General features: G+C 38.2%; 3 protein-coding genes across 5 annotated transcripts; 1 reads left to right on the top strand and 2 right to left on the bottom strand.

Annotated features, from left to right (window-relative positions):
* Positions 1 to 84,806: 84,806 nt before the first annotated feature.
* Positions 84,807 to 127,599, bottom strand: SUCLA2 (succinate-CoA ligase ADP-forming subunit beta). The gene is made up of 11 exons (XM_072610568.1): positions 127,288 to 127,599; positions 121,061 to 121,241; positions 108,593 to 108,692; positions 108,232 to 108,394; positions 103,034 to 103,162; positions 99,529 to 99,667; positions 95,343 to 95,504; positions 95,109 to 95,251; positions 88,858 to 88,978; positions 88,347 to 88,435; positions 84,807 to 85,579 (listed from the first exon to the last, which is right to left on the bottom strand). Exons 1-11 carry the CDS (start codon positions 127,375 to 127,377, stop codon positions 85,505 to 85,507), a joined length of 1,392 nt encoding a protein of 463 aa, XP_072466669.1. The 5' UTR covers positions 127,378 to 127,599; the 3' UTR covers positions 84,807 to 85,504.
* A 27,451-nt stretch (positions 127,600 to 155,050) lies between these two features.
* NUDT15 (nudix hydrolase 15) lies at positions 155,051 to 165,035 on the top strand. 2 transcript variants are annotated; one of them, XM_072610566.1, is made up of 4 exons: positions 155,051 to 156,182; positions 159,177 to 159,373; positions 161,465 to 161,663; positions 164,149 to 165,035. In XM_072610566.1, the coding sequence occupies exons 1-3, from the start codon at positions 156,013 to 156,015 to the stop codon at positions 161,632 to 161,634; spliced, it is 537 nt and encodes a 178-aa protein (XP_072466667.1). In that variant the 5' UTR covers positions 155,051 to 156,012; the 3' UTR covers positions 161,635 to 161,663; positions 164,149 to 165,035. The 2 variants fall into 2 exon arrangements, with proteins under 2 accessions (XP_072466667.1, XP_072466668.1); XM_072610567.1 differs by lacking the exon at positions 161,465 to 161,663.
* Positions 161,521 to 207,126, bottom strand: MED4 (mediator complex subunit 4). 2 transcript variants are annotated; one of them, XM_072610565.1, is made up of 7 exons: positions 206,671 to 207,126; positions 190,538 to 190,604; positions 183,284 to 183,454; positions 180,310 to 180,367; positions 179,109 to 179,195; positions 174,492 to 174,623; positions 161,521 to 161,609 (listed from the first exon to the last, which is right to left on the bottom strand). In XM_072610565.1, the coding sequence occupies exons 1-7, from the start codon at positions 206,796 to 206,798 to the stop codon at positions 161,560 to 161,562; spliced, it is 693 nt and encodes a 230-aa protein (XP_072466666.1). In that variant the 5' UTR covers positions 206,799 to 207,126; the 3' UTR covers positions 161,521 to 161,559. The 2 variants fall into 2 exon arrangements, with proteins under 2 accessions (XP_072466666.1, XP_072466665.1); XM_072610564.1 differs by lacking the exon at positions 161,521 to 161,609 and adding an exon at positions 166,685 to 169,121.
* Positions 207,127 to 244,834: the final 37,708 nt, after the last annotated feature.

Below are 244,834 nucleotides of genomic sequence, written 5' to 3'. Positions count from 1 at the left end.
AGGATGTTGAAGAAATGTGAAAAGACAATGGATGTAGAATCAGAAGATCTGGGTTTAAATCCCTACAGTTAACTTCTCTAACCTTCAGTTTACAATGGGTATAATGATCCTCATTCCTCATATAATTGCTGCAAGGGCCAAATGAGTTCATTCATGTAAAGGGTGTTTATTATTTCTACATGCTCTCAGTTTCCTGTGCTATCCTATTGCACTCCTTTAACCTATTGGCAGTCTAGAAATAGCAGGTTGAGAGAGATTCCAGTGGTTGACCTCTGCCATTAGGGCTTTGTACATTGAATCCTAGCATTTGAAGGGGACTTGATGTCATCAAACCCTGCTGTTTCTTCTATTAGGGTTACATTTAAACTGCCCAAGGACTTTAGCAATCTAAATAAGAATTGTAATACTCCTCAAATCATACTGTACAGACAGCTATAGGTCAACCTTGCCTGGAGATTTATAAGCCTACTGATCTCATAAATTGCTTAGTAGCCACTTGGACAGGGCAAGACCAGTTGGAATCAAGAAGTTCTGTCTATGCCTAATCTAAATTTCTTCCTCCATGTTCCAAAATCTCTTCATGACATATCCAAAGACATGCCCATGAAAGAACCCATGGTAACTGATGTAATCACAGAAAGAACAGTAAAGAGAAGGAAGAGGAGAACACAGGAGAACTTCCTGGGGTATATCATGTATAGAGGGTGAGGCATGATTCTAACAAAAGAGATGAAGAAGGATTGCTCAGACAGGTGGGTGAAATAGGATAGTAGTATTATGCAAATCTAATGAGGGGAGTATACAACAAAAGACCGGTCAACAGAGTCAGAAAGGACAAAAAGGATGTGAAATGAAGAAAGATTACTGAGTTTTACAATTAAGAAATGATTGGCAACTGTGAAAAACAGTTGCTTCAGTCAAGTGGTGGATTGAAAACCAGATTATAAGGGTTTGAGAAGTAACTAAAAGGTGAGGAAGTGGCCTCAATTAGTGTAAACAGCTTTTGACTATAAAAAGGAAGAGATATCTAGGGTAATCATTTGAGGGAACAGAAGGGTGAAGTTTTTTTAAGGATGGGAGACATATAAACAATTTTGTGTGAAAATTAGAAATACAGAGAGCAAGATCAAAGGGGCAAGGTCCTTGAGAAAATGAGATGAAATAAGGACATATAGAAGTGGATTGGGCTAGCAAAGAGTATATCTTTCTACAAGACCATAGCAAAGAAGAGAATAGGGGACTGCTCTGAGTGAATTTGTAGCATAGAATTAAAGTGAGAATGGCATAAGTTTTCTTAATAAAGGGGAACAGTAATTTTTCACAGGCCAAAATACATAGCACCCCAATGGGGTTTGCTGCCAACAAATGTGCATAATAAAGATAGGAAATTGGTCCAGGTGCCTGGAGAATAATAACTTTACCACTTTCACTTCCATTTTATTCTGAATCACATTCATTTGCCTTCAAAGTCAAAGAGGATCTTGGGAATTTCTAAGTCAGGGAGTTGTCTGTATCAACAGATTATGATTTCAGTCCCAGGGAAAAGGACTAAAAGCAAAGATGTCATCTTAGTCTAGAGAAACTCTGACTGGTCTTTTGCTATTGGTTGTTTAGTTTATAGTCTTTGGCTATGACTAAGTAGCTGTCAGCTTGACTTTATCAGGACTTTTTAGTCCCTGTACTCCAGAAGACTGGAAATGAGATAGACATTAGGTTACCCTGAAGAGATGAAGTTAATAAACAGAGAAATTAAGAACAACATCCAACAGCAACCAGTAGAATAACAAACCTTGCAGAGAGCATAAAGTTCAAGGAAGAGTGAAAGACATGGGGAGCATCTGAGATATGATTCGATATTAAAGTGTAGGTCCCGAAAAGCATAACATCTAGTAAGAGACCCAGAGAGAGTAACACAGTGTCATATCCAGAAAACAGTGGCAGCATGACTAGGAAAAATTGTGGTCATGATTGCAATGGAATATTACTGTAAAAAATTACAAATGTGAAGCATGGAAAGATCTACATGAACTGATGCAGAGTACATAAAGTAAGCAGAGGTAAGAAAACAGTACACATGATTACTATACAAATAAAAATAATCATTATGAAAAAAGACAATTCAGAATTATACAGGGCAGAGGAGAGGGGGAGAGATGGGGGAATGAAACACAAGAAAGTATGGAATTATAGGAGAAAAATAGGGGAAACATAGAGTTTCAGAGTTTTAAATAGTAGAGGTGGAATTCATGTGGATGATATTAAGCTCAGAGTGTCATCATTTGGGATGTAGCTGAAATAAACTAAAGGTACAGATTCTGAGAGTTAAAGAGGTTGGAGAACTGAGAATCCAGGGAATCTAAGGGGATCAACATGTATAGGGAAGCCCCTAAGTAGCAAGACAAGAATTACGGGAGAGAGAAAGACTGAGAGTCAGGTACTAAATTCCTTAAGAAAGGAGAAAGCACCTGGGAAATAGATAACTGCCACTGAGATCTGGATAATGATAGATCTGGATGGAATGAACCTCAATCGAAAAGAATTTGTGAGGGATGATGGCAGAAGGAGGATCTGGGGGTAGGAATGAGGAGAAGTTTGCCTACTTCCTTTTCTGACCCAGTGTGTTGAGATGGCATGATAGAAAGTGAATAGAAAGGCTGGCAGCATCTTCTGGAAGGATTCTGATTTCTGTGGTTGAAAAAGATAGAATAAATGTGAAAAAAAGAGATCCAAAACAAAAGGCAATTTGCCACCAATATAATGGGTTTCTAAAGGCTGCAATGGAAGAGAAGAGCAGAGAAGGAAAAATGCATACAAAGCAGGCACAAGGCAGAGACTGGATGGGGACTACAGTTCAAGGAATGACAGAAGGAGAAGGGCTCTTTTAATTAGGCAGCTTTCCACTCTGAATGGTAGGAGAGAATTTCCTAGCCATAGGACAGATGATTGTTACAGAAGTCCCAGTAGGAAGAGAATCTATAACCTGCCCTCCAGCTCAGATTTTAATTTAATTGTCACTTTTGGGGCAGAAGGGGTAGGACTGAGTCGGTGCTGAGACTTTAAGTAGATAAAAGTTATCAACCATTATATAGAAAATTTCTTGTCTCCAAGGCTGAGCTATAGGTTAGTGTGTGAGTAAGGAAAGAAGTAATAGCTTTAATATGACCTAATAATCATCTTTCACTAATGTCACTCTACCACAGCTCCCTAGATCAAATTCTGATTTTTATTATTTTAGGGCTTTTTTTAATAGCTGTGGAATGTTGTTTAAAGATTTTTCTGACTTTCTGAAATGAGAAAATTATATGGAACTCATTTCAATTATAGAAATAAAAAGTGCATAAATTTGAATTGGTTTGTAAAGTACCCTTTGTGAACCCTTTAATAAAGAAAAGAATCACAATTTTTAAATAGCTTTGCATTTCAATCTTTGTTTTCTAAATGGATTTGCATTTTTATTTATTTTCTAAGAGTGCATGTTCTTCCAAAATTACAACAAAAATACAAACCATTTCCATGTTTTCCTAATTTAAATAGATACTGACCTAGAGGGACTTACCCCAACTCCAAAAAAATCTTATTAATGCTTTATCCTTTCCTTTTCCAGAATTAATGAAAGGTTTATGACTTACTGAGTGGCAGACACCAAGGGGAGGCAAAAAAACTTTTACGTCTTGTTTCATTTCATCTGCCAGTCAGACATTATTTCTTAACAAGAAGAAATAAAACTTTAAGTTCTCCCTATGATTAGCAGATACTTTTGCTGCACCATCAACCTCATTTCCCCCTATCTCACTGTTGTAGAATGCTACAGTACTAGTTTTGTAAATGTTCAAATCTATAAAAATACATACTTACTATTTTGATCACATTTTCAACTTAGATGTAAAAATGTTGGGGTCAAGGTAAAGGAAGACAGAAGTGCTACAAGACAGGATACTGATGCAAGTGATTGCCACACACAAGAAGGGAGGTCACCATTTTCTATCTGATTCAACCCATTCTGTTCCTTTGCCTGGACAGAATTTCCATTGTTTTCTTATTTTATTGCAGAATGTTGAATTATGAGTGCTGAACTGAATTACAACAAATATTCAACAAATATTTATTTATCTGCAAAGCACTGTGCTAGGTGTAGGAGATATAATGAAAGATGGAATGCAGACATTGCGTTCAAGAAGCTTACAATATAAAGGGGGACAAGGAGATACATGTACAAGAATACCTCATAATAAGTACAAACAAGGGATTCATGCAAAATAGTGTGAGAAGTCTGAAGAAAGATAAAGATCACTTTCACCTAGGATGGAGGAGGAGGTAAGGTAAAACTTCATGAAGGAGGTGGCACTTGAGTTGGATCTTGAATAAAAGGAGAGATTACAAATAGATGGAATTTGGAGGAGTTCAACTCAAGCACGGCAGACAGAACAAACAGACAATGACTGAGATATTAATGTAAAAACAAGAGATGCAACACAGCCAAGTTTCACTGAAATGTTGAATGTATGAAGCTGAGTAGCATATATGAAAATGCTGATAAGTTAGGTTTGAACCTATTTTGTGCTGGTCAGGGGACTCTGAATTCCAGAATCAGGAATTATCCTTTATTTCATAGCAATGGGGAGTCAAAGAAAGTTTTTTGAGTAGAACTACCTGCTCAGAACAGGGAATTTGTACCACTGACTTATTTTCGAGAATCGCTTTGCCTGCTTGAGCCTCAAAATCTTACAAAAGAAAATTTCTCTCTATAGGAATTAGTATCATTATATATGATAAGCACTGGGGGACCCCAATATGGATAATGCGGAATAATAATAGTAGCTAACATGCATATAGTGCTTTGGAGTTCCACAGCACCTTCATGAATTTCATTTGATTCCTACAGAAAACCTTTGAGGTATGTGATGAAAGTTTTAATATCCCTATTTTTCAAATGAAAGAAAGTGACACTCTTGGTGTTATAAATACAAATGAAATGGATGAAGGAGTGAAGGCTCTCCCTCAAACTAGACCATCCAGTCACAATAGCCAGTAAAAACAGGGAAGTTGTCATCAAGTGTTGTATCTTTGCTCTGTATCCTGTCTGTTAGAAGGGTTACAAGCATCTCATTTCATTTCAAATCTGAACCTCAAGCACCAACCAGTCTGAATTAATCCTAGCAAGTACCACCACTCAAGTCATATGATGACTCCCAGTGCATGTACTCATCTATGCAAATTATCTTAAAGCTTTGATAAGCCTCAAGGACACAGATGCTAGAAACATCGAGGGAAAGGGTAAAAACTGGCAAATTTTCCTCCCAAAAGTCCTTGTGCTTCTGATAATCATAATTATTTACAAATTCACTTTGACATCATCATTCACTTGGGTTGTATGTGAAAAAAAGATCACCCCCTTTAAATAACAATTAAAAACAGCCAAGGTCACACAGTTAGTAAATGGATGTAGCCCAGAGTTGAAAGCAGGTCTTCTGACACCAAGACTAGAGATATCTTTGCTACTCTGTGCTGCTAATGCTAGAAATATGAGATTCCTTTATAAACAGATGAAGATTTTGTTGGAGTAGATGTTAGCATTTTCCTAGAAAATGAGAGAAATTACCATCCTCCCCTCAAAATCTATCTTCATTTGTCAGAATCAGTAGAGATAATGAACCATTCATTTCACCTTATAGAAAATTGATTGAAGTATACATTTTAACCATGCATTAATTAATTGGCTAATATGTCATTGACTGGATAAAATTATGGGCATATGTTTGTTAAGGAATGGCTGAGCAAGTTATGGTCTATGAATCTGAAGGGGACAGTTTCAAGAAAATTGGGAAGACCTATTTGAACTGATGCACAATAGAGTGAACAGTACTAAGAGAACAATTTATGCAATAACCACAACATAGTAAAGACAAGCAACTTAAGAACTTTCATCAACTCAGTGAGCACCCATGATTCCAGAGGACTGATGAAGCATGCAACAAGCCTTCTGAGTAGAAGTGATAGTAACACAGATTTAAGAATCTGAGAATTTGTTTTACTTGACTATATGTATTTCTTACAAAGATTTTTGCTTTTCTTCCTACTTGGCAGGAGAAGGGGTTCAGAGGAAGGGAAGAAGGAGAGAAGTTAGATTTTTGTTAATTAAAATTACAATAAAATAAAAAACATGGAGCCAAAGAGGAGGGGGATGAAGGGATACCAACCATGTTGTTTTGGAGTCTTGAGTCAGAAATAGACATGTGAAGGATGCCTATTTAAAGATACCCCATAATTGATTTTAATCTGGCCATAAGAGTCGACATTATTCCTGCCATGGAATCCTGCCAAGCCATCATCTCTCAATTTTTACCTGAAAGTCTGTACCCATACAGCTTATTGTATAATTAGAATAAAGCACCTGCATCTAGAAAATGTTTTAATTGAATCATTTTCTGGGACTGTGGTTCTAAATTCAGAAAGGACCTTAAGATCATCTAATCCAAAACAAAGCCAATGCAACCAAAATTAGAAGGGAAACAGAAAGCTGGGAAACAAGTGTCTCTGATAAAGGCCTCATTTCCAAAATATATAGAGAACTGAGTGAAATTTATAAGAATACAAGTCATTCCCCAATTGATAAATGACCCAAAGGATATGAACAGGCAGTTTTCAGGTGAAGAAATTAAAGCTATCTGTAGTCATTTGAAAAAATGCTCTAAATCACTATTGATTAGAGAAATGCAAATTAAAACAACTGTGAGTTACCACATCACACCTATCAGACTGGCTACCATGACAAAACAGGAAAATAATAAATGTTGGAGAAGATGAGGGAAAATTGGAACACTAATGCATTGTTAGTGGAGTCGTGAAGTGATCCAGCCATTCTGGAAAGCAATTTGGAACTCTGCTCAAAGGGCTATAAAACTGTGCATACCTTTTGATCCAGTAATACCACTTCTAGGTCTGTATCCCAAAGAAATCATAAAAATGGGAAAAGGACCCACATGTACAAAAATATCTATAGCAACTCTCTTTGTAGTGACCAAGAATTGAAAATTGAGGGAATGTCCATCAAATGGTTGAACAAGTTGTGGTACATAAATATAATGTAATACTATTGTTCCATAAGAAATGATGAGCAGGTAGACTTCAGAAAAACCTGGAAAGACTTACATGAACTGATGCTGAGTGAGGTGAGCAGAACCAGGAAAACATTGTACACAGTAACAGCCACATTGTGCAAGGATCAACTTTAATAGACTTAGCTCCTCTCAGCAATGCAATGATCTAAGACTATTCCAAAAGACTCATGTTGGAAAATGCTATCCACATCCAGAGAAAGAAATATGGGAGTCTGAATGCAGAGCAAAGAGTATTATTTTTCCTTTTTTTCTTTCTCTTGTTTTTCGCCTTTGGTTCTAATTCTTCTTTACAACATAACTAAGGTGGAAATATGTTTAATATGATTGTACGTGTATGGCCAATATCAGATTACATGTTGTCTTGGGGAGGGGAGAGGGGAAGAAATGGGAGAAAATTTAAAACACAAAATTTCACAAAACTAAATGTTGGAAACTAAAAATAAATAAATATTTTTTATCATTTAGTCCAGTTCCCTTCTTTTTCAGATGAAGAAACAGAGGCCTAGAGAGGTTATATGCTTTGCCTATAATGGCATAGTTAGTAACAGATATGGAATTTGAGCTCATCATCTGTCTCAAAACTGAAGCACCTTGGTGGCCTCACACTCAAGTCAAGTCAACAAGTATTTATTAAGCACCCATGATGGGATGGGCACTATACTCATTGCTAAAGATAAGAAGAAAGGCAAAAAACAATCTCGACATCTGAGGATCTCACATTCTAATGGTGGGGAAAACATGCAAATAACCAAACGAAATATATACAGGATACACCGGAGTTACCCTCAGTGGAAAGGCATTAGCAGTAAGAAGGACCAGGAAAGGCTTCTCGCAGAATGTGACATTTTAACTGAGACATGACGGAAGCCAGGGAAGCTGGAAGCAGAGATATACATATGTGCTCTTCTATCTTTGATAACAATTTTCTGCTGCTCTCTCCCCAACTTTGCATAGCGCTTAACACTGCTACCTCCTGTCTCAAGAAGAAACAGGAAGGATGAATTTGTTTTAACTCATTTGGAAGAGTTTGGTCTACATCTACTCCAAAAAGTTTAAACAATTCTGTCACCAATTTGGTGATTTTATCAGATCTGGATTATTCATTTGCTCCCCAAGTAAATTGCTAAAACAAACAGATTGACACAGATTGAAAATCTGGCCCAATGTGGGTATGATCTTGTTTCCAAGATGTTTTTCATTTAATTGTTCAGAAATAACTACCGTATGGTTCTCCTTAAGCAGAAGAAATATTTCAAGCAGAAATTTCAAGATCTATTTTTTAGCAAGATTTAATTCTACCATAGTCCATTTAAATGACATTTTGGCAAGAACACATAATGGGGTTTGGATAAGCTCAAGATAAAAAGTACAAGCTGGGCAGGACACAGGAGTGTGGAGCAATAGAACGAAGGGACAAAAAATGGTTTGGGGTGGAGATGATCACAAAAAGAAACTTTTCTCTGGGTGGCATTGATCTCTAACTCCTTGTTTCTTTATGTGGCATTTCTTGCCTCTCAAAGAAAGAAAATGTTTTACCTAGCTTAGAGATAGCTACTAATCAAGCATCCCCTATCATGGTTAGAGACCAAAGGGACCCCAAGGATTAATAGGTTAAGAGGCAGCCAGTTCTTATTAATTACTATTATTAACTATTAGCAATAATAGTTAACATTCACATACCTCTTTAAAGTTTGCAAAGCACTTTACCTATGATCTTTACAACAGTTTTGTGAGACAGGTGCTATTTATTATTATGTCCATTTTGTAATTGAGGATTCTGAAGCTAAAAGAGGTTAAGTGACTTTCCCAGGGTCACACAGCTAATAAGTACATGAGGCAAAATTCAGACTCTGGTCTTTATGACTTCAGGTCTGCTATACTAAGCTCACTCTAGGATATATGCTTGTTCAGTAGAATGATTGATAAATAACAAGCACTATAAGTTGTTTTTATTTTCTCTTTTTTTAAGTAACATAGTTAAATTCAATAAATTCAATAAGAGCATGATGAGACTCCATTGTATTATATTTCAGGCTGTTTAGATCTTTTTCAATCATAATTCCACTGTTGAGCCTCTTAACCGTTTCCACCAGTTTCACCAGACTCAGAGATTGGTTAAGCATGTCATCTACGCCATCAGGATCTTCCTGAGGTGCAATTTGTCAAGAATTCTTCTATCTTATGCTATTGAACAGAAAACCAAACCCCATTCTCTTTCACTGCCTCCCAGTCTTTAAGGAGGAACTATGCCCAGACCTTCACCCCAACTTCCAATGCATGCATTAAATACAATTAATATTTGCTGCAAAAGTAGCATGAAATCAGGAGGTATCATAGAATGATCAACAAGCAACACAATAGAAATCAATGCACTCCAATAAACATCTATTAAGCACCCACTATGCGAAAGCACTGGAGATACAATTAATAAAAAGAAAGATAGTACCTGTCCTCCTGGAGGGGTAATTATAATCTAATGGGGGAGGGGCGAGAACACACAAAAGGAAGCAGGAAAGCAAGGGAGAATATAGCTGAGAAGAGGCAAGTGTCTGGGGACAAAGACACCAAAAGGATCTTGTTTGGTGGAATTGAAACCAGGCAAAGCAAAGGATGCAAAGTGGAATGAGTGTAGTTCCTGCCCTCTATAAGGAAGGCATTTGGAGGAATTTAATGCTCCACCTTCTAAAGGGGAGAGGAGAGTGAGGGAATTGGTGTCAATCAAGGCTTGAGTTAGCTATAGGGTGATGAAATTAGAAATGATGAGGTTGTCCTGGGAGGGGCATCTGTGAAACCAAGCAGATCCAGAGTGGAGTAAGTTTGGAGAATATAAGCTCCTTGAGAGCCGGCATTGTAACACTTTCTCTCTGTTTCCTAAGGGTCTATACTCTATATAATGGCTGGAGCAAAATGGGAATGGAGACTGACCTGTGATTTCACTGGTATAGAGAATGTGCAGATAATGAAACTCCTTCTACCTTTTGCTTACAGAATTGCCTGGAACAATGAAAATGATATGCCCACCTAAGCAACTTGCCCAAATTCTCATAGGGCAGGACTGGAATCCAAGTCTTCTTGGATGCAAGGCCAGTTCTCTATCAGTTACAGCACACTGTGTCTCAAAACATAATTGGTACCTAATAAATGATTTTTGCTGATTTGAGGCAGCCAGGTGGCATAGTGGTTACAGTGTTGAATTTAAAGCCAAGAAGACCTGAGTTCAGATCTCAACATTAGTCACTTACTAGTTCTGTGATCCTAGGTAAGCCTCTTAAACCATCTGTTCCCATCCATAAAATGTGAAATAACGGCACAAAATTGTTTTGAGGATCAAATGAAATAATAAATAGAAAATACTTTTAAAACCTTAAAGTGTTTCATCCATGCTAGCTATTATGACTGATTGATTATCATTATGGTCTTCTATACAATAGTTACTTAGACTGCTGTTCAGTCATTTTCAGTCAAGTATGACTCTTCATCACCCCAACTGGGGTTTTCTTGGCAAAGATACTGGAGCGGTTTGCCATTTCCTTCTCCAGATCATTTTTTAGATGATGGCAACCAAGGTTAAGTGACTTTTGACCAGAGTCAAAATCTAGTAAGTGTCTGAGGTCAGATTTGAACTCAGAAAGATGTCTTCCTGACGCCAGGCCTGGCACTCTACCCACTGCTTCACCTAGCTGCCCCTAAGTACTGTAACACCCATAGACAAGGTCCCTAGTGGAATAAGAAGGGAAGAACCGAGGTAATTATTGGGGTAATACAGGCAAAAATCCCTCTTGCTTTAATTATTTAAACAAGTGATAGCAAGAACGTTGGCCTCCAGTCTGCTTCTCTTTAATGATCAGCAGCAGGTTTCCCTCTAGGATTCTTCCTCCCTTAATCAACAACTTGAAACATCCCATTTCTCAGAGGCAGCTTTGGGGCAGCCTAGAAGGCATCTGTCCCTACTTCTCATGAGGAAGGTGTAAAAGCTGCCAGACTGGCCCTCCCTGTCTGAATTGGTCTCTGTTGGGCTCTAATTGAACAAACACCAACTCCTTCATTAGGTCCAGAATAATTCCTTTGTCTTTCTCAGGGAGAGAGAATTTTATCATCTCAGTGAAGGCACCAGTAACCCAGTAACTCAGGAGAAGCATAAGGAGTATAAGGTGCACCAAACATGCAGAACCCAGTGCAATCTCCTTATAGGCTTTGGTTTGAGTTTTTGGTTTGTTTTTTTAAGATTTATCTTCAACTTCCATTATTCAGAAGAGGATACCTGATGATGCAATTGTAAAAATGCTGGACTTGAAGTAAGAGGATATGAGTTTGAATCTCACTTCTGCAAGTTACAAGATATGCTGGCTTGAGCAACTGCTCCAGGTCTCAGTCTTCTCACCTGTAAAATAAGAGGATGGAACTAGATCGTCCCTTGAGACCAGCCTTCTAACCCTAAATCTATGATCCAATATGGTTCTACACATCAATATAGCACTGGAATTTGAATCAGGAAGACTTAAGTTAAAATCCCAACTCAGACACTTACTAGTTGGATGGCCCTAGAAAAGATACACCTCCTCCAACCCCTGTTTCCTCATTTGTAAAAGGGAGAATTGCCTGGAACACAAAAGGAGACAGGAAAGCTGGGGGCAGGGATGATAAAGTTGGGGGGAGAGAAGTATCAGAGATCAGAAACACCAGGAGGATCTTGTTCAGTGGAGCTGAAACCAGACAGAGCAAGGGATGCAAAGTGGAATGAGCTGAGGATTCAGTTCCTGCCCTCCAAAAAGGAAGGCATTGGGAGGTTCTCCATCTTCTAAAGGGGAGAGGAAACTAAGGATAGCTGCCTCACAGGATTGTTGTATCAAGTGAGATAATACAAGTAAAGAAAGTGCTTTGTAAACCTTAACATGCTACATAAATACTAACTATTTTTTAAAATCATGATTAATCACGATTACTCAATTGGTTGATCCAAGATCAACTAATAAAGAAATTGGGTATATCCACTCCAAGAACCAACCCAGAAATATAATTTATTCAGTGTGTGTCTCCCTGCCTCCCCCCACTCTCAAATGGTACCCAACAATAAAAGTGACTTCTACAGTCGGTAGTAACTCTTTTATACAGACACTACAATATTTCAAAAATACAAACTCAGTTTTTCTGGAGCAATTCCAATTTGCCCTACCATAAATGTATCTTATTTTCTAACTTAAGAAATATGCTCTTTTAATTACAAAGCAAATGACTGTGAAAAGTCAAGCTTTGTCTATTTTTGTAAACTGAAATCTTCCAGGACACAAACTACCGGTACAGCCCCCATGTGTTATACTAACAATAGATCCAGGCCTAGCATAGCAGCAAGGGAGGGAACATCGCCGAGCCACAAATAAAGAGCTAAGATGTAAGTGGTTACTAAGAAGCAAAGCAAAACGCATCTGGCCTTTTTCTTACAACTCCCACTATTTCGGAGGGATGAAACACACACATTTTGTTTCATCGTCCATTTAAAAGGTGGAGGTGACACATTAAACACATTTGCCAGCACATCAGTTGCACCCTGATATAAATGGAACTTGGTTCCACTGTAGCCATTTTGCAAATTCTAAAAATAAGCACTTTTCAGCTACATCATGGATTTTCCCAACATAACAGGAGCACATGTTATATCCCTGTTCAAAAACTCCCTTTTATATCTAAGGGAAAAGATATAAGGATTCTTTTTTTTTGGTATTTAAAGTCTTTCATGATCTAGCTCCAACCTATCTTTCCAGATTTATTTCCCATTACTAGTACTTCCTCACCCACTTTACTTTTCTGAGAAGTTATTCTTCCCTGTCTACATTTCACCCAAGCACCTCTCTGACACTATAGCTCCAAATGGATGGCTAACCTACATCAGTGGTGGGATTTTCCATGCTTTCTATACCATGAAATGACAAATCTAGACCACTCTACACCCTCAAAAAAAATGTATTAGAAAGGGACCCTCCTGCCTTCCTGAGGTCCAACCCTATATTACCGAGAGAGCTTGAGGAATTACCTTCCCCTTAGGTCTTGGAGAACAAGATAAACATCCTCTGTCAGAGGAGATGGAGAAATGACTAGATGAATCCGAAGACCCCTCAGGCTTCTAGCAAATGGAATTATTCCCCAAATCCTCGCATCTCTTTGGTAGACTTGCAACTTTTATTTCGGCAATAAAGCTACAGTATTGATTTTGTTCAAATAAAAAGCAAAGGATCCAAAGGACCTCTGAGAGCCTGCAGGGACAAAGTATTAGAAAGAGCTGCCTCCCAGCTCAGAGGATGAATTGTAAAGAGATTCCCACTCAGGAAAAAGTGATGACAACAACTCAGCTCCATGTCTGGACCTATTTGAGGTTTCAGGTGACAGAGCAAAGTCTTACAAGTGACATACAACTTCTCCCTGACTATAATATGTGCTCCTAGTCAAGACTAGACTGAACAGATCAGAACAGACAGGACATTTCAATGTAGAAAAATAACCGTCAAAAGAGATGTCACCTTCACCCATTTCATCCCATGATTGTCTCTCTTAACTCTAGGTTCTAGAATTCCCAACATGATTCCTACTCACACTCAATTTGTTAAATGCCTACTAGGGGAAGAAGAAAAAGGGAATAAGTATTTATATAATACCTACTATGTTCAGGGCACTGTGGTAAGTGTTTTTTACAAATATAATCCTATGTGATCCTCAAACAACCATAAGGGGTACACACTGCTATTATCCTCATTTTACAGGATTTGAGACAAACAGAGGTTAAGTGACTTCCCAGGGTCACCTAGCTAGTAAGTGTCTGAAGTAGGCTTTGAATTTAGGTCTTCCTTGCTCCAGGTCCCTCAACGTACCACCAGCTACCTCTCCAAGCCTGCTATGTACCAGGGACTTTGCTAAATGGTGGGGATGCAAATAAGAAAAAACAAAAACAGTCCCTACCCTCATGGAACTTTCTAGCAAGGGAATACACAACAAGAAGCTAAAAAGAAAAAAGGGGGAGGATGGGAGAGAAAGAGGAGAACGTACCCAGGTTAGGGGCATGGTGATAATGCAGCGGGTGGGTAATGGCTGGGCAGTGAGCCCTCTTTAAATGAAGGCTTGGGGGAGAGTATTTTTGCTTCATCCTCCGAACAAAGGGTTAGAAGCCAAAGTTGTTGATGATCAGTGAAGATTCTGATCAGTAAGTGGTGGCCCACTCTGTCTAGGCTAGGTCTAGCCATGTTGCATTTTACTCCCCACCTATCATCTCACTCGCTTTGCCCACATGTGGGTGCCCTTCGCCCCCCTCATCCAGCTTTCCAGCTCTGAAGTATAATCAATTAGTATTGTATATTGCTACTGTGGTGTAGCAAAGATGTGCCTGTCAATCTCTTCTCCCCTGGGGCTCCACTCACTATCCCTAGAACTTTCCAAGCCAAACCCACCCCCACTCCCACAACACCTTTATATGTGGTATCTGTTCTCCTCAAGGGTTCTCTTCACATTTGCATTTATATCAACTGTGCTTGGCATGTAATAAGCAAGAATCACTGGGTCAGCACACCTCGTACAGATCCTCTAAAACCCTACTTTGACTACTCCAGCACAGCTTCAAATCCCTCAGAACAGTCTAGAGAGAAGCCAGCAGGATAGGGAAGGTTAATGAGTCAATAAGCATTCATTAAGCACCTACTCTGTGCCAAACATTACGCTAAACTCTAAAAGATGATTCAAAATCATATCTTATGAGCATCTCTTGGAAGAATTGGAATTGATTGGCCTGGAAGAGAGAAGATTTAGGGAAACATGATAACTGTCTGCAACAATTTAGGGAGCAAACAGATTTTGTGTGGTACCAAGGATGGGTGGAAGAGAGATGGAGGTAAATTTTGGCTCATCCAAACAAGTGTCCAATAATGGAATAGATCTCTTTGTGAGGTAACGAGATCCTCCCCTCCTGGAAGTATTCCAAAAATAGAAGGCCACTTATTGAAACTATGATAAAAGAGATTGATATATTGGTTTGGAGTTGGACTAGATGACCTTTGAGGTTCTTAAGAAACATTAGAAAAATTCTGGGGAGACATCCTGTCTGAGACAAGGATGGGTGGTAGGAAGTTCTGGAAGATTTTTATATGGAAGATGCTAATATAACTGTTTCTGAGTATATGAGTGGCATAGAAGAGAGGAGGCCAAAATTATAGACAGACAAGTGTGGGAGATTGAAAGAGAAAGAAAACACCTCAGGGAGATGAAGGAGAAAACTTGGAATAGCTGTGACAGGAGTCAACTTGTGCCTGTCTCTTCTCCCTTTCTATCAGCAGACAATCCCCAGAATTGCTAATGTTTGGGTAATTTGCCTTTCACTCATTAGGAGCTAAAAGTAGTACTTTCACTCCTGTCAGTGAAAGGCTAATATTTTGTGTTTCTGTTACTGGCAAGATTTGGATAACTGTGTTAATTGTGTTAATGTAGAATCTTGAAATAAATAGGATTAATAATTAGCTCTAGTAACACCAAATTTTAAGTACCCTTTTAAATGCAATTGTTCCCTGAAGTGTTGGGGCCAAATGGAACCTGTCCTTTCTACTGGCCTCCACAGGCAGACACCTCTTCTTTTATCTTTTATTCTAAGTGCCTTAATCCTTCCAAAGTCTTTATTGCTATCATGAATGTTCACTCCTCCATGTCTCACTGACCTCACCATCTATCGTTAGTCTTTCTGATGAGTCCATAAGATTTCCAACTGAATGGACCTACATGAAGGCACCAGATTCCTTTCCCCAGTCGAACCCCTAGTTAACCACATCATGAGCTAAGTTATTTCAACACAAATTTACATTTTGAATTCAGTGGCCCCTCATTCCAAGGATATCAATCATTCCCTCCTCTGTGGCATTTTGTTCCAATCTCATTGTTAGCACTTTTACCATATGCTGCCTTCAAGATAATATTGGTGGAAATGGCATAAATCTCCCTGGCAAACTCCCTCAAGGCAAGAACCATTATCTTCTTCAGTCTTATATCTCATATAAGCCTCAAAGCAGTAGGAATGAAATAAAAAATTGACAAAATAATTAAATTATAATTGTGTGATGAAATTTTTAAAAGGAATAATAAGCATTTATATAGCACCTACCATGTTCCAGACACTGTGCTAAGTGCTTTACAAATATTATTGGGGGGGGGCCAGAGCCAAGATGGAGTAAAAGCAGGGACTCACTAGAGCTCTCCAGCCAAACCCAGTCAAATACCTGTAAAAAATTACTCTAAACAAATTCTGGAGCTGCAGAACCCACAATGAAGCAAATCTCCAGTCCAAGACAGCCTGGAAGGTTAATGGAAGTGACTATTGCACCAGACTGGGAGCCGAGCACAGTCCAGCATAAACCACAGCACAGAGGGGACCTGAGCAAGCCTAGGGGGGACTGAATCTCGGGCACCTGTGGCTATTTTCAGACTTCTTGACCCCAAAACACCAAGGACAAATTGGAAGGTCAGTGGAAAAAACCTGTTGGACCTGTGGGAGAGAGTAGAGTGGTCCATCCTCAGCCCCAGGGCAGTGGAGGGGGCTAAGGAGCCCATGACAGACACAGAAACAGCAGCAGCAGCAGTAGAGGCAGAAGCAACGGCTGTTTCTGAAACTCTAGGACTACAGATTGGGGGGGATTGAGCTGACAGTACACCCCCCACCCCACTGGAAGCAGAGAACTACCTTGACAAAGAGCTAAAAAAGTCAAGTAATTGGCTGGGGAAATGAGCAAAAACAAGAAAAAAAATCAGACTATAAAATCTTACTTTGGTGATAAGGAAGATCAAAACATACAACCAGAAAGAGACAACAAAGTCACAACTCCCGCATCCAAAGCCTCCAAGAAAAAAATGAATTGGTCTCAGCCCATGGAAGAGCTCAAAAAGATTTTAAAAATCAAGTAAGAGAAGTAGAAGAAAAATTGGGAAGAAAATTAGGGTGATGTAAAAAAATCATGAAAAACATGTCAACTTCTTGCTAAAGGGGACCCAAAAAATGTTGAAGAAAATAACACCTTAAAAAATAGATTAATCTAAATGGTGAAAGAGACCCAAAAAAGCCAATGAGGAAAAGAATGCTTTAAAAAGCTGAATTGATTTCAGGAAATGGAGGTCCAAAAGTTCACTGAAGAAAATGATTACTTAAAAATGAGAATAAAACAGATGGAAGCTAATAACTTTATGAAAAATCAAGAAATTATAAAACAAAACCAAAAGAATGAAAACATAGTAGACAACGTGAAATATCTCATTGGAAAAACAACTGACCTGGAAAATAGATCCAGAAGAGACCATTTAAAAATTATTGGACTACCTGAAAGCCATGACCAAAAACAAGAGCCTAGACATCATCTTCCAAGAAATTACCAAGGAAAACTGCCCTGATATTCTAGAACCCAAGGATAAAGTTGATATTGAAAGGATCCACCAATTGCCTCTTAAAAGAGATCCAAAAAGGAAAACTCCTAGGAATATTGTAGTCAAATTCCAGAGTTCCCAGGTCAAGGAGAACATACTGCAAGCAGCCAGAAAGAAATAATTTGAGTTTTGTAGAAACACAATCAGGATAACACAAGATCTAGCAGCTTCTACATTAAGGGATAGAGGGCATGGAATGTGATATTCCAGAGGTCTGAGGAGCTAGGATTAAAGCCAAGAATCACTTACCCAGCAAAACTGAGTATAATACTTCAGGGGAAAAAAATGGTCATTCAATGAAATAGGGGACTTTCAAACATTCTTGATGAAAAGACCAGAGCTACATAGAAAATCTGACTTTCAAATACAAGAATCAAGAGAAGCATGAAAAGGTAAACAGCAAAGAGAAATCACAAGGGACTTACTAAAGTTGAACTGTTTATATTCCTATGTGGAAAGATAATATTTGTAACTCTGGAGACTTTTCTCAGTATTACTTAGTCAGAGGGATTATTTATACATATATATATATATATATATATATAGAGAGAGAGAGAGAGAGAGAGAGAGAGAGAGAGAGAGAGAGAGAGAGAGAGAGAAGGCAGAGGTGAGTTGAATATGAAGGGATGATATCTAAAAACAAAATTAAGGGGTGATAGAAGAGTACACAAGGAGAAAGGGAGAAATAGATAGAATGGGGTAAATTCTCTCTCACATCAAAGAGGCAAGAAAGTTTTTTCAATGGAGGGGAAAAGATGAGAAGTAAGAGGGAAAGAGTTGAACCTTACTGTCATCAGATTTGGCTTAAGGAGGAAATAGCATGCACACTCAATTTGGTATGAAAATCTGTCTTACCCTACAGGAAAGTAGGGGGAAATGGGATAAGGGAGGGATTGGGGTGATGATAGAAGGGAGGGCAAATGGGAGGAGGGAGTAATTAGAAGTAAATGCTTTTGAGGAGGAACAGACTCAAAAGATAGAATAGAATAAATGGATGACAAGATAGAATGAAGAGAGCTATAGTTAGTCTTTCATAGAAGTATTTTGCATCCCTACACATGTGTAACCTATATGTAATTACTTGCCTTCTCAATGGCGGGGAGGGGGGGAGGGGGGGAGGAAGGAAGAGAAGTTGGAACTCCAAGTTTTAAAAGCAAATGTTAAAAATTGTTTTTACATGCAACTGGGAAATAAGACATACAGACAATGGGGTATAGAAATCTATCATGCTCTACAAGAAAATAGAGGGCAAGGGGAGAAGAGAAGAGAAAGGTATGATAGAAGAGAGGGCAGATTGGGGGAAGGAGTAATCAGAACGCACACTGCCTTGTGGTGGGAGGAGGAGAGAGATGGGGAGAATATTTGGAACTCAAAATCTTGTGGAAGTGAATTTTGAAAACTAAAAATAAATTAATTAATTTAAAAAAATATTATCTCAAATATTATCTCATGATTCTCACAACAGCCCTGTGAAGTCAATGCTGTTATTATCCCCGTTTTGCAGTTGAAACTGAGACATACAGAGGCTAAGTAACTTGCCCAAGGTGACACAGCTACTAGTAACTGTGTGAGGTTAGACTTGAATTTGGGACTTTCTGACTCCATACCTAGTACTCTATCCACTGGGTCACCTAAGAGCACTGGGGTGGGGGATGGGGAGGATTAGCCTATAATGTAAGCAACTCTAAGTTTAAGTGACAGAGAAGGTGCTGACCTACTTTGGTTGGAAGAGTTTCTTTATCTGGGAGTACTCTATGTCCATAAAATCATAGGTCCAGTCCCTATCCCCATCCTACATAAACAACCCAGTGAAATTGCCTTCAAACCCAGCTCATAAAAATTAATGGGAACAAAACAGGCTGCTGATTTTCAAACTTTAAAGGAGAGCAGTGGGAAAGAAAGCACAGACAGAGATGAACAGAAGTAATTCACTTTGACTTTCTCCTCCCAGCTATCCAAACCCAGTATAGGTGTAGTTACTTTAAACTAACTAGAGGATATGCAAAAATCCATAATTCAGTTCAATTCCCCAAATATGTGCCAAGCACTTACTACTATATGGGCAAGACATTGTATAAGACTTGAGAAAAATAATCAAATCAACTAAGAGGTGATAATTCCATTTTTTAAACTTATTTGCTTTACACAATTTTCCTAAACAAGGTCCATGGTGTATTTTAGATATTTTATTTACAAAAAAATGGAGTTAAATTTCTTCAACAATACTGCTTTCCCTTGAGCTCCAGTCCCTCATCAACAGCTAATTGGATGTTTCCACCCGGCTGTCAATCTATAATTTCAAACTCAACATGCCAAAGTAAAACTGATCTTTCCTAAAAATAAATAAATAAATAGCCTACCTAATTTCCCTATTTCTTCCTAATATCCTATTTCTGTAAAGAGCACCACCATCCTTTCGAATCACACAGGTTCACAATCTTAACTCATTGTCATTCTAAACTCAACTATCTCTTATACTCTATATCCCATCAGTTACCAACTCTTGCCATTTTGATCTATATTTTTATCTCCCAAATCTGACCCCCTCCATTCATGACACAACCCACCTAATTTAAACACAGCATCCTTTGCCTACACTTTTGGCAATACCTTCCTAATTGTTCTCTCTGCTTCAAGTTTCTTTCCAATCCCATATCTACACAAACTACTAAATTGATATTACTAAAGTTCAGGTCTTACCATATCACTCCCCTGTACTCCCTATTGCTTCTAAGATAAAATACAAATTCTTCAGCTTGGCATTTAAAGCATTTCCCAGTCTGGTTCTGGTGACCTGTAGTGTCAATGTGATATTCACAGTGCCTATGACAGCCATGAATATGCAGGTGCAATTCTGAATTGTGAAATATAACAAACTCTCTACATAGAAGACAGAACCAAAACATTTATTCAGACACCAGAATGCCAAATCCATCATAGCAACAAAGAAATCTATACACAGTAACAATACAGAGGGCAACACCAGCCCCAGCCTTCCCTCTGCTAGGCTTCCCACAAACCAACTCCTTTAAACAATCACAAGCAAGATCTCTCACTCATGCTAGCCAGCTACCTGCTTGCCTGCATCCTTCATTCTGATTGCTCTCTCACTAATTTCCCTCAGCTCTGCTCTAGTTCTGCCTCTTCCTATTCCACCCTTCCAGCTCCACTCATTCAGCAAGCTCCTCCCACCACAGGCTCCATGTCACTCAGACTTCCATGTGACCCAGGCAGGTCACATGGGCCTATTAATGAATGGGAAAAATCTTCCCATTTAAATTACCATTACATGACCTTTCCAGGCTTATTGTCCCATTTCTCCCCTTTATAGACTCAATATTCCAGCCAAAATGGCCTGCCTGTTATTCTTCAATCATAACATTCCCTCTGCTTTCCCTAAACCCCTTTGCAAAGACTGTCCCTTGGACCTAGAATGAACTCTAAAATTAAATCCACTCCTGCATTAGGACCATTGAGAATTTTAAAATAAGGGGGTGATCAGTTTTCCTTACCCATTTCAGTTCCTTCATTGGAGTCTAATGTCTCTCCAAATGAGTAATCATCTGCTCACCCAAGGACTAAGGAGAGAAAAGGGAAGCCCATACATGAGATTTATTTATTCAAAAGATTTATTGAAAGATGTTCTTTACAGTTGCCTGAGGAAAGATGCTGGGGACCTTCAAATCTATATCCAGGTTGAGGCAATGGTATAACAGTTCCCCCGATAGGATTGGTGTGACAGCTCCAGGGATGGCTTCCCAGCACTCCTTTTTTCTCTAAGCAAAGTCCCATCTCTGACTTGTGTAAGAGATGTTCCCTCTTTTGAGGAGGTTCCAGGATGGTGATTGATAGGGAAGGACATAATATCTGCCAGCTCTTCTTCTATATCTACACTTTGAAATCTTTGAGATAGTAATTGGTTAAGGTAGGTAAATAAGAGCATAAACGTGGAATGTTCCTTGATTTACTAAAGCTTAATTTAAAATGAGGTGAACATTCCTATCTATGATTCCAAATGCTATGATGCTATCTGGGTTTGGATGGACACTTTATCTATGAGGTTATTATTGAGAAAATCAGAAAAACCTTCTTGATTAGTCTTAGGTGTAAAAAACGGGGACAATTAACACTTGTAATTCACATACCAGTTGATCCAGATAGAACTCCCAGGTAGTTCTTTCTCTTAAATTAAATGGGAAGTGCCAGATCTTATGTTGTCTCTCAAGTGAGGAATCAAAGGCCTCATATAGAAGTATTTAAGGGGTTTTCCTCACCTTGGGATTCTATATTTGAAATGTTAACCTATATTCTACGGAGGAGGAAGAATAAACTTCCAGTACGTAAAGATCCTAACAAGCTCTTCATTTATGAATACAGCTGCCATAAATGTGCACATGCCACAAATTCTATAATAGAGGTTCTTAACCTGGGGGTTTGACATTTTTAATATTTTAATAACTATGCATCAATAAAATTGATCTCTTTGGTAATTCTATATAATTTTATGCATTTAAAAATATTATTCTGAGAAGGGTCCCAAAGGCTTCACCAGACTGCCAGATGGGTTCATGACACAAAAAAGGTTAAGGATCCCTTGGTACAAACAATATTAATTCATTTATATTCCCCAGTTTATAAATTATAGCTACAAATTTCTGAAAAGCAAAACCGTAGTCTTATAGATCAATAAAAAAGGGACAGAGAACTACATTGTGTAACGCATTTCAGTAATATAAGTTTTGTTGGCTCCACAGCTCTCTCCTTTCCTCTCTCTGGTAGAATCCCTCACTTTCTTAGCTCAAATGCTGCCTCTGACCCAAGTCCTTTCCTTACCACCACCACCATCACACAATTACTAATCACTTCTCCCACTGGACTAGGTTATTTGTATATATGTATTTATATATATTTATATATACATATTATATTTATATTTTTATATATATTTGTATATATGTTATTTCCCCCACAAATGGAATGTAAACTCACTGAGGTCAGTGACTTCCCATTTTTGTCTTTGTTTCCCCAGTGCCTAGCATGAAACCCAGTATATGCAAGTTATGTAATAAATGCTTATTGAATGAATGAGTAAAAGCAAAGTAAACATGAACCCAGGTTGACCCAGGGGACAAAGGAAAGCTAGAGAAGTTCTTTTCTCCTCCTCCTTTCTACCAATGGGAAATGGAACAATAGGGACTCAATTTCCCTACACTAATTTCTAAAACTTTGCTCTGTTCCAGGTGGAAAACATTGCTGAAGTCAGAGTAAGAACTTAGGGCTGCTAAGTAGCCTTGGCACCAAGGCCAGCCTACCAAAGTAAGCATATGAAAGTTGACTATGGTGAAGAAAAAAGTAGCTCCAGGAAGAACAACTCACCTGAGCTCTAGTCCCAGAAGATTAGCCAGCCAAGTAATTGAACATCCCAACTCCAGGAAAAAGCCATTCCTTTTCATTCAGTGTTTCATGTGAGCATTGTAAGGACCAAAAACCTTGGGTTGTCCTACATGTGCTGCATTAGTACATTAGATTAGTGAGAATCCAGGGTGTAATGGGTGTAATTCAAGTTGTCAGCTCTTTCCAGGGCAACCAGCTTAGAAAGGACTTTTATCTTTTCCTTTTATTTTAATATGACTGGCTCATGTTTTGTTGGAAATAAACAGAATTTGGGAAAGGACAAGGCTTGGCATATAAAGACAACAGGAAGAAATCTCTTAATTAAAGAAATAAGAAATTATCATTCTGACTGAGTTCATTCATTTATTCATCTAACAGTCATTCATTCATAGTCATAGCTATGACTGATACAAAACAATATAATATATATTCTCCTCAAGAAGCTTATGATTGAGTTGAGTAGGCAAAATATACATACATGACAAGTTGAAAAGTATTATAATATGACAATAAAAATAGATATTATTTATCAGTATGTGAGCATTGAAATATTAGTAATACGGTCATTAAATGCTATAAGTCCTTAAAAGAAAAAAAGGATTCATCAATAGAAATCTTCGGACAAGGGCTTCCCTCTATCAAAGCAGGTTGACATCTGTTCTGAAACTGATATTCTTAGAAAACTGTTTGAGGCACTGAGAGACGAAGTTATCCAGGTAGTTATACAGGTAGTATGTGTCAAAGATGGGACCTGAACACAGCCTCTCTTTCTGGCCAAATTGCTTCTCACCAAACACACAAAGGAAGGGGGAATGTGGTTTGAAGAGGTCAAAAAAGGTTGGAAGATCTAAACCTTGAGCTGGGCTTTGCAGAATAGGTAGGAGAGTTAGATACCCTCTCTCTATGACGCCCCTCCCCCCCAACAAAAAAGAGTGGAAAAGGAGTCAAAAAAGATATCACCCTAAATGTGACCAAAGTCAGTACTTAAACACCCATCCAACTGTCATTAGATTTTTGTGCTTTTCCTTTTCCCTATGTCATGACCTAGAAGGTGCTGTCTCTTACTGAGCTTTCTTTCAATAGGTCTTTCCAAAACATTTTATTCTGGTCCAAGGGAGTGATTCAAACTGCCTTGACAACTGAACCCTTCATCAGACTCTGGCTATGCCCATTTGTCTATTCCAGGATAGTCCCTGGTCCTTCACAAACGTTTTCCTCCTAATCCTTTGATTTGCACCATCCTCTTGGACAGCATCTCTCAGAGCCCTACAAAGCTGTCTTCTCTGTTCTTTCCCTAAGGAGGAATTTTCCTCTTTCTGCTCCCTCTTATCCCCTTTCAAGAGGTTGATAGCTTTGTTTTATTCCAAACTTTCTTTAATTTCTGTGTCTCTGCTTTCCACAAATAATTGTGTTATTTTTAAATAAGACAATTTCCAGAAGTGAAAAAATAACTCAGAATTTTCATTTGAGCATCCCAAAAGATTATACATTGCATTAAACTTCAGATGGCCCATGTAACTGTTGTATCTTTAGCTTATTAGCCAATCACAGCACTGGGGAGAAATAAATGGAATCCAGGACCATTTTACAGATAGTTTTAAGAAACTCATCTGACTATTCCCTAGTCCCCAAACAAATGTCATTATATTTAGCAAAAACAAAAAAGTTTGATTTGGCCTCAACCTACATTTGCCAACATTATAGCTTTTTCCATATGTGACACAGTAGAAAATGCACTTGAGATGAAGCCAGAAAGTCCTAGTTTCAAATATTGCCTCAGATGCTTATTATCTGCATGACTGTAGAAATGTCAATGTTCAGCCTCAATTTCCACATCTGTAAAATGTGGAGGCAGTATAACATAATGAAGAGCCAGGAAAACTTGAATTCAAGTTCCCTCGCTGACATAAACAACACATGACCTAGAGCAAGTCTGGCCTCAGTTTCCTTATCTGTAAAATGAGGTAGTTGGCCTGCAGGTCCCTTGCAACTCTAAATCTGCCATCGTAAGCTCCACAATTCTATTTATCTTCTTAGTGCCTGAGGCAACTCTCTATGACTATGTTACATACAAGGTGTTCCCTCACCAGGAGTTCCCTAATAATCACAATTGAAGTTCTTACTTCATAGTGTTGCTGTTAGAATCAAAGGAGGTGTATTTAAATGTATAAAAATGTATTTAAACCACTTCACCAGTTTCAGTGTTTTGCAAAATCTTTCTTTTTTTTTTAACCAGACCTTTTTAGTGAAGAACTTCTTCTACCAGAGGCATCTAGGGGATCTGGTGGAAAGAGCTTTAAGTCAGGAAGATCTGAGTTCAAATCCAGCCTCAGTCAGTAGCTGTGTGACACTTGACAAATGATTTATTCTGTCTGCTTCAGTTTCCTCATCCATAACATGGGAATGACAAAAGACTCTACCTCTCAGCATTTTTGTGAGGATAAAATGAGATAATATTTGTAAAGCACTTTGCAAACATTGGGGTGCCATATAAATGCTAGACATTACTATTATTATTGGGTTCCTACCTATATGATATGGTAGTCTTAGTTAACTGGGACACTGAAAAGTTAAGTCATCTACCCAGAGCCACTTAACTATTCTGTATCAGACATGACACTTGAATGCAGGTCAGGTTGTTACCTGCTGTATCAAGTTGCCTTATGAGTTATTCCTTTTTTTCTAGAGCTAAACATGGCCAAAGTTTAAAGAAAACAAGCCCTTTACTTACTCAGTGTTGTACATTCAGACTGTTTTCAGTGCCCACCACCAAGCGAAATTTGGCCAAAAAAAAAATTTCTCTAGAGCACGCATACACACACACATACACACACACACACACACACACACACACACACTTACCTACATACCCTATCATCCCCAAAATGATTTTCACTATTCATTCTGAAGCAGGGAGGAAGGAAGAATTCTATCTTCCCAAGGCCTTTACAACTAACTGAATCTGGCAAGGTAGTTGGATTGATGGAGCCTCTCTCTGCAGCGAGGAATGGGACTAAATAACTTTTAGTAAGAAATAACTCCATATAAATCGTCATAATTTAAGACCCTCACTAAATACTTTTATTTTCATGTAATTGCCTTACCTATAAATAATACCTCTACCTTGGAATCACAGGGAACAGAGATCTTCAGCAGGTACTGCAAGACTTCTTGGTCCTATCTTCTTGAGACCTATGGTATCATAGGCAGCCATGTCAAAGTCAACAGAAAAACAGTTGACTGCAAAGGAAGTCGTATATATTGGTAGCGCCTTGATATTTCATGCTTTAAAAAAAAAAAAAAAGCACAAAGAGTAGGTTGGGTAAGTCTTCTTAGCTCTAAATGTTATTGCTTTGGGGCCAAAAACCTCAGCAGGTTAGTTACCTCTTCATCCTACCAAACAGAATAGGAAGTCCCAGACAGGCATAAAGGCATAGCTTTTGCCTACAGGATCAAAGAAGCCTTAGTTCCAGAAGGATGCTTAGGCATCCTACTAGGAGGCAGACCATAAAAATTAAAATTTAATATGAACAATTAGTACCTAAGTCATTAAAACACAATGAGAGGAGCAAAGGAATTTGAAGTGTATTTCAAATTATTCAAGAGAAACCTACAGGAAACTTTAATCCTCCATTAATGTGAGCCCCCTAATTAAATGGATAGGATATACATTAAAAAAACAAACAAACAAACCTCAACAGGGCAAAATGAAAAAATTCGTTTTTCGCTTTCCTGATGATATTTTTAAAAGAAAATCTAAGCTGTTTCTCAGAATCCCACAAATTGTGGAGTGCTGACCCAATGCTTCGTTGTTTTAAGATTTATGGACAAAGACTTAACCCTATTTATTATCATCTGCTAACTTGTGTGGCCATGGATGGATTGAATATGCTCTCCGAGCCTCCTTTTCATCCAGTAAAATGAGGACCGTAATAAATGGAATGCCTTCTTCAGGTCTTGTTGTACAATTCAAGTGAAATAATGTATGTGAAACTTCATACAAAAGTCAGCAATCTTTCTTAGTTTGCAATATTTTTCCTCAGTACAGATAAGTGGCTCAGTGAATAGACTGCCAGGGCTGGAGTCAGGAAGACTCATCTTTCTGAGTTCAAATCTGACCTCAGATACTTACTAGTTGTGTGATCTTGGGCAAGTCACTGTACTTTATTTACCTTAGTTTCCTCATCTGTAAAATGAGTTGGAGAAGAAAATAGCCAACCACTCCAGTATCTTTTCCATGAAAATCCCAAATAGTGTCACAAAAAATTGGAAATGGCTGAACAACAACAAAACCTTTCTTCACCTGGCTGGTCACCACTTTTTTACCTCCTCCATACTCTGAGCTCAGAGAGCCTTTGTTTATTATGTTGTGTGTGTGTTTTTTTAATATGAAGATGGCCTAGTACAGTGCAAAATAGGGTTGGTTGTGGAATCATGAGTTCTCAGTTCGAATCCTGACTCTACTACTCATTATTTGTGGGACTTTGGCAAGTGGTTTAACTTCTCTAGGCCTCAGTTTCCTCATCTGTAAAATGAAGAGGTTGGCCTAAATGATCTCTGACATATTCTCCAGTTCTAAGTCTATGGTGTTACGTTCTTGAAATCTTAAATGGTTTTATCGTTGTAGAGCCAGAACCTAGAACATGTATCAACACATCAAGGACATATGATTTCATCAGCATGAGGACACCCTCACAATGGGTTTAGAACTTCTAGTTTGAGACTGTGCTGCCTAAGGGCCAGAGAGGTTAAGTGATTTGACAGTGGTCACAGGGCTAGTAAATGTCAAAGTTGGGATTTGGACCCACATTTTCCTGACCCCAAATCCATCACCCTATCCCACTGCACCAGGATGCCTTGCAAATATTGGTAGTAATAACAATAATAGTTAGCAATTACATAGCATCTACCGTGTACCAGGCACTGTTATGTACTTTACAAATATTATCTCATACAACTTTGGAAAGAAGGTGTTATTGTTATCCTCATTTTACAGTTGAGGAAACTAAGGCAAAAAAAGATTAAGTGGCTTGCCCAAGGTTACACGTCTAGTAAGTGACTGAGACTGGCTTTGAATTCTGGTCTTCCTGACTCCAGGCTTAACACTTAATCCCCTTTGCCGTCTAGCTGACTGTCTTAGAGCTCCATGAACAGTGCATCAGTGTGCCTTTCCTTCTAAGACACACTTATCCACCTATCTATTTATCTGTCTATCTATCTATCTATCTAGATATAGATATATATACATAAAGAGAGAGAGAGAAAGAGAATCTTATGGGTATAAAGCAGAACCCCAGAGCTGATTGACTTATATTTCTCTTCTTAGTTATTTGAAGCATTTATTCATATGGTTGCTGAGAGCTTGCCTTTCTCCTTTTGAGAATATCTTGTTTAAATTCTTTGACCACTTATCAGACAGAGGTTAAGTGACTTGCCCAAGGTTGTGTAGCTAGTAGGTATCTAAGGCTGGCTTGAACTCAAATCTTCCTGACTCTAAGCCTAGCACAGTTTCTTTATTTTGAAGATTTTCCTCTGTCAAAATTGAGGACAGTTAGAAAGGAAAAATAAACTAGCGAGTGCGGCAATATTGTAGGAAAGGAAAAAGAATAAATAAAGACTTCCCTCCCAAAGAACTAAGAAACTGACCAAGTGAGTTAGGCAGTCTCATACTTCATGAGCTTTGAACAAATATTTTTGTCTGGAAATGTGATACTATTGATAAGATGATTAATTAAATGGCTTCTGCATATTAAAAGTAGAAGATGGCAGAGTGTTTGTCAAGTCTAGCATTTTTGTTTTGTCATCTGCAGGCTTCTTATTTCCTGCCTGATTTTTTCAAATATATTTCATTTTATTCTCAATTACTTGTAAAGACAATTTTAACATTCAATTGTTTTTAATTTTCAGTTCCAAATTTTCTCCTCCCCCTTCCTAAAATGGTAATCTAATATAGGTAATATACTTGCAATTATGTAAAACATATTGCTAAACTAGTCATGTTGTGAAAGAAAAAACAAACCAAGAGGGGAAAAAATGAAAAAAATAAAGTGAAAAATAGTATGCTTCAATCTGAATTCCAACTCCATCAGGTCTTTCTCAGAAGGTAGATAGCATTTTTCATCAGGAGTCCTTTGGGATTGTCTTATATCATTGTATTGCTGAGAAGGGCTAAGTCATTCACCTTTCTTCATTGTACAGTGTTGCCGTTATTGGGTACAATATTTTCTTGATTCTGTTCCCTTCACTTTGTATCAATTTGTGCAATTCTAGGTTTTTCTGAAATCAGCCTGCTCTTCATTCCTTATGACACGATAGTATTCCATCACCATTATCTACCACAACTTGTTTAGCCATTCTGCAATTGATGGGTATCCTCTCAATTTTGCATTCTTTGCCACCAAAAAAAAGGAGCCACTATAAATATTTTTGTACAAATTTTGTATAAATATTTTTACAAATCTTGCCTAATTTACATTGCTGTTTATTTTCCTGTTTCCTTAGCCACAAAAGATATGTCATATTTTAAATTAACTTGCGTTAACAATAGTAATATCATTGCTCTCATCTTGGAAAGCATCCTGTGAAAATCAAAAAACTTGTTACCTTATGTGATCAAGTCTCATCAATAGTGGTTGGTTCTTGTTTTATTTATTTATTAATGAGGATCAAGGCAAAAAGAGAGATTGTGTGTTACCAAAGTTCCTAATCAGATTCTGCAGGCAAGAGTCTGGTCTTTTGCAGAGATGTTGAGATAGCAAAAAACTGTATTTGAAATGTCTCAACTGAGATTCTACCACTCCTGGCTTCATCTGAAAGTATATCTGAAATTCAGAAACTTGAAAAAAGTTGGATCATTAACCCTAAGGTTTACGATACCATCACAGTGTCAAAAAGAAAAAGTTGCACTGGAAAAGAGTTCAGAGACTATCTAGTCCAAACCAGTCATTGGTAACTGAGACTTGGAGAGATAAAGGAAATTGCCCACATAACAAGTCCCAGGGTAAGGATTTGAACTTGGGTCTTCTAACTCATGGTTCAGAATGCATTTCAGTAGACCAGTGGTTCTCAAAGTGTAATGTGTGGACCAGTGGGGGACCCTGAGACCTTTCAGGAAGTCTATGAGGTCAGTATAATACCCATATTATCTTTCCATTAAAATGCTCCTCCCGTTTCCAATGTCTGAGTGAGACTGGATTTTCTTCTTCTACTTTTAACCAAAGCAACAGATTGCAACAGATTGAATGCAGAAGCAGATATGAGAATCCAGCTGCCTTCTGTTAAGTGCTTACATGTTAAAGAGAGTTAAAAAATAAAAGTCAACTAGTGCCATCCTTTTCATTAAATTTTTTTTGGTTTTGAAAATATAGTTCATTTTTCATTTAAAAATGTGGCACTTAACGTTAACATTTTAGGGATTTTTTATTATTATTTTGAATGAATTCATAAATCATTTTAAATTGATCAGTTTTCACTCCTAATATGATAAATATTGGTAGATATAACCCGCAGAAACAAAGACTTTTGGGGTGGGATCCTCAATTTTTCAGAATGTAGAGAGATCCCAAGACCAAAAAGTTTGAGAACCACTGTACCATGTGCATTTGTCAAGCCCTTTTTGGAGCTGGTGATGAAGTGGCTTGGCAAATCACAGCTTGAGTCTATTATTCCAGAATTCTCCTGACTTCTATTGTAAGATTTGATTCATAGAGGAGACTAGAACCTCTTACTCAAAGCTTATAGAAAAGCCTTTAAAGCACTCCACCAGGCACCTCTATTAAGAGACAGGGAACTCCATCCTTCCAACTACAAACTCACAGATGAAATATTGGAAGGAAGAATAACTCAATTTCTATTCTGTTTCATAATAACTAATATGGGGTTTCTTAGGAACATCAGAACTTGAACACAACAAATCTACGATGTCATCAATTCAGGTGCTCCCTCCACCATTGCAGATTGCAACCTGTCCATGTGTTTTCATCCACTACCAACTCTTGTCCATACCATCCCACAAATCCTTCCTTAGAGATTTACTCAACATGCTGTGGGGCTTCCTGAGATCTCTTGACTTTGCATAGATACCCATGAAGCACAAAACTATCTGTCCATTAGCTCTTCTGGCTATTGGACAAACTCAACTTCATTTCTCTGATGACATCCTTGATGTTGCTTCTCTTACCCAAGTCTTACTGACTGTGTGGCAACCTACTTAGGCTTTCCATGGGCTTCTCTCCATATTTTTGGGGAAACCATCAGCTTTAAATTTGTATAGATTGTAACATACAGCATTGCCAAAAGAATCTTGTTATAAAATAAAGCCTTTGTGTCAGGGGGAAGCTTGTGCTTCTATGCAAAGCACTGTACAATCTCCCCTTTGGGAATGGCAATCCAATCTGTTCCCCTCTGCCTATTCAATTCTAAGCCTATATTAAATATATGTGGGGGAGAACAGAATAAAATATACATATGCATATATAGAATGTATATATTAGCCTGGGTATATATGTGTATATGTATATATATGGTATATGTGTGTACACATATATTAAATTTAATAATTAAATAATGATAAATAAAATAATTATTATATAAATAACAATAATTAAATAATAAATTAAGTGCTTGCTATGCAATGAGTTAAGTACTAAAGATTCAAATACAAAAAATGCAACAATCACTTAAGGAGTTTTTATTCTGCTACAGGCTATAACATGTACACAAATGAGCAAATACAAAAATACTTTAAACAGAGAGAATGCTGATAACTGGGGGGACTGAGCCTGTCTCCATAGAAGGTAACACTTGAATTGGCTTTCAGACAGGAACTCCTTTAAAATGCAGTCTGCATCCACTGCTTCAACTTTTCCCCTCAGTTTGTTTCTCAGTCCTTTGTAGTCTGACCTGCATCTCCGTAACTCTCTCTAGGAATAGCAGTGACCCCCAGATCCAGATTTCCAAGTTGATTTCCCCTTCTCCAGCCATTTTATAGGGGAGCTGCCCTGTGGGAAAGACTCACCATCCATCACTATCAATTCCCACCACCATAAATGCCTGACTACCTGCTGCCAATGGGCAGGCAAACCCAAGAGCTCCTGGAAAAGCAGTGACCTTCCCACCCCAGAACACTGGTCCTGATCCCAACCTGGTCCTTGAACATTATTCAAGAAAGCAACTCTTGTGGACATGGGATTTGGCAATTGCTGTAACTCCCTGCCCATTCACAGCCACAGCAACTGAAAATCCAGAAAAGTCTGCCTACTAAAGTCCTTGGTACTATCTAATGATTCAACATCAGAAACCAGTATGGTTTTATCTGTGAGGTAAAAATATTAAAGAAGACCCATTACCTTTGCTTCTGTACCCTAAAGATGATGGGGTGTTTCCATTCGAATTGCAACTAAACAATTTTATGCATCATCTCTTCCCTATTGAAATATGATCTTCTTAAGGACAGAGAGTACCTTACTTTTCTCCATTATTTGCAGCTTTTTATATTCAAAATAAGTATAAATTCTAGCACAGCACTGCTTGCTTCTAATCTCTTTCTGAACTATGCTCTGGTCTACTTATAGCACAATCACCCTAGTTCAGATCCTCAAGCATCATTCCTAAATTATTTTAAATGGTTTTTATTTCCTTTTTATTATTCTGAACTTTACAAATATTAAACATAAACATTTCCACATACAACAAAAGAAGAGAAAAAAGATAATCTGGAAAGTTAAGAATCTCCATTATTTATAGCTATTTTATATTCAAAATTTTAAGTATAAATTCAAGCACAGCACTTTTGCCTCTATCTCTTTCTGAACTACTTTCTGATCTCTTCTGTGCATTTTTAACAATTCACCAATGCTCTTTTCTTTTTCTTCCATATTAATGTCACTATCACTGACCTCTGACCTCTATCAATGAATCAAAAAAAATCCTTCCCTAATAACATATAAGTATCATTACACAAAACAAATCTACACATCACCTGTGTCTGAAAATGCCTGCCTCATTCTATACTTCTTTCATCTCCTTTCTGCCAACATGTGGGAAATATGATTCACTAAAGTCATAACTGGGCATTATATTGATCATAGATCTTAAGTCTTGCATTGTTTTCTTTGAAAATGTCATCATTGTAGAAATTGTTCTGGCTCTCTTTATTTCACTCTACATCAACTCATATAAATCCTCCCAGATTTCTCTGAATATCTCCCTTTCTCTATCTCTTATGGCAGAATAATTTCTTACAGTATCATTATATTCACATACCCTGATTTGTACTATCATTCCCCAATCATGGATACCCACTTTGTTCTGATTCTTTGCTACCACAAAAAGAGCTGTCATAAATAAAACACATATTTTTATGTATTTTATATATTTATGTAACAATATATATTTATATAATATAAATTTATATGATAAAATACAAATAAAATAAAATACATAAATTTTGCATTTTTGGAACTCTCCCCCTTTTCTTTTATCTCATTGAGATGTACATGTAGTAGTTATACAATTGGGCCAAAGGTATGCACAGTTTACTAATTTTCAGGGTAATAATATAATAACAATTCATATTTAGGTGTAGCCCTTACTATGTGAGAGGATCTCTTCTAAGTACTTCATAAAAATTATCTGATTTGATCCTCACAACAACCCTGAAAAGAAAGTGCTATTATTAAGCCCATTTTATAGTTCAGGAAACTGAGTCAAACAAAGATTAAGTGACTTGCCCATGGTCACACAGCTAGGATATAGGCTTTGATTGACTGTTCTTCCTAACTCCAGGCTTAACACTTGACCCCCTTTGCCACCTAGCTGGACTGCTTTGGAGCTGCCTGAAAAGTGCATAAGTGTTCCTTTCCTTCTAGGGTTCCTCCGAAATTATCTCCTTTTTTTTGCCATTTTTGCCAATCTTATGGCTATAAAGCAGAATCCCAGAGTTGATTAATTTACATTTCTTAGTAGTTATTTGGAGCATTTCTTCATATGGTTGCTGATAGCTTGCCTTTCTCCTTCTAAGAACATCCTGTTTAAGTCATTTGACCATTTATATTTTGGGAAATGATTCTCGCTCTCATCTACTTGTATCCATCTCACATATACATTCAGCATGTAAGTTTCTTGAAGGCAAGGCTGTCACAATTGTTTTTTTGTATCCTCAGTGTCTGACACCTAGTAGACTTAAATGCTTATTTTACTGAACTGAATTGCTTTAAAAGAAGCTAGGGCTTCTGCAAGGCATCAACGAGGAAGGAGAACATCTGAGACAGGAGGACCGCTCATGCAAAGGTACAGGGGGCAGAGATAGGATGTCATGCACTGGGAATAACTACTGGACTAGTTTAACCAGAAATTAGAGAGCAGGAAGGGGAATCATATGCAGGAAGACTGGAAAGTAAGTGACTATGGATTGGGGAGGAGACTAGATGAAAGAAAACAATTTTAATAATCTTGGTAAGATGATGTTGACAGCCATATGAAGATAGAGAAGAGTGCGGATGCAAAATATATTGAGAAGGTAGAATCAACAAGATTTGGCAACTGTTTGCACATTTGGGGGGGGGGGTTAGTGTGGACATGAATAATTAATGATCAAGGTATTGAGAAGACACTCTTCCTTGGCTAATCTAATGATTTACTCAAAATCAGAGCTTCCTTTTTCTGGAAGAAGGAATGATTATCATCCTTCATTCTCGAAGAGGATCAAAATGACATCACTATGTTAGAGCCAACTTACAACTCGTCTGACTGTGGCTGATCAGACCAACATGATCTCAGAATGTACTACCACAAGTTGGACACAAATAGTCTATGTGAACAGTTGGGGTGGAGTCTCTAAATTTGCACATCTCGCATTTCTTTTGAGCTACTTTAATTCTGCTTTACTCGTAGAGCATAGTACCTTCTCTGACAAGGTCACACCCTGCTGAGTGGTCCTATGCCATTGTCTCCCATGTCACACAATCAATTTCAAAATCTTAAGAGAGGCCCTGAGATTGTCCTTGTATCGCATTTTCTAACCACCATATGAGTGCTTGCCTTGTGTGAGTTCTCCATAAAATAATCTTTTTCACAAGCATACATTTGGCATTCAAACAACATGGCCAGCCCATTGTCTTCTCTGCAGTAGAATCCAAATACTTGGTAGTTAATTCGAGTAAGGACCTCGGGATCTGGTACCTTATCTTGCCAGGTGATCTTCAGAATCTTCCTAAGAAAATTCAAATGAAAGCAATTCAGTTTCTTGCCATGGCACTATTATACTGTCCAGGTTTCACAGGCATACAACAATGAGGTCAGCACAACGGCTCTATAGACCTTCAGTTTGGTAGTCCAGTCTAATACTTCTTTTTACCATACTTTCCTCCAGAACCTCCCAAACACTAAGCTAGCTCTAGCAATGTGTATGTCAACCTCATCATCAATGGATATGTCCCTGGAAAATTTACTGCCACGATAAGTGCTTTTCCACAATATTCAAAACTTCTCCATTCTCTGTAACCATATATGGATGGTGTGGTACTGGCTGATAAAGCACCTGTGTTTTCTGGAGGTTAATTGTTAGGCCAAAATTAGCAAAAGCAGCAGAGAATCAATCCATACTTTGCTGCATCTCAGCCTCAGAGGCTGCATTGAGTGCACAACTATCTGCAAACAAAAAATCCTGTTGTGATGGATTGCAAGGTCCTTGAGAGCATGGGCTATATGATTTTTCATTTTTTTAATTCCTAATGTCTGTAAAAGACAACGTTTGTACAAAGTGCCGAATTTGATTAAATAAGGCCCAGATAGTTGAGCTGGGTCACATTATTCGAAAGTATTATTTACCAGCTGATGTGATTTCTCTTTTTCGATAACAATAGATGAAGTGTTTATTCTACAGATCATAGACATATTTTGACAGATAAGGAAACTGAGTTAAGTGGCTTGTTTGAGGTCACACAGGGAGTCAGTGACAGAGTCAGGATTTAGACTCAACGTATAAGATTGTAGGAGCTGGAAGGGACCTCTAAGGTTATCTGCTCCCAGAGTCTCCATTGAAGAAGGAAGCCCAGGTCAACAATCTCGTCCTCTCCCACCCCACTGTACTCTCTCTGGATTTCATCATGCCCCTCAGGAATCTCATTATCTTGCAAGATCGCATCAGCCCTGGAACTGGCCCTGAGATCCTCCTTCCCTGTAACTGGAGATCGGGAAGGATTAAGATTAGAGAGCTCCTCCTAGATCCTCTATTTAAGGAGGATGCCCAAACCAGACGTCTCTTCATTTCCCACACTGCTGCACTTCTCTGAACTTCATCCTGCCTCATCCAAACCCTCCACACTAGGTACCCTCCCCTCCTTTTTCATTTTCTTTTTATGTGTTTTCTCTCCCCATTAAATTGTAGGCTTTTTAAAGAGAAAGACTGTCTTTTGTCCTTAGTATCCTCAGTACCTACCTCATGGATGCTAAATTATATGACCATATTAAAGAAACAAAGTGTATAGGCCCCTAACTATATCAATTGAACAACCAGTGGTATGTAGCAGGTACTTAATAAATGTTTACTGACTATCTAGTGACCAGGGGATAGGTAAAGAGTGGACCAGAAACTTCAAGAGGTAAGAGGAAATGTAAGGTCTTCTTCAAGTAAAAAAAAAAAAACTAGGAGAAAAATTTACATAATTATTCTAATAATACAAGAGAAAATAGTATTGAAAGATACCAGGACTCTGGTCAATGCAGAAACCAATCATGACGTCAGAGGATTGACAGTTAAGTGCCTCCTTCCATTCAACATAAAAATAGTGGACCATGAGTGAAGCACACATTGTCCATCTTGAGCGATGCACGGATTTGTTTTGTTCAACTACACTTTGTCACAACAGGGGATTATGTAGGGGAAGAGAGTTCCTGGGAAGTGATGGGTTTTTTGAGGTTGTTGTCCTTGGTTTTTGAAAAGGACCAAAATGACATCACCATGATAAAGTGAAGTTTCAGTGTGTCCAACTAAGTGATCAGACCAATAAGAGTTTAGAATGCTCTACCACTGGTTGGGCACAGATAGTCCATGTGAATATTTTGGGTGGATACTCCAAATTTGCACTTTGTACATTTACTTTATGCTGTCTCAGTTCTGCTTTGCTCATAGAGTACAGCAGCCTTTCTGATGTGAGCGTGCCATGCTGAGCAATCCTGTGCCAATGTCTCCCATGTTCCACAGTCAAATCCAAAGTTCTTGAGAGAGACCTTGAGGGTGTCCTTGTATCACTTCTTCTGAACACCATGTGATCGCCTGCCCCATGGGAGTTCTCCATAAAATAGTCTTTTTGGCAAGCATACATTTTACATTCAAACAACGTCGCCAGCCCATTGGAGTTGCGCTCTCTGAAGTGTAGTTATAATGTCATTTATAAAACAGAATTCTTAAAAAAAAAATTCATCTCATCAACATATTTAACGTGCCACTATTCATTACCCTGTCCACAACAATCTCTCCAAATACAAAGGACAGTATATATAGATATTTCAATTAAAAATAATTCGTTGCTTATAACTGTAAGTAGAAACTGACATTATGGTCCCTACTGGAACCATTATTCTGGATGGAGAGCCATGCCTAGTTTTCAGATTGACTTATTGTCTAGTCAATCCCTGAACAGCCACAAAGGCAGGAAGCACCCACAGGGATTTTCGTTGGGAAATTCAAAATTCTAAAAGGCTTTAAACTCAGCCATGTACCAAAAAAAAAAAAAATCCAATACAATTACAAAGTTAATTTGTTTATTTAATCTTGCTGCCCTGCTCTCCTCTACAAGCTGTTGAGCCTCAGGCTCCTCTACCAAAGTGTCCAATAATCCTTCTTCTTAGTCATGGTTCAAGGTTCCAATCATTTTTCTCTCTATCCCCAGGAGACAGCTGTTCTTAACTGATTCCCCTCGTTTTCTTAAGATTCAAGATGCTCACATTTAATTTTTATGACTTGGATTTCTGACCTTACTAGAGGTTTTATAGCATAAAACAGCAGCCCTTTTTGAAATTACCTCACTGATGCTAAATTATATGGTAGTATTAAAGGAACAAAGTGTATAGGGCCCAAACTTTGTTCATTGAATTACCACTAGATGAAGCTACTCTCTCAAGGATTACCAGCAGCCTCCTAATCACCAATTCCAATGGCTTTTTGTCAGGTCCCAGCTTTCTTGACCCCTCTGTGGCTGTTGACATTATTGATCACTTTCTCCTACCTAATCTTTTTCATTTGGTTTACAAGAGGCATATTTTTGGTTCTCCTACCTTTCTGACTATTCCTGCCACCTTCAATTCAATTCAAACCAAGGCGGCATGGTACAAAGGAAAGAAACTGAGAACCTGAATTCAAACTGTGTGTGTATCATTTCTACCAGTGTGACCTTGTGCAAATCATTCGCTCTTGCAGCACTCAGTTTCTTCATCTACAAAATGAAAGACTAAATTACATGTCAGGTTGCCTTCTGGTTCTAAGTCTATGATCTGATTAAACACCTAATATGCATCACATGCCATACCAGGTGCTGCTGGTTACAAGGATATAAATGAAACACTTTCAGTCCTCTAAAGAATTCACGTTCTACTGAGAGAAAAGCAACATGCCCATGGAGGAGTAAATACAAAATGCAAAATGAGAAATTTGGGAAGGGGAAGGTTAGTTTAGAGGGATCAAGAAAAGCCTCCTGTAGAAAGTGATCCTTGAACTGAGTCTTGTTGTGGGCTAGGGATTCCAAGAGGGTCTTCACCCTCTTCTCCCAACCCTAAGTATCTACCCTGGATCCTCTTCTCTTTATATAGTCTCTCCTTGGCAATCCCTTTCACCTCCGTGACTTCAACATCCACTTCTATCTGGTGACCCCTGAATCTATAGGGTCAGGCCTGACTTCTCATGTACATGGTAGGTAGGCCCACATCTCGCCACCCCTCACTGATCATCAGCTGGGTCTCAGACTCAGTATGCTCAAAACAAAGTTTGTGCTTTCCCCCTAAACTTGCTCCTCCTTCTGATATCATTCTCTGGCACAACTATTCACTCAGTTTCCCACATTCAAATCCTTGATGTTCTTTTAGCTGTATCTCACTTTTCATTCTCAGTCAGTTATCAAATTCTTTCAATATTGCCCCATATCTCTTGCGTTTTTCCTCTCGCCCTTCCTCCCCTTCCCAATACCACCATCCTAGTGGCAGTCTTCATTACTACCTGCTTTAGCTATAGCAACCCTCCCAATAGGGTGTCCTGGACCCACTTTCCAATTTAGCTTTTGTGCCATTGTCAGATTAATCTCCTTTGTGCACAGACCTGGTCACATCCTGGTTGTCCTATTGTCTACTAAGTCAAGTTCAGCCTTCTTTAGCAGTCAAAAATTTCTACAACCTACCACCAGCCTACCTTTTCCAGCTTTACTTATTTATTCCAGCTTTGTATACACTGCACTCTGGGAAAACCAGAGTACTCTCTGCTCTTGAAATACAAACTATACATTCCTGCGCTAACTCTTTTCCCTGTATTTGAAATATCCTCTTGAAATTTGAAATATCCTCTTTTATTTTAAATACATTGTGTACACACATACACACACACACACACACACACACGCACAATTTTTGCTTAGTTAACCAGTCGTGTCCAACTCTTTGTGACCCCATTTGGGGTTTTCTTGGCAAAGATACTGGAGTATTTTGCTATTTCCTTCTCTAGCTCATTAGATGAGGAAACTAAGGTAAAGAGGGTTCAGTGACTTGCCCAGGGTCACATAGCCAGTGTCTGAGGCCAGATTTGAACTCAGGTCTCTCTGACTCCTGGGTCACACTCTATCTACTGACCCACTTTAATTGATTGATTACTTAATGAGTTTCCATACATTCCTTAATGGTCAAGTCAAATACCACCTCTTCTGGGAAGTCTCCCCTGATCCCCTATCAAGAATGACTTTCTCCAGTACTCTCCAAAAACACTTAGCTCTTTAATACTGTAAGGCACTTATCATGTATATTATAGCTCTCTGTGATTGTCTTATCCCCCTACTAGCCTATAAGCTCCATACAGGTAGGGACTGTGTCTTACCTAAAATTCATACTACCCATAACAGTCAGCCTTGGGTTCTGAACAATGCTCATCACTTCATAATTCTTTTCTTTGTTAAATGAATGAATGGAGGAACATCAGGGGAAGGCAGGAAGAATCATAGGTCTAGAGCAAGAAGAGACCATAGGGGTCATTTGTTCAAATCCCCTGCAACCCAAAGATTCTAGCCTCTATTGCCTTTAGGCCTTTAAGCAAAGATCTGTCCTTTAAACCTGTCAGCCTAGTCTCATCTTCTGAACCCAAAGACTGGCAGTGCAGGATTCTATCTGGTTCCTTCCATCTGTAAGGATCCTGACCATACCTGGCTATTTACATGTCATCTTCCTCATTAGAATGTATGTTCCTTGGGTGACTGTTTTTGCCATTCTTTGTACCCCTAGATACAAAGCTAGGATTTAAACTCAGGTACTCTGATTTCAACTCTGTCTTTCCACTATTCAGTCATTTCAGTCGTATCTGACTCTCTGTAATCCCATTTGGGGTTTCCTTGGCAAAGATACTGAAGTGGTTTGCCATTTCACTCTCTAGCTCATCATACAGAGGAAGAAACTGAGACAAACTTGGTTAAGCAATATGCCCAAGGTCACACAGCTATCTCGTAATGTCTGAGGTCAGATTTGAACTCAAGATGCATCTTACTGACTCCAGACCCAGCACACTGTACACCATGGTGCCACCTAGCTGTCCCTTTCCATTGTCGCACTCCGAATAGCTGCCTATCTTATAATGGTCACACATGCATAAATATACCAAAAAAAAAAGTCTTAGTAATTTAACTGTCCTGAAGCAAACAAGGAAGTCATTTCTACCATTCACAGATTCAGCAGTTAGATAAACATCTAAAAACAAAGTGCTTATAAAGTATAAAGTGATACACAAAGGCTGTATTATTGGTGTTGGTGTTGATCCACATATACTTCAACCTTCCCACTTAAAGATTTTAAGGAGCAGTCTCTGCAGGCATTAGCTCTGCACATCCGCCGAACCCTTCTGGAACAGAACGTGAATGACACTAGATGACTTGAGTCGCTGCCAAGCAACAAGCTCAAAGAGAACAACAATAACTCACATGTAAAAAGCCCCTCAAAGATTACCAAATGTCTTCCTCAAAATTATCCTATAAATTAAGCAGGAAAAATTAACAGCTCGTGGATTGCTGAAGATTTATGTTTATAAAACACTTTACGGTCATTTTCATATTTAATTTCACAACTCTGTGATATGAGTAGTAAAATGATGGCTGTCGTTATTATCATCTCTTTTGTTTTTCTTTTTTGTTGAGGTTCATATAGGAAAACAGTCCTTGGATAAGTCCCTATCCTGCTATTATTCTTTTATATTTAACATTCTACATATTGTGGCACAAGTAGATGAAATGATTGCTTTTTTTTGACTGAATAAAAACATTCAAATACATGCTCATCTTTTGCATTCTCACCCAAAGCATCCTCAGTCTAATTCCAATAATGGATAGGACAACAGGGATGATATATGTACCTCCTACATGGTCTTGAGCTCCTGTTTGTTCTCTATATTTCGAAAACTTTTCATTCCATGTAGATTGAGAGTATATGATTTTTAAAAGGCATTCTTAAATTTTAAGATCAATGTGGATCAATATTGTATCTGATCAATTGTGAGCAATAGTTCTAATAGTCTGATACCAATAGTTTGCTTTAGTTGATGTTCATTCTCAGAGGTAATTTGAGGTCTATATTTGCAATATGGGAGTTTGTCTTGTCAGTCCATGGAAGAGAGAGAGCTTCTGATGTATAATTCTAGCTACCAAGTCATATCTTAAGAGGAAATCCATATGTGTTAAATCTTTATAGCCTGCAGTGATGTGTTAGATACACTTTCTACCATTTCCTTACGTAGCATTTGCTTTGCACATATTGAAGTGGAAACAAGTGACTAAAGCAGACATTATTCTATAATCCACCAGTTGGTGGTGTGAACTTAGATTCCTGAGATTGCATTTTATGGAAGGTTTCCAGGAGAAATGATCCAAAAATTAGGGCAATTAGGGATGAAAAAGGCATCAAGCATTTATTAAGCACTTATCATGTGCCAAATATTGTGCCACACTCCAGGGACACAAAAACAATGAAAAATATAAAATGCAAAAATAATAAAATGCCCTCAAGGAGCTTAAACTCTACTGGGGAAAGACAATACACAAAAGAGTCCTGAAAAGGGGAAGTCAGAGGATAAAGTTACCTGGTATGGGACATGGTTTTGAAATCTGGAAAGCAGATACAGGAAGAGGATGAAGGTTGACCATCCTGGTCACTTCGAAAATGGAGGCCACATGAGGAGTTCTCCAATGTGAGAAAGGGGAACCATTCTTCCTGTTACTTACCATGTATACCATGGCAAAGGAATATCATGTATAAAGGGATCCAAGAGAGTAGAGAGACCTGCCCCAACCTGTGAAAGCCAGCTCCCCTCTATTTTCTTCCATGTCAATGCACAGACAATGGACATCTGACACAGAGGAACAAATTTCTTCTCCCTCAAGAACTGATGAGGATCTGTGGAAAAAACTAGAGTGGTGGGAAAGAACTGCATTTCTCCTCACTAAAGCCCAATACTTGCATCTCCATTAATCTGGTGACTGATTTACTTTTTCTTTGCAAGAAGGGTGAACTCAGGAGACAAAGATGTTTTTGCCTCTGATCAGCAGCACAGGGCATCAGCTCCTCCAAACTGCTCCTCTCTCATAGCTCACAAAGGTCCTTGCTTTGCTTCCATGGCCCACACTCAAGATATTCTTGGAACAATTAAGGTTGAGCCCTTTCCTGTCTGTGAAAAGAGCAAAGAACAAGTTCCAGAGCCATATCTGTGTGCCTGTGAGCCCAAGAATAGAGTGGTTCTAACCTGTACATAAACCTGAACAATGACAGGAGACCAAAACTAAGAGGGAGTCAACAGTTCAGTCTCTCTGAACTTACAGAATTTCCCAGGAGGCTTAGTCTGATTGAATCAAGCTATGGTCTACAGCAACTCCACTGTACAACTAATCAACCTAAGTTAATCAACCTAAGCCAGGTTGAGAATTTACAGAGCACAGACCAGGAGAGCAATGAACAGATCTCTCCCCAGCTCACACCACTTTGGAAGCACCAAAAACTTACAGACCCCAAGATGGAGCTGTGAAAGCAGCAGAAGGATATAAAAGATAGAAGCTCAGTTCAGACTCCACCATTCCCTGCTCCTAGAAGAAAGCAGAGCCCAACACTAACACGAAGTCCAAAGTCAAGAAGAAAGTTAGAGAAATGAGCAAACCAATTTTTGAGGAGGAACAGGATAAAAAGAAAGAGAGATAAAATAAAATAGGATGGAGAAAAATATTTATAAAAATAAGATCCATTTACCAATTGATAAGTGGTCAAAGGATATAAACAGGAAGGTTGCAGAAGAAATCAAAGCTATCTCCAGTCATATGGGAAAAAAATGTTTTAAATCACTATTGTTTAGAGAAATGCAAATTAAAACAGCTCTGAGGTACCACCTTATACCTATCAGAAATGACAAATACTGGATGAAGATGAGGGAAAAATAGGTATACTAATGAATGGCTGGTGAAGTGGTGAACTGGTTCAAACATTCTGGAGAACAATCTGGAACTTAGCCCAAAAGGTTATCAAACTGTGAATACTCTTTGATCCAGAAATACCATTGCTAGGTCTGTATCCCAAAGAGTTCAAAAGAAAACTAAAAGGACCTTATGTGTACAAAAATATTTATGGCAGCTCTTTTTTTGTGGTGGGAAAGAATTGGAAATCAAAGAGATGTTCATAAATTGGGGAACGGCTAAACAGGTTGTGTCATATGATTATGATAGATTACTATTGTGTTGTGAGAACTAACTACAGGAACAGTTTCAGAAAAAACATGGCAAGACCTGAACAACCTAATGCAAAGTGAAATGAGAAAAACCGGGAGATTACGGTATGCAGTAATAACCATGTTGTAGTTATAATCGAATGTGAAAGACTTGGCTACTCTGATCAGTACGATGAGCCAAGACAACTCCATGGGACTCATGAAAAAAATGCTATCCACCTCCAGAGAGAAAACTGATGAACTCTTAAGTGCAAATTGAAGTATAATTTTCTCTTTATTTTTTTTTTGCTTTTAAAAAAAAAAATCTAGTTAATATGCAAATATCTTTTGCATGATTTTGCATATATAATTGTTATCCTATTCTTACAGTAGTTGTGGTTGTTGTTTTCCTTTGTCCTCGAAGGAACATGACATCAGGAAAGTGATGTCATGACTTGTAAGTGAATGGGATTTAAGTACGACAGGACTGTGCAAAGTCACCAGCCTCACTTTTTCCTCAGGAACATCTGGGTCTAGTGACAAGATATAGATCAGGAAGACTGGAGATGGCCCTGGATGCAATGGGAGACCTTGGTCTTGATGTAGGAGGGAGGAAGAGAATTTGAACTCATCAAGAAATGAAATGAAAATTATGCCATTAGGAGCTGATAAGATAGCCAATTTCTACTAAGTCTAGAAGTCAATTTATATGCATGTCATTAATTTCTCTCTGGTTATAGACTTTGTTGTTTCTGGGACTTGCACTGGTTAATGGTACTATTTCAATGTGCCTTCATTTTGGTTGGGACTTCCACATGGAGTCATAGTCTGCTTGATTCCTTCCCTGCAGTTATGTTTCTCCCTCTACTCAGATCCAAGCCTTTTCCTACACTTCTACTCATGCTAGCATTAATCACAAAGACAAGGTTTAGTAGCTGCTGATTTTTCTTTTTATATGAATAGTGGGGAGTGAAACAAGGAAAGGACAGGGAGCAAGGGAAGGTTGTAAGAGTTCATCTGAATAGGAAGCAGCCAGTTAATGGCCCTGGTGACTACAGAGGCACAGTCAACTTCTTCTGAGCTCAACCTTCTCCAAAAAGTGAAAGGAAATCATTTACCAACATATTGGCAATTAAAGCATTGATCCAATTCCTCTTTAGAAAAGATGGTTTCCTCTAACTACTCCACAATCTCACCAAGTTATGTTCTTCTTTTCTCAAGAGGTAAAAAAAATGATCTTGACTCTTCTGCATCACATGTCCATTATCTTCCCCCTGAAACCAGAGTAAGGGGGAGAAGAACTAGAACCCAGGAGCTGGCCACCCCACTTCAACCTCCTACCTTTCTCTAATAGGAAGAAGGCTATTTGTCACATTATCTGACTTCTTCCTCCCAGGAGCCCTCCAGAAGATTCAGTCTCTAAAACACAAGCTCAATACAGGTCACCAGTTGGTGAACTCTGGGGAAATATCTGCTTCTATCTCTCATCTATGTGGAGACACTGGTGACTCTCACAATAGAAATGTTATGCTATCAAAATCTACATTCATTAGGTTCAAATCCTATCCACCTAAAGGTAATTTTGTAGTGAAAGACAAGTGGGGAGGTTATGGGATTTAATAACAAAAGTGAAATGGTCAGCCAAATGAGATTCTTGGGTTAACTCTGCAGGTAACTATTACTAACACTGTAGCTCATGAGTTGCCACCAATGTGTTCCATTAATAATCGATCTGACTCAATTAGCTCTAGAAAAAAAGATGTTTACTCAAAAGGCATAGCAATACCAGTAGTTACAAAGCATTTCTCCAAAAACCCTGGGGTACATTCTTAGGCAAAGACAGAATCCAAGCAAGAGGGGGGTAGGTACAAACTTAAAGTAGAGTGGTAATGAGATATATATGTGGGGAACACATGTGGCTAAAGCAACTCACAGATCTAAACAGAAGGGCCTCCATGCCCTTTCTTTTTCTGAAAAGTCCTCATTAAGTTCACTGCTGGGCTGGGCATCCATGTTAGTAATGAAAGAATCACTCTGCTTCTAGGCTGGGCTAGTTCCCCATAGAGCCCAGTGTTTTATCTGGATGAGTTGGACCTGGCAAATCATTGGTGCTAGGCTGGCTCCTCACAGAGAATGGCAAATTTATAATAAGGCTGGGAAGGGAGATTTTGGGCCAGATCGTGAAGAACTTTAACTGTCAAGCAGAGGAATTCATATTGATCTTAGAGGCAATAGGAAGTCCCAGAGCTTATTGAATAAGAGGATGATGCGGCTAGATCACTTTGCCAGTTATGAGGAGGATGGATTAGAGTAGGAAAGACTTCAGGAAAGAAGACATAGTCCAGGAGGGGTGATGGGAGCCTCAGTCAAAGTGATAACTGTGAGTGGGGAGAAGGGGACTTGAACAAAACATGTTGTGGAGACAGAAACAACAAAATATGGGAAATGATCAGATATGTGGTTTAAAGAATAGCGACGATAGTAGTTAAATGAATGAGTAAATAAATGAATAAAATAATTATTAAGAATTTATGATATGCAAAACACCTATGCTAAATGCTGGGGATATAAATAGAAAGGGAAGGCCATTTCTGCACTCAAGCAGCTCACATTCTAATGGGGGAGACAAAGCAGATAGAAAGTTTTAGCTGCAAGTCAGATGGAAAATTCCCAAGGTACTTAGGGTGTAGCAGCAAAGCAGATGGTAATGCTTCGTCAAACATGTCATTTCCACCAATAAAATCATATCAACTCTGATGTTGCACTATTAGTCAGTGCCAAGAACTTCGGTGACAAATACCTTCCTTTCTGGGTCTTCAATATCTGTGGCTTATACCACTTGCAAGGGGAGTTGCCAGCCTTCATCTCCACATCTCCATCTTCCATCAAGAATTAATGAGAGAAAGCTAATTGAGGTCAGGGGTGGAGGTGTGAAGTGGGAGAGATACTCATTTTTAGGAAGGGAACTTGGAACCATTTGCCTACATATCTTTAAGACCTGATGAAAGGATATAATCCTGCAGCCTTGGCCATGGGCTCTAAGTGGGTGGAAGAAAAATGGATGAAGAAAAAAAATGGAGGGGAGAAGGGAAACAAGGGAACATGCTCCAGCACAAATGCTAATCTAGACTGTTTAAATGCAGACAAGTAAATGTTATCAAGCTATGCCCAAATTACTCAACTACTTTGTGCCTCAGTTTCTTTCCTTATTAGTTAGAGTAGATAAGTTCTAAGATTCGATGATCCCTCTAACTTTCTCAGTAAGACTAAGAAAATGGGAGAATATTTTTGCTTAACTATTCATATTTGTTACAAGGGTTTTGCTTTTCTTTTTTCTTTTCCCAGTGGGTGGAAGGAAGGAGATTAGAAAGAAGGAAAATAGATGCTTAAGAAGAACCAGAATTTAAGAATATATCAAAGGACCAAGCTTTATCAATTGACATTGCAGGGTTTTTTTTATCTATAAGGCAAAGAAAATGAAGATATTAGGATGAGAAGTTTTTTTCAAAATAAAATTATATCTGCTTGTAATTATTTGTATTTAACATAGTTGCACACATAGGAGAAATGATAATAAATTTAACAAAATTAATTTTTTTAATTCGCAACAATTAATTTTCCTGTTCCTTCTAGTGATAATTGAGAAAGTAAAATTTAAAACAAAAACAAAAGATAAAAAAATACATCCCAGTTTCTCTTCAGCCAAGACTATTACTATATCCCATAGTAATCTCATCATTGGGAAACCTCATCACACTGCAAGACTGAATCTACTTTGGTACTCATACCTCATCAGTCCCCTTTATACTTTTGACTGGTGGGAGGATTGATGAACTCCAAAACCTCCATTTAAGGAAGAGGTTCCTGATAGCCATCTCTTCATTTCCCTCCTGGCTACACTCTGTTGATTTTTCCATCATGCCCCTATACTATACCTTTGCCCCCCACCCCACCTGAAGGCAGAGATTGTCTTCCTTTTTTTTGTATTTTTATCCCGGGTGCTTAGCACTGTGTCTGGTAGTTCATAAATACTTATTAGCTGACTGACTTCCCTCTCATATTAGTAGAATTAACTCTTAATTGTCTATGATAGATGTGGGGGAAAGGGCAAAAGAGAGGAAGGAGGATATGAATAAGGAGAATCCAAAAATAATTCAAAAATCTCATTCTAGACAACAGTTATGATCTTTTCATCCTTCCATTTTTTTTAACACGACTGCTAAAAGTCTAATTGAATTTTAAGTTACGTTAATAACATACTCCAGAATGAAGAATTGAAAATCCTGCTGTACTTTGCTGTCCTTTGTCCTGGTCAGCACACATCTATTGCAATTCTGGGCATATTTAAGAAGTGACATTGACATGCTAAATCTCATCTATGAGAGCGTGACACACAGGTGAAGAGGTGACCCCCAATAAGGCCATATGAATAATGGTTGAAGGAACTGGGGAAATTTATCCTGAAGAAGACGAGTTTCTTAGTAGGAAAAGATCAATATCATCCAATATCTGAGACTATCATGTGGAAGAGGCAATATTAGACTGATTCTAGGTTTCTTTGGAGCTCCAGTGGACAGAACCAAAGAGCAGAAAGGAACAGAAAGTTTCAGTTTAAATTCCAGCAATTGAATAGGCTGCCTCGTGAGGCAATAAGCTCTTTTTTTGAGACAGCTAGGTATGATGATCACAGCATCAAATTTCATCTATGAGATTTAATTTAAATATTATACATGCTGTAATATTATTATATATGCTATAAAATATATACCATAAATATTACATGTAATATAGCAAAATGATACAGAGTATCTCAAATATATATTCTCTTGTGTTATGTTTTGGTTTGGTTTGTTTTTTTCTCATGATTTCTCCCATTCATTTTAATTCTTCAATGCAACATGACTAATGTGAAAATGTGGTTAATAAGAATATATGCATAGAACACATATAAGATTTCATGTTGTTTTGGGGAGGGAGAAGAAAAGGAGGGGAAGAAAAATCTAAGACTTATGGAAGTGATTGTAGAAAACTGAAAACAAACAAATTAATTTTTAAAAAAAATAAAACAAACAAGAAAGAAAATGGCTCATGAACAAGCAGTCGAAGGGAAAAAACAGAAATGGAAAATAATCTCTGAATAACAGGAAAAGGTGGAATTGCTCCACTTAGTGACAACTCTAAATGTAAATCTGCTCCTGCAAATGTTAATATATGGTGATGAGATACCCCTTAGCAGGGACATGGAAGTGGGCTCACTCCATCAACTGAGGACTTCATTCTTTACTAGAAATGTATCTCTTCTGTCTCAATTTCTGGGATCCAAGACAGTCAAGTGAGAATGTGGTGGGTCTTCCAGACCACTTTATTGAATCTCCTAGGAGAAAGCACAATCAACTACGCTGATTTTTTTTTTTAAGTGCCAGGAACCTGTACATTATCTCTGAAAGAGACGAAAGGTCAACTAGACAAGTTTCTGGCTGCTGATGTGGGTAACATGATAGTGAAGAAGGGAAAACCAGAGCATCAAAAGACTTGTCCAACAGTGATAATCCAGTAACAGATGTCATACTGGAGAAAAGAGGGTACTTCTTATATTTTAAAGCAATAACGACTCCCCTGGCCCCCAATGCCTGGAAGCCATATATGTTACATTTCACCCCTCCCTCAAGGCTCCCCAGTACCATCAAGGGGGATTTGGGGTATCTAGGCTTTCTGCAAATGACTGCAGCCCCCACCAAGGGTATTTCTCCAAGTGTACAGGGAAGATCCTTGCAACCCAGTTAGCCATAAACAGTCAGATTTGCTTTTACAAAGACATATTTACTTCAAAAAATATAATGACAAATATACAAAAGCTTATCTCAGTTCCAGCAGAACACAGTCCCAGTTCTAAGTCCAAAACCCACCTCAAACTCAAGCCCCAGGTACCCCAGCTTCTCAGACTGCACCATCCTGCCTCCAATTCTGACTCCAAAGTTGTATGACTTGTATTTTATAGTCCAGTGGGGATCACCACCAATACCTGAAAATGAGCATAAAAGAAACAAAACAGAAACAAACACTCCCACACCTATTTTTCAGAGCCAGGGTAAAAGAGTGAAGACAGGGAAGGTATTCCCCGTTCTGGTTCAGTTCAAGGTATCTGAGCTATGGGTGAATTGTGCTCCTCAATTCCTGGACACAATAAAAAAAAGAATGACATCTCAGTCTGGTCAGTTTTAAAGATGCTGCCTATTCTGGCTACACAGTCAGTCATGTAGTAGGGGTAACATAGGGAAGCACAGTGCCTCCATGTTAGACAATCTGGGAATGTACCTGGCAAGCCTCCTTACATAGAAAATGCAGGGGTCATAGTGAACAATAAAGGGGAACCACAGGACATGAAGCGGGTGTGCTGTATGACCCTGGACAAATCACAACCTGTCTCAGTCTCAGTTTGCTCATCTATAAAATAGGTACCTACTTCACAGAGTCCTTAGGAGGATCAAATGAGATGACACACGTGAAGTGCTTTGCAAACCTTAAAACACTGTATTAAGTACTAGATTATTCATTATTGTATTATAGTATTACTTTTATCATTACGGTGGTCCAGAATTGTGTCTAATTGTGGCAGAATTGCCTGATTCTCCAATGGCCCACTTATAAAAATGTCTTATTAAAATTTCTACCTCTTTAAAAAAACAGCATCAACTAGAAAAGTATCTCTTGAAACAATAAACCCAACCAGCTTTACCTGAACAAAGTACAGTTAAAACATATTGAGCTATATTTCCAGATGACTTAGGCAGGGGATGGAGGAAGTAACTTAGAGTCAGGAGAGAGATGTGATCAACCTTCTGATACCTTCCTTTTTTAAGAACGATATGATAAGGCAGAGGAAACAACCAAAAATGGTAAGAGGAGAAGGAAATTTGGCACTTTTTTTCTTCCATTAATCCCCTGTCTAGAAGGATGCTCCCTTAGGAGTCACGCCCTTATCACAAATCTGTAATTTGTCGGCATCGTTAAAATGAAAAAAAGAGGGAACAAAGAGTCCATTTCAAAAGCTTTAAGAGCAAAACTCTTCAATCCCAGCTGAAACTCTTCCAGCACTATATCCTGCAACATTAACCCCATCAGGTATTCATCCCATAACAGTAACCCCCAGCTGTGCCCAGCTGAAAAAAAAAGTTTTCAGCACTTACAGTTGTGTTCCTGTTTCTCAAGTTAAAAGAAACATGGAGACTTCATTCCCAGAATACTGATCCTATCTGTGAGTCTTATAGCAAAAGAAGAAAAATCTTATCTGGGTTTTTTCCTTTCAATTTCTCTCTTCCCTTATCTGGCTCCCTAACAGAAAAAGCCAGCTAATATCTCTGCTCAAAAGAAAGGAGAAAGAGCTCCCTCTCGTGCCCATTTTCCTCCTTTTCTTTCTTGAAAGGATATTCCTCTCGGAAAGTTGTACTGCATTTATGATTGCACCTCTTAATGGCTGTCCTAGGCCAACGTTCTTTTAATAATAGACCACTTCATTCCATCTACCCAACAAAACATCTTTGATCTCCATTGCCATCTACCTGTCTCCCAGCTGCCTCCCCATCATCTGTAAAGGTTGGTCTCCTTTGACAGCAAACCTTCATCTGACCCACCCTTAAAAAGACCCTGACAAGGGGGAGGTAACACTTCCTAGAAGAGGATTATCTCTCAAAGGCAAAGCAATAGAAGAGCTGAGATTTATGTAAATGGAGAACTGGGATTTGGATGGAAAAGAAACCACCATATTGAAGGAAGATACAAACCAGGTAATGGGACAAAAAAAGGAAGTCCATGTTCTTCCATTAACTCTTTAGCTTTGGGCAAATTCACTACATACTTCTGGCCTTCAGTTTCCTCCTCTATAAAATAATGAGGTTGAAATAAATGATCTATTTCTTAAATCCCTTCCAACTCCAAAATGTTTATGATTCAGATTGTAAGTATGAAATTGTTCCAGAAGAGCATTTAAGAACTGGCTAGGTGCCCATCTCTATGGACTACATCAAGTACAAGCTTGCCCAAAGGCAGGGAATGGATAGAATCACCTCTTGGGATGATTTATATCCTACAATTCTCTAATCATGTCACAAGGAGAAATGGAGACTGGAGACAAAATAATTCAGGTCAAAGAGGTAACAACACAGTTTGGTACAGAGTACAGGAATTAGACACAGAGAACTGTTACATACTTCTTGGATGTCCTAGACAAGTCACTCCCCACCTCCCTGTTTCAGTGTCTTCACCTGGCAAAATGAAGGGGATGGAGTTGGATTAGATGGCCTCTTCCAGTTCTAAATCTATGCTCCTTTGAACTTGGGGTTCAAATTTATCTGAAAATTTTTAGTTATCCCAATTTATAAAAGCAAAATCTCACTTTAAAACCTCCAATGATTAGAAATTCTAAAACCCCTTAACAGGAAAATATTTGACAAATCAGAACATTTGGGGAAAGACATATGTGCAGTGAAAAGGTTTTAAAATCTGCTTTAAAAAAACAAGTGGGAAAACTAGGAAACAAAAACAAATTTCCAGTTTCATACTTGGCAAAGATGCCATTAGCAGTATCACAGTAATATTGGGGGGAGGGTGGGGAGATGCTAAAATAAAGTCTGGTGAGTAGACTGTAATCATGTGACTTCAGTTTAAGGAGGTTCTTAACTTCTGAAGTTGCAAAAGAGGGTGAGAGTCCACTCAGACTATCTGGAAAGCGCTCTCCTGATCTCAGAGACATGTAGGCTGTTAAAGGATTTACTGCTGAAGTGAGATACCACCAAGGAATATTTTTACCGGTTCACACTAGAGTATTTGGTTGCTTTATCAGTTGCTACCCTGGCTTTTAAATAAAGCAATCTATTTTCTTTCCTAACTTCTGACTTGGATTTGTTGTGTGACCTTGAGTAAGGTGAAATCGCAGGGTTGCCTTCTTCCAAGGAGCATAGACAGTCTCTGCCAGACTCACAAAGTAACTATATGTCTGAATGAGCACTGGACCCTCTTTCTTTCCCAATCTTGTTCCCTAATGACCAGTTTCCTTGATTCCAGATTTAGTTTAAATAAAAGGAGGGGTAAGGACTTCTTCCTGGAGACCACCAGCTACTTCCATTCCCTAGGTAGAGCTACTAAAATCTCCACTTAATACGCCTACAACTTCTCCCCTACCAGTCTCAGGGCTCCAGGCTAGGGGGGGCAAGGACAAAGGAACTGAAGTAACCCAAGAATGGTTAGAACTCAGATATGCTACTAGCTGCTTCAGTAGGAAGAAAACTGGGACCTTCATGTATGGAGGGGCAATGTGTGGGAGGAGAGGGAGTATTTGAAAGTGAAAAATATCATGCTTCAGTTAGTACTCAGACAATATAGGTTCTTCCTCTGAAGATGGATAGAATGCTTCATCTTTAGACCTTTGGGATTATCTTGGATCATTGTAATGCTGAGAATAGCTAAGTCATTCACTGTTCTTCATCGTACAATATTGCTATTACTATGTACAATGTTCTCCTGGTTCTGCTTACTTCACTTTGCATCAATTTGTGTAAGTCTTTCCACATCTTTCTGAAATCATCCTGCTTGTCATCTCTTATAGCACAATAATATTCCATCACAATCACATACCACAACTTGTTTAGCCATTCCACAATTGATGGGAGTTCCTTTGATTTCTGATTCCTGAGCACCACAAAAAGAGCTGCTATAAATATTCTTGTACAAATAGGTCCTTTCCCCCTTTTTTGATGTCTTTAGGATGTAGACCTAATAGGAGTATTGCTGAATCAAAGGGTATGCACAGTTTTATAGCTCTTTGGGCATAGCTATATGTGTGTATACATAAACATATATACACACATATACAAATTAAAATAAAAATGTGTGTATATATAGATATAGATATAGATATACTTTTTTAATTCCTTTACCCCTTGACCCAAAATCCAGCCCCTAGAAAAGTAAAGCAAAAATTATCTTTCAAGGAAATAAATTAGGTGTGGTTCAAATGTTTGATTATTGCAATTAATTTAAACCTGTAATAATAATATTTCACATTTATATAAAAGACTTACAAAGTACTTTCCCCACAACAATGCTGTGAGAAAAATAAACAAGTATTATAATCCCCATCTTACAGATAAGAAAACTAGGTTCAGTGAGGTTTTATGTAATTTGCCCAAGGTCACACAGTAAAAGAATCCTACTATCTTCTGAATCTGCAGGATTTTTCTTCAAATGAAAAGGAAAACTGATCACTCTACCTGTTCTGCTTCAAGCATTTAGTGGTAAATGTCTCTCCAAATAAGTAATTTTCATGACAAATCAGCATCTGTGCTAGGAAAGGTAAATGAGCAGGTGCAAAAACCTCATCCAAATGAGATTGATAGAAGGATAGTTTTTTGTAAGTAACCTAGGCCTCAGAAGGACTAGAGTCAGGAGGTGCTCTAAGTCTTCAGGTCTTCTTTTATAGATGTTTGTTACAGATCCTTGATTGTTTGAGAAAGAGCCTTCAATAGAGCCTTATCTCAGGGGCAGTAAGGGTTAGCAACCAATACACCAATTCAGCTTTGTCTTTCTATACAGGAATGACATCATCTCTGACGTGTGTCAGTGAGGTTTCCTCTCTTCCCAGGGATTCTAGAATGGCTATTGTTGGAAAAGCAAAGTATTAGCTGTTTTCCCACTTCCAGATCCACACTTTGGGATCTCTGAGCATTGTGACGCCAGAGCTCAGCATCTTAATCCCCTGCTACCAGCTGCCATTAACCCAGGAGAGGCATCATGGCAAAACAAAGCAGAAAAGCACCATTAAGTTGGCTCATGGCCTGAATTTCTGATTTAGCACTTCATAAACAAGTCAAAATTCACTCAGAGATTTTTTTCCCCAATACTTCCCCAAAGCTCTATATTGATAATTTCTTGATTTATTTAGTCAATCCTAATGTCTCCCCTGAGTACCAGTTCTCCTAACACCAAGTATGTATTGATCTTTTCAAAGTGGCAATCCCATCAGCATTTCAGTATGTTGAAAACAGAACTCCAGTCTTCCTGATGAATACCTGGTCACTGGATTCAGATGACTCTGGAGGAGACATGAGGCTGGTGACCTGCATAGCCTTCCCTTCCTCAAAACAAAGCCACATGCAAGTCATGTCATGATTTCTCTGACAGCATGGTCTTCTTCGGCAACGAAGGATGAACACACACTCTCACTCACCCCACAAATCCAGTTGACAAACCTTTTACTCAGATGCAAGAGACCTCTGGCCTATGCACCCTTTTCTCCACTCACATAACCTCCACCATCCTAACTCAAGTCCTCATCATCTCTTGACTGGACTATTTCAATAGCCTTCTAATTGGCCATTCCATCTCAAGTTTTTTCCTCTCTAATCCATCCTCCACACAGCTGACTAAGCGATTTTCTTAAAGTATAGGTCTGACCAAGCCATTCTCTCTTTTCTCAATAAAGTCTAATGACTTCCTCAGGGATCAAATATAAAATCCTTTGTTTGGCATTTAAAGCTCATGATCTTGCCCTTTCCTAGCTTTCTAGCCCCATCCATGTACTCAGTGTTCCAGCCACATTGGATTACTGCTTTTCACACATGACTCCCCATCTCCCATATTCATTCCTCAGCATTTGATTGTCATATTATATATATATATATATATACATACATGTGTGTGTATGTGTGTGTGCATGCGTATGTGTATATATATCTTATACTGTGATTGTAAGGAGAAGAGGCAGACAAGATGTGAGAGTGACAAAGGCAATGTGTGGTGCAGAGTGCTGGACTGATCATAGACTTTTCCTTTCCAAGCTAAATATTCGCATTCATCAAAAGCACCACCCCCAAGGCAAAATCACTACCAGAAGAATTAATATCAACAAAATAGATCTCTTCTCTGAGCATGAACAGTTTGTTGCTGACTTGGAGGGAAAGTTGAGCCAACATACAGTTGGCAACAGTGGAGCAGAAAAGGAGGGGGCAGCTTTCAGTGATTTGGTGTACAGCACTGCATTTGCTCATCTTGGTCAGAACCAAGACTGGTTTGATGAAAATGATGGGGAAATTCAGAAGCTGTTAAATGAAAAACAAGAACTCCACAGGATTTACTAGCAGTGTAGTTCATCTGGCTCTAAGAAGGTAGCATTTAATTGAATCAAAAGAAGAGTACAAACAAAGCTTAGAGAGATGTAGCATTCCTGGCTCAGTAAGAAAGCAGATGAAATTTAGTTTTATGCTGATAGTAAGAATCCAAAGCACTTTTATGATTATCTGAAGGCTATTTATGGACCAAAAACCTATGGTGCATCGCAACTGCTCAGTGCTGATGGAATCACATTGATTAGTGATAAGGACATGATCCTACAGAGATGAACTGAACACTTCCATAGTGTTCTCAACAGACCATCATCAATCAATGCTGAGGCCATTGACCATTTACCTCAGGTTGAAGTCAATCCCTCCTTAACTGAACTTCCAACTGAAGAAGTTTTGAGGGCCATTAGGCTCCTTTCATGTGGCAAAGCACCTGGTGCTGATTCTATTCCAGCTGAGATTTACAAGGTAGGGGGACCAATGCTCACACAAAAGTGGACTGAAATTTTCCAGGTTATATGGCAAGAGGAAATTATCCCCCAGGAGTTCAAGGATGCCTCCATTGTCCATCTCTGTAAGGGCAAAGGGAATAGACTGTCCTGCAACAATCACAGGGGGATCTCTCTCTTAGTCCTTGCTGGCAAAATTCTTGCTAGAGTCCTTCTTAATAGGCTGATCCTTTACCTGGAAGATGGACATATACCTGAGAGCCAGTGTGGCTTCAGAAAGGGCTGAGGAACAGTCGATATGGTGTTTGCTGCCCGACAACTGCAGGTGAAATGCCAGGAGCAAAACAGAGGTCTGTACACAACATTTGTGGATCTGACCAAGGCCTTTGACACTGTTAGTCATGAGAACTTATGGAAAATTATGTCAAAATTTGGTTGCCCGGAGAAGTTCATCAATATTGTACATCAATTTCATGATGGCATGTTTGCCTGGGTTCTGGATAAGGAACAGTGCTTTCCTGCCTTCCCAGTCACCAGTGGAGTGAAACAGGGCTGTGTGCTTGCTCCCATACATTTTAACATAATGTGTTCAGCCATGTTGACAAATGCTTTCAATGAGGATGAACATATCATCAAGGTCAACTACTGTACTGATGGTAAGTTCTTCAATTTGAAAAGCCAAGACCAAAGTGGAGGGAGCGTTGGTGCATTCACACGGTCTATCAATGCAGCCTCTGAAGCTGAGATGTAACAAAGTATGGATTAATTCTCTGCTGCTTGTGCTAATTTTGGCCTAATTAACACCAAAAAAACACAGGTGCTCCATCAGCCACCACCACACCATCTATACATGGAACCATAGGTTACAACAAATGGAGAAGTTTTGAATGCTGTGGATAAGTTCACTTGCCTTGGTAATGTACTTTCCAGGGATGTACACATTGACAATGAGGTTGATGCATGCATTGCCAGAGCTAGTTCAGTGTTTGGGAGGCTCCAAAGAAAAGTTTGGGAGAGAAGAGGTATTAGACTGACTACCGAACTGAAGATCTACAGAGCCGTTGTGCTGGTCTCATTGTTATGTGCTTCTGAAACATGGACGGTCTACCAGCTCTGTGCCAGGAAACTGAATCATTTCCATTTGAACTGTCTTAGGAAGATCCTGAGGATCACCTGGCAGGATAAGGTACCAAACACTGAAGTCTTTGCTTAAGCTGAACTGTCAAGTATTCAAACTATGCTTCAGAGAGCACAACTCTGATGGGCTGGCCACATTGTTCAAATGTAAAATGTATGTTTGCCAAAAAGACTATTTTATGGAGTACTCACATGGCACAGATGATCACATTTCGGCCAGAAGAAATGATACAAGGACACTCTCAAGGTCTCTCTCAAGAACTTTGGATTTGACTATGCAACATGGGAGACACTGGCACAGGACCGCTTAGCATGGTGTGCCTACATCAGAAAAGGTGCTCTTTGAGCAAAGCAGAATTGAGACAGCACAACGTAAAATCAAGATGCACAAATTTGGGATATCCACCCCAAATATTCACATGTTTTATCTGTGCCCACCCTGGTATAGAGCATTCTGAGCTCATACTGATCTGATCAGTCACAGTTGGACACACTGAAACTTCACTTTATCATGGTGGTGTCATTTTGGTCTTCTTCGAAGACAAGGGACAACAACCAATATTTTATACTATATATAGTTTATTGTATATATATGATATATCTTATACTACATGGTATACTGTATATATGTGAGATATACATCTGCATGTATGCATACATGTATGTATATAGGTATACATATGCATATAGGTATACTATGATAGTGAGCTTGCCCTGGATTCAGGAAGACCTTGGTTCAAATACTTTCTAGTTAAATGACCTTGGACCCATTTTTGTATCTTTGGGCCTCTGTTTCTTCATCTATGAAATAAGGGATCTGGGCTAGATGGCCTCTAAGTTCTCTTCTAGCTCATAACCTATGATTCTATAATCCTATACAACCTTATTTACTCATGTGCATAATGTCTCCCATTAAAATGAAAGTTACTTGAGCGTTGGGACATTCCATTTTTGTCCTTTGAGTCCCCAGAGCTTAGCATGATGCCTGGGATATAGTGAGCATTTAATTAATGTTCATTGATTAATTCTCCTCCTCCTCCTTCTTCCTCTTCTTTTTCTCTTTCTCCTCTTTTGTCTTTTTTTCTTCTACTTCCTGTTCTTCTTCCCTTTTTCTTTACCTATTCCTCTTCCTCCTCCTTATTTTTTGGGTTCAAACTTGTGATTTTAATAGTTATATTCATTTAATTAATTAATTAAAAGTTTAATAGTTCCAAGAACTCCCACTGTAGAGATTCCCTACTCTGGTCCAAATCAGTAACTGTGACTTGTAGTCAGAAAACTTCCTGGGCACTACAAGGTTAAGAAGTCCAGAGTCACAAAGTTAGTAGAAATCACAGGTAGGCTTCAACCTAGGTCTGTCTTACTCCAAGGTCAGCCCCCCCACCCTCTCTGCCAAACTGCCCCCATAACAATTTCTTATTCTAGGAATTTCTGGGCTCTCTTAAATGCAGTTTTATGGAATTTGGTTTGTATCTAGAAAGAGCTAAGTTTCAGGTTATCCACTTCAACCTGGCATTTTTAGAAGGTAATGAAGACTGATCATCACAATGGCTCAAGATGAAAGATGGTAGAAATTTGGAAAAGTGCCCTATGAAGAGACCAGACCTATCTGTTGATGTTTATCAGTTTGCACATTTTAACTTAGGATTCCCTGAACATTCACTGTGCAATCAACTATTTGTTCCTATTATATTAAGTAGTCCACTAGGACTCACTTGTCACTCCTCCTCTCTTTAGACAACTGAAGGAAAAAGAAAGTATTTTGTTTACAAGGCTTACTGCAATTATTGCCTGCCTGTCAGCAGGATTCAGATCTAGGGTGGCATTTATGTTTAGAACCAGTGTCTAGAGACATCAGCTGCTGTCTAACCATTTGTTCATGTTTTAAAAATTACTTATCAAAGAGAATACAAATTTCTTCTGGAACCTAAAAATTTTAGCTCATCTTTCAAGTGAGAAAGGACCAAAGCGTATATTATGGTGGAAAGATCACTGGATTTAGAGTTACATAACCTGTGTTCAAGGGCAGGTAGGTGGCACAATGGATAGAATGCCAGGCCTGAAGTCATTGTGAGTTCAAGTCTGGCCTCACACACTTAGTAGTTGTATGACCCTGAACGAGTCACTTAACCCTGTTTGCCAGAGTTCTTCATCTGTAAAATGAGCTAGAGAAGGAAATGACAAACTATTCCAGTATCTTTGCCAAGAAAACCCCAAAGGGAGGTACAAAGATTGAAATGACTGAATAACCACAACCTGTGTTCTAGGTCTGATTCTGGGATCAGTGCTTACCACTTGTGTAACCCTGAACATATCACTTAATTTGTGGGGACTCACTTTACTCTTCTGTAAAATGATAGGTTTGGACTCAATGACTTGTAGTCACTTTCAATTCAGTCTATGGTCCTACAACAATCACTTTTTTCATAACAATCTACTTGTAGTTGTCAAGAAACGAGGCTGGTTTCTACTTTAACATCATGAAAAAAGTTCTGACTCAGAATGCCCTCGAATATGTGCATTGGAAGGAACTTCAGAGGTCATCCAGCTATTCCACTTACTCAGGGCATGAATCCCTCTAAAGACATCTGAGACATGTGATCATTCAGCCTCTGCATGAACATTTGTTGTGATTAGAAACTATAACCTAGGAAGGCAATCCCTTCCATTGTTGGACATCTCTAGTTAGAATGTTCTTCCTTATACTAAGTTGAAATATAACATTAATAAAAACAATAATTATGTTATTATTTGTCCTTCATTATTGAAGACTTGTGCGTGAATTGAATTTAAGTGAGGCAGAGTTGCACAAAGTCATCAGCCTCACTATTTCTGAGTCACTGAAGTCTAGTGGTAAGACAAAAGTCAAATTGACAGGCTAGGCATCTTTGACATCTGACTAAGCTCTAAATCTGTCACAGTGCCAACTTCAGCTGACTTCATGGCCATTGGAACAATCTGTTCTCATTCACCCATTCCACCAGAGAAAGTCTTGGGGTAGACCCGAAATGACCAAAGGGTTTGAGCCCTATTGGTTACCCAGCCCATCTTCTGAGGTGGTTTACTGGGGAGTAACCACTATATGCTATAGCTTTTTGGAGTCACAGATGAGAATTGGATGAGAGGTGGACACCAAAGGTGAATGAGCAACCCTGGAAAGGGCTCGGCATGCCCTCACACCAGAGGTGTTAGCCCTCCCTGAACACCCTATACACCCCAATAAAAATAACAATAGTAGCTAACATTTACACAGCACTTTAAGGTTTGTAAAATGCTTTGCAATTACTATCTCATTTGATCCTCATAAGAACCCTGGGAAGGAGTTGCTATTATTACCCAATTTCAAAAATGAAGAAACTGAGGCAAACAGAAGTTTAGTGACTTGCCCAGACCACACATAGATGGTAAATGTCTGAGGCAGGATTTGAACTCAGGTCTTCCTGACTCCAGACCCTGTACTCTATCCACTACATCACCTAGCTCCCTAAATTCTACCCTTTAGTCCTAATTCTGCATTCTGGAGAGACACAAAACAAGTTGTACTCCCTGCTAAATGGGACAGCCTTGGAAATATCTGAAGACAGTCATAGGATCATAGATCTATAATGGGAAGACCTCGGAGGCCATTTAATCCAACCATGAGGAAATGGAAGGCCCAGCAGGTTAAGTGACAGTCTAGAGGGCATTTAAAGGTGGTTGGTTTTTTGGTGGGGTTTTTTTTCCAACTAACACATCTTATCATAGAATATATATTTCTAAATACTTTAAATTCAAATATATTAAAATAGAATATTGCTATAACTCTGGAATATTTCTCTAGTGTTAAAAGTATACTTTTATTTTTCTTTGTAAGCTTCCTTTGGACAGCTAGACGGCACAGTGATGTAACAGCAAGGACCCTGGCATAGACAGGAGGGCCTGCTGCCCAGGTTCTTAGATCTGCTTTTCTAAAAGGAAAGTAACTTTTGAGGAGTCAACAATCATTTCAATCAAACACATACACCAATAGAGAAAATACAAGCAGGACCAACAGACAGGGCTTCCAGCTGTCTGATCATAGGCAACACATACATCATTACTAGACAGAAGCACCAACATCTGGATTTTCAAAGCCAGGGAGCTCCTTAAAACGGCTACCCAGAGTCTCATCTGGCACTCGAGCCTTCTTCCAAGAACTCAGCCCCAAGCAAAACCTCACCTCAAAATATATATACTCTTTTCAGAGCCCAAGGGCACGATCCCTCATGACCCAGTGCCTCACCAGTAATCAGCAAAAGGTGAGAGCCTCCATACAAAACAAGCCTCCCCCAATCAAGCCTCCCTCAATAGCCCCCCCCCCCGAGGCCTATCAAGGGGTAGGGAAGATTTTTAACTCCCATTACAAGTGGATAGAGTGCCCAGCCTGGAGTCAGGAAAGCTCATCTTCCTGAATTCAGTCCAGCCTCAGATACTTACTAGCTGTGTGACTCTGGGTAAGCTATTTAATCCTGTTTGCCTCAGTTTCCTCATCTGTAAAATGAGCTAGAGAAGGAAATGACAAACCATTACAGTATCTTTGTCAAGAAACACAGCATCAGACACAAGTGAAAAACAACAAAATTTACTTAATTAAATGGTTATGACATGGGTAAATACTGGGTCTTAAAATTAACCAGTTACTGTAAAAGATTTGATTCTTATACTGCTTGGGAAACTTTTTTACTGGCAAGGCAGAGGTTAATAGAGGACTTTTACAGAAGACAAAACTAACAAGAGCAATTGTCTTTCAATTTTGGGGGAGTTTTCTCTGAGACACAGAACAAGAAATGACATGGGCAGCAATTCCCTACAACAGCAGCAAAAAATAATGAATCATGAAAGGGACAAAATTACATAAAATTACATTTTAACTGTGTGACAGGCTGTATTCAAGAGTGATGGCAAAATCAGAAGGAAGAAAGTGTGAAGGATCATTTCTAACACTAAGCTCCTGATTAAATAGGGAGACAGACCAGTCACTCACTCTCTTTAAAAAAATGCTTTGTCAGGAAGAGGTGTAGCCCAAAGGACTTGTTGGCCCATCAGTCTTTAAGCATGTTAGAGAATTCAGTCCAGCTGATAGTGATGGATTAATATTTTGGAACACCCAGGAACTAGAACGAAATGTTTCTTTCAAGCCTCAAAATAGTCTTCCTTTGTACGTGTTTTCCCTATAGATATTTTTCAACTATAAACAGTAAGAATTCAGCCATGAGGGCATGGATTATGATTCTCAAAGGCCAGACTATAAAATCATAAAACATTTTGAGTGTACTTATGTGTATTTTAGGTGATTAGCAAATGTTTATTAAAATTATATTGTCTATTCAGAGATTTTGAGCTAGGTGATGCAGTGGAGAGAGGACTGGGTCTAGAGTCAGGAAGCCTTGAGTTCAAATTTGACCTCAGAAACTTACTTAGCTGTGTGACCCTTGGAAATTCACCTAGTCTACATTTGCCTCAGTTTTCCCTTCTGTAAAATGGAAATAATTATTACACTAACTTATCAGAGTTTTGTGAGGATAAAATGCAGTAATATGTGTAAAGTGTTTAGCACAATGCCTCTCACATAGTAGGTGCTTAAATGCTTATTCCATTCAGCCTTCATAATGCAGGGGTTCTTAACCTGTGGGCCTGTGAACTTGTTTTTTAAGTATTTAAATAACTGTATTTCAATATAATTGTTTCCTTTTAATCCTACATATTTTATTTTATATATTTAAAATCACTGTTCCAAGAAAGGCTCCATAGACTTCACCATATTGCCAGAGAGGTCCTTGATACAAAACAGGCTAAGAACCCCTCCACTAATGGATGATATCTAATGAATATCCCTTGGAAATAAACAGGGTCAACTTTGTAATACCTAGGAATGTCAAGCCAAGGGCAGTGCATGGCAATGGCTAGGGGCTGAACTTGGAATCAGGAAGACCTGGATTGTACTCCAAACTCTGACACATACTAGCAATGTGACCCTGGACAAATGACCTTACCTTGACGAGCTTCAGGCAAGGAAGGCAGTGAGGTGCTCATCAGAAGACACCTCTCATTGGTGATATTATACATATTTCATGAGATTTAGAACTACAAAGATTGTTGAAAGATCAAGTCCTAACCTTTCGTTTTACAGAGAGGGAAACTAAGATCTAGTGAGGTCACAAGTCCTCAGGTTCCAAATTCAGTGCTCTCATTTCAGTACTTGAGTGGCTCCATGATGTGCGTTTTCCCTCCACCATTTCTGATCACCACCCGTCATTTACCACATGCTATTTACCCTGTGTAGCCTTTGTCCATATGCCCTCCACGATACTCTGTAGAGTATTAGGGGCCTCCCCTAAGGTTTGTTGTTTTGTGGGCGTCATTGCTTTTATTTTTAATTTGCCAGGGCAGGCAGCACTGGGACCTGCCTTCTGTTGTCTCTGGCTCTCACCAAATGACCAACACATGCACCAGCTACACATTTCCTAGTTAGTTTTATGCCATTTCATATGCATGAAGCATAGTTATATGCATATATATGCTCCTCTACATAGAGATGTGACATGGCAGAGGGGATAGAGAGCTGACCTCAAAGCCAGGAAGTTTGGGGTTCAAGTCCTGACTCCAATACATAATAGCTGTGACCCCAGGCAAGTCCCTTAACCTCTCTCTGTAAAATGAAATTAGGACTTGATCTTTCAACAGTCTTTTTAGAATCTTAGAATCTTAGAAACAAAGAGCCACCAAACCATCAGAAAATCACAAATTAACATTATCTATATTGTATTTTCATTTATTTTGTTAAACCTTTTCTAATCATGTTTAAATCTGGTTCGGTCTGCACCAGAGGTTTGTGGCCCCTTGTGACCTATCAGCCACAAATTTTACAGCTCTGTTCCAGATAATTAAGACTCACATACATTGCAGAGGTGATAACCTTTATTAGTAGAGAGAGTTTTCTAATGGGAATTTCCCTATACTGATGAAGTCACAGGCTTAGTCCCTTTCTATGTCCCCATCCATCATGTACATGCCAAGTACATATATATAAACCATAATTACTGGATTCTTTAACATGAAACATCTAGTAAAAGACAATAGATTTATTCAAGCAGGAGAGAAACCTGAGCATTTATAAATTTGTAACTCTCTCAACCATTTTGGAAATCAATTTGAAATTATACCTGTGATCCTAAAATTCCAATCCAACGTGCAAAAAGAAGGCATTAAGGCATACCAAACATTTTCAATTTATTAGGAAAACCAGTAGTCCTTAAGAAATTGAATCCAAGACTCACCTCTGCAGTCATGGACCTGCGTGTTGTGTTTTGAGAGAATATTTATGCAATTTGAGAGATCATTAAAAATAGAATGAGGCAGTACAATACATTGATTGGTCAATTCTAAAAGTGGGGAAAACTCTGATAGAGAGGGGCTTGCCCATTAATCATAACCACTTTAATCAGCAGGCTTTTGAGTCATTAACTACAGGTTTTTCCCTTGCAAAGGCATTCCACCTGCCATCTCAGTAGAGGTTTCCATAGGAAATCAAGCATCTTTGTGTTCTGGTCAGCGGTATCCTAGAAACTAAGGAATTAGTGGGCAAAAGGAAAGGTCACAATGAAGCAATGACAATAATTCACAGAAGTGAGGGGTTTTGATGCTGAGAACAGCAAATTTCAGGGTGAAATGTAATGTAGTTTTCTTTAATAGCAATATGATTTTATCCTATAATCCACAATTATATTAATACATAATATCAATATTTGCTAATACAAAAGAGGTTATTTGGTCCTGTCAACCTCAGAGTTTGGTCTAAGAAAGAAAAATGAATAGATGGCATCCATCCATGTTTTTATTTCTCTCAAAGCTGATGACACACATGCATTGCCTAGGAATAGCAGTTCAGACCTGGCTCCCCCCAAGGAAGCCAATCTAGAACTGGGCTCAATTTGGGAGCTGGGGTACAGAGTTAATATGTCCTTCAAAGATTATGTGCCCAAGGGTTAACAATCAACTCTGACTGGTTAATACACTGGAAGGTGGGTTATATTCAAATGAGGATCTTGGGGTAAGTGACTTTGGTCAACTAATCTTGGTCAAAGAGACATCAATTTCCATATCACCTGTCTTGACAATAGGGAGAATCAACATTTTCCCAGATATGTCGGGGGAACACACACATTAGATTAAATCTTAATGTCCTTTGGAATAAAGGGGGATGGGGGAAGTTCGGAGTCTTCAAGATAATGATTACTAAGAAAAATCATTTTTCACTGTCTTAACATATATCTCTTATCATAACAATATTAACATACATAACTAATTTTAACAATCCTATTCTGCTTAATTCACTAATATACCCCTCAAATAACAATAAACTGAGTAAATGCTGATTAATTTGAGTGGGGAGAATCAAAATTATCCTCACACACTTTGAAAAGTGACTAAAATGTCGATTCCGTTGAAAGTCCCTATTCACACACAACAAAATATTCATGTAATGTTTTTGAATTGTTCCATTTTTGTCTTTGTATCTCCAGCACCTAATGCTTGGCACAAAGTAAATACTGGATAAATGCTTGATGAATTATTGATTTGTTGATGATAAAAAATTGGAAAGAGATCATTCTTTTTGTAACTTTGGTGGGTGGGGAAGAGGGTGGGGATAAGTTAAGAAATGGGAGTAATGATGTAAAAACAAAATAAATAAAGTAAGGCTTAAATTATTATTAAATGAAATATATAGCATCAAAAATGTAAACAAAGGACTAAAACCAAAGAAAATCTTTATTTTTCCAGACTTAATAAACATCCCTATGAGATGCAAAGGACTTCAAATAACTACCAAAGCACACAAGATGCTTATAGAAATTCAATTACAAACTGGTTCATAAAGAAATAACTTAAATAGCTGCAGGAATATTCAGGGCTCATGGCTAAGCCATATCATGCCAATATAATTAAAAATGACAATACTTCTAAAGTTGACTTACACTCTCAATACTATATCAATCAAATCACCAAGGAGATATGTTATAGAATTTGATAAAATAATAACAAAATTCATTTGGTAAAACAAATAATCTAGAATATCTAGGGAAAAAATGATGACAAGAAGAATGGGTGGAGGAGGAATAGCACTTTCACACCTCAAACTATAATGTAAAGCAGCAGTCATTAAAACCATCTTGTGTTGGTTAAAGAAAAGAGAGATCAATGGAATAGATGAGGCAAGGAAGAATCAGAAACAATGAAATACTCAGTATTTGGTTGGATAGGAAATATAAATTACCCAGGAAAAAACTCCTAATTTACTAAAAACTCCTGGGAAAAATGAAAAGCATTATGGCAGAAATAAAACCAATGCCTTATATCAAACTCCACAATATATTATTAAATGGATATGCAACATTAATAACAAAGATCATACTATTAAAAAATTAGAAGAAAAACAGATCATACAACTCTCATGGGTCTAGGTAAGCATTCTTATCCAAAGAAGAGATAGAGGTATTACAAAAGATAAAATAGATAACTTGGATTATGTGAAACTGAAAAGTCTCTGAACAGACAATCTTAATGCATAGAGGATGAGAAGAGAGGTATTTGAAGTGGAAAAAAAATATCTTTGTATCAAATTTCTCTTATGAGCATTTGGTATCCAAGATATATAAATAATTAATCTCAATAATTTGTCTCATAATACATGAGACAAATAGCCATTCTCCAACAGATGAACGGTCAAAACATATGAACAAACAGTTCTCAAAAGACTTACAAAGTATTCACAAATCACATGAAAAATGCTCCAAATCACTAATAATAAAAGAAATGCAAAGAAAACAATTCTGAGGTTTGACCTCATACCTGACAAATTTGCAAAGATGACAAAAATGGCAACAGTCGAGATTAGAGGAGATGTGGCTAAGGACAGGCACACATACGTTATTGATGGAGTTGTGAAATGGTACAACCATTTCAGAAAGGAATTTAGAATTATACATCTAAAGTGACTAAAATGTGCACGCCTGTTGAATCAGAGGCTCCATTATAGGCTTTATACCCCAAGGAAAGCATCATTAAGAAGAAAGTCTCCAAATACAACAAAATATTTTTAAGAGCATTTTTTGTAATAGCAAAAAACTGGAAACAAAGTAGATGCCCATCAATTGGGAAATGGCTAAATAATGTGATACATGAATGTCATAAGATGTTATTGTGATATAATACATTTTGTGTGCAATGAATACAGAGAAGCATATTAAGATTTATACGATCTCATAGAAAGTGAAGTAAACAGAGCCAAGAAAATAATATAAATTGAAAGAACAGCCACAGACCAAAAAATCAGAAGTTAAATGCAGCACAGTTTAAAAGTTCAAGAATGACTCAAATGAAGACCTTTGAGAGAACACCTCCAACTCCCCTTCGTGGAGGTGAGGTCTACACACATCACACATTGCACATGTTTTCAGATCTTTTCAATATGTCAGTCAGTTGTGCTGATTTTTTTCCTCTCTAAAAATACTTATTGTTATATGGCATGGTTGTCTGTGAAGGGGAGAGAGTATATTTGGGTACTTAGGACAGCTATGATGATGTAAAAAAGAAAATATCAATAAAACTTCTTTAAAGGACTTCAAATGAAGGACAAAGGACAAAAGTTTAATAAAGCATGTAAGTTTTGAACAGAAATGCTAATAGCAGTAGTATTTACAACTAATATATGCTGACATTTTATGAATGTTTGTCATGACAAAAAATTTACCTACAAATTTCTTCCTTCTGAGCTTGACCCAAATCTTCCAGACTAAATTGCAGAATGATGACCAGTGACCAGTCCCATGAAGTATAGCTGCAAACATGAACAAAGTGTTTCCTATTATTGTGCCTGAGTCCCTTCCATATAACTCAGAAACATAATTATGACTGTATGAATAATGGGAAAAGCTGAGATAGGGAGAATTTTAAAAAGACTGATTGTGAATGTGAAGGGAGAGATTGGAACAAAGGCCCTCAAGTTCACAGAAGTTTCTCATTGGTTTTCATTAAGTACATCCCACCTTCTACAGGAAGCCTTTCCCAATGTCTTTTAATTCTAGTGCCTTTTTTTGGTTGATTATCTCCAGTTTATTCTCTATCTACCATTTTTATATGGAGTTGTTTGCAAATAGTCTCCCCCTTTAGTCTGTGACCTCCTTGAGGGTAGGGCCTGTTTTTTGCCTTTTTTTCTATCCCTAGCACTTAGCACATTATCTGGCATATAGTAATCATTTAATAAATGTTCAGTGACTGCTTGTCTTCCTTGGAAGAACTCTGATAACCAGCCAGCCTACTTCCTGTGGAGGAAATTTCCTCAGGTTTAACATATATTAAAAAGGACAGAGCTGCCATTAAGTGCATGTACCTGATAGCAAAATAAGAACTGGAGATCAGGAGTAGAAAAACAACCACCTGGAAGCAAAACCAATGCTTAGTGATAATTACTTGTTCATTTGTATCACTTTCTAGAGAGGATCCAATGGTAATTCAAGTACCTAAATTCTGTCAAAAGGAATCTGATCCACTGGAGTGAAAAGCCCTGAGTAAAAGTCCATGCTTTCACTCCCAGCAAGGAGGGATGGAAAGCACATTTCTAAGCTTTTTACTCTGGTTGCCACATCAGAAGTTGATATCGTTCAGTCAGTTAGTAACCACGTATTAAGTACCTACTTTGTGCCAGACTCTGTGCTAAGTGCTGAGGATACAAAGGCTGGCAAAAGACATCTTACCCTCAAGGATCCCACAATCTAATGGGGAATGAATGGGTTACAAGGTAGAAATGCACACAATTCATTGGGATTTGTTCTTAATGCATTATCATTATTTTAATTGGTGTTTAGTCATTTCAGTCATGTCTGACTCTTTATGACCCCATTTGGGGTTTTCTTGGCAAAGATACTGGAGTGGTTTGCCATTTCCTTCTCCAGCTCATTTTACAGATGAAGAAACTGAGGCAAACACAGGTAAATGACTTGCCCAGGGTCACATACCTAGTAATTGTTTGAGGTCACATTTGAACTCAGGTCTTTCTGACTCCAAGCCCAACACTGTTATCTACTGTGCCATCTTGTTGTTCATTATTTTAGACCTCAATAAATTACCAGAGTAAAAATTCTGACAGAGGCAGCTCAGTAAGACACTGAAAGGCTGGAAGTGGCAATAGGTGGTGGCATAAAAGCCAAGAGATGTGATTAGAGCATGTAAACTCACGCTCTATTAAAATCCTCCTTATCATGCTAAGTTATACAATCCATAACATATCACTTCTACAGGTAGTCAACAGACCACTCAAATTGCTCTTCTCTTTCTCTAAATTGTCTTATGTGTATATGTGTATATATGTATATATATGTATATATATATGTATAACACAGTATAAATATACACAATACATATACATACATATGTTATAGTCATATTATTTATGTTCTATATAGTATTTATATGTATATACACATATATGCATGTGTATGTGTGTATATATTCATATACATATATATATATGTATACACACACACACACACATATACAATTATTCCTATCCTGGAAAAAACCTCTCCCCTAACAACCACAGCCACTTGCCTGTTGGTGAGTCCCTATTTTATGAGGGATCCCCGCAATGACCAAGGTCAACTCACTTTACAGATTTCTCCATTTCTTCACGAGCTGCTTTGCCCCTGCCAAGGTACCCTTTCCCCATCTAATTTTCCATTTCCCCTTTATGTATTATATGTATATGTGTATAGTTTTATTATGTATCTGTGTATTATATGTATCTCTCCATTGGAATGTAAGCTTCTTGAGGTTAGGCACTGTATTGTTTGCTTATATTTGTATCTTTAGCACTTGGTACAGTGCTATCACATGGTAGTACTTAACAAATGTTTTCTCTGCCTATAAAAAATATTTTGTCTAAAACTAATATTCTAGTTGTAGTAAACATTAAACATTTAATGAACAATACTTCTGTTACTATCCTAGGATTTAGAAGGGCAATGGGATAATGATTGGACTGACCCAAGCCTAGTTAAGAAATGCTGTCCAAGGCAGTCTGAGTTAGTACTGGCTTTTCCTCTCAAAAAATTTTCCTTTAAAAAGCTAGGCATTAAAAAACATGACATCACCAACAAAGGGGGCTGAGTCAAGAAATAAGAGTGCCAGAAGCTCTGAGAGCCTGAGAGTGGCACATGGGACTTGGTCAATACACCAGAAAGCCATCAAGTGTTGAGGTACATATTCCACAGGCTTGCAGTGACTTGGTCGATACACCAGAAAGCCATCAAGTGTTGAGGTACATATTCCACAGGCTTGCAGTGCAAAAGCAACTGATTCCAACAAGTTTGCTCAGGTATACCTGAGCAACCATCAGGAGTGGCACCTTCAAGCACAATGAACTTCAGGTTGGTGAAGACCTCTAACAAAACAAGGTATTTCTAAAACAAAGTGCCATCTTTAACCCTAGAATTCAACTCCAGGAAATCCCTAACAGGAACCCTCTTGCCAAATACTATCTGCCATGAAAAAAGGGTTTGAAACAGACCTCTAATCTGTAGCCAAACTTCCTAGTACAGCTCATAGAAATGAATATTCCTGGTCCATTTGGGTGATTGAGAATGTTGAATGAAAAAGAAGCAGTGAAGTGATGAGTGCTTAATTATAGCACTGTCATACTTGACAACTGGAGCACCAACTATGGAACCTCAATGACCCCTAAATGTCAGTGTTTATTAACAGTAATCATATCTTAAGCATTAATTATGTTCCCAAAAATAATAGTTTAATATCTAGACGTATAATTTGCTGATTAAAGAGACAACAGAAAAGAAAGAGTGAATTACTTGCAGCCAGAGACAGATGACAGGCTTCATAACCTCCAAAATTGAGGAATGATGTGTTCATTTGATTTTGCTACCCCCTGGGAACTCATTTTCCATTCTCTTTTGTGAGATTCTGTGTTCCTTCCCTGCAGTTTTGTGGCTTCTTGGAGATGGAGATAAAAATGCTAGCCCATAATCAAACACTATATTTTTCCTCTACTCTCTATGAGCTGTCTCTTGAAGCCCAACCTAAGCTTTCCTTTAGGAGATGTGATACTGTGCTTGACAAGTGAAACATCATACTTCATGAGCTTTCCTCAGTTGCTCTTGATGAGCACTTTAAGTATTGTTGCCAAACTTTTCTCCATCTTCATTTCCAGTTTTGTAAGTGACTTCAGGAAGATGAGTTCTGCAGCTATTAAGATAGATGTTCTCCATATTCAGAAAACATGAGACTGTCCCCCAGCATACAGAATGACTCATTTGAGGGGTAAGCAAATTTCTGCCCAAATCACTTACTTTAGAATTGCTTCCATGAAGACTTGTTAATCCAGAAGTATCTAACCATAGATAGTCATGCATTACCTAGATTTTCCCAAGCTCCTGTGGCTTTTGACATCAAAGGGACTTCCATGGAGAAGCAGAAGCCATGGGGGAAAGCCAGAAAATGGAAAAACTACATTTTGGAATTCCATTCTGAATGGTCCAAGAATAGAGCTAAGTAACAGCAGTTGGTCATTGCTCACCTGTTGGATGCTGGTTGAGAACAGCGGTCTCCATTCCAGGGCAACGGAGGCATATATTTGTGGGTGAGGTAAGTTGAACTAGAACTGGAGCAAGGAATTGAGAGCAAATCTGGCAGGAGTAGGGTCAATGAGATGTACATCCCAGTCCACACCACCATTCTTACTCCTTTGTGCCTGGGGCAGAGTATCCAATTCCTCTTTAACTGTCCAATATTCACTTCCCATTTCCTCTGCCAACCATGATGGATGGAGAGGTGGGGTGGCAGGAAGAAGGCTAACTGTCCCCTCTAGGCTGTAGCTACAGCAAACGTCAGCTTCAACGTACCCTAAAGTAAAACCAGGACCTACCCCTAAGCCACATGACTTTTAGGATCATTTTCAAATGTTTTGCTCTCTCTCAGCTGAAAAGGAGAGAGGAATGTCTTCCTGTGTTTTCATGTTTCATTGCAGCATTCAAATTCTGCTTTTGTTATCCCTCACTCATGGCACTTGACAAGCTCATAGCTTTGGGGGAAAAGTACACAATTCTCCTGAGATTGGGCTATTTAGGTTATCTTTTTTTTTTGTAAGTTGTTCTTTTTTTTGTTGTTTTATAAACGATCATCAAATTCTTTTCAGTTCTCACATTAACAAAAATGGATGTGACGATATCCAGTAACTTTATTTTTTTATCACTCTGTGATTTCTCCTTTATTTTTAATTTTGGTCACACGGGTGTACTTTATCTTGTTACATATTGCTTTTTTATCTAATTAGTAAGTTTTTAAACAGGCCTTAAATGTATCATTTCAATTGTTTTTCAACTGTACTGATCTCTCATTTGATCTTGATTTTTTCCTAATGGTGTATTGTCTTTCTTAGATTGATAAATCTCTTCTTTACTGATATTCAATAACATAAATTTTCCCAATTCTTTCCTTAGTTGTATCTAATATATTTTGATATTTAGTATCTGTATACTTAGTTTATAACTTCTTCACTTAAATATTATTTAATAAATTATTTAGTTTCCACATGCCTCTATACCTTTACATAGTCATTATTTACTAACTTTACTGCCTTATGATCCTTAAATATAGTGAACAAAATCACTTCTCAATATGTCCATGTTTTGGTTTTGTGTGTGTGTGAACCAGTCCACGGTATCAAAATCATAGACATCATGGTAAGAAATTGGCCATATTTTTCTCATTGAGTTCCCTGATTAGAGCTGTTAGATCATTTAGTTGAATTTTCTTATTGATCTTTTTGCTCAATTTATTCACATTCTGACTGTAGAATATAAAAATCTTCCATCATTATTGATTTTTAAGTGGTCTCTTCTTTCAAGACTGTGAATTATTCCTTTGTGTATTTTACTACAGAATTATTAGGCTCATTTTTGTAATTCCAAGAACAGGTTGTTTTTTTTTAAAGTGTGTGTCCTCCCCAACTGATAAACAATCAAAGGATATGAACAGGCAATTTTCAGAAAAAGAAATCAAAATTATCAATAACCATGAGAAGTACCTCATACCCATTGGATTGAATAAGTTGACAAAAATAACAAATGCTGGAGAGACTGTAGGAAAGCAGGCACTTTAATGTGATGTTGGTGGGAATTAAAATGGTAACTGTTCTAAGCTTATATTATAATTATATACATATATTATATAAATATATATTATAATATCATAGTAATACCAAATCGTGCTTATTCTTGTTTTAAAAAAAATTGGGTTCTATTTTTTCATCCTTTCCATACTCCTTTTTCTTTTTATTGGAGAGTTCAAACTATTTGCAAGTGTTATATCAGTCTTTTCTTTATCATGAGGCAACTGAAAGAGCACTGGCTTTGAAATAAGATGACTTGGGTGCAAATTCTGTTTCTGCTTACTATATGTGTGACCTTAGGCAAGTCACTAAACTTCTTTAGATTAGTTTCCTTACCTGTAAAATTAAGAGTTGTATAAAAATTCCTGCTAGATGGAACTGTGAATTAATATAACCAGATTCCATGGAAAGGAATCTGGAACTAAATCCAAAAAAAGTCATTAAACTACACATTTAAAAAAAAAAGCAACTATATATAGCAGCACTCTTCTGCTATAGCTTAGAATGGGAAACGAAAGAGGTGCCCATCAATTGGAGAATGGTTAAACAAATTAAGATATATAAATGTAATGGATTATTTCTCTACAAGAAATGATGAAACAAAGGGTTTCAAAGATATCTGAGGACTCATATGAACTGATGCAGAGTAAAGTAAGCAAAACTAGGAAATCAATTTACACAGTGACTACAGCAATATAAAGAAAAAGAATTGTGAAATACTCAAAATGTAAGAATAAAACAATGGCCAATTGTGACTCTAGAAGACTGACGATGTATCATGCTTCCCACTTCTTGGTAGAGAGGCAAAGGATTTGAGGTGCAAAATGAGATATAGTTATGTGGGAGACACACATATATATCTAGATACGTAAATAGATAGATAGATAGACATGGAGAGAGAGAAAAAAAGAAAAGACAGACCTATTAGTGAAACATCTTTAAAATACACATAAGAGAGCAAAAGGAAGTCCAGGAGATAGAAAAAGTAAAACAGAAGTGTGCCAAAATCACCTCCCACCCTCCTGCCCCTCTACCTCCCTCCCAACGCCCAGGAAGCTAAGGGAAAAAAAGAGAAAAAAGGAGAAATTTACATAATTTTGTTATATATTTAAAAGGAACAGGAAGTTGTGCAGAATAGATTTGCAGTTTCATGTACAATCATCTTTTTTATTGTACTATGTTATGGAAATGCTCATTTTATTCCATAAATTAAAAACAAAATTCAATATACACTTTAAAAAACAAAGTACATGCAACAGAGATTCGTGGATTTATGTACAATCCTCTTTTTCTGTTCTTTGTTGGAAAAAAACATATTTGTCAAGTTCACAATAATACAAAGGAATTGCACCTACTCCATCTTTTTCCTCTTATTTTTTCCTCTTTTGTCATTTCATCTGAAATCCTTCTGAAAAATTTAGTGGTTAAGACAATACAATATTCTGAGAGCCCTTCACATTGCTAGCAATTGATTCCTCTTGATTTAAAGAGTAAGAACTGCTATAGGTATTTATCTTTATGCCTTGATTCATGTTCAAAAATTTCCTATTAAAATGAAAATGAGATTCCCTATAGATTGAGGTTATCTGGAGTTTCTTTTTAGAAATATTTTGTTGATTACATACTCTCCCAGAAGTCTTCAGTGCCTGCTCAATGATATCCATGATCAATCACATGGAAATTTATACAGGAAAAAAAACATTTAGATAAAGAATACATATTGTTCAGTTAGTGATATTCCAAATGTCATATACTCTCCCAGAAAGCAGGTAAAAGATACCTATTTTGAGGCATCAGAGTACCTTTCTTAGACATTCAAAATCATACCATTATATTTTTGATACATAAGGCCAATGCTGAACTATCTAATGATTTGTTTTTGTATCCCTAGTGAGTCACATGGGCACATAATAGGCACTTAATACATGCTTGTTCAATTGATGATGGAAGAGTGCATGGGATTTTAATAACTGGATTTCATTCTTCAGATGGTCCCCTTGCCCCATCACCATGGAGCTCGTCTTTCATCTTCTTTTTTCTCTCCCTTGGTAAGCTCACCAATCCAAGGACTTTGACAATATCCTTTTCCTGGTGCTCAATAACTAGTGATATGACTCACCCCCTTCCTCCTTGATAATCTTTCTTCCTTTGCTTCCATGACAACACATTCCTGATTGCCTTCCTTTCTGACTTGTTTCCCTCACTGGCTGGCTGATCACCTGATGGAGATATTGTAAAAGAGATTCCTTTCCACATACTTTGCACTAGATGACCTCTCAGCTCCATGAGAGCCCCAAGGACCTATATACCTGTCAATGCTAAACTTTTGCTCAGAATTCCTTGGAGAAAAACAGAAAAGAAACCAATGTCATTGGTTTAAAGCCAGGGGAAGTGGGGAAGAGAGGACTGGAGGCAATAGCTAGAAAAGCAGATAGGTTTTAAAGGACTTTAAAAACCAGATGTGATAGGGAGCCATTGGAGTTTACTGTGTGAGGGAAAGGGGTGACATGGTCATATGTATACCTTAGGAAGATCACTAGGTAGAGGATAGACCAGAGAGGAGAAACTTGAGACAGTGAGACCAAAGAAAAGGCTATTACAAGTCCTATACCAGAGTGGTCACAAGGTCAGCAGAGAGAAAAGGGTATATAGGAGGTGTCACTAAGGTACAATTACCAGGATGAAGGCAGGGAGAAGAGGGGTAGGGAGGAGCTGAGGATGACTGTTTGAGCTTGGGTTACTGGGAAGATAGTAGTGTCCTCAATAATATGTAAATTAAGACTAGAAGAGGGGTGACAATAAAGAGCTCAGTTTTAGAAATGGTGCATTGACATTTCTAGGAAAGCTGCTTCAAGATGTCCAAAGGCCCCAAAGGGCATACCCATTGACCCAGCAATATCACTTCTAAGACTGTATCCCAAAGAAATCATAAGGGAAAAGGTCCAACATGCACAAAAAATATTTATAGCAGCTCTCTTTGTGGTGGCCAAGAACTGGAAATCAAGGGGATGCCCATCAATTGGGGAAGGGCTGAACAAGCTCTGGTATATGAATGTAATGGAATACTATTGTGCTACAAGAAATGATGGACAGGAGGACTTAAGAGAGGCCTGGAAGAACTTGTTTTTTCTCATGGTTTCTCCCATTCATTTTAATTCTTCTATGCAACATGGCTAATATGAAAATGTGTTTAATATGAATATATGTGTAGAACCCATATAAGATTGCATGCTGTCTCAGGGAGGGAGAGGGAAGGGTAGGGGAGAACACTTGAGACTTAAGGAAGTGCTTGTTGAAAACTGAAAACAAAGTTTTTTAAAAAGATAATCCAAGAGGCATTTGGAAACGCAAAACTAGAGATCAGGAGAGAGGTTCGGGCTAGATAAATAGATCTGAGAATCATGTGCACAGAAATAATAACTGAGTCTATGAGAACTACTGAGATCACCAGACAAAATATGGATGGAAAAGAGAGACCAGGACATAGCCTTGAACTACAGACTCATGAAGAACATCCACGATTAGAAAGAATGTTAAGGCTTTTCATTATCTCGAACTTCACCCTTCTCAGGGAAAAAAATTCTTTGCTATTTCCTTTGAGTATAGTTATCATTTATCTGGGTACAAGTTGTTCCCCTCCAGTGAAATGTAAGTTCCTTAGGGGCAAAAACTGTTGTGTGCGTCCCCAGTATTTAGCACATAGGAACTAAAAATGCTTTTTAAATTGAATTTAAAAGGAAGGGGAGGGGGGGGAAGTATAATGGCCCCACGCTGAAGAGCTGTCTCCCTGGGGGAGAAACAGAACAGAGAAAGTGATATCCTTAACCACGAGAACATTTCAACAGTGGATCAGCCATGCTGACCATCAAAGGGCAAACAGTTTTATTATCTTGCTTCTCTTCTGTAACATCACCTGTACAATTCCTCATCAGCAGGTTGTCACTGATGACATCAAGTTTTAAATCAATGTTATTTCTGTCCTTCATTTTCATCTTTTTATTTTAAATCATTTTAAATTTAAAATTTTATATTTTCAGTCCTTTACCTTTTCTCATTTTATGTCACAAACATAAATCTTATTTCAACCTTTTACAAGCTTGCACAAAAGTTCTGCTATTGTTGTACTGGCAAGTGGATTCAGTTACCCCCAACTCTTCATGACCCTATTTGGAATTTTCTTGGGAAAGATACCAGAGTCATTTGGCCCTTTCCTTCTCCAGCTCATTATACAGATGACAAACTGAGATCAACAGTTAAGTGACTTGCCCAGGGTCACACATTAAGTCTTGGAGGCCACATTTGAACTCAGGATGATAAATAAAGTCTTCCTGATTTCAGGCCTAGCACTCTGCATTAAATTGCATGGTTCTTAAAATGGATTTTACTACAGGTATTTTCTCACCCCTTTGAGCCCCTATAGGACAATGAGCCTAACTAACAGCAGCAGACCACACCTTAACCACTCTGATATCTCCCGAAGGATTTTTCAGTTACTTAATTAGAACCCTTTGCTAAACATAAACAGCCCCCAAGAAAACATTTGACAAAATATTAGAAGTTTCACATACTTGCTTAGGTTTCGCGTGCATGTGTTCAAACCAGCTTTCTCTCCAAGGCTAATTATATTATAAGAATCCTGGAAGAATTACTTAACAGTCAGTCCACTCGTGTAATGCAGACTTATCTCCAACTGTGAAGCAGGTACAATGATTATAACAATTCATAGATTTAGAGATGCAAGGGGCCTCAGACATCACCTACACCTAATCCCTCATTTTACCCAAGAGGAAACTGAAGTCCAATGAGGGTTAGTGATTTTTGGGGGGTTACATAGCTAGTAAGTGACAGAATAAGGATTTGAACTGACATTTTACCCTTCATTCACTGATATTTCTACCTCACCATGCCACTTTACAAATTGACCATTTAAAATCATAGATGACCTGGAAGGAACCTTAGAGATCAACTAATGACACTCATTCTACAAACAAGAAGACAGAAGCTTAAAGAATCTTAATAACTTACAGGTGATTATACTAGTTAATGGTAAAGTCCATAAATGTATATGTAAATTGCTTATCCCTTGGTACTTAGGACTGCAAGACTCTTGCTCTTTCCATTAGAGTACATTGCCCTGTTGACCTTAGTATTTAGGAAATTCTGTACAAAGTGAGTGTGTGTGTGTGTGTGTGTGTGTGTGTGTGTGTGCGTGCGTGCTCATTGGCTTTCAGATGGCATCTCCCTACTCTTGATCCTTCACCATTATGTAGATTCCATAGGATCACAGAGTTAGAGGACCTTGGACCTTCGAAGTCATCTAGTCCAACCTGCTCATTTTACACGATAGCAGGTCCACATAGGGCAAGACACTTGACCAAGTTCACAAAGGTAGTGACAGATGGGATCTGAATCCACAATAAGACAGCAAAACCAATGTTCTTTCCACTACAGCCCTCATTAATTCCCTTTGGAGAAATTTTACTAGGCCCAACAATATCTATCAGCACACTGGACAATATGTTCTATAAATTCCCTAGTGCCCTGCACATATAAAGCGCTTAAGAAACGTCTGAGTTGAATTAAAATTGATTCTGTGAAAACAAAGGTGCTTCTACTAGCAGTTTCCTGTCAATGCTAAAAATTAGGTCATTTTCTTGGCCTCCAAGCTCTGGGAAATTCTAAGCTGCCCTCAGTGGGCAGTGATCCAGGAACAGGCTCTGGGAAGGATTCTGTATCTGTTGCTAAGAACAGGTACGTGTAGCAAAGATTAAAAATATGTCCTCTTGACAGAAGTTAGTCACAAGGTGATTGCTTCTCCCTTCCACTTCTAGATGATTTATGAAGCCAGCAGGGTAAACTGAGCAACTCAATACAGGTGCCCAGGGGGAATTATAAGGGATTGAAAATTGAGGAGAAAGGAAGATCCTCCTCAAAGGCTTTTGAATCACAGGGAAGAGAAGTCAAAGATTAAGATCACCATGAGTCAATATGAAAGGTGATTCCTCTAGCACTCACCTATGTGCCTTGAGGCTATAAGGACTACCACATAAAGACAATAACTATTTACCTTCTAACTTCATTTATGAAATGTGCAACACAACTTGCAAGTTCCTTCTGAGTCTGAAGTAGTCTATACCAGTGATAACCAATCTGAGTCACAGACCTCAGAACTGCTGTTACTGCAAAAGGGTAACTGAAGATAGAAATTCATAAAGAAACATGCTTCCTATAGACTATCACATGCATTTGCTTTCCAAATGTATGTAGATGCTGCTGATTATTAAAATACAAATTAATTTAAAAGAAAACTAATTCATAGTAGCTTTTATAGATAGGGTACTAGATGTGAGATCAAGACATCAATAATGTTGAAAGACCTAAGTATATTAACCAACGCAAATGAACAACTGTGACTGCAAAAGACTGATGATAAAGAATTCTACCAACCTTCTGACAGGGAGATGGACTAAACAAGCAGAATGAGAAATATACTTTTGAACATTGCTAACGAGGTAACTTATTTTTTGCTTGACTATGCATGTTTGTTACAAGGGATTGTTTCTTCCCCCCTACCCCCCAGGGGAAGAGGGAGGGTTAAAGGAGAGAAAATAAATGTTTCTTAGTTGAAAAAACATTTTTTTAAAAAGACCTGGGTTCAAATTCCATTTCTGACACTTACTAGTAGTATGACCCATGACACTCAAGAAACTCTGGAGCACTTATTTACTTGTCATACAGGGGTTTCCACCTTTTTCACACCACTTACAGTTTTTCTCAATTGATATAAATACTACAACTATTATGTTTGGGTCCATGAAAACTGTTTTGCTTTAAAGAGGTTTTCATCCCTACAAAGACTGGGAAGCATTGGTCTATAATGCTGTTTCCCAAGATTCAGACCCTTGCACCAAAGCTACTCTACTACAATTTAAATAACGTAATTGTTGAAGCTGGCTTTTGTTCCAACTAAATGTTGACGTGTACAACAAGGGAAGGTGTATGCTCAAGGTGGAGGTGGAAAGGAAAGAACAGGAACAATAATACAGAGAGGAGAACTGACCACAGTATGTGACGTTTTGTCTTCTCTTCTTTTTATATGGCAGCTAAATGTGGTGGAAGGTGGCAGCTGGATAGAGTGCTGGATTTAGACACAGGAAGAACAGAGTTCAAATCCTGCCCCGGATACTTACTACCTGCATGACCCTGGACAATTTAGAGAGATATTTCAAAATGGCCCACAGATATCTCAAATTTAACATATCCAAAAGAGAACCCATTCTCTTTCCCCAAAACTTACCCCTCTTCCAAACTTCCTACTTACTGTCAAAGGTACCACCATCCTTCAGTCACTCATGTTCAGAATATCAGTATCATCTTTGACTCTTCACTCACTCCACAAATCCAAACATTTACCAAAGCTTGTCATTTCTATCTCCGGTTTTCACACATATCACTCAACTCAGTCACCATTCTCTTCGGATCTTTATTACGTATTCCCAGACCTGCACAATTTGGTAGTACCAAAATTGAAATAGGCTAACCTTCTTCAGGCCACTGATAGGTTTTTAGTGGCTCACTGACAGACTGACGAAAGTTGTTTGCTGCGGGTCAAGTAACAAACGGGAGAGAGCGCACAGTGGCAAGCTACCCAAAATCCTTTGGCAGGTCCTATGTTATGCAGGTCTGCCCTAGACTAAGTATAGCAACAGCCTACTTGGTTTACTTACATCATTTCTCTCTTCTCCAATTCATCCTCTTCACAGCCATCAAAATGAATGTACTTAAGTGTAGATCTATCTAATCACATCAGTCTATTTTATCAAACTCTGATGGTTTCCCACATTAACTCTAGGATCAAATATAAATTCTTCTTTAGTAGTTAAAACTCTCTACAACCTGACCCCTTTCTACATTTCTAGTCTTATATGTTACTCTCCATGCACTCTACAGTCCAGCCATACTAGCCTTGCTGATCCTCATACAACATCCTATATCCTGTTTCCATGCTTGGAATGTTCTCCTTTCTAGAATCCCTGGTTTCCTTCAAAACTCAGCTCAAGTTCCATCTTCTACATGAATCCTTTCCCGACTTCCCTCAAGTCATTACTGTCTTCCCTCCCAAAATTATCTATTCAGTTTGTATATATTCTGGATATACAATACATACATGTTGTCTCCATATTAGAATGGAAGCTCACTGAGGGCAGTGACTGCTTCACTTTGGTCATTGTATACCCAGTGCTTAGCTTGGTGCCTGGCACAAAGCAGGTGCTCAATGTTTGTTGACTAACTTCAAAATACTTTTGCCATCAAGAGGCAGTGCTATATTGGATAAAGAGCCAGTCTTACAATCAGGAAAACCTCAACTCAATTACTGCCTGTGACAGGAAGGAATTAAAAAGCATTAAGCACTTAGCACATGTAAAGCACTGTACTAAGCACTGAGAACACAAAGAAAAAATCAATAAAGTCCCTCCACTCAAGGAGTTCATACTCTTAATAAGGTAGGAGTCCACACTTACATTTAAAGGGTTTCATCAACTTGAATGGAAGGGGGAAAAAAAATCACACCTTCATTTCCACTAACCCCTCACTGAAATTTAGCATTTTCTTCAAGTATTTAAAATCATTGTTTTCACAAGGCTCCGTAGGCTTCACTAGACTGTCAAATCCCCAAAAAGGTTAAGAATTCCCATAATATGGAGGAACAACAGATAGGTTTCAGCTGCAAATAAGATGGAAAGGCATCTTCTTTAATGTAATGCAACTTCTTTAATGTCATTTCTGTTGAGAACACCATAGTTGTTTCCAATGTTGAACCATCTCACAGTGCCAAGGACCTGGGTGGCAAGAACTTTCTTTTCTGGGTCTTCAGTAGCCATGGCTACTCAGTAAGCAGAGGCTGCAACACCTGCAGAAGCAGCTGACAAGCAGCATGCCCACACATACTAGGTTATGTGACTTGGGAAAAGTCACTTAATATCTCCGTGTCCTAGGTAAATATAATCATAAGTCACAAAACTATTGATGATCTGCACTGGAAAAGGAACTTTCCTCATGAGAAGTTCCCTGCACCCATGAAAACCACAGATTTGAACCAAAAACCTGTTAGTAGACACAGTGCCAAACATTAAGCCTTACACAATGAATGATACAATAAAACCTCACAGTGCTAGAACACTAGCAGTGATCAGGTCAGGATAAATGCTGAAAGATGGGACAAGTGACACAAGTCAAGCTGAAAAGGTCAGTTGGGCTAACAGCTCTACAGCATTTTAAGGTTTACATAGCTCTTCCCTTATAGCATCCCTGGAACGGAGATAGTGTCTGAGTTATAGCCCTTTAACATATGAGGAAACTAAGGTTCAACAAGTGTGAAGACTTTCCCATCATCACAATTATAAAAGTTAGAATTCAAACTAGCCCTTCTAAGACCAATGTTCTTTCAATTACATCCAACTTCTTCAGAACCACATTGTCATCATGGATTCTTTTGTATCATCTCATTGCAAATCAGAGAAAGTGTACAGTCTGACTGATGAGGCAGACAGACATGAGATAGTATGTTAAATCCTTCTAGTTCTATGCATAGCCCCAAAATAGATTACGTGCCTCAAGAATACCATTTGGTTTCTCTGGGCTGCAGAGGGCATACAAGCAAAACAAGGACAAGTCAATCTCTGACCTGGGCATGACATAATAAATGAATAACCCACAGCCACCTTGTGGAAATATTAAATACTAGCTAAATATGTGAATAAGCAAATAGAGATAAAAACCTAACATTCACAATTTATTGTGATAATAGTTTCAATTTGGTCTCTTGACATACAACCAAAAGAGAAACAATAATAGGTAGCAAAATTCTATCACCTCATAAATTTCCTTATTATTATTCTACTACAAGCAGCTTGGTTTATTTCACAGCTAATAATAACAACATTTATACAGTTCTTTAAAGTTTGCAGAGATGTGTGCAGATAAGTAGATAGTTGATAAAGAGATGAATGAATGACAGATGGAGGGACAGACAGACAAATGCTAGACTGAGATTGAGACAGACAGTTCAGACAGGCAGACATAATTTGATCCCCACAAACCATCCTAAAGTAAGTGCTATTATTATTCCCATTTTATAGAAAACGGAGGCACAGACTGGTTAAGTGACTTGCCCAGGGTCACAAAGCTAGTGTGTATCTGGTGCAAGATTGGACTCAACTCTTCCTCACTCCAGGTCCAGAATTCTATCCAGTATGCTACTTACTTGCCACAATGACTATGTAATTCATGCCCATTAAAGTAGTATAAAGGGCTATAACAGCAATTAACCAAAGCAGTGGAAATTCAAATCATATGGCAAAATCATTAGCATTTAATATTAATCAAATTTTAAATAAGTAAATATTTTAACTATTAAGTGACTTTCCTTGCATTCCTGGCAAGAAGACTGAAAAACAACTGTTAATTATGCATCCCCTTCCAAAATACCCATTTATTAAATAGCAACATTATGCTCAGAAGTGAAGACAACACACACATAGAAAACAAATAAATATTATATTTCATAGACTGCCTTCAATCAGTAGCAAAAAGTATATTGTCTCACATACAACATAATATACAATAAAACAGTCCAATATTAACAACAGAATTCAATATACCATAATCACATAGCCTTATGACGTCAGACTATTCTTACCCCAAACACCCCAAGTCCATAAGATCTGTCGATCACTACATTGTAAGACCACAGAGAAAGAGCAAGAAGGGACCATAAACCCAAACCCCTAACTTTACAGATGAGGAAAGTGAGACTGAGAAAGGTTCAGTGACTTGCCAGGATCCCCTAGCTAGTAGGCATCTGAATTGGAGTTTGAACCCAGATTGTTCCTGAATCTAAATCTAGTCCTCTAGCTACTATACCATGCTGCCTTGAAATATTCATATTTGCTTATGCCAAAGATTAATTCATGACTTTCTACTGTCTAAGTTATTTTTCAAAACTTAAAGGCTGACAAAACAAACAGCAGTCAGAACCATTTTGGGAGACTTTTATTAACTTAAATTGGCATTCTTTTGTTTGCTAAGCCCTCAGTAAATATGCTTTATTTGTTCATATACAAAACTACATAGTGCTTATTAATAGCACCACAAAATCACGAGATTTTCAGTGCTACAGTATTTTGTAGTGATTAAAATATAATGTCCAAATAATTAATCAGTCACTTCACTGAAACACATAAGGGAGTACTCTGAGGAGTGTTTGAAAGCACTGTTTATAAATAATGACTGGTAGGTCTTTAGACAGGTATTGAAGATAAACGCCTCTGATATAAAACATTATTTCAATACATTTTTCCATGAGACTACTTTTTGGACCTATCACTAAGACTAGAAGAAATAAAAGTTTATCTTCAGATAGCATTCATAGGAATCTATTATCAACCAAAAAGCTTCCTATCTGATGATAACAAACAGGCATACTGCAAGTAACATTTTGTAGCAGAAGCTGAAGGAGGCTGCAACAAAAGAAACCAAATTGCTGCATTACACTTTCTTCACATGAACTGACCATTCTGGATGGTAAAGTTAATGTAGATAAGTTACTTTAAAGTTTGTGTGCCTAGAAGGCAATTAAAGCCTCCAACTACACAAAAGGAAAAAAAACCACAGAACACAGTATTTCAAAGAATATAGAACACTGAACACTTTCAGTAAGTCACAGCAGTTCCAGATCAGATTGGCAACTGAAACTTCACATCCACCTGAGCTTGTTTGGCTAAGGTGACTATTTCTGAAAGCTTTACCACCTGAAAGAAAAAATGAAACAGTTTGTAAGTACATGTTTCCACAAACAAAATAATCAATTTTTTCAAACAGACAATTTTAGGAAGGCACTCGACCTCAAACATGCAGTTTCTAAGTCAGGCATCACCTGGACTTAGCTGCAAAAGAAATAAGGAGTTATTCATAAATTGCTATTACTTCCAAATTCATTAGGAAATGTAATTAAGTTAGGCTCAAGCAGTTCACACTTCTGCCTACTGGCCATTAAGTCATAAATACTTAACTCCTAGGCCTCCAATCCTCTATTTCCAAAGGCCCACTTGATGTGTCCTCTTGAACATTCTCCTGTCACCTCAAATTGAACCCTCCTGTCTATTAATCTGCTAATAATACCAATATTCTATGAGACTTAAAAATCTCAATGTTACCTTTAGCTCATTTCTATCCCTTTCTATCTTATCCAAAATTTGGTCACTACATTCCGCCAATTCCTCCCTTATCCTTCCCTCTATGATCTCAGTATTAGTGCTCACTGTAAAATGGTCCTCTTCCAAAAGTGCCCTCTGCCATTCCCTGACCTTCTTATTATCTGTCTAGATTACTGCAATAATTATATTCCCTATTACCAGTTTATCCCAATTCAATCCATCCTACATCATTCCTGAAATACTTCATGTCACTGCTCTGCTCAAAATCTACACATAGTTCCCAGCTACCTGAAGCTTGGGATTTACCAAACTTGGTTTTTCAACTATTTGCAAATAGCCACTGTTCCATAAATAGGCTATATTGTTTTCAAGCTCCTTTCATCACTCTGCTCTAAAATCAAGCATCCTAGAGTATCTACATAGGACTGATTAAACCACAAAGCTCCAAAAAAGTACATAAACTCGGAAAATAAGATAAATGTTCTATGAGGTCAGATGTTTATCTATTTGCATAAAGCAGACAAGGGAGAAGAACTTACTAGCAAATTGCATCAGATTCATTATTTGACTTAAATACAACTCCCCCCACAGAAAATAATGTAAGAAACAGAATACTAGTTAGTTTTGAAAAGCTTACTGCTTGATTAATGCAAGAAGCAAGTATAGCAAAAACAATTATCTAACAATGCAGGGGATTATTATTTTGGAGGGAGAGGAATACAGGTTTCACACCTATGATTTCATCCCTGAGAGGGGAACTCCAGAGTAGAAACTCCAGAAACTAAAACAGCTTCTTATATTAGACAGTTCCCTAACAACAGAAGTGTCAAACTCATGGGGCAAAGCCAGATTAAAATGTAACTGGGAAATGTTTAACAAAATCAATAAAAATACAATCCAACATAGTGTTAATCTGTGGCTTTCTAAGTCAATATGCAGCCAGCAGGAATCCTTCTCTATTTGAGTTTGACACCACTGCCTGAGAATACTGAGAGGGTGACTTGTGCTAGGCCACAAAGCCAGTACAGTATGTTATCAGAGGAATAATTTGAGCTCAAGTCTTCCCAACCATAAGATCCTCTAGTCTCTAGTTATACAATTAGGATGGAATATGCCCCAACCCCCAAAAGGGCTTCAAACTTATACTAAATGGTTGTTATATCTTGGTTATATCGTATATCTAAAAGTGCCGATTTTTAAAGTAAAAACACAGACACAGACACAGACACACACAGACAGACACACAGACACACACAGACACACACAGACACAGACACACACAGACACACACAGACACAGACACACACACAGACACACAGACACACACAGACACACACATACACACACACATACACACACACACACACACACACACACACACACACACACACACACACACACACACACACACACACACACACACACACACACACACCTTCCAGCTCAAGATTTCCGAACTTCATTTGCTCACAGAACACTTAAAATGTATTCCATAATCTCAATACATCACTCAACACACTTTATTATTAAGTCTATACTATGTGCCACGCCCTGGGCTAAGCACTGGATTTCATCAATGTCGGAAGCACATTTCCATCCATCTATGCTCTAGTACATAAACTACAGAGAATGCCTGACGCACACAGAAGTTCAGTGACTTGTTAAAGTTCACACTACTTTGTTACTCTACCTCTCTATAGAACATAAGAATAAGCAATGTTGGGAAAAATTGAGTCAAAAGAGGAAATTAGGCCAATTTTAATACCAAAAAGCTACTACATATAATATGTATTTGTGTTTGTGTGATGTTTCATATTAAAAATTTGAAAGAGAAAATGGCATGATTTTCTCCAGAACCCTTTATTCACTTGCCACAGAACCTGGGTCCTAAAAACAGTTTGTACAAACTTTCTATTTCTACAAGCACAATCTTCTTGTCTTGCTAATGCCACTCCCTTCTCTTTGGCTTTCCAACACTGTAACCATAATCAAATCAATACTGGCACTGGTACTGCCAAATATTTGCTAATTAACTTTGCTTCAGCTCCATTGCCATGTCTATGATCTTTCTATTGTTTTGGCTTTGAGGGGAAAAAAATGAGCACTCTACGTTCACAACCACTCCAAACTAAACAATGTCTGACTTACTAGTGGCCATTAACACAGTCACTGAATTATTAATATTTATGTTATATCACTAAAAATATTGAATTTAATAATGTGTCAACAATTTTTTTGGAAATTCAATTAAAAACTGTTATTGTAAAAGAATTACCAGTGTTTTCCAAAATCTATAAACAGACAAAGCTTTCAGAAAATGTTGATATATGCTAAGACTCTTAGATCATTAACACCTGCTTACCATTTTAGCAGCTTCATCCAAGTCATCACAAGCAAGAATTTTAAGTCCACTATCTGCTATCAATGCTTTGGCATCATCAACTCGTGTACCTGGGGAAGAATCAAATATAAAAATGCATTCAAAGGTCTACACAAATATTTAGAATTCTTGTCACCATACACTCTCAAAGCAAAACTGTGAGCAAAGACACAGTATAATCAGGTAATCTAAAAGTTTATAATCAAACGAGATACCTCAAGGGCCTTAACTTACTTTATGTTATATTATGCAATGAAATCAAGATATCAACTCACAAATTTCATAAAAATTAAGGGATCTATAAAGTGACATTGTGAAATAAGATATGACTATACTTGACCTAATGAATTCTACACATTTATATTCATATATAATGTTGTTTCATAAGGAACTCACACTTAAAAGCACCTACATTCCTCAATATGCTAAACTATCTAGGATAACTAAGGGATTATAGATCATGCAATAAATTTAAACTTTCTTGAATACTCACCTTGTAACCGTACCACAATAGGTATTTTAATTTCCAAATCCTTTACTGCCATGACTATACCCTGTGCAATAACATCACACCGCATGATTCCTCCAAAAATATTAACTAGAATAGCCAATACCTGTAAATAAAGTATATTTGGTAGATTAAAATTATCAAAATACGTGGACTTTATTTAGCATGCACTTTCCTGGACTGGTGAGTGTGTCACAGACCCCACTATATCTGGTCAGTACTACACTAACTTTACATTCCATTCCCTCTTTCTGACATTCCCCTTTCCTTGCCACCACACCCTCAAGACTACTGGACCTTGAGATGCATCCTTTTTCTGAACTCTGTGGACCAGAGACCATAACTTCATCCTCTCAGCTCTTGAACTCCCATACAAACTGGAGTCCAGAGGGTCTTAAATTGTGAGTGCACCACATGGGCTACTATGTATGACCCCAGCTGACCCCAGTTGTGTTTATATTGCACCCAACTAATCTTCTTGCCTTGGTAATGTCCCCTCTTTACCCTTTCCAACTCTGTAACCATAATCAAAGAAACAGTGATGGGGCTAATCAACTCCTTGCTAATCAATTCCACCTTGGTTCCACTGTCATCTAGATATTTCTAACCAAAACACCCCTCCCTAGCCATCACTCCCATAAGTGCCGTCTCCTCCTCTTAAGACATAAGCACCTTAAGAGCAGAGACAGTCTCAATTCTGCATTTGTATCTTTTGTACCTAACATAGTGCGTAGTACATAACACTTAATAAGTGTTCTTTTCTCCCTCACTTAAAACAAAGTCAAGTGCAAGTCATGTCATTATTTCTCTGATGGCATGGTCTTCTCCAGCAACAGAAGGACAAACACACACTAATACTGTTTAAAAGTTCCTACTCTACTTCTTATTACTACATACAGACAGAACTGACATCCTCTTACACTTTTCAATGTTCGAAATTTATATGTATATAATCCTTTCTAAAACACAAGACTCATGGAGATCTCTCAGATAATTTAGTTCAACCCAAATAAGGACCCTAATATAAATGGTCATCTAGCATTCACTTAAAGGAAGAGAGAATTAGCATTTTAAGTGCCTACTATGCTTAAACACAGGCCCTATGCTAAATGATTTAAAAATATTATCTCACAACCATTCTGTGAGGCAAATACTACTATTATTTCCATTTTATAGCAGAGGAAACTAAAGCAGACAGAGGTGAAATGACTTTCTCAGGAGCACAAAGTTAAGTGCATGAGACTAGGTTTGAACTCAATTCTCCCTGACTCCAGGCCACCTGCTCTATAGACTCTATATATACACTGAACCACCAAGGTACCTCTAAGACTGAGAAATTCACTCCCTCCTCAGGCAATCCATTCCACTTTGGGGAATAGTTTTCTTTGTAATTCTACACTATAGTACCAGTTCTACCTCTTAAGGAACTGCTAGACAAGGGTAAATGCCTCCTCCCCCCTTCAAATACTTGAAAGTAGTGATTTTGTGTCCCCTTACCCTCCCCATTCCCATCTTCTGTCAAGTATCTCTTTTCCAGCCTTAACTCAAGTTCTTTCAGCTGATCTTTGGGAGTTGCTGTGACATAGTAGAAAAATCACAGGACATGGAGTCAGAGAGTTAAAGTTCTAGCCCCAGATTTGATACTTATTAGCTGTCAAGTCATTTGTACCTCTCTAGGCCTCAGTATCCTCTTTTATTAAAGGAGGAGACTAAACTAGATAGCTTCTAAGATCCCTTCCAGGTCTAAATCTATGATTCTAAGACCTCTAAGAGATCTTCCAGTTCTGAATCTATGCTCTCATAACATGAATAGCATTTGCTCCTCCCATGTTCTGGACATGCTCCATCTTGTCCTACAATGTGGGCCCCAATACAAAATTCTAGTTTAATCTGACCACAGAAGAATAGACTTTTGCACATTTCTCCTATCTCTCCGTAATTTCTAGCCCCTACTCTAGTTCTACATTTTGAACGTAAGCAGAACAAATCTAACATGACTGCTCTTCAAGTACTATCTGCCACGACTGTTGTTGTTCAGTCACTTTTCAGTTGTGTTTGACTCTGTGACTCCATTTGGGATTTTCATTGCAGAGGTACTAGAGAGGTCTGCCAATTCTTTCTCCAGCTCATTTTACAGATGAGGAAACTGAGGTAAAGAGGGTTGCATGACTTGCCCAGGGTCCCACAGCTAGGAAGTGTCTGAGGTCACATTTGAACTCAGGTCTTCCTTACTCCAGGCCTGGCACTCTATCCACTGTGCACTCAGCTGCTCCAATGATACCCTCTAAGCTAAACTTTCCCAATTCTTTGAATCAATCCTCATATAGCATATTATTATTTCATTTTCTCACCATTTTAGTTGTCCTCTAGATTACGCTTCCTAATATGTGGTACCCTAGACCAAATATTGTATTTCAAACAATAAAAATCACATTTAAGAATCCTAACACATTTCCCCCAAAGGAACATGTTTCTAAAATTATAATGGAGGTCAAATAGGTATTTATGATTTAACATGAAGATACTTGATTTACACATAATTTTTCAGAAATATTTTTATGTGCAAAGCAAGGCCAAGTTGAATTAGTACAGCATTTTGTAATACACCTATTTTCCCTTAATCAAAAAAGGAATTTAGTTCAATATAAGAACTGAATTTCTTCTCTCATCTAAAACAATATAGGAAAATCCAGTGAGGATCTGAGATAAGAGCTCAACATTCACAATACTGTATTTAATAATACAAATAGCCACTGGAACGACAAAATAAAGGACAAACATGGTCACTAAAAAATACCCATGAAAAAGGTCAGTGGGTAAAGCATTGGGTCTAGAGCTGGGAACACTCATTTTTCCAAGTTTAAATTTGGCCCCAGGCAATTTCTACGTTTGCGATCCTGAGCCAATCACTTAATTCTGTTTGCCTCTGTTCTTCATTTGTAAAATGAGGTCACAAAAAGTCTGAAATTCATGAAAAAAGGCCAGTGAAGCTGAAACTAGCTAGAAATCCCAGAAAAAAGATAATGTGTCATTTGAAGCACTCACACACAGCCAGCGTGCTAAGCCAACTGTGCCAACAATAAAGCCAACAACAAGGTAAAATTGTACAAACTCCAGGTGCATTGTTAATAAGACATTTAAACAATGTCCACATCTAGTACCTCCAGCATACCAACTCTACAAGAGAACCTAGAGACCGTGCTGAAGTTTATCAATGGCTTTTTGTTAATGATGTTTATACAAGCCCTGAGGGATTAAGTGATTTACCAAGAGACTGTCATATAGGAGGCTAGGTGCTTAAAAAATGCTTGTTGAACTGATTTGACAGAGGATACCAAAGAGTAAAATGACAGATCTAAGATGTGAACCTAGATCTTTTGACTCAAATATCCAATGAATCGTCTGTCCTTTACAACAGGCTACTTAGCAGAAAAATCAGACAAATGGCCTTTATTAAGTTTAAAGGTCTACTCAGGTGCCCTGTCAAACAGAATCTTCTTGAGTTGGGCTCATGGATAGTGACAGGAATTCAAATTTTGTCTAATAACAACAAGAATAATAATAGGTACCATTTTCTACAGAACTTGAAGGTCTGGACAGCACTATATATGTTATCTTATTTGATTCTCACAACTTGTAAATTGAGTGACTAGGAGAAGATCATATAGCTAGTTAGTGTCTAAGGAAGGATTTGAACTCAGGTGTTTCTGACTCCTAGTCTAATACTATCTACCATGCCACCTAGTTATCATGTAACATAGCCAGTGTCACCCACAAAGTTGTGTTTAAGCAACTTGACAATGAAAAATACAAACACACCCACGACAACTTATAAATAACATTATAACCTACTCTAGTCCTGATGACTATGCATTCATATATAGGATATATGAAAAAGGAAGAATGTGTATAGTTTAAATTTTAATAAACCCATATTTACTGATTGTAGCTCTGCTTTTTTCAACTTTGCTTTGTTTTTGTATACATCACTCATTTCATTTTTTTCATTGATTTGGGGGAGGAGGGATACCCTGTTCTCAAGAGAGATAGTGTAATATGGTAGAACCTAGAATCAAATTCCACCTCCATTACTTAGTTAATGATTCTAGAAAAGTCACTTCACCTGCATGTGCCTCTGATAACTCCCCAAGACTTATCTACTAAGTCATAGAGGGAATGATTGACATGCATTGGAGGAAAACATTCCCAAACAATTCTCCACAGTAACAAAATAAGAGATCCTTTGTTCAAATTAAAGAGATTTCTTTACTTCAAAACTTTCTTGACAAATACCTGAAATGGTTCCTAAATTTATCATTTGAACTTTAGCTATCCCTCACAACTTTGTGTGATCTACAATTTTGACAAGGATGTCACATATGCCATTATTCAAGTAATTAAAAACAAAAGTTAAACAGCATGAGATCCAAGAACAGACCCTTGGAGTCCCCCAAGTAAGATCTCCTGTCTGTCTTGACACCAACCTGCTGATAACTACTTTTTAGATTTACCTAAGTCTACTATCATTTAACTCACATCTCTCCATCTTGTCCATAAGAATATATCACTTTCCTGAGCAATCCATCTAGTTACTAACCATGTCAAAAAAAAGGCAATGAGACTAGTCTGATGTGACCTGGTCTTCATAAAGCCATGCTGGTTTTTCCTAGGTGCAAACTAACCATCCCTTTAATAATGGGTTCTAGAATTTTGCCAGGAATCAAAGTCAAAGTCATTGGCCTATAATAATGAGGTTGATTCTGATCTTTCCAGTTTGAACATCAATCTCCTCAGAAAAGACAAAAGCAAAATAAGTCAAACACTTCTGCCTTTAGTCATCTCTTAATGACACATCTTCATGAGATTGAGTCTATTTCTCATCTTCTTGCTCCAAGTATATTACTGTATATGATAAACATTTTATTATTCTCAGCGTATTTTGACAGTAGTTCTTTTGAGTTTTCCTTAAGTCCTTTCCTCCCTCTTTTTAATACTTCTTTTAATAACAGCTCATCACTGTACAACCATGTCTATTGGTTTAGTCATTTATTAGTGTGCTTGTCCTTCGTTACTGAAGAAGACCATGCCATCAGAGAAATAATGGCATGACTTGCACTTGACTTTGTTTTAAGTGAGGGAGGGCTGTGCAGGTCACCAGACCCACTTCTCCTCCATAGCCATTTGAATCCAGTGACCAGATATTCAACAGGATGACTGGAGAAGACCCAGGATGAGGTAACTGGGTTAAGTGACTTGCCCAAGGTCACACAGCTAGTGAGTGTCAAGTGTCTAAGGTGAGATTTGAACTCAGGTCCTCCTGACTCCTGAACTGGTGCTCTATCCACTGCACCACCCAGCTGCCCCCATTTATTGGTAAGTGTTTAACAAAAGATGCCTGTGCCATTCCCATTTCTTTGGAGCCATTTTCAACTCTCTAAATCATTTAGAATTTATTTAAGCACTTTTCATCTCCCTTGAATCATATTCCATTTCAGAGTCTCTGCTCATCTTTTTCTCTCAATACTTTTTTGCAATAAGTCATCCTAATGTCTGGAGAATCTGTCTATGGTTCTCTTCATTTACTATTAAGGATTCCAACATGACACAGTCACTTTCTCCCAAGGTTAGATATCATAAAACTTGCTGGTCAGAATTATGAACCCAGAACTAAATATTAGTCCTCTTTGTTGCTTCCTGAATTTTCTTCAAATAACCGTCAGCAAGGGCAAGTATTTATTATATGCTCTGTTTTTAGAAGAACTGTTTTTACTAGAAGTAACTTTCTTAGGCCTTCTCCCTCCCCCACTATTACCTCCCAAACAAACTTTACTTTTTAGGATGGTCCTAACTAAAGATGAAAGGTAGAAACACATATCATTCTACGGTCCTTTTAAGTTATTCTTTCCTAAGGTCCCTTCAATTTTTCTTTTTTCAAAGAGCTTACGATATGTTCTACAAAAGTCAAAGTATACCTTTCACTTTTTCAAATGAAACAAATACACACTAATGCAAACAAAAATCATGCACTATTACTTTTAATATGCTACTAGGAAAAGGAAAGAGGTGTTTTAAAATGAGAAATAGTCTCACTTTCCAGGATTAATTTTTTCTTTAAGAAAAAAAGTCAAAAGATTCCAAATTGTGCCAAAATTCAAATTAGTTTAATCATATCTGCTTTAAAAAAAGTTATTCTTTGATTCCACTATTTAAATTATGAAACATGGTCCTATTCTTACCTTTTTATCTGAAGTTATAAGTTTAAATGCTTGTGTCACTTGGTCAACTGTAGCACCACCTCCAACATCAAGAAAATTGGCTGGAGTCCCTCCATGAAGTTTTATTATATCCATTGTGGCCATAGCCAAACCAGCACCATTTACTGTTAAAGGTGGGGAGGAAAGGATAGATTTTACAAATCATATAAATAAAAATTATATATTAACCAATCATACACAACACATATACCGTACCTAAACATCCTATGTTTCCATCTAAGCCTATATAGTTGAGATCTGCCTTAGCTGCTTCTTTGTCTCTCTCATCTTCTTGAGTCCAGTCTTGAAGGTCAAAGATTTTCTTTTGACGATAATATGAGTTAGAATCAAAATTGATCTTCGCATCCATACACAGCACTTAAAAGGAAGAATAATGGAAACATAATTTTAACTTTGAGTCAAAGACAAATGATTTCCAACAATATTCCTGTTCTATAGGATCAAATATTCTTCAGTTAGTAAAAGGCATCTACCATCATTACTTCACTAACAACAAAGATTTCACTTTTATATCCATTGATAGGATTATGGTCAAGGATTGACAAACCAAACTTCCTTTTAGGCAACATTGCTCGGAGTTAAATCTGACAATGGACTCCACCTCACAACACCATCCCAACTCATAAGCAGATGAATGAAAGTTCAGCAGGCAAGTGATCCTGATACAAAGCAACTACATCCAAAAGTCAAATAAAACTCAAGAACTACAGTGTGGCCATATAGATAAGTAACAGTTTTGATGGAATAATTTATTCATGCACTAACTCTGTGCTTTCAGAACATTAGCAGGTAAATAAGTATAGTGGCCAATGCCTTCATTTGTGCAAGCTTTCCAGTAACTAATCCAATAATATACACATAATAACCAAGAGAACTTCAAACAATGCAGACAGTAAATATACTCTCAAAAGGTATACGTTACCCTGAATTTTTGGAAAATGAGTCATTTACATAAAGGAATCCTATGGTGATTTCTCTTATGGCATAAATAACTGTCCCCTCCCTAAACTTTCTTTAACACTTCAGGATTTTTATATGTTCTGTTTGAAGTACCATACAAATGTGTTTATTAAAGTATTTTAATATCTACTTTGTATATAAACTGCCCTGAACCTGCAAACTTTTCTATTCTATAGTTTGTACCCATATACCAACAGTTTGAAGTCTGTAAGGGACGTTAGTCTCCCTGGATCATTTCCTTGACATGGCATAGAGGCTGGCATATAGCTCAATAAAACTATGAGCTATGCCATGCAGGGATACCCAAGATGGACAGGTCACAGTGAAGAGTTCAGTGGTGAACCACTGGAGGAATGGCAAACCACTCCAGTATCTTTGCCAAGAAAATCCATGGACAGTACTAAAATGATAAAAGAGATGGCATTTGAAGATGAACCCCTTAGATTTAGGGATTGATATGATACATAAAGTGCCTGAATAAATACAGAGAGAGGGTCACAATATTGTACAGGGGGCAGAAACAAAATACATTCCAAAGAAAAAGAACAAGAAAGCAAAATGGCTTGTCTGATGAGGTTTTACAAAGAGCTGAGGAAAGAAAGAAAAGGAAAGGAGAAAGGGAAACATATAGCCAACATAAAGCAGAATTCCTAAGAGATTCATAATCTCTTGCTAAGAGATGAGCAAGGATAAGGAAGTTTTCTTAATGAGCAATGTAAAGAAACAGAAAACAATAGAATGGGAAAGATAAGCGATCTCATCAAGAACACTGGAGATATCAAGGGAACATTTCATGAATAGGTATGATAAAAGACAAGGGACTTCATAGAAGCAGAAGAAATTAATAAGAGGTAGCAATAATACACAAAAGAACTAAATACAACAAAAGAAAGATCTTAACATCACTAATTAACACATTGGTTTTGTTACGGATCTAGAGACAGATATCCTAGAGCAGGGATAGGAAACCTGCATTCTGCAGGTCATATGTGGCCTAGAAGGTTCCAAGTCAGGTGGGTCTCAGGAAGAAGCATTGATAACAATAAGGCAAGTGGAGGTGACAGAATTCCAGCTGAACTATTTAAAACCCTAAAAGATAATGCTATTAATGTACTCAATATGCTAGCTAGCAAGTTTGGAAAACTCAACAGTGTTCAGCAGATCAGTTTATGTCTCAATCCTAAAGAAGGGTAATGCCAAAGAATTTTCAAATTACTGAACAACTGTGCTCATTTTACAAGCCAGCAAGGTTATGCTTAAGATTCTGCAAGCGATGTTTCAGCACCATGTGAATTGAGAATTATGAGAACAGCAGAGGGACTAGAGAACAAACTGCCAACATTTGCTAGATTATGGAAAAAGCCAGGGAGTGCCAGAAAAATATCTACTTCTGATTCACTGACTACACTACAGTCTTTGATAGTATGGATCACAATAAAATGTGGTTAAGACCTTAAAGAAATGGAATTACCAGATCATCTTGCCTCCTGAAAAACCTGTATGGGGACCAAGAAGCAAGAGTTAGAACCAAACATGGAACAGACTGGTTTATTAATGGAAAAGGAGTACAACCAGGCTGTATTTTGTCACCTTATCTATTCACTTACATGCAGAGTACAACATGTGAAATGCCAGCCTGGATGAACCAAAAGCAGGAATTAAAGTTGCCAGGAGAAATAGCAACAATCTCAGTTATGTAGACAATACTACTTTGACAAAAAGTGAAGAAGCATTAAGAAGTCTCTTGATATTGGTGAAAGAGGAGAGTATAAAAGCTGACGAAGTTTAACATCAAAAAAAACTAAGATCTTGGCAACTAGTCCCACTGCTTCCTGGCAAACAGAAGAAATGGAAGTAGTGTCAGATTTTATATTCTTGGACTTAAAGCTCACTGTAAATGGCAGCTGCAGCCACGAAATTTGAAGACTCTTAAACTCCTTGGAACAAAACCTATGGTAAATCTGGACAGCATACTAAAAAGTAGAGACAAAGATCCTACAAAGGTCCATATAGTCAAAGCTATGGTTTTTCCAGTAACTATGCATACAGCCATGAGAGCTGGACTATAAGGAAAGCTGAGCATTGCAAAATTGACACCTTCAAAACATGGTTCTGGAGAAGACTTGAGAGTCCCTTGGACAGGAAGGATATCAAATCAGTCAATACCTAAAGAAATTAATTCAGGCTATTCACACTGGAAAGTCAAATATGGAAGGTGAAGCTTAAATACTCTGGCCACATTATGAGAACACAGGACTCACTGAAAAAGAATCTGATAGAAAAAAAGGCTGAAATCAAAAGGAAAAGAGAATAGAAGAAGAGGAGATGGAAATATAGGATCATGAAAAAAATGAAACCCTTCAAGGGATAGTGGAGGATAGAAGGACCTGGAATGCTACAGTCAATGGAAATCACAAAGAGTCAGACATGACTGAATGACTGAACAACAACAAACAAAATATTAGAGAAAATAAAAAGATAATATAAGTGTGCAGTTTTAAGTATATTAACAAGGCCAACATGGTGAATTTGAAAACTATTCAGAAAGTCTAGAGAGAAGTAAGCAACCTTAAATACAGCTTCCATTTCCAAAGAAAAATGTGAAACCAAACCACAAAAAGCCAAAAGGCAAGTCTTTATACTTTTCATTCTATTTCATCATTGTCGTTATTTCTTGAATATATATAATAAGAAGAAGCATTGGCACAGCCAATCCAAGTCAGTCGAATCCCACTTTTCCCCTTGGAAAAAAAAGGTGACATAACTAACTCTCACTCACAGGTAACCCTTTAAGACTATAATTTGCAGAGAAGTTACCAAATTGCATTAGGAGAGGGAGTTTCCTTTCTTGGTGTTCCCAGCAACAATGAAATCACAGGTCCAATTCCTATCTCTACCCTATTAGGTATAGGATGTTACACTAGGATGCAAACAGTCTTAAGAGAACTCAAAAGACTACATAAATCCTCATAAACAATACTGTCACTGACTTATATAACACTTTGTAAAAAGCATAACTAATGCCCTGTGAGACAAGTATCAAACTTACACACTAATGTCTTCATATTTATGTTAGCATTTTAACCAAAAAGATAAGTAACAACTCATCAAGTTATTAATCACAAGTTAAAAATCATAAGCTTTCTTCAAAATCAATGTTAGCAGTTATAATTCCCTCTAACATCTAATTTCTACTTTATTCACCCTCAACATGTGGGCTATCCCACATGCCTGTACTTGAGGTACCTCTTTTAACAAATAGCCTCAATGTTTCTTTCTGTATCATTATTACTCTGCTTTAAAATTATGAGTCCAAACTTAAGAATACTTAATTCAAGTTACTAAATGTAATATCAGACATGGGGATATACATACAAAGTTAACACTTAAATACTTTTAGTGATAAAAGAAGATACTTTACCACCGCCATCTGCATCCTCTACCATTGGATTTATTTCTACCATGGTTGCATCATATTTCAAAAATAGTCCATACAACTTGATCATGTTCTCTGCTGCTGAATCCACAAGATTTGAAGGAAATCCCATGTTCCGTGCAAGCTGAATCAACACATAGCACAAGTTTTTTCTTCTAATTTGTTGAAGTATAGTCAATACATTTTAATAACAGAAAGTTATTTTGCAGTGGTACAAATTTAGAGGAAGATATTTTCAAGTATTTTTAAAGTTTCTGAATTACACAAGGATCCAGTAAAAGTATTTAAGTGAGTAAGACAGTGAATATAGCAGAGTAGGAGTGCTAGATTTAGAGTCAGAGGACCTGAGTCCAAACCTGGGCTCTATTACTGTTTAACTATGAGCAAATCATTTCACTTCTTTGTCTCGCAGTTTTCTCAACTGTAAAATGGAGGTGTTGGATTAAATCACTAAAGTATCCAACACCTCCCAATTATGAAAATATGGAAACATCAGTGAAAGGAAAGACACTTTAGGATACTCTAATAAAAAATAAATTGTTCAATCTGCACATAAATGGATAACCCTATCTGTTATAAAACTGGACTTTTAAATGATATCCTAAAATAATAATTAATTTACTTAAAAACATAATAGACAGGAGTTAGAATTACATTTTGTGAGGTATCACAAAGATTGTCAGTACACTGATCTCTAACATCCTTTCAGGGATAAACTAACAAATTACCCACCCCTAACAGTAATGAATTATTTTCCTTTTCAAGATTCTCTTAGTAAATAAATACATCAATGTAGAACTTAATGTTTAAATGAAACTTAAAAATTAAGCAAAAAAATCAGTCATGGAAAGCAGATGAGAACTCAAATTACATTTAGCAGAATGACTAAAGGCTAATTACCGGCAGAGTAACCTTTTGCATTTATTTTGACATATTCCTCATTTAAAGCACAATCTGGCCATGACTAGAATTTCAAGATTTAAGTTTTTATTAATAGTTATGTCACCCAAACTAATAACCACATTACATTAAGTTGCTATGCCTACTATCCAAAAAACAGCAGTTATGAAAACCACCTTTTCCTTTCAAGTTGTTCAGATTCTTACATTTTGTAAGGCGTAGTGAAAAAAATGAGATTCTTACAACATATTATACACACACACGCAAATGAATTTTGTCCCCTTTGAAGCAGTTACCTTGCGAAGCTGTACACTTATTTTAACAATACTATTACTGATCAAAACATTTTTGGAACTCCCCTTTGATGCTGCCTACAGAGACTGCAGCATTTGTTTTTAAATATTTTCAAATAGTGGCAAATCATCATTTGAGGAAAGATATGACTCTTGAAAACAGCAAAAAGATGTTTATAGTCAAATCTGGCAAACAAGGTAGTCAATCAAGCTGAGTAATAGCATTTTGTTCAAAATCTATTTCTCAGAAAGTACACTAAGGAACCAAAGCACTGACAAAGCAAACACGCCACAGTTTACTTCTTTTTTCTCTCAAATGCTTCTGAATTGTTATATGATAGGTCTGAGATTGTTTGAAATTACAAATTGAGTACTACATGAGCAATGACAATGACACCAAAGAAACTGTTAGCAGTCCAAAACAAAACAGTTGGTTGGGAGGGGGGAGGGAGGAAAGGAAGGAAGGAGAGTGGTGCCTTATCATTAATAAAGCATGCTATATATTTAATAAAGTAAACAGAATGGAGGAGTCCAGTGAACAAGCATTCTCTGAACATTATACTCCAAAATTACTATGATCTGTCTCCATTTCACAATCCCTATTTCTGAGCCCACTCAATCTGTTCACCCTGTATAAAATGTTATCTGAAAACATCTTATAGCAATGATTTTCTCTCCCATGTTTCAAATCTCCATGGATAATGAGACTCCTTTCTACAGAAAGGAATCCCAAGCCCACTCTAGTCTGTGGACTCTACATCCCAATAAAAATCAATCAATACTGCAGGGTGGTGTGGTACAAAAGGTAACTGGAGTACAAAGTCAGATAACCTGGGCTAAAGAATTGGTTTTTATCAGCCATGAGTCCACTGGACAGTTATAACCTCTTTGTGCCTCTATTTCTTCAGCTGTAAATTGAGGAAAATAACATCTGTGCCTTTTCCTGAAAAAGGCTATTACACAAACTTGGCACCAAAGTACAGGTTTGAAAAGAAACCTCTCCCCATTCTTCTGCATAGATGGGGGGAAGGGGGGGAGCCTCATGGATCTGAATCACTTTATGTCACATTAGACTTGTTCAATATGTTCATGAGTTTTACTGAACTTTTTTTTCTTCCTCCTTTTCTTTTATTCTTTAAAAATTCCTTCTCACAACAGATGGAGAAGGAAATGAGAGGGAAAAGGGAAATTTAGGTGATGTGAAAACAAAAGAAATCAGTAAAAATCTATTTTTAAGAGGCTATTGTATCAATTATCAAAAGAGAAAATATATGAAAGAACTCTACAAATGCACACTATTATGCAAATGCAAAGTATTTTATTTTCCTGTGATTCTGAATCATGGTTTCTTGGATGTCAGGTATATTGGAATTTTCCACTGTTGACTTTAAATTTTGTCCTAGGTCACAAAGGAAGTACTATCTTTCATCACTTGCTACCAATTTCTTCAAAAATATGGAATAACATCAAGTTTTTCTTTAAATATCAGAAGAAATGTCAAGTCTTCATGTTCAATATCATCACTTCCAAAGGTGGCACAATATTCACAGAATATTTGAAGGTTTCTCTTTAATCTATTAACTAAATTTAACTATTAATATCAGTCATAATTCTGACAGCTTGTCATTTATTTGTATAAAAAGTCTAAAATGCTATAGGCATTTCACTTTTGAAAATAAAATCTTAGAACCATTTGAACATTTTCATTAGTACTATAGAGAATTTAATAATTACTTTATTCATTGTCATGATTATTACCCCTATCAGGTTGTAATCTTTTATGAAAATCAGAAATTCTAGCTCTCAACAGCACTTTATCCTAATGAATTCTTTTTTCTTGGTCAAGAATCAGTTGCATATTTAATTTCATAGAATATTTGATTAATATTAATCTTTTGTTCTAACTAAATGTTCTCTCATTTCTATATGGACATGAAACAATACGTACTTCTATACTTTATAGCTGTCAATACAAAATATTGCTACCATAGGTTAATTTGTATTGTGATACATTCATACAATGATTACTTCTCTTCAACTTCAACAGACAAAACAAAAGTAAGTCTCGAGACCTTATAATCACACTTCAAATGAACCACTGTTCTGAACCTATGAGATTAGTGAAAAGTAAAGTCAGCAGATGAAGGACTAGTCTCGGAGTCCCAAAGACTGGGTATGAGTCCTACTTCTAAACCATACAGCCATGTCACATCATACTTTGCTTTGTGTAAATTTTTTTAAAATATTTCCAAAAGTCTCAAATTTTAGAACTGAGAAAAGGTCTCGGAGCAATTTACCCTGGTGGCTTGTTCCTTTTTGATGCCTTCTACGATATCAATAGGTTCTTTAAATATTGCTTCAGGATTCTCTGCTGCAACATCCTCAATGTTAACACCACCTTGAGAGCTTCCAATCAGCACAGGACCCTAGGTAAAAGACAAGTCAGATTTAGCTCACTGAAAGGGATCTGTGCTATATGCAGTCCCAGAAGGCTAAATGGACAAAGGGGTAAAGAAAATATTAATCCTGCCCTCAAGAAGGGGAGAAGGAATATACCTATTAAAGTAACTGAAAAATATGAAACATAATGTATCTTTCAAAATATATCACATAAGCTGAATATTGAATATATAAGTGCTAAATCTATGTATTGGAGTAAACATATGTAATTGTGCTCAATCAAGGAAGTTCACCTGGAATAGCTGTTTTTGTTTCCTCAATAAGGAGGAACAGCAGATGAGAACGATGCAAATTTGTTAGCCTTTGTACTTCAGATTTTATTTTAAAATAATGTGTCTTACACAAGGAGAAAGACAATAAGTAACCAGAATTCTCAGTTCATCATTCTGTATGCTTACTTCTAAAAAAGGTATCTGTTCCATTCCACTAGTTTCTTATTAACTATTCAAAGAATGGTAAAGAAATACTTGTATAACAAAGAATTCTCATCAAGGTTGTAAATGCCAGTTACAGTATTTTCATATTACTGGTTATATTTAAAGTTTCCTTATAATAAATAAATTTCATAGTAAAATAAAAAAGTATATTAAAAGTATATATAAGGATATCCTAGAGAGGCATATGGTCTAAAGCAAAGAAAATGCTGGATTTGGAATCTGACAAGCTTTGCCTGAATGAGAGCAAGCTTTGCTGCTTACAACCTGAGCGATCTTAAACAAATCACATTACCCCTGTGGGCCTGTTTCCTGCCATATAAAATGTGGAAACAGGAAGGACAAAAGCCGATCTTTATTATCTCCAAGATAGTCTCCAAGACTAAGTCTGAAATTCATATGACAAACCAAGAATAAATTCAAAAAAGAAAATAAACACTAACATAGGCTAATTACGTAGTTACACATTCTGCAGCACTTTAGCAATAAATTCATTTCCTTAATACATTGCATATATCTCTCAAGAGTAATCCCTAACTTATACATGTTCCCTTTGTGCAACCCCAGACCAGTGACTCAATGACAATAGAAATCTCTCCCTCCCTGTTCCATCCCTTGAGATTGTTCTCCCAAATTATGGATCTCCTTAAGAGAGTCTGCAATGTCCCAGGACTTAATGCAATCAAGACAGGGTCAGGGGCAAACAGGTTCATTTGGTAGACCTCACCATTTAGAGGGAATCCTCCTATCATTTGGAGTTTGTGTCAAATAGCCTCTATGAAAGAGTGAACACCTGTTTTCTGCTTCACTTGATAATAATCAGAAGGTCAAAGTTGTCTCTGTTGTTACATCTTTAAAGGAAATCTTGTGAGATCCTTTGGCATCATTTGGATCAGAGATATAGAACTGTAAGGGACCCCAAAAGTCATCCAGTCCATCTAGTTCTTCACTTTACAGATGAGGAAACTGAGGTCCAGAGAAATAAGGGGACTTGCATAAGGTCACACACATAGGTAGCAGAGACAGTATCTGAACCCAGATACACTAATTCCAAATTCCTAATTCTTTCTATTATGCCTTTAAGGTTGTGTTCTGTTCTACTGATTCAACATATTTTTATAGGTAACAGAAAGCACAGTGGAATCTTGATGTTCCTACACCTTTTTAGTGAAAGGTGATCATCAAGATGTGGCCTGCTGTAAAATATAATCTGCGAAAGTCTCCTTGTTTCCTTTTCATACCACGCTCTTGATTCACGTGTAGATTCTTACAAAGTTTATTTACAGATAAAGAAAGTAAGCATGTGCATTGGTAGGCAATGACATGCTCTGATAAGAAGGTACAAGTTTCTTCTTTTCTACTTCTTTGATATCTTCCTCTCTTTCATATACCTGAAAATTGAACTCCCCAAAGTCCTCAAAATTATGTTACCTCTAACGACCTTCTGCCAATATTTTGTCTTTCTGTTTTTCCCATCTCTGTTTTCTTTTGTACCATTTCTACAAGAGATACATCCAGGACTCAGATATCAAAATGTGGTGACTCTACTATCACTGTTGGATAAAAATGACTGTTAGGAAAAATCTTAATCAGTCTCTTTCCACTTTGACCTGTATAATTCTTTCTTTCCAATTTCATCTTTAAACATGCCCAGAATGGCTTTGCTTAATTGGGTCTCTCAGCAAGCTTTCAGGCTATACGAGTGATTATGTCCACCAGCAGTTTTTATGCTTCCAACAAATTCTATCGTTAGATAACTAATTTTGAAACTGTGTCTCTGGTTCCTCAAAATCCTGAATTTGGTGAGCTCAATATCTTTAAAATCAACAATAACAAACCTAAACTGCAGCTGAAAGAGTTGCATTAAATTTCCAGTTCTTAAATAAATCTCTGAGATTATTTTGGCCTTTTCTCACTACAAGGCTGCCTTTGAAATAGTTATTCAGGGATGTTTTTAGATTTTCCCCACCTGAATGTGAGACAGATATAAATGTGCAACATTATCTGGAAACAAACCTGAACTTGCCCCCAAAATATCTAAATCTACTCAGTTTCTGGATATAACATATTAATAAAGCCTACCTACATCAACTACCAGCTAAAACTAGAAGAACTAATACAGTAATGGCTATATGAATGACACAGCAATATAACTCCATATAACCACTCCAAAATATTAAATGGATTTGTTTGGGCATCTCAAAGATCACTGAAGAAAGAACATGTCGATATAAATGCAAAAAGTGCAGGTTTGGGTAGAAGAAAGTCTTTAAATGGATTTCATTTTAAAGTTACTAAATAACATATGTAGTAAAACGACACTTCTGTAAAGGCATTTATACTTTGTAGGGTTTTACTACCATCTAGTGTTATTCTTAAGAAAATACTTTCATAGTACAAAACAAAAAATATAGGATGTTTAGAGCTAAAGAGACCATAGAGAGCAATTAGTTTGCCTCCTTCCTTTTTACAAATGAGGAAATTAAGGCCCAGAAAGATTGCCACGGTGACAATAAGTGATAGAGCTAAGATTCAAACCAAGATCTCCCAACTCCAAAATTTTTTCCACTACCCTTAGTAGAAACAGAATAAACCCAAGTCCTCGCTCCAAATATAAGGCTCTTTTCACTAAGCCATGCTATGCTCACAGAACATCCCAACTTGTCATTCTACACCAATCCCATGTCTGGGAATCAATCCCCAATCTTTGCAAAGGATGCAGGTGAGCCCAATGACTTATTTAGACTCAAAAAGGACTTTATACATTACAAATAAGCAATTACTAGAATTAAAATATAACTAGAGATTAGAATAGTTAAATAAAATTATTTTTAAAAAAATAAGGGTTCTAAACAAAGCTATTTTCACATTCTTCTCCTATTCAACAAACTTTCAACTGTCTACTAAATAAAATGCAAATTTTTTACCCTAACTTTCAAGGACTTTCACAACCTGGATCCACCTCCTTTTCAGACTTCCCTTACACATTCTTCTTCATGTATGCTATTCTCTAGGCAAACCAGACTTGGCTTGCATGTGAAGGGGTCTATGTGAGAGAAGACAGGAAAGGGAAGTTGAAAGCATGTTGTGAAAGGTCTTGAATGTTAGAGTAAGGAGTTTAGACTTTTATTTCATAAGCAATAGTGAGTTATGGAAGTTTTTTAAAAGAAAATGTGCAAATACTTGGAAATACCCTTTGAGTTTAACAGTTAAGTTAAATCAACAAATAATAATTAAGCACTTACTGTGTTTCAGTCACATCGTGCTAAGTGCTAAGGATACAAATATAAGCAAAAAGAAAGACCACCCCTGCCCTCAAGAAGCTTAGATACTAATGAGAAGACAACAAATAAAAGGGAACAGCGATGAGGACAAGGGATGGCGCAGTGGATAGAGCACTGGACTTGGAGTCAGGAAGGCCTATGTTTGAAACATGTCTCAGGCACTTATATTAGTTATGTGGGCCTGGGCAAGTCACTGCCTCAGCATTCCACATCTGTAAAATGCAGGTAATAACAGCTCAAAGTTGTTGTGAGGATAAAGTGTTTTCAAACCTTAAAGTGATATATAAATGCTAAGCTATTATTATTACCATCATTATCACCATGAAGGGACATAGAGGCAAAATTCAGAGAATAAAGGATGGCTGACATGTCATCTCTCAAAATGGAGGTAAGGAGGAACTTACCAATGGGAGAATTGAATTTCAGTGAATTACTGATTTGGTTACATTAAATTTTCTACAGTAACTAATGATTTACAACAAATCCTCTCTTTGGCATTGAAAAATTGAAACAGTATTTTTAATTTTAAAAAAAAGCTGGTTTTTATACAGATAAATATACAGGGTCAAGCAATGGCCTTCAAAACATAAGTACAGACTGTAAATGCTTAGAGAAATAAAATTAGAATATAAAATGTATGTTAATTCTGTTCCCAAATACCACAGGCTCAGAGATTATAAGAGACCTTAAAAACAATTTAGTACAACTCCTCAATTTATATATTAACAAAGGATTTCACACTGTACTCTAGAGGTATTATTAGCACTTTAGACTAAGAGAATATAGCCTAGATCTTTATTTCTGCTGTCCTGCCACAAGTATTCTTCAGTTTTTCTCACCTCTTCCCACCTAAAATATCTCAATCATCTTCAACAGAAAAATTCACTTAAAATTTTCAAGTTCCCAACCAAACACAAAAAGATCTGGAATCCTGGAAGAAAACAGGTGGTATGGTGTATGTAGAACACTTTCTCTCTTTCCTCTCAAAAGTACGAAGTATTTATTTGTAAATTCATTACTTAATCACTTGGTTCATGTCCTGTTGCAGACTAGGAATATAATTCCTAACACTGTATTAGCCATAACACAACACCATGACAAAATGAGTTCATTGTAATGTTGTCTTTTCATCACTCCATAGAGCAAATTAACTTATTTAAAATTATAGTGTAATTAATGTTATACAAGTAAGCAGTGGAGTCCTGATATAAACAATACAATTGTATTCTATTTTGAGAGCAACTGATCCATATAAAAGGATTTTCAATCTAAATATACCAATTACACTGTAAGAGTACTATGTCTATAATAACTTACTTGAAAAGTTCTTTCCATTGTTATTGCAAAGTAGTATTCTCTCCTGGGATATCTGCGCTCACAGACCAACACATTATTGCATATCCTGCCCTTTTCTCCTGTTTGCTTGGTAAATAGCTTCTTTCCAATCATCTGGGCAGAAACAGCTTTTGCTTCTTCTGGACTGAAAAAAGAAAACATTTTCAAATATCATAGCTCTTCTCTAAAAGGTAGATGTTGATCATATTACAACAAACAAGTCATGTAACATTATAAATCTCTTGTATAATATTTAAATCTCATAATTTCAATTATTTAACAAAATTGATAAAAATACTTTTATTTTTTTCTGAAACATGTCTGACATTTATGACAGACTTACGAAAAAACTATCTTCACTCCACCTTTGAGGCCACTCTCAAATGTTCCTTTTCCTCTACCACCAGCTAAAACTTGTGCCTTTATCACGATGTCATTAGAACCTAAAAGGAAAAACAATCATCAAATACGAAGTTTAGACAAACAGTATACAAGGTAATACACCTTAGTTATTTAAGATTTATAAAGGCATACTAAAAAGCAACTTTTCATTTATCTATTTGAGGTAAGCAGGTGGCACAATGGATAGTGCTGGACTTGGAATCAGGAAGAGCTGAGTTCAAATCTCACTTCAGACAGTAGCCTCTATCTCAGTTTCCTGATCTGTCAAACAGGGGTAATAACAGCATCCACCTCACAGGATTGTTGATCAAATGAGACAACATATGTAAAGTGCTTTGCAACCTTAAAATGCCATGTAAATGCTATCATTATTACATTTATTATTATCATTATTATCACCTAGCCTTATAGAGGAATAGAGTACTCCATATAAGTAAATTTCCTAAAACAATAAATTTTACACTTCTTTTAAGCACCAAAGGTTTTAGCTTTAATTAAATATTTTCATAAAAATAAATTCAGGAAGCATTATATGCCTACTCTATGCAAGCCACTGTGCTACGTTAGCATTACAAACAACACAGTTACTGCCTTCAAGGCATTTATTTTTATCTACAGAAATAAATACTGTATACTAGATATACTAGTATATTAAATCGAATTAGTTAGTATAGGCAGAGCACTTTAAAGAGCTATGTAAATGTTAGCTATTATCAGTATATTATGCACTGGCATGTCTTTTTTAAAAAAAGAATACTACACATAATTTAAATATTCATTAATGATTCAAGAGACATCATAATGAACCAATTACTGACAGTAACAGAAAGATACTATTGGAAGCTACTAGGGCTGTTTGCCTTTATATTAAATGGTCCCAGAATGCCAGAAAAGCATCACTTTTCACTGCTATCTTATAGCTACCTCTAGTAGCCCTTGTCCTTTCTCATAACTTTCTAATTTGATATGTCTAATAATATTCCATAGAGAATAAAATAACTCAACTTTCAGAATTGTGTGTAAAATAAAACTAAATAAGCTCTAATTTAGAGTGATCCCTTAAGGCTCAAAGACTCCTCTTGTCAAATAAAAGGACATGCATTTGGGAACAATCATTTCTACTGCTCAAAAAGAACTTTCTTCCAGATCTTTACAGTTCTGTGTGAAGGGTTAAGGTAGACAGAAATCTGACTTTTAAGATTAAAGAGAGGTGTTAATGTATATGACATGGTCCTTGATTAATTGATATTTTCAGAAGAATAGAAAGAACATATATACATTTATAATCTTAAGTAGTCTCAATAAAAAAAGGACAGTCACCTCTGAACTTATCAAGGTGATATGGAAAATATTAATCAGAGATAACTTACCATCTATGCAAATTGCATAATCCCATCACTGTTGCACTGGCTTTACAGAGGATTCCAAGGAATCTGGTTCCAGAAGGCTGTAAGTCTATCTACAAATGTCTACAGATTATCTCCATTTAACTATATTGCCAATATTCAGAACTTAATATGGCAAAAACTGGGCACATTCTCTATTGTCCCAAATCAGTAGCCCCTCCAAATTCTAAAATATCTATCTAATGAAATATCTCACTAATCTCCAACACACATTCCCCATTTTAGTCAAACATCTGCTCACCCTCTGTATGTGCATGCAAACATACATTTGGTCTGTAAACAGGTTATTCTACTCTACTGGAAGGCATCCTATCCTTTTCAATCTATGCTTCACTTCTCTCCTTTAAAATGTTTTCCAAAGCTCAATAAACACAAGAGCTTTCTCTGATTAATCTTATTACATACTGAGTCAAAAGTCTAGAAAAAACCAGTCTGCATTCACTAACGATTTATTTTTCCTTCATTCAATGGAAACTGCTTTCCAAGGTAATTAATGTTATAATTGCCAAATATGATGGCCTTTTTTCAGTCCTAATCCTTCTTGCCCTCTGCATTTCTGAGACACTCCTACCTTTTTGGTTTGTAAGATCATCATCCATTTCCCCACTCTGGTTTGTGGGGTATATCCTCAGGGCTCTGTCCAGGGCCCTCTTATCTTCTCTCTACACTCTTTCTCTTATTGATCTCATGGATCCCATTCACTCAATTATTATCTCTATGCAGGTGATTCCCAAAATTAACATCCATCCCTGTGTCTCTCTTCATCTAATCCCCAATCACCAACTGAATATACCATTAACATCAAAAACTCAAAATGTTCAAAATAGAACTCATCCTTCCGCTTAACTTCCTTATCCCTACTGAAAGGACCTATATCTGTGCAGTAACACAGGTTGGCAACCCAACTAAAGTCAATCCTTGACTCTTCAGTCTCCCTCAACCCCAACTCCTCATTGGCTTATCAATTCAACCTCCACATTTCCTCTAAAATTCCATTTATCTCTACTCACAAAGCCTGATCCCAGATTAGGTCCTCTTTGTCTCTCACCTGGACTATAAAAGAATCTCCTAACTAATCTCACTGACTCAAATCTCTCAACCCTGTGATCCATTCTTCACACAAGCTATCAAATCAACATTTTTAAAGAACAGGTGTGATCAAGTCACTCCCTTCCTCAAGAATCTCTTCCCTCTAGGAGAAAATTATACTAGTAATACAGTGAGAGAAACAAAGTATGAACATAACCCCTGTTCTCAAGCTGGACAGATAAGAGAAATATACAATCCAGAGAACACGAGGCAGCATATAAATGTTAATTACAGAAACAAATTTAGTATACACAACTAAAATCTGAGTAGAGTTACCAGATCAAAGGGGACTGTAAATTCCTTGAAGGTAGGAACTGTCTTTTGGCTCTTTCGGTATCCCTAGTGTTAAGTAGAGTGCCTGGCACATATAAGTACTTAATGTTTATTACTGACTGATTGGCTGATTGAAATAAAAAGTGACAAAGTACAAAGGAGGCATATAAACTACAAAGTAAAATGGAGTCAAACTTTTTTAGAGTTCAATAAATACTTGCTGAATTGAATGAAGGTGGGAAAGCATCAATAATCAATCAACAATCAATACTATAGCTTCTTCACTTACAGAATCTGTCTTTTGCTTTACAGTTAAGATGTGTGCATAAACATAACTTCTCTCTCTTCTCTTTTGGTCAAGGCCTAAATTCAGAATCTCTCAAATCATAAACTGAAATCTAAAATAGTGTCTGATATCCAAAAGACACATTTTGTTAAGATTTAAGGAAAAGCCAAAAAGTTAGCCACCTCCCTTTCTAATCCCCCTCCCCCGGGGGATTCTTCTCCAAACCTGGGCTATTTACAAGTGATTTCTAGGGTATATAGACTGATTCCAAGACACCCACATAACAAAAGTAGTATAGGATTCTACGAGTCCTAGTTTAGAACAGATTTCCTGAGGTCCGCCCTAGAGTAACCTGGAAAGTATAATTTAACCATCTTCTTAGAGGTCTTTCAAACCTGGCATGGTAAAAAGAGGCAAACTTATGAGTCAAAAATAACTGAGATCAAAATTTACTGTTAATACTTATCAACAACAGGAATATGGGCAAATCAAGTCACTTAACCTAAGTCTTAGCCCCGTCATCTGTGAAATAAAGATAATAATATCTGCAAAATTTGTATTACAGATGAAACCTTAATATTGTACGTAAAAGCAGTTTGCAAATACATGTTATATATTTCTATTAAAAAGTCCCGATTTAAAGAGAATCACAGAGGCAAACTTTGGGCCACCACAAGTTCCCCAAAGTAATAAGAGTGATCAGTAGCAGAAAAGTAAACTCAATGACAAACGCCCTTCCTAAGTTTTCAATTTTCTGCAAAGCTGTGAAAAACTTCTAACCAACCATCAAAAATAAGCTTGCAGTCTTCCCTCATTAGAATGTAAGTTCCTTTCTCCTGGTATCAATCTTCCCTTAGCACAAAGCCTGGAACGCAGTGTTTTGATCATGCTCTGCCACACCCTCAACCTCACCCTCTCATGTCTCTTCTTTACAGCCTAGCAAAGAGTGACCTACATTGGTTACTTCAATTTCACCATGCCAGGATTTATTCAACCCCAGCAATCACTGTACTATTCTCAACCACAAAAAAACAATAGAAAGATAAAAGGTAGGTGGGAGAAAGCTATAGCACATTATCAATAATAATCTCTGTACAGAAAGTAGCATAAAAAACATTCCTAGGATATGAATAATCAGAAAAGGTTAGTCAGTCAGATGATCTGTGAATATAGCCTGAATGGTACATCGGTTACTCCTCCAATACTAAAAGAGAAGGAAAATCCATAGTGCACTAGGATCCTCTATGGAGGATTTATAAGAAAATATGGACAAGAATTAAACAGGATAAAAGGTCATTAAAGAGAAGCAGTTCTTCAACAATTGAATAAGTACCTACACTAAAAAACTAAAAAATCCAAAAAAACAAAACTGTATTGTAAATACTTCCCAGGATTTTCTCTGCAAATCCCATGCCTCTACATAGTTTATAGATATGCTGTTGTTTTCTGCTTTACCACAAGTCTCCGAAAAACAAGAATTGTGTCCCAATTCCTTCGTTAGGCAGTACCAAGGAAAGCGTCATGCCCTTAGTCACACTATAACTACTCTCATTCCCTCCCTCAGAACCCAAATTCCCTTTCAAATCAGTCAAACTCCTGGTCATGAAGTCAACCCTCTGTTTCCAACTGGGATTACACGGGAAAGATTTTCCACTAACTGAGGATTCTAGATACATCTAAAGATATTTACTTCATGTTTATACAATTTAGCTGGGCCCTTGAGCCCAGCTTTAGTGAATTCCTCATCTCACGCTCCAAAATTCTATTTCCACACTTAAACTATCCTCTCAACCCCCAAATTTACAGCAAATGACCTGCTATCTTACTGAGAAGACAGAGGTCACCAGCCTAAGCCCTGACAGACCTAGTCCTCTAGCCTTCTTACTCTTGATGATGACAGCAGCTTACATTTATACAGTACTTGAAGGGGTGCAAAGCACTTTAGTTGTGTTGCCTCATCATTTGATAGGCACAAAAAGATGATGGATATAACCTTCATCCTGACAAAAGGTAAATCTCTCTTCTCTCATGGTTAATCCTATTCCTTCTGAGAGGCCTTTGTTTCATAAGAGTCTTATCTTTGATGCATTTTTAATCTCTCCTTTGTCAATGCTTTCTTCCTAAATAGGCCTACAAAAATGTTCACATCTCTCCAATCCTAAAAATATTTTTAGCTATCAAGCCCACCAAACTACTATCCCTCTCCTTCCCTCACTATTAAACTTCTGGAAAAAGTTGTCTACACTTTTTTTTCTTTATATGAGGAAGGATTTTGGGACTGGCAGTGGAATGGGAGTAGTGGGTATGGAGTTAAAAACAAAAACTATCAGTAAATCAAAAAAGTTATTTACAAAAAGCCTCTATCTCCTCACTGATTCTCTCCTTAATACCTTGCAGCCAGGCTTCCCTCTCTAACCTTAGACTGAAATTGTTCCCCACACTAATGATCTCCTAATGTCTCATTTTGTTCAATATCTAGCCTAAGCCACTGATTCAAGCCTCAATGAGGCCTGTACAGGAACAGCCTCCTACAAGGCACTTCTGACTCTACTGTCTCCTGTTCATGTCACTCCTTTGTTTTAAAAAATAATGATAATAATAAAAAGGTTCAATGACTCTCTTCTGTATAACTGGTAAAAGTTCAAACTCTCCTGCCTAGCACATAGTATGCCCTTAATGTTTACTATTATTATTGGCTAATATTTGATGCCCTCCACATATCACATTACTGTGCCTCCAAATAGTCTGTTTCCAACTTTTCATATGCTTTTCTATGCCCTGAGTACATACTGTCTTTGATTTTTCTCTCTGACTACCCTTTAAAGCCCAATTCAAATGTCACTCCTCTCTTCCAAATAACTACAAACTTAGGGTTAGTAACAAATTCAGAGTTGGAGGTGAATTTAGGGTTAGGGTCATTACATATATCATAGGTGTCTGAATTTACATTTTAACCCTCTATATGAGCAAGAACTATATTTTACCTAAACTTTTTCATCTGTTTTGGGCCTACAACATTACTTTATACACAACCTGGTGCTTAGTAAAAAATGTGGCATTCATTAAACACATACTACAATTTAAAGTCTTATTTCATCAAAAATTAAGCAGAATAATTTAACAACAAATATTTGAGAACTTCATTGCTATTACCAAACGTGCATTTCAAATAAGGAACACATTAAAAGCCATTTATAGCAATGACATAACTTCCATTTATATGCTTTGACAGCCACTGAACTCATCACTTAATATGCAAGATAAAGATATACTCAAAACACTCTACAACAAAACACAGAGAACTAAGAAATCAAGATAACTATCCCTTATTACTTCCTTCAAAGCGCCAGAAGATTGCTATGTCCCCTTCTCCCTCCCTGCCCCGTCCAATGCCGATAATGACTTTTTTTGGCCACAGCAACTTATAAAACCATCTACTAGAGTATGGATGGGTTGCAAATTGCATCTGTGGAGGTAGCGCCCAAACCAAAGAAATTATTAACCTCCTGATTTATGATAACAATAGCACCAATATAGAACTTTAAAGTTTGCAAAGTACTTTACTAAGTTATTTCATCTGATCTTCATAAGAATTCTATTTTTTTCAAATGAAACAACTATAGCAGGGTGGTCAAGCTTATTTCCTGGGTCAAAGATGTTTTTAAATGGTTCGAGTCAAAATAAGGGACTTTGCAAATCAATTCCAGCCAAAACCTAAAATCACCCCAGATCAAAAGATCTAATAAGAAACTACAATGACTACTTCTACCCTAAAACTTCCCAGAGACCAAGCCAGAAGCCTACAGGCAATTAACACAGCACACAAGGGACAGACCAGAGTCACCTAAAGCCTACAAGTTCTAACTCCCTGAGAAAGTTCTATGTGATTAGGAACCCTGAGTGGGAACCCTGGAAGCCACTTGAAGTAGTAGTGACCAGTACAGGAGAAGCAGTATTCAGATCAGCACACCCCAGGGCTCCAAGGCCTTGTCACTCTGACCTCAAATGCCATAGAGGGTCTTAAATATCCAACACTCTAAACCTCCAAGATCCCAGAGAGGTAGAGGTCAACACAGGAACTCAGGAGATTCATGACAAGACCAAACAGGGCCTTATTACCCCACCCAAAAGCACAAAAGAAAGTATGCCCTTTTAGGACACAAAGACCTAATTCGGGAACTACGAAAGATGAATAAGCAGAAGACACCAAGCTCTACAAAGCATCACTGTAGATCCCAAAATACTCAAAAATCCAGGCTGGAATATAACACCATTAACAACTGCAAACAGAGACTCAAAGGAAAAAGTGGATTTTCCACTAGGACTACACAAATCTTTGAAGAAGAAGCAAGAGAGAAAAATAAATAAAATACAAGCTCTGGTGAAAAGAACTGAAAGAAGAATAGAAGTAATAAACCTTACCCAAGTAAGGGACTCCATAAAAATTAGAAGAGACGAAACAGAAATCCAATTACTTCATGGGACAGCAAAAAAAAAACTAGAAAACAGAAAAATTAGGAAAAAAAACCTGCGTGACAGTAGCTATTCTGGAACTAAATCAAAGAGGGATCATCTAAGAAAAATGGGACTCCCTGAAAACCATGATTTAAAAAGTGTGGACACTATACAGAGTGATCCAAAAAGTGTTAGTGCAGTTTTAAACTACTAGGATTTTGGGGACACCCTGTATTTCAAGAAATGACAAATGAAAAGTACCCACATTTCTTAGACCCAGAGGGTAAAGAGAAGATGGAAAGAATCCATGTCTTGAAAGAAACCTAAAAAGGAAATGTCCTAGACATGTCATAGTCAAAATCCAGAACCCCCAAGTCAGAGAAAAGAACTGCAAGCATTCAGAAAAAAAGCAGTTCAAGTACTAAGGAATAGCAGTCAGGGTCACACAAGATCCTAGCAGCTTTTACTAACAATGCAAAGAGATCCTAGAACACAAAATTCCAAAAGTTAAGAGATACAGGCTTTCCACCAAGAAAACTTATTCTGTAAAGCTTAGTACAATCCTTGTGGGGGTGACAAGAACAGACCTTTAACAGAATAGAGAAATTTTACAGTTTTTTGATGAAAATACCTAAGCTGAATAGGAACTCTGAATTGCAAACATAAGAGTCAAGAGAAATTTATTTGAGAAACTGGAAGGAGTTATATGATGTTACAGTGCTTACATATTAATGGGGAAAAGAAACAAGTGTCCATGAATCTTAATGTCTTCAAAGAATGCTAAGGGAGTTAAACAACAGAGAATCCTCAAAATGGTTTCATCCTGAGGGTTTTTAAAAAAAAGAAAAGAAAAAGGATGGGTAAAAGGAATACACTAGTGAAGAAGGGGGAAAAGGAAAGAGAACTTGCTATTTCTTATAATTAGAGTGTCTAAGAAAAAGCGCAAACAAACATGGAAAGGAGTGGGAAAAGAAGGCATCAGATCAAACTCATTTATCTGAAACAGACAAAAGAGAGCTGAATACATATATACACCCAATATGGTGTAGAAATATATCAAATTCAACAAGGAAAGATAAAGTTAATGGGGAAAGAGTGGTTAAGAGGAAGATGACTACTGTGGAGAGAAGAGCCATAAGCAAAATAAATTTTCTGCCCTATAGCAGGGATTAAAAGAAAAAAAGAAAGGCAAAGAACTGAAATCTATGAGGCTACCCATCAATTGGGAAATAGCTAAACAAACTGTGATATGTGAATGTAATAAAATATTATTGACCTGTGAGAAATTATGAAAGACATGATTTCAGAGAATCCTGGGAAGCAAGAACTGACTGTGTTAATCCTCCCCACCTATTAATAGGCCTCAAGTACCTTTTCTTAATTTCCATTGAGACACACTGTGTCAGAGGGTCCTGCTCTCCAGCTCTGAACAGTGCATAAATACTCTGAGGTGAGGTTTTACTTTGGGGCTTATTTTTAGAAGAAGGTTTGTGTGCCAGATGAGACTCTGGAAAGCCCCCAAGGAGTCTCCTCAGCTTTGAAAACCCAGATATTGGTGCTTTTCTCTCTGGTAACAATGTATGTTTTGCTTCTGGTCAGACAGCTGGAAGTCCTGTCTGTTGATCTCCATTTCTGTTTGTATTTTTTCTGAAGGTTAGGCTGGTGACTTTTTCCCCTGAACTAAGTGAATGATATATGTACTTGACTAAAGTCATTACTGATCCCTCAAAAGTTGCCTTTCCTTTTAGAAAAGCAGATCTAAGAACCTGTACAGCAGGCCCTCCTATGTATGTCAAGGTCCTTGGTGATACTGATGCAAAATGAACTATGCAAAACCAGAACAATTTATACAATGACAGCACTGTAAGGAAAAAAACAACTCTGACTTAAAATTTCTAATCAAAACAATGTCTTCTGAGAAAATCTGATAAAGGATGTTACCCACATCCTGAAGTGGTAATGGATTTAAGGTACAAGAAAAGATACCAAACTTTTAGACATAGTGGAGAAAAAGTCACAAGAAGGGAATGCAGAAAGTATAACTAAGACCACTAGCTAAGTACAAGTTTTCTTCTGAATCTTCAACTGTTTGATCACCCCCAAAAAAATTTTTGAAGCAAGTTTCTCTGATAAAGGTCTCATTTCTCTAATGTATAGAGAATTGTGTCAAATTTATAAAAATAAGAGCCATTCCCCAATTGATAAATGATCAAAAGATGTAATCAGTTTTCAGATGAAGTAATCAAAGCTATCTATTGCCATATCAAAAAATATTCTAATTCACTATTGATTGGAGATTCTGAGGTATTACCTCATACCTATTAAATTAGATAACAGGACAGAAAATGTAAATGACAACTGTTGGAGGGGATGTGGGAAAAATGAGACATTGATGTACTATTGTCAGAGATGTGAACTGATTAAACCATTCTACAGAACAATTTGGAACTATGCCCAAAGGAATATAAAACCATGCATACCCATGCAAACCATAGCAATACCACTGCTAGGTCTGTATTTCAAGACATAAAAAACAAAGAGGAAAAGGCCCTATATGTACAAAAAATATTTATAGCAGCTCTTTTCTGGGACTAAAGAACTGGAAACTGAGGGGAGGCACATCAACTGGGGAATAGCTGAACAAGTTGTGGTATGTAATTGTGATGGAATACTATTATGCTATAAGAAATGATGAGCAGAATGCTCTCAGAAAATCCTAGAAAGACTCACATGGGTTGATGCAAAATGAAATGTGATGGGTACAAAGTAACAGCAATATTATAGGCTGATCAGCTGTAAATGACTTAGCTATTCTCAGCAATACACTGATCTATTACAACTCTGAAGGTCTTAGGATGAAAAATGCTATCCATCCTCAGAGAAAGAACAGATGGTACCTGAACACAGATTGAGGCAACTTTGGGGCTTTTTTCCCCATTTTATTTTTCTCAAGTTGTTTGGGTTTTTTTAATGTTTTCTTTCACAGCATGACTATTATGGATTTGCAGGACTACACATATATAACCTATATGGAACTGTTTGCCTTCTCAATGAGGCAGGAGGGAAGGAGGGAGAGAATCTGGAAGTTTTAAAAATGAATGTTAAAAATTGTTGTTTAAATGTAACTGGAGAAAAATTAAATACTAAATAAATACAAAAAAATAAAATAAAATAAATTCCCTTCACCTTCTGACAGCCCATAATGGCAGTCTTATCATCTTAGCTGTTTTCATTTTCCTCAAAATGTAAAACACGATTATAAAACCATGGATCTGAGTCGCTTTTCCTATTTAAAAAAAATGTACTCACTTTTCTATTATAGCCTGATGATTTAAGACAAGAAGAAAAGATAACTTTAACAGAATATGAGGTCATTTAAAAGTGGCCACCCTTACCTAAGCAATACATGAAAAGAAGGCTTTATTTTCTATTATATTTTTTCAAAAAGTCATATTTCCTCAGGATCTCATTTCTACTGTTTTGTGAGCTTTAGAAATCAGTTTATCTAATGTGTTAATACAAAAACTGTGAAAAAAATATATATTATACAATATATATACATATGTGTGTGTATAGATGGATGCACACACAGGACCTACACCCTTCAAAGAAAGTTTGCCTTTAAAAAGCATTCTACAAAAATGCAAAATATATTATTTTAATATAATGCAGAAATATGGACAGTAAATTTCCTTAAAATTCTGATACTTGAGAGTTATTTTTACTGTATATACATCCAAGAAGAACAGCAGAAGAATTCCAGGATATACCATCTACAAAATTTAATGAGTCCAATACCAACTTTTTTACACAGAAATTAGTGAGTCCCAAGACTTCTGTTATCTGTAGTGTGGACAAAAATGAAGTAAATAAAAAAGTTGTCTGATGCACAGAAAAAAAAATTGGCAAGCTCTCAAACACCAAAACAGTTACACTTAGAAAAATTATGGCTATCATACACACACACACACACAATGCCATCAAAACTTACACCTGAAATTAGGTAATTCAAAAAAGAATGGGGAAAATTAAGATGCAAGACAATCAATCTGTATCCTCATCTTCCAGCTAGATGCACTTATTTTGAAGGCAAATAAGGAAATGTCTGTGAAAACTTTAAATTGAGAAACATATCTGCAACACTTTTTCATACCTTTCTTAAAGTACTAAAAACCAAAATACAGAATAAGAACATTTAATAGGATTACAAATTAGTTCATGCAGTAATCAGTCATGTATACCAAGAAATTTACTCTAAAAAGGCCTGTATAACTAAAACATTACTAATTATGCTCACTTATTAAATCTAATGCTTTTTTCTTCAAGTAAAGAATTAATCACAGCTCTGAAAAATGTAAGACGCCGTCTTAAAGAACAAAAAGACAGCTGTGACTACAGTCTCCAAACAGGCTCAATTTGTGAAGTAAATCAATCTATGCAATTGTTGGTACCATTTTTCTTAGTTCAACTTCTCTTTAGCTACAAATTTTCATCTCATGACAAGGAGGAAGTACCTATGGAGTTTAATTTTGATACGTCAGTAACAAATTTTTGGGTATCCCAGCTACAATCATCATCCTTTCTTCCAGTTACACACATTTGATATAAAATATTTATCTTAAAATTAACCTAGATTTTGCTTGTCCTACATCACAAAACTAAGTGCTGTCTGTAAGTCACTTATGCAACCATTACTGTTAATAATGAATTATAGAATTTCAACTAGAAGCTAATTTTTACCTGATTTTTTAGTGAAAACAAGGCTGTCTTAAAGGAGAGATAAATGACATAAAATAAATGCCAAGAAATTTCTTACCAGAAACATTAAGGGGAAAAAAAAAGATCACATTGTATAAAAGTTCCCTTTTCTAGATGGCAAAAGCTTTTCTTAATTTAATACCTAATTTTTTGGCAACTGCATAAGCTTCATCTGGTGATTTTGCTACTTGTCCCTTAGGAATAGCGATGCCAGCTTCTTGCAACAATTCCATGCTCAAGTATTCATGTAATGATAGTTTCCTCTGCTGCTGATGCTGCAGCTGGAAGACTTGGTTGTTCAAAAATCCAGAACTTCCCAACACCTGGAAAAAGGACAAGTTACTTTCTTCATTTATATGCGCGATTGTGTGTACATATGTGTACATGTACACAATCACATACACATATTTATGTAACAGTTTCAAATGAGGAGGGAGGTTTAAGAGGATACATGTGTTTGCATAAACAAAACCAACAGTTAAAATTTTATATATATATATACATATATATGAGAGTGTGTGTGTGTGTGTGTGTGTGTGTGTGTGTGTGTGTGTGTGTGTATGGAGGCAGGGGACAATGTCCCATAAACAAGAGATAGAGACAGATGTGTGTGTGTGTCTGTTATATGGAATTAATTCACATTTATAAGAGCTACTCCCTAACAGATAGTAAAGGGATATGAAAAATCAGCTTTCAAAGGAAGAAATGCAAACTATCAACAATATTTTTAAAATTCTGCAAATCATTAATAATTAGAGAAATTAGAATTAAAGCACACTGAATTCCCCTTCATACCCATCATATTAGTCAGAATGACAAAAAAGGATAACTACAAATGATAAGCAGCCCTAGGAAAACAGGAACACAAATTGGATTCTGGAAAACAACTTGGAACTAGGCCCAAAAGCTACTAAATTGCATACACCCCTTGACCCTGCTAAATATTACTAAGCCTATACCCCAAAGAGATTAGAGAAAGAGAGAACATATTAATAAGTACTAAATTATTCACAGCAGCTCTTTTTGTTACAGCAAATGAGAAACTAAAGGGCTACCAATCTACTGAGGAATGGCTAACAAATTATGGCATATGAATGTCATGGGATGTTATTGTACCAAAAGAAATGATAAAATGGTTTCAGAGAAACCTCAGAAGACCTACATGAACTGATAAAGAATGAAGTGAGCAAAACCAGAACAATTTGTGTAATATTATAAAGAAATACTACTTTGAAAGACTTGAGAATTATAATAAATAAAATGACCAGCTGTGACTCTAGAATACTGATGATGACTACTCTCTACTTCTTGTGAGATTATGGACCAAGATGCAGAATAAAATACACATTTTTAAATAAGTCAATGTGATAACATTTTACTAGACTATGCATATTTGTTAGAATTTGGTTTTTCTTTTTTTTTTTTTTTAACAGGGATGGTGGTGGAAGGGTAAAGGGGGAGAGAAGAGCCAACGCAAAAAAGACAAGAAAGAAAAAGGTCACTGAAACATCTTTTTAAAAATTCAGAGAATAGAGAATAGCTCACAAGCACAGCAGCAACAAAAACTACAGAATGAACTTATTATATACTTAAAAATAAAGGCAAGCTGTGCATAACAGAGATCTACAATTTTATGTACAAATTTGTTTTACTACAAGTTAAAATGCCCACTTTATTTGGTGTGTAAATTGAAAATAAAAATAAAAAATGTTTAAGTGTATAATAAAGCATGAGAGGTAAGGTGGAGCCAAGTTATAAAACTTTAAGTCGGTGGATTTAAATTTTATTTTAAATGCAACAGTGAGCCATCGCAATTTACTGAGTAAGGGAATGACATGGTCAGACCTGCACTTCAAGAAAATTAATTTAGCAGCTATGTGGAGGCTAGGCAAAATCTGAAGTAAAGAGAACAATTAGGAAGCTTTCTCAATTGTTTAAGCAAGAAGTCATAAAGGCCACAAAAAAAGGCACCAACTCATAAAATTCAACTTAGCTAGGCATACCATTCTCAGACTTTAAAAAATTACGACAAAAAAAATTCAAGCTACCAGACAAAATAACCACATATCAAAAAAATGTGTATTTTATGAGATTTTTCTTAAAAGTCCAAAAATCTTGTAAGGAGGAAACAACAAAACTAAAAAGTATATAACCAGTTTCTATAAACATTCAGTCTAAAGGCAAAAGAGTCATTTAAAAACTAAAAAGACTTAAAAGATCCTAATGAAAAATTCAGAAAAAATGCTTAGAAAAAAGTTGGAAAGCTAAGAATTAAGTACTTATAACAGTAGGTATTATAAATTCTGATCATCCAAACCACAATGGGCTTCACAGAGATGTTAAAAACAGTCACAATAGTGTGTTGTGTTACTGAATAAAGAGAGGGGGAGGGGGAATGATTCCATATTTTTTCAAAGTCAGTTCAGATAGTAAAAAAAAAAAAAAAAAGACGAGGGGACAGAAAGAAGGCTAGAGGAGGAAGCTCTTATCTTAACAAATGCAGAAAATTTTTCGAGTTTTAGGACTTAACTCCATAAACATGTAAGAATTCTAGTTAACTTTGTTTAGTTTATTAATATCAAAACTGAAATAATAGAAGTTATTTTCCTGCTTATGAAATGAATAAAAATTTAACAAAGAAGACAGTAGTTAAATAAAATTTACAAAATGTAACATTAAGTGAGTTACAATTATAAGACTAGCCTAATAAGTCAGATTGACCTAACCACCAACACTTGAAAAACAAAACTGATTAAAAATGTATATTGCTTAGACTACAACATATATAGATAAATGGGTAGTCCACTGAGTTAGTCCATATACAGTATTTAATCATGGAAAGGCACTTCAGTGGGACAATGTACTTGGCCCAAAATTAGCAGGAGTGAATAACTGGATTACTTGTGAAAAATCTAAGGATGTTTTTAATTATATCAAACTACAGACAGTTATCCATTTAAGTATATTTTATTACTCTACTCCACAGGGGCAGCAACAGGATCCCAATCACTGAAAGCTTTCCCGCTGCAAGCACAGAGCTATGGAGGGGAAAGGGCCATGCAGAGACAGAGGTCTTTGGAAGGGCCCTTCCTTTTACATAAATGAGAACTGACTACACTTGCTGTCACAAAAGTCAAAGATTTGTCCAGTGATGCCATTTATGTAGCTAAATATCTCCTACGAAGCAAAATTAGAAAGTTATATAAAAGAAAATGTAAAAAATCCATGTAGAATGGGTCTATGTATTCTGCAATGTTATCTTTATGACCAATTTAATTCCAAGAGGAATTAAAGACATTATTGAAAACTTGCATTATTAGGAAAAGAGGTAAACAGGCCAAAGAATCACAAATTTGGAGCTAGATAAGGCCGCAGGGATAACCTCTTAAACTCCTTGTTTTATAGATATGGAAACTGAGGCCCACAAAAGTTAAATAAATTCTTCAGGGTCCACAGAGGAAATAGGGGATTGGGGATTTAAACCTTTGACTCCAATCTCAAAAGTATTTTCATTAAGTAAAAATCAAAGGAAAGAGGTTCAAATTCCACCTCTGATGCTAATTATCTGTGTGACCTTATGAAAACTCATTTAACCTCTCTGAGCCTCAGTTTCCTCATCTGTAAAATTAGTAAAACGGACAACATGGCTGCTAAGGTCCTCTTCAGGTCAAATTTTATAATCATCTATGATACTATGATCTTTCCCCCTAAACTTACCCCCAATCCTACCTTCCCTGTTACTGTAGAGGGCAACATAATCCCTCAGGATCACAACTTAGAAGTCAGTTTGGAGTCCTCACTATCTCTCACACTCCCCCCATATCCAAGTTATTGCCAAGGCCTGTCAATTTCACCTTTGCAACATCTAATACTTCCCTTCTCTCCTCCCACACCGCCACCACTCTAGTGCAGGCCCCCATCACCTATCATATATGAATATTATTTCATTATATTTTATTATTTTATATTATTTTAATAGCCTGCTAGTGGGTCTGCTGCTTCAAGTCTCTCCCCACTCCAATCCATCCAGCATTCAGCCACCAAAGTGAGTGTCCTAAATGGAAGGTCTGATCATGTGACCCCCACTTAATAAATTTCAGCAGTTTCCTATTACCTCCAGGACCTCTGGTACCAGAGCTTGTTGAGAGAAGTCTTTTCAGGTCTGCTCATCAAACTTTGGTGTCCACCTGATTCACCTAACTCACTTGTGGCTCCAAGAAGCTGTAGTATGTGCAGCAGCCACACCCCAATAAACTGTCTCAACAGATGGGCTAAACCAGGTTGAGGGTAAATGAAGGGCCTCAAAACCCAACAGTGGAGTTAGGGGAATGTCTACCCCAAGCATGTGAAGACTTCCTCCATAGAATGGGCCAAAGAGAACAATTTGTTCCCATGGCCATGAAGGTGGCTAAAGTTGGCACTGTAGAGCACTTAGAGCTTGGTCTGACCTTGAAGACCCCAAGGTCATCCACTGCATCCTGGGCCATCACCAGTCTTCCTAACTGTACTTAATGTTCAGTCTTGTCCAACTCTTCATGACTCCATTTGGGGTTATCTTGGTGAAGATACTGGAGTGGTTTGCCATTTCCTTCTCCTGTTCATTTTACAGATGAGGAACTGAGGGAAACTGGGTTAAGTGACTTTCCCAGGGTCACACAGTACTACCACTGTACTTTAATGACTCTGGGAAAGTAAGACAGACAACTTTGTGTAACTGCCTCACTTAAATCCAATTCATGCACAAGTCAAGAAATCACCCTTGTGAAGTCCCCTTCAAAAAACGAAGGACAATCTCCAAGAGCAAACAAAAAATCCTACTGTGGTATTCAAAGTCCTTTATAAACCAGGACCTCCCCTACTTTTCTAGTCTTTTTATGCCTTACTTCCTGCTATATACTCTTCAATCCAGTGATACTGGCCTCCTTATTGCTACATGAACCAGATCCTCTATCTCTCCTCTCAAAGAATTCTCTCACTGTCCCCCATACCTAGAATGTTCTCCCTCCTCTGTTTCAAGTACTGACCTCTATGGCTATCTTTAAGTCTCAAACAAGATCCCACCTTCTACAGGATTCCTTTTCCAGCCTCTTTTAATTATTTCCTATTTATCCCTGTATATAGCTTGCTTTGTATATATTTATTTTTGCAAGTTGTCTCTCCTTTTAGATTGTAAACTCCTTGAGAACAAGAACCATCTTTTGCCACTTTTTTTAACTGCCCAGTACTTAGGACAGGGACTGGCACATAATAAATGCTTAATAAATGTTTGTAGTTGGGGGCAGCGAGGTAGATAAAGTGCTGAGCCTGAAGTCAGGAACATTCATCTTCCTGAAACCAAATCTGCCCTTTACTAGCTGTGTGACCCTGGGAAAGTTACTTCACCCAGTTTCCCTCAGTTCCTCATCTGTAAAATGAGCTGAAGAAGGAAACGGCCAACCCCTCCAGGATCTTCACCAAGAAAACTCCAAACGAAGTCGTGAAGAGCTGGACAAGGCTGAACAACAAATGTTTCTTGAGTACGAAGTCCGACAAGCTAAGAAGCGTCTTTGGCTTGTGCGGCCTGCTTGTCCACTGCGTTATGGTCCTCAAAGACACAGGAAGTCTAAGATTCAGAGGAGGACAACCCCAGGGAGCGGAGGCTCTGGCGGAGCAGGGAAGTCTGCTTGCTCAGAATAATGCTCATCCTATTAATAGCTTCCCTAGCCAGAAACAGCACATCCCGAGCACACGCAAGGCGCTGAGTTGGAGCGTTACGTTTCAAACTTCCGAAGCTGACACACGGGAGGGCAGCGATGACCTTCCGCAAGCCCCCGATGCCTGCACAGAAGTGCTGGTGGGGTGACCCGCGGGTCCGTGACCAAGCGTGGCAAAGCCTGCGTTCTGGGCGTGCGGACAAGCGCATCACGACTCGAGCACAGCGCAGAGCCTGGCGCGGAGCTGTCTACAAGAGCAGGACCGGGGGGTGGGCAGGGGGCTCCCCGCCTCTCCCCAAACAGGGCCGACGCTGATGCCGCTGACAGCTCCCACAGAGGTCCCTCTGAAGGGCATCCCCCCTCCCTCCTTCCGGCCCTCCTCCCACGCACCCCCCTCTCCCGAGGAGGCGGCCCGGCCGGGAAGGCGGCGGCTGCTCTCCACCCCCGCGGTCCCCGGCCCAGGTCGCCGCGGCCCGCGCGCCTAGGGGCCGGGGCAAGGAGGCCCGGACCGGGAGGCAGCCCCGGGCCCTGGGGAGGCCGAAACGTGGGGCGGGCCCGGGCCGAATGTCAGCGGGTACGGGGTGACCTCGGCGCCGGGGCTCAGTCTCCGGCCCTCCTCCCGCGACCGCCGCAGGCCCGCCGGCGCCCCCTCCTCCCCAGGGTCGGAGGTCAGTACCTTGGCGGCCGCCCGCAGCGCCGTCCGGGGCCCGTGGGTCCTCAGCGCCGGGGAGGCTGAGAGGCGGCCGAAGATCATGGAGGCCGCCATTTCTGAAGCAGAAGCCCACCCCGCCGCGGTCCGCGCAGGCGCCTAAAGTCGGAGACAGCCCGCGGGCTGCAGGGCCGCTCTATCTGCCCCGGCGACCTGGACGCCCCTCTCCGCCTCAGCTTCAATGGACGATTACCGGGAAGGAAGGAGGCGTGGAACTCTATGGTTGTCCGACGCCCTGGCGCCGCCTCGTGGGAGGTGGTGGTGGCGGGCGACCCGAAGGGGGAATGACAGGGGTGGGCGGGGCTGCCCAGCCCTGCCCGGGGCTGACCCAGCCCCATCCCATGAACTTTAACCTCCCTGGCCAGCTGCCCGAAGTCGCGTTGGTAAGGTGACTCATGTACTCGTAGGATCTCTTGCCATAAGGTGATGAGATTCTTCTGTCTAAATGCCGGAAAGGAAGAACGTTCGGTGGTGTAAAAACAAGCACCAAGCCCAGAACAAGGGCACAGCCGCAGGGCACCTGTAGTCCTGAGGGTCCAAGAATGTCCTAACCTGTGATGTCACTGGAGTCCGGAAGACCCCAGTTCAAATCAGGCCTCGGACGCTTAGCAGCTGTGTGACCCTGGGCAAGTCGCTGAACCCTGTCTGCCTCAGTTTCCTCATCTGTAGTGAGCTGGAGAAGGAAGGGGCAAAATTCCCCACAGGGGGTCACAGAGAGTCGAAAAATCCAAAATAAAAAAAAAAAAAGACTGAAATGATGGGGCATGGGCCCTGGAAATCACCACTTCGACCACCCCCAACTTTCCTTGAACTTTCCCATACGGCCAAGTAGCCTTAGGTATCAACCCATCCCTGTAATCCTTTCAACTGGCCTTCCATTGTGGCCCCAAACTTCCAGTTCACAGTTAACCTCTAACTTAGCCCAGTCTTTCAGTGTCTGTGACCTTCAGAGCGCACCCCTCACCCCACTTCCCACCCATTTCATGACCACTATATATGTGCCCCTTTAAATTGCTCAGATTCAGTCTGGCCCCCTTGTCAATACAAGCTTCACAAAGCTGAGATTCTTAAAATCTGGCCAATAGCACAGACTCATTAGGAGTCTTGACTCTAACCAGTGTTTTAATAAAGCTTGTTTCTGACTTCTGAAAGAAAGCTTGAGTAGAATTCTTTTGAGGCAAGAACCGCATCTTGTGCCCTTGAATTTCGGGGTTCCCAGCACTCCTAGACCACAACAGAACAACAACATGTCACTGATGTCCAGTGAACCCCTGGTGAAAAACAATTAACCTCTGCCAATGCAAGGCACCTCCTGCTTGGCCACCTAGAGCCCTTAAAGTTGTCTGGGACACTGAGAGGTTAAGTGACTGGCACCTGGCATCAGTCTGGAGGTGGATGAGATTGGGCTTGAACCCAGGTCTTCCCTGAGTCCTGTTCCCTAACCACTATACAGGCTGCTTTCTCTCTGTTCACGTTTGCATGGTATTTTAAGGTTTATAACCCCTTACAGAAACCCTGTGAGATAAATGAGAACCATAGTTATTATTCTCTTCTTACAGGTCAAGAAACTAAGGTTTAAAAAAAATTGTACGAATTTGTCTGAAGTCATACAGATTATTAGAGCCCAGGAGTTAATGGCTCCTGTTTCCAAATCTCAAGTATTTTCCACTATAGTACAGGACAAATAGAGTAATAATAGCTTGCTAGTAGCTAGCATTTTTATAGTGCTTTATGGTTAACAGAGCACTTTGCATATGTTAAATCATTTTTACCTCACAACAACACTGTGAGGCAAATGCTGTTATTTTCCCCATATTACAGAAGAAGAAACTGAGTCATGGAGATATTCAGAATCACACAGCTAATAAGTGTCTTAGGCATGATTTGATTGTAGGTCTTCCTGACTCCAAATCCTATACTCTTATCTGCTCCTAGAAGGAAAAAAATTTACTAAATCAGGAAAGGACACTATAAATCCTTTAGTAAATAATCAATCAGTCCTGAAGATGTAAGTAAATCCCCAGTGTCACTTTCCTAAATACAAAGGCCTCTTTTGCATGGAGCCCATCCACAGATTCTATCCTGACTTCTCATATCTGTGAATGAAGATGGGCCATCCCTTTCCATCTTTTTTTCCACATCAACCTACTGGCTCCTCATGGTTCAATAATAAAGCTACCCAGTTCAAAAGTTTTTCAAACCATGACAAAGCTCTAGTCTTTTGATCTTTTTATAGCAAGACTGTTGAATTTGAATGCTGCTGCCTCTATCATCTGACCTGGAGCAAATCACTTCTCTCAACCTCATCTTCTTTAGCTGAGGACTAGATTGTCTCCGAGCACTCTTCCAACTCTGGATCTATGACCCTGTAATTTATTAAGTGCCTGCTAGCAAGGTACTGTGCCCAGTACTGAAGATTCAAAAATAAAAACTCCCTACCTCCTGAGGGCCAGCATAGCATAAGTCTAGGAACAGCTAACATTTATAGAGGACACTAAGATTTGGAAGGTTTTACATGTTACATCCTGAGATAGGTGCTCTACCATGATCCCTACTTAACAAATGAAGAAACTGAGGCAAACAGAGGTCAAGTGATTTGCCCAACTTGTTCAGCCGTTCCCCAATTGATGGGCATCCCCTTGATTTCCAGTTTTTGGCCACCACAAAGAGAGATGCTATAAATATTTTGGGACATGAGGGACCCTTTCCCATTTCTATGATCTCTTTAGGATAGAGTGCCAGAAGCGATACTGCTGGGTCAAAGGGTATGTACATTTTTGTAGCCCTTTGGGCATAGTTCCAAATTGCTCTCCAGAATGGTTGGATCAGTTCACAGCTCCACCAACAGTGAATTAGTGTTCCAACTCTCCCACATCTTCTCCAGCATTAACCATCTTCCTGTTATGTCATATTAGCCAATCTGATAGGTGTGAGGTGTTACCTCAGATTTGTTTTGATTTGCATCTCTCTAATCAATAGTGATTTAGAGTGTTTTTTCATATGATTATAGATAGCTTTAATTTATTCTTCTGAAAATTCCCTGTTCATATGCTTTGACCATTTATCAATTGGGGAATGACATATTCTTGTGTGTGTGCTCATCCTTCATTGCTGAAGAAGACCATGTCATCAGAGAAATAATGATATGACTTGTACTTGACTTTGTTTTGAGTGAGGGAGGGCTGGGCAGGTTACCAGCCTCACGTCTCCTCCAGAGCCATCTGAATCCAGTGACCAGATATTCATCAGGATGACCAGAAATGGTGCAGGATGAGGCAATTGGGGTTAAGTGACTTGCCCAAGGTCACACAGCTAGTGAGTGTCAAGAGTCTGAGGGGAGATTTGAACTCAGGTCCTCCCGACTCCTGCACTGGTGCTCTATCTACTGCACCACCTAGCTGCCCTATATTTTTGTACATTTGACTCAGTTCTCTGTATATTTTAGAAATGAGGCCTTTATCACAGACACTATTTGCAAAAATTCTTTCCCAGTTTTCTGCTTCCTTCCTAATCTTGGTTGCATTGAGTTTGTTTGTGCAAAAATTTTTCAATTTAATGTAATCAAAATTATCCATTTTGCACTTCATAGTGTTCTCTATCTCTTGTTGGGTCATAAATTTCTCCATTCTCCATAAATCTGACAAATACACTATTCCTTGCTCCCCTAAATTGTTTACAGTATAAATCTTTATACCTAGATCATGTATTCATTTGGACTTTATTCTTATGTATGGTGTCAGGCATTGATCTATGCCTAGTTTCTGCCACACTGTTCTCCAGTTTTCCCAGCAATTTTTGTCAAACGGTGAGTTCTTATCCCAGAAGCTGGGGTCCTTGGGTTTATCAAACAGTAGATTGCTATATTCATTAACTATTGTGTCTTGAATACCTAACCTATTCCACCGGTCTACCCCTCTATTTCTTAGCCAGTACCAAGTGGTTTTAATGATTGCTGCTTTATGATACAATTTGAGATCTGGTAGGGCTAGGCCACCTTCCCAACCATTTCTTTTCATTAGTTCCCTTGATATTCTGGACTGGCTGAAAGAAGGCTTGAGTCATATTCATTTGGGCAGGACCTGGTGTGCCAGTATTTTGAGGTCCTGAGCACCCCTAAACCTCAAGAGTAGCATTGGTCCCACCCAGTCCACATCCAAAGGCATCAGCTCTTCTAGATGAGTCCTCTTCTCAACTTCTGCTGGAGAAGCAATGATCCTCCCAATAGTGGATCCTTGCTCCTTAGAGCCTTGGTTCAGGGCTGGCTTCAACATTCAACCTGGGCTTAGATTCCCAGACTCCTGTGATATTTCAAACTTTTCAAAACTCCCAAGGTCAAAATATCCATTCCTTTCACCAGCTGTTTTTGTGGTTTGTCTTTTGTTCTTGATAATGTTTAATATAAAATTTTGGAATAATCTCTTTGTTCTCTCTGAAGCAAACTCAGAGAATGCCTCTTCCTATGTCAACAAAGCCAGCCAGGGCTGACTTAACATTCCTTAAGAGACCTTTAACCTAAGACACTATCTTGAATAATGGGATGTTTTCCATATCTTAATATTTGTAGACATATACTATGTTATGGCATGTTAACGGGAAAGAAAACACAGACATCTTGGGTCATAATTTCTATTGAACTTTGTTTACCCTTTCCTACGTCAGTTATCCGTTTAGGGCAGGAAGCCTGCCACTCACTAGTGGTGGGATTTTCTTCCTTGTCACCGAGACATATGTTTACACAGCCTGGAATTGCAAGGCCCAACCAACATTACTTTGTTAATTGTCTTGTCTTACTGAATTTATGATTTGTTCAACTAGGAGAGTTCCTTTCTCACGGCAAAATGTATGTAAGCCAGAAGATTTCTGCACTGGGTAGCCAGAACATTTCTGGCTCCATAATGCATTATGTTACCTTTGTCTTTAATAGGGAATCGATTAATTAATTAATTAAATTATAAAATGTATGCATTTAGCCTGTTGCCTTTTCTTTAACCAAGTTTTCAGGTCAACATTCTGGAAGAGGACCATGACAATAGGAAGGTGATGCCATGACTTGCAAGTGAACTGGATTTAAGTGAGGGAGGACTGTGTAAAGTCATCAAGTCTCACTCTCTCCTTTGGAGCCATCTGGGTCCAGTGGCCAGATATAGATCAGGACAAGTGAAGATGACCCAGGATGCAGTGGGAAATTAAGCTAAGGTTTTTTGAGTTCTCACTTTGACTGAGGCAATGCCCATTCAGCGATTGAGGCTGTTTAAGAAGTGAGCCAAGGGATGACCTCTTTAATAAAAAAAAAAAATCATCCTGGAAGCTAAAGACCCTCAGGATGTTTGGCCAAAAGAGAAACAATTACTATTTTACATTCACTCTGAGCCATCTAGACCCAAACAATAACCATTTAAGTGGTGCTTGGGTAGGGACCTATTGTTGACCAATCAGTGAGAACTAGAATGAATTGGTCTTTAAGAAAGGAATCTAGCCAGTAAGTCCCAAGATATCTAGATAGGTTTCATCCTTCAAAATTTAACTTCCTTTGGGCAGACGACCCTCAAGTAAGGGCATGGTACCCCCTGTGGAGAGAGGAGATGTAAAAACAAGCTAAGTTGCCCAATTGGAACTGACCACTTGGGTCCCCAGTAGAGTAGCTAGGACTACTCACAGGTTGTGGTTTGTCCTTCCTTCTTGAAGAGGATCATGACATCAGGAAGATGATGGCACAACTTGCAAGTGAATTGGATTTAAGTGAGGGAGGGTTATGCAAAGTCACCAGCCTCACTTTCTCATCTGAAACCAGTTGAGTCTGTTGGCCAGATACAGATCAGGACAACTAGAGATGGCCTCCCTTCGCCAGAGATAATTAACAAAGGAGTCACCAAAATCCCCCAGAAACTAATGAGGCAAAGAGACAGGAGCTGAAGCTGACAGACCTTTTTGAATACTTCCACAGCCAATCAAAAAACTTCCTCAACACTTGAAAAGTCAACCAGCACTAGTTAAAAATGTCTATGCATGCTCCACAGCCTCTGTCTCCAAGGTTCTTCTCTTATAAATCATCATTTCTCTCCCAAGAACAGGCTTTCCAAGTTCTCCAGGTGGAAAGATGTGCTCTGCACATGCACGAGATGCCCATTACAGATGAAAGGGAGAGTTTCAGAAAAATATCAGAAGATTTATATGAACTGTTGCAGAATAAAGTAAACAGAACCAGAGAAACAAATTATATAATAACAATGTAAAGACAAACAATTTGAAAAAATTAAGAATTCAGATCAATGGAATGATCAAACAAGACTCCAGAAGACCATTGATGAAACTTTGCTATATACCACTTGACAAAGTGCTGGTGGACTCAAGATGTAGAATAAGGAATACATTTTTGGACATGGCCAATGTGGAAATTTGTTTCTCCTGACTATATATATGTTTTTTAAAAAGTTTTGTTTTTCTCTTTTTACTTTTTTGAGTGGGAGGAAGAAAGGAGAAAATAAATGCTTGTTAATTGAAAAAAAAAAAAGTTGATCAAAAATCCTCCTCTCCAACATGGCTAGCCAATCAGAAACATTTATTGAATGTCTATGAATGATTGTTATGTCTTTCCAAGGCACTTCTCTTATGTATCATCATAATTACTCTGGATGCATTCTCCCTAACATCCTCCATGCAGAGTGATGCCATTTTCTCCTTAGTGTCCTCCATGATGAGATGCTGTATGAGGTAATTTATGAATGCTTCACATTCCCATTAAGCTAGGGATACTGAGATTCAAATCCTCTCTCTGACACATAATGGCTATGAAACCCTAGCCAAGTCACTTTACCTCTGATGGTGTCGTGGATAGAGAGCTACACCTGGGATCAAGAAGACCTGAGCTCAAATCCAACCTCAGACACTTATTAGCTTTGTGACCTTGGGAATAACATTTAACCTCTTTTGCCCCCTCAGTTTCCTCAACTGTAAAATGGAGATAATAATAACACCTACCTTCCAGGACTGGTATGAGGATCAAATGAGATATTTATAAAAAAATGCTTGGCACAGTACCTGGCACATAGTAGGTGCTATATAAATGCCCGTTCCCTTAAGTGCTTTTAGCAATTTTTTATAAATTGTTAAGAAAGAGATCATTAGTTAAAGTAGTTTTCTCACTGTGGCATTCTCCATACCAACAAAATCCCAAGTCCAGTCCCTCTCCCTCACATTAAACAATTCTTGCCCTCCAGGATTTTACATTCTATTGGGGGTAGTAAATCATGTACACATATAAGTAAATATAAGGTAATTTTAGGAGTGTGCTAACAACTGAGGAGATCAGGAAAAGATTCATTGAAAAAATGGTATCTAATCCTGAGCGTAGTGAGCAGAACCAGGAGAACATTACATACAGTAACAGCAACATTGCCTAATGATCAGCCGTGATAGACTTGGTTCTTCTCAGATGATGTAAGACAATTCCAAAAGACTCATCAGAGAAAATACTATCCACAGGCAGAAAAAGAACTATGGAATCTGAAAACAGATCAAATCATTCTATTTTCACTTTTTTGGTTTTTTTCTTTCTTACGGTTTTTCCCTTTTGTTCTGATTCTTCTTTCACAACATGACTAATGTGGAAATATGTTTAATATGATTGTACATGTATAATTTATATCAGCTTGCATGCCATCTTGGAAAGGGGGGAGCAGAGAAGTGAGGAAGAAAAAATTTGGACCTCAAAATCTTATAAAAGTGAATGCTGAAAACTATCTTTACGTGTAATTAGGAAAAAAATACTGTTACGTGGGGGGGAAATAAAATAAATCACAGTTGATAAAAAAAAAAGAAATGGGATCTAAGATAAGAAAGCTAAGGATTCTAAGAGGCAGAAAGTGAGGAGTTAGAGCATTCCTTGTCTTATCTCTCCTGGCCAAATGCTTTCACCACAGGTCTTTTTCCCCCTTTTCATTCTCTCTCATTTACCAACTTCAGTGATTTTGATGCATGTCTCTTGGAGCAGGCATTTCTTATTTTCCCATGTTATCCAAATGAGAAAGAGAGGACAAATAATGTAGATACACTGGAACACAAAGAACTAGAACTATGCAAAAGTACTTACTGAATCAAGCAAGTCTAATAGATAGGCAGACACCAAGTCCTCCACTCTCACCCCTCAAATCCAACTCTACTCGGTGGCACATGGCCACAGTTTCAGACAAAGAGGAGTAAACACATGAATGAAAGAGATGCATAGTCAGCCAGGAGAGAAAGCAACAAAATAAACCAGCAGAACAAAGCTCATTAGTCCCTTTTTTTCCCACACAGGACCTGTGATTTTATTGATAGAGATAACCCCCTCTACCAATGAAAATCAATATCTGCTCTGCTCAGGATTTATTTGCTCAGGGTTACACACCAAGTACAACCCAAAGACCACACTTGAACCCAGGCCTTTCTGACTTGGCAGCCTATTCTCTATCCACTATGACATGTCAGATACTAAAACTGTAGGAATATGTGCTTTTCAGGTGAACTCCTTTAAAACTCCCTGGCCAATCTTTGATGGCTCCAGAGGGACAAGTATTGATTAACATATTATTGCTTGATAAGGTTACCAATACAGAAGTGAATGCAATGATCAACATTACCCAAAGAGTGATAAAAACTACAGACTACTTTATAAGTTAATCAAGAATGGACAGGTAATCTGGGAAGAAAACTTTGTCTTCTCCATTTTCCTTTAATCCATGAATCTGAGATGAGAAAATAAGTGCCTTTCACTTTTCAACCCATGAGTATACATACTTGGGAATATTTTTGCATTTACAGCAAAGATCCAAGAGAGGAATGGGCATGATAGGGAGTAGGGAATAGAAATGACTACTCTTGTTTATGTAGCAAGTACATTATCTCCCAGAGGGAGACTGCTACACTTGCCTCCCAGGGTTCTAGGAGGTCACCTTCTTCTCTTTTCTCTACTGGAGCCATCAGGGAGTTTTAAAGGAGTTTATCTGAAAGACAATTAATTCCCTTTGGTTCCAATTCCAACCAGTTGTTTTCCCTACACTATTTGGCACCAACAAATAGCATCTAAATTCCATTTAACCCCTTATCATTAATTGGCTTTTACAAAGGGATATTTACTTCAAAAATATAGCAAGAACAAATGTACAAATATCACTTAGTCTTTCACTCACTACTCCAAGCAGACTCTTCTCTATACCAACTTGGTCTCTGGTGGGAATAGGTTCAAGATGTAGCTCTATGCCATCTCTACCAAATAAGTCTTTGTCTCAGCTACCACTGGGCTGAGATCCCAAAGGTCCTGCCCAAAGATCATTCCTGGTTCTATGGAACATCAGTATTGCAGTAGCTGCAAACTCAGAAAGACTAGGATATTAAGAGAGGGTCCACTCTCTTCAGACTTCAGTCATAATGCTGAACTCTTGGATGCCCCAATACTGAGGCACCCTCTAGATCTTTTGAACTGACAAGGAGAGAGGCTCCACTGCCTTTACTGGTCATTGTGAGCTGAAGGTGGCATCAAGGTCTCCCAAGAGCACTGAGGCAAAGAAGGAATGGCTCAAGCTGATGGGCCTTTTTGAATACCTCCATGGTCAAAGAGACTCCTCTTCAACTAAGGTTAGTTGATCTAAACCAGTTACTGAATATACATGCACACTCCACAGTGTTTTCATGGCATTACCATTCCAGGTCATCAAAATTCTCTTGAAAACAGGAAGCAGGCTGCCCAGAGTTTCCACATCAGCAGAAGTCATTAGAGGCACTCTGCACACAAACCAGACCTCCCCATTATACTTAGAAGGAATAATGCTTTGTCTAATTTCATTTTCATTTTACTCTATATACAATAAACGGTGATCTAAGAGAATGATTATTGTAAAGCAGGTCAGAGGCAAAATATAATTGTATTCAATAATCTAACATATTTTCCCCTTAGAAATACTCATTTTATATGATATTTTCTAAATTCAGAATAAATAAATTTCACTTCATCCTTTACCTAGAGACCTGGGACAAGAAGTTAAAATGCCATTTCTGAACCAAAAAGGCAAAAGTCATTGTAATCATTCTGAGACTGGGAGTGCACACATTCAGAGATCTAGGCAGGCAGGAAAGCAGTTTGGGCTAGTAATGAAGGAGAGCATCATCTAGTGGCTAACTTAAGAGCTAATTCAAACACACAGAGCTAATTCAAACCACTTGGCTGGATTTGCCTCAATGACAACACATGGTAAACAAACAACCCAAAGCAAATGCCACACCAGTATTTACTGTCACATGTATATGCCTCCTTAGATTGTGGATTAGCTATGTGTTGTCACATAGCATGTCTTCCTATGGCCTGTCAGAAAAAAAATTTCTCACTTTGCTCCAATGAGAAGGGATGACATAGTTAAATGAAGTTTATATGAATCATGGTGCAATGAATAAAATTCCAAGACAAAATTCTGGGTAAGAAAAACCAATTTATTAATTAGGATAGCAAATAACTAATAAATCAAGGCTAGTGGTCTCTCTTTTGGTGACCAAAGATGAAAAGATGGCATCTTATATTCTTAACTATCTGTGTTTCCCTGTGTTTCCAACAAGCAAATTGCAGTCTTAATTGGTGGATATTTAATGAGAGAGTGGGCTAAGAATTCTCAGTCCCTTCTGATTACTTCATTGTTGGGAGTACGAGGGGCGCTGGTGGTGTCAGCTGAGGAGCAAGTTCTGGTCATGAGCTTAAGCAGCCATCAGCAATCTGGGTAAGAACAACCACTCTTTTCTGACTGGATTTCTCTTTTGTGAGCTAGGTCACTCCAGACTCTAATGATGGGAACAAGGTCACACAAATAGTCCTTGGTAGCTCTTGACCAGCTCAGTTTACAGGGCAAACAAAAGTAAGACCCTCTTCAGACCTTGAGAGAGACAGGAATGCAATGACATTTCTTGGCTAAAATGGACAGAGAGGCTTTTCTCAGTAAGCTGGTATAAGAAATGGCCTTTTAAACAGAAATGGGAATACTGCAAATTAATATTAATAATCAAATGCCTGAGGCAACATCCATTCAGTGATTAAGGCTAGGTAAGAAATGAACCAGATAATGGCCTTTTTTTCCTAGTTAAAAAAAAAAAAATCAATGTATCAGAACTCACCTAGATCAGATTCTCTACCCTTTAATAAAAATAAGCTTTCCCAGTTAGATAGGGTCCTGCCTAAGACTGAGGAGAATGTTAATCCAATCTCATCAACAATTCCATCCTTCAAAGGTTGCCTTGATCTAGTCTTTAACTAAGGAAATAGAAAGGGAAAAAAAACTAGGTCCCCCCAATATTAGTAATTGGTTGTTAATAATCATTGTTGACACTGTTTTATCAAAGTTAGCTAAACAGTTACATAAGTGCTGAGTGGAACCTGAAGATAAAAATATCATATAGTCAGAGATCATGTATATAAAAATAATAAATGACAGAAACTTTTTAAAACTTTTATCACTTTATTGTAGATTTAAGTATTACACAATGAGAAGGGGCATGATCCAGGCAGAAAAGCAAAAACTATGCTCTGGGCAACATTTTGGACACCATCTTGAATATGGTCAAGAATACCCAGGTTCAAATTCCACTTCTGATATTTACTACCTGTGTGACCATAGGTAAGTCTGTGAGTTTTTTCCCTCTCATGAACCTTAACCCTGTAATCTTCCTTTCATCTTCCATTCTAGAGTCTGTATGAGTTACTGTTAGAAGCTGTTTAAACCAAATACCTAATGCAAAATAATTACCTGATGGAACCAGTTCCTATTTTTTGATACTTCTCTTGGGGCCAAAATTTCTCAACTATGGTTTATATATTTTGATTGTGTGTGAGTAATAAATTTACATTCCTTTTTACAATGAAGCACCTATGAAAGGATAAATCATTGGGTAAACTGCCATGATGTCCTATTGTCAAAGCTTTGGTTCTAGCAAGATACTTCCAAGATCATGAGAACCTTACAACGTGTGTAAGAGAAGGAATATTTCTAATATTTCTGTTAGAAAATACCACTACAAAATAGAGAGGAGCCTGGCTATCAGTGGTGAATTTTTAATAAAGTACTAAGTACAATAGAATGAACCCAGGCAAACCAACAGAAAAGACCTTAAAAAAAAAAAAAGCAAAGACTAGTGAGAAGCTCAAGAAGAAATGACTGAGACTTCGGGCAATGGGAAAGGTTCTGAAGGAGGCCAGCCACACGTAGACTCCGGCAAAGATCTAAAAAAGGTCCCACATCAAATAACGATTAAAAACTTCAGAGAAAAACAGCAGTAGGAGACTTTATCCAGCCCAGATCAGTACAAAACCATAGAAGCCTGGAGGTATTAGGAGAGGGATGCCATCTGGGAAGCCAGCACAAGCACAGGTGAACTGGCCAGAAGAGTGACAGCACCTGTGGCACAGGAAGCCTCTGATGCTTTGAAAAGTCCTCTATTCTGTTTATCCTCTCACCTTTAGGCAGGAGGACAATCCTTATTTTGGGTGGAAAGGTCTCTTTCCAATAACAACAATATAATAAATATAATACTGCAAACATTTATTAAATGACTACTCTACTGAGGGGAATACTGGAACTGGAGTCAAGAGGTCCTGAGTTCAAATCTAATCTATGACATTTATTAATTGTGTGACCATGGGCAAGTCACTATCTGTACCCTATCTGCTTCAGTTTGCTCATTTTAAAAATTGAGATAAAATGATTTGCCTCCCAGTTTGAGGACTGAATAAGATACATTTGTAAAGCATTTTAGAAATGTTAAAGCTCTCAACAAATGCTATTATTAATTGGAAGGAAAATCTGATAGTAACCAGTATGCATTTTAAGAGGAAGGTGCTAACTTGAGCAGTATTAACTGAAACTAGAAGGATAGGTTTTCCTTCTGTTTTGTTTAGTATTTTGGTATATTTCTTCTATGCATAAATCTCCCTTTGAAGCCCATGGAAACTGCACACAGATGGAATAAAAAAATAGACACTATCGTATAAGGTATGCTGGCCACATGGGTATGTTAATGTGGGTCATTTAACTATAGTTAATGGGAGGCATTAATATCTATTCTGGAATCTTGCCTACCACTGTTCTTTTTTTTTTTTAAGAAATAAAACCTTTATTGAATTTTTAAAAACAAAATAATTTATAAAAATGAAGAGTCCCCAAAAAAATAAATGAAAAAGAAGTAAACATAGTTAACATTATTTACATTCAAGAGCATCAAAGAATTTCAGGGTTTTTTTTCTTTTTTATAATTCAGTAATCTTTAGACAGGCTTTTAATGTTCAAGAAGCTATGTGAACTAAAGGATTCCCATTATCAAATCCTAAATCAAAGTGCGATTATTTTGATTACATAGATGTAGAGTCTAGTTTCCCCTTCCTGCCTACCAATCCTTATGGGGAATTTGTTCTCCCCTTTTCTGGTTTTGTTCAGGGTTTAATTCATCATAATAGTAAACAACTCCCACCATCTTCAATTTTCCAGATGCCTTAACTCTGGTATCTCCTAGTCTACAGTGACATAAAAAGTATTAAATGCATTTTCTACCATGAAGTTATTTTAAAAAACAATACTAAATGAACACAAGGCCTTAGAACCTATTTCTGTCCAATTTTTCCAACATATACACATGAAATACTACAGACTTTCTATCTTAAAAAAATACAGCATAGTATATTAATCCTTTTTTTAAGCAGCATTTTTCTGACAAGTTTATTTACAAAAACTTCAATTAGTTTTGCTTTAAAATTGCAGTGTTTAACATTATCCTCTTAGCAGTGCTTAACATGGGACACAATGGCATCTGGAAAGTAGCTTCAGTCAATGAATTCAGCTCACAAGAATGTGGAAGGAAAAGTAGGATTCATATAAAGAAAGGCACAATAGTTCTTTCAAGGATCAACAAATTGTTACATTATTGTTGTAATAAAAAAAATCAGTGCCCTTCACTGCTCATGTTTTAGAATTTTATAGCTGGAAGAGATCTTTTGCAGACCATCTTGTGGAGACCCTCTCATTTTACAGCTTGAAGAAACTGAGGTGCTGAGAGGGCAGGTTGACTTTCCCAAAGCCACACCACTGGTTTGAGTTAGGTCTGGAACTCGGGTCTCCTGACTACCAGTTCTGTGTACTAAATGGTCAGGTAGGGTGAGAGGTCCCAGATAAGAAACCTGGAGAATTCTCAAACTAAGTTCTAAATGGATAATTCAAGCTTCTCATGAATAATTTAAAGATCTGCACAATATACTACCACTGTTCTTGAAGGGAGACTGCCTTGAAAGAAGCAGGAGAAAGACCATGAAACTCACTACTCTGTTTTCTAGTATCTGAGACGGGTATTGGACTAGAATTCTATCTGCCTCCCTAAATATAGCTGGTATTGAGGGCATGATTTTGGTTCAAAACAAAATACCAATTCTCTGATCACTCTTAAAGGGGCAAAGGTTAACCACAAACTTACAGTTAAAGGCTTAAGTCCTTCAGACAAAGTTACACAAAAGACTTAAAAACAAAGGGCAAGTAAATCCATCTCTCCAAGCAGATAACAAACAAAAATTGAGAAGTTATGTAATATCTGGCATAACACAATAAAATGTACATAAGAGTGAATGAGATTTTTTTAAAGCTTTTATAAACTAGTATTTCCTTCAATAGGTATAATTCACATAAATTTACTCCCCCAACATAAAGGGTTTAATCTTCCTCTCCCTTTACACTACCTCACTCTGGAGAAGGGAAGAAGATTAGGTTTCAGTTCCAAGTCCAAAACCTCCCTTGGGCTCCAGTCCCAGGCACCCTGGTTTCTAGGGCTTTCATGCCAGGTTTGCTGGCTGTACCATCCTGTCTGAAATCCTGGCTCCAGGTAGGTCATCATGTCTGGAACTCCTGGGTCCCATGAGGATCACCTCTGGCATTTCAAACTGAGGAACGAAAACAACAGAAAATAGAGACCCTAGGCCCATTTGATTGAGTCAGGGTAAAAGAAGGAGAGCAGGGGAAAAGAAGTCCTTCTCCTCTCACCAGTTCAAAGCATGGTACCCATATTGTGGTTGAACTGAACTTCTGGATGTAGTAGATAAGAGTAAATAGTGAAAAAGCTGGCTCTTTACCTTGTTTTAAAGACAGATAGCTAATTAAAGGAGGCTATCTATCTCTACTCGTAAGATAAGGAATACATAGGCCTCCACCTTAGACACCCTCCAAAGAGCCCCTCAAGGTCACCTACATGTTATGGACCTGGGTGTGCCCAGACAAGCCTGGGTTTGACATTTCCCAATTTGAAATTTGCCATCCAACAAGGTAAGATATCAGTTCAGTGAAGAGAGGGGCCCCAATAGCATCCAAGGGGAAATTTCCCAAAGTTTCCAGGGAGACAGGCTGAAATTAGGGACATGCTGAGGAGTCAGCTCCCCTACATGTCTGCAGTTTCTGAACCCTTTCTCTCTCTGTGTCTCTCTCTCCACAAGTCTACAATTGGTCTCAAATTAAGTCTGCCACCATACATGATTCTCTTGAAAAAAGAATGCCTCTCTCCTTCAAAGCTCTCCTACCAATCCTACCTTCAGGAATGCAGCATCTTTCCACCAGCATTCTTTCTACTAATCTGTAGCCATACCTAAAGTGCAAAATGTCCCAGATTACCTGGAAATTTGAGTTACACTGGTCATTCCTGATAGAGTTTCCAAAACATCATTTTTCTTTGCTGAGCTCACTTTTTAGAAAGAAAAAGAGGGATAAGTTCAAGTCTGTTTTACTCAGAATTTGAGTTTTCAAAAGGAAATAATGTCCTCAATGATACCTTCAATGGAGGGGTATTCTGGGACTGTTAAACTACAACTTCCATGATTAATTCCAAAATGTCTATTTTGTTATGATGTGTCTAAGGATATTTTTACTTCTTAGAATTTTGTAACCATAAGTGCCATCCTTCTCTCTGGGGAGTGCAAATGAATGGGTATTACTTAAATAGCATTAGGACATGGAGTGGACTCCCAGTCTCCTGCTCTGGGCTGGCTTTTTCGCCCTAACAGTGGCATGGTTGGAGCTCCCAGAATGGGACCACCAGCCTCTGGCTATGACTCAGGGTCCTAGGAGTAACCCTAGAGTAGGAAGGATACAATTCTAAGATTGAAGCCTTCCTGTCAGCTTATTCTCCTACTGACATCTTTATAGATGGCTTTTCTACTATATGTAATTCCTATTCATCTTGACCTTCTGAAATAAAATTCACAAAATCTATCTTTCTGTCAGATATGAACCTTTAGTCCTTATTTAATCTTCTCAGAGATTCCAAACAGTTAGTATTTGATGTATAATTTTATCAATTATAACCTTTCAATCTAAAAATCTAAAAAGTAAATGAGTGGATGAATTACAAGCCCTGTAGTTAGTATTACCTCAGTCATTTCTTTTCCTTCAAATAGATCTTCTTAGTACATTCTTCAGAGGAGCATTTACCTATCCAGTTCTCTTAAGTTTGCCTTTTCTCAACATTTTATCTGAGCAACTGTTTCTTTATAAGTTGATTTCATTCTTTTTCCTTATACAAAATTTATTTTTCTGCCCTTTTACCAGTCAAATTGTTTACATATAAAAGGGACAGTGCCTTACACTTGCTAGAAAAATGTATGTGTAAATACATTAATAATTAAACTTTCCCCTTATTTGTATTTTGTGCATTTGAAGTTTATTCTTTCTTCCAGCTATAGAATCCTATGTAAATCCCAAGGGGAGAAAAAAGTCTAAAATCTCCATCAGAAGACTTACTGAGAAAAAAACTCAAGGACCATGCAATTTAGAGACAGAACTCCCCGGGAAATGGTAATGTATATTAATTGGCTACTATCCCATAGTAATCCAAGTAGCTTTAATTGCATCTTGTTTTCATTTGCTTTCACCCATGAAACTACCCAAAGTCTCTCCCTGTTTCTCCAATTTTAACTTCATTGATTTGTTCATCTGGGCCCCAACAGTCCCTTAGCACCTGAAATATTAGCTAAAAACTTCTGCATCCCTTGCTAGTTAACCTTGAATCATTTGGGAAACATTCCAATCCCATATTCTTATCCCTCTTCAACTAATTATTGCACTCAAAGATCCTGAACTATTTATCTGGTAGTGGAGATGTAAAAAAAAAAAATTAATTTGATTTTGAGTTGCATTAACAAGGGCAGAGCTTCTAAGAATAAGGAAGTGATAGTCCTACTGTACTCTGCCCTTGTCAGACTTCATCTAGAGCAGAGGTTTCCAATCTTATTTGGCTCACCACCCCGTTTTCAAAAAAAAATTACTCAGCACCCCCTTGGAAAACTACTTTACCCTTTTAGTTTTTTTAAAAATTTGCATCATTTCAAAAATATATAAAATATTTTATTTTTAAAATGATGCATATTAAATTTAATAATTTATTGTAAATTTGTGTGGGTTTTCCTGCATTGAAATTTTGATAATGCAATATTGTATCAAATATAGTATCAAATTATAAAGAAGTCATTACATGCACATTCTCTTGCCGATGAAAACTGGACTTCCCCACAATGCAGTATAATGGGGGTTCCTTTACTGTATGGGTTAAAGCAAGGAGCTGACATTCATTCCAATTCTCAAATTCTGTGATTAACACATCTTCTATTCTCTATCCTGGAACCCTTGAACAGGAGTAAACACTCCTAACACTTCAGAGATGGAAATTTTTCTGATCAAAAAGGGAAAACTAGGGAACCATCTTTGATGCTATCATACCAATATGGACAGGTGTGTTCATCCTTCATTGCTGAAGAAGACCAGGCCAGAAATAATGACATGACTTGCACTTGACTTTGTTTTGAGTAAAGGCTGTGCAGGTCACCAGACTCACTTCTCCTCCAGAGCCATCTGAATCCAGTGACCAGATATTCATCAGTATGACTGGAGATGACCCAGGATGAGGCAATTGAGGTTAAGCGACTTGACCAAGGTCACAGAGGTAGTGACTACCAAGTATATAACGTGAGATTTGAACTCAGGTCCTCCTGACTCCTGCACTGGTGCTCTATCCACTACATCACCTAGCTGCCCACCAATATGGACAGACACTAAAAGGAACATAGCATCCCACTCCTATCTCCAGCTGGCTGTAAAGAATATCCATAAGTAGGCCTACAGTGGACCTTTTGTAGGAGCTTACTCCTTTTTCCAAGGCCTTTGCCGCCAAATGCAGAAACCCACACACAGGGAGTACTCACTTTAAGTGATTGTAATTTTTGCTTTAGTGGAAAGGGTATTAACAGTGACAAAAATCAGAAATTCATCAAAAGTACATATATATATATATATATATATATATATATATAGGTAGATGTATCTGTTGTTCATATATACAAATAGATACATAAACATATCATATATATATTACATATCAACTTTAATTTGTCATACCTGGATTATTCACTTTGTGTGAACTATCCAAAGAACTTTTGAGTCTAGGCTACCAAGTAAAGCAATCTGAAGTCATATCTTTCATTTCAATCAACTGATATAGATATATAGATACATATACTAAGGAAATGTAAAGTTATTTTTAATATTTTCTAGGGAGGTAAATTTGATTAATTAATTAGTTTGACCAAATCCAAACTTCATAGAATAAATCTCCTTAAAAAAAGAATTTGTTCTGTAAAACTTGGACTCAGTCAAAAGGCCACACCCAAGGACCTGTAAGGCATCAGGTTCCCTACCGCTGAATTTATCAGCCAATCATTCAACAAGCATTTACTAAATACTTACCATGTGTCAGGGATTGTGCTAAGCAGTGGGGTACAAAGAAAGGCAAAAACAATCCCTGTCCTCAAGGAGACAACTTGTAAATAACTAGGTATATACAAGGCATACAGTAGATAGTGGTATTTCCAAAGGAAAAGCACTAGCAGCTGGGGAAACCAGGAAAGTCTACCTGTTGAAGGTGGGATTTGAATTGAGTCTTGAAAGAAAGCCACAGATATGAAAGGATGAAGGTGAAGACACAGGGGACAACCACTGTAAAGGCACAGAGACAGGATATGGAGTGTTGTATATGAGGAAAAGCAAATAGGTTAGTATTGCTGGATACTAGAGTATATGAATGTGAGTAGCATGTAAGGCTGGAAAGGCAGGAAAGGACCAGGTTATAAAGAGGTTTAAGTGACAAAGGACTGTATATTTTATCCTGCAAGTTCATAGGTCTTTTGGTTCCTGTAAAACCTGGCCAGAGTAATGGATATTATCCCTTAGTTCAGTGATTGACTGAAAAACACAAAAAAGAGATAGAAAGTCTTGGCTTTCAGAGGACCTGGATCCAAATACCATCTCTACTGCTCATTTTCTATATGTGTGACTTTGGGCAAGTTACCTAATTTCAAACAGCAGATCCAGGACTCATACCCAGTCTTCTGACTCCAAATTCAGCACTCTTTCCAGAAACAGGCAGGAAAAGGGTATTACAACTCACCAAGCTATAAGCATAACCTGATTTTCTTGGTGCTTGTGGAGACTCCTCCTCTCCACAGCATTGACAAGGGATGAAGGTAGATAAATGTCGTTGCCTTCTGCAGAGGGAAATGAGGAAGTTGGATCAATCATTCATTTGGTTGGTTGGTTGGTTGTTCTTCATTCTCAAAAGGACCAAAAGGACATCATTATGCTAGAGTCAAGTTTCAGTATGTCTAGCTGTGGCTGATCAGACCAACATGAGCTCAGAATGTTCTACCACAGGTCGGGCACAAATAGTTCATGTGAACAGTTGAGGTGGATTCTCTAAATTTGTACATCTTGTGCTTCTTTTACACTACTTCAATTCTGCTTTGCTCATAAAGCACAGCACCTTCTCTGATGCTGAGTGGTCCTGTGCCAGTGTCTCCCATATCACACAACCAATTCCACAGTTCTTAAGAGAGACTTTGAGAGTGTCCTTGTATTGCTTCTTCTGACCACCATATGAACACTTGTCCTGTGTGAGCTCTCCATAAAACAGTCTTTTTGACAAGCTTATGTTTTGCATTCAAATAATGTAGCCAAGCCATTAGAGTTGAAGTTTGAACTATTACCAGCCATCTTGATTAGGTCTTGCTGCTGGACTGGGATGACCCTGGAGACACAGTGAGGCCCACAACTTCCTGCAGCTGAACTGTGTTTTTATGTTTTAATTTTTGGCTACTTCTGTAGTTGTGAGGACAGGAATATATTCACAAGTGAAGGTGATATATAAATAACGTAAAACATTTTAAAATCAATCCAGAGTCATAAATACCACCGAAACAGTCTCATGAATTACAGGGATGAGCAAAGGGAGCCCTTCTCTGCTGAGATTCTTTTACCAGAGGAATGGGCCCATTTTATAACGGGCTCAGAATTTAACCTCTGCCACCACATTTCCTTTCCTTGTGTCCCCCCTTTCTATGAAACAGCTGCTTCTTGGAGCCTGTCGTGTCTTTAAAAAGAACAACCCTTATCACAGCCCACTCTTCTATGCGGAAGTAACACAATAAGGATTGCCTCATCTGCTGTATCTGGCTGGCCCTTGAGAGCTGGTATGTAAAAGTCTGTGGAATTCTAAAAGCCATTAAATGGAAGAATCAATTCAGAAAATTAGTCTGTTGTTTAACACTTAGATTTGAACCCACTATAGGGTGCTGAACATTAACAATATTAACTATTCAGATCTCAGAGCAAACTTCTAAATAGATCCTTTTAGTAAAAAGCTTTAAAAATAAGGACAAGCATGGTTCTTAGGCTACAATAGGATGCCTATAAAGCATCATTATGTAGATTTAAATATGCCATAAATTCTCATTCTCAAAACATAAAAGCCAAGTAGAACATGATCAGTCTGTGTAAAGCAGGCATGGTTCATGTACCCAATATGGACATAGTAAAGCAGTGCCTAAATATGGGGTCTTCTAAAAGTCTACGTTTTAAGTTGTGGGTGGAACCAGATAAAATTTAATTGGGAAATATTTAACAAAATAAATAAAAATACAATAGAATATAGATATTAAAATGTGATTTTCTAAGTCAAAAGGAAGTCTGCCAGAATCCTTATGTATAAATTAGTGTTTCCTGTTTTTATTTGGGTTTGATACCACTAAACTACATGACCTCTTTGGATCCATTTCATCTCTAGATTTATGATTCTAAATATAAATGGAATGAGTTCAGGAAAGGGAGACCTGTGCTAGGTAGTTATGCTTCTCAGCATAGAAAAACAAACTTTTCCAATTAAATACTCCTTTAAATACAGACTCACCACACAAAGTCTGCTACAGTCAGACTTCCAAACCAGTACATCTGGAATGAACAGTAGGCCTTGAAACCTTACCTGGCAAATACCCCCAAAAGGGAGGGTCTGGAATAGAGTCTGGAATGTTGTTGTATAAGCTCTCTATATTTTAGCCACTAAACTCATCAATCATGAAAGAGCAGACAAACCACTTCCCTTCCTACGTAGAATCACTAATTGACTGCCAGGTTCCCAATTTTTGCTGGAAGCTTCCTAATCTCTTCTTGTGGAAATACTTCAGAACTCATTACCCCTTTGGTGCTCCCTGTGCTGGTATTCAAGGCTATCATTTGTAAACAAATGGCTGAACTACTTAGGTAATAAAGGGGAATGAAAGAGGGATTGCTTCAGATTTCAAAGGAATTATTTATTGCTAGGGAGAGCTTTTTAATTTTAAGTTGTGAAGTAAGATTAGATATCCTCCAGATAAAAAGCCTCCTTGGCAATAAGATGAATAAAAGAGTTTAGAAAATGGGTTGAGTGAGAAGCTGTCGCTGCAACCTAAGCTCTCCATTGCTGTGTCAGCTTTTTATTGGCAGAAACAACCAGTTTTTTTTTTAAAAAGTTTGATTGATGATTTTTGTTTTACATCACCATCACATTCATGTATCACTCCTTCCTACAGGCCTTCCCATGCCACATTCTATGCCCATATTGACATACTCACCCCACCCTTCAAAGAGGCAGGTGGATTTCCTCATCTTTTCCCCCAGGCCAAAATTGGTCCTTATAATTACACTGGTTTAGGGATGTGTTAATCCACATTTTTGTAGTTAATATATGCTGCATATTGTTTCCCTGCTCCTGCTTCATTCTGGGTCAGTTTATATATGCCTTCTCATATTTCTTCAATTTTCTCATTTGTTGGTGTTGTGTTTTTTTGGTGAAGCAATCAGGGTTAAGTAACTTGTCCAGGGTCACACAGCTAGTTAAGTGTCAGGTGTCTGAGGCCAGATTTGAACTCTGATCATCCTGACTCCAGGGCTGGTTCTCTATTCGCTGATCTACCTAGCTGCGCCTGGCCTCAGACTCTTACTAGCTCTGTGACCCATGGCAAATCACTTAACCCTGTTTGCCTCAGTTTCCTCATGGGCAAATTGAGCTGCTGAAGGAAATGGCAAACTGTTCCAGTATCTTTACCAAGAAAGCCCCAAATGGGGTCACAAAGAGTCAGACAGGACTGAAAACAATTGAACAAAAAAAAGATATCGAAAATATTGGTACCTTTGGAGAAAGCAATTTGATTAGAATAATGACATAAGAAGAGTCAGATTGCAAAGGGATGAGGAGTGATGTGTCTGATGAAAGATTAAATGACTGAAGAGACAAAGGTTAGAGATTCTGAGCATATCAGTTTATGAAGCAATGCATGACAATTGTCTAACAAATGGACCGAATTTGAACTCATGTGTTCTTGACTCCAGGTTTAGTACTCTAGCCGTTCCACATAGAGAAATATCTCTAGTTGAGTGCCACTAGACTCTATCCTTGGCCCTGTGTCATTTGGCATTTCTGTCAATGATATTAATAATCAAATATCCAAGCAATACCAGCAGAGCTTGGTTTAGCTCACACTTTAGATGGTCATCTCCCTCTTTCTAATCTTGAATCTTTCCCTGGCCTCAGACTCTTACTAGCTCTGTGACCCATGGCAAATCATTTAACCCTTTATACATTTAAAAAAATTAATCAAATAAGGCTAATTAATTAAAAGGAAATTATAAGTAATCTGATTTCTAATTGAGTAAAAGTTTAAGGACTTTACAAGTTTGGAGGGGAAGAATGGTCGGAAATAAATCCCTGAATTCAGAAAAAAAAGATGTGTGTCCCACTTCTCCCAAGTGTCTGTAAGCAATCAAAAGAACATGGAAAAACAACTGATCAATATGGGACTGATGGGATGCTTGAGTGCATGTGCTTGGACCCTAATTCTAAAATTACATTTCTCTTTAAAAATCACCTTTCTCTCTAGCCTCAAAACACTATCCCAGGCAGTTTCTCCCCAATCCAAGGACACAGCCTACCCCAGTAAAACTTTTATCTCTTTTCCTGCAATAGTAGCCAGTTGCTCCTATAGAACTTATTATTCTGAACCAGCTATGTACTGACTGAACTGGCTGTGCATTGGGTCATAACAACATTTACTGCTCACTGACCAATCATATGTATCCTAGACTTAGAATATGTATACTCCCTTACATTTATCTTGTCTAACAAGACATTGATGAGAGCAACTTGGTACTCCTGAGTCAGTCCTGACCCTTAGTTAACATGACATTTCAGGCCTAAAACCACACCTCCAGATAGCCCTCCTTTGGGCTATTTTCTGATGAATTTTGGGTAAAATATTTGTGCAATAGATACCAAAAGTACATGTTCCTTTAAGAGCCACTCCTTAACCACTCCCTAATCCTACTCCAAAACACCTAGTTAGCATATTTGGCACACTTTTCCTATAGAATATCCTATATAAGCTTTACCTGTACCCCTCTAAGTTTGCAAGTTCCTTAAGAACTCTTGCCCACTGAAAAGCATAATAAATCTCTACCTTGACCTCAACAATGCTTGAGTCCTAGAATTCATTCCAGGTGACCTGCCCCTGGTACTCTGGTCTTTGTGGGGGTCTCATCCCCCACTTCCAGCCCTTATCAGGACCAGTTTTCAGAGAAGACATATGAATTATTTGAGATGCACAATTGTGAAAAAACAACTTGCCTCAATCTTTGGATCTGAGTGAATTTCTGATCAGTATAACCTAGATCCTTGACCTCTAAGGGTCTCTAAGCAACAGGTAAGGGTGGTTCATTTCCCCAGCCATGGGGAGCTAGGTTTAAACAATGCAATAAAGTTTTCTCCCAGTTCCCACAATTAAATGAGGTTTTCTCACAAGACAGAAATTCAACTAGACTCATAATTGAATAGAAAGGGAACTGAGCTCTAAAACTGCATCACAAGATGGAATCAATATGGTTCACTCAGTTCCCACTTGCTGTCCTAATCACTTCAATTAGAAGAGAAGTTGAAGCAACAAGAATAGACTTCTTTTCCTAAGAATTTGATTGAGATAGGAGAGATATGAACAAGAGCTTAAGGGGATGGTAGATCAAGTGTGGATTTATTAAGGATGGGAAAAAGCCTGTGCATGTTTGTGTATAGTAGGAAAGGTATTAGTAAAAAGGGAAAGATTCAAGATTAGAAAGAGGGAGATGACCATCTAAAGTACGAGCTAAACCAAGCTCTGCTGGTATTGCTTGGATATTTGATTATTAATATCATTGACAGAAATGCCAAATGACACAGGGCCAAGGATAGAGTCTAGTGGCACTCAACTAGAGATATTTCTCTATGTGGAATGGCTAGAGTACTAAACCTGGAGTCAAGAACACATGAGTTCAAATTCAGCTTCAGACACTGGATGTGCAACCTGGGCAAGTCACTTGAACCTCTCTGTGCCTCAGTAACATCATCTGTAAAATGTAAATACTGATAGTACCTGCCTCTCAGGGGAGTTGTGAGGATTAAATGATGTATTTGTTAGATGCTTTGTAACCCTTAAAGTGCTACAGAAGTACTAGTTATCATGATTATTACTATTATGAACTGCTGTTCCTCAGCTTGTGTTGCTTAGAGCTATGAATTCACCTCTTTTTATAATCGTTTAGCCAACCTCTTCATATTTGCCACAAGTCCATAACAAGATGTTGCCAAATGCTTTGAAATTCACATAAACTATGTCTGTAAAATTTTCTTCACCCACCACCTACCCTATGAAATAAGAAAGCCAGGTTAGCATGGGAGGACTTGTCCTTACTGAATACATGCTGCCTCATGATAATCAGTGTTTCCTTTACCAAGTGCTCACAACCATCCCTTTAATAACCCAGTCTAAATTTTTTTTTTATCAGGAATCAAGTTCATTCCTAACTGGAATAGAAAAGCATTTATTGAACTCTAAGCACTATGCTAAGAGCTGGTAACATAAAGAAAAGTGACACAGTACAAGCTCTCAAGGAGTCACACTCTCAGTTGTGGGAATCAGTACTTAAGGAGGGTTCAGTTCTTGGCAGATGGAAAGGTCAGATGGTATCTAAGATTTGGCAGGGAAAATATCAGGGAGATAGCAAGGCCTCAAAAACCATAGGAAGCAAAGGTAGAGCAGATGGGTCAAACTCTAGCTGAGTGGGTAAATAGTACCTGGTGGGAAAAAGGCAATGGAAGTTTGGTTGGGGGAAGAGAAATAGTGTACAGTGACTGGGGCTTCTCCCACTGGTCAGGTGACTGTTGACAAGCTGGGATGATGAAGAGGAAAGTCCATGGCCCTAATCTGCTGACTGGAGTGTGGAAGAAAAGAACATATCCTAAGTAATAGCAGTATACCAAATGTAGTATAGCAAATGTCCTTTCCCCATGTTCCACCCAGAAGGGCTGGCCTGCTTATTCCTGCTTCTTCTGGACATCTCAATTTCAAGAGATGAAGTCTGTGAGAAGAATTCAAAGCTGGCCTATGGTTTAAAGTATGCTGTTCCTACTTTTTGAAAATAGGAAAATATATACCCTTCAATCACAAGGCACCTTCCATAACTTCTAAAATAATCTAAAGTGGTTCTGCATTCACATCAACAAGGTCTTTAATTGTCTTGGGATGTATTTCATCTGTGACTGGTAACATGAACTCATCGAAGGCAGTTAGAACCTTTATTACTTTTCCCTACTTACTTAGGCAATCAAATAATGATAAGCTATATTTATTTCATCCTTTCCAGTTCAATGCTCATTCTCCTAAGAGAAAAAACAAGAGGTGAGTAACTTTACCTTTTCTCTTAGGTCTATTATCATTATTGATGAGACAAGATCCACGATAAGAATGCTCTCCTTGGTGTAGGCAAAAGGTATATACCTTGTTTGGTTTCCTTCAGATCCCAGATAAAATCTGACCTTCTACAGAGAATGTTTCCAAATTCCTCCTAATTCCAGTGCCTTCTCTCAGGTAATTTTTTCCTACTATGGCTTGTTGGTACATAATTGTTTGCAGGTTGTCTCCCCCACTAGAATATAAGCTCCTTGAAGAGAGGGCCTGTATTTTGCCTTTGCTATATAAATAATATTAATGATTTCAAAAGGCTTAGCACAGTGCTAGACACACTGTTATGGTTGTTCTGTCAGGTCTGATTCTTACTGATGCCATTTCCTTCTCCAGTGGACCAAGGCAAACAGAAATTAAGGGGCTTGCCCAGGGTCAAACAGCTCTGAGGCCATATTTGAACTCAGGTCTTCCCAACTCCAGGCCCAACGTTGTTTGTGCCTTAAGCACCTAGTAGGTGTTGAGTTTGAAACCAAAGATGCCAAAAACTCTTGAGGTTTCATAATGTGTTGTGGTGGAACCGTCTCAAAGAATTCACCAGCAACTTCCGAGAAAACAAGATAGATTTTCATAGGATAAGGTGTAATTACATAACAGAAATTTACAGAGAATAAAGGAGTATGATTAATATCTAAAAGGCAGGAGGAGTTTGTTAAGGAATTAGGTAATGGAGGAGGGGTCCCATCTATGGTTTGGTGGTTAAACATTCTAGCCATGCTGCCCTCCTGTCTGGTCAAGATATATAGTTAGGTATTGTGGTCCTGTCTTGGGCTAGATGGACAATGTGACTGTGACTGACGACAAGAACACACCTGTTTCTGTGGGAATGGGTCTGAGGGTCATGGCTGGGTTCCCACTCTGGCTGGTTCTGTGAGAACTATGAGTTTCACAGACACAACTGTTGTTCTCGTGTTTAGTGAGGCATGATGAAGTTAGGACATGGGGTGGGGTGGGGGGGCGGGGTTGGCAGGGACAGTGGGCCTGTAATGAAGTTAGACTGCTGGGACTGGGGGCAGCTCTATTAGGACTCCATCAGTAGGTGCTTTAAAAATGTTTATTGACTGGTCTACTGGTAAGTGTTTTTGGCTCTCTGGGTCTCAGTTCCCTTGTCCCTTGAAATAAGATTAGACCAGTTTCCTCATCTGCAAAATAGAGGTAAGAATTCCCATTTTACAGGGTTACTGTGAGGAACAAATGAGGTACCTGTATAAATGGTTTTGCAAATCTTAAATCTCTAAAGGAACATTAGCTATTACTGTGATCCGGTGAGTTGAGTGGTGTGATGACTATGCACTATCAAGTTCTGGAGAATTCTCTTTAACTTTCCCTTCTTCTCTTCTTTCTACCCTTTCTCCAATGGCATTTAGTCCGTCAGTCATTAAACATTTATGGAGCACGTACTGTGAGCACTGGGGAGACAGAAAGAGGCGAAAGACAGCCTCTGCTCCCAAAGGATTTACAATCTTAGGGGGAGTCAAGATGAAAACAAATCTATACTAAGCAAGCTACGTACAGGATAAATAGGTCACAACTGACAGAGGGAAGGCACTAGAATTCAGAGGAGTTGATGAAGACTTCCAGTCAAAGAAGTTATTTCAGTTGGGATTAACTGGTGGGTCAGGAGGCAGATCAGAGGAGGGAGAGCCCAAAGTCCTCAGAGCCAAGCTTTTGTTTGTGGAACATCCAAGGGGCCACTGCCATGGGCTTGAAGCCTGGAAAGGTGGGAGGGGGCTAGGTCATGAAGGGCTCGGAAAGCCAGACAGAGAATTTTGTGTTTGCTCCTGGAGGCAACAGGAAAACACGGGCGTTAAATATGAATGGGGTGACGCGATGGAGCTGAGTTTCAGTAAAATCACGGTGGGGGCTGAATGGAGAATGGGTTGGAAGGGGGAGAGGCTTGAAGCAGGACCCCGCAGCGGCGGGCTACGGCAACAGTGCAGGTGTGAGGTAAGGAGGGGGCCGGCACTAGAGTGGTGGCAAAGTCAGAGGCGGAGGTGGATGTATATTCGAGATGTTGCCAAGGTGAAACTGACAGGCCTTGCAACAGCATGGAAGTGGGGGAGGGGGAGGAGATAAAGACGAATCCAGGCCTTGGAGGTGGTAAGCCTGAGGGGCTGGGAGGCGGTAGCAGGGACGGGGGAGGGAAACGGGATATCTGCGACTTGAAGGTGGGGTAGGCCTGGGTTTGTTCACGCATGTACTGGCTGTATGAACTTGGAAAAGTCACTTCATGTCAGTAAGCTCAGTCTCCTCATCTTTAAGGAGCTGAAGCGCTCCCAGAACCCAACGTCCACACCTAAGGATGAGAGGGGAAAGCACGCGGCGCCAAGTCAAGGCCTGTGACGTCTGCCGCCACCACACCCCCTCCGGAGAAAGCTTCACCCGAGTTGGGCAACAGTAGACGACGAGATCAAGACTCTCGTGGCGCGCCAGGGAGGGGCGACGCCCGCGCGAGCCGCGAGGGACGCGGTGGGCGGGACCCGATACACTTCACTTCCGGGAGTGCTGCCTCCCAGGATGCCGTAAGCATGGATCCGGCCGCCGGCAAGGAATCAGGCCCGCTGCGGAGACGGCCGGGGGTCGGCATCGGGGTGGTGATCACGAGCCCTGAGCACCCTCAATGCGTTCTGCTCGGGAAAAGGAAAGGGTCCGTTGGAGCCGGCACTTTCCAGCTTCCCGGGGGTCACTTGGAATTCGGGTGAGTCGCTTCCGGCGCGCTGCTTCCGGCGCGTGTTTGCCCTCACTCTGACGTCAGCGCCTCGCGCTCCGAGGAGTAGGGGCTGGGCTAATCATCGCCAGCTCTCTTTAACGGAAAGAGGTATTCTCCCCCACTTGGTCTCGTTGTTCGAGTTCCCGCTGCAGATTTCCATTGGGTAGAACAGTTTAGCGTGTTGAGTTGTTCTCTGGTCGTTTTCTCCTTCCACGTGACCCCGCCTGAGGTTTTCTGGGCGGAGATCATGGAGTGGTTTGGCCATGTCCTTCTCCAGCTCATTTGACACAGGAGGAAACTGAGGCCAGCAGGGTGAAGTGACTCGCCCGGGGTGACGCAGCTCGTGACCTCAGACACGGAGTGTCATTATAATGTATATATATGTATGTATGTATACACACACACATATAAACGTTTTGTTAAGGATCTTAAAGCTCAGCACGGTGCCCTCATCGCTGTTTCTGACTCCAATGGGTTAAGGCAGACAGGTCGAGCGTCTCCTAGCCACAAGGCGTCCGAGGCCCGATTCGGACTCGGGTCCTTCCGACTCCGGGCCCCCCGAGGCACCAGTGCTGTAGTCCACAGAACTCTGCTTCCCGGCGCTGAATGAAGTGGATGGAATGGAGCGTTGCAGCCCTGCGTTGGAAGGACTGTGCTTTGCCCAAGGAGGTGCCGAGGCTCGGGGTCAGCCAGCCTTTGCCTGAAGACCCAGTGGTCACCCAGGGAACCGCGACCTCTCCAGGCAGCCCGGGCCACCTTGGGGCTTTTCCCTTAGTCCAGCCCAAATGTGCCTTCCTTTAGCTCTAGCCTTGCCCCCCGAATGCAGACTAGCCCGCCCCCACCCCAACTTCCCGGCGCTCCTACACCCATCTCCTCCACGTCCTCTGATGCAGTGACAGCCCAGACAGGACACCCCACCCCTCCTCTCCTCTCCAGTCACGGCCGGAATGCTCCCCTCCTGCGTTGTGCTTACTGATCTGGATGGCTTTCTTTAAGTCCCGCCTGCTACGAGAAACCTTTCTTCATTCCAGTGCCTCCTCGGTTCTTTTTCACCTCTTTACCTTATATATAGCTTGCTTTGCAACTTTGTTTCCATGTTGGCTCCCCGACGAGACTGTGAGCTCCTTCAGGGGGTCACCAGCACAGGACTTGGTGCTGAATAAATGTTGATTGATTGGTTCCTGAAAATGAAAGGTTCGTACTAGCTCTCATGTTTATCTCAACTGATGAACTAAAATAATCTCACTCAAAAAGAATTAAGTCTAATCTCGGTATAGTCAATTGGGTTGACCCAGGAATCATTCAGTTTAACTGTGTGGGGAACAGCGAACGTGACTTACTGAATAAATTGTTTCTGGGTATTGGCTTAAGTGGATATTGTAAGGTTGATGATTTTTAAAAATTGAATTATTTAAACCAGTTTTAATATGGAAAGCTGTAATAATTTATCACTTCCTACCCTAAAATTGAATCTAGAAGTTAATCAGATGAGCTCTAAAGATATGTAACATTAGTAGTGAAGCTATATTAATATAGACCTTTTTTGCCAGAAGCAATATCTTCTTTGTTAGAGACTAGAAAAAAGGTGAATTGCCTTCAGAATACAAGATACATATGTGTATATATAGGTCTCTGTATACATGTATGTATACACACATGTGTTTGTTGTATATGTACCTATTCATACAAGTGTTTATATATGTGTGTGTGTACATAGATTTGCATATGTATATGCTAGCATAATGGCTTTTAATCAACTAATGTCCTTTAGGGAGTACTACTTGCCTCATTGGATTAATAACGTATTTGGTTTACTCTTAGAACAACAAAGAGCATTTTAATAATAACTATGGGAACAAAATATATCTGTATGTCAGCAGGCTTTTATTTAGTGCCTGTTGTGTGCTAATCACTCCAGATTCAAGGACAGAAGTAAAAAAGACCCCTCCCTTAAGGAGTACATGGTCTAGTTAGGTAAGACAACATATACATACATACCTATTTACATAGGTATGTATGCGTGTGTATAATTATTATATAACTATATATTATATATCTATAAATATATAGATATAGATATGTCTGTATATGACAGGTATCAAGATAATTTAATTTTCACTAGCAGCTGACAGGGGCAAGGGGACTAGAAAAGGCTTCATGTATGTAGAAGGTGGTATTTGAGCTGAATCTTGAAAAAAGGTAGGGATTCTAAGAGGGTGAGAAGGTAAATTTCAGCCGTGAGTGGGAGCCAGTGGCCAGGCACGATAGGAGATCGAGGGCCATGTGTCTGACAAAGGAGGAAGGCCTGTTTGCCTGGACGTGTGTGTTAAGAGGAGAAAGGTAGGAAGGGGCAGGTTGAGGAGTTTATATTTAATCCTAGAGGTAATTGATAGCCATTGGGGTTTGTTGAGTAGGGGTGTAACTTTATGAAGATCACTTTTGGTAGCTATGTGGAGGATGCATAGGGGCCTGGAGAGAGACTTCAGGCAGGGAGACCAGCTGAATGGAATGAAACAAGAAAAGTGATTTAGTAAGTGCTTTTTACATGCTAAGCATTATAGTAAGTGCTAGGGTTACAAGGAGAACAAAAAAGATCATTCCTGCCCTCAGATTCATACTAACTGGATGAAACACCACATAAAAGAAAGTTCGGCTACAGGATGGACGGTAATGCCCAGATAGCTGAAGTAGGTAGAGATAGGGCACTAGCACACATGGGAAAACTGAGGCTCAGAGAGGGACAGTAATTTGCCCAAGGTATATATAGCTAGTACTTATTGAACCCTGATTTTCTGACTCCCCAATCCTGCTTTTTTTTAATTTTACGAACATTCTAGAATGGCAAGGGCATGGTGGGTTTCCTGCTGAAACCTGCTGTTGAGGTTTTTGACCGTGCTTTAAAGTTTCTCTTTATTAAACGTTTTTAGTGAGTATTCTATAAATCAAAGTGAAGGCTATAGTGTATTTCTGTCATTTTTCCAGCGAAAGTTGGGAAGAATGTGCCGCAAGGGAAACCTTGGAAGAAGCCGCTCTTCACCTGAAAAATGTTCGCTTCGCTTCTGTTGTCAATTCTGTCAGTGAGAAGGATGATTACCATTATGTCACTATATTGATGAAAGGAGAGGTGGACATGACTTATGAGTCAGAGCCAAAGAACACAGAACCTGACAAAAATGAAGGTAAATTGGATTTGTAGTGATCTTCATTCTTTGGGGGAAGAATATGAAATGGTGGGCAGAGAATGGGCCTACTCATTAGGTTACTCAGTTGTTTTGCTGGCTTTTGCCACTGTTTTAGACAGTGTCATGACTATAAGCCAGTTATTTAAATACCTGTTTCAGCTATCCTGCCATAAAATAAGGCTGTTAAGGAGGGTTGTGACTCAAATAAAGAGAGCTTCTACTCACATAGCACTTTATTTGTTCACACAGAACTGTAGTCAGAGCAACAAGTAGGGGGTCATGTTTCATTTGCCTCCTCCTAAATTGAACAGTTACATACCCTGAATTCTTTAAGAAAGACTCTTATATTTAACAGACAGGCATTAGCCCAAGCATTGGCTTAAGCAGAATTCAATTGTGGTTTATTTAAAGTATGAAAATGTTCATGCTGCTAAACTATAGTTTAATAATTTGATTTCAAGTACATTTAAATTTGTTACCTTTCAATAAAGTTCTATACTTTATTTTTATGGATCTTGAAATCATGGCAGGAAGAGCCAAGTTCCAAATTCCTTCCAACTCTAACAGGGTGATGAGCTCCCTGTTCCTAATATCTGTGGGAATAAATGGATGCTGTCAAACAGACCTTCACTTCTAGCTTTTAACAGCTTAGCCAGCCTAGAGCACCATCATAGCCTTCTAACTGGTCTCCCTGCCTCAAGCCCCTCCCCACTCCCGTTCATTCTCCATTCAGCTGCCAAGGTGACTTTTTTAAACCATGTCACTCTCCCTGCTTCATGAACTTCTAGTAGTTCCCTGTTACCTTTAGGATGAAACATAAGGTCCTCTGATTCTCATTTAGTCCTTCACAACCTGGCCCCTTCCTACCTTTCCAGCCTTCTTTCAGTTGAATCCCTTCCACACACTGTATGATCTAACTACCTTGGCCTACCTCAGTGTCTCAAGCATGATACATCACCTACCATGTCTGTGCCTTTGTCCCATGTCTAGAATGCTCTGCCCCCTCATCTCTACTTCTTCATTTCTCTGGCTTCCTTCAGGGCTCAGCTTAAAACCTACTTTTTCTGCAGAAGGCCTTTCTTAATCTTTCTCTGGTATAGATTTTGTTATTTATAAGTTGTCTCCCCCATCTTGAAGGCAGGGATGATTTTTTTGCATTCTTTGTATCTCCAATATCCAGCATAGTTCTTGGCGAGTAGAGCCTAATAAATCCCTTTGACTGCCTGTCAGATGAGTAGAAGAGACCTTGAATCTTCTCTTTTGTGAAGATGGCAGTGCCATCTAGAGGCAGAAATGCCGTTTACTCTTGTATTTGAGTTATGCTATAGTGCTTATCATTACTGTATAACAATTGAAATAAGCTGATATGGTAGTTTTACATAAAATCTTCCTGTTGCATGTTTTTAAGAAATAATTTGGCAGACATGAAGGCCATGTAGTGATAATGAAACATATATGATATCTTAAATATTCACATCATTCACAAAATAATCTTCAAAACTGAAAGTTTTTCTTACTTTGAAGGGAAGGAACAAAAAAATCTTCAGAAACAAAGCTTCCTCTTCTCCCCCTCTTCTACATGCCCCTCAACCCTGACATCATAGCCCTGGTAGGTAAACTAACAGGTCTAGATCATCCAGAGGCTAATGTTACATCTTCAGGCAGGTAGGGTAGGGGTTGCCAGTATGATATACATACTGGTGATACATTTAACACGTTATTCTGGATATCATTATCTTGCCTTTTAACCTTTATCTCCTAATCTTCTGCTTCCCAAAAAGGAAAAAAAAATCGAGGGGAACATGAAAAAGAAGGAAGATTATATTAGCTAACCTGGGATCTAAGAATCAGCCCAAAATGAGGTTAGTTTTAAGCAGGCACTTTTCCTGAGTCAGTAGAATTCATAGAATCTAAAAACTAGAAGGGAATTCAGGCCGTTTGCTCAGTTTATTGGTAACCAAGAATCCTTCCTACAGTATTCCCAATAAGTGGTTTTTCAGCCTCTGCTTAAAGACTTTGAATAAGAAGAAACTCCCAGTCTCCTAAGGTGGTCCCATAACAAAACTAACAACCTTTTCTATTCGACAGCTCATCAAATACTTGGACAGCTAGGACTGCTGCTTTTAAGCATCTGTCCTCCAATTCAAGCATCTCCAGTTCTACAGCTGGGCACATTCCTCAGTTTAGTCACCAGCCTGATGGCCTTTTCCTGGAAACTTCAGCTTCTCCATTTCTGCAAATGTGATAGTCAGAACTGAACACAATTTCCCCGATATGGTTTAATCAGGTCAGAGACAGTAAAACTATCTTTCACCTCCTATGGAGGCTCTGCCACCAAACTTTTAATGAGGCCTAGTGTAGCATTAGTCTTTTTGGCTGCCATTTCAGGTTATTGCTGCATCTCGAGGTTTACAGTCCACTACCCCACCTCCCCCAACCCTACTCCCCCAAGTCTTTCTCATAGGAACTGGATATAGGAATACCTTACTTATCCTTTATTTACGAAGTTGATTTTTAGAACACAAGTACGTAACTTTATGTTTGTCCCATGAAACTCATTTTATTCAGTTCAGTGCATTGTTCTACTCTGTTGACGTCATTTTGGATCCCATCTCTGTCATTTATATTAGTTCTCCTTGTAGACTTTGTGTAATCTGCAATTTGGTTAATGTGACATATATGTTTTAATCCAAATCACTGATAAAAAATGTTGAACACTTTGGTACCAAGGATAGATCCCCCAGATCTCTCAACGAGAGATCTCCTTCCATGTTGTTAGTGACCCTATTAATGACTACTCTCAAGACTGGTCAATTCAGTAGTGCTAAGTGCTACCTAAATGTAATATCTATGTTCTGTATATTCTAAATATACTGTCATTTAGCCCTCAAGCACCCATCTTCAACACAAGCATAGCATGAGAGATCATTACACGTTTTCTTGCAACTCAGTATACTAGATCTGTGGATCCCCCCCGATCTACTAGTCTCATTATCCTGACAGGCAAAACCCGTTTCTTGATGAAGACATGCTAGTTTTTAGCAAGTTACTTCCTTATTAATGTGTCCTAGAAATTTGCCAGGAATAGGAGACAAGATCACCAGCTTAGATTTTGCACATTTCATTGTCTTTTTTTGAAAACTGAGACAATCGTTAGTCCTTTCTTTGGTCCTTTGTGGAAATGGGGACACGCACACACAAGCTTTGTTGTGCCTAGCATTCTTCACCAGCTTTAGCGCATTCTGAATTTTAGCTCTCATACAATTCTTGGTGAGTTATGCTATCTTTTTATATTCATCCTCATTTACTTACTCATATCTATCTTCTAATCACCTCTCTTTAAAAAATCTGATAATTGGTCTCTTTAGACAGCTCCTTTCTTGTCCTATCATCACTTCCTTCTTGTGTTTCCTAAAACTCACTCTTAGGAATGTTCCATCAATCTCAGGCTGATTACTACCTGCCCAAAATAAGCTATTAGAGCTTACCTTTCTCTGATCTCTTTTTTATCTGCTCTCTCAAAATAGAAGGTGCATCTTAGATTATACGTGAATTTTCAAACTTTTTCTCTCAAAAACTCTGGGAGTCATTTGTGCCTAGGATTCCTATTATTTTGACTCAGGCAAACTAGTTCAAAATTGGTCAGAACTGGGTGCAGTATAGCAGTTCCCCTTGACATTTCATTCACCTTTGGAAAAATGAAATTATCATGAAGGCAAGCCACGAATGTTTTAGCTGCTCTGCCTTTGGCAGAGCTTTAGGAAAGGGGAGTTTCAACCATTCAAACATCAGACGTGCATTATGCCTCTGTGCCAGGTTTGAGATGGTTTTCTAAACTTAACTCGTTCCTTCTGTCCAGGTGATTTGTATTGTCATTGTAACTCTACTGCTGTGTCTCTGTTTCTCCTCTTGATCCTCAGCCACCTTTTACCTCTCTTTAGGTACCTGCATTCCCTCACAGAAGTTTATATTTTTAATATGCTATGTTGCTCCATTTCTTCTTTTTAAAAATTTCTTTTGTTTTATTAAATATGATCTGCCCTTTCAGAGTCAAATTCTAGTCATGATTCTCATCCAACCAAATCTTGCCTAAACTGAGTTTTTAAAATTTTTTCTTTGATATAAAAAGTGATGTTCCACTGTTCTTCATTTATGATTAACCATTTAGTTGTTTCCAAGAAATAATTTCCTGTCAATATGGAGATGTCATCATAATATGTTGAGAACAATAGATTATAACTACAAAACTAATAAGAAATGTTTATTTTTATATTTATAGAAATTTTAGACCTGGAAAGAACTTTTTGATTGTCTACTTCAATTCCTTAAATTCACTGATGAGGAAGGAAATTGAGGTTTTCATGAAAGTGAAGATCTATATTCTAAAAAAAAAAAAACAAAAAAACTTGCCAGAACTTTGCTTTGCCATTATTTGAATTAATATTGTAAAATATTTTTTTTAAAAAATTAAAAATTTTTTAAATTGATTTAAAATGTATATGGTCATATTCTATTTTTTAACACTAAGATGGCCCCAACAAAGTTAACTAAAGAAATCAAGTGTTCAACCAGTTTGTTTTAAAAATTATTTCTTTAAGATCTTCATGTAAATCAGAAATCCTCTCTGTTCCTATAATTAAAATTATGTTATCACCATTTCATTTTACTTAGGTATTTTTGAGTTTTCTCTCCTAAAACATGTAAAATTACCAGCATAAACATTTTTTTCCTCTCAACTAATTTTATTTTTTTCTTTATTTTTTGTTTTCTAGGTTGGGAATGGGTTCCATGGGAAGATTTCCCTCCACTAGATCAGCTTTTCTGGGCTTTGCGATGTTTAAGGGAACAAGGCTACAATCCTTTTAAGGAAGAACTGAATCATCTAGTGGGCTACAGAGGAAATCATTAATAGAGTACGTGCACATCAGTCATTTCATTTTAGTAAGGAAAGTCATAGAATATTCAAAAAAAACCTCCAATGGTCTAGAAAACAGTGAAGCTAGAAGATAAGTTGCTTATTTATTCTGGTGGCAAAGTAAGTAACGGAAGCTACGTGAAGTAGAGTTGGCCTCAGAATGGGGAAGAGTTGGGCTCAGCCATTTTCAAGTTAGTGGCTGTTTGCCACCTCAGAGTATATTCCTTACAAAGCCTGGAACTCCCATGAAGAAACCCTCCCACACCCTCCCCTCCAACAAGGCAGGCCAACACTTTCTGTTATTGTGGCTTTAGAAAGTTGCCAGAGGTATGAGAGGATCACACAGCCAGGAGGTATTTGTTAGAGTTTGCATTTCAACCCACGTCGCAATCTCTAAAATAAGAGTATTGGATTAAATGATTTCATGGTCCACTCCAGCTCTGGGTCTACGGTCTCGTGATCTTGTTCGTGGAAAACAGTCCCTCCCACTGAGGAGTACATTGAGAACACAGGGAAATGACCTGTCTCGGGAGATTGATTCCGCAGTTTTAAAATGCTAGAAAATCAAGATTTTGTGATTGTAAAGGTAGCAGTTCCTACATGAGACAGGGACTTTATTTCTCAAATGCAATTTGAGTCTTAAACTAGGGATGAACTAGCAAAAAACCAATGAGCTTGTGTTTTTTTATTTTTATTTTTAATTTATGGAATAAAACATAACACGATTGCACATGAAACTGTAAATCTATTGTATGTAACTTGCTGTTCTTTTTAAATGATTATGTAAATTTTTTTTCTTCCTCCCAGCCTCGAGAAGGTTACCATTAGACACGTGTGTGTGTGTGTGTGTGTGTGTGTGTGTGTGTGTGTGTGTGTGTGTGTGTGTATGTACTTTTATTTATCAGTTTTTTCTCTGGATGCAAATAGCATCTTTCTTCGTATGTCCCTTGCAGTTAATTCAGGTATTTATAATAGTCAAAATGACTTAGTCACTCAAAATTATTCTTACTGTACACAGCATTCTCTTAGTTCTGCTGATTTCTCTTCACTGTTTCATGCAGTATGTTTTTCTAAGATCATCAAACTCATCATTTCCTATAGCATAGTAGTATTCTATCATGATCATATACCACAACTTATTCAGCCATTCCCCAGCTGACTGGCATCCCCAAAATTCCCAGTTCTTTGCGGCTATAAAAATTTTGGCGCATCAGTCCTTTTCCTTTTTCCCTAATCATCTCTGAAAATAGACCTAGTAGTGGTATCGCTGGGTCAGAGGTTATAGGCAGTTTAATAACTCTTGGTGCAGAAGGAAGAGTGTTAAATTTAGAGTCAATGAAACTTACTTCAAATCCTGGCTCTGTTATTATAAATCTGACCTAGCCATGTCCTATCACCTCCTCTGGGCCTTAATTTATTCATCTGTAAATGGAGGGGATTGGACTGGATACTTATTAAAGTCCCTTGCAGCTCTAAGTCCGTGTTCCTCTGAACTCTGACATGAAACACATTTCCACAAAACCAGTAGGGTTCCACATTCCAGATGGATATGAAATACAAATAGGAATCCCACTGCCAAACCTCAATCCTCTGTGTTGAACATTGGGTCAAGTCACTTTATGTCCCTGGTACTCAGTTTATTCATCTGTGAAGTGAGGAAACTGGACTAGATGCCCTCTGAGGTCCCTTTCACTCTAGATATGTAATCCCATAATTGTTTTCTCCAGTGTAGTTTTATTTCAAGTTCCTTGATTCTTGCAAAATATTCTTGCACTTAGAAAACAAAATTCAAAATCTGTAAATGAAAATATTATGGAATAATCCCAATTAAAAGAAAAATAGATTGTAAAGTATTTTATGAGGTAAACTCTTGCATTTACCTTAAGTAAGTCTTGTCTTGTGCCTATTTACTCAACTCTCTGGGAATTTACTTCCAGCTTTAAAATTAAAGATCCTATGAAATTATTTAAAAACTCTAAGGCAAACTGTACCCAAGTTTTATCTTCCTTTGGAATTTTATGTCTCTTGAACCCTGTAAGTATTGTAAACAGAAAATGCTTTGGGTCAAAAGGATTTACAACAGGGGAAACACTGCCCTTTGTATTTCTCCCTAAGCAGAGATGCTTGGGTTTGAGCCATTAGGTGGTGCTAGAGGTGAGAGATGATAGAGGGCCACGCCTGAAGTGAGGAAGACTCATCTTCCTGAGTTCAGATTTGGACTCAGACACTTACTAGTTGTGTGATTCTGGGCAAGTCATTTAACCCTGTTTCCCTCAGATCCTCATCTGCAAAATGAGCTGGAGAAGGAAATGGCAAACCATTCCAGTATCTTCATCAAGAAAACCCCAAATGGGGTCACGAAGAGTTAGACGCAACTAAATCCACACAACAAGAAGAGATGCTTAGATTTATTTAATATTTTTGAGTGATTTGTGCCAAACAAGTAATGAGTTTTTCTCCAACACTTAAGCGTCTCCCCTAGAATCTTACATCAGAGGATTCCAACAAAGTCCGCATGGCACAATTCCCAGTTGCGCCACCCTTCCCCCAATGCCATATGAAAAAAATCACAAGCAGTTCATTTAGTAGTTTTGAGACAATCCCAAAATTCAAGTCAAAGAAGTAAACAAACCCAACTACCATAGTCAGTGGGTCAGGAGATCACTACTACTCTTAAGTACAAAAACTGTGAAAATTCTACAAATGAGTTTACAGCATTTACTAGGATGTCATTCTTAAAGGTGCTAGGCACATTCACATCTCTGTAGTTGCTGAATATCCACAAAATGCTCCTTAATCCTCCTGGGTCAATTAGGGATGCCTCACAGTATGAAGTACTGCCAGAATCATGGAAGCCACCTGGGGAATCACACTTATGCCACAAGCTCATCCAATCCAATTCTAATGACTATGGCAACAGTTTGTTTTTAGTGAAATTTAACAAAACACGAAACTGAGGCAATTATCCACAAAAGGTATAATTTATTAATAGGAGAATGCAACCTGATAATAAAAGGGTCCATTGCCTGCCTCCATTTTTGCCAAAGACCTGGAATGAAGGCCAACAGAGCCTTTTAAACCTAGCGTGTTTTCCTTCTGATTGGCCTGGCAGCATATCATTGGGACCTCCCCTGGCAAATGCAAGGTTTTCCAGACTGGCAGATATTTTAATGAGGAGGTGGGCTGAGTTTTCAACTTCTCTCTATTCATCACCAGGAGGCAGGACTAATCTTCATTTGTTAAAAAAATGAGCTGGCCTTCAGATGTGGCTCATTATGTCCCTCTCTAACACTTAAGGAATGCTAGTTACTTTATTAGTCCCAGGTGCCTCTGGAAATCTTGGCAAGAAAAACAAAAACCATCTCAATCAAGTTCATTCCCTGGTGTGGTCTCCCCCATATATAGACCAAGCTATCCTAACTTTGATTAGAAAGCAAGGATAAGAGACTTGTCCCCTGGAGAGGACCTAGCTCAAACCCTCTTCCAGGATGAGCTACTTTCAGAAGTGGGGTGTGACAAAATGAAGAAAAAGATGGATCACAGAGTAATATTAAACAATATGGCATAATATTAATTTTCCTCATATTGTAGGGCAGGTCTGACAAGCTAATCTGGTGGTTTAGCTTTGGGAACAAAGTGAGACATTCTCTAGAGCATCTAACAATTAACCAAAGAAAGTTTAGTTAGCCATAGCAAGGAAAGAATATTCAGCAAGGATATGACATTAATACAGTTGAGTGCAGCTTCCCTGTTTTGAGTCAGTCATGGTGGTCCAAAAGTCAGAAACCTAAGGAAAAAGCTCCTGACTCCCGGTATGCTGACTTCTGTATTTAGGCCACCAGGTGTCTTGTCTACAAGTATGGTTCAGTACTTTTAAGAAAAAACTAACCTCACTTGCATGGATCAGGGCCCTAGGAGATACTGCTCCTACATTGGATATCCTGTCTGTATACTTTTGCACAAGCTATTTATTCCTCCTCCTAAACTGTCCATGCTTAGAATGTACCAATACTCCCTTCTTGATACAAAATTATGGTAAATATTCAGAATAAGATATACTCCACTAGAAATAATTTCCCATCTTTCATTAAAAGTACTGCTTATACTTTTAAATGTACAATGGTGAGCTTATTTACAAAAAACATTTACGGCAATTACACATGAAACTCACTTCATTACGGTACCTTTGAGATAGTAATGAAATACAATTTTCAAGCAAAAGACAGGAAGTAAACTTTGCTTTCAAACAAGATGTCTGGTTATATCTTTAAAACATGTAACATGTTCACAGTTCTATGAGACAACAGAGCTGTTAGCAAAACACCTAAGTGTCATTCATTTTTCTACAGCCTCCTATCCAGTCACATTAGTCCAATGTAACTGGAACAGGCCTGGAAAAGGCAGCTCTTAAGGCATATCCTCCACAAAACTGAAAAATTTACTCCAATAATAAAAGTCACACCAAACACTTTAATAAATACTTTGTTCTGGTGGGCTGGATCTGAAATCATGATTTTGGTTATGAAAACAAAGTCCATGGAGGTACTGAACAGGCTGAACATTTACACAACAGACAACTGTTACAGGTTTTTGGTTCTGCATGCTTGTTTCGGTATTTCTGTGATCAGATGTAGTACGTTTTTCTCTGGCATGACTCTTAATCAGAGTCACTGCTGCTACTCGAGGAGTCTGTTGACATGACCTCCACATCATCTTCATTTTCCTTATTGTGCCCAGGTGGCTCCAACATAAAATCATTGCTGTGATTTGGAGGCAACATGTTAACTGACATATCACTTGACTGCCATGGGTATTGAGGAGCAAGAACATCTGGGGAAAAAAAGATCATTTTAATCTAAATTTGTGTATCTTCTTTTTAACAGGAAAAACTATTTGTAATTAAAAGAAAAACAAAACAAACCTGGAAAAACCTGACAGAAATAACAGAAATCTAATGTTTACAAGATAACAGTTCTATCTTATCAGCTGGGAATATGTTATCCAAGCATCTAGGTGGCACAGTGAATAGAGCACTGGGCCAAGATTAGAAAGACTCATCTTTCTGAGTTCAAATCCAGCCTCAGACACTTACTTGCTGAGTGACCCCTACATAAGTCACTTGAGCTGGAGAAGGAAATAGCAAAGAGAAACCCAAATAAGGTCATGAAAAGTCAGACATAACTGAAATGACTGGGCAGCAACATAAAATGCTGTCCAAAGAGATGTACCAAATGAAACAATTCACATCACAAAAACACACTTTTATGAAAATAGAATACTTGACATTCAGCTAAAATAAAGAATTTTAAAATAAGTTCCAAATGTTTGAACAGAGATCAAATGTTTCTAGTATGATAAAATGTCAAAAATAGGATAGGTCACTGTAATTATTTAGAAAATAGAGGTGGCAATGAGGGGAGCTACTTTTTTGGAAATATTTCTCTGATCAATAATAAAGAATCAATTGGCAACATGGAGGTGGCATTGGAAGAATGTGATCAAATCACCTTGGAGATGGTAATAAGAAATGGGCATGTACAAAAACATGAAGAAAGAAGATCTAAAGATACAGAGAAAAAGAGGCATATTCCTACGGTTAGATAACCTATAATAGAATTTGACTCAGAAAGAATGGGAGAGTTTGAAAATGAATCTATGATTACAACTGTTAATTTACTCAATGAGGCCCAAAAGGAAGTGATGTCAAGAGACCAACTGTAGCTCTCCAAGCTGAGATTAAAAACAGGAAGTGTGTATCAAAGATGGGCTGAAAATAACTGAGGTTTAGTAGAGTGATAGAAGTGTAATGATGGGGTCAGAAAATTTATGCCCACATAAAAGAGGTATTATAATGGAAGAGGAAGGAAGGAATGGAGTAGTGGACAAAGTTTAAACCTTCCTCTCATCAAACGTGGCTCAAAGAGGGAATAACATACACACTTGGTTTAGTATAGAAATCTATCTTACCCTATAAGGAAATAAAAAGGAATGGAAATAACACAAGGGGGAGAGGGATTGATAAAAAGGAGAGTATACTGGGGAAGGCAGTGATCAGAAGCAAAATACCTGTGAGGAGGAAAAGGGTGGTATGTAAGAGACAGGGGGAGATACGTGAAAAATAGCATAGAGAGAAATAAAGTTACGACTATAAATGTGAATGGGATGAATTCACCTATAAAAACTGAAGGAGATAGCAGAATGGATTAAAAACCAGAATACTATAATATGTTGTTTATAAGAAACACATTTAAAGCAGAGAAGACACACAGAAGGTAAAGGTAAGGTGGCTGGAGCAGAATCTAAATGCTTCAGCTGAAGCAAAGAAAGTAGGAATAGCAATCATGATCTTAGATAAAACAAAAACAAAAATAGATCTAATGAAAAGAGATAAAGAAGGAAATTATATCTTGGTAAAAGATACCACAGACAATAAAGTCATATCAATACTAAACATATACATACACACATGTATGCATATGTATGTGTATGTTTATATATATACATATACACACATGTGTGTACATGTATATATATTATATATACACACACATATACATACACACGCATATGTAACAAATGATATAGCATCTAAACTTCTGAAGAAGTTGATAATAAAACTATACCAGTGGGGGCCCTCAACTTTAAAATTCTGAAAAAGTGAGATAGGATAGACCTCTGGAGAAAACTTAATGGGGATAGAAAGGAATATGCCTTTTTCTCGGTGATACATAGCACCTACACGAGAACTAACCATGTAATTGGACATAAAGACCTCACAACCAAATGCAGAAAAGCAGAAATAGTAAATTCATTCTTTTCAGATCATAATACAATAAAATTACATTCAATAATTAACTGCAAATTAAATAATCAAATTCTAAAAAGCGAATGGGTCAAAGAAAATTACAGATACAATCGATAATTTCATTAAAGAAAAAGACAACAATGAGACAACATTCCAGAATTACGGGATGCAGCCAAAGCATGTATTTAGGGGAAAATTTTTATTTCTAATTGCTTGCATCAATAAAGCAGAGAAAAAGCAGATCAATGAATTGAGCATGGAACTGAAAAAACTAGGAAAATAACAAATTAAAATTACCCAATAAAACATCAATTTGGAAATCCTGAAAATCAAAGGAGAGATTAATAAAACTGAAAATAAGAAACCTACTGAACTAGGAAATAAAACTAGAAGCTGGTTTTATGGGAAAAAAATACAATAAAATAGATAAATCATTGGTTAATTTGAAGAAAATCAAATTACTGGTATCAAAAATGAGAGGGGTGAATTCACCACCAAGGAAGAGGATTTTAAGACAATTGTTAAGAGCTGGTTTGCCCAATTATATGTCAATAAATTTGATAATCTGAAATAGATGAATATGTACAAAAATACAAATTGCCCAGACTACCCGAAAGAAATAAAATACTTAAATAACCCAATCTTAAAAACAAATTGAGTAAGCCATCAATGAACTTCCCAAGAAAAAATCCCTACTTAGGACCAGAAAGATACACAAGTGAATTCTACCAAACATTTAAAGAACAATTTAAAGAACATTTAAAGAACAATTAATCCTATTTGGAAAAGCAAAGAAGATTTCCTACCAAATTCCTTTTACAACTCAAATATTGTGCCGACATCCAAACCAGGAAAAGCCAAAACAGAGAAAGAAAATTATAGACTAATTTCCCTAGTGAATATTGATGCAAAAGTTTTCAATAAAATACTATCAAAGAGATTACAACAATACATCACAAGAATCATACACTATGACCAGGTGAGATTTATACCAGGAATGCAAGACTGGTTCAGATAAGGAAAACTATCAGCATAGTTGACCATATCAATAACAAAACCAACAGAAATTATATGATTATCTGAAAAGATGCAGCAAAAGCCTTTGACAAAATACAGTGCCCATTCCTGTTAAAAACACCTAGAGAGCAAAAGAATAAGTGGAGCTTACCTTAAAATAAGAAATATTTATCTAAAACTATCAACAAGTATTATCTGTAATAGAGATAAGCTAGGAGCATTCCCAATACAATCAGGGGTGAAGCAAGGATGCCCATTATCACCTCTATTATTTAATATTGTATTAGAAATGTTAGTTATAGCAATAAGAGAAGAAAAAGAAATGAAAGAAAATGGAATAGGCAATGAGGAACCAAACTATCACTCTTTGTAGATGATATGATGTTATACTTAGAAAACCCTAAAGAATCAACTACAACTTGAAATTATTAACAACTTTAGCAAAGTTACAGGATACAAAATAAGCCCACATAAATCATCAGCATTTCTATATATTACCAATAGAATCTAGCAGCAAGAGAAAAAAAGAAATTCCATTAAAATAACTGTAGACAATATAAAATGCTTGCCAATATCTAATATATTATATACAATATAAAATACCTTTCACACAAATAAAATCAGATCTAAATTGGAAAAATAGTAATTGCTCATGGCTGAGCCAATATAATAAAATGACAATTCTAGCTAAATTAATCTATATTCAATGTCATACCAATCAAACTATCAAAAATTATTTTATAAAGCTAGAAAAAATAATAAAATTCACCTGGAAGAATAAAACGTCAAGGAAAACAAGGGAATCAGTGAAAAAAATGTAAATGAAGGTGGTCCAGCCATACTGTATTATATATAGCTCAAACTACATTATAAAGTGTTTATTATCAAAACAATATGGTACTGGCTAAGAAAGAGTGGTAGATCAGTGGAATGGATTAGGTACAAATTATATTATAGTAAATGACCACAATAATCAAGTATATGAGAAATGCAAAGATCCAAGTTTTTAGAACAAAAACTCCTTATCTGACAATAATCTGGGAAAACTGGAAAAACAGTACACCGTATACCAAGATAAATTCAAAATAGGTACTTGATTTACAAATAAAGGGTGATACCATAAGCAAATTAAGAGAGCATGGAATAGTTTATCTATCAGATTTATGGATAAGGGAAGAATTTAGGACCAAAGAAGATACAGAAAGCATTATAAAATGCAAAATAGATTATTTTGATTATATAAAATTTAAACGTTTCTGCACAAACCAATGTAACCAAAATGATAGGGAAGCAGAAAACTGAGGGAAGATTTTACAGGTATCTCTGACAAAGGTCTCATTTCTCAGATATGTAGAGAACTGAGTCAAATTTATAAAAATACAAGTCATTCCCCAATTGATAAATTGGTCAAAGGCTATGAACAGGCATTTTTTCAGACAAAGAATTCAAAGCTATCTATATCAAAGCATATAAAAAATGCTCTAAATCACTACTGACCAGAGAAACGTAAATAAAAAAACTCTTGAGGTAGCATCTCTCATCTATTAGTGGCTAATATGACAAAAAAAGAAAATGTTGGATATTGGAAGGGATGTGGGAAAAGTGGAACACTAACACATTGTTGGTAGAGTTGTGAACTGATCCAACGATTCTGGAGAGCAAGTTGGAATTATGCCCTAAAGGCTCTAAAACTGTGCATATCCTTTTGATCCAGCAATACCACAGCTAGGTCCATATCCCAAAGAAATGTTTAAAAAATGGAAAAGGAGCTATTTGTATAAAATTATTTGCAACAGCTCTTTTTGTGGTGACTAAAAATTAGAAATCACAGGGATGCACACCAACTGGGGAATGACTCAATAAGATGTGGTAAATGTTTGCACTGGAATATTATTGTTCTAGAAGAAATGACAAACAGGATGATTTCAGTAAAACCTGGAAAGTGAATAGAGCCAGGATAACATTGTATACAGTACCAGCAATACTGTTCAGTGAAGAACTGTGAATGACTTGCCTATTCTCAGCAATAATATGATCCAAACAGTTCCAAAGGACTAATGATAAAGCATACTATCAGCCTCCAGAGAAAGAACTGATATTGATTGAATACAGACTGAAGCATGCTGTCTTTATCTTTCCTTCTTTTTTCCCTTCCCTTCCCTTCCTTTTCCTTTCATGTTTTCCTCTTATTTGAACCTTCTTGTACAAAATGACTAATAAAGAAATGTTTTACATAACTGCACATGTATAACATATATCTGATTCGTTTCTTTCTCAGGAAGGGGAGAGAGAAGGGAGAGAAGAACAGAATTTGGAACTCAAACCTTTAAATAAAAATGTTAAAAAAATTGGGAAAAAATGTTAACAGTGAATATTACCTGGCAACCGGCCTGCTGCAAGTGCATCCCCTGGTAAATGGCCATTCACACCATTAGTGGATGGATTATTCATCTGACCCAACAATCCGCTTCTCATCTCTAAATCAGTTGGGTATGGTCTCCGTGGGTCCCCTTAAAATGAAAAACAGTTTTTATCTTAATAATATTAAAAAATAAATACCATATACCTTGTTTTACTTAGGAAAAAGTATTCACATGAACTGATCCAACCTTTCTGGATAGCAATTTAGAACTATGCCCAAAGGGCTCTAAAACTGTATATACCCTTAGATCCAGCCATACCACTGCTAGTTCTATATCCCAAAGAAGTCCAAAAAAGGGAAAAGGAGCTATCTGTACAAAAATATTTATAGCAGCTCTTTTTGTGGTGGCAAAGAACTGGAAATTGAGAGGATGCCCATCAACTGGGGAATGGCTGAACAAGTAAGGGTATATGAATGTAATGGAATACAATTGTTCTAGAGGAAATGATAAACAGGTGGATTTCAGAAAAACCTGGAAAGACTTACATCAACTGATGCTGAGTGAAATGGGCAGAACCAGGAGAACATTAAAATTGTGCAATGATAACTGTGATAGACGCAGCTCTTCTCAGCAATACAATGATCCAAGACAATTTCAAAAGACTCATGATGGAAAATGCTAACCACATCCAGAGAAAGAACTATGGAGTCTGAATGCAGAGCGAAGCATATTATTATTGCTTTTGTTTTTTCTTTCTTGTGGTTTTTCCCTTCTCTTCTGATTCTTTTTTTTTTAACATGACTAATGTGGAAATATATTTAACATGATTGTACATGTATAGCCTGTATCAGAATGCATGCTATCTTGGGAAGGAGAAGGGAAAGAGAAAAATCTGGAAATCAAAATCTTACAAAAATGAACATTGAAAACTATCTTTACATATAATTGGAAAAAAATAAAATACTTAGAAAAGAAAAAAGAAATGACAAGCAGAATGATTTCAGAAAAACCTGGAAAGACTTACGTGAACTGATGCATGGTGAAGTAAATAGAACCAGGAGAACATTGTACACAGTAACAGCAAAACTGCTCAATGAGGAACTGTGAATGACTTAGCTATTCTCAGCAATACAATGCAAGACAATCCCAAAGGACTAATTAATGATCCAATCAGCTTCCAAAGAAATGATATTGGCTGAATATAGACTGAAACATGCTATTTTTCACTTTCATCTTTTTCCTTTTTGAGTCTTCTTGTACCAAATGACTAATATAGAAATATTTTACCTAACTGCACATGTATAACCTATATATGTGATTACCTTCTCAGGGAAGAGAGGGAAGGATAGAATTTGGAACTCAAAACTTTAAATTGTTAAAAAATTGGGAGAAAAAAAGCACTCATGCTCGTTTGAATTCTGTGATATTTATCTGTTCAGTGGCATACAAAAATCAATCTTAAGATATTTAAGAATAAACTAAACTCTAAAAAGTCTTTCTCATGCTTCCTATTTATCTCTAGTTTTTCTCTAAAGAATTCTGGCATGTAGTGGTATGCTCATTCCTGGATAAGAAAAAAAAATCCCATTATTTTAGGAGATGCTCCTAAAGGAAATTTACAAACAACGTAGGGAAATAATTTTTGAACTTATAGCTTGTCTGAGGATAGAAAATGACATAGTTTCATTCAGTATATCATGTCATGATATAGTACCTTAAGAAACAGAATGCAAAAATTTTGAAAGTGTCATCTAAATGCTCCTTCTATATCTGCTCCTAGCTCACTCTTACTTCTCAAAGGATAAATATGTCATTATCCTTTTAATCTAGTTCCAAGAGTCAGCAATGATTGTGCTCATAATTACTGCCCTCTCTAGTCAGGTAATATGCTCAGAAAGAATCAGTCAACCAAATTCTAGTCTTCTTTTTAGCATGTCTTTCACCAATTCTAAATCATTTAACTAACCCCCAAAAGGGCATTTAAAAATAAAGAATGCTTCCATAATATCTGAATAAACATGAATATATATATGTAGGCCCACAAATTAAACAGAAAAAAAATTTTTGAAAAGACCCAGGATGTGCAACATAATGCTTAATTTTTATTTTAGAGTTTGATTTATATAATCAAAATTGATTTAAACATATTTCCAGCTACTTGCTTGAAATTTTTCAGGCACACAAATGAACCATAAGACACTGTTCAAAAGCCAAAGGCTAAAATTTGTTCCCTTGTTACTACCAAGAAACAAGTAGGCTAACAGTAAAGATAACAAGTCTTCCCCTCAACAATCTTCCCTGTTTCCTTTGACTCTGAACTTCCCATTCCCCAAAACCCAAGGATTCTGAGGGGTTTCTTTTTAATTCTAGGAATATACTCAAATTAGAGTTGTACATATTTCAAAAGTAAAAAATACCTATTTAATAATTCAACATTTTCTGAAAATGCTTTTCCTCCTATGGAAATATTTACTCTCCATGGTTTGCATGCCACCAAACAGGGAAAACTGATTGAGTTTTGGCAGTCTTGAGTCATTGAAGAATATTTTTGTACTTATTAAAAGACATTATAAAAACAACAGATCTAAATTACCTAGACTCATCAAAAAATGAATGTTATTCCAAATTGCTGAGTTTTTCAGAGTACTGAAGCTTTAAGAGCCAGAACTTTTGTATGTTAACACATTCTCTAGTGAAAAATCTTCAAAAGATACAGTATATACTTCTCTACCTTGCAAACAGTGAGGCTGAGCCTCTAAATTTTTCGTGATAACTTGGGATCAACATTAGGAACATTACCCATCCCTACAATTATATTTATAATTTTGGAGGATGCAAAGCTACTTGGAGACTTCATGATACAAGTAAGCATTTGGTATCAGTTTATTACTGCTCAACGTATGGCCCACTGATTTAGAGGGGGAGTGAATGCTCTCAAACCCTACTGAACTCTGCAGGTACCTGAAGAAATGCTATGTATGATACAAGATGCTTCCTACAAAAACATGTGTTACTCACCCTAACATATCCCCCTGGTAGCTTCTTTTCCCCCATCACCTTCTTTGCCAGCCCCAAAGGGAAAGCAAGAAAGAATTCTCTCTCAAAGGCAGGCAAAAAAAAAAAAAAGAGTTCTTCCTCAAAGGCAAAAGGTCAGATCCTTCTTTGGAGATGTGGCTTCCCAGCCATTCAGAGAATATTATGTAGCAGCGTAGCCTTCAACCAAAAAGACTGTATAGGTAACAATTAGCATATATTACTGATTTGTTGCCTTTCTTTCTGAAAACTTCTTCCCATTGCCCCTTGCCTCCTCAAAGTCTAAGATCTTAATTCTACCTTAATACTGAAGTCACCATGGATATCCTAACATCAATTCTTGTGAAGGGCTGAAGATGAAGACAGAAATAAAATACATAAGGCCAAATAGATACTATCCCCAGAAGTGACTCTGAAACTCGCTTTCTTAAAAGATGCTAGCTTGCTTTTTTTATAACTGCCCTCCTTATCCGCAAGGTAGAGTGTTATGTAACTATATGATCACTTGGGCAGCAATCTTCTTCCCAAATGCTTTCTTGCACTGCAGAAAACCCTTATCCCAGTACTCCTGCTATTATTCTCTGACCAGCAAGGACACTAAACACATTACTGAGGATTGCTGCACTGCTAACCTAGTAGATCACCAGCACATTTTTGCTGTTGTGTATGCAGACTTCTATTTCTGTCCTTTGCATTACAGCTGTATTTGAGAACGCAGGAAGGATAGGATTTGCTTCAAATCCCAGAGTTACCTCATACCAGGTGATGATACTTCAGTATCCATGATACCAGGCCAAATTTTGGCAAACCCTCTTTAATGTATAACTTTGAACAGGATTAAAATACCCCCCAATTTAAACAGTATTGAAGAACATGTAGCAGTTAAAAAAAAAAGAAGCTTTAACACTATGTGATCTAAAGTTTTTCATCATGTTTATATGATAGATCAATTTTCTCATAAAATCTCCTTTGTATTAACACTTTATATTTGAATCACCCAGACTCATTGGTTGAATTAATGAGGTGACATCTGCAGCTCGGAAAATGATTTTTTAGAAATATCAGATCCTAATCCTGCTTCCTCATCCAAGAACAATTACTAATGAATGGCTATCCCTGGCTGATTATAATCAACATTCCCTTAGCTTTTGGTTGGTGTCTATGGGTGACTCTCATGTTTGCTTCATAATTTGTAGACGTGCACTGCTACATGTCTACTTCTCTCTTCACTGGCATTTTTCTGTGCTGGGTTCCTTGGTAGGTGCTATAAGGAAACTCTGTTACTAGAAGGGGTAGTTTTCCTACTACTCCAATTCTAAAGCTACTCTAGGAGTATGAATTCTAGAAAGAAGATCCTCAGATAACTAGTTTTCACTATGGTAAAAACCAGTGTCCTATAATGGCCTATAATTCGCAAACCATGCCTTTCATATGATGTCATATAAGAGGCTTAAAATGAGGAATTATTGTTGAAAAAATTACTTCCTGGGATAAGTGTGTTTTATACATTACATTTTAATCTGCTTTCCTAATTTTATGTAAGTGTTGTGAGAGCTGTTCAACACCAAATATCTGGTACAGGAGAATTTTTTTTTTTACCTGGAACCCATGTTAGTGGGGCACACACAGCATTACTTGCACTGATCCTATGTGCATACTTAATTATTTCTTCAGAAGAGATGGCACCTGGAAGAGAAAACCTTTTTATCTAATCACATATAAAGAAGCCATATTCAATTTTACTACTTATCAAAAGCAAGGTAATCCATGTTGCTTGAGTTTCTCCATACTTTAATATTTCCAACATCTGCATGTGTTTTATATTAACTTGACTAAAAATGAGCAAATGTTCTTACAATTGCCCAATAAAACACAATACAGAATGTTAGCATAAATAAAGTTTCTTGAAGGTCAGGGATAGTTTACCTTGTATCCCCAAGGTCTAATGCAGGGCATTACATATAGCTGATACTGATGTTCTAATTAGAAGGCTTGTGAAAAGTAGACAGAGATACAACCTAACAAAGAGGTGCACAGACCTAAGGCCAATTCTAAATTATGAATCACAAAATAAACAAGTCATACTCATTTGGGCCTATATGCTTTTGCTCATATTATTCTCCTGCCTGGAAAACCCTCCCCCTTCCTCTTGCTGCTTATTCAAAGTCTAGTCCAAATAGTCACTTTTCAAGCACAAATTAATCTTCCTCTCTCTCAATAAATAGTTTACTTATCATCTGTACAATTCATTTTTGCATTTAGTCACATACTATCTCGTATTATTTAAAAGCTACTTGAGTGTATCTCTGTAACTAAATTGTAATAAACTTGTAAAGATACTGAAAACAATGTCTTCTGCTACCTCTGTACCTTTCACAGGTAGGACCAAGTAAATATAAAGACACTCAATGGATTATATTAAACTGAAAGTAAAGTAAGCTAGACTCAATGTTGCAGAGAGATCAAAGTAAACTAAAAGGAAATCTGGTCAATAGAAGATTTAAAAGTTCTTAAATATTTACATGGTAACATTTTGTAAACCCACAAAAGCATTCTCAGAATCTATGGTATATTTTAACAATATCAAACTATAACCATTATCCTATTATTTCCTTGTCAATCAACCAACAATTGCATCTATTAATCACTTACCATGTGCCAGATACAGTGCTGAGTTTTTAGGGATACAAGTACAAAGATCAAAACAATCCCTACTCATGATGATCTTACATTCTAATGAAGGAGACAAGTACATATAAAAATACATACATAGCTAGGTCAGTTTTCTCATTGTACAAACCTTTTCTTGCTTTATCTATGGATTTGAGTTTTTCTTTTGCTTGATAAACGGCTGTTGCCTAATTTAAAGAAAAAAGAAAGATATCTTATTTGTAATCATATTAGTTCTACTTCTTGGCTCAATACCAAAAAATCTATTAATTAGTTTTAATCCCATCAGATAAATATGGAATATTTAGAAATATCCATAACTGTTTATAAAATTCCAGTCAGCAAACTAAATATTATAGAGCTAACCTGAAAAAAAAAAAATTCAAGAATCTATTCTGTTTGCACTTCTTAAATTTTTTTTTTAAGGAATCCATTTCTAGATTATAACTCTTCCTACAAATAAACTACTACTTGAGCAAAAGGGACTCACTTTGAAATTCAAGAACAATGACACTATTTGGCATGCAAAAGGTTCAAACAAATAGATACCACTGACAACCTACATGCAAAAAAAACAAGTTCTACTCATCAGGGTTCAGGATATTTAACAGACAACCAGACCAAAACAATGGATTTCTTTCATGTATAAGATTATGTCTATCCAAATACATATTTAAAAACTACAATCATATAATCTATATGAGAAAAATATTTCTCCAAGGTACACTAGATGTATAAAGCTAATGAAATTACTATACTATTTATGGATTTTGCCTTCAACTTTTAAATGTTCATCATATGAAACTTTTGACTTTCACCTATACATTTCTCATGTTAATGGAATTTTTCTATGTTATTGTGATGATTTAGTAGTAGATATTCAGAAAGCTAAAAAGTAAAAGAAATTATGGAGGTGATGTAAATAGTGGGAAAGGAATGAAGTATGAAGACTGAAATTTCAATGAAGGAAAAATAAGCCAGAGAGGGCAGAAAGGAATCTAGGACTAAGTTAGCTAACACAGACGCAGGAGGATGAAAATTTAGGAAGTTAAGATAATGGACACACTTCAGTTCAGGAAGATTTTTGATTGTTGAGTTCAGGGAAAAAGAAAGAATGTAAGGCATCAAGACATCACTTGGAGGGAAGTTTTGCTTTAAAATTAGAAGCTGTGCCAACCAAGAAGGATCTTACTTCTTCAAGGGCTAAGAAAGCTAAGAGAAACTATTTTAGCCTAGACCCAAGGGTAACAACAAAAAGTAGTAGAGCTGGATTTTGGGGGAAAGAGACGTAAAGCAGGGGCTACCATGCTTACCCTACTTTTCCTTTTGGAGAACCAGAAAATCAGGAAGAAGAGACTGAAGTTATAGCTTGAAGGCTCAAGTAACAGATCAGGGACTCTCTTGTACTTCCTCTAGCAAAGCTTTCTTTCCCACTTTAGGTTAGCCAAGTGGGCAAGCTTATTAGTTCCTTAATCTGTTGCTTTCAGATCTCATTTACCTAAAATAAAACCCAAAGCTGGAAAAAATGCTAAGCTTACAAATAGATAGAAATAGAAGATGAAAATGTCCCTTACTACAGAAACAGAAAAGGTTTGAAGAACTGAGGCTGATTTGGGGACTGAAGCCTGTAGGGCAAAGGAAGAGGAGAGCTAGCTCTATTAAACTGTACAAGACTGTCATGCATAATCAGGATTCAGATGTTCCTAGAAATAAACCACAGCACTGTCCTAATAGCTCTGGCCTTCAGATGGTCCACTGATAGAACCTTTCTTCTCTCTAGAATAAAAAGTGCTCCTTCCTTATTTGTTCTAAGACTTAACACACATAGAGCTGAGCATTTCCATAGGCCAATAGGATTTTTTTCAATAGGTAAATGAGATCTTTAATTGTGTAACAAAGTGGCAAGCTTGCCCATAGCTCTAGGAGAGAAAGTAGGAGATTCTGATCTGTCTCTTGGGCCCGTTCTCACCAGCCTAGAATTGTGGGTCCCTGGCATGGAGGCTCTTGCTTTTGTCACAAATTAGGATCAGTCCAACTCTTTGGATAACCTGGTTTATCTCTGTGTGTCACCCAATCTCATGTTCTACTCACCAGTCCCTTCTTCCTGCTTTTCCAGCTCTCCAAAAGAAAAGGAAAGGGGAACCTGGGAGTCCTCTTCTTCAAGTCTCTTTGCCCCAAAGGTAGGTTACAGTAGCTAAAGAGATTGAGACTGGAGAAAATAACCTAAGGCAGAGATATCTTCTATACCGGATAAGACTGGCCCTTGCACCTGTAATCTGCTACCTTATTTGTACATATATCATTAAGGAATGGAGTATTATATATTAAAGGAATCTTCTTTATAAATGATGCCTGTTTAAGTGTCAACTAAAATTTTAACCACTTTTTAATAGACATTTTTAAAAAACATACTATACATTTCTTTTCCTTCTCTAAGTATATTAAATAAATTTAGCCTTTTCTTGACGGATCAGGATTATGATTATGACCATTAATTATTGTATTGTCCTGTAATTTAATAATATCAGGTATTATTGAGATATGTTTAATTCAACATTACATACATAGCCCCAGCACATTATGCTTTTCTAAATGTGTATCTTTTTAGTTTTGTTTCTTCAACCTTTAATGTCTACTGTCTGTCACTAGTCACTAATTTCAGCATGTCTAATAGAAGAAATGTCTCACTTCCCTTCTACTTTAGTACTTCCATGCTGATATGGGCTAAGAAACCATATTTTTTTTTTTAAGGAGCATAAAGCAAATCAGCTTTAGTGAATGGGATTTATGGCCGCTATTTTTGCTACTTAGAAGCCTTCTTAGATGGCTAACGGCTGTGTTCCTCAGGGCTAAAAAACCTGGAAGTCTGACCTTTGGGGTATTATTAGAGGAAGTAAGTTTATCTGAGGAATTTTCCCTATTTAGAATTCTTTCTATCCTTTATCTCTAGTCTAGACTAGTCTTTTCTCTCAGCTAAGATCTGTTCTTTTGAGATTTAGAAAACTGAATGTTTCAGGCTATTCATTAACTGGAATTTTGGGGCAAAGCTTCATGGGTCATACAACTTTACATTCCACTATGAAGATTCTTCATCTAGCACTTACCAATATCTGCTCTGCTTCCTTCAGCTGTTTCTGTAATTGTTGAATGTCACTATCTCTCTTCTCTACTTCTTTTTCTAGTAGTTGCATTTCATGATGGACTTTTCCTTGTTCAAGTGCCAATTTCATTAGTTCTTGAAACTCCCCATCTCTATGAATTAACAACTCTATAATCTGTCAGAAAATATTTGGTTTAATCAAGTGTCATATTATCAAGAAGTCATATCCCAAACAAATATCTTAATGTTATTTTGCCGTATTGTAATCTCTTTACTTTAAAATTATTTTGTATCTTTTGAAATTATGTCCCTTTTCTACAAGTATTAAATAAAGGTAGATATTAAAGATAAAGATATAATATTGGTATAGACAGCAGGCTACACCAAATGACTCTGTAAGAAAAACAAAACTGGTATATCCTAAAAGATAATAATACAATATTGATTATATATGTATATATGATCTTTAAATTCAATTCAAATAATAATGTTTTATTCATTTTAATCCTAACTACTCCTCTTTGGTCACTTTATGTTATATTTGATTACTTTTGAAAGGCAGCATTTTTAAAACCAGAGGTGAGAGATTCATGAGATAATGTCTTTTAACTGCAGTTAAAATTCCAATTAACAGAATGAGCTCTGGGACAGCTTCCTTCCTTTTTCTGTTTGGGGCAGCTTTCACTTGGAAAAAAAGTTTTTTGAATTCTGCTTTTGAAGTTTTTTCTTGAAGCATTTATTATTATTTAAAGTTTAAATAGTAAAGGTTTTTTTTTTTTTTTACAAATACATAGTTATTGTATTAACCTCTAAATAATAGATTTTTTTTCTCAATATTGTCACCCACATTTTTTAACAAACTAAGTCATCTGCCATCTCAAGGTCTGTCTCAAAATTAGTAGTCCACAAGACAATCACAGCAACTTACTGAGAAGAATGGGTGACTCCTATAAATCTCAAAGAGATCAAAGAAAAAGGAAAAGTATGCATATATACAAAAATATTTATAGTAGGAATTTTTGTAGTGTCAAAGAACTGGAAATCGAAGGGATGCCGATCTGGGGAATGGCTGAATAAGTCATGGTATATGATTGTGATGGAATACTATTATGCTTTAAGAAATGATGAAGAGGATGATTTCAGAAAAACCAGGGAAGACTTATGTGAACTGATACGAAGTGAACTGAGCAGAACTGGGAGAACACTGTACATAGTAGCAGCAATATTGTAATGATGATCAACTATGAAAGACTTAGCTACTCTGATCAACATAACGACCTACAACAATTCCAAAGAATTCATGATGAGGAATGCTGTCCATCTCTTAAAAAACATGATGAACTCAAAGTGCAGACTGAAGCATTTATTTTCGTTTTCTTTATTTTTCTTGCCTTTTTTTGCAACATGGTTAACATGGAAATATGTTTAGCATGACTTCACACATATAATGAGGGTCATATGCTTGCCTTCTCAATGGATGGTGGGAAGGGAGAGAATTTGGAACTCAAAACTAAGAAATGAGTGTTAAAAATATGTATTGAAGTTCTTTGTAGTTCCTAAGGCCTCATCTAAACCAGTTTTTACCTCTGTGCGAAGAACATGACTATATGTTGTACTTAAGCTTTGTGCATTGTACAAATTAAAATGGGAGGTGGGTAGGTGGGGTGGAAACTACAGGCAAAGTATGGGCCACTGAGGTCTCCATTTTTTTCCTCTACTTTTCTCATTTTCCAAAGCAACTTGGGGTTTAAAACATGATTTTTTTTTCCCCATGCAATGATAAACTGCTTCCTGTAAAGACTAGTGACAGTTCAAAATATCATTTTAAAATAAATCATTTCAATTAGCTTTCCAATTAGGAGAGATCTGAGCCTCAATTATTAGAAGTATAATTTTAAGCCATTCTTAAAAAAACAAAGTGAAATATTTATATAGTGCCTACTAGGTGCCAGGCATAGTGCTAATTGTTTTATAAATATCATCTCATTTGATCCTCACAACAACTCAAAGATATGGGCTGTTACTTATTATCCCCCATTTTACAGCTGAGGTAACTGAGGTAAAAAGGTTAAATGATATTTGTCCAAGGTCACAGCAAGTAAGCACATGAGGCTGGATTTGGACTCAGGACCTCTTGATTCCAGGCCCAGCACTCTATCCACCCTGCCAGCTATTCAGTTTCTATTTCAATTGGACAGCATTTATTCTTTCATGTCTATTCCATAACTTTTGTACAGTGAATTTTACTGGACTTGGTACACCTCTAAATAAAATGAAGACAGACTAACTTAGATTTATGTTCAGTAAAGAGCATTGGATTACTCTAATACTGGTACTATAATAACCTTATTGTGCATCTTTCTGTGCCTCAGTTTCCTCATTTGTAATATAAAGTGTTTTAAACAATCTTCTTTTTCATTCTTCTGTGTATGTTGAAATGTTTGTACTCGATAATTAAGTTCACAGTGAGAAAGAAAATAACAAAAAAAGAAAATAAGGGAATTAAATTAGATGATAACTAAGGTCTTTCTGGCTTTAAGGACATGTGTTGTGTTTGTGTGTGTGTGTGCGTGTGTGTGTGTGTGTGTGTATGTAGTAATAGTAGTAGTAGTTGTCAATAGCTTTCAGAAGGCCATATCTTCTGTAATTTTTAAACATATTAAACACAAAATTTAAACACACTTCCATGTAAGTAAAGGATGTACAAATATGTGAATATACTGGAGTCTGAAGGCTGGTGTGTCCCAGCAGATGGCATACTGGACTTGGATTCAGAACTGGAGTTCCATGGACAAGACACTTAACTTCCCTGTGCCTGAGGCAACTCCCTAAAACTTAAAATCATCTATGGTTTGTGTTCTGCCAAGGTGAGAAACTTGCCTAGGATCACAAAACTACTAAGTGTCTGAGACTGGATATGAACTCAGGCCTTCCTGACTCTAAGCTTGGTGTTCTGTCCACTCATAGCTGGTCACAGGGTAATGAAGTTTTTTGGCCATAGAAACTCTGAAAAGTTATGAAGGGGTTGTATTCTAGACTGCTGGAGGGAGTACATATTGATGAAATAACAAGTATTTGTATTTCAGTATTCTTGAAATGTTACATGAATAAATGTTCTCAAAAAATTATGTAACTAGAAGTTATAGTTCCACGATAATTTTTTTATCCAAAATAATTTTTAAAAATTGTTGTTTGAGAAGTGTAGGGGCCTAAGGGGAAAACATTTGCCTTCCCATGATGATATATTTTAGCTTGAACATACCTTAAAATGATACTACCATTATATGGTTTTAGGGGATTCTTTTAAAATAATTTTTGTATATAAATTTAACATTTTAATGTAAAAATTCTATTATAATTTATGTCTAATGTCATCTATTTATATCACTCGCCAGGAATCAAGAAACATGGCCTTCCAGTTCTGCTACCTACTCTAATTCTTTAAGGTTATGAGAGAAAATAAGAATCACATATGTACTTTAAAATGCTTTAACATAAGAGGAAAAAAGTATCACATAAAATGAAGTTATTATTGTCATGAAAATTCTTCAAAAATCTTCCTATAAATTTGCTAATACTTTAAGTAGAGTTTTATAGCAGGAATGGAGAATCCCTTATCCTCAGTTTAATTTCATCCTGCTTAGGGCAAGTTTTCTAGATCTGGTCACATTTGCCATAAAAATATAGCAAATCCAACTGTTCAGACAACTAAAAGTTTCACCTCTTTCTAATGAGTATCATCATCTCAATGAGGACAGGGAAAAAGAGGAAATCTGGAAAAAAACAGTAGGCTCTCCTCTGCTTGCTCTCGTTTTGTTTTTTTTTTTTGGTAAATTTTTTATTCATTCTAAACTTAAACACAAAATAAGAAAAGAAAAAAACATTTTCATGTACACAGCAGAACATAAGAGAGGATTCAATATAAACAAATATCCATTTCATGAAAACCTATATAATAAATACTATACACTGCTTTCAAAGCTACCCAGCTTTTCTTCGCTTCCTTGTAGGTTTTCTTCAGTTCTCTGCCATGCACTTTCAATTTTTTTTCTCCATCGCTCTCATTTTTTAAACTAATTTCTACTTCATAATCATAAATTTAACTCTAGTCTCTAATTAACTTGTGGAAAGAAAGAGGAAATGAAATTCAAAGAGAATTATAATGAGCACAAAGGACTGTACAAAGGAGTACAAAGTACATGATAGGACAAAAGTTACAGAAAAAATGGATTAGTGACTAAAAACACATTTATGAGTTGTCCACCAAGAGCAATGGTTGATGAATTCTCTGACTTCTATATTTTATTCCCTCTTTCAATTGATCACAACCCACATGACTGCCAAATATGCAATTTTAGCAGTATATAAGAACATTTATTGTCCCCATCTTTACCTGTTGAATTTCTGTTGTCGCTGTTCGGTCCTTTCAATCGTGGCCATCTCTTGGCAGAGATACTGGAGTGGTTTGCTATTTCCTTCTCCAGCTCATTTTACAGATGAGGAAACCGAGGCAAACACGGTTAAATGACTTGCCCAGGGTCACACAGCTACTAAGTGTCCAAGGTCAGATTTGAATTCAGGAAGATGAATCTTCCTCATTCCAGAACTGGCACTCTATCCACTGTGTCACCTCACTGACCATTGAATTTCTACTATCATTTAAATACAAACTCTAATTTCCATTGCTGCAGGAAGCCTTCCTCAACACTCCTCAAGGAATCAAGGTACCCTTTGGTCCCTCTGACATAGAACTTCATTTTCAATCCACATGTATTTTTTTGGCATTATAGTTATTTTTATATCAAACTATCTTACTAGAATACATGCTCTATGAAAGACAGGATTATCTTATCTATATTTCCTCTAACACAAGACTCTGACAATAAAGTACTTAGGTAGAAAGAGGTAGAATCTATGACAGGGGTGAGGAATCTGCAGCCTTGAGGCCACATGTGGCCTTCTAGTTCCTGAGCCTTTTGACTGAGTCCAAGTTTTCAGAACAAATCCTTTTATTAAGGGAATTTGTTCTGTGAACTTTCGATTCAATCAAAGAGCCACACTTGAGGACCTAGAGGGTCATACGTGGCCTTGAGGTCATAGGTTCCCCACCCCTGATCTATGATATCTTTGGTACAAGCAATTCCCTCATGATCAAAGTTGTACCAATGTAGGTCAGCACCTGCTCTGCAACTTCTAGTCTACACACAGAGCTGCCTAGGGCACCATGAGGAAACAGAGGCAGGACTTGAATCCAGGTGTCCTTGACTTTGAGGCCATTCATGATGTCACAATACCTCTCAGTAAATGCTTACTGTATGTTAAACTGAAAATTATAGTTTCATATTCCCTGTTTTTAATTTTAAAAGTTAAATATTTTCTATTTCTCAAAATTAATTACATAGTTTTTCTTTTTTTATTAAATTATTTTATTTGTTTTCAGTGTTCTACAATCACTTCCATATATCTTAGGTTTTTTTCCCCTTCCCCCCCTTCTTCTCCACTCTCTCTCTGAAACAGCATACAATTTTACATAGGTTCTACATATACATTCCTATTAAATATATTTTCACCTTAGTCATGTTGTATAGAAGAATTAAAATGAATGGAAGAAACCATAAAACAAAACAAAACATAATACAAAAGAAAATGATCTGCTTCATTCTGTGATCCAGTTCCATAGTTCTTTCTCTGAATGGGGAAAATGTTTTGCCTCAAGAGTCCATTGGGAATTTTTTAAGTCCTTGCATTGCAATGAAGGACTAAGTCTTCCAAAAAAATTCCTCACACACTGTGGTTGTTGCTATGTACAAAGTTCTCCTGGTTCTGCTCCTGTCATTCAGCATCAGTTCATCTAAGTCTTTCCAGGCCTCTCTGAAGTCTTTCTGTTCTTCATTTCTTATAGCACAATAGTACTCCATTACATTCGTATACCACAACTTGTTCAGCCATTCCCCAACTAATATTTTTGTACATGTGGGACCTTTCCCCATTTCTATGCTCTCTTTGGGATAAAGTCCAGAAGTGATATTGCTGGGTCAAAGGATATGCACATTTTTGTAGCCCTTTGGGCATAGTTCCAAATATAAAGGTAATCTTAAAAAATTGGAGGGCAGTTCTTAGCTACTTTTTCCCCTCTGGATAAATAACCCTTAATAGAAGGGTATCTCCCATTCATTATAATTCTTCTACTCAACATGACTAATGTGAAAATGTGTTTAATAGGAATGTATGTATAGAGCCCATATCAGATTGCATGCCGTCTTAGGGAGGGGGAAAAAATTTAAAACTTAAGGAAATGAATGTTGAAAACTAAAAATAAATAAATAAATTGAAAAAAAGAGGGGCGAAAAAGTATCTCAGTTCTGACAGCCAAACCTTATAGCCCTTCTGTTCCTTAAATGAATTATGGAAGAAAATGGGAGAGGGAGGAGGGAGCAACAAAAGCAGTGAACTATCAACTACTGCCATCTCTATCACCTGGCATTTTCTCAAAATGCCTATTCTGTCTCTCTAGTTTTAAAGTCATACATGATTACTTGCAACAGAGTCAAAATGAAACTAGAGTGAGGCCCAGAAATGGCATTAAAAATAAGACTGGAGCAGAGACAGGGGCAAAATTCTTGAGGAACTTCTTAAGATGCTATTAAACAATACCATAAAACAGACTTATGTTGGAAACTCTAAAGACAAATGAATGAAAATGTTACAGATAACAGAAGTATAAGAGTGGAAAGCCAGAGCAATAATTTAACAAGGTTATTTTAAATCTTTACACAAATATTTACACTTTTAAATTGTTACGTATTTAAATAGAATTTTAAGGTTTACAAAGTACTTTTCTCACAACCACCTTGTAGACAGTAAAAAAAAAAGTATTATTATCTCTACTTTACAGCTGAGTAAACTAAGGTTCAGCATGGTCAATAAGAAGCCACTGCAAAAATCTGAACTCTACTGTTCTTTTCAATACATGATGCAATCTCTCTCACTAAGGATGTGTTTATTTTATGCGTCTATATCTTTTTCAATTCTGAGTCTTCACTAAAACACGTACACACATGTCTGTGTATCTATATCTATATATCTGTGTTAACTATAAATACCAGAATTCTGAAGATTTCTTTGACAGGCAAATTGTGATCTGTATCAGCTAAAAGATGCTACACTGAGCAACCCACAGATACATGATGCATTACACAAATGGGAGACTAGAGGAATATTTTTTACTTTTTTTAAACTTCAAATAGAAACCACTTACCTGCTTTTCCTCTCCAGGTTGTAGCAACTTCTGGCTTCTTGAAATCGCCAGATTCTCTATAAGTTCCCTAAAAACAAAAGTAATTATGACATCACTGTATGTGTTTAAAAGCCAGAGCCACACTCAAAACTGAAGTATCAAAACTGATCTGTAGCCAACTCTTTAAGCAAGTAACTACTAGCAACTCATTCCTTAACAAAAACCTCTTTTTAGGCAGAACAACAAAAGTCACATTTTCCCTAAATAAAACTATGAAGAACAATTAAATATAGTCCATGTATTACCAATATTTCCAAAATTGCCCCAAATTCAAGCAATAAAGTCACTTTCTTGGAGATTAATATATTCACAACTTCCCGGCCTGCCATTGTATATCCCCAGGTGCTACTCTGTGAGCCATAATGATTAATCTCTTCTATTTTTCCTGTGGTGCCAGCACTTGTCTATAGGCCTTAGTTTCTTTCTGATAAGATGATCTTTATTTTCATTTCATTTCATGGATGTAATCCATTCACTGATCTGCTTTGTGCAAAACAGCAAAAAACCCACACCCAACAGATTTCACTATATTGTAATAAGTTTACTTCATACATATGTGGCATCTTTCTTTTAAAGGATGAGTAAATTTAAGATAACTGATTCTAGTTTAGGATAAAAGATGATCCTGTTTTCATTACTCTTCCACTGAGATGTATTCTCTTGCCACTTGGAATGTGAGGAAACTGGAAAATAGATTGTTTCATTTCTGCAGTCGTTTTAACATTGTGGTCATCCTGAAAATGGGTAGAACATTAGAAGCAAGTCATGATAGAAGAGGTGGCACCTGAAAGAGCAGAGATTATCTTTTATGTTTTTTTGGTGTCCTCAGTGATTTAGCACAGTGCTAAAGGAAGGGAAATCCACTTCCAGGCAACAAATAATAAGCAAAATAAGTTGGGAAAAGAGCAGACAAAATAAAGAGAAAGGTTAACAGTTAAGTAAACAAGTAAAATGAACTTGACTAGAAAAACCTATTATGGTAGCAGGGAAGACCAAGACATAAACTTAGAAAAAGAAAACAATCTGAAAAGAGCTATAAAGCCTCAAAGAAAATTGCTACTTGGACCCAAGCCCAACAAGAGTTAAAAAAAGAGATAAGAATGGTAGTGGAAAAATTAGGGAAAAAAATGAAAGTGATGCAAAAAAACTTCAAAAAGAAAATTAACGACTTAGTAAAAAGTCACAAAAAAAAAAATACTGAAGAAAATCACACCCTTTAAGAAAATAGAATTGACCTAATAGTTAAAAAGGCACAAAAATTCACTGAGGAAAAGAACTCTTTAAAAAGCAGAATAAAACAAATGGAAAAAGAGGTAGAAAAGCTCACTGAAGAAATAATTCCTTAAAAATTAGAATTGGGTAAGTAGAAGCTTATAACTCCCCCAGACATCAAGAAACAATAAAGCAAAGTAAAAACAATGAAAAAATATAAGAAAACGTGAAACGGCTCATTGGAAAAACAAATCACCTGGAAAATAGATCAAGGACAGATATTTCAAGAATTATCAGATTACCTGAAAGCCATGGCCAAATAAAAGAAATCAACATCATATTTCAAGAAACTATCAAGGAAAACTGCCTCTTCTAGAACCCAAGGGTAAAATAGAAACTGAAAGAATTCACCACTATCACCTCCTGAAACAAATCCCTGAATGAAGATTCCCAGGAATATTATAGCCAAATTCCAGAGTTCCCAGGTCATGAAAAAAATACTGCAAGCAGCAAGAGAGAAACATTTCAAATATCATACAGCCATAGTCAGGATCACACAAGACTTAGCAGCTTCCATGTTAAAAGAACAGAAGACTTTGTATTCCGGAAGGCAAAGGAGCTAGGATTAAAAACAACAATAACCTGTCCAGCAAAACTGAGTATAATCCTTCAGGGAAAAATGGACATTTAATGAAAAAGAAGACTTCCAGGTATTCTTGACGAAAAGACCAGAGCTGAATAAAAAGTCTGACCTTCAAACACAAGACTCAAAAGAAACATAGAAAGATAAATATGAAAGAGTAATCACAAGGGACTCAATAAAGTTAAACTGTTTGATACTGGTAACTCCTAAGAACTTTTATCATTATTGGGGTAGTTAGAAGGTACAAAGAAAGACGTCATGACTGTGTGTCAATTATGTTTGGATGATCACCAAAAAAAAAAAAAATAGGATGGGGGGAGGTGAGAAAGAAGGATTCACCGGGAGAAAAGAGAGATAGAATATGGAAATTTTCTTCATATAAAAGAGGTGCACAAGGAAGGAGCTTCTATAGTGTCAGGATAAATGGCATTGCTTCAACTTTGCTCTCATAGGAATTGGTTCAAAAGAGTTAAAAAATCTTCAACATTCATGCATTTAACTTTTGTGACTTCAATCATTCCTGATTTTCACTTTTGTGTTGACAACCATGAATATTCAAGGCTCTGCAGTAAAGAAAAAAATGAGAGGCAGAATGTGTTCAAGTTTGTGAAGCAGCAGGTATTCTATTCGGCACTCTACTGGTCTTATTCACCATATTGTTGTAAAGAGCTCTCCATGCATCCACTGCCTATTTTCATTGTTTGTCTTTAAAACTCAAGTTTTATGTTGAATTATGCCCCCCAAGCATAGCACAAGTTCTTTAAGCTCTAAGCTCAAGACTTTAAAGTCAGTGATGCCACTTAGTGAGAAAATAAAAGTCTTAGATAAACTTCATGCCAGAAATGTTTGCAGCCACTGTCAGTTGCTAGTTGTTATATCTGCAAAAAGGAGAATATTTGTAAAAGTGTATGTGAATCTGCTTCAGAAAGTGCTAAAATAACCTCTCAAATGCCCAATGAGGGAATCGAAAAAAAAATGGAAAACTGGTTGTTTCACAGGTAAATACACAGGTAATACTAATTACGCCAAATGTTAGACAAGTGGGGACACAGGAAGGTGCTAACAGTTGTTCTATCACAGGTTCACTCTTGATCCAGGCAGACAGGAAGACAGAAATGGAGTTGTAATAAGGGGTTAAATAAGCTTACTTTATTCTGGTCTAGTCTTCTCAAAGGGGTTTGGTAATAATGGGAACACCAACTCCTACAGTTTCCCTACAACTCTTCTTGCAGGAGCAGGCAAGAATATAGTAGGAGCCACAATTCCTACAGGTTCCCTAAACCTCAATGGGATTTGGCTGAGGCAAGCACAAATTTCCCCCAAGCCTTGATGGGGGCCAATCAAGAAATACATAATATCCCGGCGTGGTGCATTCAGACTACCCTGTGAGATCCCCACTTACTGACCGTGCCTACTTGCTTTATAGGGCAACAAAGAAGGCAATTTGCCAGCAATAGCCTCACAAGTTTAGATCACCTCACTGTTAAATCTCACTGCACAGAGAGTGGATATTTAAAATTTTAAGCATAAATGTTTATATTATTTACCATTATGTAACACCGTGCAAGCATGATAAAAATGTTTACAAGTCACAAGTCTGGGAAATAGAGATTGTTATGGCCATGGATCCTGGGAGCTAGTATCTTTAAAAATCCACCTTACACACAAAAGAATCCACTTCATATATAGCAGCTAAGTTTGTCAGTAAACAAGATGGTAAACACCTCTGCCCTACTGCCATGAGCTTGCCTCTCTCCCTTGCTGCCTCACTAGGCAGTCAGAGCCCTCAGTGCCAATGGAGTAACTCCTGGAGGCATGGTTTTTCATCCAGGAACAGTTCAACCAAAGAGACGAAAAGGAGATTGGAAAGAGCAGGTTGCCCCTTTCCCTTTTGTACCTTGAGGTTCTTCTGACATGCCAGCCCCTGTGCTTGCCCCTCCCTGTCCTGTCTAGTATTGCCTTTCCTCTCCCCTGAATTTTATGGGTCATTTCATGGTTACTGTGTTGATAAAAGTACATATTATCAGAATTAATGTTTTATTATAAAGAACTGTATGCAGAAAAAAGTGTATTTTCAGCAATCTCTAGTGAAAGATTATACTTTTTGGTGGTTGAGGGAACTTCACCCCTATTTCCCATAAACTGAATGAAGAAATATTTGAGTTTTTTACTTTTGTTCCATTTTTTAGGAATGTTACACCAGTGAATGTTGGTTATAGAAATGCTGGTTACAGAAATCTACCTTACCCAATAGAGAAACCAGAAGGGAAGGAATAAGAGATATGGATTGGGGTGGGGGAGGAGGAGGGAGGAGAAAAGAAAGGGTAGAATAAAGGAATCAGTGTTCAGAAGCAAAATGGGCTTTTGAGGAGGGTCAGGGTAAAGAGAAAGAGAGGAGGGTAAACAGAAGAAAACAGGATCGAAGGAAATACACAGTTGGTAAACATAATTATCAATGTGAATGGGATGAACTCACTGATAAAATAGAAGCAGAAAGCAGAAGGGATTAGAAATTAGAATCCAACGATTTGTTATGTAACAAGAGACATACCTGAAATAAAAACACACAAAAAGAATTAAAATAAAGCCCTGGAGCAGAATCTATTATGCTAATTAAATCCTGTCTTACCCACTGATGGGGAAGTATAGGAGTTATGGCTGCTTTTTCAGTGGTATCCCATCGGCAGAAACATTTGTTAAGCAAAGACTTCCCTGAGGAAAAGATGAAATAAATTCTTATTCAAGGTGGTAAAAAAAAAAAAAGAATCTATTATGCTTCATCTGAAATAAAAAAAGGCAGGGCTAGCAATCATGATCTCAGAAAAGCAAAAACTGCCAATTAAAAGAGATGATCAGGGAAGTTACATTTTGCTAAAAGGTACCACAGACAATGAAACAAAATCAAAAATTTACAGCAAGTTTCTCTGATAAAGGTCTCATTTCTCAAGTACATATGGAATTGATTTAAACGGGAAAAGAATATAAACAGGCAGTTTGCAGAAGAAGAAATCAAAGCTCTCTCTAGTCACATGAAAAAAATGCTCTAAATCACTAGTGACAGAAGAAATGAGAATTAAAACAACCCTGAAGTGCTATACAAAATGAGGAGGGAGGTGATGTCAGAAAAAAACATGGCAAGACCTGTATGAACTGATGCAAAGTGAAGTGTACAGCAACAGCAATGTTATAATGATAAACAACTGTGAAAGACTTGGCTATTCTGATTAACACAATGATCCAAGACAATTTCAAATAACTCATGATCAAAAAAATTAAAAAATGCTATCCACCTCAAGAGAAAGAACTGATGAACTCTGAGTACAAATTGAGGCATAATTTTCTTGCTTAAATTTTTTTGCCCTTTTTTTTGCAATATGGCTAATACGGAAACATATTTTACATGATTTCACATATATAATTGATATTTTGCTTGCCTTCACAATGGGTGGGAAAAAGGAAGAGAATCTGGAATTCAAAATTTAAAAAGAAAAGAATATTAAAAATAAATCATTTTCGGGGGGGGAGAGACTATACCTATATGTATATACACACACAAAGCAATCTTCTGCTACTAAAGTTTAAAAGTGTGGCATAAAAAGTCATAGTGGAAAAAGAATTTTTTACCTATACCTGAAATCTGCCCTACCCATTTTCTCATCTTATTTTTGATGTTCTGTATAACCTAAAAATGCTTAAAGATGTTTCCTGCATCAGAAAGTTTAAAAGGCCTATTTGACCTATCGTATGCTGAAGGAAACTATGGTTTTCTGAAATATCCCAAGTTACTAAGACAGCTGAAATAAGATTTTTGGGTTTCCAAAAGATGTTGCCATTTAAGAAACGTGACTCTATCTCCCAGACATGAACAAGGTTGTCTCCTTGATTTGCTAAGGCTTACAGGTGTCCTTTTGTCATTTATAAAGTTGTATAATTTTGTCCCAAACCCCTTTTCCTCAATTTCCTAGGATTATGTACACCAACATGAGTGCTAAAAATAGCATTCAAATTCCTCCCCACTCCCTGATTCTGATCCCTCTAAAGCCAACTTGCAACATATTCATGACACAGGTAGCACCATAGATTTAATAATAAATATACACATAACCAGAGTCCATTACTGCTTAGGAATTCTACCCCAATTTCCCAGATGTGCAGCTGTGAGAAATGAACATTAATTATTTGAGTGCTAACCACAGTACAATCTTGTTTGTTCCACAACCAATCTTTCCACAACCAAAACACTAGTTATTTTTTAGGCTTTGTTGGTCATTTTTTAGGAGAAAATAGTGACCATATGCAAATTTCAATGAAAACTGAGAGTTTGCAGATCATGCCTAGGTAACTGAACTTACTGGATGAGCACACAATAGGTTTTTTTTTTAAAAAGCCAATCATACTGCAGCAATGTAATACTGGTAAAAGACCTAAGATCCAATGAAGCTTGCATGGGAAGCCAGAAAGTTTTATCACCAGAATCATCACCATCAAGACTACATGAGCAACAATTTAAAAAATCTGTTTTTCACTCTGTCTCCTCGCAAAGCATAATTCAAATTTTTGACAGTTCTATCAGATGTGAGATTTCTGAACATATGAAATGACATATAAATCATGAAAACAAAGAAAAAGAAAAAAATTCTCACAAGACAATGGATCATGGTACAAGCAGCAGAGCGTCTTAAGAAGGAAGAGGCCTATCACCAATTTGTTAATGGGCTCAGTGAAGATGACTACAGATTAATAAGAAACAGGAATCTTCTTGGCACTCCTGGAGAAAAGACAATGGAGGAACTACAGTTTCTTTTAGAACAAGCAAAGGAAAACTTAGCAGCCCAATCAAATGTATGCAATTTAGGAGCTGAAAGCAGCTGCATGGAAGATTCTGGGGAAAATTTAAGTGAAGAATCAGTGCTTCAATGGATAAATACATTTTGTCACACAGGAACTGCTATACTCAATGGACAAAATAGGAACCAGACTTGGAGAGCTTTAAGTCAGAGAAGTTCAGATACAGGAGAATTTCAATTTAGACTTAAAATTAACACATATGATAAATTCCAAAATGTTGGTATCCCAAGGGCGGAATACATAAATATGCCATATTTGAATACCAATGGATGCCAATACCAACAAATACATAGATCTCAGCCATTCGAAAGTCCAGTTACCAGACAAAATAGAAGTAAGACCTCAAATGTGAATGATGCGATGTTGGGTGTTATGGGAGGTTCTAGAAGGCAGCACACAACAGAAGGACCTTCTTCCTGGATGATGGGCAGGCTCAGTAATGGAACCCAGGAATTCAGAGAAAGGTCCACAGATTGTCACTCTAGTGCCAGACCTATTCAGTTCACTAGACACATCAATGCTATTATCTTAAGAGAAGCTCATGAAAGAAATGAAGCTACAATGTACCAGAGGAACAGAGTAAGAAACAACAGCCCACTGAGTGATCTAAGAGAAAAAACTGAAACTCTAAGATTAAGATCTACTCAGAATAGCGGTAGTTATTCTAGGTTGCAAAGACCAAGTGACATCATTTCAAGAAGAAAACAAATTAGTAAAAAGCTTAAGCAGTGTCATCAGCATCATAGAGTTCAAAATGAACATGATACAGGGGGCACTCCACAATTTTCACATTCATCAGCTCTTTCAAGAATTCTTTCCACAACTGCAAGAAGTTATCCAATTCTAAGGCTAAACCTTAGGGTAAAAGTTCTCCCTGAAGAAGAAATATCACAAGGGAATATTTCAAGCAGAACTCGATCTAGGTTTCAAAGACCCACAAGAACAAATAGGAGTAACAGAGGTATATTTCAACTAGTCATCTCCCGTTCTGAAAATAATGGGTCACAAATCTGCTTCAGAACAACATGGCTACCCCTTCAAGGTATTTCAGAGCCTGAGTTTCGCCAGCCAAGGGTTCTACGGATTCTTCTCCAGCAGGTCCTAGCTGGGCTGAGCACTCTAACTTTTTCCAATGAAACTCGGGCCTATTTAGAAACAGAGAGAGACAATCAGCACTTGTGGGACATCAATTCTGAGCTGAACAGAGTGACAGCTCATGGAGCACTAAATGAAACTCTAATTTGCTACACCAGTGAAAGTCACGCCAGGCAGAACAATGATGTGAGTAATTTGATTGAAAATATCATAACACCAACTCTCCGTCTTGCTCGTACTTTTTTACTAAGTGATGATGGTTGGCATTGCTCTGGGGGATTAACCAATGAAGAAATTGATAAATTTTCTACCAAAAGCTATGAAAGCAGCATAAACGGAGAAATAAATAAGGCCTGTAGTATTTGTGTAAACACCTACACACAGGGAAACAAACTAAAACAACTGCCTTGCACACATGAGTTTCATGTCCACTGTATTGATCGCTGGCTGGCTGAAAATAATACTTGCCCTATCTGCCGCCAAACTGTATTGGACTCAAATACTGTCTAACCAGTAGATTAAACATATGCAAACCTATTTAATCTTTGTGTCTTTGTTTTTTAAGTTTTATTTATGTAGATAGTTCCCAATTTATGGGCCATGAGGGAGGAGGGAAGGAAAAGAAGCATCTATATTACTCCTACCATGTGCCATGCAACATACTAATAAGTAAGTGTTTTACAAAATGTTACCTCATTTGATCCTCACAACAACTCTGAGAGATAGGTACTATTATCATCATCATTTTACAGTTAAGGAAACTACGCAAAGAAAGGCTAAGTGCCTTGTCTAGGGTCACACAGCTATTAAGTTGTCTGAGGCTGGAATTTGAACTCAGGTCTCCTTGACTCTGGGTTTAGCACTCTATTCTCTATGAAGTTCCTAGCTGCCATGAGAACCTCTCCTAGAAAAATTACCGTTTTCTTTGCTTTTAATTCACTTTGCTGATGCTTGAAGACCTTTCTATTCACACACAGGTATAGTTCAGGATGGCATCTGTGGTACAGGGCAGTAGCAAGGGAAAAGAAAGGGAAATAAATTCTCTTCTTCATTACCTCAAAAAAAAAAACAACAACATTTTTTTCAAGTTAATCCCAGTGCTGGTCTAGTTAGCATTATCTCCAGTTTCTACAGCTCCTACTCCTAAATACTTTGTTGGTCTTTTCACTGAAGAATACCTACTCCAAACTCTAGTTCCTGTGAGGTAATATGAAATCTGAAGCACGCCTAAAGTTTCCTCAAGATCTCAAATATCAAGTAATATTGCCATTACAATTCTCTTGTCTGCAATTTTGTTAGCATCTGTAGAGCATGCATGAAAAAAAGCAGAGGGAAGTATTTTTAATCTGATGTTGTTACTAGTAATTAACCTTTAGAAAACACCAAAAGGACTAGCATTTGATTTTAAGGACAAGGGCAAACTGGGGAAGATAGGTCAGAAATAACATAAAGGGGGAAGCAGAAGGTGAATCAAGTGGCGCAATCTCTCACAGATGAGAGAATAAAGGAAAGGTGGTCAGGGCCGAGTTGAAGATGGGAATTATTTATACATACAGCCAATACACTACTCCTTACCACTGGATAATCATTTCTAATATTACTCCTCCTTGCCAAGAATCTGAGGTACTGACTCAAGAATTCATAAGTCAAAGACTACCTCTATTGGTTTTTCTTAGAGCAGTATACTTACAGTACAAACTATATTAAAATAAGGAACTTGAACCAAATATTTTGTGCACAATTACTCAAGTCCTATTTACTTGTGAACCTTATACCTTATGTATAATTTGCCAACTATGCAATCGTTGTAGTAAACCCCTTTCAGATATTTGAGATCATTAAATCTCAATTAGATGCAATCTCATTAGATGCAATTTATTTTGAATTTTTTTCCTGTTAATGTCTAGGAAACTGCTTACCACTTGTAACAGCAAGCAAAGTAGGATTTTTTTTTGCTATTTTTCTGGATTGAGTCTTGCCTTTGATTGAATCAATCAAGAATCTTTGATTGGAAGCTGTATATATATTGTATTGCTTGGTGAGAGAAGCAAGCACACTGTGGGCAGGAGCCCCTGGAGCCTGCTGTCAGGCAGAAGCAGAAAAAGTTTGGATCAGAATAGTCCCCATGAACTGAGATAAGGAGCAGAAGCAGAGAGTTGCCTGCACATGAACCCAGGAAGAGCTGGGAGTGGTAGGCCCACAAAGAGAAGCCAGGAAGGGGTAGAGCAGAACTGGGAGGAAGCAGGTGAGAGTGGAGAAGAGAGGATGTAGCCAGGCAGGCACAGCAAGGCACATGAATGTTTGCTTGTGGGAAGGCCCCAGCAAGGGGCAGAAGATTTGGAAATGGCGTGGTCCCCTGTAGTGATAATGTGTATTGACTTCTTGGTTACTATGATAGATTTGACTTTCTGGTGTCTGAATAGATGTTTTTCTTCTGCCTTCTATACGGAAAGTCTGTTATACTTTGCGATTCAGAACTATGTCAGCATATTCAAAGATAACCTCCATGCTTTGAATAATGCCTGGGAGATAAAGGAAGTTACCACTGTTGGGTAAAGAAGACAGCTTTACAGAAAGTATTTCAAAGAAACACTTGGAATCTTGAGCAGGGAATAGGTATCCTTATTAAAGGTGCAAAAGCAGGGCAGGCAGGCCAGGTACGTTGAAGGAGGGAGGAGTCAGTTATCTCAGACAGATAAATATACATATCTATATATTATATCTCATATATATTCTCATAGGGGCAGCTTCCAATCTTTTAAATATAGGAGGACTGATAGACATAATCCATGAGCCATTTCCCTCTCCACATTTAGCAGCCCCTTCAGAGCAGCAGTGAAGGCTTTTCTGATCTTGCCTTTCAGGATGAGAGGCACATTCCCAAGCATGTTGAGGGGGATTAGTTTTACCACCAGGCTCGGCTGTCTCATGAAAAAACACTGAATCTGCTCAAGTGTAATGAAGCCTGAATATCCTCTTGGGCAGGTAAAGGCCAAGGCAGAAAGGATATCCAACAGTCCAAAGATCCAAGCATTTTCACTACCTGTCCCACATGCCTAGAATACTCTCCTTCCTTATCCCCACCTTCTAGTTTCCCAAATTTCCTTCAAGTCTTGGCTACAGTCCTACCTTGTACAAGAAGCCTTTCTCAGACCTCCTTAATTTTAATGCCTTCTCTCTGGGACTACTCCCAATTTAGAATAGAATATATAGATATACATACACACACATATATATCTTACTTGTACGTAGTTGTTTGCATGCTGCGTCCCCCACTAGGTTATTTACTCCTTCAGGGCAGGGACTATTTTTGGTCTGTCTTTGCATTCTCAGCACTTTAACACAGTGCCTGGCAATAGTAGGTGCTTAATAAATCTTTAACTGACAGACTGATTCTTCATGTAGCCCAAGATCACATCATCTTTTTTGGAGGCTACATCACAATATTGACCAAAAGTGAACGTGCAGTTCACTATAACCTCCATATTTTTTGGAGAATGACTATTGTCTAAACAAGTCTTCCCTCATCTTACACTTGGGAAGCTAATTTTTTTTTGTATCTAGGTGCAAAACTGTACACTTATCCCCAATGAATTTCTTATTATTAGATTCCCAGGTAGTGGTTCTTACCTGGGTTCAGTGAACTTATTTTTAAAACATTTTGGTAACTGTATTTTAATGTAATTGGTCTCCTCTGTAATGCTATGTATTTTATTTTATACATTTAAAAACATGATTCTGAGAAGGGGTTCATGCACAGATCTCACCACACTGTCTCAATCAAAGGACACCCATGGCTTCCAATGTTTTTGCTATCTGCAAAGAATATTTTGATATATATGGGACCTTTCTTATTCTCCTAGACTTTCCTAAGAAGCATGCCTGGTAATGGGATTGCTGGTTAAATGGAATGGACAATTTAAAATTTGTCTCCCATAATTCCAAATTATTTTTCTAACACCGGACCAATTCACAGTTCCACCAACAGTGTCTAATATCCCACTACTTTTTCAATATTAACTATTTCCAACTTTACCAATTTGATGGGAGTGATATGAAACCTCAGTTGCTCTATACTTTCCTTTTTTTATTACTAGTGATTTAGAGCATCTTTCCATATGGTTACTGATAGTTTTGCATTTCTTTCTGTGAAAATTTTCTTTAAAAATTATACATGGGGACCACCAAGGTGGTTGCTTTCGTTTTTTAAAAAATTATTTTAATTTATTTGTTTTCAGTTTTCTACAATCACTTCCATAAGTCTTAGATTTTTCTCCCCCTCCCTCCCCAAGATGGCACACATTCTACACATACATTCTTATTAAGTACATTTTCACATTAGTCATGTTGCATGGAAGAATTAAAAAGAATGGGAAAAACCATGAGAAAAACCTAAACAAAACAAAACATAACACAAGAGAAAATATTTTGCTTCATTTCGCTTTCCAATTTCATAGTTCTTTCTCTGGATGTGGAAGGCATTTTGCCTCAAGAGTCCTTTGGGAATGTTTTAGGTCCCTGCATTGCTGTGAAGGGTTAAGTCTACCAGAAAAATCCCTTGCACACTGTGGTTATTACTGTGGTACAGTGTGTACAATGATCTCCTGGTTCTGCTCCTTTCACTCAGCATCAGTTCATGTAAGTCCTTCCAGGCCTCTCTGAAGTCTTCCTGTTCATCATTTCTTATAGCACAATAGCATTCCATTACATTCATATACCACAACTTGTTCAGCCATTCCCCAACTGATGGGCATTCCCTCAATTTCCAGTTCCTGGCCACCACAAAGAGAGCTGCTATAAATATTTTTGTACACATGAGACCTTTTCTCATTTTTATGATTTCTTTGGGATACAGTCCTAGAAGTGGTATTGCTGGGTCAATGGGTATAAACATTTTTGTAGCCCTTTGGGTATAGTTCCAAATTGCTCTCCAGAATGGTTGGATCAGCTCACAGCTCCATCAACAATGAATTAGTGTTCCAACTCTCCCACATTCTTCTCCAACATCTATCATCTTCTTGTTTTGTCATGTTAGCCAATCTGATAGGTGTGATGTGGTACCTCAGAGTTGTTTTGATTTGCATCTCTCTAATCAACAATGATTTAGAGCATTTTTTTCATGTCTACAGATAGCTTCAACTTCTTCCTCTAAAAACTCCCTGTTCATATTCTTTGACCATTTATCAACTGGAGAACGACTTGTATTCTTGTACATTTGACTCAGTTCTCTATATATTTTAGAAATGAGACCTTTATCACAGACACAAGTTGCAAAATTTCTTTCCCAGTTATCTGCTTCCCTCCTAATCTTGGTTGCATTGGATTTGTTTGTGCAAAAGCTTTTCAATTTAACGTAATCAAAATTATCCATTTTGCACTTCATAATGTTCTCTATCTCTTGTTTGGTCATATATTTCTCCATTCTCCATAAATCTGACAAATACATTTTTCCTTGTTCCCCTAATTTGTTCACAGTATCAGTTCTCATAACTAGATCATTCATGTATCCATTTGGACTTTATTCTTGTGTATAGTGTCAGGCGTTGGTCTATGATATAGTTTCTTTCTACAAACTTCTCTTATGCCAAAACCTCAAATGAAAGGAATTAGGTAATTCCATGGAATCCATAAGACATATCCCTTGCCCCACAAAGTAAAAACCTTAGAAACAATACCAGAGGATTTTAACACTTAGAATTCTTATTCTATACCAGTGTCCATATCCTCAAGTTAGCTTGTGACCCAAGGTCCAGTTTTATGGATTTCCCAGAGCAGTGAGTGACTCTGCACAAGTCCCCTTTTCCACAAAAAGGGTAGACACCAATTCTGCTCAGTCATTTGAAGAAATGAAGGGAGGACAGAAGAATCCAGGGCAGAAGATAGCATACAGGCTCAGAGCTAGAGGAGAGAAAAGAGCTCCCCTCTGACAGAAAAGGGAATAGAAAACCATTTCGGAGTAGGTCCTCTCCCCTCTACTCAGAGGTACTCAAGCTACAGTTGACCTACTCCCCCTATACTCCAATATAGGAAGGCTAGCTAAAGCATTGCAGTCTACAAGTCCCTGAACCAAAGCAAGGGGGGAGGAACTCAGGAGTCAGAATTCCCAATGGTGACTGATAAAGGACACAAGAAAAATTGAAAGACCAAAAGACTGAGAGTGAAAACCTGAACAAAAAACCAATACATAATCAGAAAACCAACAAGAGGATCTAAAAAGAGAAAAATGAGAAAACTATTTTTTCCTTTGCCTACTGATCGAATGCAAAATGGTTTTTGGCCTTACATGCTTTGTCAATTTATTATATCATCTTGTAATTCTGAGTTTAAGCACGTATATGTTTGAGGTTAAGATCTTCCTCATTCTGTAATATCTCTTTTATTTTAATTACAGTTTTATTCATGCAAAAGATTTTAAATTTTATGTAACCAGAAGTGTTTTATTTATTTATATTTTACAATTTCGGTGTATTGTTTGGTTAAGATTCCATTGTCTTAGTGCCTTGCAATCTGATGTCCATTTCCCCCATTCACAGAAAACTGCTTTCTTCAAGTTCACCAATGATCTAAATTCCAAAATCCTAAAACAGCCTTCGCTCAGACATCCTCCTTGAATCCTCTTCAGCTTTAGACACTGATCGCCACCCCCTTTTCCCTGGAGGCTCTCCCCCTCTCTGAGTGTTCTAGACGTGGATCTCCTGTCTGATCACGCCTCAGTTTCCATGGCAAGCCCACCACCCATGTCTTAAGCCCGTGTTCCCCGGGGCTCTGTCTTGGGCCTCTTGATGTTCTCTCAGTAACACCCTTTCATCCTTTAGCCCTGTCCCCCTGCCTCTCATCAGCGCCCAAGCATTCAGCTCTCATCTCTAGGCCGATGATCCTCCATCCACATGCGTAGCTCTCAGCTCCCTCCCCCGCTCCGACACAATTCTGCTGGGCTGCTCCGCCTGGATGTCACGCGGGCATCTTAGACCTCATCAGTCCGAAAGAGGGCTCATCGCGGGCCTCCTTAAGCCCCCCAGGACTCTTAATCTCCTTTATTTCTGTCCAGGACTCCATCACTCTTCCCATTATTTAAGTGCGCAATCTGGGAGAGATTCACTCTCTCTGCACCTCCCCCCCCTCCCCAACCACCCAATCAGATACAGCTCTCCTTAACTCCACCTCCACTGACATCTTTCATATTGTCCTCCTGTCCATCCATGAAACTACCTCCGTGGGTTCTGACCTTCATCGTCCGTAGCCTGGGCTGTTATCTCATTTGGTTATTAACAATAATAATAACGACGCTGATGATACTTGGGCAGGCAGGTGTTAGGGTTATTACCTAATGATAATAATAAATAATAATAATGATATTTGGGGAAACAGGTGTTACTATCATCCCCTAATAATAATAATAATAATAATAAGAATACTTGGGCAGACAGGTGTTACTATTATCCCCTAATAATAATAATGATGACACTTGGGCAGACAGGGGTTACTCTCATCCCATAATAATCAATAATAATAATAACAATGATTCCTGGGGAGACAGGTGTTATTATTATCATCCCCTAATAATGATGATGATGATGACGACGATGATCCTTGGGCAGACAGGGGCTACTATCATCCCATAATAATCAACAATAATAAGGATGATGACGACGACGATGATCCTTGGGCAGATAGGGGCTACTACCATCCCATAATAATCAATAATAATAATAATGATTCCTGGGGAGACAGGTGGTATTATTATCATCCCCTAATAATGATGATGATGACGACGACGATGATCCTTGCGCAGACAGGGGCTACTATCACCCCCATTTTTACAGATGACGAAATTAAGCTCAGCTGAAGTGCCTGGTTTAAAGGACAGCTAAAACGGCGAGGCTGGATTCGCACTCAGTTCTTCCTGCCTCCCAGGCCGACGCTCCATCCCTTGGTGCCCACAAGTGCGCACTCTTTTTCAGGGCACCACCCTGCCTGCCCCCGCCCCCTCCCCGCCCCCCCGGAACAAGTTCTACTTAAATCGACAGGGAGGCCAAATAAACAGGGGCTACTACCCGGAGTGACCAGCGCGGGAGGACAAGGCCCTCCTTCTACGGCTCAGGAAGCCGAGGCCCGGCGCGGGGCTCCCCGCCGACACAGGCCGCTGCGCAGCCGCGCTTCCCCGGGCGGCCGGGCCGCCCCGGGCCCATCACCCCGACCGCCCCGGAGGGACGCGGCAGGCTGAATCCGCGCCTCGGGCCGCCTCCTGGACGGCTGCAGCCTCCCGCCCGCCCGGCCCTGCCCCCGGCAGCCCTACCTCGACAGCACCTCCAGGTCCTCCAGCACAGACAGCAGCTTCTCCCGCGTGGTGTTGCCGGGCACGTTGGCGATGCTGACCGACCCCGGCCGCTCCTTCTCCTTCTCCGTAGCCGAAGCCGCAGCCATCGTCGAGGCAGAGAGAGCAGACGATTCGCGCCTCCCCGCCGCCCGCAGACAGACGAATGCGGCAGCCGCAGCAGTGCGACAACATCTAGTGCGCAGTTAGGGGGAGGGGAGCGCCGCCGCTCCGACAGCGGCCGCTAGCGGGGCGGAGGAGCAGCTGCAGGCGCCGTGCCCCCTCCTGGGGAAGCCGGGACTTGGCTTCTCCCGCGGACGCCTTATCTCGAATCCGAAACGACAGAGACTTGGGGAAAAAGAGCGCAAACTCCGTGTTTTCTTGTCGCATCACAATGCTTCTACGAACCAACTCAATCTTTTTTTTTTTTTTTAATGTGGGTCTATGACTTCGTTGCTATGGAAACCATTCCCGGTGTGGAAACGCCCCTCCTCAGGCTGTGATGCACATCACAGGATCTTAGGTCTGGGGCTGAAAGGACCTCGGAGGTCCTCCGGGGCGCCCCTCGGATTGCAGATGAGGAAGGGCCGAGGTCCCACCACTGCGGTGGGACAGTCAGAACCTGTCTACACCCGCTGTGCCATCCTGCCTCTCAGACCACCTTGAGTGTGACCCAAGCAGGACCGCCCTCGGTGGCCCCCTGGGGCGGCTCAGGAAGCAGTGGTTTGGACTGGTAGTGCCTAGTAAGATAGAGGACTGGGCCCCGCTTTGCCTAATCAATACTGTACTGGGGGGCAGATTGCGAGCCTCTTCAAGTCAGTCTCCCCCCAGCTGTGCCTTCTCTGCAGTTCAAAGATAAAGTGGCCTGCCCAGGTCCACGCACCCCAGGGGGCAAGAAGTAGGACCATGAACCCAAACCTTTCTAGTTTCCTTAGCTTTCTACCCACTGTGCCACACTGCCTCAGCATAAATACCTGACATAAAGCGCCCGGATTATGAGTCTGTCTTAGTGTGAGAGAAGATAAGGGTGACCCTAGTCCTTGTCCTCAAGATAGGGGAGAAAATGCAGATAGACATAAGTACTAGGACATGCCAACTGATTTTTTTAGGGGAGGATGCCAGAAGCCAGGTGTCCAGGGAAAGCTTCATGGAAAAGGCAGGGGAACTGCTTTTGTCTTTTGAAGGAAACAAGGGATTCTAATTAATTAAGAAACATTTGTGAAGTGCTGTGAGACGTAAAATGGAGCACACTTAAGGGCTGCTGGCACAGGTTCACTCTTGATTTGGTCAGACAGGAAAGACACTCAAAAGGGGTTAATAAGCTTATTTTATTCTAGTCTGGTTCTCTGAGAAGGGGTTGCTGATAACAGAGCACAAACTCCTACAGGATTCCTTAATCACTCTTATCACAGGGGCTGGTGAGAAGCAGGAGACAACTACCCCTAAGTTTAGATGGGGTCAATAGAGACAGGTACAACTTGTGCTTCCACTAAATCTTCAACCCTCAACGGGGGCCAGTTGAGGCAAACAGATTCCCCCCAAGCCTTGATGGGGGCCGATGGGCCAATCAAGGCATGCACAGCATTCCAGCTTGGTGCATTCAACCCTAAGGATTTCCCTCAAGCTTCAATGGGGTCCAGTTGAGGCACATACAGCATTTGTGCATTCAACGCTAAAGGTTCCCCATTCGATGCCTGGTGACCACCTGTTTTATAGACCAACAGACAAAGAAGGCATATTACCAGCAACAGGCTCACAAATTTACATCACCACATCCCTGTATCTCACTGTGCAGCCACAGTGGATGTTTGTGTTATTTACCATTATATAACTATGCACAAGTGTGGTGGAGATGTTTTAAACCATAACTGTGGGAACTCATCTAGTACCTGGGAACTGAAGATTGTTATAGCTATGGATCCTGGAAAACTGAACTTTGAGAAATAATAACAAAAAGTCACTTTAAACACATTAAAATTCACCTTACATACAAGTGCATATTGTATGCCATGCTGGTGAATAAGAGGAGGCAAAAGATATTCCCCATCCTCAAAGAGCTCACAGTCTAATGAGGAGGCAACAAAAAACAAACAAGCTATGCAGAGAATAAATAGGAAATAATTAACAAGGGGAAAGCACTAGAACTAAGAGGCATTGGGGAAGGCTTCCTGTAAAAGATGGGATTTTGTATTGGTTGTTGTCCTTCGTCTTTGAAGAGGACCAAAATGACATCACCATGATACAGTGAAATTTCAGTGTGTCAGACTGTGGCTGACCAGACCAATACGAGATCAGAATGAGATGAGATTTTTTTATTAGAGGATTCTGGGAAGTTGGCAGAGTAGATCAGAAAATTCCAAGCTCTACAAATTTCCCCCACAAAGACAGAACATTGATGGGGCACTAATGATAGACCTCTAAAAGACTCTGGACTTTCCTACACAGCCCAGTTCATCTAGAGTGGGCATCTGGCCCACCCTAGCCCATCTTGATTACTTAATCAGCTTACTTGACACAGATCTTCCCACAGTCTTTCTGTAGAAAAGCGTCCATCTTTCCCCCATTATGTTGGTCAGATTCTTAAAATCTGGCCCACTTGTATAGGTGTCACAAATAGCACAGACTCTAGGAATCTCATCCACTCCAATTGGTGTTTTAATAAATGGCTTGGACTGCAAGAAGACTTGAGGGGGTTGAATTCTTTCAAGGCATACCCAATCCCTTTGCCCTTGAATTTTGGGGTTCGCAAGACTCCTAGACTGCAGCAAATATTACGCTCAAAATGAACAAAGAGCAGCAGAAATAAATAAAAGTCAAGGTAAAACAGTTGTCCTCCTAAGACAACTTGGGAAGACTTCTGGAAAGACTTGAGGTGTTGAGGTTTGGCCTAAGTGAAGTGCAAACAGCTCTTGGCAGACTCCTGTGAATCAACAAACTATAAACCCTGGGGGCAGATGGGTCAAGGGGCAGTCAACTCAGGCCTCAGAAACTTTCACCTCACACTCATTGTAGGGGTCCAAAGTAGGGTAAGATTAAAAGATCCTCTTCTGTTCCTGGATGCCAGACCCAGCTGTGCTCATCAGACATTGGTCCTGGACTGCAGCTGTGGGCAAGAAGGAGCAAGCACATGCCTGATAGCAGACAGGAGCCCTGCTGGCTATGGCACTAGAAGGAGAGCAGAGTCCCTGATTTTGTTTCCAGGGCAGAGAGGGAGAGGTGAAGTTTGCAGCCACTGGGAGGGACTGCAGGGAGTAAGAGCATTTACAAGTCAGTGCGGCTGGGGGCCCTAGCCATGGCTTAGGAATAAAGAGGGGTGCTCAAGATTGGGCCCTGGACAGAGCTCAGAAAGTCATGGTAAGACAGACCTGACACCTGGGCCGCCATTCCCCACATCTTGGGACTAGAACCTGATTACAATAATAAGCAGCTAAAAATAAAATAAAAATAAAAAATGAGTAAGCAAAGGAGAAAGAACCCTACCATAGATGGCTACTTTGGAGGTAAAGAAGATCTGAGTTCATATTCAGAGGAAGATGGTGAAATTTAAAAAGGCATTTCTTTTTCAAAGAGAAATGTCCGCTGATCACAAGCCCAAAAGGGTTCTTGGAAGAACTTAAAATGGAAGAACTTACTACTTCAAAAATCAAATAAAAGAGATTGAGGAAAAATTAGAAGAAAAAATAAGAGCAATCTAAGAAAATTATGAAAAAGAAAGTCAACCAACTGGAAAAAGAGATCCAAAGACTTAAGAAAACAACTCTTTGAAAACTAGAATTGGAGGAACAGGATGGAGGGAAATACAGTTAGCAATGGCAACTGAAAAAAATTTTGAAGCAACTTTCTTGAATAAAGGCCTCATTTCTCAGACATATAGGGAACTGAGTCAAATTTATAAAAATGAAGGCTAGAATTGGGCAAGAGGAAGTTGCTGATATTGTAAGATACTAAAAAAATAATAAAATAAGGTCAAAAGAATGAAAATATAGAAGAGAATGTGAAATATCTCATTAGAAAAACAACCAATCTGGAGAACAGATGGAGGAGAGACGATATAAAGATTGTTGGACTACCTGAAAATTATGATCCAAAAGAAGAATCTTGATACAATATTGCAATGAAAATTGCTCTGAAGTTCTAGAACAAGATGGTAAAGGAGAACAGGACTATAGCAACCTTGTGTTTGTCGAATATAAAGATTTAAGTTTAGGGATAAGAATTCTTTATTTCGTACAGATTGTTGGGAAAGCTGGAAAGCAGTCTGGCAAAAACTGAGCACTGAGACCAAATTGAGACCAATTTCTTAAACTATGTACCAAGATAAGGTCAAAATGGATACATGACCTGGATATAAAGGGAAGTATCACAAGAAAATTAGAGCATTGAACATATTAACTATCAGACTCATGGATAGGAGAATAATACATGAAGAAACAAGAGATAGAGAACATTTGAGGTGTGAAATGGATAATTTCAATGATCAATGTAGCCAAAATTAGAAGGAAAGCAGAAAATTAGAAGAAAAACTTTTATAGACAATCTCTCAGATAAAGGTCTCTCAAATATATAAAGGACTTTGTGAAATTTATAAGAATACAAGTCATTCCCCCATGATAAATGATCAAAGAATATAAACAAGCAATTTTTCAATGAAGAAATCAAAACTATAGTCATATGAAAAAATGCTCTGAATCATTATTGATTAGAGAAGGGCAAATTAAAACAACTTTGAGATATCATCTTACATCTATCAAGTTGACTAAAATGATAGATGACCTTCAATTGAGGAATGGTTAAACAAGTTGAGATAGAAGATTATGATGGAATACTCACTTTGATGTAAGAAATAATGAGCTGGTTGATTTTAGAAAAACATGGAAGGACTTTGACCCATGAAGGAAGGTACTATCCACCTCCAGAGAAAGTACTGACATAGAAATATGTATAGCATGGTCTTACATATATTGTATATATGTATGTGTATATTATATATGGGTATGCGTACATATATATGTATGTGTGCATATGTGAGTGTGTGTGCATATATATATCTATTCATGTTTAAGTGTAGCCTTCTATAGGATGGGGTGGGGAGAGAGGGAGAAAAAATAAAAAATACACAGCAGAGAACAAAAGAAAACTTGAAAGTGCAGAATAGCTGGGTAGCTTTGAAAACCATTAATGTATAGTATTTATTATGTAGGTTTTCAAAAAAATGTAAACAGTTTGAAATACAAATTTATTGCTTTATATTACATCCTCTATGTTCTGCTATGTGTATGGAAACATTTTTTTCCTTTTCTCATTTAGTATTTAAGTTTTAAAATGAATTTTTAAAATAGAATTTTAAAAAAGATGGAATTACTTGAGACTTAAAGAAAGTCAGGTAAGTCAGTAGATAGAGTTGAGGAGGACAAGCATTCCGGGCATGGAGGACAGCTAGAGAAAACACCCAGAACCCAGAGATGAAGAGTCTTGTTTGAGGAACAGCTAGGAGGTCAAAGACTGATTGAAAATTATCTGTTAGGGGGTGAGGTGTTGTGTGGTTTGCCCTTCATTTTCCAAGAGGACCACAACATCAGGGAGATGATGACATGACTTGACTTTGATATGAGTGAGGGAGGGGTGTGCAAATCACTAGCCTCACTTTTTCCTCCAGAGATCTGGGTCCAATGGCCAGATATGGATCAGGATGCAGCCCAGGATGAAGTGGGGGACCTTGGCTCTTTTAAGCTAAGAACTTTGAGAGAGGCAACACCCATTCAGTGAATAGGCAGAGTCAAGGGATGACCCCCTTAATAGAAAGAAAAAAATCAAACTGGTAAGAGAAGACCCTTATGTTGTGGCCAAAAGAGAAACAATTACTATTTACATTCATTCTGAGACAGGAGGGCCCCCAAAATAACCATTAAGTGGTGGTTGGTCAGGGACCTAATATTGTCCAATCCGGGAGATCCAGAGTGAATTGGGCTTAAGGCTTGGTATTTGAGAAAGAAATCTTGCCAGTAAACCAACCCAAAGGTAACTAGGTAGCTTTTAGCCATCAAAATTTGCCTTCCTTTGGACAGAACCCCCTCAGGTGAGGGAAGAGGAGAGAGGAGAGGAGAAAGAAGGAGAAGAGAAGGGAGGAGTGAAGAGGAAAGAAGAGGAGAGCAGAGGAGAGCAGAGGAGAGGAGAGAGAGAACATGAGCTGAGTTGTCTAATTAGAACTGGCCAGCTGGGTCCCCTTTTAGGCAGCTCAGATGATGTAATAATATGAATTGGATAAGAGGGAAATTGATATTGGTGATTTGGAGGAGTTTTGACCTGTGAATTTTGGGAGGAAAAATTGGGGGAAGTTGAGAAAAATTTGAAGGGAAGCAATCTCTAGGTTCAGCTCCTTACTTCAGGCATGTAGGAGAGAAGATTGAAGAAAAAGGAGCAGGTTTAAGGAGGATCAAGAGGGGAAATTAATAAGTAAGAACCTGAAACCACAGATTAAAGAGAAAAACTCAAGAAGAAGGAAATTTGAAAAGTAAGATAAGTAAGGAACAGTAAATGACATCAAGTAAGTTAAACAAATAGGTAAAATAAATTAGTAAGGAGGAAAAATTAGTGAAATAAAAGGGTAATCTGGAAAGGGAAATGAATCTGAGTCTGACTCTAAAATTGTCCTTAAACAAAGGAAAACAAGACAAACCCAGGCACTATATGAATACAGTTACAAAACACACAGATAAAGTCAGATCTAAACAACTGGAGAAATATGATTTGCTCATAGGTAGGGAAGTCAATATAATAGAAATGACAATTTTACCTAAATTAATTTACCTATTCAGTACCATACCCATCAAATTATTTTATAGAACTAGAAAAATTCGTAACAAAATTCATCTAGAAGAACAAAAGATCAAAAATATCAAATAAATCAATGAAAAAAGTGAAGAAAGGTGGCTCAGCAGTGCCACATGTCAAACAGTATTACAAAGCAATAATCATCAAAATAACCTGGTACTGCCTAAGAAATAGAATGGTTGGTCAGTGGAATAGACTAAGTACACAATACATAGTAGGTAATGACCATAGTAATTTCGTGTTTGATAAATCCAAAGATTCCAACTTTTGGGACAAGAAATCTCTATTTGACAAAAACTGGGAACCAGGAGAACATTGTACACAGTAACAGCAATATTGTACAATGATCACCTGTGAATGACTTGGCTCTTCTCAGCAATGCCATGATCCAAGACTATTCTGAAGGACTTATGATGAAAAATGCTATCTACCTCCAGAGAAAGTACTGATGAAGTCTGAATGCAGATCAAAGAATACTATTTTTTACTTTTTTTCATAGGTTGTGGGTTCTTTCAGTGTTTGCTTTCTTTCACAACATGACTACTGTGGAAATATGTTTTACATGACTATACATGTAGAAATTGCTTGCCTTTTCAAAGAGAGGAGAGAATAAGGAGGGAGAAAATTTGAAACTCAGTTTTTAAAATGAACCCTAAAACCTGTTTTTAACATGTGATTGGAAAAAGTAAAATATTTTAAAAACTTTTGAAAGCCTTTGTTAACTGCCTGTTGTGTGCCACGCACTGAGCTACATCCTGGGAATGCCGTTGCAAACAAAATGAAAGATAGTCTCTGCCCTCACAGAGCTTATATTTTAATGGGAAAAAACTTAAGGAAGGGTGGAGACAGGGATGAAAGCATCAGGCCCAGGGATATGATAGAGGACAGAGTACATCCTCATGAGAAATAAAACATATGGCTAATCAGGTTGTTCAAGGAAGTTATACCATTATTAAATAGAGGTCCTGAGAAGAGGTATCCAATTCAAAGAAGATGCTCTAGGGGTAGAGGTAGGGGTGTACTGGAGTCAGCTCTTAATAATTGAGAGTCAATTGTTAAATTTTCGTTGTGAGCATTTACACCTCAGAAATTGTCAAATGCTACAAATCAGGTCTTGATTTACTATTTTGTTGATTGTCTAGGCTTAAGAAAGTGATGGAGAATGTCAATGATTCAGATTAAATTTAAAAGTGTGTCTTTCATACTTTTTTTGAGAGGGAATTGTTAAACATTTACCAGTATACCCTTATGTAAAGGATACTTCTGAGATGTAAATTTCAGGACTGGAGAGATCTTCTGGGATGAAGAGGTTTCTGGGGCATTGTGAGAAATTAATTATCTGGGCTCAAAAAAAACAACTTCAAAAGTATAAGAGAAGGGAAGAATGATTCAATAGCACTTTGAAGAAGAAAAAAAAGTGGTGCTTAGTGGATTGTAAACTTAATATGTGTTTAGTAGAGTTATATGCAAACCCCCAAAAGATAATGGGTCATAAAGAATCAGATACAACTGAACAACAATAAATATTAAAGTAGGCACAGTTTCCTGAAATAAAGAGGTGATAGCTACTCTGTAATCTAGTTGGTAAGACCGTATCTAGACTATTAGTTTCAATTCTGGATGCCATAGTTTAAACAGGAAAGTACTAAGGTGGGGCATGTCCAGAGTTGGGTAACCAGGATGGAGAAGAGTCTAGATTTTATGTCATTTGAGGATCATTTGAAGGAACTGAGGATGTTCAGTCTGGAAAAAAAGACCATAGAGGAAAAATATGTCAAGTATTTGAAGGATTGTCATATGCAAGAAAGGGTAGGTTTGTTTTCTTTGGTCCCAGAAGGAAGAATCAGGAATAATGGGTGGAAATTAAAAAACAAAAACAGATTTAGGCTTCATCTCAGGAAAAATTTCCCAATTCCTAATAATTCTTCCCAAAGTGAAATGAACTGCCTTGGGCCTAGTAGATTATCTTCCTTGGAAGTTTTCAAGTAGAAACTTGTTGGATATGTTACAGTAGGGATTTCTTTTTAGATTGAATTAGATAGCTGTTGGGGTCCCTTCCAACTCTGACTCTAAAATTCTGTGATTCTTTGGGGAGCCTGATAGGACTGATCCTACAAGTATGCAGAATAGGTACAAATGAAAATGGATATCTTGAGGTATATCTGCCCAAATGTATCTCTCCCACCTGACTTCTCTGTGCTTTAAATTTTAATTACTTGCTAACTTTGGATTGACTTAGAAGCTACAAAAAAAAAATCATTTATTATTATGGTTACTGAGACATTGAAGCCTTGTTAAAATGCAAATGCACCTCATTTATTCATCAAATTAGACAAATTCATCTGGCATATTTATTGAACACCTTCTCTGTGCAAGAATTATGCTAGGTTCTGTGGAACTATACAGAGCTTAAGACTAAATCCCTACCTTTGAGAGCTTATGATATATGTGGGGAGACAAGATAAATACATATGAAAAGTTAAGTAACAAGGCACACCTGCTTATGATTAAGTGCTAAAATAATAACACAGATTATAAAATTTCAGAAAAGGGAGAGATTACTGTGTTAGCATATTCATAGAAGACTTCATTTAGGAAATATACCTAAGAAAGGACCTTAGATGTCATCTATTCTAATCCATACCTGAAGTATGATCAATACCATAGCTGACAAATGGTGGCCCAGGTTCCCCTTGAAGAGCCTATGGTCAGTTGAAGATCAGCTGAAGGAGCTGAGAACTCACTGTCTCCCAAGACAATAGTGTTAAACTATTATAATTGTTTGGAAATTTTTCCTTATGTGGTCTTTATAAATTCTGAGAGGTCCTTATCTCAACTCCCACCCCCAATGATGAATTATGTCTCTTAGAGCAAGGCTAATTCCCTGTCAGCATTCTAGGGGTACCCCCTGAAAGGTTGTCAGGGTTTTCTCTAATATAATTGTCCAGAGCTCCCATTTGGTTGTACTACAATATAAGTTTTGTTATTTAGTCTTTTCCAGTTGTGTCTAATTCTTCGTGACCCCATTTGAGGTTTTTTTTTTGGCAAAGATACTGGAGTGATTGGTCATTTCCTTCTCCAACTCATTTTACAGATGAGAAAACTAAGGCAGATAGCGTTAAGTGACTTGCCCAGGGTCACATAGCTAATAAATGTCTGAAGCTGGATTTGAACTCAGAAAGATGAGTCTTTGTGACTCCCGACCCAGTACTCTATTCACTGTAGCACTTAGCTGCCCCATACTTGATATCAATTGCCAATTATCTTTTCAGTATCATCATCATCAATATCATTGATATTATTGATTAGCACCCAGTATCATTTCACCAACTTAACATCAGTTGGATTTCATAAACCATACATTTACCAAGAAGATAAATAGCAAGCACAAAATACAAAAGTTGAGGAGGAGTGGGAAGGGACTCACTCCCTTCTCAGTGATCCCAGTCCCCAGGGCTCAAAATCCAAGTTCATTTCCAAATCAGACATGGCCTATGGATGGAATTGATCCCTTGATGAAGCAGGACATAGTCTCAGTCGGCCTGCTTCTGGGATGGGCCAAGCAGGTCACTTCTCGCGGTCTTGCTGGCTCGCCTGACTGCTGTTGGAAGACTCTGACATGGACTTAAATTCCTGGACCTCTGGTGGCTCACTCCCTATGTTTTGAAGCCACATCCAGTATATCTTTCTCCAAGATCAGAAAAAAGTAAACATAAGAGAGAGAGAAGAGATAGCAAGACCATGTACTGATGATTTCATATTGACCCTGGTTGGGAGAATAGGTCACCCTAGCACTTTTCCTTCCTGGTGGTCTACAGCAGTTATAGTCACTAGAATGGAGCCAGGGGATAAAGATAGAATTTGAACTGAACTTTTAAGATTGATTTGTTCTTCTCTGAAGTGAAGAACCAGGCCTCTCCATTCCACATAAGGACAAACTTCTAGGGGAAGGCTTACTGAACTGCAACATTTGCACATGCTCCTAGGACTGGGCTCTCATTGACCAGTATCATCATCTTCATGCTGGGCCAAAATCTGTCTCTTTTCCTCCATTGCTTCCATTTCTGATATTTAAAGTCAAACAGAATCAATATCTTGCCTATGATGACCAGCAGAGTACAGTGGGGGGAATCACTAGATTTCAAGTCAGAAGAACTGGGTTAAAAATTCCAGCTCTGCCACTCATTCCTTGTGTGACTTTGAGTGAATTGTTTAATATCTCTGGGCTTCTGTGAAAGGAGTGGTTTAGACTAGATGATCTCTAAGATCTCTTCTGATCCCAGAGCTTTGATTCTATAAATGTTTCGAATACTTGAAGACAAAGACACCTTTTTCTCTAACCCTTGCTATAAGGAGAGAGGAAAAAAGGAACAAGAGGAAGCAAAAACATGGCAGCAGAGTGAGCTCATTGGTGGAAGCAGAAAATTTGTGTTGGGGAGTAGTAGGAAATGAGATTAGAAAGTTGGGTTGGGATCAGAGAGTGCTGGGTCTTGAATTTAGCCAGTAGGCAGTCATGAGTCACTGAGGGTCTTTAAGTATATCATGCAGCAATGGATAATGTTATGCAGGTATGTATACTTGAAGATGGATTTAAAAGGACTGATCTCCTTGGACATTAATAATCTAAAAAATTGCTGACTACTTAAAGTGCCCATGAGGGAAGGAGGAGTTTGATATTTTAGGGTACTATTGCAAAGGTGAATTTAAGAATAAATAGCTGCTTGACTTCTAAAAGGCAGGAATCCATTAAAAAAATGACTGTCCCCAATGTTTGATGTCAAATAAAGCAGATTATATTGAAGGACATCAGACTTCAAGAAAATGTTTCCATTTTATATTAAGCGGGTAAGGGAGTTTAGGGCAAAGGGTGGGGCTCAAATTAGGATAGAATAAGTATAGGAGTAGTAAAAATATATGTATATTTATATACATACATATATATATGCAAAAATTTGTAGAGGGAAGGGATTGAAATCCAATTGTATTTCCTTACTCAAATTTCATACCACAGGCATTTGTTCATTAAAGATTTGCAAAGTTCTCATTTGTCCTCGGATGTAATTTTTTATAGACCTGTTTATAAACACTTATCTTCAATCCACTGTTATATTTTTAATAAAGCATGAAAGTAAATAAACTAAAAACTTGGTAAGACTCACTTCTAGAGGTGTCTGGGATAGATCTATAAGAAAGATTTTAGCAGGGAGGAAGACTGGCTAACTTTTAGCCTTTGTTACTTGTTAACATCTTGGCAAACCATTTTATCACATAAGCACACCTCATTCTAGCAGGGTCCTCAGGAGAGGAGAGTTCCATAGGCTGAGAGCTAGAAAGAACCTTAGGCATTGTCCAGTTCAACCCCTCATTATACAGTTGAAAAAACTGAAGGTCAGAGAGATTTAAGTGACCTGCCCAAAGCCATGCAGGTGGCAAGTGTTGAATTTGAACCTAAGTCCTCTGACTCCAAATCTAGAACCACTTTCACTATATCAGATTTCATGAGCAAACTGTGAAAGCCTAAAGAACTACTGCAGAAAATAGATGCCAACTGCACCCCTCTCCTTAAGGAAACCAAGTTGGGATTGCCCTAAAGAGGGATAAAATAGCCTTGAGAATGAGCACTGGCACAATTTTTCCTAGAGCTAGATAGTGTTTTATTTCATTAACAATGCTTCTGGAAGTCCAAACTCTGCAATTCCCTAACAAAAATAGTGGCACTAATTATGTTATATGGATGTAATAGGATATTACTGTGACATGAGAAAGAATGAGTAGGATGGTTTTGGAGAAACTTGAGATGACTTGTCTGAACTGATGCAGAGTGTATTGAACAGAAGCAGAACGACTGATACAATAACAACAATATAAAGACAGACTTTGAAAGCCTTGAGAACTTGATCATGGCAAAGGTCAACAACAGTTCCAGAGGATCATTGAAGAAGCATGCTTCCCACCTCCGGGTAAGTGAATCCCAGATTTAAGATGCAGAATGAGACATGCCTTCTTGGACATGGCTATTATGGAAATTTGTTTGCTTTGACTATGTATATCTGTTACAAGGGTTTTGCTTTTCTCTCTTTAGGGGGTGAGGTGGGGAGAGAAGTGGGAGGGAGAGAGTCTAGGTATAGGATTCCTACTGCCTCCTCACCAAATGAGAAGAGAACAGAGGGAAAGCCAGAAGGAATCACAGATAAGCAGGATAACTTTGATAGTTACATGTTGAATTATTTATATATATAAAAAGAAAAGTAAGTGATTTGTGTGCAGTTTTCTCTCTTCCACATGGTACAGGGAAATGCTCAATTCATTTGGTGTTTGTTGAGTTCAGAATAAAAAATATAAAAAGAAAAAATAATTCCTTATATTCACATGGTGCTTTATTCGCTTGATCTCATTTGATCCTCAGCAACCCTATGAGGTGGACAGGACTTGTCACAGATGGGAAAACTGAGGCCCCTAGAGATGAAACAATTTGTTCACAGTTCCTGGCAAGTGACAAAGCAGGTTAGCCTTCAAATCCAAAGAAAGCATGTTTTTTCCTACCCCACAGCTGCCTCTTTTTCACCAAAGCTTTCTAGCATTCATCATGAATTAAAAAAAAACCAATCCTAGTCCACATAAATGCCTTTAAGCTTCTTTAGGTCTTGATGTTTTGCCTCCTGCCTTATTAAAAAAAAATCAGTCTAAGGCAGGACAGAGGGATAGTAGAGACTACTATTAGCTTTCCAATGGCAGATGATAGGAAGGAAAACGAAGTAGTCTCTTCTAATTCAAGAATTGATTTGGTGTTTTGGAATTTAGATAGATTCTGGCTTTCACTCCTCACTTTTCTCTCTTGCCATCCCTCCTAAACTGCCCAAATGGAGATTTTTATCAATTTTTTTCTTTTTTAGGCCTTACACTTTTCAAAGCATATCCCTTATAAGACCCCATAAAATCCAAGAAAAGCCAATGCTGGATTCAGTGACCACATAGCCTTAAGCCTAAAATCAGGCACTGGCTCCCATACCTTCAACTAACTGCATGGTCCCGGACAAATTGCTTATAGACCCTTAAGGAACCAGCTCCAAATTTCAAATTGATCACAAAGTCCCAGAACAAGTTAATTTTGGCAGCTTTTAATTTTTCAAATCCAATTATCTCATTTAAATCCAATTGGGGCTGTTTTATAATGGAAGCTTCACAGACTAATGAGTTTTCTCATCTCACTCATCCATCTGTCCTAATTAGATTGTGAGACCCTCCGTCAGAGTTCTGTCTCCCTGTGTGCAAAAAACACACTACAGGATCACTTAATGTTAATTAAAGTCATTACCTCCCATTGTAAAAGTGAAGCACTTGACCTGGACTTCCTGCACTCTCAATCTTTAATAAGTGATTTATTCACAAATAAGTTTACATTGAACCCCTTATGCTTTTCATATTTCTATGATGTGGAAAAGAGCTTCCTCTATAAATAACCACGCCTTCTGAAATAAAAAGCTCGTTTTGTACCTGAAATTGTGTAGGCACCATTAAAAACTCACAAACTCTCAAAATGCCATAAGAAAGATGATTGATGGCATTAGCTTCATTTGGCAAGAAGAGAAACTGAGGCAGAGGATGAATACTAAAGCTGTTGTAAAGCTTCACTAACTCATACTTGCTCTGAAGAGCCACTAGGTGGCACCATAGGGCACAGAGCATTGGGCCTGAAGTTAGAAAGCTCTGAATTCAAAGTGGCTTCAGACACTGCCTGGCTGTGTGACCCTAGGCAAGTCACTTAATATCTGCCTCAGTTTCCTCATCCATAAAATAGTCTGTTGTAAGGATCAAATGAGATGTTTTAATGTACTTAGCACAGTGCCTGGCACATAGTAAGTGCCATGTAAGTGTTTGTTAGGATGTTGTGTGGAATATTTTTTCAATTCTACATAGTTTTTAAGCGACTTGATGAGGCTCAAGCATTGTCCCCTTGAGTTTCTTCCGCAGTTTCTTGTAACCATACAGTCTCATCAAAGTCCACGAGTTAGTTCTTAGACAGAGTGGAAATTAATATTCTATCATGAATCTCCTTGATTACCTTAGCTCATGGTCCCTGGGATTACTCACCAATAAATTCATCGTATAATTTAACAAATGCGCTCAATTCTATATAATTCTCATAGGTTAATGGTGGTCTTGGTTCTTGCAAAGGTCAACCTCAACCCAATAAGGAAAAGGAAAAAAGAAAATTGAATTTCCCCTCTTAGAGAGAAGATCTGGTTTCCTTTAGGGGTCCCAACAAGAATAAAGCATCTAGTGTTGACTGGAAGTCACCCCCTCACTTTCAGGAGAGAAATTGAATTGTTGTGGGTGAACATGGAATACAAATTCAATGAGTCACTAATAAGGTATGGTAGCCAAAAAAGCTAATGCAGCCTCAGACTACATTAAGAGAGGCAATGCATCCAAGAATACTCTGCTTTGGTCAGACTACACACACAGTAATTGATTTAGTTCTGGGTACCCACATTTTAGGAAGGATGTCAATAAACTGGAGAGTGTCAAGGAGGCCAAACAGGGTAGTGAGTGCCCTCAGATTCATGACCCACAAGGATCAGTTGAAAGTACTCATGTTTTCCCTGTAGAAGAGATGATTTCCCTGGGGGATGGGAAAGGAAGATGACACGATCACTGTCTTTAAGTAGTTGGAATTGTGGGAGATTATATTTCTTCTATTTGGTCACAGAGGGCAAAATTAGAGTAGTAGGTAGAAGTTGGAAAGAGACAAAATTAGATCTGATGTAAGGAAAAACGTCCTAACAATAAGAGCTATCCAGTAGTATAATCAGCTGCTTCAGAAAGTAGTTGGGGACTCATCTAATGGAAGTCTTCAAGCAAAAGTTGGATAATTATTTGTCAGGTAGAGGAGAGAGAGGATTCTTATTCATGTTGAACTCGATAGCCTCTGAAGTCATTTTCAACTCTAAAATTCTGAATTTATTGAATTAATTAAGTGTGAATTAATGACTCATCAATCATTCAACAAGCATTTATTAAGTACCTACCTTGACAGGCATTGCAGAAGGCTTTCAAGATGTGAGTACAAAGAATGATCCATACTTCCAAGGAATTTATTGTCTAATGGGGAAGACGGGAAGATAGATAGACAGATAATAGAGTGCTACAGTTACACAAGCATTTCTCCTGCAATGTTCAGGTCCCTAATGAAGCTTTCTGGTTGCTAAGGGCTCCCACTGTGCTTTTATCCCTACCTTTGTTGGGAGAAACTGAGATATTTTTACTTAATGGGTCACTTACTCCCTTTACTATGGTGGCACCTAGAGTCTACAAATATAAGTATATATATAATATAATATATATAATATAATATAATATATATATGTATTTTATATATATATAAAGTAGTTACGAGGTAATTTGAGAGGCAGGGTCCTAGCAATAAAAAGGATCAGGGAAGGCTTTATATAGAATAAAAAGCCAAGGATATCAAGGTAAATAATAGCCAAAAAAAACCCCAAAAACCAGGAAGGAAGGAGGCCTACCTGTACCAGATCTCAAACTACTACTACTACACTCAGAGGGTTTCAAATGATTGTCCAGGCAACAGAATAAGCCTATTGTCTAGAGGCCAACCCAACTATGAATAGAGAGGCTCAATGGCAAGGAGATGGCCAAAAGGTGAATTCTTTGGTCATGATAGCCCTATGGACATTCTATTATTTTTGTGTTATAAAAGGAATTTGATAGGACTCCTTTTCTTTCTCTATTTTTCCAAATAGTTTATATAGTATTGGAATTAAATGTTCATTAAATGTTTTGTAGAACTAACTTGTGAATCCATCTGGCCCTGGGGATTTTTCCTGGGGAATTCATTAATGGCTTGTTCAATTTCTTTCTTTAAGATGAGGTTATTTCCCTCTGTTAATCTGGGCAATTTATATTTTTGTAAATATTCATCCATTTCACTTAAATTGTTCAGATTTACTGGGATTTAATTGGATAAAATAACTCCTAATAGTTGCTTTAATTTCCTTTTCATTGGTGGTGAATTCACCCTTTTCATTTTTGATAATAGGGATTTGGTTTTTTTCTTTCTTTTGTTAAAACAAACAATGGCTTATCCATTTTATTTTTTTCATAAAATCATCTCCCAGTTTTATTTATGAGTTCAATAGTTTTCTTACTTTCAATTTTATTAATCTGTCCTTTAATTTCCAGAATTTCCCAACTGGTGTCTAATTGGGTATTTTTAATTTGTTCTTTTTCTAGGTTTTTTTTTTTTTGGTTGTTGTCTAATTCATTGTTCTGCTTTTTCTTTATTTTATTGATATGTCTAGAGATACATTTCCCCCTAATTACCTTTTTGGCTGCATCCCACAAATTTGGGAATATTGTTTCATTCTTGTCATTCTCTTTAACGAAATTTTGATTTTATCTATGATTTCATTCTATTGTTTTAATATGGAATCCATGAGTACATTAGCCTCCATGTCAGATGTCTTTTTTTGTATTAAAGGGTCTTGACTTCCTGCAGCTGGGAGAAGGTCCCAGGCATTCATTCCCAAATGAACCACCTAATCTCAGAGTGGGAAGGGACCTCAAAAATAGTCTAGTCCAACTCATGCCTGTCAGACAATCCCTCCTACAACATCCCTAACAAGTGCCCATCCAGCTTTCATTTGAAGACTTAAGGTCTGAGAGCACCCACTAACTTCTAAGATAGCTCATTCCAATTTTCAGATAGCTCTAATTTTATATCACTGGTCCATTGCTTCTCATTCTAATTTCTGAGGCTACAAAAAAGTCTAGTCCTTCTTCCAGGTGGTGGCCCTTCCTATAATAATAATTGAAGATTACTATCATGGTCCATTTAAGGCTTCTTTTCTCTGAGCTAAACATCCCCAGTCCCCTTCCTGTAATTCCTTGCATGTAATGATCTTAAGGTTCTTTTGATCCCTGTTGACCCCATCTGGCCTCTTTCTATCTCTTTCTATCTCCTCAGTGTCCTTCTTAAAATGTTATGCCCAGAACTAAATGCAATGCTTCAGGGTGTTTACTGACCAAGGCACAGTACAGTGAGATTTTTACCTCCTACACTGGAACACTCATTTGCACTCACAGATTTGCCTGTAGATAAAAATGTGAAGTAGACAAAGTTTGTCTTCAGAGTTGTCTTGCATCTTAATGACTTTCTCCCCCACCACCTTCACTTCTCCTGCAATGTTCAGGTCCCTAATGAAGCTTTCTGGTTGCTAAGGGCTCCCAATGTGCTTTTATCCCTCCCTTTGTTAGGAGAAACTGAGATATTTTTACTTAATGGGCCACATACTCCCTTTACTATAGTGTCACCTAGAGTCTAGAAAGCCATTCATTCTTTAGGGAAATTGTGAAGGAATCTGAGTTTTGCTAAGGCCGTCCCTCTGAAAAGTATTGTATTAGCTCTATTAATGAACTAAGAACTAGGAAGTTCTGGAAACAGGAATTACATGGGAGGTCATAAATTTATATAGAATGTTAGAGCTGAACAGGAGTATAGAAATTATCTCATTCAACCCTCTCATTTGACAGATGATCCAACTGAGACTCAGAGCATTAAAGTATTCAAGGTTACGCAGATAGTGAGTGGAGGTATGAAAAGTAAGATTCAGCTGAATCTGAGGGGAATTTAGACTGGAAGACAGAATAGTATCTAGTACCTCAAAGAATAGTTCGAGGTCTACATGTCTTCCAGAGAGGAGGAACTAAACAGCAGCCCTAAGGCTTATACATCTATCTATCTATCTATCTATCTATCTATCTATCTATCTATCTATCTATCTATCTATTTATCTATCTATATCTATCTGTCTGTCTGTCTGTCTGCCTGCCTGTCTACATATACATGTATAGATTAAATTAAGAAATATATAGATAATATATGAATATGTTATATAAAATATATGTGTGTGTCAATAAGTTTAGCTGGAGCCAAAACTTAGCACTCATTTAGGTTAAAAAAACAAACACTAAAGACTGTAAGAGTGCACCTTTCTTTAATATAAGCCATAGTTATTTAAAATCAAGAGTTAACATTATTTGTAATGGAAAAATTCAGAAATAGAAAAGGCCAGCCCAACATATAATGAGCTCAGAATTTATGCTTCTCAGAGCATTTATCTTCTGCACAGAAGCAGACCCTCTTCTTGAGAAACAGAGTTTATGTACAATAGAATATATAATTCTTAATATATTCATACACCTGTACGTATATGCATACATACATGTGTATATACATATGTATATGTATATTCATATATACATATGTATGTGTGTATACACATATATATACATATAGACACACGTATATACATGCATGCATACACACACACATATATCAAACCATTCCAGGTTGGTTGGATCTGTCAGAGGTCCTCCTGGCCCAGGATGCCTTCCACAGCATGGTAAGACATCAAAGAAAAATGTCATTAGGGGCCATAAATAACCATGACCCAAAATAGAAAAGGATATCCATAGGCAACTAGTAGATTGGTACCTAATTAGCAGAGCATGTCAAGGTTCCTGCACAAGGAGAAGTGGAAAGGGAAAAGAATAAACACTTATTAAGTACCTGCTGCATGCCTCACTGTGCTAAATGCTTTACAAATATTATCTCATTGGATCCTCACCCAGCCTTGTGAAGTAGGTGCTAACTCTAAAGCCCTGTTCTCTACACTGAACCACCAGCTATGAACAGGGCACATCCAGATTTCTCTCCCAGTGGGACAGGATTACATATATTCGCATATATTTCTTAAAAATATAATATGTCTATGTATAAGTGGCATATATTATCTATACAGATCTATATTATCTATATTCATATATAAATATATACTATAAGAATATATTAAGAAATATATATAATCTCTGTCTCAAATAGGGTCTGCTTATGTGCAGAAGATAAAACCTCTGAGAAGCATAACTTCTGAGCTATTACATGCTGAGCTGGACTTTTCTATTTCTAGATTTTTCTGTTATAGATAATGTTATTTCTTGATTTTAAATAACTATTGCTTATATTAAAGAATGGTTCACTCTTATGGTTTTTAGTGTTTGTTTTTTTAACCTAAATGAGTGCTAAGTTTTGGCTTCAGCTAAACTTCTCTAGTCACTGTTCCCTAACCATCCCCAATTCATTCTTAGTTTCCCTTGCCCAGAAATATGTTCCCACATCTTCCTAGCCTAAATCCTATCCTTTCTTCAAGACTCATCCCTCATATAAAGCCTTCTCTCACTGCCTCAGCCTTTAATGATCATTCACTCCTATAAATTCCTGTAACACACCATCTCTGTCCCTTAAATTGGCATTTAACATAGTCTAGATCTTTCTGTTCATTTTTTTCAGAATGAAATTATGATCTCCATTAGGGTATGGACTGCATTTTACTAATCCAGTACGTAGATCAGGAGTGGGGATCCTTCGGCCTCAAGGTCAAATGTGGCCTTCTAGGTCCTTGGCTGTTGTCTTTTGACGGAGTCCAAATTTTATAGAACAAATCCTTTTGTTTAGGGGACTCGTTCTGTGAAGTTTGAATTCAGTCAGAGGGCTGTACTTGAAGACCTAGAGGGCCACATGTGGTGTTGAGGTGGCAGGTTCCCCACCTCTGACTGGATTAATCATAACAATAACTGTCATTTCCATATATACCTCATTTTCAGATTTCTACATGGTTTACATATCCTATTTGTGCCTTGAAACTACTTTGTGAGGTTGCTGCTACAGGTATTATTATTCTCTCAGTTCTATAGATAAGGTAACTGAAGTTCAGAGAGGTTGCGATTTGCCAGTGGTCCCATAGCCACATGAGCAGAGAAGAAGAGGTTTCAACCCAGGCCCTCCTGATTCCATGACCAGCATGATATGGAAGCACACAGTGCTTCCCCTCAATAATCATTGCAACCCTGGTTTGTTGGTGATAACTGTGGTGATGAGGCTGAGCTCATCAGACCATTCTGGCAGACACATTCTGTCATTGAGCTAGATTCAAGTGGCTGCCATAGAGGTTCAGGACATCAGGAATGGTAATAATATCTTGGATGTAGCTGGTATCAGGAGTGGATAAGATTTCTCTGCTTGAGAAGAAAAGGAAGATGTTTTGGGATAAACAACACAGAACATGTTTTAAAAACCTGCCTCCTAGGGATCCAGACTCATTTGAGGATGTTGGTTGAAATCCAGAACAGATTCCATGAATACAAGGTATAGACATATGATTAATTGTGAGAGAGATTAGGAGAGAAGCCTAAGAACATGAGGTACTCTATCCTTTTGTTTCTTCTTTTTTTCCATTTAAACTTTCAATATTTCTCAATTTAGTTTGCCTAGATCTGACCGTGGTCTGGAGGTTTCACCAATGAAATCATTTGATGAAGTTCTTGCTTAACGTTTGGGGGATGAGCATTTGCAACGGGGTTAAAAGAGGTTTCTTGGCACTTGTCGACACAAAACAATAGATTCTCTGTCTTTGCTAGATTCTGCACAGAACTCTGGCCTTTGCCTCTTCTTGGGTAACATGTTATTCTCAGACATGTTGGGTTTCATCCAGGTCTGGTATTCAAGCCTATGTGTGAGTTATTCCCTTTGTGCAAATGAAAAACACTAGTGGCCAAAATGATTCTGAATATCTTAAACTTTTTAGGCTTTTTGTAAGATGAATAGCCATTTTGGAGACTTGGCATCCGCCATTACATTTCTTCATTCCAAATCCCCAAGTGTACTTGCCTCCCCAGAGAGCTGCAAACTGCTTGCTCAGCTATTTGCAGCCTTTTATTTTTATTGGAAATCCCTTGCCAAATGTTGGTCACATTTCACCCTGGCTGATTCATGCTTTTATCTCTTCTCAACCAGACAAATGTGTAATGTCTTATTTGCTAGACTACCAAACAGACCAATTTCCAGGATTCAGCTTGTGCAGAATAGACCTACCAGGGCAATGTGCTGTGTAAAGAATCCCAAATGTATTTCTTAAGGAGGGCCTGGCAGAACTTCCTTGGTGCTTCTCAACAAAGCAATAGAAGCTCAAATTGCATTTTAATCACTAGATTTTTAAGGCACTGCTGGTTCTCCAGATCTTTTGGATGCCACACAATAGCAGGGCTTTCAGTGTTAAATTTAGATATCACATCTTGGAGTTTAGGAAATACTAACATTCCAACACCTAGCACAGTGTCTTTCTCAGAGTAGGTCCCTAGTAAATGCTGGTTTAATGGAATTGAATGGATTCCTTTGGCAAGTTGCCACTGTGACAGAAATGTACCTAAATCTTCACAAAATCCTATTTTCCTTACCTCTCTTGCATTCTGTGGTGTTGGTTAACACAGTGAATTAAATATCAAGTGTTTTTTTTTAATTCCTTATTTATATTCATAATCTTTCCCATCATGTCACCAGATATGTAGTCTCAGCAAAAATAATAAATCATCATTCTTCCTGCCTCAAGCCTCTCCTTGCTCTGATACATCCTTCACACAGCTACCAACATGATGTTTTTGTTTTTTTATCTTTTTAAAAATTTATTTGTTTTCATTTTTCAACAATCATTTCCATAAGTTTAAAATTTTCTCCCCCTCCCTTCCACCTCCCCCCACAGATGGCATGCAGTGCTACATGGGTTCTTCACATACATTCCTATTAAACACATTTTCACATTAGCCGTGTTGCATAGAAGGATTAAAATGAATGGGAGAAACCATCAGAAAAAACAAAACAAAACAAGATATAACAAGAGAAAATAATCTGCTTCATTCTGATTTCTGATTCCACAGTTCTTTCTCTGGATGTGGATGGCATTTTGCATCGAGTCCTTTGGGAATGATTTAGGTCCTTGCATTGCTGTGAAGGGCTAAGTCTATTAGAAACAGCCCCTGTACACCGTGGCTGTTACTGTGTATAATGTTCTCCTGGTTCTACTCACTTCCCTCAGCATCAGTTCATATAAGTCCTTCCAGGCCTCTCTGAAGTCTTCCTGTTCATCATTTCTTATAGCACAACGGTATTCCATTACATTCATATACCACAACTTGTTCAGCCATTTCCCAATTGATGGGCATTCCCTCAATTTCTAGTTCTTGATCACCACAAAAAGAGCTGCTATAACTATCTTTGTACATGTGGAACCTTTTCCCATTTTTATGATCTCTTTGGCATACAGCCCCAGAAGCGATATTGTTGGGGCACATTTTTATAGCCCTTTGGGCATAGTTCCAAATTGCTGTCCAGTATGGTTGGATCAGCTCACAGCTCCATCAACAATGAATTAGTGTTCCAACTCTCCCATGTCTTCTCCAACATTTATCATCATCCTGTTTTGTGACCAACATGAGTTTCTTAAAGCAAAGGTCTAATTGTATCACTTCTATACTCAACAAATTCCAGTGATTCCCTGTTGCCTCAAGGATCAAATACAGTCAGCAAACATTTATTAGGTGCTTCCTTTCTGCCAGGTACTGTGCTAACCACTGGGGATACAAATGCAAGCAGTAAGTAAGACTATGTGTGACCTCAAGGAGTTTACCTCCTAATGGGGTAAAACAACACTTGAAAAAGGCTGAAAAGCAGGTGGCAGGGGGAGGGCAGGCAGGAACCTTGAAGCACCACTGAAATGGGCCCTTTCTCAAAATGGAGGCTTCCAAAGGCTTCCCAGGGCAAGAGTGAGAAAGCAGCCAAAGTTTGGCGGCAGTCTCCTTTCCTTGACATTTAAATCTCCTCACACACTGACCCCTTCCTACCTTCCTAATCATCTTCCCTTTCATTTACCTCCTCACACTCTGTAATCCAACCATACTACAGTTCCTACCCACTGATCCTGGAAGACGCTCCATCTCCTCTCTCCACACTTTGGCATTTTGTCATATCCCTTGCCAGTGATGCACTCCCTCCTCTCCTCTGCCTTCTGGATTTGTTTTCCCTTAGGACCTAACTCAAGAACTACTATCTTCATGAATCCTCTCCTGGTCTCCCCAGGTGCTCCTGCACCCTCCCCAGACTACCTCACATTCATTTTGCATGGGCTATATGTTACAAATACTTGAATGTCGGGGGAACCCTCATCGCTTCCAAATTAGAATAGAAGCTCCTTGAGGGCAGGGTTAATTTCACTTTTGTCTTTGTACAGTACCTGGAAAGTAGGAAGAGCCTAAAAATGCTTGTTAATTAATTGATTGGGTCATGCAAATAAAAGGTTATTCTAGGCCACTGTTTCAAGGTCACAGTGATTTTCTGCATCACAGAAGGGTTTACACTTTAACCAGGGAAAATGACCTTGAGTCAGTTTGACGCTAGAGGCAGAATTAAATGACACTTGCAAACTGATACAGTTGAAGCAACACCAGAGTCATAAGGCCAGGGTTCAAATTCTCTCTTCTGGCCTTGGGCAAGCGACAATTTCTCTGGGTCTCAGTTTCTTCATTCATAAAATAATAGAGTTGAATGTGTCTTCCAGCTGTTCATTTATGATCTTATGAGTCTAATAGTTCCTACCTACATGTGACATGAAGCATAGCCCCGCTCCCACTCTCACCCTTAACATGACTCCCTCCTCCATTGTACAGTGTCTTGTCAAGGTACCTCAAGATTCCAGATTTAGAGCAAATGCTTTGAGTTAAGGCATTAAGCTTCTGGGACACATCTGCTTTAATGCAAATGCTATTACCTGACAGGAGTAACACATTACCTAAATTATTACCACCTTAATATAATTCATTTATCATATTAACTAGTCTCAAAAGCCAGGACTGAAAGAAGGGTCAAAGTTTTGGCAAGTTTAGATGGAATAGATGATCAAAGGGTCTAGCCAGAGGTAGCAAACCTGGGGCTGGCCAGCAGGGGGCATAGAGGCCTACAACACTTCTAAATATCCCTTCTCCAACTGCATTAAAATGCAATTGGGAAATACTTAACAAAATGAATAAAACATAATTAAACACAGGCAACATCACATTTTAAAATCAAATCAGTATGCATGGCTTAGTGACACTCATTTTTCCTTTACTCCTATTCTAATCTAGAGCTCAAGGAAGGCAGACCTAAATGATATGTCCAGGTGGGACAGAAGGGGTATGAACATGAGAGGTAGAGGGGGCCACTACTTTCTCACGTAGTGCTTTCTATGGGAGAGTCAGGGCATTGCCAGCAATCCTTACAGAATGGGCCAGCAGCTTCCTCTTGGATCTTCTTAGATGACTGACAGTTTTAGGGGGAGGAAGGGAATAAGCGTTTACTAACACATAGTAGGCACTATGTAGATGCTTATACTATGTGTCAGGCACTGTGCTAAGTGCTTTCTACAAGTATTATCTAGTTGAGGAAACTGAGGCAAACTGAGGTTAAGTGATTTGCCTAGGGACTCACAACTAATACGTTTCCAAGCCTGGATTTGAACTCAGGACTTCCTGACTCCGAGCCTGAAGTTTTAAACACTGTCCACCAGCTGCCTCTATAATAATTATTATAGCTAGGGTTTACAGAAAGATTTAAGGTTTGCAAAGTGCTTTACAACTACTATCTCATTGTATCCTTACAACAACCCTGGAAGGGAGATGCTATTATTATTCCCATTTTACAGATGAGGAAACTAAGCCCTCCAGAAGTTAAGTGACTTGCTCAAGGTCACACAGCTAGCAAGTAGCTGAGACTGGATTTGAACTCACGTCATCTCCAGACTCTGGGGCAGCTCCATAGGGAAGAGAATAGAGCACTGGGCTTTGAGTCAGAAAGACTTTGAGTTCAAATCCACCCTCAGACACTTCCTAACTGTGTGACTCTGGGCAAGTCACTTAACCTTATTTGCCTCAGTTTCCTCATCTGTAAAATGAGCTGGACAAGGAAATGGCAACCACTCCAGTATCTCTGTCAAGAAAACCCCAAGTAGGGACAAGAAGAGTTGGACATGACTGAACAATACTAACAATAATCCTGACTCCAAGTCCAGTATTCCTTCCACTGTATTCAACTGACTATCATCTTGACAAGATTACAGAAGCCCAGATAAGCTCAAGTCACCCTCTTCTTCTGACTTCTCCACCTGTTCCAAATGAGCCACACATTTTGTCTGGATAATGCTGGTGGAATTAGGCAAAGAAACAGGGGCATTTATTAGGTTCATTCTCAGCATTTGTCTGAGGGTCTGTAGCTATTCCAGGCCAAGGACTAATACTGTCACCTGCTCCTTTGGTAAATCCAAAATATCTCTAACCCGGTACTCTTCTGTCCTCCATCCACTGAAGAGGCAAAGGACAGGAAAGCGGAAGGGAGCAGCAGAGAAACATTTTATTGCCTCATCTAAGGGTGAGCCTGACTTTAGTCAGGATGTCTAGAGGGATGAGTGATTATCATTGTCTTAGACTACAGAAAAATATGTGACAGGAATGAATTTATCACGCAAAGACACAAGATGCTAGAGTAGGCAACTATTAAACTGGAAATCAGGAGACTTGAGTTCTAGTCTCGTCTCTGACTCTATCAGTAAATTGGCAAGCATTCATTAAGTGACTACTGTGTGCTGCGTGTTTTGTGTTAGGCCCTGATGACACAAAGCAAAAAATGAAACAGCCCTTGTCCTCAAGAAATTAACATTATAATTGGAGAAAACATGTACACAAATGTAAGATTAAACACAGGGTAATCTGGGGCAAGGGGGGGCCACACTAGTAACTGGGGCAACAGAAAATGCCATATGTAAGAGAGAACACTTATTATAGCTAGCGTTTAGATACTAATTTAAATATTGCAAAGCATTTTACAAATATTTTATCCTCACACCAAGGGAGATAGGTGCTATTATTATTTCCATTTTATGGATGAGGAAATTAAGAGACTTGCCTAGAATCACAAAACTAGCTACTGTGTGAGGCTGGATCTGAACTCAGGTCTTCCTGATTCTAGGCCCAGGGCTCTATCCACTCTGCCACCTTGCTGTCTAGAGGATATCTGAGTTGAGTTTTGAAGGTATGAGAGCTAGAGTGTAATGTCTGAGGAAGAGTAAGAAGGTCATTTTGGCTGGAATCGTAGAGTATATGAAGAATGATGTATATAGCACTGCCCCCTACCTCATGCACACAAGTTGAGTTCTTTACGGGACAGCTACTTTGAGTATAAGGCATTCTATGAGTCCTCACTGCTAAGACATACTTCTTGCAAACCCCTATCAATCAAATCAACATTTATTAAGCACCTACTATGTGCCAGGCACTGTGCTAAATGTTAAGGATACAAAAAGAGGTAAAAGACAGTCCTTGCCCTCAAGGAGCATGCTCTAATGATTATTTTTGTTGTTGAGTCATTCAGTCATATGTGATTCTTTGTGACCCCGTTTGGGCTTTTCTTGGCAAAGATACTGGAGTGGTTTGCCATTTCCCTTCTCCAGCTCATTTTACAATGAGAAACTAAGGGTTAAGAAAGAAAGATCAGTCTTCTTGATTCCAAGCTCAGTGCTCTATCTACTGCACCATCTAGCTGCCCTTAATCTAATGATTATCAGTGTGCTTATTTTTTGATAGTTAGCCAGTAGACAAAATTCAAGGGCAACTAGCTGGTATAGTGGATAGAGTGCTGGCTTGGAGTGAGGAAGACTCATCTTCCAGAGTTCAGATCCAGAGTGTCACCTTGTGACACTTACTAGCTGTGTGACCCTGCGCAAATTATTTCACCCTGTTTGCCTCAGTTTCCTAATCTGTAAAATGAGCTGGAGAAGAAAGTGTTAAACCATTCCAGTATCTTTATCAAAAAAACCCCAAAGGGGAACATGAATCAAATGTGACTGACATAACAAAACAATAGCAACATGGACATAATTAGCCCAAAGAAAGGCATTTACTGTTGTCACCGGGACCTGGCACATGCATAGACCCCCATCAGTTTGCTTAGTTGATGCAACTGGCCATGTAGAGAAAATGGGAGCTTGTTTCTGGGAAAGTCATGTCAAAATGTAAGAAAACTGCCTTGGGGAGACTATGGAGCATGCACGGACATTGGATAACTTGTTCTGGCAGGTTCATCACCTATTGGACAGGAGATTTATGAATGGGTGGTAGTGGCATTCAAAAAGACCTACCATCTTCAGGTATCCAATGCCCTCCTCTGGGAACTCCTTCACTCGTGGCATCTTATGTGAGAGACAGAGCTCTAAGGGGAGATGCTGTGAGGCCTTCTCCCCTCTAAGGCCAAATGGCCCTGTGAGGCATCTTGGTGGCACAATGGATAAATAGAGCATTAGGGATGAAGTCTGGAAGACCTGAATTCAAATACAGCCTTAGAGATTCATTAGCCTCTGTCTGCCTCAATTCCCTCCTATAAAATTAGGGTCACAATAGCACCTACCTCTCAGGGTTGTTGTGAACGTCAAATGAGATAATATTGATAAAAAGCATTTAGTGCAGTGCCTGGAATATAACATTTATTCCTATCTTCCTACTCTCCATACCCCCACCTCCAACCTCTACCCAAAGTCACATGAAAGGGACCTCAGTTCTTAGTTTCAATCTTTGTTATTTTCTATTCTAGGAGAAGAGAGCGGAACCTCTGAGGCCTTGTTAGTTTCAAAGGTTATGGAGCATTCCTCAGCAACCCTCAGAGTTCATGGGTTTTCCAGCCAGTGCAGCACTGGTGCCCCAAAACACAAGGAGAGATTTTCTGGTCAGACAGTTGAGACCCAGGTCAGAAGTAGCTGAGATATGTGCTCATCCAGTAGTCGTTCTGTATCTGAAAGTGACCCTGGTGGGACCTGCTATGGTGACGGCATAGCTTACCGAGAGGAGCAAGTCTTATGCTTGACCAGCAGGCTGCTTGTCCTCCTGTGGAGCTCGTGAGTAAAAGAATGAGGTGGGAGAGCTGGTCAGTAAGCAACTCCGATTTATTCAAGCAAGCACTCTGATTATATAGTCTCTGCCAGCTAGCCCAGTGAACCATGGTAACACACATAAACAAACCCAAAACTATAGAAATGAACACAAGCTGGAACTATAGTGACAAAAACAAACCGGGGGTGGGGCCATCCCTTCCAGCGCCATCTTGTTCACCCTTCCCTGCTCCGGACTCAGTTTACCTGATGTCCATCAGTGTGGCGTCCCAGATGGTGTGGCGGTCAGTGCCCCTTACAACTCCCCCTTTTTGTTTTAGACCCGATGACCTTCACGGGTTTGTACATCTCTCAGCTTGAACTGATTTTCAGTAAGCATCTTCATAGTATCTTTTACAGTTCATAGGGCATATTTGAGACATGCTGGTATGAGACATAACAATCAAGATAACAATACCTCCTGACAACAATGGACCTAGCCAGTTAAACAATAAGGTGGAATGACCAAAAAGTTGCATCATGTCTGAAACAAAATTTTCAGGTATTAACCTTTTTGTCCCTTGAGTATTTATATCCAATGCCAATTTTTCCAACAGTTTCATTTCACTTGAAACATTGGTGAGTGTTAAACCATGTAACTGAGCTCTTATTTCTTCCCAATTAAATTCAGTATCATTGTACAATTTGTTCATCATGCAAAAATGAAGATATCTGTAATCACATTTTAAAGCCAATTGTGTTTCTATGGCCTGCAGTTCATCCCCAATAGCTATTACATCATTTCTTAACATTAGAATGGCGTGACAGACAAACACCAAGGATAGCCCTTCACCAGTCCTGTAAAGTTGAAATGTCTACTAATGTCCAAAGGTCCAATACTGGTCCTCGGCCTGGCTCACTGTAAGGAGTAGTAAGATGCAGCTGACTAATTTCATGGCTCAGGCGTTGTAGTTTCTTCTTCTTTCTCTGGCGGGCTCCCTGTGATTTCTTCCTGGTGCTGTACGACCCGTAGTCTTTTCACTGGTACCCAGATCTCTTTGTCTCCTGTAAAGATACAAGCATAACCCTTGCCCCAAGTTAGTATGGTATGTGGTCCATGCCATTGCCCTTCCTGATCTCGCCACAAGGCTGTCTGTCCCGTGGCTGGAGGCGTCCATTCCAATCTTTTCTTAAAATCATCTGCTGGTCTGCCTGATCTGACCATGTATTTCATGGCAGGTGTAAGACCGTGCTCATTGAATTTTAAAAATTGATTGTGTAAAGTGCCCATTTTAATTGATCATGTGCCGTGGACCTGGGTCCCGAAGCTCCCCCTTTTTGTTTTTGGACATATTGTTTTATGGTGCGGTTTGCACGTTCTACTATGGCTTGTCCTGTGGGATTATAGGGGATCCCAGTCACATGAGAGATTCCGAATTCGAGAGAAATTTTTGGAAGGCCGAAGCAGTGTATGCTGGGCCATTATCAGTCTTTAATAGTCGTGGGACGCCATGGGAGGCAAAACATTGAAGCATATGACTACACACATCCTTGACTGCCTCTCCAGTGCGGAGTAGCCGTGATGAAACCGGAGAAAGTGTCTATAGACACATGGACATATTTAAGCCTCCCGAATGAAGCTATGTGAGTCACATCCATTTGCCAGATATCATTAGGATGTGATCCCTTAGGATTGTACACTCTGCATGGCATCGGTGACTGGAAAGGAATGCATGCTGTGCATGATTTTACAATCTTTCGGGCCTCTTTCTTAGTAAGTATATATAAATGTCTTAATGATTTTGCTGATATATGAAACTTATTGTGAGCCTGCTGAGCTTCCTCAGTGGTTTCTAGGTATACACCTCCTGACACTACTTGATCCACAACCTCATTTCCTTCTGCTAGAGGCCCTGGTAGATTGGAGTGTGATCTTATATGTAAAATGTGGAATGGGAACGTACGTCCTCTTATGGTGTTTTGGACTTCCGCTAGCAACTGTCCAATTTCTAATTGAGTTGATATGCAGGCAGTCTCTAGGTCTGGTATAAGTGTGGCTACATATCTACTGTCAGTAATGACATTGATAGGCTCACTTTGAGACACACCATCCCACAATCACCCCTAGTGTCAGGGGGAAGAAAGAGCACAAACTTAAAGTAGAGAGGAACATTTAGGGAATATATGTGCCCAAAGCAGCTGAAACCTCAGGCCCTGCAGTGTCCTGATGTCTTGACATTCTGGGCATGTCCTCATAGTGTTCCCACTCTGCTGGGCAGGTCACTCAGCTGGACTTTCTGTGTCTTTCGTTGTAGCACAACTCTGATGCCAGGGCTGGTTCTCCTCCCCACTCACAGGGCTTATTCTAGTCCTCAGAGCCAGCGCCAGCTCATTTATTCCCTAGATCAGGAGAATCTTAACCTGGAAACCATGAATATTTAAAAAAACAAATAAGGTTATAATTGGTTTCCTTTACAATCCTGTGTATTTTATTTTATCAACTTACAAACCTTATTCTTGAGAAAAGACCTATAAGCTTCACCAGACTGTCAAAGGCATCCATAGAACAAAAAAAGGAAGAACCTCTGCTCCAGAGAGTATATCCTGCTTTTTAAAGGGGAACCATGTAGTCATTCCTTCTACCAGAGCCAATGACTTGCTATCCTCCAATTCCATCAAGTTTGGCTGAAGAATTTCTTCTCCTTGTGAGGAGGTAATAGAATATAGGCTAGAGTTTGCTTTTTATTTAGCCTGGGTCTACAAACTAAATAACTATATTCCTATTCCTATATATAACAAACTATATAACTATATTCCAACTTTTCCTTTGTAATCTCATGTACTGTATACATTTAAAACCTGATGCTGAGAAAAGGCCCATAGGCTTCATCAGACTGCCTAAGGACCCTTCTGGTACTAATATTGAGTGATTCGGAAATTCTCTTCAAGGGCAAATGGTCCTAGCCTGCCTCTGTACCCAAATGACTATGTAGGGGATGGGACAATTACTGTTTTGTGAGATGGTTAAGGTTTAGTAGTCATGCATGGTCTTTAATAATTCACTTCAACTGGAATTTATTAAGGATTTGTCAGGCTTTGTACCAGGTGCTAGAGACACAGAGATGGAAATTGAACACAGCCCCTATTCTCATATAGAGGAAATACATCATGTTTTAAATGGGGGAACCACTGTACATCATCTGTTTACCTAATGCTTCGTGCTCTTTTACTGGCACGGTTAAGGTTCCATCTTAGCAAAATCTGTGATTTTGCTAAATACAGAATGAAGGTATTTATTCCAAGTAGCGAATACAGGTAGATGGTGAAAATCCACCGTGTCCCACATATATGACTATAGCTGTAACTGCAATCCTTCTAAAAAGGTGGACCTTCTTGAGTGGATATGAGCAGGCTTAGCAAATTCTGCCATGGGCAAATAGAGAATTCAGTCTTGTTGCTGGTGAGATGCTTAGTAATGTAGGCAGTGTGTATAAAGGAAATATGTCTAGATTCAGAGTCAGAGGGTTCAAATCCTGGTCCTACTACTTATTGTCTATGTGACTTTGGTAAAGTCCTTTTCTGGGCCTCAGTTTCCTTATCTGTAAAATGAGAGAGCAGATAGGTGGCAAGAACACTGGGCTTGGAATCAGGAAGAGGTGAGTTCAAATCCAGCCTTAGACACTTACTAGCTGTGTGATTCTGGGCAAGTCACTTAACCCTGTTTGCCTCAGTTCCTCACCTGTAAGATGAGCTGGAGAAGGAAATGGCAAAGACACTCCAGCATATCTGTCAAGAAAACCTCAAATGGCATCATAAAGACTGAAATGACTGAAAACTAAATGAGAGGATTGGATGACATCATCTCTAAGATTCCCTCTCAACTTTTAATCCTATGTGTGAGCCTATAATCTTGGTTGATCCACTCTACTTACACATTCACCTGTGGGAAGTGTGGCATGGTCAATAGAAGCTGGTTGCCTAGTAACAGATGCAGATTGTGGCCAAAATCCAATCAACAGTAGGTCTTAAATCAAAAAACATCTGGGCTGAAAGCCCATGCAACTCAGCTACTCATTGAAGAAATAATGACAGACTTGATATCAACTGAAGGCACAGGCCCAAAGAACACAGCTGGAAAAATGACCTACTGCTCCCATAATGGAGAGGCAGCTCCAGCCAAGTGGCCAGAGAAGGAAGGCTTAGATTCAAGTCCTGCCTCTGATAGTACTAGCTGTATGACCCTGGACAAGTCACTTAACCAACCTCTCAGAGCTCTTTGTTGTTCAATCATTTAGTCATATCAGATTCTATGTGACTTCATGGGCTTTTTAGTTCATAGATTTTTTTTGGTAAAGATACCAGAGTGGTTTGCCATTTTCTTCTCCAGTGTATCTTCATTTTACGGAGGAGAAACTGAGGCAAATAGGGGTTAAGTGGCCACGAGGTCACACAGCCCATTGTGATTCCACTTGATTCCAAGCCCAGTACTCCATCCACTCTGCCACACACCTGCCTATTTGGCTCTAGGCCAAATCTTAGGTTGCAGGGTAGATGCTGACCTCTGTAGTCAGCACCCTGGAGTTTCCTCACCTGGGAGTTCCCTTTACCAGCAATCACTGATCTAGTCCTTTTCCCCTGTCCCTTTTACTGTAAGGTTAGAGGATGATAATATAATGACCACAAACCTTCAAAAAAGAGGAACATTTTTGCAAAGTCTAAGGCTAGTTTGAAACAGGGAGTGAGAGAAATGGCTCCCAAGGCTAGCAATGGATTCTTTTTAGCAGGTTGGCACATCATCTGCTATGTGAGGGATGCCAAATGAGCATCTTCAAACCACAGAAGCCAAGATGTCCAGCCAACAGTGCCTTAAGGCTTTCTTTGTGAACTGAGGAAGGAATTACCACTTGTCATTTTCTCCAAAGGGGAAAACCCCACTGGAAGATGGTGGAAATTGACACTGCAAAGAGGTCCTTGACATCATTAGTTGTAAGCCTTGGTGGAGCGTATGACAGTGTGTTTTGGAACTGGGAAGGGAGGGCTACAGTAGCATCATTCCTGGAGTAGAAGAAATTCCACTCTTGTACTTACTGCCTGTGTGACCTTGAGCAAGTCTCCTAGCTGCCTTGGGCCTCAGTTTCCTTATTTGTAAAAGGAATGAGGTCAGACTAGATGACCTCTGAAGTCCCAGATCTATACTGCTAATATAAAGTATATAATCCACCTCAAAGCCAGAAGCAAAGGGGGCCCAATAAACATGGTATCCCAATAGTGCTTGCTCTACTTTGAAGTTTCTGATGATCAGTATAGGTCACAAGGACTTCTCTAGAAAATGGTTTTAAATTTCTAGAACCACCATTACTGCTAGTAGGTCCAGGTCTCACTGTATAATTTATTTGTCTTGCCATTTTCAGTTGTTAGAAATCATATGCTTGGCAGATTTAAGAGATTTAGTGACTGTGGGTCTAATGATAGCCCTGATAGTTACATGAGAGACAATCACACTGCCTCTCTCTGTCTCCCTTGCAAATACAAGGTGGGTATTTGGATCCAGGAAAGGCTAGTCCTCACATGCCTGTGTCTGCTGCTCTGGAGGACTAGAAGCAGCAGAGTTCCTGGGATTGCATTTGGTGTATCATAGGGAGAGATATTTCTCAGTTGTAAGCCTAATCAAATGGATAGTGACATACTCTAAAGCAGAGTATGATGGGGAATGCTTCCAGGCAGAGATGGGGTGATATAACCTATCACCCACCATCATGGAATCACCCCACAGTCATGAAAGGTATTGTTGAGTGAAAGGGGCTCAGAGGAAGCAGCTTTGTCTCTGTGCACTAAATTCAACAGCAGGGGCTATGTTTTCTACCACAAGTTCAGATTCAGGGAGTGGAATAACCCTCCTACTCAGTAAGGAGGAATGGAGAGCTATGCAGCAAGTATACAGACACAGAAGACATTCAGCTACTTACTGAGGATTAGCTCTTTCTAATCCTTCCTGGAACCAGAGAGTGAGGGCCAGTTTTTCTAAGACTATGACACAAGTGATACTGAGATTGGCCATTTTAGCTCTAAAGAATCCAAAATGAGCCCCTGGAAGATGGGTTATCTCCATAGCCAAACGAGTCAGAGCTGTGGAATAAGAGGGATCTCTGCACACATGGTCATTTGATTTCTATCCTTGTTTATTCTTTCATGTAAGGTTGATGATTCCAAGGAGGAAACTATTGGGTAACAATGGCTTTATTCCATCTGTCTGAGTTCCAGAAGAGCAGGGGACCTAGTAGGAGTCCCGTTTGTTTTGGTGGTCTGTGGGTGGGAGAAGTAATCCAGGATTTCTAGTGACCTGATTTCAGGTCACTATAAAAATCAGCCTGTGATGGGCAGTAGCCCCAATCTTGTTTGACTCAGACCATCCCTGAGCAGTGTTGATCTGAGACTCTGTTAAGGTAGTAGAAATCCAAGGAGTTATTTTCAGAGTCTGGGAGCTTTTGGGTCATTTGAAAGAGACCTGTTTGTCATAGGATTTAGAACTGGAAGGAATCTTGGAGATCATATATTTCAACTTCCTCCTTTTACAGGTGGGAAAAATGAGGCATTGACAGGGAATATAACTTGCCCAAGGTCAGACAGGCAGTAAGTAGGAGCTAGGATTCAAAGCCAGGGCTTCTAATTCCAAATTCCTTGACTTTTCCTCTCTTCCTCCTCTGCCCTCCAGCAACCCGATGAGAGGCTCTACTAATTTAGAATACAATGGGATAAATTGTGGGTAGAAGTCTGCTGTTGTTGCAATGGAATAATATAGTGAGATGAGAGGTAATATGATGCAGTACACAGGAGGAAAAGGGAAAGGAACAAAATGATTCATTAATTCATTAAGATTCACTAATCATCATTTTCCAGGAACTCTGCTAAGCACTTTTACAAATGTCTCATTTGAGCCTCACAACCACCCTGGGAGGTAGATGTTGTTCTTTCCTCATTTTACAATTAAGAAAACAGGGGTAAACAGAGGTTAAGTGACTTGCCCAGGGTCATACCTAGTCAGTTTCTGAGGCTAGATTTGAACTGACCCCAGGCCCAGCGCTCTAACCACTGAGTCATCCAGCACAGAGTCAGCCTTGAAGCCAGGAGGATTTAGTTCAAGGTCGAACCCTGACACATGCAGGCTATGTTCCCCCTGGGCAAGTCATTTAACTAAACATCAGTAATTTAGACAACCCAACAACCCTCTCAGACTATTCAGTTGCAGAGGAGGGAGCTGCCTGCATTGACAGGTTGGAAGTTCACTATTCCAGGGAAGTTGAAGGAATAGTCCTCATCCCTATCCCCATCCCTTATTGTGAGATAAGAAAACATGAATATGGGGACTTAAGAAACAAGGGAAGACTTTTAAAAATGAATGCCTAATAAAATGAGCAGAGCCAGGATGACGTGCAAAATGATTCACCATCATGCAAGTGAAAAGGAGCTAATCATAAAGATCAGTCTTGCCCCTGAAGAGGCAGGGCCCAGAATTGATGCGCTGGGAAGGCAGAATGTTGTGCAAGCTGTCAGACACGATAACTGAGTCAGATGGTTTGCAGAATAGTATTTCCTTGTTACAAGGGAGGTGCTCAGTGGGTGGGAGGGGTGTATCTATAATGCAAAAACAAAAGCACCAGTAAGGCACTAATACAGTAGGATAAATTATCAGCAGCATGTTGCTGTTTCCAGGAAACATTGGAATGCCTCTCCTAAGTTTGGCTACCTCTAGTTAGCTGAGATTCCTCTTTCTATCCCTGTGTACTCAGGGAAAGCTCCAAGAAAGATAAAGAGGCCTCAAGAAGTGGATGCTTCTCTACCTCACAGAATAATTCATGCTGTAACAGTTGGCAAAGGACCATAGTTGTAGGACATCTCAGTACTATTCCCACACTGGTAAGTGCTGTGTGTGGGTAATGGCACAAAGGCTTGGAACCCCAACTAGGATCAATGCCCATAAACATTTCCCACACACTACAATGGCAACAAAGGGCAAGAAGATGCAGAGTAAACACTGTCCAAACACCACCAACACACCTCCTGGCCACTCCTTCCATCATTCACTTGATATTACACCCACTAATTAACACACTGCTTCTTCTATATCCCATCTACAAGCTTACACCCAAGTCCCTGTCAACACCTGTCCTTTGCACACCAATATCAACAACCACTCTAGACACACCAGTGTAAACCTGGTGTTAGACTCCCCTGGATGACCTCTGAGGTCCCTTTTAGCTCTAAATCAATGATCGTTTGATTCCTTTGACCCAAAAGGCCCAGGTGTATCTTAGGTGACCATTAACTTCTCTGACTAGTAAGCAGAATTTAGAACAGGGAAAAACATTAGGAACTGTTTAACCTAATTCTGTCATTTTGAAGATGAAGAAAAGGAAGTCCAGAGAGATTAAGGCACTTGCTTAATATTACAGGTAAAAAACATAGCAGCTGAAGCTATCTTAGATCATCTAGTCTAAAACTCTTGTTTTCATAAGTGGCAGAATCTGTACAGAGGCTGCTAATTTAAAAACAAACAAACCAACCCATCCTTCTTTCCACCACACCGAGATGGCTTATTGGCTCCATTTAGATAAAGAAATTTCATTTTTTCTGCCCTTCATACTAGGGTTTCATCAACTTCCCCTAAAAGTATTGACCTATAAGGATCAAAGCATGAATAGGTTTATTTAAACAATTAGGGTTCCTATTAGAATACATAGAAAATGACAGTCCTCACTAGGGGGTGATTCTTCAGAGGTCTGTCTAATCTCAGTCACCTGCAGTGTTGCCCTGGATAGGTTTTCATCAGGGAGTGGTCAGGAATTGGTCCTTCTCGTCCAACTGTCTGCACAGCCTTATTTCTCCAGAACCGCACACCTCCTGCAGCTCTCTCAGAGGTCACTGGTCACTGCTCCTTTAGGTCATTTTGGGCTGCCCAGTTTACAGCTCTCCCTTCCTCTAGATCTCAGCTTCAGCAGATTTTGCTGGTTGTTGTGTCTCTTCCAGTCCTTTTACAGTCTTACATTGTGTACTGCTCTTACTTTTAGTACCTCTCAGCTCCCAGTAGATAAAACTCGTTCCCTTTTCCAGGAGATCAATTCTTTGTCTCTTAGACTTCCTAGTACATCTGTGTCATAGCTAAAAACAAATTCTGGGGTGCCTCTTTTTTTTGTAACAGCCTTCTTTTGTACTACAGTTTTCATGACCCCCAGCTTCACATATGAATTTTCCCAAGAATGGTTCCCAAGAAGTGGAATAACCTCCACTTGGACCTTACAAGTGACCTTTTCTCACTAGTTCTATGTTGGATCATGTTGACTTATGACATTTGACACTGCTCTCCTTGGTGCCTAGTCAGTGTACCTCCTACCCAATGGCGGCACTTCCCCTACTTTCTAAAGGGTTAGGAGAGCACTCTAATCTCTTCCTAATTATCACTCAATCCCTCCAGATTCATCTTGGAATAGATGAGCAGAATTATTCAAATTGCCTGGGGTTGT

This window comes from Notamacropus eugenii, chromosome 5, assembly GCF_028372415.1.
Source record: "Notamacropus eugenii isolate mMacEug1 chromosome 5, mMacEug1.pri_v2, whole genome shotgun sequence".
Taxonomy (NCBI): Eukaryota; Metazoa; Chordata; class Mammalia; order Diprotodontia; family Macropodidae; genus Notamacropus; species Notamacropus eugenii.
Note: the sequence above shows the minus strand (reverse complement) of the source record. Positions and strands in the feature narration are given on the sequence as shown.

Bases quoted from the DNA above. Each gene is read 5' to 3' on its own strand.
- MED4 (XM_072610564.1), bottom strand. From the start codon at position 206,798: ATGGCTGCGGCTTCGGCTACGGAGAAGGAGAAGGAGCGGCCGGGGTCG. The intron at 179,196-180,309 runs GTTTGTACAATG...TTTCTCTTCCAG, and splicing joins CATAGATAAAGCAAGAAAAG to GTGCCATCTCTTCTGAAGAA. The intron at 174,624-179,108 runs GTAAAAAAAAAA...TTTCATTTTAAG, and splicing joins CCCACTAACATGGGTTCCAG to GGGACCCACGGAGACCATAC.
- SUCLA2 (XM_072610568.1), bottom strand. From the start codon at position 127,377: ATGGCGGCCTCCATGATCTTCGGCCGCCTCTCAGCCTCCCCGGCGCTG. The intron at 99,668-103,033 runs GTAAATTGCTCC...GTGTTGATTCAG, and splicing joins AAAAGGAACAAGCCACCAGG to CTTGCACGGAACATGGGATT. The intron at 85,580-88,346 runs GTAAGCAGGTGT...TTTTTCTTTCAG, and splicing joins TGGATGAAGCTGCTAAAATG to GTGGTAAAGCTTTCAGAAAT.
- NUDT15 (XM_072610566.1), top strand. From the start codon at position 156,013: ATGGATCCGGCCGCCGGCAAGGAATCAGGCCCGCTGCGGAGACGGCCG. The intron at 156,183-159,176 runs GTGAGTCGCTTC...TCATTTTTCCAG, and splicing joins GGGGGTCACTTGGAATTCGG to CGAAAGTTGGGAAGAATGTG. The intron at 159,374-161,464 runs GTAAATTGGATT...TCTATTCGACAG, and splicing joins AGAACCTGACAAAAATGAAG to CTCATCAAATACTTGGACAG.